The following is a 221,074-nucleotide window of genomic DNA, read 5'->3' as shown; positions in this document are numbered from 1 at the left end:
TTGTGGAGCCCTCTCCTGTTGCTGGTACAGCACCCTTCCCTGCCTTGTGCTTTATACCCTGTGGGTCCGGCTGGAGGAAGCGCCCTGGGCGTCATCCTGTCGGGCTGGCAGGAGAAAATCAGTGGCTCACGAAAGCCCTGTGCTGGGGCAAGGAGTCAGGTTCTCCACGCTCCACGCTGGGAGACAGACGCTGGGATCCGTCTGTCCTGCGGGGAGATGGACAGTAGATGGCGTTCCTACTTGAAAACCGCTCCATCCTGGTCTGAATTACAGGCTATCGTAAATCTCTTTGGAGTTCTGGGGAAAAGAGATGAGTTGGTTTCTGTGCAGTTGGAAAGCCAGATGTTCTGCCTCGGAGTCCCCGTTTGCCTGTAATAAGATAGTTTGTGATGCTGCATATCATGAAAGAACCTGTAGCTCTAAACCGCTTAACAAAGCTGGCTGGTGGTGGGGGAATATTCCCTCAAAAGGGCCTTGCTGGAGAAATAAATCCCTTTAAACTATTGTGCTGGTTAATAATGCAAGTTTATCAATGCATCCCTTGTAGATGGGCTAGGCTGATGGCATAGGAGATGAAGCAATACCCAAACGTGAGTCGGTTCAGTTTCAGTCTCTGCTTTGGGCACTGCTCTGAAGGTTGCTTTTTATCTGTTAAGTACTTTCCTCATAGCAAAATTACTGTGGACTCCAAATGTTGGCCTAGCCAAAGTGCTGTTCAGAGGCTGTGTCCTTTCAGAGCAGAGAAAGCTGCGTGGCAGTATGTGTCCTTAACTCTCTCCTTTAGAGTAGCCTGAGCAGCAAGTGCAGTGCTATAGGGCTGCAGAGGTGCTTGTGTTCATCACTGTCCTAATGATAGGCCTTCTGCAGAGGACCTCTGTACAAATGTTGCTTTTGAGGTATTTCAGATGTGAATGCAGGTACCAAATTTTCCGGACCATGCAACATCAAATCCACTTTCCCTGGGGAGAAGTAGTTTAAGGATCAGAAATTGACCTCCTGAGCCCAGCCTGCCCTTCCCAGGTACGGGGGAAGTCCTGCAGTTCCCTTTTGCCAGCTCCGGACCTGACCAGTGTGATGCCTGATCTCTGTGCTCGGGAGCTGAAAAGAATTAGCTTGTTTTGCAGGCTGCTGGGCTCGCAGTATTTACTGTGAGCATTGAGGGACAAGTCCAAGTAGCATTGCTAGGCTGTCCCGGAGATCTGCTTGTGGCCGCAGGACGCATTCAGCATTGAATGCTGTCCAGTGTGTGGTGTCATCATCGCTGCGGGAGCTCTGGCCTCCCTTTCCTCTGCCCGCAGAGGGCAGCCGCTGCCAAAGCTCCCTCCGGCTCCTCTCTTGCTTCTGGACCTGAACCAGCGCATCCCGGAGCTCGCAGAGCTCCCTCTCTGCTGTCAGGTGCTGGTTCAACTAAGGGCGAGGGGACGCAGCCCTTCCTTCGCTGCCAGTCTCGCTGGGAGACAAATGTGTCTCTGCAGCAGCCGACTATGGTAGCAAACGCCAGGTAGGACGGGGGAGAGCTGGGCTGCCAGGACGCAGCCTGGCTGTGTCGGCCCTGCGTGGCTGTGCTGACTCCACCAGACCCTTCCCTTTCTGCCGTTGTCCCTTGGGGACGGGAGATGATGCTGTGGCCCTCGGGAGACAGACCAGGCTGTACTGCGTGGCCCTAGCTGATTTGCAGCTGCCTCTCTGATCCCAGTGGAGCTCCTGCGGGATACGCGGGTGCGCACAGCCGTCCGTGCCTCGGGCGAGTGAGGCAGCTATTGGCATTAACATGCAGATACTGTGCAGAGCAGCGCTGGGCAGCCCTCTGCTTTATACTGTTACCTGCTGAAAAGGCGTCTTTCTGGGAGAGCAATTGGCAGCCGTGCTCAGCGTGGCTTGCGTGACGTGCTTTCGGGCGCGGATTTTGAGGGCGTGGATCGGATGTGCCGCGGTGACCCAGCTGCGCCCCACTGGACCCAGCTGCGCCGGGGGTCTGGCGGCCTTGCCGGGAGCAGGGAGACGTCGCTGACGGCCAGCGGCCAGAGGGGAGCCCAGCGATGAATGACGGGGCTGTGAAGCCGACGCGCATCTGCGGGCCACACTGCCGCCTTTGTGCGGGCAGGCTGGGAGGGGGGCTCGCGCGCACTGCCCTCGAGGGTGTCTGCTGGACCTGCTAGCGGCAGTTTTGGATGGGGATTTGGGGCAGGAGAGGCTGACCAATATGCACTGTAAGTACTTTCTGGGTTGCTGGTGACAGGATAGCAACAGAACAAGCTTATTATGCTCTTTGTAAGAGCTTATCGCTCTTATTACGGAGATCAAAGATCTTCATGGAAAATCAGAAATGGCCAGAGTAGTTATTCTGCTTGAACTTCTCTCCCTCCTGCCCTTGGTTCTCTTCACATCCACAACCCTTCAGGCACCACTGTCCAGGCTGTTTGAGCTGTGTGGCTCCTCTCTGGCTGGCCAAGTCCTTTAGTGGTCCCTGGTGCCGTCAGCTCAGGTCCCCGGGGCTGGCGCCTGGGTGGGCGATGCAGGATTTACCTCCCGGGAGCTGTTCTTGGCGCCTCCGACGTGTGCTGGTACAAACGCTTGCTGACGGTGCTTGTGGCCGGGGCTTCCCAGCAGGGTGGCACCGTGCCCACCTCGGGTCGATGGATGGAAGTAACTATTTTTCAGTGAGTTTTTTTTTTTTCTTTTTTTCTTAAGCTTTAATGGCTCTTGCCCTTCACACTAGGGAACACCTTCACCGACGGGGACCTCACCCACCTCCCTCGTGGCAGGAAGACGCTTGCTGTCTCCCTCTCCAAGGACGGTGCGGAGCTGCAGGACTCGGCTGCTTGCAGCAAGCTCATCGCCACGGTGGCAGCAGCAGCAGGCTGGGAAGGATGCACCAGCTCTTTCAAGGTTTGGTCCAGATCCTATAGAAACCTGAGGCTGGGTCACTCCACCTGGTCCCAGTGCTACCAGGGTGCTCCTGGGGCGGAGGGCAGGCTGGGGAGCGGGGTACAGCAGGAGAGCTGGCAGAGCCTTGGGTCTCCCTCTTGCCTCCCACACCGTCTCTTGGGTAACATCTCTTGTCTTGCCAAAAATGAGCACCTTAGGAGTCTGAAGGCTTAAAGAGGAGCTGTGTCCCAGGGGGCACCTGGACATGCCTGGACCACTTGGTGGCTTCAAGTCTTTGGATGTACACACCGTGTGGGTTAGGGAGAGTTTTTAGCCTTTGAAACAAGCAGGTGCAGGTCGTCTCTACTAGAAAACGGTGGGAGAAAGGCAAACCGGCAAGTCTGTGGTGTCAGAGACCATAAACTTCCCTCTTCCCTTCCCTCTCCAGGTTGCTCCGGAGAGATGATTACAGCCCTTTGCAAACTGCATCATCCACAAACCAGGCGCCAAACCTGACCGATGGCCCAAACCCAGGCTCGCTCCAGGGAGCTCCGCGCTGTCGCCCTCCTCTCTGCCCGTTGCTGCTGCCGAAACGTGCGCCTCGTTTCTTCGCCGGTACCTACTGGTGGCTGTCTCCGTGCTGGGGGGGGGGGGGTGAAAGCGCCCCAAGGGGCCCCCATCGGGGCGAGCCCGACCCTCTGCGCGGTCTCCTGCGGCGAAGCGCGGCCGAGCGGCTCTGCTGAGCCAGGGACCTTCCTCGGCCAAGCTGCCAGCAGTAGGCTTGTTCCTGCGGCCCTTGCGCTGGTGCCGGGGTTTATTTATCCTGGCAACGTCTCCGCGGCGCTCCGAGCCAGGAACTGAGTACCAGCAAGAGCAGCGGGTCCTGTGGCCTCCTTTTTAATTGTTGCCTGAAGAAAGCAGGGATATTTTAGGATAATGTGACAACACCGCAATCCGGTGTTGTCGTGCCCCCCTTTTCCAACCTCACTGCTGCAGGAGAGTAACTGCTCCTCCGAGATAAGGGCTCCCGCGGGGCTGGGCCCATTTGGTGACATGATGGACGCGAAGCCGAGCTGCTGCGGGCGGCTGGCGCTGCTCAGAGCGATGGTCCCGGGGTGGGTGAGGAGCCTTGGAGGGCAGGGGACGCCCTGGGCCGAGCTCTTGCAGGGCCAGCGGTGCGAGCGGGAGGCGCGGGCGGGCGCCAAGGTCCCCTTGGCCCGGCTCATGCCTCTGTTGGCTCTTCCCAGAGGGGGTCAGAGCCCACCATCAGCCCTGGACGTGTGTGGCGGAAGGGGCCCAGGGCCCAGCCCCAACTGCCCGGCGGCAGGGGGCCAGCGGGGCCTGCGCAGGAGGCTCAGCGAGGCGGTTTGGGCGCTGGCGGGGCGGCGCTTGGGGCCCTCTGTGCTGCCCGCTGTGCCCTCAGCGCCCTGGGCGCCGTTCCTGGAGATCGGCCCTCCCCGAGCCCCCGGCCGGGTCAGCGCCTTCCCGGCGAGGCGGCCGCGGGGAGCGGAGCCGACAAAGCGGGCTGCGGGCCGGCGCCTCGGCAGCTGGAGGCCCGGAGGGGTGAGTCCTTGCTCGCTGGCGCCTTGCTCGGCCCTTGGCGACGGCTCGGGGAGGAGGGGGGGGGGGCGGCGATGTGTCGGTTGGGGCCGGGGGCGTCCGGCGGGCACGGCGCGGCCCGTGCAGGCCACCAGCGGGGTCAGGGTGGGGGGATGCCGGCCTCCGGCGCGCGGCCCTCAGCCGGGGAAGCAGCAGGCTTCGAAACCGGCCTGCGCGCCGCTCACCCCGCCCGTCTGCTCCAGGCCGTGGGCCTCGGCCGCGGCGGCCGCCGCCAGCCGGCTGCCACCGAGCGCCCTGCTTCGCGCTGCCCCGCTGCCGCCTGGTGCCGGGCCTCGAAGCGCTCCGCGGAGGGGGGGAAGCCCGGGGGGCGATGGCGGCGGCGGCGAGCGCGGGCCAGCTGCGGGCAGGTGGCCTGGCGGCGCGCGGAGCGGGGCTGCCCGCTAGCAGGCGAGGAGTTAAAAACTCAGCCGGTGTGATGAATATTTAACAGGCGCGCGCAGGCTGGAGCTGAGGGTTTCTCCGGCAGGCAGGCAGGCAGGCAGGCAGGCGGCCGTGGCGGCTGGCAGCGCCCGTCCCCGCACCCCAGCCGGGCACCTCCCCGCCGGGCCGCCCGCTCCCCGCCATGGAGGCACGAGGGATCGGCATAACTTTCCTGACTTTGCCTCTCGTCATCCGAGCGGCCGCCGGAGGTGAGCGGGCGGCTGCGCCGCCTCCCTTCCCTGGCGGGTGGTTTTGGGGGGCGGCCGGGGCTCCGGTGCCGCCGGCCCCGCGGACGGGTGCTGCGGCGGCTGAGGTGAGCCGGGGGTTTGGTGCCCGCCCCAGCCCCCTTTATTCCCTTCCGTTTCGGATACGGCATGGGGGGCGAAGCGCGTCGCGGGTGCGCAGAGCGGCCGCTGGCCAGGCCCTGGTCCGGCTCGTGCCCTGCCCTCCCCGCCGGGCGTCCCCGTCCCCGTCCCGCCACGGTCCGGCTCCCAGAGCCCAAGGGGGCCCGTCCGGTCCGGGCCGCTCCTCCGCGCCGGCGGGGGCTTCGGCCCGGCCTCGCCGCTGACCTGCGCTGCCCCACGAGGAGAAAATCCCCATGCGGCCGGGACGGAGACGTTCGTTACCTGGTACCCAGGCGCGACCGAGGATGCTCTGCGCTCCGGGGACCGATGGGGTTTCCCAAGAGCTCGGCTTCCCCTTCAGCACCGGGAAAACTCTCCCGAAGCCGGGTCTCCTCCAGCAGGCAGCGCTGGCCCGAGCCCCCTGCTGTCCCGCTCCCCGGCCCGGGGCGGTTCGCTCTCCTACGGCCGCGGCGCTGCAGGTGCTGCAGGGGGGGCGAGCAAAGCCCGTGGCCCTGGGCCAAAACGCGGACGGGCTCCGGCTTCTCCAGCGTCCCGGTTTGCTGCACCGAAAGCCGGCTGTAAACGAGCAGTGGCGGTGCCGGCTCCCTGCCAGCAGCCCTGTAGGAGTGGGCACCCGCTGCGCAGTGTGGGCACGGTGCTGCCCACGGCCCCCGCGCCGCCGGCGTCCCCCGCCGGAGCCCGCCAGGCGGGGAAAAAACCCCGGAGCAGGGTTTCGGCAGCTCTGGCGTCCAGCCCGGCAGCGGGTCCAGGGTCGTTTCCGCCGGGCGCAGCAGGATGAGCCCCGGGGAAGGTATCGCACTGCGCAGCAAGGCAGCGGGCCGCTCCGGGCTTGGCAGCCTCCGCAAGGAGAGCCAGCGAGGGCCAGGCGCGTTTCCTCGGCGAGAGGCGCCTGGGGGAGGCGGAGAGGGTGCGAACGCGCGTGGACAGCAGTGCCGAGAAGAGCCGGGACGCCGGGCGAGTTTGGCTGCCGGCTCGTGGTTCCCCGCCGGGGTGCCGGTTTACTCTCATAGGAAAGGAGAGTGGGGAAGGGGCCGGGGGGCCGCGGTGCAGCCCGCCCGGCGGGGCTGGGATGTGGCTCGGGCGGTCGTTAGCCTCAGCTTAGGGTTTTTCGTGATGCTGGAGGCAGCGTGGGTGCCGCGGGGCCGTTCCCGATGCCACCAGGGGGCTGAGCCCCACGGCAGCCAGCGAGAACGGGGATCCCTTTCTCGCCCCGAGCCGCTGTGCTGCAAGCGGGCACCTAGGATGGGTGTGTAAATGAAGAGCTGTTCGTCAGCGGCCCTGGGCTCGTCTGCCAGAGCCTGGCCGCCCGCGTGCCCAGCAGCACGCTGCTCTCACCCCTGCCCTCCTCCTCCTCGCGGCACCCCGCGCTCCTGGCCCCACAGGGGTCCCCGGCCCCGTCCTGCCCCCGCGGCAGCGCTGGCAGAGACGGTGTGGGAGCAGGTGCCAACCTGGGATTTTTCAGCAAAAAGCACGGGGTTTGGGGGCAGGCGTCCGTGCTCCCTCACGCGAGCTCTCTGCTCTCCCCCGCAGGGCAGTGGTGCTACGATTCGCAGGAGCCCGCGTGCGGTGAGTGTTGCGGCGTGGGGCCCGGCCGCCTCGGCAGCGCGGCGGCAGGTCCCCGGCGGGAACGGGGCTCGCGGAAGGGCCGGCTGAACCACCCAACGCCAAGCTGCCGCCGCTTGGAGCCGGGCTGAGATCTCAGGCGCGCGGCGGACGAGCCGAAGCAGAGCCCCTGAGCCCCTCGGAGCGGCTCAGGCGCGGCTCCCCCTCCAGCGAGGGCCGGTGGCCGGATGCTACCGGCGGCAGGATTGGCCTCCCCGGTTTTGGCTGAAGCAGGTTAAAATCTGGCTTCAACGCTTGCCCCCAGTGACTGCCGCAAGGCCGATGTGCCGGGGCAGGAGGGAGGCAGCGGGGCCCTGCGGCGGCCAGCGCCGGCCGTTGCCCTGGGCTCCGGCGCCGGGAAGGACGGTGCCGTATCAGGGGCCGAAACGGCCCTTGCGGTTGCTGCTGCTGGGAAAACAAGCGTGCGCCCTGCGATACAGTGGCTGGATGCCACTTTGCCTTGAAGCGTGCAAATAGCTTGTAAAAGGTTAATTAAGGATCAATGAGCAGGTAATTAGCTGTGACAATCCAACTGTTTTATAGCTCCTTGGTGCACGTGCGCCGTGTCCAGCGGCTGTAGCACGTTACCCGTGTCTGAAGAGCATTAATAGTTAGGCACGACTTATTACTCCCTGACAAACAGCCAAGCGGTGCTGGCAATTTAACCGAGGTCAGGTCAGCCGCTGGGCGGATTTTCACCGGCGCTGGGCAGCACGGAGCAGAGCAGCCCCTCGTGCTCTTCCTCGGCGTGCCAGGAAGGAGCTGGGCGTCCTGTGCCCGCAGGCTGCCGGGGCGGCCACCCCGGGGGCAGCAGCTGGCCCCGGCGCCGTGACCGGCAGGGCCTGGGGCTCTTCCCCCAAACACCGGAGCAACTAATGCAAATGTGCCGAGCACCTGGCTGAAAACGCCTCCCCCTTTGGCTCTCTTCCTAGTAAAATCCTTCCCGATCGCTAGCGCTTCGGCTGCCGGCCGTTCGGCTTTGCAGCATCGCTGGGAGTGGGGAGGTGATGCCGGGGGTGAAGCAGCCGAGCTGCGCCGGGGGTCCCAGCCGGGCGCCGTGTCTGCGCCCGATCCTGCACCCGGCGCCCTCGAGAGCAAAGCCCCGAGCCCGGGCGCCGCTCTGATGCACGGGTGACCGCCTTGGCGCCGCGTGGGATCGGCACCAGTACGGCTTTCGTGTAGTGGGTGTGCTGGCGCGTGACACAATTTGACAAAACCAGCGTGCATAGGCCAAAACGTGATCGGTACCAAACTGCATGCTCTGCCGACGGTCCTCATGCCCCCCGTTTCCCCCGTTCCTGCAATGGCTCCTGGCCGTCCTTTCCTCGTAGACACTCAATTCCGTTTAATTTGCTGCCTCGCGGTGGAGTAACCCCTCTATCACCACCGGTGTGTTTGGGGGTTGTGCAAAGCACCCCTGGGTGACAGCGTGGAGGGTCAGCAGGGGGTGGCCAGCAGCCTGCGAGGGGGCGGCTGCAGCAGGGAAGGACCAAGGAGGCGGCCGGGGCCTCGCCGAGGCGGCGGGGCGCGAGGAGGGTTTGTTTGGTGAGCGGGGGCGGCCTGGCAGGCGGATGGTGGCGGGGTGCTGGCCGTCCCCGGGGCCGCCCCGAGCCCGCTGCCGCCCCCTCCGCAGGCCCCAGCCACTGGAAGGAGCTGAAGGCCACCTGCGGGGGCAGCCGGCAGTCACCCATCAACATCGACCGGCACCGGCTGCGGAGGGACGGCCGCCTCGGCGACATCCTCTTTGAGGGCTACGACCAGGCCCCTCCGGGCAAGTGGCGGCTGATGAACGACGGGCACACGGGTGCGTGCCGGGGTGTCCCCGCGGCCCCGCTCCTCCCGCCGCGGTGGGCGCTCCCTTCCTTCGCCCGCATGCGTGCGCAGGACGGTGGCGCAGCCCCTGTCCCCGGGACGTGCACGATCCCGGTTATTAACCCGGGGCGGGGGGGAAACAGCCCCGGGGCTTGCCGGGCTGCAGGGGAGCGGCGGAGGGGACGCCGGGGTGCAACTGGCGCCCCCACGCACCCCGCTCACCACCCGGCGCTCTTGCAGTGGTGCTGAGCCTGCACGGCGACTCGGCGGCCGAGCGCATCAACATCACGGGCGGGGGCCTGCCCGGCACCTACCGCGCTCTGCAGCTCCACTTCCACTGGGGCAGCCTGGCCGGCAACGGCTCCGAGCACACCCTCGACGGGCGCCAGTTCCCCATGGAGGTAGGTGGGATGGGGCGGGCGGGCTGCCCGCGCGCCCTGGGACCGAGAGCGGTTCTCGGGTGCCCTGCGCCTGCTGCAGCCGCAGCACGACGGCTTGCAAGCGCCTAACGAGGAGGCGTTTCTGGTGGCACCTACGCCCATCTGAGGGGGATCGGGAGAAGAGATGCTAATAAAACCCGGGGAGAGGGCTCGTACAGCCGGGATGCTGCCGGCTAGCGAGTGCCAGGGCTCGAGGCTCGGCGCTCCGGACAGAGGGCGAGTGGCGCTGCGGCCGCGGGGGCTCAGGGCTGCGGCTCTGCCTCCAGAGTATGATTTACTTCTCGTGGATAGCGGCAGACGGTCCGACGCGCAGCTGGCGTACGAGCGGGGACTGCTGACGCCCCGTTCCCCAGCCCCGCTCCTCCTTCAAAGGACGCTCCCTTGTTGTGAAGCACTTTGATTTTCCCCAAACCTCCCTCCCACCCAAACGGCTGGGAGCAGCGCGGCTGCCAACGCCGTTCAGACCCGCGGGCCCTGCGGAGGCTGCGACCGCATTTGGGGTTTTTGCAGGCGAGGTTGGCCCGGCGCTGACTGTCCTGGGGCTGCCGGGGGTGGCGTGGGCACCCCGGGCGAGCGCCCCAGAGCCGCTGTCTCGCTCCGGGGGGTCGCCGGGTGCCCGCGCTCAGCCCCTCTGTGCTTTCCCCAGCTGCACATCGTCCACGTCAACGTCAACTACCGGACCCTCGGGGAAGCCAAGGGGCACCCGAACGGGCTGGCTGTGCTGGGCTTCTTCTTCAAGGTAGGTGCCGGGTGGGCTCGGGAGACCACCCCGAGCTGCAGGGCAGCTCCTCTCTCTGCCCATCTGCGCCATGGTGCCACCCTGGCCCCTCGCAGCCCTGAAGCCCACGGTGCTCCCTGCTGCCTTTTGGGGAGCTCTGGAAAGGAAAATGAGCCAGGAGCATCAGGCAGGTGTCGAAGGGGCTGCAGGGCTGCCTGGCACCCGGGAGGCATCGTCTTGGCCTGGGGCTTTGCAAGAAGGGCACCCGCCACGGAGCTGCGCACAGGTGGGTGCTGGTGGCAAGGATCTGGCCGTGTGTGGTCAGCTCGGTGCTGTCAATCACGTGCGGGTCTGGATTTTCCTGCCCCGAGTCGAAACGTTCTTCTAATGCAAATGAGGAATGGGAAATGCCCTCGCGGATTTGCAGCAGAGCTGCCTGAACAGCATGGGTCTCCTTGGGAAATGCGGGTTTCGGGGGAACGTGCTTGTTTTGATGACACTGGGGAGAGGTTTCCTACTGCTGCTGAAAGACAGCGAGAAAGAGCTGCAGTCTAAGGGCCCGGGGCAGCATGTCTCCTGCTTCCTGGGTATTCAGAAAGATCTTGGGTTTGCCCTAGAACAGGCTCTAAATTCTTGAGTTTTGTAGCCCTGTGCAGCCAGGCAAGCTGGTTGGGGCAGGAGGTGGCAGTGAGCCTTGGAGCTGAGCGGTGCTGGGAGCCCCCTCCAGCTTCGTGCAAAGGGGGAGCCCCTTGCAGTCACCCATCCCATCTGCTGGGCCTCGGGGCGCTCGGGGACGGCGGGTGCTCGCGTGCAAGCCTTTGCCGTTCGCTGCTCCCCTCCACAGGCCTCAGAAACGGCTAACTCCAACTACAACACCATCGTGGCTGGCCTGAGGAACGTGTCCCACCAGGGTGAGTCGGCTCCTGGGAGAAACCCCAGTCCGGGGGGGTGGTGGCGGTGGTGCCAGGTGGTGCCAGGCGGATGCTGACCCCCGCTCTCTCTCCAGGGGACTTTGTGGATTTGGCCTCCACTTTCCGCCTGAGCACCCTGCTCCCGAGCGCCGAGCAGCTCTCCAAGTACTACCGCTACCAGGGCTCCCTGACCACCCCCGACTGCAGCGAAGTCGTCGTCTGGACGGTGTTCGAGGAGCCCGTGGCCATCGGCCAGGCACAGGTAACGGCGCGGCGCGCTCCGGCTCCACTTGCTCGCCCCGGGAAAGAGCCCGTCTTGCGCTGCAGCACCGCTGGGTCTGCCCTGCGGACGGTTAGTGCCTTCAGAGCTGGGAAACCCCGAGGTTGGCCAAAGCGGCGCTTGCCGGGCTCCTTGTGCATGCTTTGGGAAAGCGAACGTGTTGAGCCGGGCTCTGCCCCGGCGCGTGGCAGCCCAGCGTCACCCCGGCCCGCGAGGGGGTCCTGGGACCGCCTGCGTTCACCCCGGCCGGGCAGCGCTCAGCGAGGCCCCCAGAAACGCTCGCCTGTGCTGCGCGTAGCCCGTTTCCTTGTGCTTTTCCTTGCACCTAAGCAATAGCGCAAAGGAAAGAACCAGTGCGGTAAAGCCCTGGGCGCGCTGGCCGTTCGTTCCTTTTGGGCGGATTAGGTGGGGCAGGTGTGACCCCCCGCCGGCGGCGAGGCCTCCGGCGCGCCTCGCTCGGCCACCCGCCTGCCCGCACGCCCCCGGTGCGCCAGCACGATTTGCAAAGCAGAACGGGGGGGTAAATGAACGCAGGCAGGCAGCAAACCTGAGCAGCAGAAAGAGCCCTTCCCTCCTCCCTGTCGCTGCCGGGAGCCCAGCGGCAGCCGCCCCGGCGGGCTGCGGCGCAGGGGGCGGGATGGTCGCCGCTCCGGCAGGAGGAGGACTGGCTTTGCAAGGGCTCAAGGGCTTGCAGCCGCGGAGCTGCGGGGTTTTGCCTGCTCCTGCGAGCAGGGGGCAAAACCTCGGTGGCGGCACTGCCCAAAACCGGCTCCGAGAAGCGGAGGGCGGGGAGTCCTCTCTTGCCCCAGTTTCCCAGTAAATGTGTTTCCCTGAGGGAGTCCCACGCTGGCCAATCTTTAAGTGCTCAACACAGGCCCAAAAAATATGATTAGCTTCTTTAAACATCAGGAATTGATCCTGGTAGGGACCTGGATTATCCTGTTTATGCTCCGGTTTCTCGATCTGGGAGGCCTGAGAGATACAGCAGGAGCAGGAGCTGCTGGCGCGGGGTGATGCTGCGGTTCCCGCGCTGCCACCTGGGGCACCCCGAAACGTGGCACCAACCCTCCCCGGCCCCGGGAGCCTCCGGGTAAAAGTCACGCGCCAGCAGTTAGAGGGAAACACTGGATTGCTGTGTTTTACCTGCTGCTAGGGTGGGATTTAAGTGTGCGCGCCGCTTGACGCTGCAATTAAGGCCATGCATGTCCAAGGGGGTTGGTGAGCGTGACGTGGGCTCGGGGCAGGTCCAGTGACGTGAAACGACTCGCCAGCTCCTTCCTCTCGCTCGTCCGCAGCTGACGGCCTTCGTGAACACCGTCTACTTCCCAGCTGCCGACTCCGCGCCCCTCAAGATGACCAACAACTTCCGCCCGCCGCAGCCCCTGCGCAGCCGCCAGGTGCTGGCCTCCCGGGACGCCACCACCAGCCGCGGTGCCGCCTGCGGGGCCTGCCGCCGGCTCCTCTCGGCCCTGCTCCTGCTGCCCCTGCTCGGCCCCGCCGTCGCGCGCCCCTCGTAGGGCCCCGGCCGCCCCTCGCCGCTCCCCGGCCCCCAAGCGTTTGCATGAACCAACGTTGCCAGGCTGCGACGGCGGCTGTACGGCAACACGTCCGATTGTTGGGGTCCTGGTGGGGGGGGGGGGGGGAAGGGGTTACAAAGCAAGGTGAGACGTCACCTGGGCAAAGAGTCGCTTTGCTCTGAGCCCCGGGCAGTCCTGCCGCGGTGATGTGCGGCGTTGCAAGGCTCGAGCGCGGCCGGCCCGAAGCGCTGCGGAGGGAGCGCGCCGGTGGGGCTGCAATAAACCTGAGGTCTCCGTGCTGTTCCCCGGGCGGCGCTGGCTTTGTGGTTGTGTTTCCCTTTGGCGTCGCGGGCTGTTCGGCAGCTGGGAGGTGGAGGGGGCCGCGGCGGGCAGCCGGGGCTGCGGGATGCTGCCGGCGCTGCAGGCCAACTGCTGAGGTGCCGCCGTGCCCGTCCATTGACGGCCCTTTCCCAGGAGCTAATTTTAGGCCCGGATTGACTGAAATGCAGTGAAACGGTAGCTGCAGAAATAGCCGCGGCTGCCAGCTTCGTCCCTCCGCACCCGGCCCCTTCCGCCTCGGAGCACGGCCGGGGCAAAGCTGCGGCGAAGGCAAATGGGGTCGTTCATAATTCATGCGCTGAAGCTTCACGCTGCTTTCTCCTCTCTTCCCGAATTACGGAGGTAAGAGCGCAGGTTGTGGTCTGAGAGAGGAGCAGGGGAGGCTGAGGTTTTCCCCGTTTTCGGGGTGAAACAGCCGCAGCTGAAGCACGCCAGCCTGGGGCAGCGCCAGGGAGCCGAAGCGGCCGAGATGGAGGCATCTCCCTTCCCTCCCCGTCTCCGCCAAGAAGCAGCTGATGTTTAATGTCCCTCAGCCCTCCGAGGTAGGTAGGAAGGAAAGGAAGAGCTCCTCTTTTCCTGCCTGGGCTGGCTGCCCCGGCTGCCGCCCGCCTGGCCGAGCAGCAGCTTCGCGGGGCAGCGGGTGCCGCGGGGCGCCGGCCGCGACGCTGCTCTCCTGGGGCCGGGGCCGCGAGCGAGGCGTTCCTCCTTCCGCGCGCAGCCGTGGACCAGGAGCCCTTGGCGCTGCCCGGGGCCGGCCCCGGGCCCGTGCTCTCCTTTCCCGGGCTGCCGACGGCCCCCGGCCCCCTCCACGGTCCCGCGCTGCCTAGTGGAGACGTGTCGATGCTGACAGGGAGGAGTAATTAAGAGCTTCGCCCCCGCGCTTTCCTGGGCTGGCGGGGAGGGGGAAAGAGGGCGCCGGCTCCGCTGTCCCCCGTCGCGGCCGCGGCGGGGGCATTGCCGCAGCGCTCCGGCCGGCGCTCGCTGGAAGCGCCGACCTCGCTCGGGGCGCTCGGGTGCTTGACCTTCCCCTGGGACTTCGTTAGTGCAGGTCACGGCCTCCCCGCTCCGGGCGGGCAGACACGAGCGCGGCTCGTTACGGCGAGAGCTCGTTACAGCAAGGGCTCGTTAGGGCAAGGGCCTCGGGGAGAGCGGGGGCCGGGGGCAGGCGAGGGCGCGGGAGGAGGAGGAGGAGGAGGAGGAGGAGGCCGAGGGGCGATGGGAAGGCCCGGGACGCCCAGGGAGCAGGGAAAGCTCCCCCGCCGCACTGGCAGGGCTCGTTTCTGGGCGGCCGCGCGAACCTCGAAGGGGCAATGGGGAAAAAAATGCCCCTTTTGTCAGCAGCGGAGCTCCTGGGGCGACGGACGCGGCCTCGCACCCTGGCCTCGGCGCCCGGCTGCCGTGACAGGTGGCCGACGCCGTCCCCACTGAGCGCTGGAGACCCCGTTGACCAACCTGGCGCGTCCCATCCTGAGCCCGCTGGCGCCCTCCCCATGACCGCAGGGGGGGCCACATGGGGGGCACCCCGGCTCGTGACCCCGGCTTTGGGGGTCTCCAGCCCGGCAGGGCCGTGGGGCGGCCGCTGGCGGCCCCTCGCCTTGGACAGGGCCAGTGGTGGGGAGCGCCCCAGGGATCGTTGATCCTGCCCTGAAAACTGCCCTTCCCAGCCGGGCCCTGGGGTTTCCTTTGGTGACCTTCATCTGTCCCCTTCCTCCCAACCCTCCGTCCCTACCTGCCTCGTCGCTGGTACGGCTCGACCCCGAGTCCCCGTCCCCTCTGCTGGAGCCCAAAGCGGGCGGGAGCTCTGGGGACCGGTGACAGGGCCCCGCCAGCCCCACTTCTGTGCCAGCTCTTGCATGGGAGGCAACGGGCCGTCCCACCTCTCACCACCACCCCTGCTAGCCCCACAGCCGGGAGCTTTGCTGGCGCCTGTCGCATTAAATACGGGTGACCACGAGGTGTCTCTGCAACCTAAAAGTTGCTCTGGCCAGGCCTGGGGAGATGCTGGCCCAAGGCACCACGAGGTGGTGGCATCTCTCTCCATCTCCTCTGTCTCCGTCTCCTCTCCTGTCTCTGTCTCCACGTGCATCTCCTGTCTCCATGTCCATATCCATCTCCTCTCCTGTCTCCATCTCCTCCAGCTCCTCCCTCCAGCTCTTCTCCTGGCCTGGGCCCGGGAGTGTTTGCCCGCGCGGGAACGAAGCGCTTCCAGAAGGAAGCTCAGTCGGTGCCGCGCCAGCCCCTCGCCGGGCCTTGTGCACACCCCTGCCCCGAGGGCTGCGTGCTCCGGCCAGCTGGCCGGCAGGCTGCAGGGCCACCGAGGTCAGGCCCCGCTCAGCGCGGCCAGGAGCGCGCGGGAGCTACCGCCGGCCCTCGCACGTGCTGGGAGAAACCTGCTGGAGAATCACGGAGGGCGATGGGTGCCTTGGCGGGCTGCCGGCAGCGACGCTGGGCGGCCAAGCAGCCACGGTCCCCAGCCGCCCGGCCGGGCCGGGGCTGCGTGCGGAGCGCGCCGGGGGCAGCGGCGGTGCCGGATGCCTGCGGTGGGCCGGGAGGGGTCGGCCGGGCCGGGGACCTGCTTGCACGTGGGTCTGCGGCTCCCAGTTGGGCCGCCAGCCCCGGGGCCCAGCGGGACTGGGACGGGCTTTGGGAACAGCGGGACAACCCCCTTACCGGGGCTGCGTGCCTTGCTGCAAAGCTCAGATCTCAATTCCTCCTGCTTTAGGGGGATTTTTAGCCTTCCCAGCTCGTAGGACTCTCCGAGACTTGCAGCATCGCAGGCAGGCAGATCGCCTGGGAGCGGTGCCGTGGTTTCCCTTGCTGGGCACCGGGATGGCCCTTGCTCGGGGGGGTGGGGGTGGCCACGGAGGTGTCCTCGAGCCCCGCTCCGCTCCTGTCTCTGCAGCTCGCACCCCCGAGCGCGGACTGGTTGCGCAGCCCCCGGGGCGTCCCGCAGCCGTGGGAAAAGCCCTCGCCGCCCTCCTGAACCGCGCCGCGAGCGCGAGGAGAGCTGGCCGTGCCCCCTCTGCTGCAGGGCAGGCCAGCGAAACCGCCCCGGGCACCCCGGATAAGCTCGGCAGCTTTTTTCCCCCCGCAGCGCTGGGGGGGTGCTGGAGCACCTCGCGCCGTTATTGCCCGCCGTGAGCCCCTTTCCGGGGGTGCGCCGGCTCCGGCTGCCCGCAGCGGCTTCGCTCGCGCCGGAGCGCTGCACCGCCGCCTGGGCAAGGGGAAACAGACCTGGGAAAAAGCTCCCAAAGAGCGGTTGCCAAAATGGGGCTGAAAAGTGACCTTTCCTCCTTCTCTACCCGTCCTTGCAAAGAGGGCCGGGGAGGGGACGCGCTCTTTGCCACGTGCTGGAAAATTTTTGTTGCCGGTGCAAAATAGGCTCTGGGGAAACGTGCCCGCGGGTTATTTCGAGATCCCAGCTGGTGTTTGTCCAAGCCGGCCGGCCTCCTGTTTGCTGCTGGGATGTAATTTTAGCCAAGGCAAAAGGTTGTTTTTGACCTCCTCGCGCTGCGGTCGGCACATCTGGCCGGGGCAGAGCGCGGGGCCAGTCGCGAGGGCGGCTGAGCGCGGCGGGGCGCCAGGCGGCCGCGGGGCCGGGGTCTCCCGCCCGGGCGGGAGCAGGATTGACCGCGACGGTGGGGGGGGGGGGCTGCAGGGCGAACGGAGCCTGCAAAAAGGAGGGGAAAAGCCCGTGTTTCCCCGTGCCATCGGTGCTGCACCCCGAAACGCCTGCTGGGGCTGCCCCGCGGCGCTGCCTTCGCCCCCGGCGAGAGCGCTGCAGCCGGGCTCCCGCCAGCCCCCGCCGCCCTCAGGGAAACCCCTGCCCCACAGCCCTAGAACTCCTCTTGCGCCACGTGCGCTTGCAGAAATTAAGGAAAAAACCCCCGAGGAGAACGCAGTTGAGGCCAGCCCCCCGCCGTGCCGCGGCCCCGCGGCCTCTCCCGGGCAGGCGCGTCGGACGCCGGGCCGGCCGCGAGGTTGAACCGGCTGGCTCCCTGCGGCAGACGCTGGTACAAAACAAGGGTTTTCTCGCCGCCCTGAGCAGGCGGGACGCGCTGGGGCGAGCCGGCGGCTTTTCACGTGCTCGACTTGGGAGGAAAAATATTTTTGAGCGGCTTCAAAGGCGCTTATTTGTTGTGCGGCTCAGCTTGTTTACACCTCGCTCATAAGCCTGCGCTTTTATATTTGGCGCTGTTTACCTCTGTATAGGCTCTGCCCGTGTTTTTTATGCGCACATAAATAAAATACCGTCGCAAATAAGCTGTCCTGCAGCTCCGCTCATCCAGCAAGTTTCCGCCGTCCAGCTGCGAGATGCGGCCGTTGCTGTTTTGACACAGCTATGCAAATGCTTTTTTCTGTGCAAGTGTGCTGGGTCGCTCAGCTGATGTTTTCAAGAGAACCAGCGTGAAACATTTATTTATTTCCCTTAATTACCTTTCTTGTGCAGCAGGATCAAAAAAAAAAAAAAAAAATCCCAGCCGCGCGCTTTTTGCAGGCGCCTCCGCTCAGCCTCCCGCTGGCGCTTCCAGCCCGAGCCGCTCCGGGGCGATTTCAGGTGGGAACGGCCACAACCGGCCTTATTTATTTATTTATTTTTTCCCCTCGAGCCGGGCGTTTGGGTTCTGCCTTGTATTTCGGGACCCTCCAGCCCGCCCCATCCGTCAGGCTGCAGGTCGAGCGGCCCCCAAGGGACCGGGAGCCGGGAGCCACCTCCGGGGCCGCCTCGGTTTGGCTGCGGAAAAGGGCCGAAAGCGGGTCGGCGGGGCCCGAGCCGCGCGGGGAGGCTGCCGGGGGGCCCCGGGCCGGCGCCGGGGGCCCGCTGACTTGGGCAGCTCGGGAGGGGAAGGGGCCCTGGCTCGGGCCGGCCGCTGGAGCGGGTTTCGCTTCCCGCTCTCGGCGCGCTGGGGGCCGTGCGTGCGGGGCCCCGATTGGGCGCTGGGGCCGGCGCCGAGTAAATTTAGCCTGGGGAGGCCCCGGCGGCGGCGGCGCAGCTGCGCGGGGGCCCCAGCTGGGAAGGGCCGGGCCGGCGGCTGGGGTTCGGTTTTGACTGTTTTGATGTGATTCTTCGTCCCGGAAACGCTGCCCAGCACGTTCCTGGAAGAAGCCACGCGGGCCCGAAAACGGCCTTCGCTGCCTCTTCGTCCCGCTCCCCCCGCTGAGCAGCGGCGAGGAGGTCCTGCCGTGCCGGCCCGAGCGTCTCCGGGACCCCCCGTGCGGCGAGGACTGGGTGCCCCCTTGCCGGCGTTACGGGATGGGATTTGGAGGGTATGTTGGCCGGGTCGGACGCCAGGGCCTGCAGCAGAGCGGACGCGCTCCTGGCTGCGCGCCGAGCTCCCCACGGCACCGAGCTCCCCACGGCACCGAGCTCCCCACAGCACCAAGCTCCCCATGGCACCAAGCTCCCCATTGCACTGAGCTCCCCATGGCACCGAGCTCCCCATGGCACTGAGCTCCTCACAGCACTGAGCTCCCAATGCCACCAAACTTCCCACTGCACCGAGCTCCCCACGGCACCAAGCTCCCCATGGCACAAAGCTCGCCATTACACCAAGCTCCCCACAGCACCGAGCTCCCCATGGCACTGAGCTCCCCATTGCACTGAGCTCCCCATTGCACTGAGCTCCCCATGGCACCAAACTTCCCACTGCCACAAGCTCCCCATGGCACCGAGCTCCCCATGGCACAAAGCTCCCCATGGCATCGAGCTCCCCACTGCTCTGAGCTCCCCATGGCACCGAGCTCCCCATGGCACCAAGCTCCCCATGGCACCAAGCTCCCCATTGCACAAAGCTCCCCATGGCACCAAGCTCCTCACAGCACCAGTCTCCCCACAAGCACCGAGCTCCCCACAGCACCAAGCTCCCCATGGCACAAAGCTCCCCATGGCACCGAGCTCCCCATGGCACTGAGCTCCCCATGGCACCAAGCTCCCCACTGCTCTGAGCTCCCCACGGCACCAAGCTCCCCATTGCACCAAGCTCCTCACAGCACCAATCTCCCCACAGCACCAATCTCCCCACAGCACTGAGCGCCCCATTGCACCAAGCTCCCCATTGCACCAAGCTCCCCATGGCACCAAGCTCCCCATGGCACTGAGCTCCTCACAGCACTGAGCTCCCAATGCCACCAAACTTCCCACTGCACCGAGCTCCCCACGGCACCAAGCTCCCCATGGCACAAAGCTCGCCATTGCACCAAGCTCCTCACAGCACCAAGCACCCCATTGCACTGAGCTCCCCATTGCACTGAGCTCCCCATGGCACCGAGCTCCCCACTGCTCTGAGCTCCCCACAGCACTGAGCTCCCCATTGCACCAAGCTCCCCATGGCACCAAGCTCCCCATGGCACTGAGCTCCTCACAGCACTGAGCTCCCAATGCCACCAAACTTCCCACTGCCACAAGCTCCCCACTGCACCAAGCTCCCCATGGCACAAAGCTCGCCATTACACCAAGCTCCCCACAGCACCGAGCTCCCCATGGCACCAAGCTCCCCATTGCACAAAGCTCCCCATGGCACCAAGCTCCCCATGGCACTGAGCTCCTCACAGCACTGAGCTCCCAATGCCACCAAACTTCCCACTGCACCGAGCTCCCCACGGCACCAAGCTCCCCATGGCACAAAGCTCGCCATTACACCAAGCTCCCCACAGCACCGAGCTCCCCATGGCACTGAGCTCCCCATTGCACTGAGCTCCCCATGCCACCAAACTTCCCACTGCCACAAGCTCCCCATGGCACCAAGCTCCCCATGGCACCAAGCTCCCCATGGCACCGAGCTCCCCATTGCACCAAGCTCCCCACGGCACCAAGCTCCCCATGGCACTGAGCTCCCCACTGCACCGAGCTCCCCATGGCACCAAGCTCCCCATTGCACCAAGCTCCTCATATGACCAAGCTACCCATGGCACCAAGCTCCCCACTGCGCCGAGCTCCTCACAGCACCAAGTTCCCCACAGCCCCAGGCTCCCCATGGCACCGAGCTCCCCATGGCACAAAGCTCCCCATTGCACCAAGCTCCTCACAGCACCGAGCTCCCCACAGCACTGAGCTCTCCTTGACACCAAGCTCCCCCATTGCACTGAGCTCCCCATGGCACCGAGCTCCCCACGGCACCAAGCTCCCCACTGCACCAAGCCCCCCATGGCACCAAGTTCCCCACGGCACCAAGCTCCCCACTGCACCGAGCTCCCCATGGCACCGAGCTCCCCATGGCACCGAGCTCCCCACAGCACTGAGCTCCCCATGGCACTGAGCTTCCCATGGCCCTGAGTGCCCAGTTGCACCAAGCTCCCCATGGCTCCTTGTGGGTAGCAGCTGGCTGCACTGCTGAGGGCTCATGCTGCAGTGGAGCTGGGCCGTGCTCCTGCCATGCAGGTCTGGGAAATGCAGGTCAGGTTTGGGTATGTCCTAGTGACGACTGCATTCCTGCAGCCCCCGCTGTGAACGGTGGTGTCCTGCTGGGGTGGGGGTGGGGGTGGCATAGGGAGCAAACCTGGCCCCTGGGCACTTTGGGGTGAAAGTGCTGGTTGTGCATGGCCTTTCCAGAAGCCCTGGGGAGGAGGTGGCTGGCTGAGCATGGGGTACATGGATGGGGCAGGACGGGATCGGGCCTGGGGTCCGGCTGCACCCTGCTGAGGCGCTGGCATTGCTCCTGCTCCCCACACAAGCCCGGGGGCTGCGAGCACAGCCGAGGCCGTGCCAACCTCCCCCACCAGCCCTGCCGCCGGGCCTGCGCCGGAGCGGGTCGTCTCCCCGGCCCCGCTCCCTGCGGCCGCGCTCCCCGGCTGCCGCCCGCTCGTCGCTGCGGCTATTCTTAGCGCCCAGCTCTTGCTTTCGAGTTTCAGCCCCGCTGCCTCCAGGAAGCGCAGCTATTTGCGTGCCTCGCAGCTGCGCCCCGCGGGCACCCGGAAACCCCCCCGGCCCGCGCCGGCTGTGCCACGTCGCCCAATGTTTTTCTGGTTGCGCCAAGCAGGTTTCACCAGCCACGGCGAGGGGCCCCATGTCCCCACGTCCCCCATCTTCCCGCGCATGCTGGCTGCCGGTGCGGGCGCTCGCTCCCTCCCTGCCGCCCGCCCTGCGGCTCTGGGACGTCGGCGGCCCCCGGTCCCTGGCCTCGGCGGGGGCTCAGGCGCTGCCCTGCCAAGCGACAGCGGTCGGGGCGGCCGGGGGCCCCGTGGCCGGCGGGCGCCAGCTCCCCCCGCCGGAGCGCGGCGCCGCGAAGCCCGGGCTCCTCGACGGCCGGATGTGCCACCTTTTTCCGCAGCTCATTAGCGCATTCCCGAAGCAACGCGTTTGCTCAGTTAGCTCCCCTTCCATTGGAAATTAATGGCAAGTTGGAAAAAAAAAAAAAAAGGCCTATTTAAAAATTGCACCAAAGAACACTGCAGAGCGAGCGAGCAAGAGAGCTGCAGCTGGGCCAAGCCTCTCGAGTTTTGCTTTTGATCAGAAGATTCAATAATTAGAAAATCCCGCTGAGAAACGCGGTGTGACGGGGAGAGTGGTCGTACCGGCGGGCAGGGGGACGGTGGCCGCGCTTGGGCCGACCCCGGGTGCTGGAGGGAGAGGGCAGCGGGGCTCCCGCGGGGCTCGGCGCGGGAAGCCGAGCGGCACGAGCTCTCGTGGCCGGCGGGGAAGGAGGGCGCAGGCTTCGCGGCTCGGCCCCGCGGTGGGGAATTGCCTGTCTTTGCAAAATACAGCTACAAAGCACTGCTCACAGCCTGGTTTCCAAAGGCAGCTTTCAAGTTTTAGTTAAAAGACTCAGTAGGGGTAAAAATGAATGCAATTGCGAGGCCTGCAAATTCCCCTCTGGTTGGAGGTGGGATTTTCCTGAAGGAAATGGGGCCGCTGATGCGTAATTCAGCAATTACTCCTTGCCAGCTTGCCTCTTAAGGAGCCAGTTTAGCAAAATCTTTTAATCAATAATTAGTGAGGCTTCCTCCTGCTCAAGTAAACGACGATTCTGGGCTCCGCTCACCCAGACTGCACCAAAGCTGAGGAGCTGCAGCGACTCGCACCCGCTGCAAAGGAGCAGGCTGGGTGCGCGGGGCTCCCCAACACGGCCCCGAGCTGGCGGCACCAGGGTGCACAGAGGCCAAAATTAGGAAAGAGGCAAAGTAGAGCAGGGTGGAAATACAAAATGTACTGGGAAAAGGACAAAGAAGGACAGTTTTGGTGCCTTTCCAAGCAGGGTGAGCTGGGGTCCTCCAACCCCATGCGTGACAGCACCATGCAAACACCCCCCCCCTCCCCCCCCCCACCCGGCATCGTGGCCAGCGCCGACAGCCCCGCCAACGCCCCAGCGCCCCAGCTCGTGCCGAAGGGTGTCCCCGGCGAGGGGCAAGCCTTGCAGCCCCTGATTTTTGGCTAACACCATAGTTAAAAAGAGCGAGAGCGACGCTTTGCACCTCCCACCGGTGCAGGCTGCTGCTGCCAGCTGCCAGCCCTGATCCCCTGCCAAAAGATGAGGGAAGGAGGTGCTGGGTGGCCAAGGACGCAGGTCCCTGCTGCTCCGTGCATGTCACGTCCTTGCCAAGACTGTGCCGTGCAAACGTCCCAGCTGGCGTGGCCCCGCTGCGAGAGCCTGGCTGAGGCCAAGAGGGTCCGGGACGGCGGCAGCACGCAGCCTGCGCTGCAGCGGGGGCTCGGGGGGGGCTCAGTCCAGGCGCAGCACGCATCCCCGTGCCCGTGCCCGTCCTCGTCAGCGCTGCCGGGGCGCACTCGGTGCGATATGACGCAGTGCGCAGGCACATGGGCAGAGACCTGGCACACTCACTCCACCACCTAGTGAGCCATCGGGCCATACTGCAGGTGCTGCAAGGTCTCCAGAGAGAGAGGCAGCATCCGTGAAAAGAACCCCTGCATGACAAAAGCAGATATTATTGTGAGGGGAGACAAGGTCAGCATTGCAAATAGGGCTGAGAGCGTAAAAGAGACTCGGACAACCCTGCAGAGCCAACGCTAGTTCAGTGTCTGTGTTTATTGGGCTGACACCCAGGGTGCGGGGGCAAGTGTGGGGCACAGGGACAGGACGGAGGGGCCGGGCACAGGGGGGACGGCAGGGACCTGCGCCAAAGGAGAGTGGCTGCTGCCACCAGCAGCCACGGGGACGGACGGGGATGGGGATGGGGAAGTGGAGGGGGATGAGGAGAGGAGACAGTGGAGCTCCCGGTGGGTTAGGAGGAGCACTCGGATCTCTTGAGGACCTTCTTGATTCTCTTGCCATCGTGTGTGACCTCGCAGGTGTAGGACACGTGGCCCTTTGTCATCACAGGGGCCTGCCTCGGTTTGGTGGCAACTCCAAGGCCATGGGTGACCCCGTGGTTACCTTCACCTGGAAACGCCTGCTTCCTCCACTGTTAACAGTTTATGATTTACAGTTATAATGCACTTGGAAATAATGGATATTATAAGAATAACACATATATACACACATGTATATTAGAGTATTAATATAATACAATCTAGAACATCAAGCAAAACCAGCCCTGTTTTCTCACCAGGTCTGCTCTAAGGCACTAGCAGGTACAGCTCGGAAAACGCACAGCTAAAAGAATGGCAGCGGCAAGACTGAGAAAGGACGTTTGTTCTGGCTCAGCTAGCTACCTTGCCTGATCAAATGCACAATACCTAAACATATACACCCGAAACCGGGGGGGGGGGGACCTCCCCCCCATAAAGAGCCTCCCGCCTGAAGAAGCTGGTAAACTGCACGCTCTTCTTCTCATGCCCCCCGTCATTGGGGTCAGACTTTTTTGTGGCACTTTCTTTCCAAAAGCACAAGCGCTGAAGGACCAAGATATTTTCACCCCCATGCTCAACAGACATTTGAGAGCTTTCTCTGCATTTCTGGCCCCCATTTCTTCTGGGGGAAGAAAAGCTCTTCAAGAGCCTCCCGACCTGTTTTGTTGGTGAGCACAAGGACATGTCATTTTTCTCTCCAGTGAGATGAGCCTTGCCTCCCCCCTGCCCCGTGCCCAAAGAGCACTGACTGTCCTTCAGCGGCCCTTCCTGGAGGAGCTCGGCTTGGAGTCCGAGGGAGAAAACGTCTGCTCCTTGCTAAGGACTGAGGACTGGCTCCTCAGGTCTAAGGAGCAAGGACTTGGACCTTAGTAAGGACTAATTTCCTCACAAAGAAGAAAAGAGCCTCGCTTAGGAACCTAAGCCCAAGTCTCTGAAAGAGGGTGCCAGGGCCAGGCCTGGCGTCCATGTCCTGGGCAAATTTAAAGACCCGATAATTGAGAAAATGCCCAGAAATCCTCCGTGGCGCACACCAGAGTCCTCTGAGTCCTCCGCGACGAGACAAAGGCCGTAATGACGCGCTTAGTGCCTCTCCCCAAACTGGCGGCAGAGCCCACAGCCTGCCACCGAGTCCGAGAAAAAGTCCCCAAATCACCGAAAAGCGCAGAAAAGTCCCAATTTCCCGGTGGGGAAGGAAAGACTGCGAGGAGTTGAACGACTTACCCAGGACGGTCAACATGGTCCCCGCGCCGAAAGCATCAGTAGCAGTAAAATGAGGCTCGACAAAAACCAACTGCAGGCGCAGTGCCTTCATCCTGAGTGCACAAGAATGCGGTGAGATGGAAATGCCGGGGCAGAGGCGTCTCGATGAATGTCTTGGGTTGGACATGGTGGGATGGAAGTGCCTTAATGTAGGTGGTGGGATGGAATAGAGCAAGACAGAGGTGCCTTCATGACTGCGTCGGGATGGTCATGTCAGGAGACAGGTGCCTTAGCAGATGCTGTGGAAGGGAGAGGCCCTCATCGATGTGGCAGGATGGAGGTGTCCAGATGGATACGGCAGGGTGGAGGTGCCCCAGTAGACACAGTGGGAGGAAGGTGTCCTCTTGCAAGTGGCAGGATAAGGTGTCTCCATGGACATAGTGGGATGGACGTGACAGGACGGAGATGCCCTGAGGGATGTGGTGGGCTAGAGGTACCCAATGGACAGAGAGAGATGGATGCATCAGGATGGAGATACCCAACGGATGTAGTGGGGGTGGGTGCATGGGGATGTAAATGCCCTGATGGATGTAGCAGGATGGAGATGCCCAGTGGACACAGCAGGATGGATGCATCAGGCTAGATGTAACATGCACCCACCCTGCAGCGCCGGGGTAGAAGTTGCCCAGCAGACACACCAGGGTGGCTTTGCTCTTCTGCGCAATCTCATCGGAGGATGGTGGGAAGAGGTGCACGGTGGGGGAGACCTTGGGCTGACCTGTGGGAGAGAGCAGCACCAGGGTTAAGGAGAGAGATGGACTTTGGAGAGAGATGGACTTTGAGGGAAGTAGTGGTGGGGGGGGGCTGTGTCTTTAAAAGTTGGTCACGTAGCATGGTGCATCATCGCTGTGGCGGCAACAAGCATCAGCAAAAACCCTGTTGTCCCCATATGCCGGTGCAGGCGTCAGCGCGCTGCTCGGCACTGCAGCGGCCGTGCTGGGTCTGGCGGCAACGTCGAGGCCATGAGTGACCCCCCCCCACCCCGACACCCCCGCTGGCCACCTTCGCCTGGAAACGCCTGCTTCTCCCATGATTAACAGTTTAAGATTTACTGTTACAATGCGCTTGGAAATAATGGCTATTATATGAATAACAAATAATATGTGCATAACAGATAGATGTGTATATGACACACATATATATACACACACATATGTCTATAAGAGTATTCTACATTATGTAGCATACGTTACCTCTGAGAGACACAGTATAATTTATATTTTCTATATGCAAAGCTTTCCATATTTATATGTTATACCTACAGACATACAAGCGCGTATACACATTCATCCTGTTAGCTCTCTATCTAGCTATGTCTTCAACGAAATATATCCATTTGGTCTGATCTTTTCACTTTGGGATCTCTGGTTCACTGACACAAACCCACTTCTTTCCTCTTCTACGGCTATTTTCTCTGAACTCCAACCGTCAAGCAAAACCAGCCCTGTTTTCTCACCAGGTCTGCTCTAAGGCACTAGCAGGTACAGCTCGGAAAACGCACAGCTAAAAGAATGGCAGCGGCAAGACTGAGAAAGGACGTTTGTTCTGGCTCAGCTAGCTACCTTGCCTGATCAAATGCACAATACCTAAACATATACACCCGAAACCGGGGGGGGGGGGACGGGACCTCCCCCCCATAAAGAGCCTCCCGCCTGAAGAAGCTGGTAAACTGCACGTTCTTCTTCTCATGCCCCCCGTCATTGGGGTCAGACTTTTTTGTGGCACTTTCTTTCCAAAAGCACAAGTGCTGAAGGACCAAGATATTTTCACCCCCATGCTCAACAGACATTTGAGAGCTTTCTCTGCATTTCTGGCCACCCTTACCGGGGGCGGGGGGGGGGGGGGGGGAAGAAAAGCTCTTCAAGAGCCTCCCGACCTGTTTTGTTGGTGAGCACAAGGACATGTCATTTTTCTCTCCAGTGAGATGAGCCTTGCCTCCCCCCTGCCCCGTGCCCAAAGAGCACTGACTGTCCTTCAGCGGCCCTTCCTGGAGGAGCTCGGCTTGGAGTCCGAGGGAGAAAACGTCTGCTCCTTGCTAAGGACTGAGGACTGGCTCCTCAGGTCTAAGGAGCAAGGACTTGGACCTTAGTAAGGACTAATTTCCTCACAAAGAAGAAAAGAGCCTCGCTTAGGAACCTAAGCCCAAGTCTCTGAAAGAGGGTGCCAGGGCCAGGCCTGGCGTCCATGTCCTGGGCAAATTTAAAGACCCGATAATTGAGAAAATGCCCAGAAATCCTCCGTGGCGCACACCAGAGTCCTCTGAGTCCTCCGCGACGAGACAAAGGCCGTAATGACGCGCTTAGTGCCTCTCCCCAAACCGGCGGCAGAGCCCACAGCCTGCCACCGAGTCCGAGAAAAAGTCCCCAAATCACCGAAAAGCGCAGAAAAGTCCCAATTTCCCGGTGGGGAAGGAAAGACTGCGAGGAGTTGAACGACTTACTCAGGACGGTCAACATGGTCCCCGCGCCGAATTCAGCAGTAGTAGTAAAATGAGGCTCGAAAAAACCTCCAGCCCAATTGCAGGCGCAGTGCCTTCATCCTGTGCGCGCAAGAATGCGGTGAGATGGAAATGCCGGGACAGAGGTGTCTCGATGAATGTCTTGGGATGGACGTGGTGGGATGGACATGGTGGTATAGAGGTGCCCCAATAGACATGACGGGATGGAGATACGCTCTTCCATGGGGCAGGATGGAGTTGCTTCCATGGCCATAGTAGGCTGGACATGGCAGGACAGCAGTGCTGTGAGGCATGCAGTGGGCTGGCAGTACCCAAGGCATCAAGAGCGAGACTGATGCATTGGGATGGTGTGCCCTGATGGATGTGATAGCCTGGAGGTGCCCAATGGATGTAGTGGGATGAATACACTGAGATTTAGGTGCCCTGATAGGTGTTGCAAGACAGATACGGTGGGATGAAGATGCCTCACTTCACATAGTAGTGGGGATGCATGGGGATGGAGGTGCCCAGATAGATGGATGTGGCAGGATGGATGCATCAGGATAGGTGCTTGATGTGCCCTGACAGACTAGTGGGGCAGAAGCAGCAGGATGATGTGTGCAGACAGCTGCATGGCCTTGCTGGAGGAGCCACAGCAAAACGTAGGGCCTTTGTCCCGCCACCTCTCATGGACTGCGTTGGCCTGGCTCTGCGGAGCTGTGTCTGTGTCACCTGCCTTGTCACGGCCACCGCCCACCTGTGGCAGCTGCCTCCTGTGCGGTACGTGCCCAGCTCCCGGCCTGCCATGCAGGGGTAAAATTAACTCCAGGAAGAGGGGCTTGAGGGGGGATAATGCCTGGGAGCTGGCCCAGGCCCAGAAGTGGGCCTACCTGGGCCGGGTTTTGGTACTGGGTCAGGGGCCCACGAGCCTCCTTGCAGTGGCCGCACTGCGACATGCTGTGCTCCGGGTGGCAGGAGAAGGGGAGAGATGTGCAGTGTCACTCGCGAAGCCACTGGGCACGGGGCTCTGCTAGGCTCCCGGTGCGGTGAGCACGGTGGCAGCTCCAGCCAAGGCTCGGGGAGGCCGTCAGGCTGCAGGAGCCAGTGGCGGTGAAACGCACCTGTCCGTCATTGAGCCCTGGGGGCTGCAGAGCCTGTGGGCACCAGTAGTGGCATCAGCACTGCTGGAGGGGGCTTGGCTCCTGCGCAGCGTCTGGCGGGCAATGGCTAATGCAGGAGCCTGCTGTGAAACTCATGCCTGCAGGCACATGGGCACTGAGCTGTGTCTGTGCTCAGCTGCTCAGTCACAGTGCGGCCAGGGTGCTGGAGCATCCCACTGAGGCTGAATGAGCACTTCCCTTTTGGCACCCGGCGTTTCGGCAGCGTCAGAGCAGGAGCTCGGCACTGGGGCTGGGGCGAGCAAAAGGCCCCGTTGGCCGGTGCTGGTCCCGTGCCCTGTGGGGAGCAGCCCCGGGGACACCCGCTGAGGGGAGATCGTGCCACCACAGCAGGCGGTAGCTGGAGGCCACATTCACAGGAGGATTTTATTTCTGCTCTAACAGAAACCAGCCGCATTCGCAGCTCATAATTTGCAGTACTCGCTGTGGACGAGGCCCCAGCAGGCCCCCGGCAATGGTGTCGGGAGCCGGAACAGCAAGTGGGGGCGGTGGGGCATTGCCCGGCAGTGGGGTCCTGCCGGGTAGCTGGGATGGGCTGAGAGCCTCCGGCGCTCCGGAGACTGGGATGTGAGCGGTGCCCCCACGCTGCAGCCACCTTGGGCTGCCCAGGCATGAAGGACAGGGAGGCGGTGGCTCCAGAGCTGCCTGGGGATTCAGGGACCCCCCCTCCCTGCCCCGGGGAGGCTCTCAAGGGGCTTTGCCAGGGCCTGCTACAATTTCGTTGCCTGGTGGGGGCTGCACTGCAGGAGGAGAAGAGGGACAGGATGACCCAACAGCTCCTTGGGGCCACAAGCCAAGAGGGGCCGCGGGCAGGGACGCGCACAGCGGCACTCAGCCCCTCGGGGCCACGCTGGTGGCAGGGTCCCGACAGCGCGTTCGACCAAGGAGGCAGGACAGAGAGAGAGAGACGCAGATACAGAGCCAGCGCTAGTTCAGTGTCTGTGTTTATTGGGCTGACACCCAGGGTGCGGGGACAAGTGTGGGGCACAGGGACAGGACGGAGGGGCCGGGCACAGGGGGGACGGCAGGGACCTGCGCCAAAGGAGAGTGGCTGCTGCCACCAGCAGCCACGGGGACGGACGGGGATGGGGATGGGGAAGTGGAGGGGGATGAGGAGAGGAGACAGTGGAGCTCCCGGTGGGTTAGGAGGAGCACTCGGATCTCTTGAGGACCTTCTCGATTCTCTTGCCATCGTGCGTGACCTCGCAGGTGTAGGTCTCGTGGCTCTTCCAGTCGCTGGCAGTCAGTGTCAGGTAGCTGCTGGCCATGTACTGGTTGTTGCTCTGCCTCTGGGGCTTGGTGGTCTCCACACCGTTGGAGATGGGGCTGCCATCGGCCTTCCAGGCAACCTCCGCAGCGCCGGGGTAGAAGTTGCCCAGCAGACACACCAGGGTGGCTTTGCTCTTCTGCGCAATCTCATCGGAGGATGGTGGGAAGAGGTGCACGGTGGGGGAGACCTTGGGCTGACCTGTGGGAGAGAGCAGCACCAGGGTTAAGGAGAGAGATGGACTTTGGAGAGAGATGGACTTTGAGGGAAGTAGTGGGGGGGGGGGGGAGGCGGGGCTGTGTCTTTAAAAGTTGGTCACGTAGCATGGTGCATCATCGCTGTGGCGGCAACAAGCATCAGCAAAAACCCTGTTGTCCCCATATGCCGGTGCAGGCGTCAGCGTGCTGCTCGGCACTGCAGCGGCCGTGCTGGGTCTGGCGGCAACGTCGAGGCCATGAGTGACCCCCCCCCACCCCGACACCCCCGCCGGCCACCTTCGCCTGGAAACGCCTGCTTCTCCCATGATTAACAGTTTAAGATTTACTGTTACAATGCGCTTGGAAATAATGGCTATTATATGAATAACAAATAATATGTGCATAACAGATAGATGTGTATATGACACACATATATATACACACACATATGTCTATAAGAGTATTCTACATTATGTAGCATACGTTACCTCTGAGAGACACAGTATAATTTATATTTTCTATATGCAAAGCTTTCCATATTTATATGTTATACCTACAGACATACAAGCGCGTATACACATTCATCCTGTTAGCTCTCTATCTAGCTATGTCTTCAACGAAATATATCCATTTGGTCTGATCTTTTCACTTTGGGATCTCTGGTTCACTGACACAAACCCACTTCTTTCCTCTTCTACGGCTATTTTCTCTGAACTCCAACCGTCAAGCAAAACCAGCCCTGTTTTCTCACCAGGTCTGCTCTAAGGCACTAGCAGGTACAGCTCGGAAAACGCACAGCTAAAAGAATGGCAGCGGCAAGACTGAGAAAGGACGTTTGTTCTGGCTCAGCTAGCTACCTTGCCTGATCAAATGCACAATACCTAAACATATACACCCGAAACCGGGGGGGGGGGGGGACCTCCCCCCCATAAAGAGCCTCCCGCCTGAAGAAGCTGGTAAACTGCACGTTCTTCTTCTCATGCCCCCCGTCATTGGGGTCAGACTTTTTTGTGGCACTTTCTTTCCAAAAGCACAAGCGCTGAAGGAACAATATATTTTCACCCCCATGCTCAACAGACATTTGAGAGCTTTCTCTGCATTTCTGGCCACCCTTACCGGGGGCGGGGGGGGGGAAGAAAAGCTCTTCAAGAGCCTCCCGACCTGTTTTATTTGCGAGCACAAGGACATGTCATTTTTCTCTCCAGTGAGATGAGCCTTGCCTCCCCCCTGCCCCGTGCCCAAAGAGCACTGACTGTCCTTCAGCGGCCCTTCCTGGAGGAGCTCGGCTTGGAGTCCGAGGGAGAAAACGTCTGCTCCTTGCTAAGGACTGAGGACTGGCTCCTCAGGTCTAAGGAGCAAGGACTTGGACCTTGGTAAGGACTAATTTCCTCACAAAGAAGAAAAGAGCCTCACTTAGGAACCTAAGCCCAAGTCTCTGAAAGAGGGTGCCAGGGCCAGGCCTGGCGTCCATGTCCTGGGCAAATTTAAAGACCCGATAATTGAGAAAATGCCCAGAAATCCTCCGTGGCGCACACCAGAGTCCTCTGAGTCCTCCACGACGAGACAAAGGCCGTAATGACGCGCTTAGTGCCTCTCCCCAAACCGGCGGCAGAGCCCACAGCCTGCCACCGAGTCCGAGAAAAAGTCCCCAAATCACCGAAAAGCGCAGAAAAGTCCCAATTTCCCGGTGGGGAAGGAAAGACTGTGAGGAGTTGAACGACTTACCCAGGACGGTCAACATGGTCCCCGCGCCGAAAGCACCACACAGTGATTCGAGGCTATACAAAAACCTCCAGTCCAATTGCAGGAGCAGTGCTGAAATCCTATGTTTCTTAGGACACAGTGGGACGGAGGTGCCTTGATGGACGTGGTGGGATGGACATGTCACGATGGAGGAACCCCAGTGGGCGTAGTGGGAGGGAAGTGCTCCAACAGATACAGCAGGATAGATGCAGCAGGACAGAGGTGCTCCAAGGGATGCGGTGAGATGGAGATGCCCAATGCATGCATTGCGATGGATGCAACATGCAGAGTGCCCAGGAACACCAGTGGTGGCATCAGCACTGCTGGAGGGGGCTTGGCTCCTGCGCAGCGTCTGGCGGGCAATGGCTAATGCAGGAGCCTGCTGTGAAACTCATGCCTGCAGACACATGGGCACTGAGCTGTGTCTGTGCTCAGCTGCTCAGTCACAGTGCGGCCAGGGTGCTGGAGCATCCCACTGAGGCTGAATGAGCACTTCCCTTTTGGCACCCGGCGTTTCGGCAGCGTCAGAGCAGGAGCTCGGCACTGGGGCTGGGGCGAGCGAAAGGCCCCGTTGGCCGGTGCTGGTCCCGTGCCCTGTGGGGAGCAGCCCCGGGGACACCCGCTGAGGGGGGATCGTGCCACCGCAGCAGGCGGTAGCTGGAGGCCACATTCACAGGAGGATTTTATTTCTGCTCTAACAGAAACCAGCCGCATTCGCAGCTAATAGGGTGTCCTGCATGCTGGAGATGAGGTCCTGCTGCCAGCTCCTTGCCTCGGGGCAACATGTGCCCTGGCCCGAGCCCTACCCGCACTGATGCTGCTGTCCTGACCTGCAGGCGAGAGCGGCACCAGGGTTAAGGAGAGAGATGGACTTTGAGGGACGTGGGTGTGTGTGTGGGGGGTGTCTTTAAAAGGTGGTCATGGCTGTACCAGTGATGTTTTGGAGTTGTTCAGTGCTGGTTTTGTCAAAAAAGCTTATGGTTTAAGCTTCTTACTGTCTGTGTTTTTTTTTTAAACATTCACCAAGTATCATTTTTAAACATTCACCTTGTAATCAAAAAAGGCTTTCTTACAATTAAGAGGTCCTAACACTAAATAGGAAGTACCACTTATATGGGCTGTAGGATTCCCAGCAGCTGGTATTGCATATCTCAGCCATGTGCCACGCTCATGTCTCGCTTTGGCCTCAATGCACAGCTCCTGCCCTGCCTCCGAGCCCAGCCGAGGAGGGGCCTCACCACACTGCTCACAGCTGGCCTCATGTTCAGTCTCTGTGCTCCCACTAATTTCCCAAAATCCCAAGGCCAAGAAATACAGCTGGCTTCGAAAGGCCACACGCCCCTATCAGCACACTAAAGAGACCAGTGGTTTTTGTGAGCGTGGCCGCGTCACGTCTCAGCATTTCTGCCTTTGCTTCCACGCGGGTGGCAGCGATCCCAGCCAACAGGTTCTGTGTTCACCAAGGACAGCACAGCTCAGAGCTGGGTTGGTGGCAGTGGGTCACCTCTGCTCTCAGCCCAAAGCTACCGCGGCTACCGCGCTGCCTGGGCGTGCTCCAGGCACGCGACCCTGCGGCACCATGCTCCTCTCCTCTAGTTTCAGGCACTGGCCAGCATACCTCACATCAGTCCAGTCATGAGATATTTTTGACTACATCACCTAACACCCTCAAGCAGATTTGATTTGCACACCATGGAGCATTCAAGTCAGGGAATTAATGGATTATAAATTATCCAACCTGCTTATAGTATGTTAGCGTATTGTTTCAGTGACAAATAACTCCACAACTTGAGTCAATATGTGGGGGAAGTGATACTGGCTCTGCTTTTTCTCTCTCCCCTGGTGTGGATGAAGCAATCACTTACTTAAACACAGCACTTATTTTGCGATTTCACATACTTCAGCTGAAACCTCTCCATTTCCTGTCTATACCAGAGAACCGCCCTCTGGCTGTTCTTCCTCTATGAGCAAATCTATTTTTTGACTTTCTGCCTGCCTTTACTTACATTTCATGCAGAGCAAACAAACTGAACTCACATGCATCTAACTCCGACAAGATCTGTATATTTTTCTGCAATTTTTAAGATGCTGTCCTGGCACTCAGATATTGCCTAAAACCATCTTCACTTGCTCCCCATAAGAGAAACACCTTTCCCTTTCTAACCTGTTTTGCTGAATTCTTTCCCTTACTTTGAATTCCTACTTCTCAATAATATCCTCTAACCCTTCAAAAGTAGTTCTCAGTTATGATGCTATTTTGGAGACTAAAAAATTGATCATCATTTTGAACACTACTGAAATACAAAGAGGCAATTTTTCCTTCACTAGCAAGACCAACCAGTCTGCACAAACTTGAAACCTTCCATTTCAACCACCTATACTTCCTCATCATATAATAGTATGTAGGTGGGAGCTTTTCCTTAGGAGAAAAAAAGGTTAAGAAGTTCCTAGTTTATAAACTCTAATATAACCTGGCTGTCTGTCAAATAAATATGTCTTTTTACTAAGTAATTCCTGCAAACAAGTTGAACAAGACCCAAATAATACAACCAAGAATTTGATTAGGAGGAAATCTGCAGATTTGAAAAGGCGAAAAAGGGTTTGTGAGCAGTAAAGACCAGTTGGCATGTAAAATCTTGTTTTCCCCCAATGAGAGAAATGCACCTGGATACAAGTCAGCGTGGTTAGACCAAGGTCATTTGACTATCACCATATGGAGAAGTTGGAGAGAGAAAAATAGGAAAAATTTGGACACCCACCAACCACTGGGGAACTACTGTAGGTGAACCTCAGCGTGACTTACCAAAGACGGTCAGCTGGGTTCCACTGCCAAAGATATATATACAGTGACATATATATACAGTGCAAAAATAGCCCAGGCAGCTGCTTACGCCCAGCCTGCAGCCCTGGCGCGCAACAAGCATGGTGGGGCAGCACTCGCAGCGGTGGTTGGGCTCCTGGCTGCTCAAGCGATTTGAGTGGCACTGTTTGCTGGAGGATAACAGAGCAGGGACAGTATTTATGGATTCTCCCCCTCCCCCCAGTTCTCCCAAGGGATATCCAGATGTGCCTCCATTGGCCAAGGTCACATGTCAATCCCCAAAAAACAGGCTTGCTTGTTTTCAAGTTTCAGTGAAGGTATCCCCCCCCACCATTCAGGTCAATTTGCCTTTGAAGGCCTTATGATCTTTCCATCTTTCTTCCCTCCTGGATCTCTTCCCATTCCTGTAGGGAGTGGTGGCAGCTCACTGGGCCCAGCTTCACCTGGTTCAAGCAGGTCTTCCCTCTTCCCAACTGCCTGTGCAGGCATGGAGTAACTAGACCACCACAGGACTGTGGCACCTGCTGCACTTCTTCACGGGATGGGAAGTGCAGAGAGCCCAGAGGATACTCCAAGCACGGAGCCAAGCAGCCAGTGTGGCCTAGGTCTTCCAAGTGGGAGGTTACTGGGGAAGCTGGTGAGCACAGCTTCAGCTGTGGATGGGAAGGGGTGTGAGGGGCTAAAAGCTCAGGGTTAGCTGGCAAAGCCAAGCAGGATGTCCAAGTGTGTGCCAACCAGGAATATAGCTGTGACTCCCATGGTGAGCCCAGCAGGGAGCCTGCAATGAGCTTGCCAGGAGACCCCACTGCGTCCCGGGGGGCACTCTTGCTTCCTGGTCCTGTTCTGGCCTGGGAGCTCTTCTGTCTTTGGGAGCTGAGCTGGGCAGAGAGGTGACAGAGGACCTGGCTCCAGAACAGCCTCCTCCTGCTTCAAGAAGGGGGCAGATGGAGCATTTAACCCATCTCATTCAGTTCTGTCAAGGTCATGGCCTACTTCCCAAGGTTTTCCCCTGGCACACCAGGATGAGGGATTGTGCTGCTTGACTAGCTGATGCAGCTCTTGAGCAGCAGAGGAGGAGCAGCAGTGACTGTAGGGCATTGCTGAAGTATTTTCCTTGTACAGGCCCGACAGACAGGGGCACCACAGAGACCTGTGGGTTTGCCATGAATGCCTTGCCAACTTGTCCAATATGGACCCAGGAGCTCACCATCCCCCACAGCCATGCAGAGCACCCCTCTGCCCACCCCCACCCTGGATCCCCCAGGCCATTGCTCCTCTAGGTCAATCCATCCCAGCCTAATGCCAGGCCCTTCCTCTTTGAGCTCCCCAGGGCATTACAACGGCATAGCTTGCTTACCGGCACTGCCTGACCGTCAGCTCTGGTCTTACCACCTGCTGAGGAAGCAGCACATCCCTCTTAGTCCCTGCCTTTCTGGCCCATTCAAGCAGCAGGGACTGCTCAGGTGAAGGCTCCCAGCAACTGGGAGCATCTGTCAAGGGCCTGGGTGGGCAAGGTGGGGGTTGGACAGCAGGCATCAGAGGCTCTTAACAGGGGAAAAGCTGACACTAGCAGAATAGACTATCCTAGGGATGCAGATGCCTAAATACAGCTGCAATAGCCAAGGCAGAGGTGAACCAGAATGGGTCTCAGCTGAGATGTTAATGAGATGGATTAACTCCAAATTCCCAAGGGAAGGCTTGGCTGCTGGTTTGTAAAGTGCTTTTCAAGTGTGACGCTAGTCTTACAGGACACAAAGTGCCTGGCTTGGAGAAAAAGAGCTCTTACTGAATTTAAATAGCACCTACTTAAAATGAACTTGAAAATATTTAGACACTGGTTTGTGCAACTGGTTATAGAAAATCATAGAGTCAGTTGGGCCTTGCAAAATAACTAGAGATCGGCTGCAAGGGACAGAGGCCTGTCCTCCATGGGTTATGTGTGCATCAGGAAATGCAGGTTACTCACACCAAAAGCGTTTGCAGGAAATGGAGAACATCAGTGAATCTTTTAATGACAAATGATGCTTAGATGATTTTCTGGTTCAAGGAATTTTCTGTTTCAGATGTTTGCTTTGCCTCTGGGAAGGCTTAGGCATTGCTGCAAAGGGTGAAAGTAGGAGAAAACTCATGAAGATTGTTTATATAAAAAACTTAGCTGAACCTGATGCTCTCTTTTCTGGATGACCTGCTTCTGAGCATTTCTGAGACTGATGGGGTTTGGGTTACACTTTAGAGGAGGGCAAAAAAGGATGACAATGTTTGGCTCAGAGGTCTAGCTCTTCTCATTGGAGCAAGGCATGGAAGAAAACGTGCACACTATTCTACTTACCAGGCAAGATGTGTTGGCAGACGAGCCTTTGGCACAGATTTGGCCCTTAGCCTCTGTGGGCCTGAGGCTGCCCTTTGCTGGGAATACGGATGGGTGAGGGTGGGCTGGCCCTAGGCGCACAGGGACAGCCCTGTGACAGGGAGGCTATGCACAGTTACTGGTGTCCTGATGCCCAGGTCTGAGGCTGGGTCCAAGGTCAGGGCTGAACAGCTCAGGCTACATGAAGCTCTCTCCACTGCTGCTGCTTAGCTCACCTGGATGTGCCTAGTAACAAATTAAAAGGGAAATGGTAGGATGGGCCTCTGCATCCTTGCAGTATAAACTGTCCTGCAGCCACCACTGCACAGCTTGTGCAACCATCTGCCCCCAGAAACCATGTCTGTTCAATCAGCTAAAACCAGCACTGCCTGCAGAGGACAACAGGGCTGCCCTCACTGCGCGTACCCCAGGGACGCAGCTCGGGCTGCCTTCTCACCAACAAACCTTTGCCATGAGCAGTGCAGGGCAGTGCAGGGAGGGCTTTGGTGGGGACCTGTGTGACCATCAAATGGGAAGAGCAGACACTGTTCAATGGTCCCTGCAGTGGCAGGAGGTTTGTGTCACACCTCCCCATTGCTCAGCATAACTGAGCGAGCATCACTGATGCTGCTATCATAGTGAGCACAGCAATAAACAGCCTTGTCCTCAGCTTGGACCCCAGGGATGCATAACGGGGCTATGGAGCCAGACAACGAAACAGAGAATCGCACAAGGATGCTCGAGGATCTATGATTGTTGTTGTAAATATATCACAGTGATAGGGGCGCTACCAGGTTTCTGCTGGTACCAGCCATGGCAACTGTCACCATAGTAGCTGATGTTACCTCTAGAGCAGGTGATCTGGGCGGTTTGTCCTCAGGACAGGGACACCGAGGCCGGCTGAGTCACCGCTGCCTAGACCAGGGAACCTGCAGAGGGAGAGGAGAGAAGTGAGAAAAACAGGGCCCCGGGGGTGCGAGGGGGTCAGTAACTGCAGGTTGCTTAGGGCTCAGCAAGGCCTGGCAAACCTGCACAAGCTGACCATGCACACCAACATGAGCTATGATGCTGCAGATCCAGCCAAAAGGGGAAGTTCAACCTGGAGGAGCAGAAATATGCAGCAGCCATAAAACTCCCAGCCAGGCAGAGCCTGCCGAAGGTCACCGCACCTCAGCAGCACCTCTGTGGGAAGGCGCGAGGCTGGCGGGGAGCATTTGCCCAGCACCCCGGTCGCCCCTGGCCGAGCTGGGCTGGCAGGAGGGCAGGGAGGGCACCCGGCAGCACCCTGGGTGCCAGCCTGCCTGGCCAGGGACACCTCTTCCTCGAAGCGCAGGCAGGAGGCAGGGCCCAGCACGGCCCCCACCAGCCTGGGGTCCGTCCCCTCCCCTGAGCTGCCGAATGACAGGGGACGGCCACAGCTCTGGGGCCCTAGAGCAGGACACAGCCACAGGCAGCGTGGGGCAGTGCAGGGAGGGCTGTGGTGGGGACCTGTGCAACCATCACGCGGGGACAGCAGACAGCACTGCTCAATGGTGCCTGCGACGGCAGGAAGTTTGTGTCACACTTCCCCATTGCTCGGTGTCACCGTGGGATCAGCCCAAGTGTTGCTACCACAGTAATACGCTGCCTCGTCCTCGGCTTGCACCCCAGTGATGGTCAACGTGGCCGTGGAGCCAGAGGTGGAAGCGGAGAATCGCGCAGGGATGTTCGAGGGTCTCTTGGTGTTGTCATATATCACAGTGACCGGGGCACTGCCAGGTTTCTGCTGGAACCAGCCATAGTAGCTGCCACCCCCAGAGCAGGTGATCCGGGCGGTTTGTCCCGGGGACACGGACAGCGAGGCCGGCTGAGTCAGCGCTGCCTGGACCAGGGAACCTGCAGAGGGAGAGGAGAGAGGGCAGAAAGCGGTGGGTCAGCGAGTGCCGGAGCAGCAAAGCCCCCCCAGGCAGCGGGACGCAAGGCGGCCCCTCTGCCCGCAGGCCCCGGCCGGGGACACCCAGTCCGGCCAGGGCACCTGAGCCGTGGGCGAGCACCGCGAGGAGGAGAGGGGCCCAGGCCATGGCGCGATCCCACCAGCTCCGCGTCCCCACGCCGACGGGGCTGTGCCGCGGACCCCCGACCCCTCTTAAACCCCCGCCCGCCCGCGGCACGGCCCCTCCATGCAAATCTGCCCCGCGCTCACCGCCAAAGCCTGCCCGCGCCTCCCTCCCCACGGCCCTCCCCGCTCCCAGCCCGCCTCGGCCACGTGCTACGCAGCGGCGCTTGTCCGAGCCCCGGCAGCGCAGACACGGCCCCGCCGACATGCCTGAAGCCGGGCACCCACGGACACCCCATCCCCACACCGCGGTGAGCCGAGCAGGGCCAAAGGGCCTGCGCAAGCCGGGCTCCTTGGAGCAGCAGGGCACCAGGCGGCCCTCGCCCCTCCAACACCCCCGCCGTGGGGCCGGGGTCCTGCTGACCGCCAGGAACAAACCCCACCCTCAGCATCGGCCCCTCTTACACGGGTCCCCGGCCCCACACAGGCCTTGGCCCTTCCTGCCCGTCCCCGCTGCAATTCGTGCCCTGCACTGCTGCTCGGCTCCACCTGCCCCGGCCCCTTTCCACAAAGGCAGGTGCCAAGTCCTGCCCCGGGGCCGGAGCAAGCCCTCGCCCCGCACGGGCTGGCGGCCGACCGGCTGCAAAGCAGCTGGGCAGAAGAGGCCCTGGGCCTCCTGCCGGACCCCAGCTCGCCCAGCAGCCACCAAGGCGCCCTCGCGGCAAAGGAGGCCCAAACCGCCCTGTGCTGCGGCAGGAGCAGCGCTGCCAGCAGGTTGAGGGAGCTGAGCCTTCCCCTGAGCGCAGCCCCGCCGAGGCCACTGCTGCAGCGCTGCGTCCGCCTCCGGGCTCCAACCTCAGTGACTCCGGGTCTTGCCCAGCCTCACCACCTGCACTGCCCTCTTGCTGTGCTGCTTTCCTGCTGCTTTCTGCATGAACATCAGCCCTCATGCTGCAGGGCCAGTCCCGGGGGGACACTCAGCCTGGGGGGACACTCAGCCTGGGGGGAGCAGAAACGCGGCAAAGCTTTCCCAGGACACACAGCAGCTTCCAGCTCCACACACTGCCCCAGCCGCTGCCCCTGTCCCTCGGATGGGCCTCAGAGAGGCCATCGGGAGCTTTACACGCCCCAGGCACTGCTGCCCAGAATTGCTCACCTTGAACATCCCCTAAACACAAGGGCCTCGGCCCCTCCAGCCCAGCCGGCACTAAACTCCCTCCCCGCTGCACAGCTCCACCTGGGGCCTTTCGGCTGTGCTGCCAGGCGGGGATTTCCACGCCTGTGCTCACACAGGGATGTGCCAGCCAACCACACTTACCTCAAACCTTTGAATGCAGACTAGGAAGCGCCAACAAGACAAGACTATGGGGAAACGCCTTGCATCCCTTCTGGGAAATCGGAGGCCTCTCTGAAGTGCCTGTACACAAATGCATACAGCATGGGGAATAAACCGGGGTTAAGGGTCTGTGTGCAGTTGCAGTGCTATGCGCTCATTGCGGTTATGGAGACATAGTGGGATAGCTCGCGTGACTGGAATGTTGCAGTGGGTGGGTAGAGGCTCTTTAGGAAGGACAGGCCAGGAAGGCAAGGAGGAGGAGTCAGTCGCCCTTTATGTGAGAGAGCAGAGTGAACCTATGGAGCTCTGCCGAGGGGTGGCCAATGGGCCGACTGAGAGCTCATGGCTAAGGGTCAAGGGGCAGGCGAATGGGGGTGACACTTGCTACAGGCCACCTGATCAAGAAGAAGGAAATGAAGCCTTCTACACACAGCTGGAAGTAGCCTCGTGTTCGCAGGCCCTGGACCTCATGGGGGGCTTGAACCACCCCGATACCTGCTGGAGGGACAGCACATCCAGGCACAGGCAGTCCAGGAGGTTCCTGGAGCACATTGACGACAGCTTCCTGATACAGGTGACAGAGAAGCCAATGAGGAGAGGTGCTGTGCTGAACCTCATACGTACAAACAAGGAAGGGCTGGCAAGAGACGTGAAGGTTGGGGGCCACCTTGGCTGTAGTGACCAGGAGATGATGGAGTTCAAGATGCTGAGAGGAGGGAGCAGGGCAAAGAGCAGGATCACAACCTTGCACTTCAGGAGAGCAGACTTTGGCCTCTTCAGGGACCTGTTTGGAAGAATCCCAGGGCACAGGGTCCTAGAAGGAAGAGGGGTCCAAGAAAGCTGGTAGATATTCAAGGATCACCTCCTCCAAGCTCAAGAATGGTCCCTCCCAGTGAGCAAGAACTCAAGTAAAGGGGGCAGGAGACCTGCCTGGATGAGCAAGGAGCTCCCAGCAAAACTCCAACAGAAGAAGGAAGACTACAGAAGGTGGAAGCAGGGACAGATAACCTGGGAGGGATAACAGAGGGATGTTGTCCAAGTATGCAGGGATGGGGCTAGGAAGGCCAAGGCCCTTCTGCAGTTTAATCTGGCAAGGGACGTCACGGACAACAAGAAGGGCTGCTATAAACACATCAGTAACAAAAGGAAGCAGAGGGGAAACGTGGGCCCACTGCTGAATGGGGCAGGGGCCCTGGTGACTAAGGATACAGGAAAGCCAGCGTTACTGAATGCCGCCTTTGCTTCGGTCTTTACTGCTGAGGCCAGCCCTCAGGAATCCCAGGCCCCGGCCACCAAGAAGAAAGTCTGAAGAAAGGAGGACCTGCCCTTGGAGGGAGGGATCAGCTTAAGGATCACTTAAGCAAACCGGACATGCACAAGGCCATGGGCCCTGAAGGGATGCATTCCCGAGTGCTGAGGGAGGTGGTTGATGTCGTTGCAAGGCCCCTCTGAATCATCTTTGAAAAGTCATGGCAATGAGGAGAAGGGCCTGAGGCCTGGAAGAAAGCAAATGGCACTCCAGTCTTCTGCAGCACCTCTGTGGGAAGCGCGAGGCTGGCGGGGAGCAGATGCCCAGCACCCCGGTCGCCCCTGGCCGAGCTGGGCTGGCAGGTGGGCAGGGAGGGCACCCGGCAGCACCCTGGGTGCCAGCCTGCCTGGCCAGGGACACCTCTTCCTCGAAGCGCAGGCAGGAGGCAGGGCCCAGCACGGCCCCCACCAGCCTGGGGTCCGTCCCCTCCCCTGAGCTGCCGAATGACAGGGGACGGCCACAGCTCTGGGGTCCTAGAGCAGGACACAGCCACAGGCAGCGTGGGGCAGTGCAGGGAGGGCTGTGGAGGGGACCTGTGCAACCATCACGAGGGGTCAACAGACAGCACTGTTCAAGGGTGCTTACGATGGCAGGAGGTTTTTCTCTCACTTCCTCATTGCTTGGTGTCACCGTGGCACCACTACAACTACCAGCATAGCCACCACAGTAATACACTGCCTCGTCCTCAGCTTGCACCCCAGTGATGGTCAACATGGCCGTGGAGCCAGACTTGGAACCGGAGAATCGCGCAGGGATGTTCGAGGGTCTCTTGTCATCCTGGTATACCACAGTGACCGGGGCACTGCCAGGTTTCTGCTGGAACCAGCCATAGTAGCTGCTGCTGCTCCCAGAGCAGGTGATCCGGGCGGTTTGTCCCGGGGACACGGACAGCGAGGCCGGCTGAGTCAGCGCTGCCTGGACCAGGGAACCTGCAGAGGGAGAGAGAGGGCAGAAAGCGGTGGGTCAGCGAGTGCCGGAGCAGCAAAGCCCCCCCAGGCAGCAGGACGCAAGGCAGCCCCTCTGCCCGCAGGTCCCGGCCGGGGACACCCAGTCCGGCCAGGGCACCTGAGCCGTGGGCGAGCACCGCGAGGAGGAGAGGGACCCAGGCCATGGCGCGATCCCACCAGCTCCGCGTCCCCACGCCGACGGGGCTGAGCCACGGACCCCCAACTCCTCTTAAACTCCCGCCTGCCTGCCGCACGGCCCCTCCATGCAAGTCTGCCCTGTCCTCACCCCTGGCTCGACACCACAGGTACTGCAGATCACATCTTTTGGGACAGAGCCACGCTTCTGCTCAGTCTAGTCTGGGCAACTTAGTTGCTGGTGGTCACCACCCTGTCACCATGCTGCAGGACAGAGCAATGGTGCCAACAGGGAACACCAAGGCCAAGTGCTCCGAGTGCAGCAGAACCTGTGAAAGAGCCCATCGACAAGCCATTCCCACCCACCAATTATCGCTCAAAAATGGCACCCAAGGCATCCAGCCTTCCCCACCATCACTCCACGGTTTGCTAAACTGTGCTCAGCACTGCTTCCCTGCTACCTACAGCCTCATCTTTGCCTCCGACCCCAGGGATCCTTAAGATGCCTGTGGAGCCACAGCCTCTACTGGAGAATCACGCAGCGATGCCTGAGCGTCCATTGTTGTAGTAAAACACAGTGACAGGAGCAATTGTAATTCCTGGTTTCCGCTGGTACCAGCCATAGCTCTTGTCAATCCTGGGGCAGGGGATGAGAGTGTCTCACTTCCCCATCCCTCTTCACCACCACAAGAGCATCACTGCTGCTGGCCCAGCCCCCACAGTAACACTCAGCCTCGTCCTCAGCTCGCGCCCCACTGGTGGCTCACGTGCCCGTGGAGCCAGACCTGGAACCAGTGAATCGCACAGGGATATTCAAGGGTCTTTCACTCTTTTCATATATCACAGTGACAAGGGCACTGCCAGGTTTCTGCTGGAACCAGGCAGAGTAGCAGCCACCCCTAGAGCAGTTGACCTAGTCAGTTTGTCCCAGGGACACCGATGCCGGCTCAGTCAGCCTTGCCTGGACGGACCAGCAAACCTGGAGAGAAGGGAGGGTAGAAAAGAAAACAAGGGGTCAGCAAGTGCCGGAGCAGCTAAGCCTTCCCCCAGGCAGCAGGACACGCCACAGGCGCCCTGCGCCCACAGCACCCCATGCGACACACGGACCAACGGCCCCACACACAGAGCTCGCCGGGCCCTGCAAGCAGAGCGGGAGCAGCAGGCATGGGCAACGCCGCAGCAGGAGGAGAAGGGACCCGGGCCACAGGCACATTTGGGGAGCAGAGCCCAGCCTGGCGGGTGCCAGCACAGGGCCAGCTCTGGGGGGAGCAAGAGCAGGGGCCCACCAGCAGCAACAGGGAGCAGCGCTGGGGACAAGGCCACACGGTGCTGTTAGTGGGGACAGGGACGAGACGGGCCTGGCCACAGAGTCACCTCCTTGAGCCAAGGCACAGGAAAGGCAGGACGTTCAGAGATGTGGCCGTGCAGAGGGGACAGGAAGCAGCACGCGCCCTGCACCCATGTCTTGCTTCACCCCCTCTTTGACTCTGGGGTTTGTCTCTCACTTCCCCAATGCTCAGTGTCACCAGGACCCTGGGTGGCACTGCTCTCCCAGTCAGCACAGTAATATCCAGGCCTTGTGCTCAGCTTGGACCCCAGGGATGCTTACGGTGTTCCTGGAGGCAGAAGTGGCTCCATGAATTGCACAGAATTGCACAGGGATGCTCAACGGTCTCTTGCCATTGTAGCGAATCACAGTGACAGGAGCATGGCAAAGTTTGGCTGGTACCGTGCACAGCTGTAGCTACCGCCACAGCAGGAGATCTGGGCAGTTCGACTGGGGACACGCACAGCGAGGTCCGCTGAGTCAAACCAGCAGGCAACAAGCAGCTGAGGCTGTCCACCTCTCCCTGCCCACCCGCAGAGCGCCAGCGGGCTCAGCAAGGCCTGACAAACCTGTCTGCACCAGCCGCGTGCACCAGGGTCGGCTCTGCTGCTGCAGGACTGGCCCAAAGGGAAGCTCAGCCTGGGGGAGCAGAAACATGGCAAAGCTTTCCCCAGGACACCCAGCAGCTTCCAGCTCCACACACTGCCCCACCTGCTCCCGCTGCCCCTCGCCTGGGCTTGGCCAGCAAGGGTGAGCCCAGACGGCGCCTTCGCAGCAGCAGGGCCCTGGTGCCTGGGGCAGCCTGACAGCCTCCAGACACAGGGTGGACAGGACAAGTCCAACAGCAGACACTACGGCTGGGGACTCGACCCTGAATGGCTGAGAGGAAAGGGGACACAAAACCTGCCTCTTTGACTCTCCAGGGTTTGTGTCTCACTTCCCCATTGCTCTCTGTCACCGTGGGAGTAGCACAACTACCAGTATAGCCACCACAGTAATACACTGCCTCGTCCTCGGCTTGCACCCCAGTGATGGTCAATGTGTTTGTGGAGCCAGAGGTGGAAGCGGAGAATCGCGCCGGGATGTTCGAGGGTCTCTGGTTGTTGTTATATATCACAGTGACCGGGGCACTGCCAGGTTTCTGCTGGTACCAGCCATAGTAGCTGCCACTACCCCCAGAGCAGGTGATCCGGGCGGTTTGTCCCGGGGACACGGACAGCGAGGCCGGCTGTTGAGTCACTGCTGCCTGGACCAGGGAACCTGCAGAGGGAGAGGAGAGAGGGCAGAAAGCGGCGGGTCAGCGAGTGTCGGAGCAGCAAAGCCCCCCCGGCAGCGGGACACAAGGCGGCCCCTCTGCCCGCAGGCCCCGGCTGGGGACACCCAGTCCGGCCAGGGCACCTGAGCCGTGGGCGAGCACCGCGAGGAGGAGAGGGGCCCAGGCCATGGCGTGATCCCACCAGCTCCGCGTCCCCACGCCGACGGGGCTGTGCCGCGGACCCCCGACCCCTCTTAAACCCCCGCCCGCCCGCGGCACGGCCCCTCCATGCAAATCTGCCCCGCGCTCACCGCCAAAGCCTGCCCGCGCCTCCCTCCCCACGGCCCTCCCCGCTCCCAGCCCGCCTCGGCCACGTGCTACGCAGCGGCGCTTGTCCGAGCCCCGGCAGCGCAGACACGGCCCCGCCGACATGCCTGAAGCCGGGCACCCACGGACACCCCATCCCCACACCGCGGTGAGCCGAGCAGGGCCAAAGGGCCTGCGCGAGCCGGGCTCCTTGGAGCAGCAGGGCACCAGGCGGCCCTCGCCCCTCCAACACCCCCGCCGTGGGGCCGGGGTCCTGCTGACCGCCAGGAACAAACCCCACCCTCAGCATCGGCCCCTCTTACACGGGTCCCCGGCCCCACACAGGCCTTGGCCCTTCCTGCCCGTCCCCGCTGCAATTCGTGCCCTGCACTGCTGCTCGGCTCCACCTGCCCCGGCCCCTTTCCACAAAGGCAGGTGCCAAGTCCTGCCCCGGGGCCGGAGCAAGCCCTCGCCCCGCACGGGCTGGCGGCCGACCGGCTGCAAAGCAGCTGGGCAGAAGAGGCCCTGGGCCTCCTGCCGGACCCCAGCTCGCCCAGCAGCCACCAAGGCGCCCTCGCGGCAAAGGAGGCCCAAACCGCCCTGTGCTGCGGCAGGAGCAGCGCTGCCAGCAGGTTGAGGGAGCTGAGCCTTCCCCTGAGCGCAGCCCCGCCGAGGCCACTGCTGCAGCACTGCGTCCGCCTCTGGGCTCCCCAGCACAACACAGACCTGCACGTGGTGGGGCCACTCCAGCAAAGGGCCACGAGGGCGGAGAAGGGGCTGCAGCATCTCTCCTTCGGGCAGAGCCCCCGAGAGCTGGGACTGCTCAGCCCGGAGAAGGGAAGGCTCAGGGAGAAGCTCCTCAATGCTCATAAATACCTGACGGCGGGCAGAAAGAGGACAGTGCCCTTCCCACGCTCTTCCCACCCAGGGGCAGCCCGAGACAGCAGCAGAGGATGCGAGTGCAAACTCAAGTACAGGAAACTCCATTTACACCAAAGAAGAAAGAGGATTCTGCTCTGAAGCTGGTCAATGCCTGGCACAGGCTGCCCAGAGAGGCTGCGAAGGCTCCAGCCTTGGAGACAGGCCAAACCCAACGCCACAGGACCCGCACAACACAAGGCTGCGGGAACTGGCTTTCCGCCAGGCACCTCAAGACAGCAGTCACGTGGAGCAAGACCTCTGGGGAAACGCACCTCAACGCTTCTTTTGTCAGAAACACCACGCAGCCAAGCCAAAGCCCTAAAGCAGCTCTCGTGCTCTCGGGTCCCGTCGTGCTGAAGCTTCCGCGCAAGCTGCCTTACTCCTCCCTGTTCCAGCCTGTGACCATCCATCCACCGGGCTGTGCCGAGGACGTGCCCGAGGCCCGCCGTGGTGAGGACCAACGTAAGGTCATACACGGAGCCACAGCCAGCTCACACAAACCAGCGTGCAAGGCGGTGCTCACTGCCCGAGACGTGCTTACTGCCACCCTGAACCCCAGCCCCACTTCTCATCCCAAGAAACCTCAGGGAAAGGCTCCAGGCACATGGAGACAGCCGTTTAGTCTGCGTTACTCTTACACAAGAGCTTCAGTCCCAAGCTACCACCACCTGTGACACCGCGAGGCCAGCAACACAGCAGCTCCTGCTTAGGCGCGCGATATTTCTCACGAGCTCTGCTGCTCAGCGGCAGCTCCTCGTGCTTCAAGGTGTGCTGCTAAAGCACGACCAGACCTGTTCACAAGCTCACCAGCAACCGCTGGGGCGTCGTGCCCCATCTGCGGTCCCAGGTGCTGCTGCAGCACCCCCTCGTGGCCTCCACCCGCTCACACCGGAGTGGAAAGAGAAACGGTGAGAAGGGGGGAGAAGCTGCGAAGCTCCCAGCAGATGCAAATGTGCCTCAAGGCTGCGGGAACTCATGACGCTCAGCCCTCTAAAGGCTCAGAAGGGAGCGCCCAACAGGCCAGCGCTGGGCGGTCGTGCCCAGCGCTGAACTGCAACTCCCCGGCTCCCGCTGCTGACGGAGACTGCACCGAGGCACCTGGGGCTGGACACCCAAAACCCTGACAGGGGCCAGAGGCAGAAAGCCTCGGGGAACGTCGGCACGAGGGAAGGACGCGGCACTTCTGCTCCGCAGGGCCCCGGAGGGCTTCCTCGCAGCAAGGCCTGGCACCGGCAGCAGGGAGCGGCCAAGACGGGCAGTTTTGGTCTCACTTGCCCGGGTGCCCACATCAGTGGGCTGTGCACCACCAGCCCACAGAGCACAGTGAGAGTCAGCCACGTCCTCCACGGGTGCCCAGGGGACGGTCGGCATGGCCACGCTCCCCGAGAGGGACTCCAAGAACTGTCCTGGGACAGGAAAGGCAGCGCGTTCACAGACGAGGCTGTGCAGAGGGGACAGGAACCAGTACGCACCCTACACCCATGGCCCTGCTCGACCACGAGGCAGAAGGGCAGAAAACCTTCTTCAACTCATGGATTTGCGTCTCACTTCCCCAATGCTCAGTGTCCCCACGAGGGCACCACTGCTGCTGCCAGCACCACCACAGTAATACACTGCCTCGTCCTCGGCTTGCACCCCAGTGATGGTCAATGTGCTTGTGGAGCCAGACTTGGAACCGGAGAATCGCGCAGGGATGTTCGAGGGTCTCTTGTCATTCTGGTATATCACAGTGACCGGGGCGCTGCCAGGTTTCTGCTGGAACCAGCCATAGCCACCGCTATCCCCAGAGCAGGAGCTCTGGGCAGTTTGTCCCGGGGACACGGACAGCGAGGCCGGCTGTTGAGTCACTGCTGCCTGGACCAGGGAACCTGCAGAGGGAGAGGAGAGAGGGCAGAAAGCGGTGGGTCAGCGAGTGCCGGAGCAGCAAAGCCCCCCAGGCAGCGGGACAGGATGGGGCTGACATGCCCACAGGCCCTGGAGGACTGGGCACCCAGTCCAGCCAGCCTCCACCCCAGGCACCCTCTAATGGGGTGGCTGTAGCCAGAACCTGGGCCTCCAGCCTGCCACTGTCCCTGGGGCCAGCCGGGTCCCCTTGGCTGAGGCTGAGCAGTGCCGAGGCATGGCCATGGATACGCAGCCCTTGGCGTAGCCTGGAGACCCTCTCCATGGCCCACGTTGAGCAGGGGCCAGGCCTACCGCTGGGGCCTGGGCCATAGGGAGGCCCTCTCCCTGTGTTTCACTGCCCTCCAAATGGCGGGGAGCAGATGCCCAGAGCCGTGGTTGCTCCTGGCCAAGCTGGGCTGGCAGGTGGGCAGGGAGGGCACCCAGCAGCACCCTGGGTGCCAGCCTGCCTGGCCAGGGACACCTCTTCCTCGAAGCGCAGGCAGGAGGCAGGGCCCAGCACGGCCCCCACCAGCCTGGGGTCCGTCCCCTCCCCTGAGCTGCCGAATGACAGGGGACGGCCACAGCTCTGGGACCCTAGAGCAGGACACAGCCACAGGCAGCATGGGGCAGTGCAGGGAGGGCTGTGGTGGGGACCTGTGCAACCATCAGGTGGGGACAGTAGACATTGCTCAATGGTGCTTACGATGGCAGGAGGTTTTTGTCACACTTCCCCATTGCACCACCATAACTACCAGCAGAGCTACCACAGTAATACACTGCCTCGTCCTCGGCTTGCACCCCAGTGATGGTCAACGTGGCCGTGGAGCCAGACTTGGAACCGGAGAATCGCGCAGGGATGTTCGAGGGTCTCTTGGTGTTGTCATATATCACAGTGACTGGGGCACTGCCAGGTTTCTGCTGGTACCAGCCATAACCATAATAGTCGCTGCTGCTGCTCCCAGAGCAGGTGATCCGGGCGGTTTGTCCCGGGGACACGGACAGCGAGGCCGGCTGTTGAGTCACTGCTGCCTGGACCAGGGAACCTGCAGAGGGAGAGGAGAGAGGGCAGAAAGCGGTGGGTCAGCGAGTGCCGGAGCAGCAAAGCCCCCTAGGCAGCGGGACAGGATGGGGCTGACATGCCCACAGGCCCTGGAGGACTGGGCACCCAGTCCAGCCAGCCTCCACCCCAGGCACCCTCTAATGGGGTGGCTGTAGCCAGAACCTGGGCCTCCAGCCTGTCACTGCCCCTGGGGCCAGTGGTCCCACTGGTTCCAGCAGAAACCTGGTTCAGCCTGTCACTGCCCCTGGTCCCCTTGGCTGAGGCTGAGCAGTGCCGAGGCATGGCCATGGATACGCAGCCCTTGGCGTAGCCTGGAGACCCTCTCCATGGCCCACGTTGAGCAGGGGCCAGGCCTACCGCTAGGGCCTGGGCCATAGGAAGGCCCTCTCCCTGTGTTTCACTGCCCTCCAAATGGCGGGGAGCAGATGCCCAGAGCCGTGGTTGCTCCTGGCCGAGCTGGGCTGGCAGGTGGGCAGGGAGGGCACCCGGCAGCACCCTGGGTGCCAGCCTGCCTGGCCAGGGACACCTCTTCCTCGAAGCACAGGCAGGAGGCAGGGCCCAGCACGGCCCCCACCAGCCTGGGGTCCGTCCCCTCCCCTGAGCTGCCGAATGACAGGGGACAGCCACAGCTCTGGGGCCCTAGAGCAGGACACAGCCACAGGCAGCGTGGGGCAGTGCAGGGAGGGCTGTGGTGGGGACCTGTGCAACCATCAGGTGGGGACAGTAGACATTGCTCAATGGTGCTTACGATGGCAGGAGGTTTTTGTCACACTTCCCCATTGCTTGGTGTCACCATGGCACCACCATAACTACCAGCAGAGCTACCACAGTAATACACTGCCTCGTCCTCGGCTTGCACCCCAGTGATGGTCAACGTGGCCGTGGAGCCAGACTTGGAACCGGAGAATCGCGCAGGGATGTTCGAGGGTCTCTTGGTGTTGTCATATATCACAGTGACCGGGGCACTGCCAGGTTTCTGCTGGAACCAGCCATAACCATAATAGTCACTGCTGCTGCTCCCAGAGCAGGTGATCCGGGCGGTTTGTCCCGGGGACACGGACAGCGAGGCCGGCTGAGTCACTGCTGCCTGGACCAGGGAACCTGCAGAGGGAGAGGAGAGAGGGCAGAAAGCGGTGGGTCAGCGAGTGCCGGAGCAGCAAAGCCCCCCCAGGCAGCGGGACGCAAGGCGGCCCCTCTGCCCGCAGGCCCCGGCCGGGGACACCCAGTCCGGCCAGGGCACCTGAGCCGTGGGCGAGCACCGCGAGGAGGAGAGGGGCCCAGGCCATGGCGCGATCCCACCAGCTCCGCGTCCCCACGCCGACGGAGCTGAGCCACGGACCCTTTTAAACCCCCAGCTGCCCGGGGCATGGCTCCTCCATGCAAGTCTGCCCTGTGCTCATCACCAAAGCCTCCTGGGGCCACACTCACCACCGAGCGGCCAGGGCACCAGCAGCTGCAGACAACCCTGGGGATGCGGCCTGTGGCAGCAACAAGGCCTTCGTGCCCCTGTGCTCCAGACACAGTGGACAAATCCCCCCACTCCTTGCCTGGCCTTTCCTCAGTCCTGCCACGGGCTGCAGCGAGCAGAGGAGCCTGTGCCCATCCTGGGGACGGATGCACAAGGCCCCGGGCAGGGCATTTCCATGGGCCCCGTCACATTCTCCTCCGGACTCATTGCAGTGCCAACGGGGTCAGGGGTCTGCCTTCGCTGGGAGGGAGCCTGTGAGCTATTGTGGGCCAGGACGCGCTGGATCCAAGGCTGGTCGAGGGCTGGAGACCCACTGGGCTGCCTGTGGGGACAGTGCAGCCAAGGGGGCTGCGAAAAGGCAGGAGCTGGGCCCCCACTTCCCTCCCTCCTATCTCTACGTCTTAAAACGATCAGGGACTCGCGAGCTCCAGGACCTGAATGCGGGGATGGTGATGGGCACAGGGTGCGGGGCTGGGATCAAGTTGGTAGAAGAGCACAGACTCCCCCATGCCCCCCACAATCAGAAGGGGCTTGAGGCAGCTCTCCTGTCCCCAGCCCCATGCACAGCCCTCCCTCCCCACACCAAGGCGCTGGGAGAGCAGAGGGGCAAGGCCAGCTGGGCCTCGGCTCCCTGAGGGGCAGCTCCCCTTGCACAAGACCCCAAGACCACAGCCCCACCAGCCTAGCATCTCCGTCCACACCTGGCCCTCGGGCACCCCATGGACCCCACGTTCCCCTGCCCTCTCCTCCTGCCCCGCTCATGGGGACCTAGCAAATGCCGCTGCTGGAAACACTTAGTGCCCCACAGCAGCCATCACCCTCGGCCCCAGCAGCAGCCCTGGGACAGGCACGGGGAGCAGGGCAGCCCCTTCCCGGCAGCGGGACATGGCTGGGCATGGGCCAGGCCCAGCGACCTCCCAGCCGGCCAACATGCTGCAGAGCTCCTGCACGGGGACCAGAGCCCTTGGATGCAGAGAAACCCCCAAACCACCCTCACAGGGGCACAGAAGCCTGGCCCTGCCCAGGGCACTCAGCACCCAACCCTGCACCACAGGAGGAGATTTTACACTCACTGCCCAAAGCTGCCCTCCCAAGGCGCCCCAAGCCCAGGAGCTGCAAGTCCCGGCGTTCCACCACCCTGGGGCTGGTGGCAAACGGGGACTGGGACACAGGTGAGAATGCAAGAGGGAGGACTCTCCCTGAGAGCAGAGACTAGGATATGAAAGGGTCCTCACCCACCCTAGCATTTCTCTGTTACTCCCGCATGGCTCAGGGGCTCTAGGAGCCCTGTAAGGATTACCACCCCAGGCACCACAGTAACACTCAGCCTCGTCCTCAGCTCGCGCCCCACTGATGGCTCATGTGCCCATGGAGCCAGACCTGGAACCAGTGAATCGCACAGGGATATTCAAGGGTCTTTTGCTCTTTTCATATATCACAGTGACAAGGGCACTGCCAGGTTTCTGCTGGAACCAGGCAGAGTAGCAGCCACCCCTAGAGCAGTTGACCTAGTCAGTTTGTCCCAGGGACACCGATGCCGGCTCAGTCAGCCTTGCCTGGACGGACCAGCAAACCTGGAGAGAAGGGAGGGTAGAAAAGAAAACAAGGGGTCAGCAAGTGCCGGAGCAGCTAAGCCTTCCCCCAGGCAGCAGGACACGCCACAGGCGCCCTGCGCCCACAACACCCCATGCGACACACGGACCAACGGCCCCACACACAGAGCTCGCCGGGCCCTGCAAGCAGAGCGGGAGCAGCAGGCATGGGCAACGCCGCAGCAGGAGGAGAAGGGACCCGGGCCACAGGCACATTTGGGGAGCAGAGCCCAGCCTGGCGGGTGCCAGCACAGGGCCAGCTCTGGGGGGAGCAAGAGCAGGGGCCCACCAGCAGCAACAGGGAGCAGCGCTGGGGACAAGGCCACACGGTGCTGTTAGTGGGGACAGGGACGAGACGGGCCTGGCCACAGAGTCACCTCCTTGAGCCAAGGCACAGGAAAGGCAGGACGTTCAGAGATGTGGCCGTGCAGAGGGGACAGGAAGCAGCACGCGCCCTGCACCCATGTCTTGCTTCACCCCCTCTTTGACTCTGGGGTTTGTCTCTCACTTCCCCAATGCTCAGTGTCACCAGGACCCTGGGTGGCACTGCTCTCCCAGTCAGCACAGTAATATCCAGGCCTTGTGCTCAGCTTGGACCCCAGGGATGCTTACGGTGTTCCTGGAGGCAGAAGTGGCTCCATGAATTGCACAGAATTGCACAGGGATGCTCAACGGTCTCTTGCCATTGTAGCGAATCACAGTGACAGGAGCATGGCAAAGTTTGGCTGGTACCGTGCACAGCTGTAGCTACCGCCACAGCAGGAGATCTGGGCAGTTCGACTGGGGACACGCACAGCGAGGTCCGCTGAGTCAAACCAGCAGGCAACAAGCAGCTGAGGCTGTCCACCTCTCCCTGCCCACCCGCAGAGCGCCAGCGGGCTCAGCAAGGCCTGACAAACCTGTCTGCACCAGCCGCGTGCACCAGGGTCGGCTCTGCTGCTGCAGGACTGGCCCAAAGGGAAGCTCAGCCTGGGGGAGCAGAAACATGGCAAAGCTTTCCCCAGGACACCCAGCAGCTTCCAGCTCCACACACTGCCCCACCTGCTCCCGCTGCCCCTCGCCTGGGCTTGGCCAGCAAGGGTGAGCCCAGACGGCGCCTTCGCAGCAGCAGGGCCCTGGTGCCTGGGGCAGCCTGACAGCCTCCAGACACAGGGTGGACAGGACAAGTCCAACAGCAGACACTACGGCTGGGGACTCGACCCTGAATGGCTGAGAGGAAAGGGGACACAAAACCTGCCTCTTTGACTCTCCAGGGTTTGTGTCTCACTTCCCCATTGCTCGCTGTCACCGTGGGATAAGTACCACTACCAGCATAGCCACCACAGTAATACACTGCCTCGTCCTCGGCTTGCACCCCAGTGATGGTCAACGTGTTCGTGGAGCCAGAGGCGGAAGCGGAGAATCGCGCAGGGATGTTCGAGGGTCTGTTGGTATTACCATATATGAGAGTGACCGGGGCACTGCCAGGTTTCTGCTGGTACCAGCCATAGTAGCTACTCCCAGAGCAGGTGATCCGGGCGGTTTGTCCCGGGGACACAGACAGCGAGGCTGGCTGAGTCAGCGCTGCCTGGACCAGGGAACCTGCAGAGGGAGAGGAGAGAGGGCAGAAAGCGGTGGGTCAGCGAGTGCCGGAGCAGCAAAGCCCCCCCAGGCAGCGGGACGCAAGGCGGCCCCTCTGCCCGCAGGCCCCGGCCGGGGACACCCAGTCCGGCCAGGGCACCTGAGCCGTGGGCGAGCACCGCGAGGAGGAGAGGGGCCCAGGCCATGGCGCGATCCCACCAGCTCCGCGTCCCCACGCCGACGGGGCTGTGCCGCGGACCCCCGACCCCTCTTAAACCCCCGCCCGCCCGCGGCACGGCCCCTCCATGCAAATCTGCCCCGCGCTCACCGCCAAAGCCTGCCCGCGCCTCCCTCCCCACGGCCCTCCCCGCTCCCAGCCCGCCTCGGCCACGTGCTACGCAGCGGCGCTTGTCCGAGCCCCGGCAGCGCAGACACGGCCCCGCCGACATGCCTGAAGCCGGGCACCCACGGACACCCCATCCCCACACCGCGGTGAGCCGAGCAGGGCCAAAGGGCCTGCGCGAGCCGGGCTCCTTGGAGCAGCAGGGCACCAGGCGGCCCTCGCCCCTCCAACACCCCCGCCGTGGGGCCGGGGTCCTGCTGACCGCCAGGAACAAACCCCACCCTCAGCATCGGCCCCTCTTACACGGGTCCCCGGCCCCACACAGGCCTTGGCCCTTCCTGCCCGTCCCCGCTGCAATTCGTGCCCTGCACTGCTGCTCGGCTCCACCTGCCCCGGCCCCTTTCCACAAAGGCAGGTGCCAAGTCCTGCCCCGGGGCCGGAGCAAGCCCTCGCCCCGCACGGGCTGGCGGCCGACCGGCTGCAAAGCAGCTGGGCAGAAGAGGCCCTGGGCCTCCTGCCGGACCCCAGCTCGCCCAGCAGCCACCAAGGCGCCCTCGCGGCAAAGGAGGCCCAAACCGCCCTGTGCTGCGGCAGGAGCAGCGCTGCCAGCAGGTTGAGGGAGCTGAGCCTTCCCCTGAGCGCAGCCCCGCCGAGGCCACTGCTGCAGCGCTGCGTCCGCCTCCGGGCTCCAACCTCAGTGACTCCGGGTCTTGCCCAGCCTCACCACCTGCACTGCCCTCTTGCTGTGCTGCTTTCCTGCTGCTTTCTGCATGAACATCAGCCCTCATGCTGCAGGGCCAGTCCCGGGGGGACACTCAGCCTGGGGGGACACTCAGCCTGGGGGGAGCAGAAACGCGGCAAAGCTTTCCCAGGACACACAGCAGCTTCCAGCTCCACACACTGCCCCAGCCGCTGCCCCTGTCCCTCGGATGGGCCTCAGAGAGGCCATCGGGAGCTTTACACGCCCCAGGCACTGCTGCCCAGAATTGCTCACCTTGAACATCCCCTAAACACAAGGGCCTCGGCCCCTCCAGCCCAGCCGGCACTAAACTCCCTCCCCGCTGCACAGCTCCACCTGGGGCCTTTGGGCTGTGCTGCCAGGCGGGGATTTCCACGCCTGTGCTCACACAGGGATGTGCCAGACGGACACCTCCCAGCCAGGCAGAGCCTGCCGGAGGTCACCGCACCTCAGCAGCAGAGGCTGGGGGGGAGCAGATGCCCAGCACCCCGGTCGCCCCTGGCCGAGCTGGGCTGGCAGGAGGGCAGGGAGGGCACCCGGCAGCCCCCTGGGTGCCAGCCTGCCTGGCCAGGGACACCTCTTCCTCGAAGCACAGGCAGGAGGCAGGGCCCAGCACGGTCCCCACCAGCCAGCTGGGGTCCGTCCCCTCCCCTGAGCTGCCGAATGACAGGGGACGGCCACAGCTCTGGGGCCCTAGAGCAGGACACAGCCACAGGCAGCGTGGGGCAGTGCAGGGAGGGCTGTGGAGGGACCTGTGCAACCATCAGGTGGGGACAGCAGACAGCACTGTTCAATGGTGCCTGCGACGGCAGGAAGTTTGTGCCACACTTCCCCATTGCTCTCTGTCACCGTGGCACCACCATAACTACCAGCATAGCCACCACAGTAATACACTGCCTCGTCCTCGGCTTGCACCCCAGTGATGGTCAATGTGCTTGTGGAGCCAGAGGTGGAACCGGAGAATCGCGCAGGGATGTTCGAGGGTCTCTGGTTGTTGTAATGTATCACAGTGACCGGGGCACTGCCAGGTTTCTGCTGGATCCAGCCATAGTTACTGCTAGCCCCAGAGCAGGTGATCCGGGCCGTTTGTCCCCAGGGACACGGACAGCGAGGACAGCTGCTTAGTCAGTGCAGGAACCTGCAGAGGGAGAGGAGAGAGGGCAGAAAACAGCGGGTCAGCGAGTGCCGGAGCAGCAAAGCCCCCCTCTGACCACAGGAATGGCCACGGACACTCAGTCTGGCCAGGGACCCCTGTGGACCCCTGACTCCTTCTTAAACTCCTGCCCAACCAGGTAAGGGCCCCTCCAGGCAAATCTGCCCCACACTCATGTCCAAGACCTGCCGTGGCATCGCTCACTGCAGAGGGGCCAGGGCAGCACCACCTGCAGACAGCCCTGGGGACGCGACACAGGGCAGCAACGAGGCCTTCCTTTCCCCAGGCTCCAGACACAGGGGGCAAATCCCCCTACTCCCTCCCTCACCCTTCTCCACTCCTGCAGCAGGCCGGGGCAAGAGGAGCCTGTGCCCATTGCGGCAGCCTTAGGCTCTCGCTCTGCAGCCCAGCGCCCTCGGATGGGGTCGGACCGACCACAGACACTCCCTAGGAAACATCACCGGGCCTGTGAGATGGTCCTGCTGGGAGGGTGTCAGGGCATGGGGCTGCAAGCCCGCAGGACACAATCCTTCGGGACTGCCAGCTGCCGGGGCCTTCCCACCAGCACAGCCTTGCTCTCCAAAGTCTTTTTCTGAGGCACTGAAGGCCCAAAGCTATAGCTTGCTCTGCAGTTGAGGCCACATGGCCGCCTTTTGGTGCTGGGACTAACTTTTCAGCCCAGTTGAACCCCAGGAAGAGGAGACAAGCAAAGCCCCTGACAGGCCCAGCCTGACCACAAGGCACAGCCCTGGGGCCCTAACGGAGGGGCGAGCTGGGACACCAGGCACAGTGTGGGGAGGGCTGTGGTGGAGACCTGTGAGGCCATCAGGTGGGGACAACAGATACTGTCCAATGGTCCCTGCGATGGCGGAAGGCTGCAGTCACGATTCCCCATTGCACGGTGGCACCGTAGCACCAATACCACTGCTGCCAGCACCACCACAGTAATACACTGCCTCGTCCTCGGCTTGCACCCCAGTGATGGTCAATGTGCTTGTGGAGCCAGACTTGGAACCGGAGAATCGCGCAGGGATGTTCGAGGGTCTCTTGTCATTCTGGTATATCACAGTGACCGGGGCGCTGCCAGGTTTCTGCTGGAACCAGCCATAGCCACCGCTACCCCCAGAGCAGGAGCTCTGGGCAGTTTGTCCCGGGGACACGGACAGCGAGGCCGGCTGTTGAGTCAGCGCTGCCTGGACGAGGGAACCTGCAGAGGGAGAGGAGAGAGGGCAGAAAGCGGTGGGTCAGCGAGTGCCGGAGCAGCAAAGCCCCCCAGGCAGCGGGACAGGATGGGGCTGACATGCCCACAGGCCCTGGAGGACTGGGCACCCAGTCCAGCCAGCCTCCACCCCAGGCACCCTCTAATGGGGTGGCTGTAGCCAGAACCTGGGCCTCCAGCCTGCCACTGCCCCTGGGGCCAGCCGGGTCCCCTTGGCTGAGGCTGAGCAGTGCCGAGGCATGGCCATGGATACGCAGCCCTTGGCGTAGCCTGGAGACCCTCTCCATGGCCCACGTTGAGCAGGGGCCAGGCCTACCGCTGGGGCCTGGGCCATAGGGAGGCCCTCTCCCTGTGTTTCACTGCCCTCCAAATGGCGGGGAGCAGATGCCCAGAGCCGTGGTTGCTCCTGGCCGAGCTGGGCTGGCAGGAGGGCACCCAGCAGCACTCTGGGTGCCAGCCTGCCTGGCCAGGGACACCTCTTCCTCGAAGCACAGGCAGGAGGCAGGGCCCAGCACGGCCCCCACCAGCCTGGGGTCCGTCCCCTCCCCTGAGCTGCCGAATGACAGGGGACGGCCACAGCTCTGGGGCCCTAGAGCAGGACACAGCCACAGGCAGCGTGGGGCAGTGCAGGGAGGGCTGTGGTGGGGACCTGTGCAACCATCAGGTGGGGACAGCAGACAGCACTGCTCAATGGTGCCTGCGATGGCAGGAGGTTTTTCTCTCACTTCCCCATTGCTCTCTGTCACCGTGGGAGTAGCACAACTACTAGCATAGCCACCACAGTAATACACTGCCTCGTCCTCGGCTTGCACCCCAGCGATGGTCAACGTGTTTGTGGAGCCAGAGGTGGAAGCGGAGAATCGCGCAGGGATGTTCGAGGGTCTCTTGTCATCCTGGTATATCACAGTGACCGGGGCACTGCCAGGTTTCTGCTGGTGCCAGCTATAGCTGCTGCTACCCCCAGAGCAGGTGATCCGGGCGGTTTGTCCCAGGGACACGGACAGCGAGGCCGGCTGTTGAGTCACTGCTGCCTGGACCAGGGAACCTGCAGAGGGAGAGGAGAGAGGGCAGAAAGCGGCGGGTCAGCGAGTGTCGGAGCAGCAAAGCCCCCCCAGGCAGCGGGACGCAAGGCGGCCCCTCTGCCCGCAGGCCCCGGCCGGGGACACCCAGTCCGGCCAGGGCACCTGAGCCGTGGGCGAGCACCGCGAGGAGGAGAGGGGCCCAGGCCATGGCATGATCCCACCAGCTCCGCGTCCCCTCGTCGACAGGACTTTGCTGGAGAAATCCTGATGGGATAGGACCTGCGCTACTCAGCCCTGTTGTGGCCAGGCGGGTGGGAGAATATGCTCTCCAGAGGTACATCCAACCTCAGCCACTCCGGGACTTGCCCAGCCCCAGCACCTGCACTGCCTTCTTGTTCTGCTCCTTTTCTCTCGTCTCCTTCCCCTTCCTTCTTTGCACACAGGACCCAGCTTTTCAAGACCTTGGCTCAGCCCCAGGCTGCACCTCCCCAGCAGAACAGCAGATGCCTGGCACCGACCTCTGGGGCCACCAGCAACGACACTCCTTGAGCCGATCACAAGAACAACACCCCAGGGCTTTCCCCCACAGCACAGGGATTCCCAACACCCTCAAATGCCCTCGCACACAGGCCAGGAGCCACTGGGCCTGGGGGAAAAGTTCCTGCCCTGTGCCGCTTCTCTTTCCCCAGCCCAGCCCTCCCCAGGGCGCCTGCGGCCCAGAGAGGCCAATGGGCAGAGGCAGGGCTGCAGGGGGGCAGCACGCACAGGACACGCGCCCCACGGTGGGCTCTGCTGCACCAGCATATTGGAAGCTCCACAGCCAGGTCCCAGCAGCAGCAGGGAACTGGGGGACCCTGGCACCGCAGCGCATTCGTGTCTCCCTTCTCCGTTGCTCTCTGTCACCGTGAGTCTGATCAGCACTGTCAACCCAGCCACCACAGTAATACACTGCCTCGTCCTCGGCTTGCACCCCAGCGATGGTCAACGTGCCCGTGGAGCCAGAGGTGGAAGCGGAGAATCGCACAGGGATGTTCGAGGGTCTCTTGGTGCTTTCATATATCACAGTGACCGGGGCACTGCCAGGTTTCTGCTGGTGCCAGCCATACCAGCTGTTGCCAAAGTAGCTGCTGCTAGCCCCAGAGCAGGTGATCCGGGCGGTTTGTCCCGGGGACACGGACAGCGAGGCCGGCTGAGTCAGCACTGCCTGGACCAGGGAACCTGCAGAGGGAGAGGAGAGAGGGCAGAAAGCGGCGGGTCAGCGAGTGCCGGAGCAGCAAAGCTCCCCCCAAGGCAGCAGGACGCAAGGCGGCCCTGTGCCCACAGGTCCCAGCTGACCCGGGATCCCTGGCTGCCCTCAACAGCACTGGGGAACAGTCCAGGAGCCACCAGGCCCTGGGTAGACGGCTCCCCTTGCTGGTACGATATGTGACTTAAAGCTCATCTCCACAAAGGCATACGAGTAAAGGACAATGTCAAGCTGGGAACCGCAATGAGCAAATTGGAGGCAAGAGAGCACCCCAGCCCAGCTCCTCCTAGGGCCGCCACAGCACGAGGTCAGCCCACGGGCCCGGGGTGCAGCTCCTCAGGTCGTTCAGTGGGGAAGCTCTCCCCAGACAACCTTGCGGAGTGAGTGGTTTGCTGCCTAGGGGGAGGTATATGGACTCATCCGGGGGAGCCAGGGAAAAGCATTTGGGGATTGGACAAGACTTATTATGGGATGCTTGGGGGAAGGCCCAAAGGCGGGGAAAGGGAAGGATCAAGGCAGCCTGGGGACTGCCAAGAGAAAAAGAAATCAGAGGGAAGAGAGATTAAAAGGGGCCAGGCACACGTGAACAGGCTGCCGGTCAGCGCACCGCTCTGGCCGTGTCCTGCACCTGGTCATTGCAGCCCGGCCTTGAGCTCCATTTCTGACTATTTCCCTGGGTGAGAGGCTCTCCAGGCTGTGCACAGGTGCGTGTGGTGTCCAAGGTCCAAGTGCCAGCCTCTGGAGAGGGGCCACAGGCACAAGAGAGGTGTTCTTGGGTGCCAGCAACTGGAGAGGCCAGAGAGGGTGCATATTGCGTGGGGGTGCACGTCACTGTGCATTTGCTAGTAAACATCTGGCCAGATTAGCCAACATTTAGGAGAAGAGGCTTGGGGGCCAAGTATTGGAGCAGCCTTAAACCTGGGCTGGACACTGGTGAGACCAGGGAGTCTGAGAATTGGGTGCTGGAGGGACAAGGGAGTCCAAGCCAGCTGCCGGAGAGACCAAGGCATCTGGGGTCAGCTACTGGTAAGGGAGACTGTCTAGGCTGGTGTGCGTCTACAGGTGCTCACGCATATCTGCGTGAGAGGCATCTGGCAGACCCGAGGAGCCAGGAGCAGCTACGGAATAAACCGAGTGCCTAAGGCCACACTCAACAGGGCGCTTGCTTATACGCAATAAAAGGCTGCCATCCTGATCAGCCACAGAGGGGAACAGGATGAGGACCTGGTGTGGCTTCTGTTTGCACAAGAGCCATGTAGGCTTGATCAGTGTGGCCAGATGTGTTTAAATATTTATAGGCAGCATATAAAAGCGTGCATGTGTGCCTTCCAGGAGTACACAGCCTCACAGCCAGCTGCAGCTGGGAACACGCAGCAGCAGCAACCTTACTGCTCCTGGGCTACCAGACTTGTTAACCCCTAGCACAAAGCTCGCGACCCACAGAGGTCTTTGTCCCACTGAACGTACGCTGCTACAATAGGGCGTCCCAGCAGCAACGGCAAAACAAGAGGCCGTGACATCAATGCAGGTTTGTACCTCACTTCCCCATGGCGCGTTCCGCCTTGTCACCACAACCCTGCTCAGCACTGCTGTCCCAGCACCCCCACAGTAATACACTGCCTCGTCCTCGGCTTGCACCCCAGTGATGGTCAACGTGCCCGTGGAGCCAGAGGTGGAAGCGGAGAATCGCGCAGGGATGTTCGAGGGTCTCTTGTCATTCTGGTATATCACAGCGACCGGGGCACTGCCAGGTTTCTGCTGGAACCAGGCAGAGTAGCAGCCACCCCTAGAGCAGTTGACCTAGTCAGTTTGTCCCAGGGACACCGATGCCGGCTCAGTCAGCCTTGCCTGGACGGACCAGCAAACCTGGAGAGGGAGAGGAGAGAGGGCAGAAGATGTGAGGTCAGCAAGTGCCGGAGCAGCTAAGCCTTCCCCCAGGCAGCAGGACACGCCACAGGCGCCCTGCGCCCACAACACCCCATGCGACACACAGACCAACGGCCCCACACACAGAGCTCGCCGGGCCCTGCAAGCAGAGCGGGAGCAGCAGGCATGGGCAACGCCGCAGCAGGAGGAGAAGGGACCCGGGCCACAGGCACATTTGGGGAGCAGAGCCCAGCCTGGCAGGTGCCGGCACAGGGCCAGCTCTGGGGGGAGCAAAGCAGGGGGCCACTGGGCATAAGCCCACGTGGTGCTGTTAGTGCGGACAGGGACAAGACAGACCTGGCCACAGATTCACCTCCTTGAGCCAAGGGACAGGACGTTCACAGACGTGACTGTGCAGAGGAGACAGGTACCAGCATGTGCCCTGAAGCTACAGCCCTCCTTGAACACGAGGGAAAAGGGCAGAAAACCTTCCCCTTTGACTCATGGGGGTTTCTCTCACTTCCCCATCCCTCTTCATCACCTTGAGGGCACCACTGCTGCTGCCAGCACCACCACCACAGTAATACACTGCCTCGTCCTCGGCTTGCACCCCAGTGATGGTCAGCGTGTTCGTGGAGCCAGAGGCGGAAGCGGAGAATCGCGCAGGGATGTTCGAGGGTCTCTTGGTGTTGTCATATATCACAGTGACCAGGGCACTGCCAGGTTTCTGCTGGTACCAGCCATATTGGTAGTTACCCCCAGAGCAGGTGATCTGGGCGGTTTGTCCTCAAGACACAGACACTGACAGTGGCCGAGTCAAACAATTTAGCAAGCAAAGGCCTGAGGCAGGAGCTCTCCCTACACACCTGCAGAGCACCTGGGCACTCAGCAAGGCTTAGTAAGCATGCATGTGCTGGCCATGCACACCAACACCAGCTCCAAAGCTGTAGGGCCAGCCTAGAGGGGAACCTCAGCCTGGGAGAGCACAAATATGCAAAGCTTTCTCAGGATGCTCGGCAGCTTCCAGCTCCACACACAGCCCCAGCCCCTGCCCCTGCACCTTGGATGGGCTTCAGCCAGCAGAGATGAGCCTCACCACCGCTTTTCCAGCGCCAGGAGTCAGGCACCTGGGGCAGCCTGACAGCCCCCAGATATGGGGTGGACAGGACAGGTCTAACAGACTCCAGAACTGAGGACACGGCCCTGCACAGCTGAGAGGAAGGGGGACACAAAACCTGCCTCCTTGACACTCCTGTGTGTGTGTGTGTGTCTCACTTCCCCATTGCTCTGAGGCACCAGGAGAGCACAACTGCTGCTATCACCACTACCACAGTAGTGACGAGCTTCACACTAGTCTTGGACCCCAGAGATGGTCAACATGTTTGTGGAGCCAGAGGTGGAAGCAGAGAAATGCACAGGGCTTTCTGGTGTTCCAGTATATCACAGTGACCAGGGCACTGCCAGGTTTCTGCTGGAACCAGCCATAATAACCATAGCTACCCCCAGAGCAGGTGATCCGGGCAGTTTGTCCCGGGGACACGGACAGCGAGGCCGGCTGTTGAGTCACTGCTGCCTGGACCAGGGAACCTGCAGAGGGAGAGGAGAGAGGCCAGAAAGCGGCAGGTCTGCCATGATGCAGCAGCTCAGCACTGGGCTCATGGGATGGAGCAGCTCTGGAAACCAGCACCTGCACAACACAAGGCTGCGGGAACTGGCTTTCCGCCAGGCACCTCAAGACAGCAGTCACGTGGAGCAAGACCTCTGGGGAAACGCACCTCAACGCTTCTTTTGTCAGAAACACCACGCAGCCAAGCCAAAGCCCTAAAGCAGCTCTCGTGCTCTCGGGTCCCGTCGTGCTGAAGCTTCTGCGCAAGCTGCCTTACTCCTCCCTGTTCCAGCCTGTGACCATCCATCCACCGGGCTGTGCCGAGGACGTGCCCGAGGCCCGCCGTGGTGAGGACCAACGTAAGGTCATACACGGAGCCACAGCCAGCTCACACAAACCAGCGTGCAAGGCGGTGCTCACTGCCCGAGACGTGCTCGGGCATCTCCCAAGGCCACGGCCCAGCACCGCTCCAGCAGCACAGCCACTCCCTGCCCGCACTCACTTGCTTATTGGCAGCACGCCGAGACACACGCTTGGCCCTCTGCGACCTCTCGCTCCGACCTGCTGCAGGAAGGCAAACGCCCAGCCTGCTCAGCTCTCCGGCACCGCACACCACACAGAGCTTCCCACACCGCCGTGCCCAGACCTGCCTCTGCCTGCCAGGGCCCTTTCCAGGCAGGCGTCGCTCGGGTCTGCCAGAGCGGCTCCAGTCCTGGGGCACCGCGCACAGACAAACTCAGCAAGGCCGAGACGTGCTGCGGGAAGCTGCCAGGAGCTTCTTTGCACACCGCCACCCTGAACCCCAGCCCCACTTCTCATCCCAAGAAACTTCAGGGAAAGGCTCCAGGCACATGGAGACAGCCATTTATTCTGCATTACTCTTACACAAGAGCTTCAGTCCCAAGCTACCACCACCTGTGACACCGCGAGGCCAGCAACACAGCAGCTCCTGCTTAGGCGCGCGATATTTCTCACGAGCTCTGCTGCTCAGCGGCAGCTCCTCGTGCTTCAAGGTGTGCTGCTAAAGCACGACCAGACCTGTTCACAAGCTCACCAGCAACCGCTGGGGCGTCGTGCCCCATCTGCGGTCCCAGGTGCTGCTGCAGCACCCCCTCGTGGCCTCCACCCGCTCACACCGGCGTGGAAAGAGAAACGGTGAGGAGGGGTAAAAAAAAAAAACCATAAGTGGATACAAGTATGCTTCAGGACTTCGTGAACTCCATTCTTTCTACTTTCACTTCCTCCTCAATCAGTTGATACACATAAGTTATCACCGTGGATGCCTGGATATCCATCAGTACAAAGGAAGGGATGATGTTTCTGGAAAGAAAAGATAGTTTGTGGAACCTCTCAGCAAGAGGCGTAAACTACAAAAGAATGCGGTTAAACGTATTAGCCTGAAAACACAGAGTCCTGCAGCAAAAGGGACAACGTTGGACTTCAGAGGCACTGACAACAGCACGTCAAAGAGATTTGAAGCTAGTCTAGGAGAGCCCTCAAGGGCCACATTAGGGCCAGATGCTTCAGCTGCTAATGCCTTACAAGGTCTGGCTTCCTAGAAGGCATTAGTGTTTGACTGTGGGGTAGACACCAGGAGTCAGACGCCATTCAAGAAGCTGCTGCAACTCCGCCCTCTAAAGGCTCAGAAATTAGCACGTGACAAACCAGCACTGGGCTGTTGTACCCAACTAGATAAAGCCTTTAGGCTAAATAAAGCCTTCTCAGTGCAGGCAGCCACATTTCATGATCTGTGAAGAGACAGCTGGCCTCCTACTTGTCACAGGTGCTCATGAGAGCTCGACAACAGTGCTGGCTGAACACTAGGGGGTGAACTCGCACTTTTAAGGTAATACCAACAGGTTCTTGGGGCACTGGGCAGTTGCAAGTTCCCTAGACCCGTTTCACTCACATCTCCAAAGCATTGTAGGCTCCTGTTGCTGATCCAGGGTTGATGTAAAATTTATTTTCATGTTCAAAGGCTTCAAATTTGTGCGTATGTCCCGAGATGAGAATGTCCACATCCAGCTGCCTCTGCAGCAAAGCCAGGCTGGCCACATCGCCCCAGGGAATGACTTGATGGCCATGAATCAAACCAATTCTGAACTGCCCAACAGTTACAACCTTCTCTTCGGGATAATTCAGACTCTGAGAATCAGAGATGCACAGGTTATATATATATGCTAAAGATCCCCTTACATGTATTTAATGTATTCCACATTAAATGCATTCCACACACATGAACCCATTGTTCCCTGTTGTAGGGCACAGCATCTCTTTCGAGGTGTACAAGCCACTGAGTGCGTGCACCATACCCAACAGCGCTGCAAAAAACTGGGATTTCGCACCAGACTGGAATCTCCTAGAGCCTAGCAGCTTTGAGACCACCCTACAGTAAGTAAGCACTCACACAAGCCCCAGCTCCCACCACCACAAAGGAAGCCGGGAAACCCCGACAGCCTCACTGCAATCCTGAGCAGACTTGGGCTTGAGTTCACATGAATGAAGTGACATGTAACTTCACCCCTCCCTCACTCCCCTCTATCACAAGCGCAAGCAGCAGCACCTGGAGCATTATCTGGATTGCTCGGCCTCACACTAGCCCCCATGCCCGTGAATTGCTAGCACGGAAGGACGCTCCCGGTTCCATCAAGGCAACCACGGCACGCAGCATGGTGGATACAGCAATTCACAGCAGTGAGCACTTTACCTCGGAGTCCCCCCTAACAACATGAATATCTGCAGCCAGAGTCCGGAGATAGTCATAGCTCTCCTTAGTGCAGAGGTTTCCCGTACACAGAATATGCTGGATCTTTCCTGGAACCAGCAGCTTCTTGAACTTCACTGGCAGGCCACTGCATCGGTGCGGGATGTGCAAGTCCCCTAACACTAACACCAACTTCACACCGGGCAGGACGAAAAAGGGAACGTTAAGCCCCGTTACTTCAATAGAACGGGGCAGCGACCCTCCGGGGGCCGCCGACCGGGGCGAACGGCTACAGGCCGCCCCAGTAAGGGAGCCGGAGCCGGGGCCGGGGCCGGGGCCGCCCAGCCCAGCCCAGCCCAGCCCAGTCCGCCGCCGGCCCCCCGGGCGGCCACTCACCATCCTGCCTCGCCACCGGCTGCCGTAACCAGGCAACGCCGCCGCGCTCTTTTTTTCTACTCTGGCCCAAGCCAATCGCAGCGCCGGAAGCGCCCCACGTGACGGCCGTGCCGCCGAAGGCGAAGGGCCCTAACGGCCGCCGCGGCCGGCGGCGCTGGGCATGCGCAGTGCGGCGCGGGGCGGCGGCCGCGGCTCCTCCGCGCTCGGCGCCGTGGTTTGGCGCCTTCCCCCCCCCCCCCCCCCCGACGGGTTTTCGTGAAATCCCTGAGTTTTTTTTTTCTTCCTACGAAAACACATCATGTTTCTGTGTGAAAACGTCCATTTAACTGCCCAGAGATGCCCGTGTGATCAAGCGCGTCCTTTTGCACGCAGAAGCTGTGGGGAGACGTTGGGGCGGGGGAAGACGCTGGGGTGCGGGGAGAGGGAAGGCGCCGGCGCCTGCGAAGAGACGGGGCGAGCGGAGCTGCGCGGCCCTCCGGCCTGGGGCCCGCGAGCGACGGGGATGAAAACACGTGAAACCCGTCTGAACCGTGGCGCCGCAGGGTAACGGGGCCACTGAACTGCAACCCCCCGGCTCCCGCTGCACTGCCCTCTTGCTCTGCTGCTTCTCTCTTTTGCCTCCTTTCCCTTCCTTCTTTGCACATGGGGGCCAGCTTTACAAGGCCTTGGCTCATCCTTAGGCTACACCTCCTCAGCAACGCAACAGAGCACGTGCAGCACGTGGCAGCACGGGAGGGCCTGTAGTAGGGATCTGTGGGACCATCAGGAGGAGTCAGCAGACACCGCTCAATGGTCCCTGTGATGGCAGAAGGTTTTTGTCTCACTTCCCCATTGCTCGGTGTCACTGTGTCATCACTGCTGCTACCACAGTAATACACTGCCTCGTCCTCGGCTTGCACCCCAGTGATGGTCAACGTGTTCGTGGAGCCAGAGGTGGAAGCGGAGAATCGCGCAGGGATGTTCGAGGGTCTCTTGGTGTTTTCATATATCACAGTGACCGGGGCACTGCCAGGTTTCTGCTGGAACCAGCCATAGTAGCTGCCACCCCCAGAGCAGGTGATCCGGGCAGTTTGTCCCGGGGACACGGACAGCGAGGCCGGCTGTTGAGTCACTGCTGCCTGGACCAGGGAACCTGCAGAGGGAGAGGAGAGAGGCCAGAAAGCGGTGGGTCAGCGAGTGCCGGAGCAGCAAAGCCCCCCCAGGCAGCAGAACGCAAGGCGGCCCCTCTGCCCGCAGGCCCCGGCCGGGGACACCCAGTCCGGCCAGGGCACCTGAGCCGTGGGCGAGCACCGCGAGGAGGAGAGGGGCCCAGGCCATGGCGCGATCCCACCAGCTCCGCGTCCCCACGCCGACGGGGCTGTGCCGCGGACCCCCGACCCCTCTTAAACCCCCGCCCGCCCGCGGCACGGCCCCTCCATGCAAATCTGCCCCGCGCTCACCGCCAAAGCCTGCCCGCGCCTCCCTCCCCACGGCCCTCCCCGCTCCCAGCCCGCCTCGGCCACGTGCTACGCAGCGGCGCTTGTCCGAGCCCCGGCAGCGCAGACACGGCCCCGCCGACATGCCTGAAGCCGGGCACCCACGGACACCCCATCCCCACACCGCGGTGAGCCGAGCAGGGCCAAAGGGCCTGCGCAAGCCGGGCTCCTTGGAGCAGCAGGGCACCAGGCGGCCCTCGCCCCTCCAACACCCCCGCCGTGGGGCCGGGGTCCTGCTGACCGCCAGGAACAAACCCCACCCTCAGCATCGGCCCCTCTTACACGGGTCCCCGGCCCCACACAGGCCTTGGCCCTTCCTGCCCGTCCCCGCTGCAATTCGTGCCCTGCACTGCTGCTCGGCTCCACCTGCCCCGGCCCCTTTCCACAAAGGCAGGTGCCAAGTCCTGCCCCGGGGCCGGAGCAAGCCCTCGCCCCGCACGGGCTGGCGGCCGACCGGCTGCAAAGCAGCTGGGCAGAAGAGGCCCTGGGCCTCCTGCCGGACCCCAGCTCGCCCAGCAGCCACCAAGGCGCCCTCGCGGCAAAGGAGGCCCAAACCGCCCTGTGCTGCGGCAGGAGCAGCGCTGCCAGCAGGTTGAGGGAGCTGAGCCTTCCCCTGAGCGCAGCCCCGCCGAGGCCACTGCTGCAGCGCTGCGTCCGCCTCCGGGCTCCCCAGCACAACACAGACCTGTACGTGGTGGGGCCACTCCAGCAAAGGGCCACGAGGGCGGAGAAGGGGCTGCAGCATCTCTCCTTCGGGCAGAGCCCCCGAGAGCTGGGACTGCTCAGCCCGGAGAAGGGAAGGCTCAGGGAGAAGCTCCTCAATGCTCATAAATACCTGACGGCGGGCAGAAAGAGGACAGTGCCCTTCCCACGCTCTTCCCACCCAGGGGCAGCCCGAGACAGCAGCAGAGGATGCGAGTGCAAACTCAAGTACAGGAAACTCCATTTACACCAAAGAAGAAAGAGGATTCTGCTCTGAAGCTGGTCAATGCCTGGCACAGGCTGCCCAGAGAGGCTGCGAAGGCTCCAGCCTTGGAGACAGGCCAAACCCAACGCCACAGGACCCGCACAACACAAGGCTGCGGGAACTGGCTTTCCGCCAGGCGCCTCAAGACAGCAGTCACGTGGAGCAAGACCTCTGGGGAAACGCACCTCAACGCTTCTTTTGTCAGAAACACCACGCAGCCAAGCCAAAGCCCTAAAGCAGCTCTCGTGCTCTCGGGTCCTGTCGTGCTGAAGCTTCCGCGCAAGCTGCCTTACTCCTCCCTGTTCCAGCCTGTGACCATCCATCCACCGGGCTGTGCCGAGGACGTGCCCGAGGCCCGCCGTGGTGAGGACCAACGTAAGGTCATACACGGAGCCACAGCCAGCTCACACAAACCAGCGTGCAAGGCGGTGCTCACTGCCCGAGACGTGCTTACTGCCACCCTGAACCCCAGCCCCACTTCTCATCCCAAGAAACCTCAGGGAAAGGCTCCAGGCACATGGAGACAGCCGTTTAGTCTGCGTTACTCTTACACAAGAGCTTCAGTCCCAAGCTACCACCACCTGTGACACCGCGAGGCCAGCAACACAGCAGCTCCTGCTTAGGCGCGCGATATTTCTCACGAGCTCTGCTGCTCAGCGGCAGCTCCTCGTGCTTCAAGGTGTGCTGCTAAAGCACGACCAGACCTGTTCACAAGCTCACCAGCAACCGCTGGGGCGTCGTGCCCCATCTGCGGTCCCAGGTGCTGCTGCAGCACCCCCTCGTGGCCTCCACCCGCTCACACCGGAGTGGAAAGAGAAACGGTGAGAAGGGGGGAGAAGCTGCGAAGCTCCCAGCAGATGCAAATGTGCCTCAAGGCTGCGGGAACTCATGACGCTCAGCCCTCTAAAGGCTCAGAAGGGAGCGCCCAACAGGCCAGCGCTGGGCGGTCGTGCCCAGCGCTGAACTGCAACCCCCCGGCTCCCGCTGCTGACGGAGACTGCACCGAGGCACCTGGGGCTGGACACCCAAAACCCTGACAGGGGCCAGAGGCAGAAAGCCTCGGGGAACGTCGGCACGAGGGAAGGACGCGGCACTTCTGCTCCGCAGGGCCCCGGAGGGCTTCCTCGCAGCAAGGCCTGGCACCGGCAGCAGGGAGCGGCCAAGACGGGCAGTTTTGGTCTCACTTGCCCGGGTGCCCACATCAGTGGGCTGTGCACCACCAGCCCACAGAGCACAGTGAGAGTCAGCCACGTCCTCCACGGGTGCCCAGGGGACGGTCGGCATGGCCACGCTCCCCGAGAGGGACTCCAAGAACTGTCCTGGGACAGGAAAGGCAGCGCGTTCACAGACGAGGCTGTGCAGAGGGGACAGGAACCAGTACGCACCCTACACCCATGGCCCTGCTCGACCACGAGGCAGAAGGGCAGAAAACCTTCTTCAACTCATGGATTTGCGTCTCACTTCCCCAATGCTCAGTGTCCCCACGAGGGCACCACTGCTGCTGCCAGCACCACCACAGTAATACACTGCCTCGTCCTTGGCTTGCACCCCAGTGATGGTCAATGTGCTTGTGGAGCCAGACTTGGAACCGGAGAATCGCGCAGGGATGTTCGAGGGTCTCTTGTCATTCTGGTATATCACAGTGACCGGGGCGCTGCCAGGTTTCTGCTGGAACCAGCCATAGCCGCCGCTATCCCCAGAGCAGGAGCTCTGGGCAGTTTGTCCCGGGGACACGGACAGTGAGGAGGGCTGTTGAGTCAGCGCTGCCTGGACCAGGGAACCTGCAGAGGGAGAGGAGAGAGGGCAGAAAGCGGTGCCGGAGCAGCAAAGCCCCCCAGGCAGCGGGACAGGATGGGGCTGACATGCCCACAGGCCCTGGAGGACTGGGCACCCAGTCCAGCCAGCCTCCACCCCAGGCACCCTCTAATGGGGTGGCTGTAGCCAGAACCTGGGCCTCCAGCCTGCCACTGCCCCTGGGGCCAGCCGGGTCCCCTTGGCTGAGGCTGAGCAGTGCCGAGGCATGGCCATGGATACGCAGCCCTTGGCGTAGCCTGGACACCCTCTCCATGGCCCACGTTGAGCAGGGGCCAGGCCTACCGCTGGGGCCTGGGCCATAGGGAGGCCCTCTCCCTGTGTTTCACTGCCCTCCAAATGGCGGGGAGCAGATGCCCAGAGCCGTGGTTGCTCCTGGCCGAGCTGGGCTGGCAGGTGGGCAGGGAGGGCACCCAGCAGCACCCTGGGTGCCAGCCTGCCTGGCCAGGGACACCTCTTCCTCGAAGCACAGGCAGGAGGCAGGGCCCAGCACGGCCCCCACCAGCCTGGGGTCCGTCCCCTCCCCTGAGCTGCCGAATGACAGGGGACGGCCACAGCTCTGGGACCCTAGAGCAGGACACAGCCACAGGCAGCGTGGGGCAGTGCAGGGAGGGCTGTGGTGGGGACCTGTGCAACCATCAGGTGGGGACAGTAGACATTGCTCAATGGTGCTTACGATGGCAGGAGGTTTTTGTCACACTTCCCCATTGCTTGGTGTCACCATGGCACCACCATAACTACCAGCAGAGCTACCACAGTAATACACTGCCTCGTCCTCGGCTTGCACCCCAGTGATGGTCAATGTGGCCGTGGAGCCAGACTTGGAACCGGAGAATCGCGCAGGGATGTTCGAGGGTCTCTTGGTGTTGTCATATATCACAGTGACCGGGGCACTGCCAGGTTTCTGCTGGAACCAGCCATAACCATAATAGTCGCTGCTGCTGCTCCCAGAGCAGGTGATCCGGGCGGTTTGTCCCGGGGACACGGACAGCGAGGCCGGCTGAGTCAGCGCTGCCTGGACCAGGGAACCTGCAGAGGGAGAGGAGAGAGGGCAGAAAGCGGTGGGTCAGCGAGTGCCGGAGCAGCAAAGCCCCCCCAGGCAGCGGGACGCAAGGCGGCCCCTCTGCCCGCAGGCCCCGGCCGGGGACACCCAGTCCGGCCAGGGCACCTGAGCCGTGGGCGAGCACCGCGAGGAGGAGAGGGGCCCAGGCCATGGCGCGATCCCACCAGCTCCGCGTCCCCACGCCGACGGAGCTGAGCCACGGACCCTTTTAAACCCCCAGCTGCCCGGGGCATGGCTCCTCCATGCAAGTCTGCCCTGTGCTCATCACCAAAGCCTCCTGGGGCCACACTCACCACCGAGCGGCCAGGGCACCAGCAGCTGCAGACAACCCTGGGGATGCGGCCTGTGGCAGCAACAAGGCCTTCGTGCCCCTGTGCTCCAGACACAGTGGACAAATCCCCCCACTCCTTGCCTGGCCTTTCCTCAGTCCTGCCACGGGCTGCAGCGAGCAGAGGAGCCTGTGCCCATCCTGGGGACGGATGCACAAGGCCCCGGGCAGGGCATTTCCATGGGCCCCGTCACATTCTCCTCCGGACTCATTGCAGTGCCAACGGGGTCAGGGGTCTGCCTTCGCTGGGAGGGAGCCTGTGAGCTATTGTGGGCCAGGACGCGCTGGATCCAAGGCTGGTCGAGGGCTGGAGACCCACTGGGCTGCCTGTGGGGACAGTGCAGCCAAGGGGGCTGCGAAAAGGCAGGAGCTGGGCCCCCACTTCCCTCCCTCCTATCTCTACGTCTTAAAACGATCAGGGACTCGCGAGCTCCAGGACCTGAATGCGGGGATGGTGATGGGCACAGGGTGCGGGGCTGGGATCAAGTTGGTAGAAGAGCACAGACTCCCCCATGCCCCCCACAATCAGAAGGGGCTTGAGGCAGCTCTCCTGTCCCCAGCCCCATGCACAGCCCTCCCTCCCCACACCAAGGCGCTGGGAGAGCAGAGGGGCAAGGCCAGCTGGGCCTCGGCTCCCTGAGGGGCAGCTCCCCTTGCACAAGACCCCAAGACCACAGCCCCACCAGCCTAGCATCTCCGTCCACACCTGGCCCTCGGGCACCCCATGGACCCCACGTTCCCCTGCCCTCTCCTCCTGCCCCGCTCATGGGGACCTAGCAAATGCCGCTGCTGGAAACACTTAGTGCCCCACAGCAGCCATCACCCTCGGCCCCAGCAGCAGCCCTGGGACAGGCACGGGGAGCAGGGCAGCCCCTTCCCGGCAGCGGGACATGGCTGGGCATGGGCCAGGCCCAGCGACCTCCCAGCCGGCCAACATGCTGCAGAGCTCCTGCACGGGGACCAGAGCCCTTGGATGCAGAGAAACCCCCAAACCACCCTCACAGGGGCACAGAGGCCTGGCCCTGCCCAGGGCACTCAGCACCCAACCCTGCACCACAGGAGGAGATTTTACACTCACTGCCCAAAGCTGCCCTCCCAAGGCGCCCCAAGCCCAGGAGCTGCAAGTCCCGGCGTTCCACCACCCTGGGGCTGGTGGCAAACGGGGACTGGGACACAGGTGAGAATGCAAGAGGGAGGACTCTCCCTGAGAGCAGAGACTAGGATATGAAAGGGTCCTCACCCACCCTAGCATTTCTCTGTTACTCCCCCATTGCTCAGGGGCTCTAGGAGCCCTGTAAGGATTACCACCCCAGGCACCACAGTAACACTCAGCCTCGTCCTCAGCTCGCGCCCCACTGATGGCTCACGTGCCCATGGAGCCAGACCTGGAACCAGTGAATCGCACAGGGATATTCAAGGGTCTTTTGCTCTTTTCATATATCACAGTGACAAGGGCACTGCCAGGTTTCTGCTGGAACCAGCCATAAGCCCAGCTGCTGCTAACCCCAGAGCAGGTGATCCAGGCAGTTTGTTCCAGGGACACAGAGAGAGCGAGCAGCTCAGTCAGCCTTGCCTGGACGGACCAGCAAACCTGGAGAGAAGGGAGGGTAGAAAAGAAAACAAGGGGTCAGCAAGTGCCGGAGCAGCTAAGCCCTCCCCCAGGCAGCAGGACACGCCACAGGCACCCTGCGCCCACAACACCCCATGCGACACACGGACCAACGGCCCCACACACAGAGCTCGCTGGGCCCTGCATGGGCAACGCCGCAGCAGGAGGAGAAGTGACCCGGGCCACAGGCACATTTGGGGAGCAGAGCCCAGCCTGGCGGGTGCCAGCACAGGGCCAGCTCTGGGGGGAGCAAGAGCAGGGGCCCACCAGCAGCAACAGGGAGCAGTGCTGGGGACAAGGCCACACGGTGCTGTTAGTGGGGACAGGGACGAGACAGGCCTGGCCACAAAGTCACCTCCTTGAGCCAAGGCACAGGAAAGGCAGGACGTTCAGAGATGTGGCCGTGCAGAGGGGACAGGAAGCAGCACGCACCCTGCACCCATGTCTTGCTTCACCCCCTCTTTGACTCTGGGGTTTGTCTCTCACTTCCCCAATGCTCAGTGTCACCAGGACCCTGGGTGGCACTGCTCTCCCAGTCAGCACAGTAATATCCAGGCCTTGTGCTCAGCTTGGACCCCAGGGATGCTTACGGTGTTCCTGGAGGCAGAAGTGGCTCCATGAATTGCACAGAATTGCACAGGGATGCTCAACGGTCTCTTGCCATTGTAGCAAATCACAGTGACAGGAGCATGGCAAAGTTTGGCTGGTACCGTGCACAGCTGTAGCTACCGCCACAGCAGGAGATCTGGGCAGTTCGACTGGGGACACGCACAGCGAGGTCCGCTGAGTCAAACCAGCAGGCAACAAGCAGCTGAGGCTGTCCACCTCTCCCTGCCCACCCGCAGAGCGCCAGCGGGCTCAGCAAGGCCTGACAAACCTGTCTGCACCAGCCGCGTGCACCAGGGTCGGCTCTGCTACTGCAGGACTGGCCCAAAGGGAAGCTCAGCCTGGGGGAGCAGAAACATGGCAAAGCTTTCCCCAGGACACCCAGCAGCTTCCAGCTCCACACACTGCCCCACCTGCTCCCGCTGCCCCTCGCATGGGCTTGGCCAGCAAGGGTGAGCCCAGACGGCGCCTTCGCAGCAGCAGGGCCCTGGTGCCTGGGGCAGCCTGACAGCCTCCAGACACAGGGTGGACAGGACAAGTCCAACAGCAGACACTACGGCTGGGGACTTGACCCTGAATGGCTGAGAGGAAAGGGGACACAAAACCTGCCTCTTTGACTCTCCAGGGTTTGTGTCTCACGTCCCCATTGCTCTCTGTCACCGTGGGAGTAGCACAACTACCAGTATAGCCACCACAGTAATACACTGCCTCGTCCTCGGCTTGCACCCCAGTGATGGTCAACGTGGCCGTGGAGCCAGACTTGGAACCGGAGAATCGCGCAGGGATGTTCGAGGGTCTCTTGGTATTACCATATATCACAGTGACCGGGGCACTGCCAGGTTTCTGCTGGTACCAGCCATAGTAGCTACTCCCAGAGCAGGTGATCTGGGCGGTTTGTCCCGGGGACACGGACAGCGAGGCCGGCTGAGTCAGCGCTGCCTGGACCAGGGAACCTGCAGAGGGAGAGGAGAGAGGCCAGAAAGCGGTGGGTCAGCGAGTGCCGGAGCAGCAAAGCCCCCCCAGGCAGCGGGACGCAAGGCGGCCCCTCTGCCCGCAGGCCCCGGCCGGGGACACCCAGTCCGGCCAGGGCACCTGAGCCGTGGGCGAGCACCGCGAGGAGGAGAGGGGCCCAGGCCATGGCGTGATCCCACCAGCTCCGCGTCCCCACGCCGACGGGGCTGTGCCGCGGACCCCCGACCCCTCTTAAACCCCCGCCCGCCCGCGGCACGGCCCCTCCATGCAAATCTGCCCCGCGCTCACCGCCAAAGCCTGCCCGCGCCTCCCTCCCCACGGCCCTCCCCGCTCCCAGCCCGCCTCGGCCACGTGCTACGCAGCGGCGCTTGTCCGAGCCCCGGCAGCGCAGACACGGCCCCGCCGACATGCCTGAAGCCGGGCACCCACGGACACCCCATCCCCACACCGCGGTGAGCCGAGCAGGGCCAAAGGGCCTGCGCGAGCCGGGCTCCTTGGAGCAGCAGGGCACCAGGCGGCCCTCGCCCCTCCAACACCCCCGCCGTGGGGCCGGGGTCCTGCTGACCGCCAGGAACAAACCCCACCCTCAGCATCGGCCCCTCTTACACGGGTCCCCGGCCCCACACAGGCCTTGGCCCTTCCTGCCCGTCCCCGCTGCAATTCGTGCCCTGCACTGCTGCTCGGCTCCACCTGCCCCGGCCCCTTTCCACAAAGGCAGGTGCCAAGTCCTGCCCCGGGGCCGGAGCAAGCCCTCGCCCCGCACGGGCTGGCGGCCGACCGGCTGCAAAGCAGCTGGGCAGAAGAGGCCCTGGGCCTCCTGCCGGACCCCAGCTCGCCCAGCAGCCACCAAGGCGCCCTCGCGGCAAAGGAGGCCCAAACCGCCCTGTGCTGCGGCAGGAGCAGCGCTGCCAGCAGGTTGAGGGAGCTGAGCCTTCCCCTGAGCGCAGCCCCGCCGAGGCCACTGCTGCAGCGCTGCGTCCGCCTCCGGGCTCCAACCTCAGTGACTCCGGGTCTTGCCCAGCCTCACCACCTGCACTGCCCTCTTGCTGTGCTGCTTTCCTGCTGCTTTCTGCATGAACATCAGCCCTCATGCTGCAGGGCCAGTCCCGGGGGGACACTCAGCCTGGGGGGAGCAGAAACGCGGCAAAGCTTTCCCAGGACACACAGCAGCTTCCAGCTCCACACACTGCCCCAGCCGCTGCCCCTGTCCCTCGGATGGGCCTCAGAGAGGCCATCGGGAGCTTTACACGCCCCGGGCACTGCTGCCCAGAATTGCTCACCTTGAACATCCCCTAAACACAAGGGCCTCGGCCCCTCCAGCCCAGCCGGCACTAAACTCCCTCCCCGCTGCACAGCTCCACCTGGGGCCTTTCAGCTGTGCTGCCAGGCGGGGATTTCCACGCCTGTGCTCACACAGGGATGTGCCAGCCAACCACACTTACCTCAAACCTTTGAATGCAGACTAGGAAGCGCCAACAAGACAAGACTATGGGGAAAACGCCTTGCATCCCTTCTGGGAAATCGGAGGCCTCTCTGAAGTGCCTGTACACAAATGCATACAGCATGGGGAATAAACCGGGGTTAAGGGTCTGTGTGCAGTTGCAGTGCTATGCGCTCATTGCGGTTATGGAGACATAGTGGGATAGCTCGCGTGACTGGAATGTTGCAGTGGGTGGGTAGAGGCTCTTTAGGAAGGACAGGCCAGGAAGGCAAGGAGGAGGAGTCAGTCGCCCTTTATGTGAGAGAGCAGAGTGAACCTATGGAGCTCTGCCGAGGGGTGGCCAATGGGCCGACTGAGAGCTCATGGCTAAGGGTCAAGGGGCAGGCGAATGGGGGTGACACTGTTGCTACAGGCCACCTGATCAAGAAGAAGGAAATGAAGCCTTCTACACACAGCTGGAAGTAGCCTCGTGTTCGCAGGCCCTGGACCTCATGGGGGGCTTGAACCACCCCGATGCCTGCTGGAGGGACAGCACATCCAGGCACAGGCAGTCCAGGAGGTTCCTGGAGCACATTGACGACAGCTTCCTGATACAGGTGACAGAGAAGCCAATGAGGAGAGGTGCTGTGCTGAACCTCATACGTACAAACAAGGAAGGGCTGGCAAGAGACGTGAAGGTTGGGGGCCACCTTGGCTGTAGTGACCAGGAGATGATGGAGTTCAAGATGCTGAGAGGAGGGAGCAGGGCAAAGAGCAGGATCACAACCTTGCACTTCAGGAGAGCAGACTTTGGCCTCTTCAGGGACCTGTTTGGAAGAATCCCAGGGCACAGGGTCCTAGAAGGAAGAGGGGTCCAAGAAAGCTGGTAGATATTCAAGGATCACCTCCTCCAAGCTCAAGAATGGTCCCTCCCAGTGAGCAAGAACTCAAGTAAAGGGGGCAGGAGACCTGCCTGGATGAGCAAGGAGCTCCCAGCAAAACTCCAACAGAAGAAGGAAGACTACAGAAGGTGGAAGCAGGGACAGATAACCTGGGAGGGATAACAGAGGGATGTTGTCCAAGTATGCAGGGATGGGGCTAGGAAGGCCAAGGCCCTTCTGCAGTTTAATCTGGCAAGGGACGTCACGGACAACAAGAAGGGCTGCTATAAACACATCAGTAACAAAAGGAAGCAGAGGGGAAACGTGGGCCCACTGCTGAATGGGGCAGGGGGCCTGGTGACTAAGGATACAGGAAAGCCAGCGTTACTGAATGCCGCCTTTGCTTCGGTCTTTACTGCTGAGGCCAGCCCTCAGGAATCCCAGGCCCCGGCCACCAAGAAGAAAGTCTGAAGAAAGGAGGACCTGCCCTTGGAGGGAGGGATCAGCTTAAGGATCACTTAAGCAAACCGGACATGCACAAGGCCATGGGCCCTGAAGGGATGCATTCCCGAGTGCTAAGGGAGGTGGTTGATGTCGTTGCAAGGCCCCTCTGAATCATCTTTGAAAAGTCATGGCAATGAGGAGAGGGGCCTGAGGCCTGGAAGAAAGCAAATGGCACTCCAGTCTTCTGCAGCACCTCTGTGGGAAGGCGCGAGGCTGGCGGGGAGCAGATGCCCAGCACCCCGGTCGCCCCTGGCCGAGCTGGGCTGGCAGGAGGGCAGGGAGGGCACCCGGCAGCCCCCTGGGTGCCAGCCTGCCTGGCCAGGGACACCTCTTCCTCGAAGCACAGGCAGGAGGCAGGGCCCAGCACGGTCCCCACCAGCCTGGGGTCCGTCCCCTCCCCTGAGCTGCCGAATGACAGGGGACGGCCACAGCTCTGGGGCCCTAGAGCAGGACACAGCCACAGGCAGCGTGGGGCAGTGCAGGGAGGGCTGTGGAGGGACCTGCGCAACCATCACGAGGGGTCAACAGACAGCACTGTTCAATGGTGCCTGCGATGGCAGGAGGTTTTTCTCTCACTTCCCCATTGCTCTCTGTCACCGTGGGAGTAGCACAGCTACCAGTATGGCCACCACAGTAATACACTGCCTCGTCCTCGGCTTGCACCCCAGTGATGGTCAATGTGCTTGTGGAGCCAGAGGTGGAAGCGGAGAATCGCGCAGGGATGTTCGAGGGTCTGTTGGTATTACCATATATGAGAGTGACCGGGGCACTGCCAGGTTTCTGCTGGTGCCAGCTATAGTAGCTGCCACTACTCCCAGAGCAGGTGGTCCGGGCAGTTTGTCCCGGGGACACGGACAGCGAGGCCGGCTGAGTCACTGCTGCCTGGACCAGGGAACCTGCAGAGGGAGAGGAGAGAGGGCAGAAAGCGGCGGGTCAGCGAGTGCAGGTCACCTGGGGGGCTCAGCGAGGGCTGGCAAACCTGCATGCACCGGCCACACACACCAACATCAGCCCTCATGCTGCAGGGCCAGTCCCGGGGGGACACTCAGTCTGCAGGAGCAGAAACGCGGCAAAGTACAACGTGCCCAGTACAAGAGAGACATGGCACTCCTGGAGAGAGTCCAGCGGAGGGCTACCAAGATGATTAGAGGGCTGGAGCACCTCTCCTATGAAGAAAGACTGCAAGAGCTGGGCCTGTTCAGCCTGGAGAAGAGAAGATTGAGAGGGGATCTCATCAATGTGTACAAGTATCTGAAGGGGGAGTGTCAAGAGGATGAGGCCAGCCTCTTCTCCGTGGTGCCCAGCAACAGGACAAGAGGCAATGGGCAGAAACTGAACCACAGGAAGTTCCACCTGAACCTGAGAAAAAACTTCTTCACTGTAAGGGTGACAAAGCATTGGAACAGGTTGCCCAGAGAGGTGGTGGAGTCTCCTTCCCTGGAGATATTCAAAAGCCATCTGGATGTGATCCTGGGCAATATGCTCTAGAGGACCCTTGTTGAGCAGGGAGGTTGGACTAGATGATCTCCAGAGGTCCCTTCCAACCTAAACGATTCTGTGATTCTGTGATTCTGTGAAAGCTTTCCCAGGACACACAGCAGCTTCCAGCTCCACACACTGCCCCAGCCGCTGCCCCTGTCCCTCGGATGGGCCTCAGAGAGGCCATCGGGAGCTTTACACGCCCCAGGCACTGCTGCCCAGAATTGCTCACCTTGAACATCCCCTAAACACAAGGGCCTCGGCCCCTCCAGCCCAGCCGGCACTAAACTCCCTTCCCGCTGCACAGCTCTGGCTGGGGCCTTTGGGCTGTGCTGCCAGGCGGGGATTTCCACGCCTGTGCTCACACAGGGATGTGCCAGACGGACACCTCCCAGCCAGGCAGAGCCTGCCGGAGGTCACCGCACCTCAGCAGCACCTCTGTGGGAAGGCGCGAGGCTGGGGGGGAGCAGATGCCCAGCACCCCGGTCGCCCCTGGCCGAGCTGGGCTGGCAGGAGGGCAGGGAGGGCACCCGGCAGCCCCCTGGGTGCCAGCCTGCCTGGCCAGGGACACCTCTTCCTCGAAGCACAGGCAGGAGGCAGGGCCCAGCACGGTCCCCACCAGCCTGGGGTCCGTCCCCTCCCCTGAGCTGCCAAATGACAGGGGATGGCCACAGCTCTGGGGCCCTAGAGCAGGACACAGCCACAGGCAGCGTGGGGCAGTGCAGGGAGGGCTGTGGAGGGACCTGTGCAACCATCAGGTGGGGACAGCAGACAGCACTGCTCAATGGTGCCTGCGACGGCAGGAAGTTTGTGCCACACTTCCCCATTGCTCGGTGTCACCGTGGCACCACCATAACTACCAGCATAGCCACCACAGTAATACACTGCCTCGTCCTCGGCTTGCACCCCAGTGATGGTCAATGTGCTTGTGGAGCCAGAGGTGGAACCGGAGAATCGCGCAGGGATGTTCGAGGGTCTCTTGTCATTTGTATATATCACAGTAACCGGGGCACTGCCAGGTTTCTGCTGGATCCAGCCATAGTTACTGCTAGCCCCAGAGCAGGTGATCCGGGCCGTTTGTCCCCAGGGACACGGACAGCGAGGACAGCTGCTTAGTCAGTGCAGGAACCTGCAGAGGGAGAGGAGAGAGGGCAGAAAACAGCGGGTCAGCGAGTGCCGGAGCAGCAAAGCCCCCCTCTGACCACAGGAATGGCCACGGACACTCAGTCTGGCCAGGGACCCCTGTGGACCCCTGACTCCTTCTTAAACTCCTGCCCAACCAGGTAAGGGCCCCTCCAGGCAAATCTGCCCCACACTCATGTCCAAGACCTGCCGTGGCATCGCTCACTGCAGAGGGGCCAGGGCAGCACCACCTGCAGACAGCCCTGGGGACGCGACACAGGGCAGCAACGAGGCCTTCCTTTCCCCAGGCTCCAGACACAGGGGGCAAATCCCCCTACTCCCTCCCTCACCCTTCTCCACTCCTGCAGCAGGCCGGGGCAAGAGGAGCCTGTGCCCATTGCGGCAGCCTTAGGCTCTCGCTCTGCAGCCCAGCGCCCTCGGATGGGGTCGGACCGACCACAGACACTCCCTAGGAAACATCACCGGGCCTGTGAGATGGTCCTGCTGGGAGGGTGTCAGGGCACGGGGCTGCAAGCCCGCAGGACACAATCCTTCGGGACTGCCAGCTGCCGGGGCCTTCCCACCAGCACAGCCTTGCTCTCCAAAGTCTTTTTCTGAGGCACTGAAGGCCCAAAGCTATAGCTTGCTCTGCAGTTGAGGCCACATGGCCGCCTTTTGGTGCTGGGACTAACTTTTCAGCCCAGTTGAACCCCAGGAAGAGGAGACAAGCGAAGCCCCTGACAGGCCCAGCCTGACCACAAGGCACAGCCCTGGGGCCCTAACGGAGGGGCGAGCTGGGACACCAGGCACAGTGTGGGGAGGGCTGTGGTGGAGACCTGTGCGACCATCAGGTGGGGACAGCAGATACTGTCCAATGGTCCCTGCGATGGCGGAAGGCTGCTGTCACGATTCCCCATTGCACGGTGTCACCGTAGCACCAACACTACTGCTGCCAGCACCACCACAGTAATACACTGCCTCGTCCTCGGCTTGCACCCCAGTGATGGTCAATGTGCTTGTGGAGCCAGACTTGGAACCGGAGAATCGCGCAGGGATGTTCGAGGGTCTCTTGTCATTCTGGTATATCACAGTGACCGGGGCGCTGCCAGGTTTCTGCTGGAACCAGCCATAGTAGCCGCTACCCCCAGAGCAGGAGCCCTGGGCAGTTTGTCCCGGGGACACGGACAGTGAGGAGGGCTGTTGAGTCAGCGCTGCCTGGACGAGGGAACCTGCAGAGGGAGAGGAGAGAGGCCAGAAAGCGGTGGGTCAGCAAGTGTCGGAGCAGCAAAGCCCCCCCAGGCAGCAGGACGCAAGGCGGCCCCTCTGCCCGCAGGCCCCGGCCGGGGACACCCAGTCCGGCCAGGGCACCTGAGCTGTGGGCGAGCACCGCGAGGAGGAGAGGGGCCCAGGCCATGGCATGATCCCACCAGCTCCGCGTCCCCTCGTCGACAGGACTTTGCTGGAGAAATCCTGATGGGATAGGACCTGCGCTACTCAGCCCTGTTGTGGCCAGGCGGGTGGGAGAATATGCTCTCCAGAGGTACATCCAACCTCAGCCACTCCGGGACTTGCCCAGCCCCAGCACCTGCACTGCCTTCTTGTTCTGCTCCTTTTCTCTCGTCTCCTTCCCCTTCCTTCTTTGCACACAGGACCCAGCTTTTCAAGACCTTGGCTCAGCCCCAGGCTGCACCTCCCCAGCAGAACAGCAGATGCCTGGCACCGACCTCTGGGGCCACCAGCAACAACACTCCTTGAGCCGATCACAAGAACAACACCCCAGGGCTTTCCCCCACAGCACAGGGATCCCCAACACCCTCAAATGCCCTCGCACACAGGCCAGGAGCCACTGGGCCTAGGGGAAAAGTTCCTGCCCTGTGCCGCTTCTCTTTCCCCAGCCCAGCCCTCCCCAGGGCGCCTGCGGCCCAGAGAGGCCAATGGGCAGAGGCAGGGCTGCAGGGGGGCAGCACGCACAGGACACGCGCCCCACGGTGGGCTCTGCTGCACCAGCATATTGGAAGCTCCACAGCCAGGTCCCAGCAGCAGCAGGGAACTGGGGGACCCTGGCACCGCAGCGCATTCGTGTCTCCCTTCTCCGTTGCTCTCTGTCACCGTGAGTCTGATCAGCACTGTCAACCCAGCCACCACAGTAATACACTGCCTCGTCCTCAGCTTGCACCCCAGTGATAGTCAACGTGTTCGTGGAGCCAGAGGTGGAAGCGGAGAATCGCGCAGGGATGTTCGAGGGTCTCTTGGTGCTTTCATATATCACAGTGACCGGGGCACTGCCAGGTTTCTGCTGGTGCCAGCCATACCAGCTGTTGCCAAAGTAGCTGCTGCTAGCCCCAGAGCAGGTGATCCGGGCGGTTTGTCCCGGGGACACGGACAGCGAGGCCGGCTGAGTCAGCACTGCCTGGACCAGGGAACCTGCAGAGGGAGAGGAGAGAGGGCAGAAAGCGGCGGGTCAGCGAGTGCCGGAGCAGCAAAGCCCCCCCAAGGCAGCAGGACGCAAGGCGGCCCTGTGCCCACAGGTCCCAGCTGACCCGGGATCCCTGGCTGCCCTCAACAGCACTGGGGAACAGTCCAGGAGCCACCAGGCCCTGGGTAGACGGCTCCCCTTGCTGGTACGATATGTGACTTAAAGCTCATCTCCACAAAGGCATACGAGTAAAGGACAATGTCAAGCTGGGAACTGCAATGAGCAAATTGGAGGCAAGAGAGCACCCCAGCCCAGCTCCTCCTAGGGCCGCCACAGCACGAGGTCAGCCCACGGGCCCGGGGTGCAGCTCCTCAGGTCGTTCAGTGGGGAAGCTCTCCCCAGACAACCTTGCGGAGTGAGTGGTTTGCTGCCTAGGGGGAGGTATATGGACTCATCCGGGGGAGCCAGGGAAAAGCATTTGGGGATTGGACAAGACTTATTATGGGATGCTTGGGGGAAGGCCCAAAGGCGGGGAAAGGGAAGGATCAAGGCAGCCTGGGGACTGCCAAGAGAAAAAGAAATCAGAGGGAAGAGAGATTAAAAGGGGCCAGGCACACGTGAACAGGCTGCCGGTCAGCGCACCGCTCTGGCCGTGTCCTGCACCTGGTCATTGCAGCCCGGCCTTGAGCTCCATTTCTGACTATTTCCCTGGGTGAGAGGCTCTCCAGGCTGTGCACAGGTGCGTGTGGTGTCCAAGGTCCAAGTGCCAGCCTCTGGAGAGGGGCCACAGGCACAAGAGAGGTGTTCTTGGGTGCCAGCAACTGGAGAGGCCAGAGAGGGTGCATATTGCGTGGGGGTGCACGTCACTGTGCATTTGCTAGTAAACATCTGGCCAGATTAGCCAACATTTAGGAGAAGAGGCTTGGGGGCCAAGTATTGGAGCAGCCTTAAACCTGGGCTGGACACTGGTGAGACCAGGGAGTCTGAGAATTGGGTGCTGGAGGGACAAGGGAGTCCAAGCCAGCTGCCGGAGAGACCAAGGCATCTGGGGTCAGCTACTGGTAAGGGAGACTGTCTAGGCTGGTGTGCGTCTACAGGTGCTCACGCATATCTGCGTGAGAGGCATCTGGCAGACCCGAGGAGCCAGGAGCAGCTACGGAATAAACCGAGTGCCTAAGGCCACACTCAACAGGGCGCTTGCTTATACGCAATAAAAGGCTGCCATCCTGATCAGCCACAGAGGGGAACAGGATGAGGACCTGGTGTGGCTTCTGTTTGCACAAGAGCCATGTAGGCTTGATCAGTGTGGCCAGATGTGTTTAAATATTTATAGGCAGCATATAAAAGCATGCATGTGTGCCTTCCAGGAGTACACAGCCTCACAGCCAGCTGCAGCTGGGAACACGCAGCAGCAGCAACCTTACTGCTCCTGGGCTACCAGACTTGTTAACCCCTAGCACAAAGCTCGCGACCCACAGAGGTCTTTGTCCCACTGAACGTACGCTGCTACAATAGGGCGTCCCAGCAGCAACGGCAAAACAAGAGGCCGTGACATCAATGCAGGTTTGTACCTCACTTCCCCATGGCGCGTTCCGCCTTGTCACCACAACCCTGCTCAGCACTGCTGTCCCAGCACCACCACAGTAATACACAGCCTCGTCCTCGGCTTGCACCCACCAGCAAACCTGGAGAGGGAGAGGAGAGAGGGCAGAAGATGTGAGGTCAGCAAGTGCCGGAGCAGCTAAGCCCTCCCCCAGGCAGCAGGACACGCCACAGGCACCCTGCACCCACAGCACCCCATGCGACACACGGACCAACGGCCCCACACACAGCAAAAGGACAGAGCTCGCCAGGCCCTGCAAGCAGAGCGGGAGCAGCAGGCATGGGCAACGCCGCAGCAGGAGGAGAAGGGACCCGGGCCACAGGCACATTTGGGGAGCAGAGCCCAGCCTGGCGGGTGCCAGCACAGGGCCAGCTCTGGGGGGAGCAAAGCAGGGGGCCACTGGGCATAAGCCCACGTGGTGCTGTTAGTGCGGACAGGGACAAGACAGGCCTGGCCACAGATTCACCTCCTTGAGCCAAGGGACAGGACCTTCACAGACGTGACTGTGCAGATGAGACAGGTACCAGCATGTGCCCTGAAGCTACAGCCCTCCTTGAACACGAGGGAAAAGGGCAGAAAACCTTCCCCTTTGACTCATGGGGGTTTCTCTCACTTCCCCATCCCTCTTCATCACCTTGAGAGCACCACTGCTGCTGCCAGCACCACCACCACAGTAATACACTGCCTCGTCCTCAGCTTGCACCCCAGTGATGGTCAGCGTGTTCGTGGAGCCAGAGGCGGAAGCGGAGAATCGTGCAGAGATGTTCGAGGGTCTCTTGGTGTTGTCATATATCACAGTGACCAGGGCATTGCCAGGTTTCTGCTGGTACCAGCCATATTCATAGCTACCCCCAGAGCAGGTGATCTGGGCTGTTTGTCCTCAAGACACAGACACTGACAGTGGCCGAGTCAAACAATTTAGCAAGCAAAGGCCTGAGGCAGGAGCTCTCCCTACACACCTGCAGAGCACCTGGGCACTCAGCAAGGCTTAGTAAGCATGCATGTGCTGGCCATGCACACCAACACCAGCTCCAAAGCCGTAGGGCCAGCCTAGAGGGGAACCTCAGCCTGGGAGAGCACAAATATGCAAAGCTTTCTCAGGATGCTCGGCAGCTTCCAGCTCCACACACAGCCCCAGCCCCTGCCCCTGCACCTTGGATGGGCTTCAGCCAGCAGAGATGAGCCTCACCACCGCTTTTCCAGCGCCAGGAGTCGGGCACCTGGGGCAGCCTGACAGCCCCCAGATATGGGGTGGACAGGACAGGTCTAACAGACTCCAGAACTGAGGACACGGCCCTGCACAGCTGAGAGGAAGGGGGACACAAAACCTGCCTCCTTGACACTCCTGTGTGTGTGTGTGTGTCTCACTTCCCCATTGCTCTGAGGCACCAGGAGAGCACAACTGCTGCTATCACCACTACCACAGTAGTGACGAGCTTCACACTAGTCTTGGACCCCAGAGATGGTCAACATGTTTGTGGAGCCAGAGGTGGAAGCAGAGAAATGCACAGGGCTTTCTGGTGTTCCAGTATATCACAGTGACCAGGGCACTGCCAGGTTTCTGCTGGAACCAGCCATAATAGCCATAGCTACCCCCAGAGCAGGTGATCCGGGCAGTTTGTCCCGGGGACACGGACAGCGAGGCCGGCTGTTGAGTCACTGCTGCCTGGACCAGGGAACCTGCAGAGGGAGAGGAGAGAGGGCAGAAAGCGGCAGGTCAGCAAGCATCAGAACAGCAAAGGCCTCCCCCCCACCCACCCCCCCAGGCAGGCAGCTGAATGCAATGCAGCCCCTCTGCCCGCAGGCCCTGGCCAGGGACACCCAGTCCGGCCAGGGCACCTGAGCCGTGGGCGAGCACTGCAAGGAGGAGAGGGACCCAGGCCATGGCGCGATCCCACCAGCTCCGCGTCCCCACGCAGACGGGGCTGTGCTGCAGACCCCTGACCCCTCTTAAACCCCCGCCTGCCTGCGGCACAGCCCCTCCATGCAAGTCTGCCCCGCGCTCACCACTGGCTCGACACCACAGGTACTGCAGATCACATTTTTTCGGACAGAGCCACACTTCTGCTCAATCTAGTCTGGGCAGTCACTGGGGGTGACCACCTTGTGGCCAGGCTGCAGGACAGAGCAATGGTCCCAACAGGGGTCACCAAGGGAACCTGGAGTGGTAGAGGGCAGAAAATGGTGAGTGCCAGAGCAGCAAAGCCTCTCCAGGCAGCAGCAGAGGACAGGGCCCCATGTCTGCAGGCCCCAGCTGGGGACACAGAGTGTGGTCAGGGCACCTGAGCCTTCAGTGGGGACAGGGACAAGATGGGACCAGCCACAGAGTCACCTCCCAGAGCACCAGGACTGGAAAGGCAAGACGTTCCGATATAGCCGTGCGGAGGAGGCAGGAACCAGCACACACCCCACACCCACGGCCCTGCTTGATCACAAGGCAGAAGGGCCGAAAACTTTCCTCTTCAACTTACACGTTTGCAGCTTACTTCCCCAGTACTCAGTGTCCCCACAACAGCATCCCTGCTGCTGTCATAGCCACCACAGTAATGGAAAGCTTCGTCCTCACCTTGGACCCCAGTGATGGTTAATGCACACATGGAGTTGGAGGTGGATCTGGAGAATCACACAGGGATGCTGGGGGGGGGGGTCTTTGCAGATACCACAGTGACAGGGGCACTGCCAGATTTCTGTGGGTCCAGCCATACCAGCTGCTTCCCCAGGAATACAGTTTGTCTGAGGGAAAGGAGACGGGCCCAGGCCACGGCACAATCCCACCAGGTCTACATGCCCATGCTAGCAGGGCTGCGCCACAGACACCAGCTTGCTCTTAAACCCCCTCCCGTGGCTGGCACTTTTCCTTCCATGCAAAAACCACCCCACGACCACTGGCAGCTCCCAGCCCAGTGCTCCCCCCTGCCCACTTCAGGCACAGGCACTTCTTTGTAGCCAAGCAAACAGCACAACAGTCACACAGGGCAGCCTCCTGCCTCGCTCACTGTTTCTGCCATGATGCAGCAGCTCAGCACTGGGCTCATGGGATGGAGCAGCTCTGGAAACCAGCACCTGCACAACACAAGGCTGCGGGAACTGGCTTTCCGCCAGGCGCCTCAAGACAGCAGTCACGTGGAGCAAGACCTCTGGGGAAACGCACCTCAACGCTTCTTTTGTCAGAAACACCACGCAGCCAAGCCAAAGCCCTAAAGCAGCTCTCGTGCTCTCGGGTCCTGTCGTGCTGAAGCTTCCGCGCAAGCTGCCTTACTCCTCCCTGTTCCAGCCTGTGACCATCCATCCACCGGGCTGTGCCGAGGACGTGCCCGAGGCCCGCCGTGGTGAGGACCAACGTAAGGTCATACACGGAGCCACAGCCAGCTCACACAAACCAGCGTGCAAGGCGGTGCTCACTGCCCGAGACGTGCTTACTGCCACCCTGAACCCCAGCCCCACTTCTCATCCCAAGAAACCTCAGGGAAAGGCTCCAGGCACATGGAGACAGCCGTTTAGTCTGCGTTACTCTTACACAAGAGCTTCAGTCCCAAGCTACCACCACCTGTGACACCGCGAGGCCAGCAACACAGCAGCTCCTGCTTAGGCGCGCGATATTTCTCACGAGCTCTGCTGCTCAGCGGCAGCTCCTCGTGCTTCAAGGTGTGCTGCTAAAGCACGACCAGACCTGTTCACAAGCTCACCAGCAACCGCTGGGGCGTCGTGCCCCATCTGCGGTCCCAGGTGCTGCTGCAGCACCCCCTCGTGGCCTCCACCCGCTCACACCGGAGTGGAAAGAGAAACGGTGAGAAGGGGGGAGAAGCTGCGAAGCTCCCAGCAGATGCAAATGTGCCTCAAGGCTGCGGGAACTCATGACGCTCAGCCCTCTAAAGGCTCAGAAGGGAGCGCCCAACAGGCCAGCGCTGGGCGGTCGTGCCCAGCGCTGAACTGCAACTCCCCGGCTCCCGCTGCTGACGGAGACTGCACCGAGGCACCTGGGGCTGGACACCCAAAACCCTGACAGGGGCCAGAGGCAGAAAGCCTCGGGGAACGTCGGCACGAGGGAAGGACGCGGCACTTCTGCTCCGCAGGGCCCCGGAGGGCTTCCTCGCAGCAAGGCCTGGCACCGGCAGCAGGGAGCGGCCAAGACGGGCAGTTTTGGTCTCACTTGCCCGGGTGCCCACATCAGTGGGCTGTGCACCACCAGCCCACAGAGCACAGTGAGAGTCAGCCACGTCCTCCACGGGTGCCCAGGGGACGGTCGGCATGGCCACGCTCCCCGAGAGGGACTCCAAGAACTGTCCTGGGACAGGAAAGGCAGCGCGTTCACAGACGAGGCTGTGCAGAGGGGACAGGAACCAGTACGCACCCTACACCCATGGCCCTGCTCGACCACGAGGCAGAAGGGCAGAAAACCTTCTTCAACTCATGGATTTGCGTCTCACTTCCCCAATGCTCAGTGTCCCCACGAGGGCACCACTGCTGCTGCCAGCACCACCACAGTAATACACTGCCTCGTCCTTGGCTTGCACCCCAGTGATGGTCAATGTGCTTGTGGAGCCAGACTTGGAACCGGAGAATCGCGCAGGGATGTTCGAGGGTCTCTTGTCATTCTGGTATATCACAGTGACCGGGGCGCTGCCAGGTTTCTGCTGGAACCAGCCATAAGCCCAGCTGCTGCTAACCCCAGAGCAGGTGATCCAGGCAGTTTGTTCCAGGGACACAGAGAGAGCGAGCAGCTCAGTCAGCCTTGCCTGGACGGACCAGCAAACCTGGAGAGAAGGGAGGGTAGAAAAGAAAACAAGGGGTCAGCAAGTGCCGGAGCAGCTAAGCCCTCCCCCAGGCAGCAGGACACGCCACAGGCACCCTGCGCCCACAACACCCCATGCGACACACGGACCAACGGCCCCACACACAGAGCTCGCTGGGCCCTGCATGGGCAACGCCGCAGCAGGAGGAGAAGTGACCCGGGCCACAGGCACATTTGGGGAGCAGAGCCCAGCCTGGCGGGTGCCAGCACAGGGCCAGCTCTGGGGGGAGCAAGAGCAGGGGCCCACCAGCAGCAACAGGGAGCAGTGCTGGGGACAAGGCCACACGGTGCTGTTAGTGGGGACAGGGACGAGACGGGCCTTGAGCCAAGGCACAGGAAAGGCAGGACGTTGACAGATATGGCCATGCAGAGGGGACAGGAACCAGCATGCATCCCACACCCATGGCCTTGCTCAACCATGAGGCAGAAAGTCTTCCTCTGGTTCTGCGGTTTACACCTCACTCCCCCAACGCTCAGCGTCCTCACAACAGCATCACTGTTGTCACCACAGTAATACACAGCCTCGTCCTCGGCTTGCACCCCAGTGATGGTCAATGTGCTTGTGGAGCCAGAGGTGGAAGCGGAGAATCGCGCAGGGATGTTCGAGGGTCTCTGGTTGTTGTAATGTATCACAGTGACCGGGGCACTGCCAGGTTTCTGCTGGTACCAGCCATAGCTGCCACTAGCACCAGAGCAGGTGATCCGGGCAGTTTGTCCCGGGGACACGGACAGCGAGGCCGGCTGTTGAGTCACTGCTGCCTGGACCAGGGAACCTGCAGAGGGAGAGGAGAGAGGGCAGAAAGCGGCGGGTCAGCGAGTGCAGGTCACCTGGGGGGTTCAGCGAGGGCTGGCAAACCTGCATGCACCGGCCACACACACCAACATCAGCCCTCATGCTGCAGGGCCAGTCCCGGGGGGACACTCAGCCTGGGGGGAGCAGAAACGCGGCAAAGCTTTCCCAGGACACACAGCAGCTTCCAGCTCCACACACTGCCCCAGCCGCTGCCCCTGTCCCTCGGATGGGCCTCAGAGAGGCCATCGGGAGCTTTACACGCCCGGGCACTGCTGCCCAGAATTGCTCACCTTGAACATCCCCTAAACACAAGGGCCTCGGCCCCTCCAGCCCAGCCGGCACTAAACTCCCTCCCCGCTGCACAGCTCCACCTGGGGCCTTTCAGCTGTGCTGCCAGGCGGGGATTTCCACGCCTGTGCTCACACAGGGATGTGCCAGACGGACACCTCCCAGCCAGGCAGAGCCTGCCGGAGGTCACCGCACCTCAGCAGCACCTCTGTGGGAAGGCGTGAGGCTGGCGGGGAGCAGATGCCCAGCACCCCGGTCGCCCCTGGCCGAGCTGGGCTGGCAGGAGGGCCGGGAGGGCACCCAGCAGCACCCTGGGTGCCAGCCTGCCTGGCCAGGGAAACCTCATCCTGGAAGCACAGGCAGGAGGCAGGGCCCAGCACGGCCCCCACCAGCATGGGGTCCGTCCCCTCCCCTGAGCTGCCAAATGACAGGGGACGGCCACAGCTCTGGGGCCCTAGAGCAGGACACAGCCACAGGCAGCGTGGGGCAGTGCAGGGAGGGCTGTGGAGGGACCTGTGCAACCATCAGGTGGGGACAACAGACAGCACTGTTCAATGATGCCTGTGACGGCAGGAAGTTTGTGTCACCCTTCCCCATTGCTCGGTGTCACCGTGGCACCACCATAACTACCAGCATAGCCACCACAGTAATACACTGCCTCGTCCTCGGCTTGCACCCCAGTGATGGTCAACGTGTTCGTGGAGCCAGACTTGGAACCGGAGAATCGCGCAGGGATGTTCGAGGGTCTGTTGGTATTACCATATATGAGAGTGACCTGGGCACTGCCAGGTTTCTGCTGGAACCAGCCATAGTTGCTGCTGCTGCTCCCAGAGCAGGTCATCCGGGCGGTTTGTCCCGGGGACACGGACAGCGAGGCCGGCTGAGTCAGCGCTGCCTGGACCAGGGAACCTGCAGAGGGAGAGGAGAGAGGGCAGAAAGCGGTGGGTCAGCGAGTGCCGGAGCAGCAAAGCCCCCCCAGGCAGCGGGACGCAAGGCGGCCCCTCTGCCCGCAGGCCCCGGCCGGGGACACCCAGTCCGGCCAGGGCACCTGAGCCGTGGGCGAGCACCGCGAGGAGGAGAGGGGCCCAGGCCATGGCGCGATCCCACCAGCTCCGCGTCCCCACGCTGACAGGCCTGAGCCACGGACCCCCAACTCCTCTTAAACTCCCGCCTGCCTGCCGCACGGCCCCTCCATGCAAGTCTGCCCTGTCCTCACCCCTGGCTCGACACCACAGGTACTGCAGATCACATCTTTTGGGACAGAGCCACGCTTCTGCTCAGTCCAGTCTGGGCAACTTAGTTGCTGGTGGTCACCACCCTGTCACCATGCTGCAGGACAGAGCAATGGTGCCAACAGGGAACACCAAGGCCAAGTGCTCCGAGTGCAGCAGAACCTGTGAAAGAGCCCATCGACAAGCCATTCCCACCCACCAATTATCGCTCAAAAATGGCACCCTAAGGCATCCAGCCTTCCCCACCATCACTCCACGGTATGCTAAACTGTGCTCAGCACTGCTTCCCTGCTACCTACAGCCTCATCTTTGCCTCCGACCCCAGGGATCCTTAAGATGCCTGTGGAGCCACAGCCTCTACTGGAGAATCACGCAGCGATGCCTGAGCGTCCATTGTTGTAGTAAAACACAGCGACAGGAGCAATTGCAATTCCTGGTTTCCGCTGGTACCAGCCATAGCTCTTGTCAATCCTGGGGCAGGGGATGAGAGTGTCTCACTTCCCCATCCCTCTTCGCCACCACAAGAGCATCACTGCTGCTGGCCCAGCCCCCACAGTAACACTCAGCCTCGTCCTCAGCTCGCGCCCCACTGATGGCTCACGTGCCCGTGGAGCCAGACCTGGAACCAGTGAATCGCACAGGGATATTCAAGGGTCTTTTGCTCTTTTCATATATCACAGTGACAAGGGCACTGCCAGGTTTCTGCTGGAACCAGGCAGAGTAGCAGCCACCCCTAGAGCAGTTGACCTAGTCAGTTTGTCCCAGGGACACCAATGCCGGCTCAGTCAGCCTTGCCTGGACGGACCAGCAAACCTGGAGAGAAGGGAGGGTAGAAAAGAAAACAAGGGGTCAGCAAGTGCCGGAGCAGCTAAGCCTTCCCCCAGGCAGCAGGACACGCCACAGGCGCCCTGCGCCCACAGCACCCCATGCGACACACGGACCAACGGCCCCACACACAGAGCTCGCCGGGCCCTGCAAGCAGAGCGGGAGCAGCAGGCATGGGCAACGCCGCAGCAGGAGGAGAAGGGACCCGGGCCACAGGCACATTTGGGGAGCAGAGCCCAGCCTGGCGGGTGCCAGCACAGGGCCAGCTCTGGGGGGAGCAAGAGCAGGGGCCCACCAGCAGCAACAGGGAGCAGCGCTGGGGACAAGGCCACACGGTGCTGTTAGTGGGGACAGGGACGAGACGGGCCTGGCCACAGAGTCACCTCCTTGAGCCAAGGCACAGGAAAGGCAGGACGTTCAGAGACGCGGCCGTGCAGAGGGGACAGGAAGCAGCACGCACCCTGCACCCATGTCTTGCTTCACCCCCTCTTTGACTCTGGGGTTTGTCTCACTTCCCCAATGCTCAGTGTCACCAAGACCCTGGGTGGCACTGCTCTCCCAGTCAGCACAGTAATATCCAGGCCTTGTGCTCAGCTTGGACCCCAGGGATGCTTACGGTGTTCCTGGAGGCAGAAGTGGCTCCATGAATTGCACAGAATTGCACAGGGATGCTCAACGGTCTCTTGCCATTGTAGCAAATCACAGTGACAGGAGCATGGCAAAGTTTGGCTGGTACCGTGCACAGCTGTAGCTACCGCCACAGCAGGAGATCTGGGCAGTTCGACTGGGGACACGCACAGCGAGGTCCGCTGAGTCAAACCAGCAGGCAACAAGCAGCTGAGGCTGTCCACCTCTCCCTGCCCACCCACAGAGCGCCGGCGGGCTCAGCAAGGCCTGACAAACCTGTCTGCACCAGCCGCGTGCACCAGGGTCGGCTCTGCTGCTGCAGGACTGGCCCAAAGGGAAGCTCAGCCTGGGGGAGCAGAAACATGGCAAAGCTTTCCCCAGGACACCCAGCAGCTTCCAGCTCCACACACTGCCCCACCTGCTCCCGCTGCCCCTCGCATGGGCTTGACCAGCAAGGGTGAGCCCAGACGGCGCCTTCGCAGCAGCAGGGCCCTGGTGCCTGGGGCAGCCTGACAGCCTCCAGACACAGGGTGGACAGGACAAGTCCAACAGCAGACACTACGGCTGGGGACTTGACCCTGAATGGCTGAGAGGAAAGGGGACACAAAACCTGCCTCTTTGACTCTCCAGGGTTTGTGTCTCACTTCCCCATTGCTCGCTGTCACCGTGGGAGTAGCACAACTACCAGTATAGCCACCACAGTAATACACTGCCTCGTCCTCGGCTTGCACCCCAGTGATGGTCAATGTGTTTGTGGAGCCAGAGGTGGAAGCGGAGAATCGCGCCGGGATGTTCGAGGGTCTCTGGTTGTTGTTATATATCACAGTGACCGGGGCACTGCCAGGTTTCTGCTGGTGCCAGCTATAGTAGCTGCCACCCCCAGAGCAGGTGATCCGGGCAGTTTGTCCCGGGGACACGGACAGCGAGGCCGGCTGTTGAGTCACTGCTGCCTGGACCAGGGAACCTGCAGAGGGAGAGGAGAGAGGCCAGAAAGCGGTGGGTCAGCGAGTGTCGGAGCAGCAAAGCCCCCCCAGGCAGCGGGACGCAAGGCGGCCCCTCTGCCCGCAGGCCCCGGCCGGGGACACCCAGTCCGGCCAGGGCACCTGAGCCGTGGGCGAGCACCGCGAGGAGGAGAGGGGCCCAGGCCATGGCGCGATCCCACCAGCTCCGCGTCCCCACGCCGACGGGGCTGTGCCGCGGACCCCCGACCCCTCTTAAACCCCCGCCCGCCCGCGGCACGGCCCCTCCATGCAAATCTGCCCCGCGCTCACCGCCAAAGCCTGCCCGCGCCTCCCTCCCCACGGCCCTCCCCGCTCCCAGCCCGCCTCGGCCACGTGCTACGCAGCGGCGCTTGTCCGAGCCCCGGCAGCGCAGACACGGCCCCGCCGACATGCCTGAAGCCGGGCACCCACGGACACCCCATCCCCACACCGCGGTGAGCCGAGCAGGGCCAAAGGGCCTGCGCGAGCCGGGCTCCTTGGAGCAGCAGGGCACCAGGCGGCCCTCGCCCCTCCAACACCCCCGCCGTGGGGCCGGGGTCCTGCTGACCGCCAGGAACAAACCCCACCCTCAGCATCGGCCCCTCTTACACGGGTCCCCGGCCCCACACAGGCCTTGGCCCTTCCTGCCCGTCCCCGCTGCAATTCGTGCCCTGCACTGCTGCTCGGCTCCACCTGCCCCGGCCCCTTTCCACAAAGGCAGGTGCCAAGTCCTGCCCCGGGGCCGGAGCAAGCCCTCGCCCCGCACGGGCTGGCGGCCGACCGGCTGCAAAGCAGCTGGGCAGAAGAGGCCCTGGGCCTCCTGCCGGACCCCAGCTCGCCCAGCAGCCACCAAGGCGCCCTCGCGGCAAAGGAGGCCCAAACCGCCCTGTGCTGCGGCAGGAGCAGCGCTGCCAGCAGGTTGAGGGAGCTGAGCCTTCCCCTGAGCGCAGCCCCGCCGAGGCCACTGCTGCAGCGCTGCGTCCGCCTCCGGGCTCCAACCTCAGTGACTCCGGGTCTTGCCCAGCCTCACCACCTGCACTGCCCTCTTGCTGTGCTGCTTTCCTGCTGCTTTCTGCATGAACATCAGCCCTCATGCTGCAGGGCCAGTCCCGGGGGGACACTCAGCCTGGGGGGAGCAGAAACGCGGCAAAGCTTTCCCAGGACACACAGCAGCTTCCAGCTCCACACACTGCCCCAGCCGCTGCCCCTGTCCCTCGGATGGGCCTCAGAGAGGCCATGGGGAGCTTTACACGCCCCAGGCACTGCTGCCCAGAATTGCTCACCTTGAACATCCCCTAAACACAAGGGCCTCGGCCCCTCCAGCCCAGCCGGCACTAAACTCCCTCCCCGCTGCACAGCTCCACCTGGGGCCTTTCAGCTGTGCTGCCAGGCGGGGATTTCCACGCCTGTGCTCACACAGGGATGTGCCAGCCAACCACACTTACCTCAAACCTTTGAATGCAGACTAGGAAGCGCCAACAAGACAAGACTATGGGGAAAACGCCTTGCATCCCTTCTGGGAAATCGGAGGCCTCTCTGAAGTGCCTGTACACAAATGCATACAGCATGGGGAATAAACCGGGGTTAAGGGTCTGTGTGCAGTTGCAGTGCTATGCGCTCATTGCGGTTATGGAGACATAGTGGGATAGCTCGCGTGACTGGAATGTTGCAGTGGGTGGGTAGAGGCTCTTTAGGAAGGACAGGCCAGGAAGGCAAGGAGGAGGAGTCAGTCGCCCTTTATGTGAGAGAGCAGAGTGAACCTATGGAGCTCTGCCGAGGGGTGGCCAATGGGCCGACTGAGAGCTCATGGCTAAGGGTCAAGGGGCAGGCGAATGGGGGTGACACTGTTGCTACAGGCCACCTGATCAAGAAGAAGGAAATGAAGCCTTCTACACACAGCTGGAAGTAGCCTCGTGTTCGCAGGCCCTGGACCTCATGGGGGGCTTGAACCACCCCGATACCTGCTGGAGGGACAGCACATCCAGGCACAGGCAGTCCAGGAGGTTCCTGGAGCACATTGACGACAGCTTCCTGATACAGGTGACAGAGAAGCCAATGAGGAGAGGTGCTGTGCTGAACCTCATACGTACAAACAAGGAAGGGCTGGCAAGAGACGTGAAGGTTGGGGGCCACCTTGGCTGTAGTGACCAGGAGATGATGGAGTTCAAGATGCTGAGAGGAGGGAGCAGGGCAAAGAGCAGGATCACAACCTTGCACTTCAGGAGAGCAGACTTTGGCCTCTTCAGGGACCTGTTTGGAAGAATCCCAGGGCACAGGGTCCTAGAAGGAAGAGGGGTCCAAGAAAGCTGGTAGATATTCAAGGATCACCTCCTCCAAGCTCAAGAATGGTCCCTCCCAGTGAGCAAGAACTCAAGTAAAGGGGGCAGGAGACCTGCCTGGATGAGCAAGGAGCTCCCAGCAAAACTCCAACAGAAGAAGGAAGACTACAGAAGGTGGAAGCAGGGACAGATAACCTGGGAGGGATAACAGAGGGATGTTGTCCAAGTATGCAGGGATGGGGCTAGGAAGGCCAAGGCCCTTCTGCAGTTTAATCTGGCAAGGGACGTCACGGACAACAAGAAGGGCTGCTATAAACACATCAGTAACAAAAGGAAGCAGAGGGGAAACGTGGGCCCACTGCTGAATGGGGCAGGGGCCCTGGTGACTAAGGATACAGGAAAGCCAGAGTTACTGAATGCCGCCTTTGCTTCAGTCTTTACTGCTGAGGCCAGCCCTCAGGAATCCCAGGCCCCGGCCACCAAGAAGAAAGTCTGAAGAAAGGAGGACCTGCCCTTGGAGGGAGGGATCAGCTTAAGGATCACTTAAGCAAACCGGACATGCACAAGGCCATGGGCCCTGAAGGGATGCATTCCCGAGTGCTAAGGGAGGTGGTTGATGTCGTTGCAAGGCCCCTCTGAATCATCTTTGAAAAGTCATGGCAATGAGGAGAGGGGCCTGAGGCCTGGAAGAAAGCAAATGGCACTCCAGTCTTCTGCAGCACCTCTGTGGGAAGGCGCGAGGCTGGCGGGGAGCAGATGCCCAGCACCCCGGTCGCCCCTGGCCGAGCTGGGCTGGCAGGAGGGCCGGGAGGGCACCCGGCAGCACCCTGGGTGCCAGCCTGCCTGGCCAGGGACACCTCTTCCTCGAAGCACAGGCAGGAGGCAGGGCCCAGCATGGTCCCCACCAGCCTGGGGTCCGTCCCCTCCCCTGAGCTGCCGAATGACAGGGGACGGCCACAGCTCTGGGGCCCTAGAGCAGGACACAGCCACAGGCAGCGTGGGGCAGTGCAGGGAGGGCTGTGGAGGGACCTGCGCAACCATCACGAGGGGTCAACAGACAGCACTGTTCAATGGTGCCTGCGATGGCAGGAGGTTTTTCTCTCACTTCCCCATTGCTCTCTGTCACCGTGGGAGTAGCACAACTACCAGTATGGCCACCACAGTAATACACTGCCTCGTCCTCGGCTTGCACCCCAGTGATGGTCAATGTGCTTGTGGAGCCAGAGGTGGAAGCGGAGAATCGCGCAGGGATGTTCGAGGGTCTGTTGGTATTACCATATATGAGAGTGACCGGGGCACTGCCAGGTTTCTGCTGGTGCCAGCTATAGTAGCTGCCACTACTCCCAGAGCAGGTGGTCCGGGCAGTTTGTCCCAGGGACACGGACAGCGAGGCCGGCTGAGTCACTGCTGCCTGGACCAGGGAACCTGCAGAGGGAGAGGAGAGAGGGCAGAAAGCGGCGGGTCAGCGAGTGCAGGTCACCTCGGGGGCTCAGCGAGGGCTGGCAAACCTGCATGCACCGGCCACACACACCAACATCAGCCCTCATGCTGCAGGGCCAGTCCCGGGGGGACACTCAGCCTGCGGGAGCAGAAACGCGGCAAAGTACAACGTGCCCAGTGCAAGAGAGACATGGCACTCCTGGAGAGAGTCCAGTGGAGGGCTACCAAGATGATTAGAGGGCTGGAGCACCTCTCCTATGAAGAAAGACTGCAAGAGCTGGGCCTGTTCAGCCTGGAGAAGAGAAGATTGAGAGGGGATCTCATCAATGTGTACAAGTATCTGAAGGGGGAGTGTCAAGAGGATGAGGCCAGCCTCTTCTCCGTGGTGCCCAGCAACAGGACAAGAGGCAATGGGCAGAAACTGAACCACAGGAAGTTCCACCTGAACCTGAGAAAAAACTTCTTCACTGTGAGGGTGACAGAGCATTGGAACAAGTTGCCCAGAGAGGTGGTGGAGTCTCCTTCCCTGGAGATATTCAAAAGCCATCTGGATGTGATCCTGGGCAATATGCTCTAGAGGACCCTTGTTGAGCAGGGAGGTTGGACTAGATGATCTCCAGAGGTCCCTTCCAACCTAAACGATTCTGTGATTCTGTGATTCTGTGAAAGCTTTCCCAGGACACACAGCAGCTTCCAGCTCCACACACTGCCCCAGCCGCTGCCCCTGTCCCTCGGATGGGCCTCAGAGAGGCCATCGGGAGCTTTACACGCCCCAGGCACTGCTGCCCAGAATTGCTCACCTTGAACATCCCCTAAACACAAGGGCCTCTGCCCCTCCAGCCCAGCCGGCACTAAACTCCCTTCCCGCTGCACAGCTCTGGCTGGGGCCTTTGGGCTGTGCTGCCAGGCGGGGATTTCCACGCCTGTGCTCACACAGGGATGTGCCAGACGGACACCTCCCAGCCAGGCAGAGCCTGCCGGAGGTCACCGCACCTCAGCAGCACCTCTGTGGGAAGGCGCGAGGCTGGCGGGGAGCAGATGCCCAGCACCCCGGTCGCCCCTGGCCGAGCTGGGCTGGCAGGAGGGCAGGGAGGGCACCCGGCAGCCCCCTGGGTGCCAGCCTGCCTGGCCAGGGACACCTCTTCCTCGAAGCACAGGCAGGAGGCAGGGCCCAGCACGGTCCCCACCAGCCTGGGGTCCGTCCCCTCCCCTGAGCTGCCGAATGACAGGGGACGGCCACAGCTCTGGGGCCCTAGAGCAGGACACAGCCACAGGCAGTGTGGGGCAGTGCAGGGAGGGCTGTGGAGGGACCTGTGCAACCATCACGAGGGGTCAACAGACAGCACTGTTCAATGGTGCCTGCGACGGCAGGAAGTTTGTGCCACACTTCCCCATTGCTCGGTGTCACCGTGGCACCACCATAACTACCAGCATAGCCACCACAGTAATACACTGCCTCGTCCTCGGCTTGCACCCCAGTGATGGTCAACGTGTTCGTGGAGCCAGACTTGGAACCGGAGAATCGCGCAGGGATGTTCGAGGGTCTCTTGTCATTTGTATATATCACAGTAACCGGGGCACTGCCAGGTTTCTGCTGGATCCAGCCATAGTTACTGCTAGCCCCAGAGCAGGTGATCCGGGCCATTTGTCCCCAGGGACACGGACAGCGAGGACAGCTGCTTAGTCAGTGCAGGAACCTGCAGAGGGAGAGGAGGGCAGAAAACAGCGGGTCAGCGAGTGCCGGAGCAGCAAAGCCCCCCTCTGACCACAGGAATGGCCACGGACACTCAGTCTGGCCAGGGACCCCTGTGGACCCCTGACTCCTTCTTAAACTCCTGCCCAACCAGGTAAGGGCCCCTCCAGGCAAATCTGCCCCACACTCATGTCCAAGACCTGCCGTGGCATCGCTCACTGCAGAGGGGCCAGGGCAGCACCACCTGCAGACAGCCCTGGGGACGCGACACAGGGCAGCAACGAGGCCTTCCTTTCCCCAGGCTCCAGACACAGGGGGCAAATCCCCCTACTCCCTCCCTCACCCTTCTCCACTCCTGCAGCAGGCCGGGGCAAGAGGAGCCTGTGCCCATTGCGGCAGCCTTAGGCTCTCGCTCTGCAGCCCAGCGCCCTCGGATGGGGTCGGACCGACCACAGACACTCCCTAGGAAACATCACCGGGCCTGTGAGATGGTCCTGCTGGGAGGGTGTCAGGGCATGGGGCTGCAAGCCCGCAGGACGCAATCCTTCGGGACTGCCAGCTGCCGGGGCCTTCCCACCAGCACAGCCTTGCTCTCCAAAGTCTTTTTCTGAGGCACTGAAGGCCCAAAGCTATAGCTTGCTCTGCAGTTGAGGCCACATGGCCGCCTTTTGGTGCTGGGACTAACTTTTCAGCCCAGTTGAACCCCAGGAAGAGGAGACAAGCGAAGCCCCTGACAGGCCCAGCCTGACCACAAGGCACAGCCCTGGGGCCCTAACGGAGGGGCGAGCTGGGACACCAGGCACAGTGCGGGGAGGGCTGTGGTGGAGACCTGTGTGACCATCAGGTGGGGACAGCAGATACTGTCCAATGGTCCCTGCGATGGCGGAAGGCTGCAGTCACGATTCCCCATTGCACGGTGGCACCGTAGCACCAATACCACTGCTGCCAGCACCACCACAGTAATACACTGCCTCGTCCTCGGCTTGCACCCCAGTGATGGTCAATGTGCTTGTGGAGCCAGACTTGGAACCGGAGAATCACGCAGGGATGTTCGAGGGTCTCTTGTCATTCTGGTATATCACAGTGACCGGGGCACTGCCAGGTTTCTGCTGGAACCAGCCATAGTAGCCGCTACCCCCAGAGCAGGAGCCCTGGGCAGTTTGTCCCGGGGACACGGACAGTGAGGAGGGCTGTTGAGTCACTGCTGCCTGGACCAGGGAACCTGCAGAGGGAGAGGAGAGAGGGCAGAAAGCGGTGGGTCAGCAAGTGTCGGAGCAGCAAAGCCCCCCCAGGCAGCAGGACGCAAGGCGGCCCCTCTGCCCGCAGGCCCCGGCCGGGGACACCCAGTCCGGCCAGGGCACCTGAGCTGTGGGCGAGCACCGCGAGGAGGAGAGGGGCCCAGGCCATGGCATGATCCCACCAGCTCCGCGTCCCCTCGTCGACAGGACTTTGCTGGAGAAATCCTGATGGGATAGGACCTGCGCTACTCAGCCCTGTTGTGGCCAGGCGGGTGGGAGAATATGCTCTCCAGAGGTACATCCAACCTCAGCCACTCCGGGACTTGCCCAGCCCCAGCACCTGCACTGCCTTCTTGTTCTGCTCCTTTTCTCTCGTCTCCTTCCCCTTCCTTCTTTGCACACAGGACCCAGCTTTTCAAGACCTTGGCTCAGCCCCAGGCTGCACCTCCCCAGCAGAACAGCAGATGCCTGGCACCGACCTCTGGGGCCACCAGCAACAACACTCCTTGAGCCGATCACAAGAACAACACCCCAGGGCTTTCCCCCACAGCACAGGGATCCCCAACACCCTCGGATGCCCTCGCACACAGGCCAGGAGCCACTGGGCCTGGGGGAAAAGTTCCTGCCCTGTGCCGCTTCTCTTTCCCCAGCCCAGCCCTCCCCAGGGTGCCTGCGGCCCAGAGAGGCCAATGGGCAGAGGCAGGGCTGCAGGGGGGCAGCACGCACAGGACACGCGCCCCACGGTGGGCTCTGCTGCACCAGCATATTGGAAGCTCCACAGCCAGGTCCCAGCAGCAGCAGGGAACTGGGGGACCCTGGCACCGCAGCGCATTCGTGTCTCCCTTCTCCGTTGCTCTCTGTCACCGTGAGTCTGATCAGCACTGTCAACCCAGCCACCACAGTAATACACTGCCTCGTCCTCAGCTTGCACCCCAGTGATGGTCAACGTGCCCGTGGAGCCAGAGGTGGAAGCGGAGAATCGCGCAGGGATGTTCGAGGGTCTCTTGGTGCTTTCATATATCACAGTGACCGGGGCACTGCCAGGTTTCTGCTGGTGCCAGCCATACCAGCTGTTGCCAAAGTAGCTGCTGCTAGCCCCAGAGCAGGTGATCCGGGCGGTTTGTCCCAGGGACACGGACAGCGAGGCCGGCTGAGTCAGCACTGCCTGGACCAGAGAACCTGCAGAGGGAGAGGAGAGAGGGCAGAAAGCGGCGGGTCAGCGAGTGCCGGAGCAGCAAAGCCCCCCCCAAGGCAGCAGGACGCAAGGCGGCCCTGTGCCCACAGGTCCCAGCTGACCCGGGATCCCTGGCTGCCCTCAACAGCACTGGGGAACAGTCCAGGAGCCACCAGGCCCTGGGTAGATGGCTCCCCTTGCTGGTACGATATGTGACTTAAAGCTCATCTCCACAAAGGCATACGAGTAAAGGACAATGTCAAGCTGGGAACCGCAATGAGCAAATTGGAGGCAAGAGAGCACCCCAGCCCAGCTCCTCCTAGGGCCGCCACAGCACAAGGTCAGCCCACGGGCCCGGGGTGCAGCTCCTCAGGTCGTTCAGTGGGGAAGCTCTCCCCAGACAACCTTGCGGAGTGAGTGGTTTGCTGCCTAGGGGGAGGTATATGGACTCATCCGGGGGAGCCAGGGAAAAGCATTTGGGGATTGGACAAGACTTATTATGGGATGCTTGGGGGAAGGCCCAAAGGCGGGGAAAGGGAAGGATCAAGGCAGCCTGGGGACTGCCAAGAGAAAAAGAAATCAGAGGGAAGAGAGATTAAAAGGGGCCAGGCACACGTGAACAGGCTGCCGGTCAGCGCACCGCTCTGGCCGTGTCCTGCACCTGGTCATTGCAGCCCGGCCTTAAGCTCCATTTCTGACTATTTCCCTGGGTGAGAGGCTCTCCAGGCTGTGCACAGGTGCGTGTGGTGTCCAAGGTCCAAGTGCCAGCCTCTGGAGAGGGGCCACAGGCACAAGAGAGATGTTCTTGGGTGCCAGCAACTGGAGAGGCCAGAGAGGGTGCATATTGCGTGGGGGTGCACGTCACTGTGCATTTGCTAGTAAACATCTGGCCAGATTAGCCAACATTTAGGAGAAGAGGCTTGGGGGCCAAGTATTGGAGCAGCCTTAAACCTGGGCTGGACACTGGTGAGACCAGGGAGTCTGAGAATTGGGTGCTGGAGGGACAAGGGAGTCCAAGCCAGCTGCCGGAGAGACCAAGGCATCTGGGGTCAGCTACTGGTAAGGGAGACTGTCTAGGCTGGTGTGCGTCTACAGGTGCTCACGCATATCTGCGTGAGAGGCATCTGGCAGACCCGAGGAGCCAGGAGCAGCTACGGAATAAACCGAGTGCCTAAGGCCACACTCAACAGGGCGCTTGCTTATACGCAATAAAAGGCTGCCATCCTGATCAGCCACAGAGGGGAACAGGATGAGGACCTGGTGTGGCTTCTGTTTGCACAAGAGCCATGTAGGCTTGATCAGTGTGGCCAGATGTGTTTAAATATTTATAGGCAGCATATAAAAGCATGCATGTGTGCCTTCCAGGAGTACACAGCCTCACAGCCAGCTGCAGCTGGGAACACGCAGCAGCAGCAACCTTACTGCTCCTGGGCTACCAGACTTGTTAACCCCTAGCACAAAGCTCGCGACCCACAGAAGTCTTTGTCCCACTGAACGTACGCTGCTACAATAGGGCGTCCCAGCAGCAACAGCAAAACAAGAGGCCGTGACATCAATGCAGGTTTGTACCTCACTTCCCCATGGCGCGTTCCGCCTTGTCACCACAACCCTGCTCAGCACTGCTGTCCCAGCACCCCCACAGTAATACACAGCCTCGTCCTCGGCTTGCACCCCAGTGATGGTCAACGTGCCCGCGGAGCCAGAGGTGGAAGCGGAGAATCGCGCAGGGATGTTCGAGGGTCTCTTGTCATTCTGGTATATCACAGCGACCGGGGCACTGCCAGGTTTCTGCTGGAACCAGGCAGAGTAGCAGCCACCCCTAGAGCAGTTGACCTAGTCAGTTTGTCCCAGGGACACCGATGCCGGCTCAGTCAGCCTTGCCTGGACGGACCAGCAAACCTGGAGAGGGAGAGGAGAGAGGGCAGAAGATGTGAGGTCAGCAAGTGCCGGAGCAGCTAAGCCCTCCCCCAGGCAGCAGGACACGCCACAGGCGCCCTGCGCCCACAGCACCCCATGCGACACACAGACCAACGGCCCCACACACAGCAAAAGGACAGAGCTCGCCAGGCCCTGCAAGCAGAGCGGGAGCAGCAGGCATGGGCAACGCCGCAGCAGGAGGAGAAGGGACCCGGGCCACAGGCACATTTGGGGAGCAGAGCCCAGCCTGGCGGGTGCCAGCACAGGGCCAGCTCTGGGGGGAGCAAAGCAGGGGGCCACTGGGCATAAGCCCACGTGGTGCTGTTAGTGCGGACAGGGACAAGACAGGCCTGGCCACAGATTCACCTCCTTGAGCCAAGGGACAGGACCTTCACAGACGTGACTGTGCAGAGGAGACAGGTACCAGCATGTGCCCTGAAGCTACAGCCCTCCTTGAACACGAGGGAAAAGGGCAGAAAACCTTCCCCTTTGACTCATGGGGGTTTCTCTCACTTCCCCATCCCTCTTCATCACCTTGAGAGCACCACTGCTGCTGCCAGCACCACCACCACAGTAATACACTGCCTCGTCCTCGGCTTGCACCCCAGTGATGGTCAGCGTGTTCGTGGAGCCAGAGGCGGAAGCGGAGAATCGCGCAGAGATGTTCGAGGGTCTCTTGGTGTTGTCATATATCACAGTGACCAGGGCACTGCCAGGTTTCTGCTGGTACCAGCCATATTCATAGCTACCCCCAGAGCAGGTGATCTGGGCTGTTTGTCCTCAAGACACAGACACTGACAGTGGCCGAGTCAAACAATTTAGCAAGCAAAGGCCTGAGGCAGGAGCTCTCCCTACACACCTGCAGAGCACCTGGGCACTCAGCAAGGCTTAGTAAGCATGCATGTGCTGGCCATGCACACCAACACCAGCTCCAAAGCTGTAGGGCCAGCCTAGAGGGGAACCTCAGCCTGGGAGAGCACAAATATGCAAAGCTTTCTCAGGATGCTCGGCAGCTTCCAGCTCCACACACAGCCCCAGCCCCTGCCCCTGCACCTTGGATGGGCTTCAGCCAGCAGAGATGAGCCTCACCACCGCTTTTCCAGCGCCAGGAGTCGGGCACCTGGGGCAGCCTGACAGCCCCCAGATATGGGGTGGACAGGACAGGTCTAACAGACTCCAGAACTGAGGACACAGCCCTGCACAGCTGAGAGGAAGGGGGACACAAAACCTGCCTCCTTGACACTCCTGTGTGTGTGTCTCACTTCCCCATTGCTCTGAGGCACCAGGAGAGCACAACTGCTGCTATCACCACTACCACAGTAGTGACGAGCTTCACACTAGTCTTGGACCCCAGAGATGGTCAACATGTTTGTGGAGCCAGAGGTGGAAGCAGAGAAATGCACAGGGCTTTCTGGTGTTCCAGTATATCACAGTGACCAGGGCACTGCCAGGTTTCTGCTGGAACCAGCCATAATAACCATAGCTACCCCCAGAGCAGGTGATCCGGGCAGTTTGTCCCGGGGACACGGACAGCGAGGCCGGCTGTTGAGTCACTGCTGCCTGGACCAGGGAACCTGCAGAGGGAGAGGAGAGAGGCCAGAAAGCGGCAGGTCAGCAAGCATCAGAACAGCAAAGGCCTCCCCCCCACCCACCCCCCCAGGCAGGCAGCTGAATGCAATGCAGCCCCTCTGCCTGCAGGCCCTGGCCAGGGACACCCAGTCTGGCCAGGGCACCTGAGCCGTGGGCGAGCACTGCAAGGAGGAGAGGGACCCAGGCCATGGCGCGATCCCACCAGCTCCGCGTCCCCACGCAGACGGGGCTGTGCTGCAGACCCCTGACCCCTCTTAAACCCCCGCCTGCCTGCGGCACGGCCCCTCCATGCAAGTCTGCCCCGCGCTCACCACTGGCTCGACACCACAGGTACTGCAGATCACATTTTTTCGGACAGAGCCACACTTCTGCTCAATCTAGTCTGGGCAGTCACTGGGGGTGACCACCTTGTGGCCAGGCTGCAGGACAGAGCAATGGTCCCAACAGGGGTCACCAAGGGAACCTGGAGTGGTAGAGGGCAGAAAATGGTGAGTGCCAGAGCAGCAAAGCCTCTCCAGGCAGCAGCAGAGGACAGGGCCCCATGTCTGCAGGCCCCAGCTGGGGACACAGAGTGTGGTCAGGGCACCTGAGCCTTCAGTGGGGACAGGGACAAGATGGGACCAGCCACAGAGTCACCTCCCAGAGCACCAGGACTGGAAAGGCAAGACGTTCCGATATAGCCGTGCGGAGGAGGCAGGAACCAGCACACACCCCACACCCACGGCCCTGCTTGATCACAAGGCAGAAGGGCCGAAAACTTTCCTCTTCAACTTACACGTTTGCAGCTTACTTCCCCAGTACTCAGTGTCCCCACAACAGCATCCCTGCTGCTGTCATAGCCACCACAGTAATGGAAAGCTTCGTCCTCACCTTGGACCCCAGTGATGGTTAATGCACACATGGAGTTGGAGGTGGATCTGGAGAATCACACAGGGATGCTGGGGGGGGGGGGTCTTTGCAGATACCACAGTGACAGGGGCACTGCCAGATTTCTGTGGGTCCAGCCATACCAGCTGCTTCCCCAGGAATACAGTTTGTCTGAGGGAAAGGAGACGGGCCCAGGCCACGGCACAATCCCACCAGGTCTACATGCCCATGCTAGCAGGGCTGCGCCACAGACACCAGCTTGCTCTTAAACCCCCTCCTGTGGCTGGCACTTTTCCTTCCATGCAAAAACCACCCCACAACCACTGGCAGCTCCCAGCCCAGTGCTCCCCCCTGCCCACTTCAGGCACAGGCACTTCTTTGTAGCCAAGCAAACAGGAGGCTGCCCTGTGTGACTGTTGTGCTGCCTCGCTCACTGTTTCTGCCATGATGCAGCAGCTCAGCACTGGGCTCATGGGATGGAGCAGCTCTGGAAACCAGCACCTGCACAACACAAGGCTGCGGGAACTGGCTTTCCGCCAGGCGCCTCAAGACAGCAGTCACGTGGAGCAAGACCTCTGGGGAAACGCACCTCAACGCTTCTTTTGTCAGAAACACCACGCAGCCAAGCCAAAGCCCTAAAGCAGCTCTCGTGCTCTCGGGTCCCGTCGTGCTGAAGCTTCCGCGCAAGCTGCCTTACTCCTCCCTGTTCCAGCCTGTGACCATCCATCCACCGGGCTGTGCCGAGGACGTGCCCGAGGCCCGCCGTGGTGAGGACCAACGTAAGGTCATACACGGAGCCACTGCCAGCTCACACAAACCAGCGTGCAAGGCGGTGCTCACTGCCCGAGACGTGCTCGGGCATCTCCCAAGGCCACGGCCCAGCACCGCTCCAGCAGCACAGCCACTCCCTGCCCGCACTCACTTGCTTATTGGCAGCACGCCGAGACACACGCTTGGCCCTCTGCGACCTCTCGCTCCGACCTGCTGCAGGAAGGCAAACGCCCAGCCTGCTCAGCTCTCCGGCACCGCACACCACACAGAGCTTCCCACACCGCCGTGCCCAGACCTGCCTCTGCCTGCCAGGGCCCTTTCCAGGCAGGCGTCGCTCGGGTCTGCCAGAGCGGCTCCAGTCCTGGGGCACCGCGCACAGACAAACTCAGCAAGGCCGAGACGTGCTGCGGGAAGCTGCCAGGAGCTTCTTTGCACACCGCCACCCTGAACCCCAGCCCCACTTCTCATCCCAAGAAACTTCAGGGAAAGGCTCCAGGCACATGGAGACAGCCATTTATTCTGCATTACTCTTACACAAGAGCTTCAGTCCCAAGCTACCACCACCTGTGACACCGCGAGGCCAGCAACACAGCAGCTCCTGCTTAGGCGCGCGATATTTCTCACGAGCTCTGCTGCTCAGCGGCAGCTCCTCGTGCTTCAAGGTGTGCTGCTAAAGCACGACCAGACCTGTTCACAAGCTCACCAGCAACCGCTGGGGCGTCGTGCCCCATCTGCGGTCCCAGGTGCTGCTGCAGCACCCCCTCGTGGCCTCCACCCGCTCACACCGGCGTGGAAAGAGAAACGGTGAGGAGGGGTAAAAAAAAAAAACCATAAGTGGATACAAGTATGCTTCAGGACTTCGTGAACTCCATTCTTTCTACTTTCACTTCCTCCTCAATCAGTTGATACACATAAGTTATCACCGTGGATGCCTGGATATCCATCAGTACAAAGGAAGGGATGATGTTTCTGGAAAGAAAAGATAGTTTGTGGAACCTCTCAGCAAGAGGCGTAAACTACAAAAGAATGCGGTTAAACGTATTAGCCTGAAAACACAGAGTCCTGCAGCAAAAGGGACAACGTTGGACTTCAGAGGCACTGACAACAGCACGTCAAAGAGATTTGAAGCTAGTCTAGGAGAGCCCTCAAGGGCCACATTAGGGCCAGATGCTTCAGCTGCTAATGCCTTACAAGGTCTGGCTTCCTAGAAGGCATTAGTGTTTGACTGTGGGGTAGACACCAGGAGTCAGACGCCATTCAAGAAGCTGCTGCAACTCCGCCCTCTAAAGGCTCAGAAATTAGCACGTGACAAACCAGCACTGGGCTGTTGTACCCAACTAGATAAAGCCTTTAGGCTAAATAAAGCCTTCTCAGTGCAGGCAGCCACATTTCATGATCTGTGAAGAGACAGCTGGCCTCCTACTTGTCACAGGTGCTCATGAGAGCTCGACAACAGTGCTGGCTGAACACTAGGGGGTGAACTCGCACTTTTAAGGTAATACCAACAGGTTCTTGGGGCACTGGGCAGTTGCAAGTTCCCTAGACCCGTTTCACTCACATCTCCAAAGCATTGTAGGCTCCTGTTGCTGATCCAGGGTTGATGTAAAATTTATTTTCATGTTCAAAGGCTTCAAATTTGTGCGTATGTCCCGAGATGAGAATGTCCACATCCAGCTGCCTCTGCAGCAAAGCCAGGCTGGCCACATCGCCCCAGGGAATGACTTGATGGCCATGAATCAAACCAATTCTGAACTGCCCAACAGTTACAACCTTCTCTTCGGGATAATTCAGACTCTGAGAATCAGAGATGCACAGGTTATATATATATGCTAAAGATCCCCTTACATGTATTTAATGTATTCCACATTAAATGCATTCCACACACATGAACCCATTGTTCCCTGTTGTAGGGCACAGCATCTCTTTCGAGGTGTACAAGCCACTGAGTGCGTGCACCATACCCAACAGCGCTGCAAAAAACTGGGATTTCGCACCAGACTGGAATCTCCTAGAGCCTAGCAGCTTTGAGACCACCCTACAGTAAGTAAGCACTCACACAAGCCCCAGCTCCCACCACCACAAAGGAAGCCGGGAAACCCCGACAGCCTCACTGCAATCCTGAGCAGACTTGGGCTTGAGTTCACATGAATGAAGTGACATGTAACTTCACCCCTCCCTCACTCCCCTCTATCACAAGCGCAAGCAGCAGCACCTGGAGCATTATCTGGATTGCTCGGCCTCACACTAGCCCCCATGCCCGTGAATTGCTAGCACGGAAGGACGCTCCCGGTTCCATCAAGGCAACCACGGCACGCAGCATGGTGGATACAGCAATTCACAGCAGTGAGCACTTTACCTCGGAGTCCCCCCTAACAACATGAATATCTGCAGCCAGAGTCCGGAGATAGTCATAGCTCTCCTTAGTGCAGAGGTTTCCCGTACACAGAATATGCTGGATCTTTCCTGGAACCAGCAGCTTCTTGAACTTCACTGGCAGGCCACTGCATCGGTGCGGGATGTGCAAGTCCCCTAACACTAACACCAACTTCACACCGGGCAGGACGAAAAAGGGAACGTTAAGCCCCGTTACTTCAATAGAACGGGGCAGCGACCCTCCGGGGGCCGCCGACCGGGGCGAACGGCTACAGGCCGCCCCAGTAAGGGAGCCGGAGCCGGGGCCGGGGCCGGGGCCGGGGCCGCCCAGCCCAGCCCAGCCCGCCGGCCCCCCGGGCGGCCACTCACCATCCTGCCTCGCCACCGGCTGCCGTAACCAGGCAACGCCGCCGCGCTCTTTTTTTCTACTCTGGCCCAAGCCAATCGCAGCGCCGGAAGCGCCCCACGTGACGGCCGTGCCGCCGAAGGCGAAGGGCCCTAACGGCCGCCGCGGCCGGCGGCGCTGGGCATGCGCAGTGCGGCGCGGGGCGGCGGCCGCGGCTCCTCCGCGCTCGGCGCCGTGGTTTGGCGCCTTCCCCCCCCCCCCCCCCCCCGACGGGTTTTCGTGAAATCCCTGAGTTTTTTTTTTCTTCCTACGAAAACACATCATGTTTCTGTGTGAAAACGTCCATTTAACTGCCCAGAGATGCCCGTGTGATCAAGCGCGTCCTTTTGCACGCAGAAGCTGTGGGGAGACGTTGGGGCGGGGGAAGACGCTGGGGTGCGGGGAGAGGGAAGGCGCCGGCGCCTGCGAAGAGACGGGGCGAGCGGAGCTGCGCGGCCCTCCGGCCTGGGGCCCGCGAGCGACGGGGATGAAAACACGTGAAACCCGTCTGAACCGCGGCGCCGCAGGGTAACGGGGCCACTGAACTGCAACTCCCCGGCTCCCGCTGCTGACGGAGACTGCACCGAGGCACCTGGGGCTGGACACCCAAAACCCTGACAGGGGCCAGAGGCAGAAAGCCTCGGGGAACGTCGGCACGAGGGAAGGACGCGGCACTTCTGCTCTGCAGGGCCCCGGAGGGCTTCCTCGCAGCAAGGCCTGGCACCGGCAGCAGGGAGCGGCCAAGACGGGCAGTTTTGGTCTCACTTGCCCGGGTGCCCACATCAGTGGGCTGTGCACCACCAGCCCACAGAGCACAGTGAGAGTCAGCCACGTCCTCCACGGGTGCCCAGGGGACGGTCGGCATGGCCACGCTCCCCGAGAACCATGGAGGGCTCCCTGAGCGTCTGCTACTGGTATTGTAGATGGTCCTTTGAGGGCAGAGGCAGCTTTCTGTTGGAACCAGTGGGCTAGTTGCTGGACGCGATGGCCCCCGTGCTCAGGCTGCGGGACAGAGTGACAATCCCGCTGGGGATCACCAGTGCTGGGGCTCCTCACTGCCAAACACCTGGTAAAAGGTCACTGGAAGCACAAAAGGGGTCATCAACCCAGCAGGACCAGGAGGGACCCAGCAAAGCTTGCCATGCATCCAGTGTTTGAGATTCTCCCACCTGAGCTGTGGGCGAGCACTGCGAGGAGGAGAGGGGCCCAGGCCATGGTGCGATCCCACCAGCTCTGCGTTCCCACGCCGATGGGGCTGTGCCGCGGACCCCTGACCCCTCTTAAACCCCCGCCCGCCTGCAGCACGGCCCCTCCATGCAAATCTGCCCTGGTTTCTTTACCCTAAAGTCCATCCCTTAGAAGAGCCCTGCCCTGCATGCAACAGGGCGATGAACTACAGCACAGAAACACAGCCAGGGGGAAACACAGGAGTGCCTAGGGTGGCACAAAGTACAAAGACACAGATCCCACCCCATTCCTCACCTCCAGTCCAGCGCTCCTCAGCTCCCAGCTGCCGTCCTAGGCCCTTGCTGTGGGTGAGGGTCTACTGGGTTCATCAGCCCCCCTTGCCCCGTGGAAGGCTGCCGAAAGCCACACAGGGATGTCCCAGTGGAGCTCCCAGCGCCCCAGCCTTGCCAGCACAGGTGGCCATACCAGCCCCAGCGCTCTCCTGTGTGGGGCCCTGGACTGAGCAGACAGGCAGGGGCTTCGCAGCCTCCCATAGGAGGTTTTCATCAGGGCACTTCCGTTGCACAGCGTTACGTTGGCCTCCATCACAGGCCCTTCCCCACACAGCCCTTCCAGCACAGCCTCACAGCGACTCCCTGGTGCTGTACCTGGGGCAGCTAGCCCTGCCGTGTCCTCAATGGCCATTCCCTGGCCATGGACCCCTCCTTGCCAGGACTAGCTCAGACCCCATGGGAACGTGAGGCCGGGCAGGGGGATTTTGTCTCACTTCTCCGTACGGGAACACCACTGTGGTGCAGACTGCCAGTCCACAGGGCACTGCGGATTGGTATCCACGGAGGGGCTCTCCAGCCCTCCAGGGAACACCAGCTCTGGCAAGGCTCAGGATGGGCAATGGAGCTGCAAAAACCACAGCTCCAGCAAGGCCTGGGAAATCCCACCAGACTCAAAAACATAGCGCCTTTGCTTCATCACTCTTAACTTGTGTACCTCTGGGCACCCCGACAGCCCCACAAATATAGAGAGCAATGCTTGAGAGGTTCCTCTCGATTCCATGCACATGACACCAGCCACATGGCTAAGGATTAACCTTTATTATCAGCAGGGCCAAACTGTGGAGAAGCCCTAGCCAGGACCAAGGCCCCATTTTGCCGAGTGCTGTAGGAGCCTGCTGCAGAGCTCTCCACCACCTGCCGCGGGGGGGACATCTCTGCTCCCATGCATTCCTGGGCTGAGGACTGGCAGGTCTCTCTCACACCGTATCAGGGCTGCCTAATGCTCCACGGGGGATCTTGGGTTGAACAGGAGGTTGCTACGCCTCACAGCCTATGAGCACAACGGGCACGGTGCTGCTGGGCTCGCTCAAGCATGCAGGAGGCTCTTCTTCCATTCCTTCTAGGGCTGCTGTTCTGCCTGTGAAGGGCTCAGCATGGGGGGTCGCAAGGGAAAGGCAGAAAGCTCTGGTTCCCCATTTCTACAGCCAGCTGATGGAGCGCAACAGCGCGCAGTAATAGTTGCCGTTGTCTTCATCCTGGACAGCCTCAATAATGAGGATACAGGCATTGCTGGCAAGGTCTTTGGTAGCGGAGAAGCGGTCAGGAATCTCAGGGGGCTTGTGCTTGTCCCACTCCGATTTGTAATAGAGCAGATACCTCAGGAAATGCCCTGGACGCTGCTGGTACCAGGAGATGCCGAACTTGCTGATATTGTACTGAGGGTTCAGGGTGCAGGACAGCCGAGCGGTCTGCCCTGGCAGCACTAACACGGCAGGTGGCTGGGTCAGCACAGGCTGAGCCCTGGAAGCTGCACAAACCAAGGACACAGTTACTGACAGGCTGAGCCACCGCCCCCCACCTCCCCCTGCTCCAAAACATCCTGCTACCCGCTGGAGTCACCCACCTGCCCAAGAACCCATCCTCCATCTTGCTCACCACACAGCCCTGGAGCAAACCACCCCGCTCAGGCCAGTGTTCCCACGTCCAGCTCAGTCCTGCCCGCGGCCCACAGCGCCTCCCCCGAACGGCAGCTAGCTTGGCCACGCTGGCCTTACCCGTCAGCACCGTCCCCACCAGGAGCAGGACTGTGAAGCCCAGGGCCATGGCAGGGGCCAGGGAGGGAAGCAGAGGAAGAGACGCTGGTTTGGAGACAGGCTGCAGTCCTGTGCAGACCCAAGCTGCTGTGCCGCCGCGCGCGGCAAGGGTTATGTAAATGACACTGGGGACTGCAGCTCCCCGTGTCACTGTTTGCTGCAGTTGGGCTTCAGGGAGGGGGCTTGAGTCAATGGGGGCACGAGCCGAACATCGCGGCCCGGCACCTGTCTTCACCACGGGCTGGGTCGTTTCTTCCAGGCGCCTCACTGTATGCACAACTTGCCCCACTGCCCTCTGCCCAGGGCCTCCAGAGTACAGCATCCCCTCTCTGATGGGGTAAGAAGAGAGGTTTTCCTTGAACTCAGTGGTTTTGCTGCAGTCCCTCTGCTACTGGGTGTGTAGTAAAAGGGACTAGAAGGCCAGCAGCCTTAGCTGCCCCACACCGAAAAGCCAAGGCTTGCCCCATGGTAGGAGCAGGCTGGCAGCCAGCTGGCTCAGGGTCATGTGAAGGTACGGGGGAAGCAGCTGAAGGCAGCAAGATCCCCTCAGCAACATTGATCCGAACACCCGGCCCTGGCCATGCAGCCAGCTGGGCACCTCTGTGTTTCAGCGCCTGCCTTTGCAAAGCAGGAAAAGCAGCCAAGGCATCAGGAGAGGCCTCGCTACCACCACGCTGAAAAACACTACCTTGGGAGGGCTGCAGAGCAACCCTCCTTCCTCAGCAACGTGCATCCCAGCAAGGATGCTCTGGAGCCGGCCAGTGAGCATGAAAGCCAGGACATGCCAGAGCCCCCCCAGGCAGCTGTCTCATCGGAGAAGCAATATAAGGCAAGTTTCTGCTCCCTTCTCTATGCGGCTCCACTGCTGTGGCGAGACCAGCCCCATGGCCCAGGCTCAGGCCGGGAGCTGCCAATGGCACTAGGAATGCTGCCTCTTTGCTGTAGCTGCCTCATAAATAGCAGCCCTAGGTGAACACACAGCAGGCCCTGCCAGATCTGCCTGCCAGGAGCCAGTTCCCAAGAGACGAAGTGCAGGGAGATGCGGCTGCAGCGCAGCTGGTGCCTTGTGCGGAAAGTTAGTTGCAGCAGATGGTTAAAGCAAAAGACTGTCAGATTCACAGACCGTAAAGACCCTCCCTGCATGTAAAATGCCATCACTGTCCCCCAGAACAGCCCAGGGACGCCACATTACACGGCCGTCCAATGTTGTGCACTGACCTCCCTCCAAGCCGTGCATTCTCTTGGTACATTCCTGCCTCTCCCAGCCATGAGCACATGCCGGTCCCTTGCAGCAGGGCTGTCAGCAGGCAGTTTGCAGGGTCCATACCCAGTCGATACCTCCTGCCTCCACAGGCAGGCTCACCCCTCCTGATGCTGCCCCTTCCCCATCCAGAAATGGCCCTTTTCCTTCTCCTCCACAGTGCCTAGCACTGGTCCCAGGGTGCAGTCGCTATCCTGTGGCCTCCAAGCCACCAAAGATGTTTGCACATGGTCCCTGACACAACTGTCCCATGCACGTTCTGAGTTTCAGGGGAAACAAAGCCATGCACTCTATCCTTCACCCAAGACAGGGCCGTGCCTTGTTAGATCAGCCTGGCACCGTGTCCCCAACACAGGCAGCTCCTGAAGAGGAAGCACCAGTGTTGCCAGAGCATGAAATGCAGCAAGTGGGCGCTTGCTCTGCTACGATACGCTGCAGTGCTCTGAACAAGGGCTCGTGCACCCAATGGCTCATCTATTTTTTCCACATTCTTTAACAGTTGGTCTAACAAAAGCACTTCTCCCCACGCAACCTTGCCCAATTTACTGTGACGTGATGGCCCTTGGGAACAGAGAGACCAAAAACAGTGAGAGGGGCTAATCAGAGCAGCTATAATGCAAATGCTGCTGAGGAAGACCCATACGTGCAGTACCAGCAGGTTAAGAGGTGCTAGTTAGACCTGATGCAACTGTACAGCACCTTGCACAGCTGGGTTTCAGGAGCTGCTGGAGTACATGAGGCTGGCAAGAGTTGTCATACATCTGCCAGGGAGATATGGAGCGTATGTGTGTTACACACAATCCGTGCACACACAGTAAATCCCAGCTTCCCCTTCCCACCTTTGGGAAGCAGCCCTTAGGGCACCTTTGAAAGCACAAGACAAGACATGGCATCCCCCCCCGCCCCCATCAACAGCCTGCAGCCTTGCTTTGGGGGCTGCTTGCAATCATCAGGGGAAACTTTGGCTCCTGACAGCAAGGGAAGGGCTCAGCGGGGCTGTGGGTAGGATGGCAGGGGTGCCCAGTGCGTAGGGTCCACCTGGCTGCCCAGGCACCAGGGAGGTGGCAGGTTGCCTGCAGAGGCTGACCAGACACACTAGGCACCTCTCGCCTCTTGGGAAGGCCCGTGTTGGATGCCAGCCGCAGGAGCAGCCCTGCTAGCCTGGGCCTGCCCTTGCAGGGCGACAGCCCTTCTGACATCAGCACCTGGCCCAGCTCTTTACAAAAGTCACCCCAGAAGCCAACAATGCAGCAGGAGACAGGTCGGAACCATGAGAAGGTTGTGGCGCTGCAGCCTTGCTCTGGGTCAGGAAAGGATTTGCTGTCTTTCCTCTGCTGGAGCTTGCGATGTGCTGCATGGGCCGTGGGAGGAGGGACAACGCTGCAGAGGACAGCCAGCCCCAGCAGGCATCTGAGCACCTGCACGATGCTCTGCTGGGACTGCGTGAGGCTGGCTCCAAAGCCGTTCAAGGCAGGGGCTTTCTGGATGCAGCCCACAAGGAACAGAAATACATAACAACTGGGATATGGGCTCTCCCAAAACACCCTGCTGTCTGAGAGCAGTAAGGTCATCAGCTGGGGCACAGAGGCAGCCTGTCTGCCTGCAGAGCTCTGCTGGGTCCAGCACGAGACTAGTGATCACCAGAGAGAGCAGCTCTGGGCAGGAAAGGAAACTGAGGGCCCTTCCCACAAACCTCCACATACCAACTCAAAAAAAAAAATCTCCTTACGCAAAACCAGCACAACCATCTCAGTGTGACTGCACAGAGGTTTGATCAGAGAAACCGAGGTCACGACAGCGCAAGCTGATTTTGGAAGACCTTCAATTCTCCCATGTGCCCACACGTCAGCTGTGCCTGCAGGAGCCGAATGCTGCAGCACCAGCAGCCATTCAGGAGACCCCAGCGCTAGCAAGGCCAGTGAAAATTAGTGGTTTGCTCTCTGCTCTGCAGTTTTGTGCTTTCTTAAGGGTGAAGCAATAGGGACAGAGATATGGCACACCTCTGCCCACACATGTTCCTAGTTCTGGGACAGGAAAGCCCCCCAATGCAGGCCTTGCTCCACCTGGCAAGGCTGCAGGACTTTTCCTCCATGGGAGGAGGATGTGGCTGTGCCTGGTGGATTCCACCAGCTGTGGACAGCAACGCAAAGGTTGGTCTGAGCAGGACAACATGGCAGAACAACTGAGAGCCAGCTCCACGCAGAGCTGGAGCAGCCAACGCAGCAGAGACTGCATTTGCGCTCGCAAGGTCTGTCCTCGAGTGGTTTTAATTGATACACTTGCTAAACACAACAAACAACTGTCGAAGGAGAGGAACATTTGCTAGGGACCTTGATGCGATGAAAGGGAATCCATCCACAGCACCATGAGCACAGGATGTACAGCACAGCTCCCCGTCCCTCTTGGGATGTCACCTTTGTCCCTGGCCCCCAGCACTGGGGCTCCTTCCAGAGAAAGCGAGGAGCTGTGAACAAAGAGCGACCTCGGTTATGCCATGCAGAACGAGAGCCACAAGGGCCCACTGCTGCTGCTCATCGCACACACAGGGCCGGAGGGTAGCCACAGCCTCCTGCTGCTTGGGGTACCAGTGCCTGCCCCACTGCAGCACGGGGGCCGCAGCTCTTCCCTCGCCCACACCAGCAAGGCGCAGAGACCAGCCACGGCCGGGACGTGTTAGCCCATCTCCGCTCATTCACGTGCAGGGAGGGGGCAAGCAACAGCCCAGCCCTGCTTCACCTGCTCCTCGGCTCTGGCCGCAGCACGGGACCCACACTTACACTGTACTCGCTGCTAAGGCTAGCGTAGGTGGCTTCCCTGTCCACAGGCTCCCTCGCACCCTCCTCAGCAGGCCCAGCGAGGGGACCAGGTCTTTCCAGCGAGGTGTATGGGCTCCTCACACAAGTGCAATGCCTGTTGAAGATGGAGCAGAGGGGATGCAGAGCTCTGCCAGGGCAACCTGTGGCAGCAAAGCAGCGTCTCCATTCACAGACCAGGGGCTCATTTCTACAAGGAGAATTTTTCCTGGCAGCTTTTTCCTGCTGCAATGACTTGCTCCACACCTCCTTGCCGTCCCAAAGGTGTTTCCTTTGGCTGAACCCCACGTCACACTGACTGCTGAATGGCATTTTGTCAGGGCATGGAGGAGCCCACGACCTGCTGCACTCCTCACCACTTCAGGTGATGGCATGGGAGAGTGGCGGCCTGACCGCAGCCCCACTCGCACAAGTCATGGCCATGAGCTGCCCCACAGCTGTCCCTGGGGCCCGCACCTGACTGAGAGCATAGGATGCGGTGAGGTGTCAGCAGAGAGACAGCATAACACAAGGCACCATGCCCCAGCCATGTTGCTGAAGGGCAGATGTCCTCACAGACACGCAGAAGACAACTAGAGACACTGCCATGATGAGGGGACACCTGGGCAATTGCCCAATATTACTTACACAGAAAGTACAGGCAGGAGGCAGCCAGAGCAAACCCAGCACTCCCCAAAGCCACGAGCAGCACGTCAGGGAGCCTGGAAAGGAGAGCAAAGGCCCAATCTTTAAGAATTTCTTCTGAAATATGAATCACATATTTTTGGCAACAAATCAACTGGGACATGGCAAGTCATACACTTCAAAGCAGTGTCACGCTTTATCATCAAATTATATATTCCCCAGCTGAGTCAGAGCCCAAATTACTGCATAATTTCAGTTAACCACATTCTGGATTAATTGGCCAGGCTTCGCATGGCCAGACACCAAGTGCAGTCAGGATTTCCTTAGAACAGCTCTGCTGGGCTCTGTTATGGGTCATACTGGATGAAAGACATTTTTGCACATGAAAGTAAACGCATAAAGAATCCATATCATCATCAGGCATAGATGAAAACCTGTTTCTTAAAGGGCTACATCACCAGCAATCAACAGCTCTTACAGATAACCATCTGCAGCAAGTCACATAACCTGCAGCTTGTCACAGATGACATCCTGTAGTTTTATAGTTGCTTTAAATTTATCTGTGTCTTGCCTTATCGGTGTCCGGCCCTGCAAAGCCTCACCATCACAGCACAGCAGCAGCTTGCTCTGTGCAGCCAGCCCTGAGCCTGCGCTGGTACAAGCACGCTGCAGGCACAGCTCCAGCGGCCAGCTACCTGCATGCCCCAAGCACTGCAAGGTGGTGGTGTGGCAAGCGTGAATCACCCTGCCCGTTTTAAAGCTATGTCCTAGATGAGAAGTGTCATGCATTCACTGTGCCCTAAGGAGGTCAAGCCCATGGATTAAGACAGAGAGGCTAAAACGTAAAGACCAAACAAGACAGAAGGATTTCACATACAAGCCCAGGCTCCCTGAAAACATGCTCACCCTTGACAGTGAGGTTGGTTCCCCTCCCTCTCTGCTTGCCAGAAAACTCCCCCAGGCTCTCACACTGGTACCAGCCGCTGTCACTCGTATGCAGCCTGGAAATGGTGAGACGGCTCTGGTGATTTTCCAGATCTAACGAGCTCCGAAAGCGACTCTCAGTGCTGTTCCTGTCCGGGCAACTGGATTTGTGGTGCCACGCGATGAGTCAGGGTGGGCTCTCCTCTCGCTCATGCAGCCAGAAGAGCTCTGTGAAGTTGCCAGTCACATTGGCGGAGAAATCGCACTCCAAGGTGACTTCGCTGCCTGGAGGTGCAGAGCAGTGGAGGCCCTCGGAAGCTGAGCTGAGTTGCTGACCTGCAAAAAAGGGTGTTTGGTGGAGGTGGCCATGATGGGGCTGCTTTGACGCTGGCAGGCCGCCAGCCACAGGCAAAGTGCGGAGCCACAAGGCTTTTTGCAGCATCACGAGCTAGTGGGAATGTCCTGGGGTTCCACACATGGAAAGTGGCTCAGCTCAACTGCTGCCCCAACCGGCCGCTTTGTGTTTCACATCATTCCCCCACTTCTACTTCTGAACCACCATGGTCCCCTTCAGCATAAGAGCAACAGATCCCTGCAAAACGCCAGGGCAACGTGCTGAAGAGTAGCCCCTGGCCTCGGGGCTGCGAAGAGCCGGGTGAGCGACTCGTGTTTGCTGCAGGGGCTGCAGTGAAGGCTTTGACCTACGCTTTGCCCCCTCGTGTAGCCTATCTGCTGCCTATAAGGCAAAACAAGGGACCCAGGACACTTTTGTCAGAAGGAAAGAAGGGGCCCAGGACACTTTTGTCATTGGGAAATCTCAGCCCCCTGCCTCAGGGATTACACTTGTGTGCAACTGATACACTGGACTACTTCTCCATGCAGTTACCAACTGTCACGACACTGGGATTAGCAACAGCTCTGGAGATGGGTACACAGTTCTGTGGTTGAAAAATTCACAGCGAGACTTTCCAAGCAGACTTCAGCTTTGGAGAAAGCTAAAGCATAAAGAGCAGAAGATTACTAAGCTGTAAACAACACATAGCCACCAGTGACCATTATATTTTTCTTCTCTTTCTGACTGCCTCATTCAAACAGCTAATGGCAGTAAAGGTTATACAGATCATATATATTTATCCATTTATAGAAAATTTTTAAAAAAGGAGGACGACAGAGGGAAAGTGAAAAAATTACAAGTTCAAAAGCAAATACAGTTGCAAAGAAAATTTATGAAATAACATCATACAACACAATTACATAATAAATTAAAATGGATGCAACTCAGTGCCGAAGACAACTTTGCATGCTGCACTGCAAGTGAGTAAGAATTGCAGAGCTGCAGTGTCAAACGTGTAAAGCAAGGCTCTATAAGGCAATTACAGTGCCTGCCTCAACCAGCTGAGTGCTAAAATGCAAATTCTCCTCCCTTTCCCAACACAGGGGCAGGTCGGCAGGTCCTTATCCACCGAAGTCACTCTAACAAGGCTAATGCTTCCCAAAGGCTTTGAATCTGACTTAGGCTCTCTGAGAAGTAGTCAAAACATTAAAAGTAAACGTATCCTATGCAAAATGCTGACAGAGTCTATGAGCTATTAAACAAGAGCAGAAGCTGATGCAGGGGAGAGTCAAGCTAGACATTAGGAAGACCTTCCTTACGGGAAGACCAGGTATGCAGGGAAATAGTTCTCAAGGGAGACAGTGGCATGTCCTTCCTTGGAGGCAATTAAAAGAGATGTGATGTGATGTGCCAGGACTGCTGGAGGCAGAGCTGGTTGGCTTTGAGGGAAGTGGCACAGCCAAAGGTCTCCCAGCTCCCTCCAGCCCGTTGGCATTCCCAAGCAATCAGAGTGAGGCCAGCTACGTACAGGAGAACAGCGCCTGGGTACGCCGAGAAGGATTTTCAAGTCAGTCACAGCCAGGCTTAAATCCTGGACGTTTTCATTCTGTGACAGGAGAGGACTAAGGTGTCAGGGTACACTGCTGGAGAGAGAGAGAAACAGGAGAACAGAGAGAGCGCCAGACTCACTTCTAATGTGCAGGTGAGTCACCTCTGTTGTCGGACTGCTGTGCCCTACCTTCACATAGCAGAGATAACGGCCAGTGTCGCTTATAAGCACTTTTGAGATGTTGAGAAAGCTGACGCACCTTCCAAAATCCAGCTCACCTCCAAAGTGACCTTCCTTGCGTAACATAACAGAGGTTTTATTAGGAGGTGTCGTCCTAAACTGCAGGATCCTTCTCAAGTCTTTCTCATAGCTCCAGATGATCTCATAGAAGGTATTGTCAGTGCTGCAGCGTTCATGGAAAGGACACACGATCGAGATGGGCTCCCCCTTGGTTACAAGAATTACTTTGCTCTCACGACATCTGAGAGCCTCTAAATCCAAAACAAAAAGTGAGAGTTAAAGGCAGACGCTTTCTCAGACCTAAACTCTGCTCCTGGACAAGGAAGGGCCACACTTGCATAAGTCCACATCACTGTGCTGGCTCCAAACGTTGAATTTTTAGTAAACGCCATCCCGGTGAGAGGCTGACCAAGTGATCTAACTAAATTCGTTTCTCTGGCAGGTCACAGGGCAAACAGAAGCCCTCACCAAATTCCAAGCAAGTACCTCAGCCCTAAATCTCTCTCTAGCCCCAGAGAGCCTAAGGAAGTCTTGAGGCTTGTTCATGTGCCTGCCTCTCTCTAACACGCTATGAGATTCCCTAATTATCGTAGGCTTTGCATCCCCAGCCAGAATCACAGCATATAACACTGCCAAGAGCAGCTTTTTACTTCATACCACGTGTGCTATCTAGACAACAAGCAGCCCTGCATGATTTCATTATATAAAAGCAGCAATGGCAACATGGCAGAGTAGGTTTCAAATCAGCAACTGCTAAATGATCTTGGGAGCTTTTTATCTTACTTTTATTCTTGGCTATCAGCACACTTGATCTTGATAAACAAATTAATGCACCCAACTCCTTATGCTGCTTAGACAATATTTAGTACTGCTTAGCTGGTATTTCCTTTACCGGTTCAACATCCAAATACTTCTGCAAAAAATGTCAGAAATTGTTTTTTGTTTCCCTCTTCATTGCAGCAACCTCCAAAGAGGCAGGGCACAACTCAAGTGAGCAAACAGCGTGGGCTCAGCCCTGGAGAGCACCACTTTCAACATGTCTCCACAGATCCATCGTAAGAAAACCGAGACGTCAAAGAGAAACCCAGACCTGACGAACAGAGAACAGCCCTCAGCCTTGGCTCCATCAGCTCGCAGAGCCACAGGGCTGGTTTGGCCATTGCGAGAGGGAGACCCGCGGCCGGTGGCCCTGCCGAGACAAGGACAGCGCTGAGCATTGCTTGCATTCAGACCTCTGGGCAACGTCCCCCCTTCCTGCAGCTGTGCCGGCTGCCTGAGGTGGGGTGGATGCCCACCTGAAAGGACACGGCTCAAGGGCTTACCTTGGGGAAAAGCCAGTGGCAGCAGGAGCACAAGCACAGCGCAGGACAGGACAAAAGCCATGCTCAGCCCCAGTGTGTTGTCCCGCTCTCTCCAGCCCGACTCATCGCTGCTGGCATCTGCGGCCAATGCAAGAGGAGGCAGGCTGCGCGCAAGCCTCTGCGCAGTGCCAGGTTTCTCACCTCCTGCAAAAGCACCACCTGCAAACCACATAAGCAGAAACAACTTGCAAAAGGGCTCTAATAATAACCCAGCTGCCCCGGCAAGGCCTCAGCGCAGGTGCCCAGGCAAGGCCCCACGCTGCAGCCCTGCGATGCCAGCATGGGTCCGTCCTCTAGGAAGCAGAGCAGGATGCCGTGGGAGATGGCATGTGGCAAACATCCCCCCACCGGGGTGTCCTCCTCCAGCAGGGCCGAGGGACCTGGGCTCACCCTGCGGCCACTGAGGATGCTGACACAGGGAGGCAGCGATGGTGGTGGAAGGTCACAATAGCCTATCCTCAGCACCCTCAACAGCCCCAATGCAGCGCACGGGACTGGCACCGAAGGCCGTACCTCTGTCCCACGATGCACACAGCGGGGACCCAGTGAGATGCAAGCCCCGAGGTGGCCGTGGTCTCCTCAGGTGCATGGTGCCGAGGGGCTGAGGTGGAGGCCACGCATACATGCGAAGCTCGCCGCTTCCCCCAGTCGCCCCTCGGAGACCCAGAGACTGAGTGCCATGCACCTACCTCCTAAACCCGCCTTTAGGAACGTTAACTCCACAGCGTCAGGCTTATCAAGATTTGCTTTTCTACCAGCCCAATCGGGAGCTGCCCCAGGCCACATCCTCTGCACGTGCACAAAGCCAGCGCTGCTCATGGCAGGCACGGCCAGGCAGGTAGGCACTGACCCTGACCTTTGTTAGCCCAGCAGCAGTATTTGGACGCCAAAGAAAAACTTTCAGGCCCACGAGCCATTCTCTGGTCTGAGAGCAAACAGAAATACGTTGGCAAGAATTGCTTTGGGTTTAGTTAGTTGTGATTTGATGGGGCGATCTGTGAGAGAGGGTAGCTGGAACCTGTGGCGGAGAGGGGGGTCTCAGTGGCAGGCATCTGTGAGCAGAAAGACAAGTCATTTCTTTCTTCTGCCACATGCTGTGGTTTAGGGGAGAGAGGGAAGAGTTTAATGTGCCTTAAACCCACTATCTCTGTTGGCACCACAACTTGGCATCTCCAGGAATTAGGGGTTTCTGCTCCAGGCTCAGCTTTGGCAGAAGCTTTCCCAGGGATTGGGAATGAGCAGCCAAAGCCGGTCATGGTGATCATGAGCCCACCAGCCCCAAGGCTGCAGCAGAGACACGGAGAGCCATTGGGCAGAGCCCAGGTCTCTGCTTGCGTCTGAAGGAAAAGGAATTTGGCCTGGTTTCTGCAGGTAGACAAATCTACCTCCCTCTTCATGCCTCTCTTAGCTTCTTTCTTCTAGATGCTCATTCCTAGAACTGAATTTGCTGCAGATCAGGGGCAAAACAAAGCACAAATGCTTCCTCCTTCACCTGACAACCACCTCCCCGGGGACAGCTTCAAGCTGCATCCTTCTTCAGTGCATTAGTGTTGCCAAGGAAACGGTCCCACAACAGCCACAAGAAACTAGGCCTTCTGGTGGTGGCAAAAGCTTCAGAGAGAATACAGGTTTTGTATCAGCAGGTTGTCATCCTTGGGCACCATGTCACAGATTGGCACCTAAGAGAGCCGCTCCAAGGTTCCTCTGTACCCAGTGGCCACTGGAAGGGCTGATGCTGAGGAGGCCCCGCACCTCTGCAGCATGGCCGCTGCCTCCTGAGACACACCTGCCACCATACCTCACCCTGAGACTCCTCCACTAGCCTGTCTGTAGCTCTCTTCCCATGGGGCAGGAGCTGGAGGCAAGCTGCCCCATGGATGAAGCCGACAGACAGATAGCAGAGGGAAAACATCAAGGCTGGGGCTAAGTTGCCAATTTCCTCCTTTTCACGAGAAGCCTTTTTACCACAGGAATGTGCTCTCCACAGCCCGTTCAGCTCACCAGAAGAACTCTCATGCCCTCCACTGAGTTCTGCATCAGCTCCTGGAGACCAGAAATATCAAATCCTGGCTTATAACCCACCTTGGAGCCTGCAAACATGGCCCAGGGGGATCCAAATACCTGCCTCTCTGTGTTTGCCTCTTGGCATACGTGCAGGGTCCGGAGACCCGTGGAAAGATCCTGTATGACGTGGAAAGAGGACGTCCCACATAAGCCGAACACAAACATTTGTTGCACCTCGCAACACAGTGAGACCTTTCCCTGCAGGGTGTGAACCTGTTACCCTCAGAGACATTCAATCAGGAAACTGAGGTTGCAAAAGCACAAGCTGGTTTTAGGACACCCTCAGCAATGGGAGCAGCGAGGGCTGCAGCCCAGCTGACTCTGGCGCTGGAGCGGCTGGTGAGAACCAGTGCTTCGCTCTGAAGCTTCACACTTGCTGAAGGGAAAAGTAATAGGAGTGGGGACATTGGCACAGCTCTGCCTGCACACGCTCCAGGCTACAAGAGCCTCACACAGGCCCTGCTGCACCCTACACAGCTGCGGAGCCCTTTTTCCATGCAAGGAAGGATGGTTGCGTGAAATGTGATGACAGGGAAGTTGTCCACAGGGCCACAAGCGCTGGATACGCAGCACTGCTCTCCATTGATCTCCCTGCAGGCTTTGTTACCTGCTCCTGTTTGTTAGGTGCTCTGCATCTGTTGACCAGCCTCCAGCAGTGATTTGATCTGTGTCTCAGCCTCTCAGCTGGAAAAGAGGACAATGCTACAGGACATCAACATTTGGGCACTAAGTGGAAGACGCAGGCGCCGCACAAGCGATGCAAACCACTCTGGTAGCACGTGGGTGCAAGCAACTGGCTACATGAAATGCAAGAGCAGATACGAACACAGCTCAGTGCTCACCCTCTTCTGCCATCGTTATTCCCTCCCGCCGTGAGGTACTAGATGTGCTTAGTTAACAAAAGAAACTCACCCAAATAAAGCAGGTTTTATCCCAGACCATAGCTCTTCCCATCAAACCAGGGCAAAGTTGTCCTGAAGGGAGGTTTTGCTGGTGACATCTTGCCCATCTCAGAAGACCACAGCTGCCCTCACTGCCAGTCCAGTCACGCTGGGTTCAGCAGGGAGCAGGATGAGCATGACCAGGCACCCCCAGCACAGGGGCAGGAAACACAAGTCTTGGAAAAGACTGAAATCCAGAGAGTTTGGGACAACACAGGCTGAGTAGCCTTCCCTAAGGGCCCCGTTTCGTTTGTGCAGTCCCTGCTCTCCCCTCTCTCTCCCCGGCTGCAGAAGGCTTGGGAATCTGCTGGAGCCGTTCCCCGTTGCTGGGAAATCTGGCTATTGAAACCCAGAGAGTGTTGGCTGGAAACGCAGCCCCTCCCCTAAGCGCTGCCAGGACTAACCACATCGGGCATTTTGTCATCCCTGCAGCTTGCAGGACTGCTCCCCTCGCAAGCAGCCAACACAGCCCCAGCCCGGGCCCGAACCGGAGGAGAGCAGCTCTGGAAAGAGGCGTGCTGAGAAGCACTATGTTCGCTACGGTGAGATACGGAGGTAGGTGGGAAAAGCGCTGGCTTTGACTCAGCTCTCAGGGCGGGCCGGTCTCCTGGACTGTCTCTTCACCAGATGGTGGCCCTACAGGGGCAGGAGGGACAAGGCACTTCAGTGCACAGCAATGCCTAGTGGTTCCAGACCAGAAGGTGGAGCAGGAGAGCCCTGCTGGGCTGTAGCAGCTTCCCTGGCCTCACCCATTTAAGAGATACTTAACCCTTACACAGTGAGTCAGAAAACCTGTCCCAGCAGGACTGTTACTAGCCAGGAGAGAAACCAGAGGCAAGCACAGGTGGGTTATGGGGCTGTGCTACAGCCAGGACACCTGCACAGCAGAGCTTCCCATGAGCAGTCCTTGCTGCACATCTCCAGCCTCTAGCTCTGGCCAGTGACTTGGCAAGAAACACTGGAGGGACTTTGCTTGTCTAGACACAGTCAGGAGAGCGGTACACAGGGCAGAAGGAGCAGCACCCAGAGCTCCTCGGCTCCCCACTGTGTCTACAATGTGGAAAGGGCTCCCCTTACCCAGAACCCGGTACTCTGCTTCAGAGAGCAAATAGCCTGCAGGGAGAAAGAGCAGACCCAGGTCAGCTGGAAGACGCTGTCCCAGCCTTGCCCACAGTTGGCCGAGAGCCTCTGCCTGATCCCAGGGACTCCCTGCAGGAGTGCCAGACACATGGTCCTAAGCCTTTGCTCCTTCTGCTATTTGAGCTGGATCTGACGTTCAGCAGCCCAGGGGATTTGTCAGTTGTGCCAAACTTGGTGAGATTTCATGGCCCAAACATCCTGCAGTGACTCAGCCAAGATCTTCACTCCTTCCACGTGTGACCTGGACAAGTTTGTAGCAGGGGAATGACAGGAGCTGCGGATCATGGATGTTCTCGTTTCTCCCATTTGATGAAACTAAGTTAAAGGACAGTGGCACTTCATGAAGCAGAGCAATTCACATCCAACCCAAATGCTTAGCCCAGCTCCTGACTTGGAGCATTCCCAGCACCAAGCACGAGAGGATGTGACCTGCTCAAAACCAGCTGACAGGCAGGCAGGGATCCTGCCCTCACTGGCCAGGACAGCAGTGGCAGTTCCCAGCCCCCTGTTGTGCCGGAGCTAGGCTGCAATGGTGGTGGGCCCCCAGGATCTGGGGTGACTCCAGTCTTCTCTCATTCTCAGGTCTCTTTTCCTGTCTACAGCCAACTGCCAGGAGATGGTGAACCTGCAGTGCCGCATCCTCATCCTCATTGCCCACCTGAAGAGGAAGTGTCAGTGCAGGCCAGAAGGTACCACATGCTCATGAGCAGCCTTCACCTGAGGGATGGACACTCTTAGAGAAACACACAGCAGAGGGTGACAAAGGGCTCATGGGGAATCACAGACCACTCTGAAGTGCAGGGGAAGGGGAAGCAAACCTCCTCACCTCTAGACCTCAACATAACCTCTTCACAGCATAACTCCTCATGGAAATGTCCTCTGAACCACACAGGTTGACACTGGCCATGCAGAGGCACATAGAAACATCACCCCTCCTCTCTCCTTTTAGACAATATTGATCTTCTGGATGAATCAGGGGTCCTGATGAACCTGAGCAAAGTAGAAAATCCTGCATCTGAATTTGCCAGTAGATACCTGCAGGAAAGGCAGCGCTACATCCTCATCAGAGTCATCCGTAAGTTCCTCAGCCAGAAGGCACAGCTCAGCCTCTGCACCAGGAAGGGTCTGCTTTGAGTGTGAAGCTTCACACAGCATTTCAAGCAACTGTCCCACACACCAGTGAAACCCTGTGTGGCAGAGCACAGACACCCTGCCACCACCTAGAAACAGAGATGCAACTTGGAGAGGGGCTCTATTCAGCGATCATTTAGACCTGGCACAGTAGCTCAGGGAGGGCAGGAACCAGCTCACATGAAAAACTAGAACTGCACATAATGGTGTTGCACCCTGCAGTCTGAGGTGGCACCTTTGGGAAAGGGGGAGCCTTTAGTGAGCAGAACCACCTGCCCCAATTACAAGTCTTGACTTCAGGAGAGAGATTAATCCAGTTCTCCCATTCTGCTGGCAGGAGAAGAAAGCACTGAAGCCACCTGCTATGAATCCTTACTGGAGAACCTGGGGAAACACTACCCTGACCTCCCAGGTAAGAGCCAAGCACCAACCTCACCTCCACAGAGGGGCTGAAGGTGCAGGCTTGAGTCCCCTCCCTGCCACAGCCCAAGGGAGGGTCATTCGCTGTCTTCCCCAGTGCCCCCTCACAACAGTTTCAGGCTGCTTAGAGGAACTTTTACAGGACTTCCCCTGGCAGGAATGGTCACTGCTGGGGCTAACAGGTGAATTCAGGAAGAGAAGGGACAGTAAGAAGCCAGAGATGCTTTCCAGAAGACCACCTAAGTAGCACAGTAGTTGGCTGCCAGCCTTCCCACACCCCAGGCTGTAGTAGAGTACAGCACTAGCCTCACAGCACAGAGGGGTCAGAAGTAAAGAGGAGACATTTTCCTGGCACAGAGGGAAGAACAGGAGAGATCAGGAAACTCAGAACTCCACCTCCTAGGCTGAAGCCATAGAGGTTGGCACAGCCTCCCTCAGCATGCCAAGTGGCAATTAACTCATTGAAGAGTTAATCCTCATTGAACTGGAGGAAATCTAACATGTTTTCTGGGATTGCTCTACAGATCAGCTGCAGAAACTGTCAGCAAACCCCCAGCTGAGAGACCAGTGGAGAAGGGGCCCTCCACAGAAGAGGGCTCAGTCCCTCACCCGCACCCCAGCCAGGCGCAGGCCCACCCCACAGAGCAAGAAGAGCCTGGAGCTAAAGGGCACCCCGAGATGAGGTACAGGCCTGATGGGAGCAAGGCCTGTTGCTGCTCACAAGTGCAGAGTGACCATACCAGGTTCATCACTGCTGCACAGCACTAACCTGAGCAGTCCTCCAGCAGACCAAGAACCCTCTGCTATATAGCTGTTTGTTCTTCCTGGCATCTCCCCATCCCTCTCACATGTTCATGCTTCCCCATCCAAAGCAGCACCTTGACAAAAGCATATAAAAGCTGCACCACAGCCAGGCACACGCAGCAGCTACAGTCTGCTGTGTGTTCCAAGGGGTCATTTTTTTCAATGGCATAACTTGTACTCCTGTGTGACAAGCAGCGGCACCTCTTTTCAAACCCTGGCAGCAAGAAGAAAATATGGATCAAGTGACATCAAATCAGCAGACATGCCTGCCTCAAACACCATCACCATGACCATGCCCTTCTAGAGACTCCCTGTCCCTTGCATCCATCAGGTAAAGCTGTTGAAGCCACATCCAGCACCCCCACAAATCCAAAAGGAGCATTGCTTAAACTTAACCAAGATGGGCCCAGAAGACAAAGCACAGCTGCTACAAGTACTCTTGATAGTTTTAACAGCTTTTTCCCTCCCAGACCAGCCCATACAAACATCAAAGATGTTAAGTTGAAACTATTGCCTTACAGTAGCTACTCCCTATTCACAGCAGGGCAGCCCAGCACACAACACACGTAAGCACAGGCTTGGAGTCTCTGGCACCTGCTTTCTTTTTTCTTGACTGTCTGTCAAGAGAGCACAAGGCACCACAGACAAAGCTAGACACCATTCAGGACATTATCTACCATACAGAATTTGAATACTGACATTTAGAAGGAACAGGAATTTCAATAGCGGCCTCCAGTATCTGCTGCCAACTTTAAGCATCTAAATCTGGACTTACTCACAAACCATGGCAAGGGGCAGGGAACTAGTCCAATACTCAACAGCTAAAGGTCATCAATTTGAAATGCTTAAACTGCCATGGAAACCCAGTTGTTAAGGATCTGAAATTCACTGCTGTGCTACCAAAACTCAAGCTAGAGTCTCAATAATTCTGTTTCAACTAATATCTTACACACTAATGTGAAGACCTAGGTCTGCTAGAGGAGTCTGCAGGCAGTACTGGATAAGATTGTTCTGCTCTGATGACTGTAGCGAGTAAGCAACTAAGAACTTAGCCTCATCCTAGTCACCTTGAGAATATTGCATAACCTCTTAAGGCTTTAACTAAGATCAATCAACAGTATCATCATGCAACCAGACAGGTCATTTTCTTAGCTCCTGGCTCAGAATACAGCTCTTTAGGAAAAGGATACTGATAAAAAAAGAATAAGTCACTGAAAATACAGCAGGATACATCTCAGGACCTCTGTTCAGCCCTCATCATCTGCCCAGAGCACAGCCAGTCAAGCCTCAGATTGGTCATGGATTTGCTTTTCTCAAGTCACATAGGCATGGCCCTTGTTAGGCTGCACCTCCTGTTTGTTTTTACAAGGGGAATGCAGCTGTCCTGTCCCATAAGTGGAGCTGATGCACATTTAGTATTTCAGTAGCTTAATTGTAGCTTGAGAATAAATAAAGGAAATGCACAAATTACAGGTTCACATAGTCTCCTTTATTTCTCTGCAACAGATACAGGGCTATCTGAATTCCAGTCTCATCGGCTCAACTATTCTTTCCTTACTAGTCTAGAAGTGAGTTACCACTAGAAGACTCTTATCTGGTCCTTCTGTTCCTTCCACATCATCACCTGTCCATCTGTCCTTCCTTCCACTCCCTGCAGCCAGCAGGGCCCTATACCAGGCTCTGTTATCCCTACAGGAAAGGGGAGTCTTCACAGGAGAGAAGAAACACCTACAGGGGAAAAAGCACAAATTCAGCATTAGGTGCTATTTCCAGCAGCTTGAGTTCAATAAAAGCTCTCTTGCCCAGCTTTTTAGATCAAGTCATGATATACAGAAGTCTGCTTTTAACAGCTGGAGCAGGAACTAGGAAACTGAGTTGAGAAAGCAGCAGGCTTCCCAAAGCAGCAAGAGAAGAATCTGAGAGGGTATCTGCAGCATCCTCATCTTCACTGAGACGAGACCAGAACCATTTCTCCTGCCCTTTCCAGTTCCCTTTGGCATTCTGGAGTACAGGAAAAGTACTTGAGGCTGCAATGGCTTCCCATTTAATACCTTGAAGGGCAGCAGGCCCCCAAGAGGCTGGTTTTGCAACCTTTGACCCTTCTCAGATACTTCCCTGGCAGCAGCTCACTCACCGCCCAGCCCCTGCTGCAGGGACGGGTGCAGACTCTCACCGTTGCTATATTTGCACTGCTTCAGGGCCTCGTTGAAGCCCTCACACAAGGTCAGGTCACTTTGGTTGGTGGCGCATTCCAGGAACTGCTTCATCTCATAGTGGCAGGGTCCATAGGGCGACTGGTGGTACGCAGGCTGCCGGGGCTCCTGTGGACAAGGACAGGCTGGCCCAGGTTAGGGCACTGGCCCCAGAGGAAGAGCCAGCCCTGCCAGGATCGCCTCTTCTTCACCCACCGGCTTTAAGAAACGCACCAGAACCTCCCAGCAGGAGACCCCGCTCAGGGCAACCTGAACTCCGCAGGACGAGAGAGCCGCCGCGCCGACTACACGCCTCGCGGCCTTGGTCACCTCTGCGGGAGCCAGTGCGATGACCCTGACCCGCCGCCGCCCCGCGGCACCCGGCCGCCGCTCGGTACCGCCGGTCACCCGCGGCGGGGCCGGCAGGGAGCAAACGAGCCGCCGGGAGCCCGCGCGGCCCCGGCCGCCGCTGCTCTTACCTGGGCGGCGCTGGGCGCTCGGGCCGCCTCGGGGGAGCCGCTGCCGCCGCCGCCGCTGAAGGCGCCCGTGAGGGCGCTGCCCACGACGTGGCCCACGGCGGAGCCCACGGCCACCCCCGCCGCCGTGCTCGCCATCTGCGCCATCAGCCCGGGCTGCGCCGGCTGCGTCGCCACCGCCGCCGGGGCGGCGGCGGCCGCCGGGGCCGCGCTGCGGAGAGAGGCAGGTGAGGAGGCTGCGGCACCGGCACCCGCGCTCCCGCCCCGCCGCCCCAGCCCCCCCCCGGTACCTGGCCGGGGGCGCCGCCGGCCGCGCCACGCTCCTGCCGCCGCGCGCCATGTCCTCGCCGCTCTCCTTGACCCCCGCCGCGCTCCGCCTTAAGAGGGGCGCGCCGCGCCGCGTGACGCCGCGCGCATGCTCAGTAGAGCGGGTGAAGCCGGCCCGGCCCTCTCGGGGAGCTTTGCCCTTGGCGAAGGGGCGGGGCGTTCCGGGAGGCGCATGCGCGCGGGAGCGGGGGGGGCGCGGCCTGGTGACGTTTCCCCCCGCCCTTCCCCGGCGGGGCAAGATGGCGGCGGGTGCGGGGTGAGGGGGTCTGGCTACCCGCTCCCCCGGCCCGGCCCGGCCCGGCCCGGCTCCTCCCCAGTGCCGGCCCGCGCCCGGGTCCGGCCGTGCAGCGAGGTGGCTCCCGCGGGCCGCACCAGAGGGCGCTCGCGGGCCTCGGCCGAGCCCCGGAAAGGGAGGGGGAGGGGGGCTCCCGCCCGGCGCCGCGGCCGGGGCTCGCGGCGGGTCGCTGCCGTGGGCGCCGGGGAGCGGGCGGCCGCGGGCCCTGGCGGAGCCGCGCCGGGCGAGGGGACGGGCGCTCGGCGCGTCGGCCGCCCACCTTCAGCGGCCTCCTGGTACCCTCCCCGCTGTCCCAGCAGAAATGAGCCTCAAAGTCGTTGACCGTTTTGCACGGCACGGGTAACTGCGGGGACAGGTAGTCGAGCGGAGGCTTCTCCTTTTGCTTTGCTCAGAGCGGCTGCCGCAAGCGCATCCTGTCCCATAAGTGGACAGGACACACACAGTGGGCTGTGATTCCCCGGGGCGCAGAAGCAGTTCAGCCCGCGCCCTCCGTGCAGGGAGCCCAGCTGTCCCTCTTCTGCACCGCCACCGGCATCGCTGCTCGCATGGAAGAGGCTCGTGAGCGCGGGAGAAGGAACCGCGCAGCAGCTGCCTTGCTTGGGACACCAGAAGGCAAATACAAAGGGTCTAAACGTTCTTTGATAAGTCTCATAGTTTGCTGTCCCAGTTTTATGCTTGTTTACACCAGGTTTTCATCCTCAGTAGTCAGAGCCGGCGATATAGCCGCTTTCTGAACTAATTGCAAAGCCAGGACAGAAACTTCAGGGATGGGAATTACTGAAATACCTAAGCAGACAGATCCACTGAACGGTTCTTACTCCCTGTTTACTATATTTTGGCCAACCTGCCTGAAGTTCCATCCTATGCTTTTCTGTAACAAACTAAATGATTTCCAAAAATATGAGCGTGTTTCTCCCGTCCTGTTCTGGAAGGAAAAAGTAGTTTTCCTGCCACGACCTCATCACAGCCTGTTGTCACCTCTGCTATAGAACCTGCCCCCAGGCAGAGATCCTGAATGTTTCCGGAGGTCATTAACAAGTGAAATATGCTGATGACCTGCTGTCTTATTTCAGCTGTGTGGCATTTTCACCTCTCTGAAATGGAAAAATGTTTGTCCAGAAAAGGAGAAGTTTCCTGTGGAAGCAGATTCCTTTTCCTGGCAGGAGGGCATGGAGAAGAGGTGTTGAATCCAAGGGAAACCTGTGGGAAACCTCTCCACCTTTACCACGAAATTCCAGAGAGCTTGCTCACCAAGGCAGAGCGATGGTGATGCTGCAAGTGCAGCTGCAGGTTCATGGCAGCATGTGCAAACAGACCCAATGCAGACAGTCTGATTGCGCTCAGACATAAGAGCTTCAACCCGTAACAGGGAGGCGAGAGACACCACATCCGCTGGAGGCTGGTTTCCTACCCCTTCTCCCTATTATTGTCTGGAAATCACCACCGCTTTCCATCAGCACACATACTATCACCAGAGAATCTTGTACTGGGCCTTTGTTGTTTCTTGCCCGCAAGTTGTCACTGTCTGGAGAGGGGTGGCTGAAGGAGCAGTCAGCTATTGAGAACAACACCCAGAGGATTAGTCAGGCTAGGGTAATACAGAGGGATTTTTCAGGAAAGCCCCACATCGGTTTCAGGTAATTCACTGGACTCTTGTGTTCAGAGCCGTGATTTCAAGACGAGACATGGTGACTGGCAAAATCTGTGGGAGCTTTCTGTGGTCCTTTATCAGTGTGGAAACTCCTTGCTTGTCTGGAACAACATCACAGTGAGGTGTGATCGAGACACAGCCTGGCTCTCCACGCCTGCCGAGCCAACACAGCCGCATTTTCAGCATCTGTTTTTCCGCTGTCAATATTTTCTGTAAGGGAACTGGGAGTTGTAAAGACATCAGCATCCAGGCAGGGGCCTGGCCTATCTCCCACTCAAGTGAAACAGAGGAACCCACGACTGAAATACTGCCAAAAAGATACCTACTGGAGTAGGCAACAAATTCCTCTCAAGCAGGCGGTGGGGAAGTGAACGCTGATGCTGAACTGGCAGCAACGACGTCTCTCTGACATGGATCAGGCTTCAGCCAAGGGGGCAGCTGCAGCTCAGGCGTTTTCAGGCAGGGAGGCGCAAGCCTGTCATGCCTGGCCCAGTATTTCCAGGCCTGACGCCTTCTCTAGTGATTAAGGTGCCCTGTTATGAAAGGCCATTGGAGGGGCGATTCAAACCCACCATGGTAACAGGAGGGGGGGTTGCAGGAGGTGAGGAAGAATTTCTCCTTTTGCGATGGCTTTCACTTCCATAGGAAACACTGGCCATAGTTCTACCTGCTCCAAAATTGTTTTTCACTTTGCATTTTGGTTTGTCCCACTACATTGCAGCCAGACAACAAAACGCACTTTGAAGGGCAAAAACATACCTTGTTACACCCCAAATTCAGCACCTGGAGATGAAGCATCGTTTCACCTCTGGAGTCACCGGCCCAAACTTGGCTTAGCTTGTTTTGGGGGAGCTCCCACCACTGGGTGAGGACCGCATTCTGCTGAGTGCTGGAGAGCCAGAGCCTCAGGGAGTCTGTTTGGCAAAGGACAAGAGTGGGGCACAGGTAGACGAGGGAGCGTGAGGGAGCCATGAGGCGCTGATAGTAGGCAAACAGCAGAGCTGTCACAGTGAAAGTTTCTGCAGATGTCATGGCAAAGAAGAGCTTAAAGCAGGGCAATGAGGTGGCTTTGCAAATGCTCAGAGGCTGTTTCTCCCAGGTGTGAAGAGCAGAGCAGGGGAGAGCGTGAAGGGGCTTGTTGGAAATGGGCAATGGAGTCAGCCTCTGTTGCATGAGAGATGATGGGTGGAAGAGAGGTGGATAATGAAGGGCTTGGAAAGGGAAGATGAGCAGCCTACAATCGGGGCAGAGAAAAGAGGGAGCCAGGGAGGAGTGTGGGGAGGAATGATGTGGTCTAAGCCATTGGCCAGCATGACAATTTTTACAACAGCCTTCTGGGTGCAAACCAGCAGATCAAGAAAACCTTTGCAAGGCGTGGACAATGTTAGGAGGAAGAAACATATGGAGAGATCCAAACCGAGTCCTAAAATCACTAGCACAAGCTGGAAGACGCCAGTTTTACCTTCAAACCACTCTCCTGACAATCATCCCTTCTCTGGCATCTCAGCTGGACTCCTGGGCCTGTGTGCCTGCTTGGTGTCTCCCAGGAACAGGCCTGCTTGTTCACTCCATCTTTGGAGGGTCCTTCTGCCCTGTGAGTGAAAAAAATCTCCAGAAATTGACAAGGATCTGGAAGTTCCTCAGGGGGAAAAAAAAATCTCAGTTATGTGATGGCCCCGGGGCTGTGTTCATACGTTCAGTAACTTATGAAAACCAGCTCTTTGGGCTGCTTCATTGACTGGCAGGAATTAGAGAGCTAAGTCACTGCAGGGATGGTAATCAGCCGCTGCATTAGTGTTTTGGTAGAATCAAGTTTTCAGCATGAGGGGAAGAGGAAAGCATTTGTAAAGCAAGCTACCCCGCCAGCTGCAGGAGCTGGGCGGACAGGGCTCGCAGGGGCAGAGGTGCAGCTCCTACACTTCTGAGAACAGGGATTTTATCTCAAACAGGCACCGCTTTGGTCTCCTCTTCTGAGGAGACAATATCCCCAAATCCTTCATCTCTTGGCTCCTCCACCTGCCCTGGGAGCTGTGCTGAGCAGGCCAGTGCTCAGTGCTCCTGGCTGGGAGGAGGAGCTGGGAATGCCCCGGGGAGGAGATGAAGGAATTGCAGGGGGCACAGGGAATGCAAGACATCCAGCCATAAGAAATCAAAGTTCATTAGTTCCACTGCACACAGAACGGCTCGCTAAAAGACATTTCAAGCTGAGAACATCTCTTTAAGCTGTGTCTCTGGGACCCTTTGATTTGGTTAATTAGAGGTGAAGTTTTTCTAGGCTGTGGGAGGAAGGGTATGTGCTGAAGAGCACAGCTACCTTTGGTTTGCTAATGAGATGATATGTTGTGGCTGTCTGAGAAAGCTCTGTGTACACAACTCCACATGTGCACCTGCGCACACGCCACCCACTTCAGGCTCTTGGTGCCCAAATTCCGTTCCCGGCTGGGGAATCATCAGCTCCGGAGGTGGAAATACTTTATTAGGTCACCCTGTGCAGACCCCTGCCAAGGAGCGATTTTCCCCTTTAGAGTATTTGAATAGCAGGACCCAGTTTACATCTAAATATCACCACAATGGTTTTCACTACTTCCCTGGCCAGACTTCCTAATTCTTCCTATTTTTCAGCCTATATTTGATCTTTGATTCAATCGAGTAGCTGCGTCTCTCTCTTCTCCCGCTCCAGAAGACCCCTCCTTCTATAATTCGAGCATTAGGGCTTGCCTACACTGGAAAGTTAGTTCTCGATTAAGGTGGGGAGTAAATCTGAGACACCGTAACGAGTTATTGAACAGTTCTGGATAGGATTTACTTAGAAGTAGCCATTTCCAAATAACTTAGTGCGCAGGCAGGCCTATGTGTTCCCTTCTATTAGCAGCAGGATCAGGTAAAACATGATTTGTACAAAGCGGATCTATTTTTTCCAACTACTCTCTCTCAGTTAGTCTAAAAGCAGACAGTAATCTCCCCCTTCAGTTTGCCTCACTTATATCCTCACACTGTCACAGGTAAAATGTTACCAGAAAGAGATCTAGGAATTCCCCAAATATTTGGATTTCAAGGAGTTATTTCATAGATAAGGAATGCAATATTCTCCCTTCATGGGTCTCTTACATGTCTCTTCTCCACCCAGACAACAGAGAAGGGGTCTTTCACAGCAGGCTGCAGTTCCGCCGGGCGGTTGCAGAGGAGAACGATGCCACGCGGAAGTGGCGTGTTTCCACAAAACCTTATCCAGGCGGCAACGCGGCAGCACATCCCTTCCCCGTCCTTGTGACATGCCACGGGGAACAGGTAGCCATTTGTGGATGTTTACAGAGCTTACTGCCTCCCCAGCTACAGGTTTGCGCCTGGAGTACCCTAATTATGACATGCATGGGCAGATCGGGGCAGTGCTATGGGTGTACCTGAATTTAAGTTATTTAGGTTAACAGTAAATTGCATGAGATGGTTGCTCGGGGATCTGGGCAAGCTATTCAAAGCAAAAGAAAACGTCTGATGAATTAGCCAATATTTTTGTTTGTGGTCGATCCCCCCCCCCAAAAGAAACAAAACCTCCCATTCTTACCAGTGTGTTTGTTACTCAGAATTACTCCATGAATCATTTGTGACTGAATATATTGCAGCCAGTGGGTTTCTCGTGTCCTGCTTTTATTTTAATCTTTGAGCTCTGGCTAGCTCTAATTTTGTTTGTGCTGGGGGGTTGATTTCAGTCTCCCAAGTCCACATGGAGCTTTCAAGTTTGATGTAAATACGCAAGGACTACTTTTCTTTTTAATCCTTTAAAGGTTTGTGCAAGCAAAAGTTTGCAAACTGACACCGAAAAAAAAATCCAGTAAGCTGCTACCACTAAAAGGAATTCACAGATTTCTGATGAACAAATGGACACATTTTCTGGAGTATTCCCTCAGCTCCGGTTTCTCCAAGGCATAACAAAGTGGTAATGTCAGAAATGGATGGCATTAGATGGCATAGGCACTGCCACATGACACATAGCTATATCTCACATTAAGTGCTATGGGCTTTGAGCACACTCTCCGCACGCAGACATTTTGCTACCCCTTTTAGCCAAAATACAATGCTGTAAAATGAAATAATTGTATTGCAAGGTTGTTTCTACTGCAAGAGTCAGAGATGAGAAAAAGGAGAAAGGAAAAAAAAAGCAGCGTCTAACTGGAAGACCTGCAGATGGTTAGACGTGACTGCAAGGAAACTGAAAGCAGCACTACAGAGCGCAGTTTCAGCTTTCAAGTCTTGTGCTCCCAAGATCTACGTGCCATTTCTTGGATGTGGTTTGCCCTGAGGGCAATCTCAACAGCTGTGAAGTTTCAGAAGATGAACAATGTAGTTTTCCATAAATTTCATGAAGCAAACGAAAGGATTTTAACTCATTCATGCTAGCCCGCTTTTTGTCTGAAGACTCTGCCTGACTTGAATTCATTCACAGAATCACAGAATTACAGAATGACAGAGGTTGGAAGGGACCTCTGGAGATCATCTGGTCCAACCCCCCTGCTCAAGCAGGGCCATTCATGTCATGAGTGTTTCCCATTCGAACCCCAAGGCCTGATTTTTGGAGCACACCTAAGCTATCAACTAGCTCTGCTCTGGGTTTTCTGGGAAGAGGGTTCTTTCAGTCATGCCCATGGATCCGGAGAGGTGTAAGTACACTCTGCTGCATGATTCCTCCATATTCCTGCTCCACCTAAACTTGCCTTGGTAGCCAGCTTCTGGAAGAAGGTACTGAATGTGGGAGCTGGATTCATTTCTCCTGGGACCTGGTTTCGCCTTTTGCCTCCCAGCTGCTATATAGCCACCTGCTAGCCCAGGCTGTGTAGATAGCTCTTGAGTTAAGAAAAGGAGGAGCTTCTTAATGTTTAACTGTTTATTCATGAACACCAAACCTTGGAGGAGGGATTTGCCCTCATCATCTACTGGGGAAAGGGGGCAGGATGGGTAGGATGAGCAGTTCCCCAAATCTCTTCTTCCCTAGTGACAGCTGCATCTCAGAAGACCAACCATCCTTTTTATTCACACATCCAGCTGGGGAGCTTGCATACTTTGTGGCATGTTCTGATGCCAGCTGAGGGCTAATGTCATTAGCTGTAACTTAAAGAAGGGCTTGCATGTCCTGGAAGTTCTTCACGTAGTCCTATTCAAGCAATTATTTCTTCAAAAACATCTCCATTATAAGCTCATGAGGACTACAGTGCAAATACTGTGAGCTCTCTGAATTCATCTACTAAATACAAGACAAGATAGCAAACCAGAGCACGGAGTTTTTGTTTTGTTTTCTTCAGGGCAGCAGATTCCTCCTGTAAGCAGTGATGATTAAAAAGCCAGTGCAGGTTTGCCAGGTGTGTACCTAAGTGATCCGAGCAACAAGGTGCTGCAGCTCGCTGCCTCTTCTCCCCCAGATGGGATCTGCCAGGCTGTTTCATGGAGTCTAAAGCAGCGAGCTCCCATCCCCTTGCAGGAGATCACAGTGCTGAGTAGGCCCCAGAGGGATCTCATACCTTTAGAGGGCTCCCTGTTTTACCTGCGCTGTTGCAGTTGATGGGCTTGGGGCTCAGCATTTCCTCCTCATCCAAATGTCTACCCAGAGGCCATTTCCCTCCGTTCCTCCACAGCTGGTCCCTCGCTGGTCTCATTTCCATCCTCTCTGTTGCAGATACACAGCAAACAGCTCCAGAGAGCTGCTCTCAGCAGTTTTCCCAAGCTGACAGCTCAGAGAAGTCTGTAGTAAAATGACACGTGAGCAAATAAGGAAGCAAGGACAGAGTCCTGTGTTTGGCAGAGGCACCTGTGACCTTTCATGAGGCTTTTAGCACCAACTCACATGAACAGCTACTGCTTTGAACTAGACTATTACAGCCAGGGACAGGCTACCTCCCTCCATTTCCCCCTTCCCAAGCAAGATGTAGCCTGTATGGCAGCCTGAAAGATGTTGCGAAATAGTCCAGCCTCTATACAAACAGTTCACAACCACCTGTGATTCGAGTCCTTTGCCTCATAGCTCTCCAAAAGGTCTCATGAGTTTTAATGACTATATTGCTGTCTTCTGCCCTACTGACGCTGTCCAACCCATCAGCTTCCAATAGACTGTTCTCAGATGGCAATTAAATACTTGAGTCTGTCTTTTCTCTCTTCTGTAGAAGAAGCTCGTGGTGTCTCCTCTTCCCATGGAGGGTGAATAACCCCTACAGATGCACAGGAAAGTCCTGCTGAGTGCACCCCAGCTTGTCATGATTTCTGCTGAAATGCTCTTCTTTTAGCTGCAGCCTCCACCATAGAGAGTGCTGAACTCGACACACGGGCCATCCATGTGCTCCTCCATAGGAACACTGTACGCTCGTCCGGGCTTTGCAAAACTAGTGTTGAGCAAACACCGCAGCCCTCTGCAGAGGCCAGACGCTGTGGACATAGTGCTGGATTCATGCTAGATTGTTCTTTGGAGTCTTCAGTTTTCTCTCCGGGTGCTTCCCCAGATCTGAGGCTTTCACATGTAGAGTTTGTGATAGCGCAGTCCCAGAGTTCAGCAATTGCTGGCCAAGAGAAAGTGAAAAAGCACCTTGGGAATTGAGCTCTGCTAGAGTCTGGCAGCCAATTTATTGCTGTGACATTTGTCACTATATTTTGTCACATATTTTGGCTATGCAACATGGTCACAGACACTTCCTTCCTTGCAGTGTCTAAGGACCTCTAGCATGAGGTCCAAATTGCAGGGCATTGTATGTCTGCTACATAAACTAACAATTCTGACAATCACTTTGCACCCCTGTGGAAGGCAAGATGGCACTTGCACCAACCAAAGCCCACACCTCCATGCCCTCTCTCCCCAGTTATCTCCCCGTGATTGAGTTTGGATTTTGCCTGGTCTCCTGTCACTCTTCCCTCGGGGCTCACAGCCTTACTGCTCTCACATAGGTTCCTTCAATCAGAGCCCACAGCACTGCCTCAACGCAGGATGAATGCCTATTTCTGCTCATCTGGCATCAGCCAGCCCAACTGCTCTCTGGGCCTACGGATGTGGGGAGCGCACTGGAGAGCAGCTGGCCCCTGGCCAGCCCCTGGCCAGTGATGGCCCTGGCATGCTGAGCTGGCCTGCACATCCCAGGGACTGACACCTTCCGCTTATCAAAGGCCAAAGCACACCCTGGGATGACGCCTGTGCAACGCAGAGGGAGAGGAGGGTCTCAGCGGCAGTGAGGCTGTGCAGCGAGGTGCGGGGGGAGTCATACCTGTTTCAGGGAGGAGAGTTCAGTGATGTTTGCAGAGGAGGGGGAAGAGGAGGGGGATGAGGAGGGGGATGAGGAGTTTGGCTGTTCCGAGCCAAAACATGCGTGAGGAAAGCCTCAGCCCACACCCTGAATTCCACAGCTCAGCTCTGGGGACAGGGGGAGGGAGAGAGGACAGGACGGGACATTTCCAACAGACCCATGACTTGTTCATAAAAGCCTCATCTCACCAGCCCTGCTTGCCTCCCTCCCCCAGTGCCTTCACATCTCGCAATGGATTTTATTAACACAGTCCCCCTTAGGCTAGAGGGAATAATATCCCAGGAGACATTCCAATCTCAGCTCCACTTTGGAGGGGATCAGAGAGAGGCAAGGGTGGGGGGCGTTTCACTAGGACACTTCGTTTGCAGAAATCTGGCAGGTTGAGAGCACTGCAAGACAGCACTAGCAACCTCCTTATCAGACACGGAGCCGCAGGCTGGAGTCAAGTCTCTGCTCTACTCTCACGCTCTTGCTCTTTATCTCCCAAAGCCCAGTTATTTCTGCTCTGTCCAAACTGCTGTCTGAAAGCTCTTACTTGAGCGTTGTGGTTGCTCAGAAAGGCTCTGCCACTGGCTGTAAGGCAGGGCACAAGTCTGGAGGAGAGCTCTGCCCTTTTGCGGAGGCGAGGAACATGGTTGTTTGCAATATGCTATCAATCCACGCTGCCATGGGGGCTCAGCCCAGGGTCAGCGCCCTTCTCCGGGCACTGCCTCCACCATCCGCTCCGCATCGCATTCGTTCTCTGCACAAGTCAGGGCTGACACCTCCTGCCAGAAATGGGAGCCGGCTCCCAGGCGTCTGGCTCCTGAGGTGAGTTGTGTTGTGCCCTGAGCCTACGCCAGGAAAACACCAGCAGATGAAACTCCATCTCAGGCCAAAAGACATGAAGATGGATGTGTTTTCCTTGTCTGGCTTATCTCGCAGGCAGTGCTTCTCACCGGAGCTCTGCCCTGTTTGTGTGCGCTCCGCTCCTGGCACGGGGGTAGGAGCTGATTAGACAGCAACGCTGCGGCCTACCTCTCCCCAAGCCTGGAGCCTGCCCGTGCCCTGCAGAGACCCACGGCACAACAGGGAGCTGCTTGCTGGGGGGGCAAATCCCAGCGCTGGATGCAGCTGCAACGGGGCTGCGGGGGGAGAAGGGGGAGGAAGAGCTGCATAACCCTGCAGCCGTTCCAGCATCAGGTGAGTGGCAGCACGTGCCGCACAGGGCGGTTAATGGGGACAAGACAACCTGCTCCTGCACAGACCGCTCCTGGGCTGAATCCCTGCTGTGAAGAAGCAGCTTTGGCAGCTGCACAGAAGCTGCATGCCCAGGGCTGCGTAAGGCCCCGTGAGGCATGGAGCCCTGGCCCACCACTGCTTCCCGGGCAGCTGTGCATCTCGTAACAGCACTGCTACGCCTCGCTTGTACCAAGGCTGGAGGAGATGGCAATGTCAGAGGAGCAGCTCATCCCTACCTGCCCGCCAGTTAGTCATATGCCTGCTTTGCACTCAGCCCAGGGGCAGCAAAATCAAATTTGCCCCTTGATTAAGCAGGGGCAGCATACAGGGAAGATCCAGCCTCTTCCATCTCTGCATCACCAGGTTCATCTCAGAATTGGAGTCAAGGCAGGTTTTTTTCAAGACAAAATCAAATAAATGCAAAACAAGTAAATGTGGATCAAGCAAAACTTCCCATAAATTCATAGCAAGACTGTTATAGCAACCTAGTTAAAAAGTCTGGAAAAAATCAAAACATTTCATTTTGGCATTTTCAAGGTGCAAAGTTTGGATTCTGGACAGCCTGCACAATTTAAGCCATTTTCATTTTAAAAATTTTAAAAAGCTAAAAAAAATTTTGAAACAAAGTATTTTGCTGACCAACATAGAATTTTTCATGTATTGCTTTACATATTACTTTACTTTTCAGATTGCCAGGATATATAGGAAAAAATCCTTGTAGACCAATTCCCAACAAGGTTCTGGTGTGAGGGGACCATGATATTACTTGCTCACACCAGGCCTCTGAGATACCACGGTGGCTGCTTTCCTCCTTGTGCTGTCCCAGCCTGGGCCAAACACCTGGCCCCGTGACCACACGTGTGTCGGGGGGAGACACATACTTCCCACTACTGAGCTGAGACACAGGAAAGTGCCTTTTGCAGAACCACGGTGGGCTAAACCTTAACAGGTCTGTCCAGAGCTGTAAACTCAGTTGAAAGAGGGGACAGAAAACCTCTACTGGAAACACTCCTGTTTCTCACCATGTTGGTAGAAGGCAAAATCTTTAATTATGTCATTAATGGGAAAAATGGCTCTGGGAACCCAGGAGTCCGGACCACAGCACCCTGGTACGACAGATGATATTAACCCAGAAAGATGGAAATGCACATCAGTCTTCCTGCCACTCCAATATTTTGGGAGTGGCTAATCAGCCAGCACAGTGTGAGGTGCCAAAGGCCCGAAGTCCAAATTTCCACTAACTTTCCAAGTTCTCTCCTTGCCCCCTCCCCATGCCCATGCTTTGGGCTGCCAGCTGAGGAGGAGAACCAGGTAATTCAAGGTCTATTCAAGTGGGAAGTACCCCAGAGCCCTGGTTGTGTACCAGAGCAGTTCATTTTGCATGACCCCCAGCATTATTTGCCCTTCCTGTTTCCTGTACAAACACCCACTTTGGCTGCCCAGGGTAAAACAAGATGCTAGGGCCAAAGAAAAGGGAGAGGATGAGAAGAGAGACTTACCTGGTGGGGATGCATTCCTATTTGCCACCCACTGAGTGGTGATGCTGGAGAGATCAATTCATGAGGCTGTCACCTACAGAGAGAACATCAAAGATATCAGAAAGGAGAAATCGAAAGGGTTTTTCTGTCCTGGGGCTTTGGCTCCTGGGCCCTCCTCCAGCTGCTCAGAGAAATGCCCAGGAGGTGTAAGGCTCCATGCTAACTTTGCAGGGAAAAAAAAAAGTGAGCCCTGAGCCACAGTGAATAAAGCTGTGAAAATCACACCTGGGAGTGGCAGGAAACAAAGGTTTTTCCGGCAGACAGGCTTAATCTATTTAAATTCAGTTTGTTATCTCTCACCTCATCCCCTTTGCTCTCATCAGCGACCTCATCTCCCACCTTCTCTCAGGCCAACATGCCACAATGGTGTCTTACAGCAGTTTCATGCTGAAATGGCTCCATTAACTGAAATAGAGTTATTCTACCTCCTAGCTGCTCATGGCAGAGAAGAATCAGACCTGGTGTTTCCTTCCTTTCTCCTGCACAGTCTCCTTCCACCTCACACCTATTGGGAGGAGGGCTGCTGGGAGGAGTCAGCCCTGGTCGGTGGTTCCTACCAAGACTCATAGTACGATGCTGAAAAGGGGACACGCTTGAGTTGATACTGAAGGAATGAAATGCTCTGAGAAAACGTCCAAAGGCTAGAACCCAGCAAATCATGCCCCAAACTTAGCTAAAGGGGGATTATCCAGAAGCGCTGGGGAAGGTGAGCGAGGGAGGTGGGTCATGACTGGAAGGGCAGGGAATCCCCCAGCCTTCCATGCATAGTTTCCCTGAGACCACAGCGCTCACAGTGCATGTGACACAAGAAGTTTGAAGGGAAGTCTCTCTATGTGCTTTTTTCCCCAGTCCCCTTGGTTTCTTCCTCAAGGGAGTAGGGAAGCCCCAGCAATCTTCTCAAAACCCAGGAGTTAAAGAAAAAGTGCTAAAGCACGTTGAAACATGAATCGTTTTGGTGTGGGATAGGAGGTAAAAATTCACACCTTTTATTTTAGTCCTTCCTCCCACCATCTTTTCTCTTCTGCTTTGGATGAAGACAAGTGAGAACAGAACATCTGCAGGACACAAGAGCAGGTATGCCCCCCTCCAGCCTGCTCCCAGTGCCGCCAGCTGCCTCTTCCAATCCTTGCAAGGGTCCCCACCACCCTCCTCCTTGCTGGGAGGTTCTTGCTGGTGAATAGGACCTGGTCTCAGCCCCAAGGACCATCCATAACTGATGACAGTAAGGAATGAAACTTGGGGTCCAGCTGAATATGCTGCCCTGCACATGGGTCCACATTAATCATTGGGATATTACACTTCAATCTTCTCTGTTTCAAAAAACATTCTCAAACTCTCCTAAACAACAGACCTACTCCTAATGTTTTGTACTGTATTGAAACCTTACTGACTCATGTTGTAGAAAACAGCCATTAAAGGAGCCCAGGGGACCCAAAGTGATGACTTGCAGTGCCTTTGCACTCCCATCTTCTAGAGAGAGTGTGGAGAGGATGCAGCCCAGTATGGCAAAGATGTGTCCTCCTCAGTTGATTAGCATGTACGTTCCTGTGCCCAAACCACTAGATCACTCCACTTCACCTGCCTAGGCATTCGTGAGTGCTCTCCTTACTGTAAAGCCTCAAGGGAAAGCAAGAAGAGCTAATACTTGTGGCCAAAAGGACTTGGAAAACCCATGACCACTCTGCAACTTGCTAGGACCGGAAGGCAGTGAGGTGGCTGCTGAGCAAGGAGACCCATGTGTGGGGATGCTGTATCAGCGACATCAGCGACCAGCGATCACGAAGGCAAAGGCTCCCACTGATCTCCTGCAGCTGTCCTGAGATCCCTGAACCCCACTTCGGACAGCAGGGGCTCCTGGAAAGCAAGCAGAGAACTCCTGCACAGAGAGACACCAGGTTGTGAGCACCCCAGGGCTGGGGTGGAAGCCCCTGAGCTCATCTGCAAGTAGCCTCTTGAAATTCAGCAAGCTATAAATGGAGGTAGGGATGAGGGATGCACAGACAGACAATGGCTGAGAGAGCTCCCAGTAGAGCCCAGTAGAGGATCATTAGCAAAAAGGACTTCTGCTGGCTGTGCTTGAGGCCCTCTGTAGAAGGTGAGCACTCAAGCCCCAAGCCCACCAAAGGACCATCTCTGCTGTTAAACACGTACTCGCTCTGCTGGGAAATATTTGTAATCCCAAATAAGCTGTCCATTTTCTTTTGTGTTACGTGTTTTGGTAGGAGTCAGTAGTTCTCACGCACGGTCCCATCTCTGAGTACTGTGTTTCCCAGAACACCCCCCTCAAAATTCTCCCTCTTAAGAAGAGCCAAACTGCCTGTCACTGCCTCTCAGGCTGCTCCCACGCCTCTCCCCTCTTCCTCAGGGTGCCAGCAGATGCCATTGGCATGGGCTGGAAGGCACTAAGCTTTCAGAGACACCAGCTATTCAAAGGAAAGACACTATAGAAAAGAGAGAGAAAAAGGCAGGAAAACTTGCCTTGCTGGGACCCAGCTGTCTGGCTCAGAGCAAGGCAAGAAAGGAGGAACTGCTCTGCCTTCACAGGCACAGCCAGAATAGCAAAAGAACTGTAAATTCACAGTGTAAAAGGAGCCCTGTGAAGACTGGCTCCTTGCTTCTTCCCATTTGGCTTCTCTTACAAGAAGAGCCTCAGGGATACTCCGAACACACTGCTCTGCTGCGGCCACGATCCCTGCCAGTCCTAGTGCTCATGGCAGGCCAGGACTTGGAAGGGCAGATAGATGGTGGAGTGGTGCCTGGGACGAGGGCACTTAGCTCTGCAGCTATAGCAGTGCCCCGCATTCAATCTGCTTCCAGTGCTGATGCCTGGGCCAGGTCAGGATACCATTTCTGATTCCCCCAGCCTCCAATGCTGTGCGACTGCTGGCCACTTTTTCATTTTTCTGCCTCGGCTTCCCTTGTTTAATGCACATTCCCACTAGCTAAGCACTGGAGCACCATCCAAGCATGACCACGACCAGACTCATTCTTTTTGCATCTGTTCAACATACTCAGAATTTACGTCCGAAATATGGTTCCCATAAAACAAAACACAAACAATCGATCACAGACAAGTAAATTAGTAATACAATCCAGGATGTCAGGAAGCTTTACCCACTCCTTGCATACCAACCCAGGCAGCTGGAGATCAAAGTTTTCGTGTTTGCATACATTTCTTGAAACAATTTGCAGTTAAACTCAGGCCACTGAGGGGATGCTGACACAGTCCAGGGCTTCTCCCACAGAAATAGACACCAAGAAAACAGAGCTGTCCATTGCCTACATCCACCTCCAGAAGCAGGAGTGCACCTTTCCTTCCCCTACATCAGCACCCTGCAGAGAGAGCTAGGGGCACACAGGTCGGAAGGCTTCAGAAGAGCCCTTCACAGGCAAAGTGGCCATGCAAACCCCTTTTCTCTCATTAAACCCAGAGATCAGATATTCCCCACAGAGTCTCAGAGGTCTAGGCAGGCAGCAAGGATCTAAGAGGACTGGGTTTTGTCCCTGGTAATCCTAGGCAGGAGAGCTGGACAACACCTTTATCGTCCTCCCGTCCATTCCCCATGCCCCCATGGTCAGTTCTTTTTTGAACTCTCACAGAAACAGTGAAGTATGAACTTGAGTGATGGCGCTGGGTGTGATCGAGATGTCTGAACCATTACCTCTAACCTGCTTCGAGGCAGCTCCAAGAGCTTTCATGGTCCCACAAAAAAGGGGATAGAGAGTGGTGAATGTTTGGGGATTTCAGTACCACCTTTGAAACTCTCTCCCAAACTTGCCCCAAAAAGCAGTACTAATTGCCTCTATTAAAGCCATCCCAATACAGAGAGAAACCAGCTACAGGACTGGAAACATTTACGCTGTGTGTGGACAACTCCAGCAAGGTGCTCCCTTCCTTGCAGATATAAAAGCCTGCAGGCAAGGCAGCATATCAGCCCGGGGAGCAGTGCCTAACCGTCCCCCCCCACCCTCAAGTACCTCCTCCAGGGCTGCAGCATGCTCACAGTGCCCAGCCAGCTGCACACGCACAGGGAGCAGCAGTGAACAGCAGAGAAGACAAACAGGGGCAGAACATACCACGAGCAGACTCATTGTGGAGAACAGGAAAGCTAACACCAATGGGGAAAACTTCCTTGGATGGGTTTCAGAGGAGACGGGGCTGGACAGTAGCAAGAAAAGGGACCCGTGGGGGATCAGCTGTGTAGACCACAAGTGACAAACTTGCAATAGAAAAAAAAAAAAGGCCCACATAATCCCAAAGGGCAAACGGGCATCACTGTGTGACAGAGACAAGGTAAATGATACTGGAAACCCTCTCTGGGGGTTTTGCCCTGCAACAGCAAGCAGCAGGCGATGCAGGGGCAGCGGGGGAGGCCCACCCGTGCCGGGCCAGCCCCGGAGGCCTCGTGCTGATGCTGGAGCAGCCATCGAGGCCTCCTGCTGACACTAGGTCAACCACCAAGGCCTCCTGCTCACACCGGCTCGGCCACCGAGGCCTCGTGCTGAGGCCAGGTCAGCCACCGAGGCCTCGCGCCAGCGCCTGGCTGGGGGCACAGGACCCCCCCCCCGACGACGAAGGCCGCGGGGGGCGTCTCGGGGCCCGGCCCGCCCGTGGGCGCCGGGGCCAGCGGTCCCCGCCCGCGGCTCGCCGGGGCTGCCCCGGGCCGGCCCTGCCCGGCCGCGGCGCGGCTCCCCAGCGCCGCCCGCCGACGCCGGGCCCCGGCGGGGCGGGGAGCCCGCGGGGCCGGGGCGGCGGGGCGGGACCCCCCGCCCGCCCGCCGCGGCTCCGCCCGTGATGCCGCCGGGCCGTGTCCCCTCAGCCCATAAAACTGTAACTCGACGAGGGGAGAACAAAAGGCAGGAGCGGGAGCGGGAGGGAGGCGCGGGGGGAGGGCAGGCGGCCGCGGCGGGATAAAAGGCGCTGCGGGACCCCCCCCCGCCCCATGTCCGAGCCCGCCGCCGCCCGGCCCCCGACCGCCGCGCTCCGCGCCGCCCCGGCATGGCCCGGCCGCCGCTGCCCGCCGCCGCCCTGCTCGCCGCCGCCCTGCTGCACTGCGCGCCCGCCGCGCCCGCCCGCCGCCACAAGCCGGTGAGTCGCGGCGCGCCGCCGGCCGGGCGCCCCCGCGCCCTCCCCGCCGCTGCCCCCCAGCCGCGGCCGGGGCAGCCGGCGCCGGGCGCTGCCTCGCCCCCCCCGCCCCGTCTCCCCTCCCGCCGCCCCGCGCCTCTCGCGCCGCGCGCGGCGCTCCCGCTGCTGCTCCGAGGGGGGCATCTCCCTCCGCCGAGGGACAGTACACCTCCCGCCCCCCTCCCCGAGCTCCCGGCACCGCCGGCACGGGCAGCGACGCGCTGCTGGGCAGCCTCGGCCCAAGGGAGCGCGGGCCGCGGCCCCGGCCCCTTCGTGCCACGGGCAGCCTCGCCCGGCCACGGCGGCACGCGCGGCTTCGCGGTGCGGCGGCAGAGCGGGCGCCACCGGCGTCTTGGTGTGTCGGGGTAGGTTTTATAAACGTGTTCCCTTTTGTGGCGTGAGACAGGGAACGGGAAAAACAAACTAGCAGGGCAAGGACCGGGACAATGAGGGTTTACAAGAGGACAAGGGATCCCCCCTTCCTTTAAAGGTAGCAGAGCACTCGCTGCCTGCTAATAACACATCCCACATGCTGTGTGCTGGCAATTCCACATGAAAGCGAGAAGTGTTACAGGGAGACGAGACTAAATGGATGAATAAAAGGGGCAGGCAGGAGGGGAGCAGCAGGGCTTTCTTCCTGGACACGCCTGCCAGATCCTAGCACCTGGGATGGGGCTGCGAGCAGCAGGCTCTGCTGCTGCTGGCGAAGAACAGCGGTGTGCAAGAGATTTAGGGGACTGGAAACACAGAGAGCTCCTTGTGCTGGGAATGTGTGCATGTGTAATTGGGTTATTATATAGATGCGCTTTGCTGGTGTGCTATAAAATAATGACAGAGCAAATGCCCAGTAGCAGCCCAAGGGGATTAGTTCAGGTTCTGTCGATGGTTTTATTATCGGCTCTGTCATCTGAGTACTTTCTAACTTGGCTGCTAAACATGCTGTGGGCTGGAACTTGGCATAGAGCAGCCTCGGCCCCCAAAGCGCTTGTACTTTTCAAAACAAAATGTCACTGCACTTAGCTCTGCCCTGCCTCTGGAAGGTGAGGCCAGGCGGTCACGCAAGGTGCTCTGCTCCCCAGTTATGACACCACTCTGTGGATTTCACCCAGATCTAAATTTAGCAAGTGGTGGGCTGGGTGGCACGTAAAGAGGACAGAGCTCCAGCTGCGCAGCGCTGGAGACTGTTGGGCTGGCGGGGTGCCTCACGCTCTGCCGAACGCAAGCTTAGAAATCGCTGTTCCTGGAGAGACTTACACAGCCTCTGGTCCTTGTCATGCTGCCAGCATGGACCTGTGTGTGATCCTGAGGGAAAGGGAGAGCCAGCCCTAGGTTTTCACACCCTGTATGAACTTTGGTTTGGTCCAACTGAGACTTGCACTCTTCACGTCCTTTTGCCTCTGTCTGCAGCTGCTGACTGAACGCAGAGGTTGCTGAGGCTTATCTGCCTTGGCCAGTGCCCCGAACAGAGGGGAATATACCAAAACGCTGGAAGAGTGCAGTTAATGCAGGGACCAAGGTCTGCTCAGACTCCTGGTCCATCTAATCCAAGACCACACTCCTGAAGAAGGCTCCTCACTTGGCAGTCTGCTGCCCAGAGATGTTTTTTTCTTCACCCCAGGCTAATGCCCTGAACTGTGAGTGCTAATACTTTTCTCCTAGTTGGAGCAACTCTAGGTGATGTCCTCACTGATACGTTTTATTCAGGGCCATCTTGTGCTGGTGCATTTCACCAGCCATGTGGAGCTCATGGTTAAAAATCAAAACATTTCACTCAGTCTCCAGAGATGGTGGCTGCATTGTGTTTGGGTTTGAAATGGACAGATGCTTTCCCATCCTTTCAAACAGAAGTTCTCTCCATCCTAATAGATGCCCTTTTGGGTACATGTTTCTGATCTGGTGCCAAGGCTTCTGAAGGTCATTCTAGTGCCTCTGAGGTGAACAAGGAAGCCAGCATCACGGAAGTTGCTCTCACATACAAGCATGTAAGCTGACAGTAATGAGCCCCATTCCTCCCCCCGGCCAGGATAACCATGTCAGTGCAGAATGGCCAAAGTGGGATTTCTGGGTTGACAGTGGCCCTTGGATTGCTGCTGCCCACATAACTGGGTGTCTGCTCCCCTCATACACAAGCTTCTGGGCTCACCCCTCCTTTACCTTCTTTTATGAGAGAGCTCTGCCATGCCATCACATGTTCACTTCTCCTGGCTATTTTTAGTCTCTCTGCACAAAGAGGTGTTCCCATATGTCTAATTCTGGGTATTTTCCTTTCTGTGCACCTTTTGCTGTCAGGTGATAAAAGAGAAAGGAGCCAAGGGGCTGAGCTGGGAAGAGAGACCCACATGCTTATAGGCTAGAGGATGGTGACTTCCTCAGGCTCTGTGCTAGTAGATGAGGTGGGCAAGGACTGCACTATACAGCGCAGAGCACAGAGGGATGCTGGACCATGCCTGGGGCTATTAGGTGCTCCAATAACAAATCACAGCAGTTAGCTTGAGGAGTGGGGGGAGGGAATCAAGGGCTAAGATTCATTTTAAAGCCAGGGTACACAGGGGAAGTTATAGGAGGAGCTGGAGTTCTTTGGAGCAAAGCTCTTAGATCTCCTAAACACCTAAAGAAAGAAAGAAAGAGAAAACAGAGCAGAATACAGACTGTCTCTGGTGTCCACTGTAAAACCTGAGAACAAAAGATCTGCAGTCCTCAGGACAGTGCACGCACACACACTGAATTCCTGCATTACTTTCGGCTCCCCTGGGAAATCAAAGTCAGTTCATTTTGCTGGGAACTATCTATCTGTCGAGAAGTAGCATGCACCTTCCCAGCTGCCAGCATAATCCATCAGGAACCCCATCTTGCAGCTCTCTCCCTGAAGCCAGCTGGTTCCCACCTTGAAGGCGCTACGCTGCCCTTCCCTCCTGGCTAAGAGATGAGCTGGGGGAGGCTGTTGGGGACTTACTTGCCTGCCTCCCTCAGGGCTCAGGCAGCTCTTGCAGGAAGGGTTTCATTTGCACTGTTTGGTTTGGCTATTTAAATACTGCAATGAGTGTTAAGGTAATTTTAGGCATGTTTATCCTCTGTTCCGGGAGAAACTCAAGACACATGTAAGCAGTTACTCTCCAGCAGGTTTGTTGTGTTTGTGCTTTCACATGCAATGCACCCATGCACACCCTGCAATGTGGCAGACTCTGTGCGCAGCCAACAAAGCAGACTGGAAAGGGAGAAAAGAGGAGAGAGAAGTGCTTGCGGGAAGAGCCCCCACTCCAGCTCACCCTGCACTTTGCTCACTCCCCCCACGTATATCCTGCCCTAGCAGCAGAGGCAGGGTGCACTATCTAGGTCTGTTTAAAAAGGACCTTGTAGAAATTGTCCTGTAGAAATTTTTCACATCAGAGATGCTGCCAGCTCTTCCATACCAATCCCCAAGTACAGCAGACAAGTAAATGAAGGGCTCTTGGCTATTCTTACACTGGGAGTAGGCTCAGCCCATGGCACAAATGCAGGCTGAGTCAGCACATGGCTCTCGGGCAAAATTCTCTACTCCAGGGGTTCACTGAGGGGCACAGACACATTTTAGAGGTTTACTGAGATCCTAATGCAGATAAGACCCCCAGGGCAGACAGAAATAACATAGGCTGACCAAACCTCCTCCTCTAGGTGGGATTTGGGCAGAAGAGAGGGATCATCATCTCACAGTAGGGTTTCTGCCTGGACAAGAACAGCTGAGAAGGGTTATTCGTGCTCTAACAGTCCAAGAAGGGGATGGAAAGTGTCACAAGTAGAAATGTTCCTCTTAGATGTAGGTTCTGCCTGATTCTAGAGGTGTGTGGAAACGCAAAGAATAAGCACGAGTTGTCAGAGCATTTGCAAGCTCTGGACGAGTTTCAGATTGGGTTCAGTTCAAGTTTCAAGATGTTTGAAGTAGAAGCGTTCCTAGTGCGCTGTGAGTCCCGCAGCCACCCTGAAGTGAGGAACAGATGGGACAAGAGGCATCCAGAGGAGAATGCCTGGAGGATCCATGGGAGAGCTGCACTCTGTCCGGGATAGAGAGAAGATCAGGTTCAGACTGAGTGGTAGTTTTCGGTCTGTTGCTGTGCGTAGAGGATGCTGGGCTTGTCAGCCTGGGTTTTCTGCTCATCCTGATCCCGCCAGGGCAGCGTGTGCATGCAGATTCACTGTTAGTTAGCTCAGTGAAAGGACATATTCTTGCTCTCCATGGTGTCCTGCACTGAAAAGGCCACACAGACGTGTAACCAATGAGTTTTTCAGGACAAAGCTGCTAAAACTACTCCATATTGATAGCACAGTTGAGCCACTCCAGTACAGTGCCTTGTTTTTTCTTCCTAACTTTCCAGCAACCTGAGGGTCTTCACTGACTCTCTCCAGGGCATCTGCTACAGAACTGGCTCTGAAAATTAGGCAAGCCCCACAGACCAGGACCCTGGACCGCAGCAGACCTCTCCGGGAAACTGGGCAGACAGAAGTGCTTGTCCTGTAGGTTTAGAGATTGCAGCCTGAACATCCAAGGAGGATATACTCCCTGAGGGTAGAATGTCCCCCCACAGCTTTGGAGAGGGCTGCACTTGTGCCAGGTAGCTTTACCCAGCAGATGTCCTGGCTGTTATCCTTGAGCTGGGTGCTGATAGCTCATTGCTTGCCTTAACTTGGATGCAAATACACCATGAACAAAAACCTCAAACTCCTCCCTCCTCTGGCTTGAGTGTGCTGCATCCCAGAGTGGTTCCTTGCTTTCAAGGGGATTTCTAGGTCATCAGATTAAGGTTTCTTGAAACCTTTTGCTTTCCTGGGGGCATATCCGTGGGTTTGTTTGCTTTGTAAGTACTCCTGTTTCTGGCAAACTGTTGCTTGGGTGACACCAGGAGCTTGGTTGTGGTGCCATTGATGGACTAGACTCACAAACTGTCACATTATTAAACTGTCTGATAATAAAAATAGTCCTGCAGTGTTTATTCATTTGCTTTCCCTTGTTACATCAGAGCTTAGGCCTTTTCATTCTGTCTTTGGCCATAAACATTTGCAGTCCACAATGTTTCATGTTCCACGTTGCTTAGGAAAAATAAACATTTTCCTTTTTTCGTTGCCAACAACAACTACCACGAAATAATCCGGAAACAAACCGTCAAGCTCCAGGAGGTAGTGCTTGATGGTGCACAGAGTATGGGAAGTGAGTGGAAAGGACCATCCAACTGTGCATGTAACACCAGGCCCTGCAGTACCTTTCGTTTGGCCTCAGACTGGCCTTGGCCTTCGCATCTCCTCTGGCTCTGACTACAGTGGGACCAGACCGTAGCCCAGCAGGAAGGAGCCAGTCCTGTTGCAGTAGCATTTTGTGCAAGCAAGGAGTGCATAGTCAGAGGGATTAGGAGACTCTGCCCTGTTCAGGGGAGGGGTGAGGAGTAGGATCAATACATTTGGTGACTTTGTCTATGCATTGTTTCCTCTGAGTTTCCTGTTTCCACTAATACTGCCTATTGATTAGGAGCATGCTCAGCTCAGGGGTCCAACCAGACCACAAGTGTATCCGTCTGTGCCCTGAAACGTCAGCTGCAGCATTAGCACTTTCCAAGGGCATGTAGTGCTGCACTTCTGGGATGTAACCTGTCTCCACTCTCCCAGATTGGAATGGAGCTGGTTCCAGTTTTATTGCTAACTAGAGGCTGTAGCCACACTTTGAAATCCAAAGTGTGCATCAGGAAAACAGCGCTGATCTCAGTCAAGAACATTGCAAATTGCTAAGAGAGAAAAGGGGTGCAGAGCCCCCAAGGGGCAGTGGCCAGGGGTGGGGATGATGAAACTGTCTTACCTGCAAATTGCAAGGGAAAGCATCTGCGCTCTCTTTCCCCATGCATCAAGTTAAGGGAGAGTGCTCTGAGGTGGAGGCAAATAGGTGGGAAGAAAATAATGCTTCAGTAGTCTGTGGGTCCTTCTGACTAGCCAAACAGGGAGCAAATACCAGGGCCTCACCAAACACACTGGGTAACAGAAGGAGAAAGCAGGGAGAAATAGAAAAGCAGCAGCAGAAGGGACGAGGATGTGGAAGGAAAACCCATTAGCTTATCCCCTAGCAAAAGAGGAAATAGCTTCCAATGAAAGGGGAAGTATCCAAGACTGATGGGATTCATGTTGCGGTAGTAACTTGACCGGTTGCTCCCATCTGCCAAGGAGCAGGGATTCCTTTCATTGCCATGCTGCAAGAGCATGCCGAAGCCCGGTCATGGAGGCAATTAGGTGCACGACAGAGGAGACAAGTTTAAGTGCAGGGCAAGCAGCAGAGGATGGACTCTGGGAGTGGACATCCCTCTGGGATGGACAGAGGGGAGCACTGGGACTGCCAGTGCCAAACAGCAGCCTTGCTTTTGAGGCTTTTTATACACCATGTTGCTGACGCTCCATTGTAGCTGTGCTGCTCTGGCTGCTTCTCCTCCTGGGAGGCTCTGGAGGGTGAGTGCTGCCCAACACAATGAGGTTAAAGATGCTCCTGGCTCCTCAGGATGGCTGGGACACTTCCCAGGGAGCTTGGCCAGTGTTCATCTGGCCCCAGCAGACCCAGAAGTGAAGTCTGTTGTGTCACAGCACTTGAGGGCTGATAAAGCTGCAGGGAACCAAGTGGGCAGTCTGCATCTCTGCTGTGGTTTCTGCTCTCCCACAGGATCTTTCCTTTCCCTCCTGTTCCCCATCAGCCTTTTGGTCACAAGACTGCTGGGAAGTGGTGCTCTCTTTGCGAGGAGCTGTGGCCAGTCTGCAGCACAGCCCTGCTTGTGTACAGTTCTCTCCCTCCACTGTCCTGACTGCCCTCTATCCATGGTTTCAGGCCTGGCAGACAGGCACTCTCTCTGCACTTGTGTTGCACAGACATGGAACTGCTCAGTCTGTATTGCAAAGCCCAGGCCTCTTCCCGTGGCTAAAAACTGCCTGTTCCCAGGCAAGCAGCCATCTCTGACTGTAGGCTACACGATGAAGGGCAGTGAAAGTGGCTGCACACAGCCTTAGGCAGAGCCTCAGAGCCAGGCCCATGCATCTTGGGAAGGGTTCTCATGGGCTGGGGCACAGTGATCCTTTGGGAGAGAGGCTGGCAGATTTCTAGGGTCCCTCATTTCCCCCAGGCTGGCCACAAGGGATTGCTGCAGGGTGAAACAGGCTCTCTTGCCTTGTCTGTCTGGTTCCCCTTCTCCCCTGTCTGGTTCCCCGTATAGGTCCTTTCCCTATACGCTAACCCAGCTCCGCACTCACCCGGTCTGAACACCTTCCCTGGATTAGAGGGACCTCCCTTTGATTTTAGTCTTTAGTAATCTTTTCCCCTCCAGTGTCGGGATGGGAGGCATGGGGATGCCCTGATGGTTGCTCAGCAGCCAGCGCCTTCCTCCGCCTCCCTTCACAGGTTTGCACTTGCTTGTCTCAGCAGCAGTACAGTCCTAGAGCTGCTCCTGGAGGGAGGGCAGGTGGGGGGGGGCACTGGGGAGCTGCCACCCCCTACGCAAGCAGTCAGGGCTTTAGACCACAGCCCAGCTCCAGAAAACAAAGCCAGATCTCTCCCACTTTCCCACATACACCCCACAGAGGGGTGGCCTCAACACTGGGTGGGTAGGATGCAACCTTAAATGAGAGGACATGTTATCTAAGCCTTGGGAAGTGACTGCAGCAAGGTGTGTCCTGCCAAGGAGGCTGAAATCCCCAGCCTGACATGTCTCCAGAGCATTGTTTGGCAACTGGTTTCTGCCTGTCGCATTTCCCTTTGCCGGCTGCGCCTGCAGTGGCATTTTCCAGCCCTTTCCTGCCATCGTGCTAATGCCAGTACATTGACGACAGGGAGAGACTTGCTGCCCTACCAACTGTTTGTCCAGGGGCACAGCGAGCACATGGGGCAGGCGGGCAGATCTAACCTCCTGCCTCCACCCAGAGCCATTCACAGGGCCAGTCTGTGTCCCCCTTCACAGGGCAGGGTAAGGGCAGAGCGCAGGCAGGTGGGAGCAGGGAGGGTCCTGCCCAACACAAAATGGGGTTTGGACAGCTAAAAGTTGGGATTCGTGCCAGCGGCCTCCAGTTCACTAAAAAAGAGAGGCAAAACTTACCTTCCTTCTGCCCCTGGACATGGGCTCCCGCCAGGTAAGAAGGAAACAGGCAATTCCTTCCCTCTCTGCCCCGGCTCAAAGGAAGATGATGGTCCCAAACTTGAGCCAGTGACCCCAGCAGTGAAGCCAGTAATGCCTTTCTGGGAGACCTGTTGTGCCCTCCAGCTGCCCAGGGGGATGTTCCTGGCATAGATGAGACAAAGCCAGGAGTGAGCCCATCTGGGTCAGCTCCAGCCCACTTGCCTACCTGAGCAATTCCTTGAGGGCTTCACAATGCTCCCAGCTCCACGGTGAAAGCTCTCCCCAGGGTCCATCTCCACTCCTACTCCTCATTTGCCTTGGTGTAGCTAGCCAGCATCTCCTGCATCTAGGAATCCAGACACATTCATTACCCAGTGTCCCCAGGGTGGCAGCTCCTGCTTCAGGTGGTGGCAAGTGCTCTTGGGATTCATGCCAGTGAGTGCGTAGGGAGGGACAGATAGCCCCTTCAGACTAGACTTCAGTGAAAAGCATCAGCAAGCCCAGCTGCCATTAAGCGCTCAGCAGAGGGTCTCATCAGAGCTGAGAGCAAGATGCTGGCCAGGACATGAACCTTGTCAGCTCCTCCTGCCATTTGTTGCTCGCAGCTGTTAGCTGCCAGCCCAGGCAAGGTGCCAGGCAGCTCTCAGAGAGCTCCTCTTAGAAACACAGGTATCTCCAACTTGGCAGGGCTCCAGCATTCATCAGGAACAGTGTGGTAGACTCCCCTTGCACAGGCCACCCCACACACCCTCCTTTCATTATAGCTTTAGATGGACTCCCAGTGCCACAGCTGGTGGGTTGGGTAAGCTTTGTTATATGGCATATAAAACGGCTTTCTCTCTTTGGAGGGTAGATGGTGCAATTTCTGTGGTGCATGAAAGTGCATTGGGACATCCAGATTGGGTTGATGCAGGGCCTGGTTTCTGAGGCAAAGGCTAGCAGGAGGTGATAGGTGCCAAGTCACAGGGTGTCTGACTGGCTGGGAAGGACAAGCCAGTAGGCTGGAGTGGTGACAGAAATAAGAAGAGCCAGACACCTAAAATGCACCGTGCGTGACCTGCCTGGTTCTTGTGTCCATCCATGCGTTGCTCAGAGGCACAGGGCCATTACAGAGATGGGAGCCCGATAGTGGAATTAATGCCAAGGGCTTCACACTTCATTCCTGCCCGCATGAATGGCCTTATTGTAGGGGAACAGAGTGATAGCAGCACGCAGATTACACGGCATCGTGGCAGTGCTGGCATCGTGCCAGCCTGACCTTCGTGTCCCTGGCAAGGCAGGAAGGAAAGCTGTTCTGGAAGATGGGAGCCCTTTGCAGGAATAGGAAGGAGTCCTGGGTCCTCTCTCTGGAGCTCTGTTGGAAGGAAACCTATTTGTCTGGGTAGAGATGTGTCACTCTGCATCTTGACTCCTCCTTATGCTCAAACACCCTTAAACTTGGCTGCACAGAATTAGGTGACGAATTCTGCACTTGGACTCCTCGCTTGTGCAGTCTGGTTACTCAGGGGCCCACACACCCTCTCACCCCACATGCCTCATGGCAGACTAGGGATTTAGTTTGGGTCATGCCTCATGGCAGCCCTGTGCCCATAACCCTGCTGTCAAGTGGGAAGACAGTACAAGCCAGTACATTGAGGCTATTTAGCACTAACCAATGCTGCCAAGAGGAACCCTGCCTTTTTAATCAAGTGTGGGACAGCCTAGGTGGTCCTATCACCAAGTACAGTCACAGACTGAGTGAGGTGAGGGGATAGGGTCCTGTGCACCAACTCCCTCTTGAGAGTCAGTGAGCTAAGACAGTGATAGGGGCTCCAGGAGAAAGTCACCGCTGCTCTGTGCCCTGTGGCTAGGCTCTAAGCCAACCCCTAGATCCATGTGTCCCCCTCTCCAGGTTACGTTCTGTCCGAGCCATACTGAGGGACTGTTCACCATGCCAGGACAACAAGATGGCATGGGAGGGAGAAGGGGGACGGGGCGCAACTGTGTGCTGGGGGCTAACAGCTTCCTCCCATTAACATCTCCCCCACCCACGGCCAGGGTGGAATAGAGGTTAAAAGGATGCGGGGCAAAGGGGGAGAGTTTACTCCCTAGTGACTTGTTTCTTTTTTGGAGGGTCTGGTTCTCATCCACAATTTGCAAAAGCATTTCCTGCCGGCCAGCTGCCAAGGAAGAGCGGACCAAAAATAAACCAGTGCTCAGGGAATGCCACGGCCTTACATACCGCCTGCCAGGTGTACACCAGCCGGGAGCAACAGAGCCCAGGGAAGGGCCACCACCAGAGAGAGGGAACAGAGGATCTTTGCGGGGAGCAGATATGCCCCACAGCAGGGTGGGACGGCCCCAGAGAGACATGGAACTCACCGCTGCAGGACTGCTGTGGGGAGACATTTGCCACTCTGCATCAGGAGTAGTTCTCGTCCCAGACATGGAAGTAATGGCTTTTCTTTTCTCTTTTAGGATGTGACTCGAAAACACCACATCTGGAAGGAGCAGAGTCCCTGGCTTTCTTCCTTGGTGAATGCTGTGGGGACTGGTGTGCCCACCAAGGACTTCCCCGTGGGTGCAGAGGAGCAGGCGACACACTGGAACCCGCCCCGGTGCGGCGTGCCAGACCTCCCCACGCTGCCAGATGGCCAAAACGGGCGGAACCGGCAGAAGCGGTTTGTCCTCTCAGGCGGGCGCTGGGACAAGACCGATCTCACCTACAAGTAAGAGAGGCCCGAAAGCGGAGTCAGGCTGGTTTGGTTATTCCTCTCCAAAGCTCTCAGTCCAAGGTTACCTGGAACACAGCACGCTGTGCTTCCCTGTGACATGCCCATAAAAGCTGGAGGGCAGCCCTCAAACGGGGCAGCGCCAGCCTGGGGCAGGGGAGCCACACACTGATAAATCAGCAGGGTCGCACCCAGCATCTCTGCATCCCCTCACACGTGTGCTCCCATAAAGACAGCTGCTCACCCACCTCCTGTCCAAACACAGTCTACACAGCTCTCGCGTCAACCCCAGCCAGCCCCACATCACCACCACCCATCAGCACCCCGCACACATATGTTCACTTCCCTACATCAAACCTCTGACACATGCAAGGCCTCACCTCCGCCCTCGCCCACTCCTGCTGCGCCTTGGTCCCCCACAGCCACCATTCTGTGAGCTCACCTCACAGTTTATTTTAAAAAGCCCTTTTTATTCTGCTGTTATTGACATTCCCATAAACACAGTCTCAGTGTGAAGTTTTGCCCAAATCGCTCCACACATTTTCAGTTGCAAACCTGCTGTACGAGCCTAAGGAAGGGTTGTCCTGTGTTTCCCACAGGGGCAAGAGTGGAAAAGTGAGCACACTCGTACAGTCTTTGACAGCATTTCAATCATATTGTATTTAATTAAATGCAGGAGACTCTTTCCTCATAGCCTTGGGAGGCTATAGGTAACAGAAAGGCTTCTTCCTTTTTCCTTTGGTCAACAGTGTCAAAGAAAGAAATATAGCTGAGATGAACACATACCAACATTGTTAACTGAAGAGAATGAAAACTCCCTCTGCAGCAGACCTTACAGTCTGGTTATGTTATAGGAGAGCACAAGAGGCATCAGCTGTTCTCAGCAAGTCAAGGTCTCCGGGGCAAAAACTGCTTTTACAGCAGAATTTCAGAAGGAAATCACATCACACCGTTCCCATGCATCTCTTTGAGGGTGGACTCACAGGGGACAGACCTGGGAAATGCTGCAGCACTTTGCTTCAGAGAAACACAGTTCTTCTGCAAAACTCTCCAGAAATGGCCATCGCAAGGTTTCTAGTGAAAAATGCATAAACTTGCAGTGACAAGAGGGTGACAGCCTTGTCACGATGGGAGTGCTGTGATCTCTCACAATCACTATATAGCTGGGTCATAACAAAGACAGCAGCTCCATTCATAAGATACCACTAGAGGAAATTGTAAGTTGCTATCAGAGCCACCAAAAGGACAGGGTGACTGGCACATTTTGCTGCAGACTCCCTCCTCCACTGTTTTTGGAGGCAGTAGAGAAGATTCAGTTCCTGGCGTCGCAGTACCTGCTAATATGAGGGGCCATCTTTCTGTCTAGGACACTGGCACCTTTGTGGGTCCCCCAGCAGTGACAATGACTGCAGTGCTGGTGGGCACAGTTACCTTCACATCAGGCCAGGCCACTAGTGGCTATTTAGAGGATTGATCTGGAGAACTCACCTCTGGGCCCACCTCTGGGCAAGAGAGGTTCAATGATGGGATTTATCTGCTGCACGTGTTGCTTGGAAGACGGTGCCAGAGCAGTGCCTCTATGGATTGGAGATGGTTCAGTGCTAACAGAGAATGGCTACCCTAACACCACTGATCCTACATCTAGTGTCTTCATGACAGCAACGCCCATGTTCATCCCGTGTCTGTTGCCTTTCAGAATTATCAGGTTCCCATGGCAACTTGTGAAAGCTAAAGTGAGACGGACCATTGAGGAAGCTTTGAAAGTGTGGAGCGATGTGACCCCGCTGACCTTCACAGAGGTGCAGGAGGGCCGAGCTGACATTGTCATCGATTTCACAAGGTGAGCATGGTGGGCAGAAACACCCTCCTCCCCAGCAGAGCAGCAGCCCTGCAAACAAGATCCCTAGGCTTTTATGAGAGCAGAAGGAACTGTCAGCATACAACTGAGGCACTTAAATGGAGGCTTGTGTTTCCACTTTCAGAACCTGGGATTTTTTGTCAGTTGAGGGCTGCTTGGTGAAAGTGCAGCAGCTCCATGAAGGCTGCCCGCAGTACCATTACTAATTGTTCATTAATTTTCCTGGTATGTTTACATTTCTCTGCCCTAAGATTTTTTCCTAAGTGGTGTCCTGACTTACCATCTTCAGGTTCTCCATCCTGTCCCTTGACTGAATGACCTAAACGTCTGCCTCAAGACAAATATAGTTTCTTAGTTAAAGGAATCTTGGCTCCCAGTCTAAAATTCACTTTTGGCAAAACATGCACAGGGGCAAAACTTCCCTCTGCTGCTGTTTGCATAAAGCTAATAAAGCCAGTGGAGACTGTCCAAGCAGTGCTGTGATTTGCATTCTGTGTATTTACTTGTGCCTCTCTCAGCTCTGAAGTCGTCACATCTCTCACGGGTTTCCTTCATCAGTCAGCAGCAGGCTCGGCTTGACTGAGGACCTGAGGATTTGGCTGTGTTCTCCACTGGCTGCCCCTCCACATCCCCCTGCCATTCAGCTATGCTGACTTAATCTTGGCTCAAGCAGTCACCTCCTTAATTATTTAGGCTCCACGGTCAACCTTGCTCTGAAAGCTGAACGGGGGAGGAGAGAAACCTCCATGAGAAAAACATAAAAGCTCCCCAGGGCTTTGTATGACTGAGTTCTGCCTCCAGTTCAGTCCCCCAGTGCAGAACTAGATGAATAGCAATCTGAAGAACTCAAAGCAATCGATTCTGACTGTTGGGATGAGCTGACAACAGGAGTGAGAACTGCTGTCCCCTCATGGTGGCTTCGTACCTGGGGCCATATGATGCTGTTCATCGAGGGTACAATGCTGTTTGTCTGAGGCGTGATGTGTCTTCCCTCCAGGTACTGGCATGGGGATAACCTGCCTTTTGATGGGCCCGGAGGGATCCTGGCACATGCGTTCTTCCCCAAGACCCATCGGGAGGGAGACGTCCATTTTGACTATGATGAGACCTGGACTATTGGGAACAACCTGGGTACGGTACTGTTTCAGAGGGAGCTGAGAACACTCCAGGATGGATATCTTTGCACTTAGAAATGATTTAACTGTGGTGTGAGCAGGGCCCCTGTAAAATTCAGAGGCAACAAGTCATTTTTATGTGGTACGTGTCCCTCCCATCGCTTGCAAGTCTACTTGTTTTCAGTCTTTCCTCATCACCTTTCAGCTGCAGCAAAGCCTGTGTCCAGCACAAGGACCTCGATTTCCCAGTGGGCCTATGTGGGGGCAGCAAAAGCAGAGAAGGAGAAACTGCTCCTCTGCTCAGCCACATATCCTGCCATACAGGAACTGTACCCAGCACTGGTAGGAGCCATTAGAAATAAAAGAGGGAAAGGATGAAGGAAAACTGAGGATCAGGCACCAGGTGATACAATCATCTTCCAGAGGACAGTGTAGCAGTCAGGCCTCAGTCCCAGTCCCTGTACACACTGTACACTGTCTGCCTGCAAAGTCTTTTCTCCTTGAGCAAGTCCATAAAGGGAAACCACCCAGGCTTCAGTTCTGTCCCTGTGGCCTGGGAATGCTCTGACTGTAAACAATGCCACATCGAATCAAAACTTACTTTTTTTTTTTTTCCTCTCCCCTGCTAATAATAGATCCAGGGTGGTGGTAGCTTTCTGCTTGGGCACTCAGGGCCTCGCCTCACAGTATCTCACGAGATACTGCAGTCCTGCCTGGAAACACATGGATCAGTGCCCAAAGCATCCACTTCTGCAAGACCCACTCAAATTCACCCAGGTCAATCCCTCCTCCTCCTTCCCAGTTAATCTGCAGGGAGCAAGAAACAACCACAAAGCCTGAGATAAACCCCTGCCCCTCTAGGGTTTCCCAAACATTTTGTCCATAATAGCATTCAAGGCTCAGATAGCCCCTCCCAACTCCATTTCAGTGCCAATTCTATGCCAAGTCAGAACCTCTGCAGGGGGAACAGGATTGTCACGTCTCTGACCCCCCTCACGCTAACTCAAAACAAGAATCACGAAGCACCTCATCTTTCTGACAATCTGGCAGAAGCATTTCTGCCACTTAGGGAGAGGGAAGCTCTGCCAGCTTTTACCTCCCGTTGGGACTGCCTTTCCTAGGTTCTCCCACAAGGACAGCGTTGGAGGCAAACTGGGAACTACCAAATCACATGCCAGTTCCCATCAGAATACAGCTCTGTTCTGCGGCCTTTTCCCCCGCCTCCACGTCTTCCACAAATAAATGTAGTGAAAGCTCTTTGCAGCTAATTGCTATTTAATATGCTTAAAAGAGCTTTATAATATAAACACGGGTTAATCCTTCTCTCAGCACTCAGTGAGACAGGGAAATCCTTAGCCCCATTTTATAGAGGGAAGAGCAGAACCACAGGGAGGTGTAAGGTGTGCACTGGGGACACCCCAGAGCCAGGCAAGAAACAGGACTCCAAGCCGGGGACCTTCTCCAAGGGACACAGCAGTGCTCCTGGGCACAGCTCTTTCAGGCGTGCTGTTGTTCATCTCCCCCAGAGAACCTGACACAGCAGATCTGCCAACACTGGAAAGCATCAAGTGAGGAGCCTGCCAAGCTAAATAGAAGTGTCTTGAAAGTTTGTAATAAATCACTAATGTAGAAATCCCACATTCTCAGATGACCTAGATGTGGCTGATTTAATTGTGTCAGTGCTGTGGAAATTCATCGCTTCAATGTAACGTTAACCAGCAGAGGAAGACTAGGGCTCACCTTCCCGTCGACCCTTCTCAGGCGTTCCTCCTAACAGCATCCCCCCCAGTCCCTGTGCTGAGAAGAGACCTGTTCCCCCGGAGCCAGCAGGGATATCCTGCTTGGAGCAGCAAGATTAGCTGACTTGCATCCGTGCCTTTCTCATCACTTGGGCTGCAGCTGGGAGGATTTCTGGTTGAAGCCAAGTGAATGAATACACTGGGACTTGTCAACAAACAGCCTTTGGCCTCTGCTCACAAGCTTTGCTGTTTATTATGCCTCTTTTTCAGCTTTCCCTAAAATTTAATAGCTTCAAAAAGGATCCATTGGAAGCTAAGTAACAGCTGCTAAATAACATACTTTTGCATACTGAAATCGCCTTCTTTCCTCTCTCCTTTTATAGATGCTTTCAGGTCACGTATTCTTAAAATACGATCTCCATACATCTGCTTGAGTCTGGTGAAGAAGGGCCAGGCCTTGACATTGGAGGAATTTTTATGGATTTATTTTTAAATGCCACCTTCTTGCTGCAGTCCTCACACAAGCAATAAATGAGCTCCCTCTGCTGTCTGTGCGGCAAGCCATTAGCTAGTATTAAACTCGGAGTGTTCCCTCACTGATGCCAGCAGCTCCCGTAACAGATGTGATCTGAAGGGGAGCTGTTATGTTACAGCTGTAACCAACAACTGTCGCAAGGCTGACTGGACAAAAAGCAACCTTACTACCCTGCCACCTACTTCTGTGGGCCAAATTTCTTTGCCAAACTTTCCTTTCAAAAAGCATGTGGAAAATACTCCTTGTGATAGCTCACGACATTCAGAAGCCCCTCGAGACAGGAACTGCAAATTACTGACGTGCCCAGGTTAACACCTGAGTGTACGAATTCACTCACAGCGCTCCCAAATCAGTGAAACCCATAATTATACCATTTGATTCCTTAAAGACACATAAACAGGATGTAGAGCTACACAGCAAAAAGTCTGGGAACAACCCGTGAGCAACATAGTCAAGGTGCGTTTCTCTTGCCTCACATTAGAGTCCTACAACATACCTCAGTGCACTGTCAGTGGCCGATAACTAGGAGAAATGAGCATAAGAGACAGGCATCCTCTCTGCGGGCACAGTTTGCCCCTCTCATACAGGCAGGTAAAAGCATCTCCCATCTCCTCTCGTTTTAGGCACTGACCTCCTCCAAGTGGCTGCTCATGAGTTTGGCCACGTCCTGGGTCTTCAGCACACAGCTGCCTCCAAGTCACTGATGTCTCCTTTCTACATTTTCCGCTACCCACTCAGTCTGAGTGAGGATGATAAACAAGGTATCCAGTACCTCTATGGAAAACCCAAACTTGATCCCAGCCCAACCCCAACCCATCCAGCAGAGCCACCCCAGCCAGACCTTGAAACAAATGAGATCATCAACATGGAGGTGAGTGAACAGCTTGCCTTTGTCCTCTTCTAACACCACAACTAAAGTCCGTGAGACTAGGAGCAGGCTTACGTGTGTTTTTATGGCTGTGCATTTTCCATCCATGCTGCTGAGCTCAGGCAGAGCTGAGCCGAGGTATCCCATACATTCTGCCTGTCTGCCAGACCATGTCCAGGCCAGGTCCCATTGCCAGCTAGAGTTGCAACGTGCTGGGAGGGGATCTTCGGGCAGCACTTGTCCAGCCAAAACCTGGCTGAAACCAGGACAGCTGCTTTAGGGACCCGTGGAGTTTTGCAGTCACAGAGCCGTTTGCCTAGACCACACCTGTAGTGAGTGGTGTAAATCACAGAGGATGGGGATCCTACTGTTTAAGCCTCCTTCTGCCTAGTCATGCCTGAGGTGTCTTCCTCCAAGCAGTGTCACTAAGGAACAGGCTGCATTTAAACAGAGTTTAGGAAAAGCCGCTGCTGCCAGGAGCAGAGGGTGTCAGCAGCTTCTGCCGGTGAGACACTGGTAGGATGTACAGGCTTTCTGTGGACTCAGTGCTAGGGTGGCCAGAGAGGTGGCGGGGGGAGCGGTCTGGACACAGGGATGTCCTGCCAGTTGAACCCCACTGGGCAAGGGGGGACTCCCATGAGCCCAGATGCCTGACCAGGCTGTGCTTTGGCAGTCTGTGCAGCCCGACGCCTGCAACACAGATTTCGATGCCGCGTCTACCATCCGGGGGGAGCTGTTCTTCTTCAAGTCCCGCTTTGTGTGGCGGTTGCGAGCTGGGAAACTGCAGGCCGGCTACCCAGCTCTAGCCTCCCGTCACTGGCAGGGGATCCCAAGCTCTGTTGATGCCGCCTTCGAGGACCCTCTGGGCAACATCTGGTTTTTCCGAGGTAAGACCTGGATGGGGATCAGAGGGCTTGAAAAGGCATCTTCCTTATTGAGGGATATTCAGGACCCCACAAGTTCCCAGGAGAAGCCACCTTCTGGACACCAATGATCCTTCCTATTTGTTTCCTTCTCTGTTTAAACATTTTAGCAGATATTGAGCGGGGGAGATAGAAGGAGGGGTCACTTATTTTAGACACAGCCAGGATATTCTCCTCCTTTGGAAAAAGAACAGTTGTTTTCTTTGAGCCTCTACCCTGGCAATGCTGCTGGCAGCAGAGGATGAAGGAAATGCTTGCTTTCCCTTGTGGATGGAAACAGGAGGAAGAAAAAGGCAGGTTCATTGCCATCCTCAGTCACCAAGAATTAGTGATAGGCTCAGGTATTGCAGAAAAGAGTGCTGGAAATCCACCTTCTTCCCAGAGTTGGTAGACTGTTAGTGCTTTTCCATCAGCGTGGGTCTCGACCTCTCTTCTGCATGGTGCATCCACCACATTACTCCTGATTCTTGCCCATCCTAGTGACACGGGTCAGACCTGAGCCTAGTCAGCTCCTCTTATAGCCCAGATTCCCCCCATATGGCAGGGTCCTGTTCCAGTTCAGGGCTGGTACAGAGCAGAGGCAGACCCTGACCTGTATGACTGCTACAGTAGACTGGATTGCCATGGGGGCAGCCCACCTGGTCTCTGGCCATCCTGCAACAGCACCTCCATCCATCCAACATACAGTGCAAAATGCACTCTGATGCAGTATGGACTGGATTTTCATGATCCTGTTGGTTCAGGTGTGGGAATAGAAAGTCTTTCCTGCAACAGAGTCCTCTGCAAGGAGCAGACGAGCATCAGCCATTGTACCTCCAGCAGCCCCAGGTTGAAGGGAGACAGGAACCAACATCACTACTAGACACTCTACAAGCTCCAGGAATCTTCTCAGCTGCCCTGGGAAGTACTGTGCAAGAAAGAGGCCCCAAACATAGTTTTACAGGTTGCCACAGCTCCTGAGCTTGGTGCCCAGAGGCCTTGCTCAGGAGAGGGACACCATCTTTCCTACTCCTCAGGGGCCTGGATGGAAAGTGCATGTCATCCCAAGGCTGAATTAGCCTACAGAGAGCCTGCGTGCAGAGCTAGGCCATCTCCAGCCACTGCAGGGGTTAAAAACCAATCGCTCATGAAACAGCCAAACTTCCTCCTAGCCATTTCTGAAGCCCAAGACCAGCAACAATCCCTGTTTCAGCTTCACTGTTTTCTTTAATGCTCTTTCCCAGTGCAAATTTAACAGAGAGGATGCAGGATTACATAGCTACCTGGCTGCCCTGTGTGTGCATGCCCCATCTGTGCACTGTGAGATCAAGTACTGGAAAACGCACCAAGCAGCTCTGCAGGCAGCGTTATTGCATAAGCAGATTACCTAGCACCTGACCTGCAGACAAGGGTTTACAGTGCTAAAATTGGCAGGCTCCTACCACGAGTTAAAATGAGATAAAGAAAAAGTATTACATGCTGCAGGGTAATTATAGAGATTCCCATTTTAACCTGAACTGGAAATATTATCAGTTTGGCAACCTCTTGCTGGTTTATGTAGCTCGCTCCTTCAGAGCCACATGCCCCCCTTATGCCTGTGCATGCTCACATATGTTCTCCTCTAAGAGCAGGGCTTGGAGGGTAAGTACAGGTCCCTCCCACTCTACCCTGTGCACAGATTTGGCATACAAGCAATATGCCCCCTGTCCAGTCAGAGGATGACCCATTTTTCTTCTTTCCTCCCACCCAACAGCACCAGGCTTCACAGCATAGGTGTCAAAGGAATCAACGTTCACCCTGTCAATCTCTACAGCTTTGTAAATTGTTTTATCCAACAATGGGTTTTGATCCTCCTTCGGCATAACCAGAGCAAACTCAAAGCTCAGGGCTTTGATCCACTGCCCAAACGCCTACTTGAAAACTACAACCAGACCCAGCTGACTGGAGCAGCTTGAGAGAAATACGCCCTTCCACATGCGTGCAGGGCTCTCCACAGTGATAAGCCTATGAGAAAACAGGCTGGGCAGCTGGATAGCTCAAATACAAAGCCAAATCGTTTATTACAACTTCCATAAATAGAAAAAAAAGACAGCTGTGAAAGCAGTCTTCCTCATCCTACCCTCTGGGCTGGAGAGAGGTGGGAATTCAGCTCCTTGCGCTCCTAGGCTTCAGGTGCCTGTCAGTGACAGTGTTTGTGACAGTGATGGGATTTCTCCTCTCTCCTTTGCCTGGGAGCTCTGCCAAGGCACCGCTCCCAGTTGCACAGCTCACTGCTGAGTTATCAGATACTAAAGAGTTTCTGAGCTTTGTCTCCCTTTTCTGCCTTCTCGCCAGACTCTCGGTACTGGATTTATGAAGGTGAAAGACGGGTTTCTGGCCCTACCCCTATTGCGGAGCTGGGCCTCCCTGCTTCCCCTGTCCAGGCAGCTTTGGTGTGGGGGGCTGAGAAGAACAAGATCTACATCTTCAGCGGAGGCAACTACTGGCGCTTCAACCCTCATACCCGTCAAGTGGACAACATCTACCCTCGGACCATGGCTGACTGGCGTGGCGTCCCTCAGGAGACTGATGCTGCTTTCCAAGATGAGTTTGGTCAGTGCCAGAAGGGACAAGGCCTGCTCTGGGGTGGTCTTTCAGGCTGACCTCGCTTCCCAGCTGGAAGAACTGGGCAGATTTAGATGCTTAATAATAATGGACATTTTCCAGCCATTGCACATGATATACAGTGTATGGAGAGCAAGGCAGCTCCCTCCAGTGGGGAGGGAACTGAGGCTTCTCTCACTGAAGTAGCAAGCCTTGTAATTATTAATTGCAAAAATTAGTTAACAGCTATGCATCTGATAGAGAGAATTCAAACTTCTCACAAAGAAATATTCATGGAGTCTTGCCCAGCTGCTACCACTTCCCACAGAGGAAGAGATGAGATGTCACCAGAACCGCTGCCCACATTTCAGCCTAGGTAGCTGTCCTGAATGAGCAGGCTGCTTCCAGTATTAGCTAGTCCTCCCAGAGGTGTCCCATGCAGTGCCACAGATACACTGGGTGCTTGGGATGACGGCTGTGCAACTCCCTCTCTCCCAAAGGATGTGGTGGAATAACTCACTGGTGCTTCCAGTAATGACCTAAAATCCCAGAGAAATTTCCCTACGGTAACAGATACTCTTTAGCAGGTCTTCACAAACTCCCTTCCATCGGTCCTGTTCAGATCCTAAACTCCCTCTGCCCTTCCAGGGCTAGGCTACTACACTGGCACAGCATATTTAAAATCACCCAATATGTAAAATAAAATCCATCCTGTTTGCTCTTCCATCAAAACTAAAGCCATGTGAAAGAACAGTGCAAGTCACAAATCTGGAAAAGGCTGAAGATGCAGCTAGATTCATTTCACTTGAATCCAGGCTCTCTTTTAGTACTCCACATCCCATGTGCTGTGGTGCATCAGCAAAACAAAATGCTAGGAAAGAGCTGAGCTGTGTGGGCCTTGTCTTTCCTAACCCTTTATCTCCCATCTACAGGTTTTGCCTATTTCCTGAGAGGCCAAGATTACTGGAAATTTGACCCAGTCCAGGTGAAAGTGCTGGAGGGTTACCCACGCCAGATCAGCCAGGACTTCTTCAGCTGCACACCTTCCTCCAACTCCTTCCGATGAAGAGGGGGATGCTCACGTCCTCCACATTTCCCTCTCATCTCCTTTATCTCCAGCAGCCACACAGACACAGGGTTCTCGCTGCCACTCCTGGCTTCCTTTAAGGCTCAGCATCTGATACAACTGATGCCTGTCACAAGTGACAAAGGTTGCTCCTCTCCAGTTCCAGCAGCCTCCAAAATAAAGTGTCTGGCACATTCTCTACAAACAGAGCAGCCACTAAACTGCTAAAGTGGCCAAGCTCTTCCAACAATGGCATCCCAAAAGCCTTTGAGCAAGCCTGAAATGGGATCAGGCTTTCCTAATTAACCTGGACCCTATCATGTTAAACTGATCTGGTGGTATTTCCTATGTTTACATTGCTCACAGTAGCATCCCATTTGCTGTTCCAGACATTGGCCTCAGAGGAAGGATTCCACTGAGATGCCTTCCTCACCCTTAGCCAGGGAGTTTTACGGACACTGACTGCCTATGGAGAAATTCAGACGTGTAGCCATGTTGCCAGGGTCACTTCACCACAGCTGCAATGGTGAATACCAATACCCTGTCACAGCTCTACTCTTGGTTTTATGTTGTATCACTAGTATGCGTTAGAATTTTATACTGTTTTGTAAATAGACAATGTGCCTCCTTCCTTCCAAGACGCTAGGTTTCAGTGCTGGTCACTGCCCTATTGCTCCGTATGTTCTTTTTAAGTTAGGTTCCTGGTATTAGGTTGCTCATTACCGCACTGATGGGTCTCGTCCCACTCACTATTTCCAGCAGACAGGTCCATCCGGACACCATTCCGACAATGCACAAGCCTCAGTTCAGCTCTTTGCACATGCTACACAGCAGTATGGGGAGGAAAGAAAAAAAAAAAAAAAAGGGAAAGGGTCTCTTCCTTTCAAACTCGCGACCCACTCACGCGCCTCACCGCCCCCTCCTCCCTGGGGGACGAAAGGAAGACAGCCGTTCAGCTCCGCGCCGCCCGGGGGCCGAGGACGGCGCGGGGAAGCCCCCGGCCCGGCCGCTCCGCGCTTGCACGACGCGCACGACCCCCGCGATATATACTGTGTATATATTTGTGTACTGTGCTGTACCAATAAACCGGCCTCCTGCCCAAGCGCCGCCTGCCTCGCCCTGCCTCGCCACCGGCTCCCGCGGCGGAGCGTTACCTCAACGCGCGACCGTTAACGGCTGCCGCCGCCGCCCCACCCCCTCCTCAGGGACCGCCCTCCCCTCGCGGTGAGGCGGCAACGGCCGCGCGCGGCCTCTTTCGCCGCGCGCGGCGCCTTTAAGGCCCGGCCGGCGGGGGCGGGGCGCCCCGGCGCATGCGCGAGGCGGCGCTCGGACTAGGCCGCGGCGCTGCTCGTCGTTGCCGCCGCCGCTGCCGCCGGCTCTCGCGCTCGCCCCGCTCAGGACCGCGGCGCTGCCGCCGCCGCCCCGCGCCGCCGCCACGATGATGATGATGGCGCTGAGCAAGACCTTCGGGCAGAAGCCCGTCAAGTTCCAGCTGGAGGAGGACGGCGAGTTCTACATGATCGGCTCCGAGGTGCGGCGGGACGCGCGGCCCCGCGCACAATGGCCCGGGCGGGGCAGGGCGGGACTCGGCCCTGGGGGGGGCGGGGGGATGTCAGGGGAGGTATAGGGGTGGGTTGGGGGGATGGTCGGGGGGTGGGGGGCGCCGGGCTCGGTGGAGGCCCGGGGGGCCCAGGGGGAAGTTATGGAGGTGGCCGGACTCGGGGGGGGGGTTGTGGGGAGCTGGGGGGGGCTGAGCTCGGAGGGGCCGCTCTGGGGAGCTATAGGGGTCCGGAGCTCGGGGGGGGGGTTGGGTTTGGAGAGGGAGGTGGGCTGTAGGAATCTATAGGGGGTCCCCGGCTGGGGGGAGTGGGGAGCCGTGGGGGAGTCCTGAGCTCAGGGGGAGTCATGGGGGGGCTGGGCTGTGGAGAGTCTGTAGAGAGCTATGGGGGGCTGGGCTGGGGGGAGCTATGGGGGATGGGCTGGGGGGGGTCTAGGCTCAGGGCTGGGGGGAGCTATGGGGGATGGGCTGGGGGGGTCTAGGCTCAGGGCTGGGGGGAGCTATGGGGGATGGGCTGAGGGGCTGCGGGGAGCTATGGAGGGTGGGCTCAGGGGTCTGGGCTCAGGGCTGGGGGGAGCTATGGAGGGTGGGCTCAGGGGTCTGGGCTCAGGGCTGGGGGGAGCTATGGAGGGTGGGCTCAGGGGTCTGGGCTCAGGGCTGGGGGGAGCTATGGAGGGTGGGCTCAGGGGTCTGGGCTGGGGGGCTGCGAGGAGCTATGGAGGGTGGGCTCAGGGGGTCTGGGCTCAGGGCTGGGGGGAGCTATGGAGGGTGGGCTCAGGGGTCTGGGCTGGGGGGCTGTGAGGAGCTATGGAGGGTGGGCTCAGGGGTCTGGGCTCAGGGCTGGGGGGAGCTATGGGGTCTGGGCTGGGGGGCACTATGGAGGGTGGGCTCAGGGGGCTGGGCTGGGGGGAGGGAGCATGGCAGGGCTGGGCTCAGAGTAGGGCAGGGGCTATGGGGTGCCTGCTCGCACCTGGGGGGAAGTGACATGAGGGCTCCCGGAGGGGGAAGTCTGTGCCATGGGAGCTCGTGGTGAGGCTCGCGCAGGAGAGGCCTAGGAGTCTCCCCTTGCACCCCGGGAGGGGATCCTGCCCAGCGTGGTGCTGCCAGCCCTGCAGGTCCTCTCCGCTGCGCGCGCTGGCGGCTGTTGCGCGGGCAGCAGTTTGGGCTCTCAGCGGTCGAGCTGGGGCATCTCACCTTTGCTGGGGTCAGCGCTCCCAGCAAGGGCGGCTCTCACAAGTCACACGTGTCTGTGTACATCACGGAGTATAGAGGCTGGTTCCTCTGTGGGTCACAGCCTTGGGCCCCAGTATTATGTCCTGCTCCCCTCTGCTTGAGAGTTGCTGAGCTTTATGGCCTGATGCTCTAACTTGTGACATTTTTGTAGCGTGCTTGTTCGAACATTTGGGATTATTTCAGATGCTCTGAGGTGATTTAAGTCAACATCTAGGCCTTTATGCTTAGTAATAACAACAGCATCAGCCAGTGCAGCCTCTTCAGCCTTGTGTAGAATTTCAGCACCCCAGTGTATTTGCAGAAATGGTATTCTCTCGTGGTGAGAGGCTGCTTCTTGAAGGCTGGACTTAGTGAAGCAAGAAGCAGAGAAATGATTACAGTTGGAAAAGAACAGGAAAAGATGTAGGACAAGAAATCTTGGATAACTTAAATTGTCAACTGTACATGTTGAGCAGGGACTCAAGATCACTCACTCTCTTGAGAGCGTGTGAAATGTTTCCTAGAAGAACTGTAACTGCAGTCAGCAAATCTGCGAGTTTGCAATACCAGATGTGTGCAAGGGGAAAAGAGAGTTGCCTTTTTATGTACAAGCTAATTTCTGTCTGTTGATGAGTCCTGTAGAGAAACAGATAAGATTAACAATTATCTGAAATTAGATCTTAGGACCAAAACGAGTCTTGAAAAACAAACCTTGTTGTGTGGCAGTCCGCAAGTATATTGCCAGTCTAAAATTTTAGTTTTGTAGTCTAGAAATAGTACTTTAGCAGATCTTGGTGTAGCTTTCAGTGTGGGTGTGAATCTTGCACCGAGGGAAAATGGAACTGCTTTACAGATGCCAAGTAAATTTGAGAGAGGATTGTTGTTAGTGTTCATGTTCTATATGTTCAAAGAATTTTAAATAAAACACAAGGCAAGTCTCTGGGCTTTGCTATATCCAAGTGATATCTGGATGGCACAGAGGTTCAAAGTAAAAATAATATTGTTGGACAGCTAGGTATCTGGTTTGATGTAATTTCTAATGAGCATTGTTCATTGGAACAGCAACTGGAGTAGAGGAAACATTAGACTGTTCAAAAATACATGAAAATGAATGGGTTTTCCTATTAAATGGATTATTGTCGATGGATGAGAGTTTTTTCTTATCAGACTAGTGAAATAAATGCTGATAAAAGCTTTTTCTGTATTGCTGCAAAAATTGGGCTATATGCTATATGATGAGCCTTTTGGCAAAAAACCAAAACAAATACATCTTCTCTAGAGGTCCCAGTTGTCATTACCAAGTCCTGAATTTGCTTCGGGTTCTGCTAAATATCTTTCTAGACGGAACGTATTTCCAGGCCGTGTCTCCCCATTCCTCCTTGTAGGTGGGGAACTATCTGCGTATGTTCCGAGGTTCCCTGTACAAGAGATATCCCTCACTGTGGAGGCGACTAGCCACAGTGGAAGAGAGGAAGAAGATAGTGGCATCTTCACACGGTAAGAAGATGAGTAAACATTCCCAGTACTGAAGTCTGGAGGATTGCCCTGAAAACTGTGGCTGGAGATTCAGAAGCTTGTACACCTTTCAGGCTATGCAAATCTCTTCAGATTGCTTCAGTGATGAACCCGACAGCGATGGCACTAGTAGCTCCTGGCTCTACCTAGCAGAGAACCTGAAATGATCACAAATGTTCCAAAATCAAATGTACCTCATGGCTTTCCTGGGGTGAACTACATTCATCACAAAGCAAAAGCCATTCCAGAAGAGGGTTTTATGGTGTGCTGTGACAAAGGGGAGGGCTTTTTTTTTTCCCTTTCGCCACATAGGCAGGAACATTGCCAGCATGTCCTGTTGAAAATGTGATTCTTTACTCAACCTCACCTTTTGCAGGGAATGAGTATTTATGACTGCCAGAACTTGGTGGTGTGTTGCTACAGGTGTAACTGTCACAGTGAGAATGCTGCTGTCTCAGCGTGATTCTTGGTGGGAGACTAATAACAGGAAGTTAAATTTCTTAGCAGAATAAGCTGTTGTACACTCTTCAGGCTAGAGCATAATAAAAATCATTCATTAGAGACTTACTGTCTCCTTCCTCCGAGTGTTCTGCTGACTTGTGTTTTTTTTCCTTTTCCCAACAGAAAATCAACGATCTCACAGTCCCAGAAGATGTAAGTCTTATCTGTGTGCTATTCTTAGCTGTGCTAGAGAAAGAATCTCCACTGTGACCTTTGGTGCTATTAAAATACATACTAATGTCTAATTCTCTTCCTCTGATGTCTCTTTGTGGTTACCCTAATTGTGCATCCTGATCATATACTTAACTTTTCCTTCCCAGAATGTTATGGGCTCTCAAAGTATGCATGGTCTTGGCAGTTCAGCAAGATCTTTCCCAAGGTTTTTGCCCCTTCCCCGAGTCTTCTCCACTTGTGTTCCTTTGCTGAATAAGACTTTAGCTTTCAGTAGTATCTGAGGTGTCTGTTCAGCCACTCAGTTTTTTGTTGATCATTGCCTCTCTGTTTTGAACCTTTGAGTCCACTGAGGATTTATTAATAATTTCCTGGGCCTTTTCGTCCTGAAAGGCCGTGGAAGAGATTTAACATCATTTCAGCAAATTCTAGGTGTGCAGAGCTAAATCATGTGATTGCACAGGGCGACCCGGGGTAGGAAAATATGTTTTTTTCTCTTCTTTCCCTTAAGTAAAAAGCATATTAGATTTAATGCTTATCTAATACTTTATTAGGATTCAAGGACTTCTTCTGAAGTTTTGGGTTTTGCTAGCATTGTTTTCCATCTTAAGTAAATTTCATAAAAGAAATGTCCAGACTCTATAAGCATGTTACACTTCGAAAGAACTAGGCTCACCTGTGGTTGGTCAAAGTCATGTTTTAGTTCTGTGGACTACTGTCTCCCCTTTCTAAAAGCACAGTACAGTTTCCAGAGTTTTCTGGTAAATCCAATCCACAGGGTAAGGTTAGTATGCACTGTTGTGAGGTACAGTGATGAGAATACCTGAGGGAAGCTCATGTAATTCTAACCCTCCCTGTGTCTGGACCCTTAGTCCAAATGAAAGATATTTAAGGTAGAGAGATATGGATGCTTTTCACAAATCTTTGCGCTGTCACTATGCAGCCATTCAAAGGTATCATACTTTTTTGGTCTACTGCATTGTATTTCTTCTCTAAGCTTTATAGTAGGGATTGCTGTTTATTAACTAAGATACCCTCACCCCCAAAAGGAAGTCACATTTGTTTCCTCTGTTCATATGAATGTCAAAACTAGATTATGTTTGTTTAGTGTCATGCACCGTGGTTAGGCTTTCAGTTGCCCCAGAGCAAGTAATCTATCTGAGTAGCAGAGCATCCTGGTTTGTGAGGGAGAGTGGGGGCTTCTGGCAATTCAGAAATGGCAGAGGAAAGTTCTGTGATGACCATTTATTCCATGTGTGCAAAACGCCTTGTCAAAACCTTCCTCTAAAATTAAGCATCTATGAGAGGATGAATGAAGTCCAAAAATGTGTCCTTTTGGGGGACACATTCACTCCAACTCTTAACCTATTTTAGTCCCACCTGCATGGCAGGGAGAGGCTATTTCTATGAATCCTACTAATGCTATATTGCTATATAATGCTATTTTCCATGTTTCACTATTGTCATCTTTCCTGGTAATAGATCATGGCTATACAACATTAGCCACTAGTGTGACGCTGTTAAAAGCCTCTGAAGTGGAAGAGATCTTGGATGGAAATGATGAGAAGTATAAGGCAGTGTCTATCAGCACAGAACCTCCCACCTACCTCAGGTAATGAGCATCACTGAGGGCTGAGATTGAAATGAGTTGCTTGGAAGATGTCAGCTCGTACAAGAAGCACTGCCCTGTCCCATTAGAAATCACATAAATCCATCGTGCAGAGGGGTGCTTGCCAGTCTGTACTAACAAAACATTTGCAGTGTTCGGCAAATGAAGATCTCCAGAGCGGAAGGATGAAGTTACTGCCCACGTAAAACAGGAAGGAAAGCATCAATATTTGATGATACTGCTCCTTCTGCAATTATTTCGTTCAAGTCTAATGGATGTTTTGCAGAGCACTTTCTGCACTATCTTTTGGAGCGGTCGCGTTTCTCAGCAGTCGCCTTATAAAGTATAGACAGAAAATCCAAATACAAGCCTGATATTTATAAAGGTGGATTTATGTGTGATGAGTAGTTGTGAGCTGGAGGATGGGCTTTCTAGAGGCTAGTGTGGAACATAAGTTCCGAGTGGAACAATATTAGTTTAGGTTCTAGAATAAAATGGCAGAATCTCCTAATGGGACTTACAAAGGAAAGCTATACCGTTCCCTAAATAATAGCAGTGATGTTCAGGGTGTACAGCTTAACCTATGGTCTCCTCCTTCAGGGAACAGAAGGCAAAGAGGAACAACCAGTGGGTGCCGACCCTGCCCAACAGCTCTCATCACCTGGACGCGGTGCCATGCTCAACAACTATTAACAGGAATCGCATGGGCAGGGATAAGAAGAGGACCTTTCCTCTCTGGTAAGACAGCTGTCTGCTTCTGACAACTGGAAATGGTTACAGACATGATGCACTGCCAGGATAATGCTGATGTGTTAATATAATATTCTGATTTATCTCTGACAAAATACCTATATGTTCCTAATATAGCGGTTCTTAGTTAAACTGTATGTCTTGAGGCTCTTCCATAGGGCAGCCAGCCATAGTTCAGGCATCTCTCAGAGAGGAGGCTTTCCTTTTGTCAAGAAAATGGTTCATTCTTTTCCTGATAGGTTCCTTTGGATTTTCTGCTGATTTGCTGAACAGCTGTCATTTGAGAGAGGTGCAAATCTTCTACACGAAGGACTGAGACTACCTCTCACTGACATATTCCAGTAACTTTGTCTAATTTCCTCATTGGAAAATGCTCCTGGGCTCATAACTAACTACTTTTTTCTACAGAACAGTTAAGGAGGCCAAGATAAAAGCTAACCCTGGAAAGGCTTCCCTGTTTTGTTTACAGGAATGCATTGTGATGCATGCGATTAAAAAGTGATACAGCAACTTGGTGTTGGTTGCCATAGTCCTGTAAGCTCGTGTTGAGGAGCCTACGTAAAGGCTGATAGGGGAGCTGGAGTATGGGGACTGCTTCCAGCAAACCGTGCCTTCCTTTTCCAGGTGCCAGATGTATCATTTTCGAGTTTCATACACTGTGTTATTGCTCTTTGTGTTAGCTTTGATGACCATGACCCAGCAGTGATCCACGAGAATGCATCCCAGCCGGAGGTTCTGGTTCCAATCAGGCTTGATATGGAAATTGATGGGCAGAAACTCAGAGATGCGTTTACGTGGAACATGAATGGTAGGTAGCAAGGAGAGTTTCCTGAGGGTGGAGAGAGTTGCATCCATCGCAGAATATGAAAAGAGAGCAAGCATGGGTGTGCATGTTCTTGCCCCAGATACATAGAGATTTAAAGCTCTCCCAGTTAGGTGGACTGTCAGGTTTCTTAGTGGATGCTGTGCCACTTCTATGGGTTGTACTCATTCCTGGAGATGTGTAACTGGAAGTGTTTAACTGGCCTATTCTCCTGACCCAGTTCATCAGTTCAGCAGCCTAATGAAATTTATTCTGTTAGCTGAGATACCTTAAACACTTAATGTGTACGGCTCCTTTATGTATGTGGATTGTTAGGCTATGGCTATGTTGTCTCCATGAAGCAAATAGAAGGCTGTTAGTTCAAGTCTGTGTGTCAGAGTGCACATGTTCTTGCAAACCTGAAACTAAAAATGCTTTTAACAGCAACAGATGATGCATTTGGGATTCCCCTCTTTACAGGGTTAATTTTGTGTACTCTGTAAGGGAAGACATTGATTGCTGAGAAATTTATTGATGTCTGTTCATTCTTGTTCTGTATCAGAAAAGCTAATGACCCCAGAAATGTTCTCTGAGATTCTTTGTGATGACCTCGATTTGAATCCTCTGACTTTTGTCCCTGCTATTGCCTCTGCCATCCGACAACAGATAGAGTCGTACCCGACTGACAGTATCCTGGAAGACCAGTCAGATCAACGAGTTATTATTAAGGTAATACAGGAAGGAGCTGAATCACTTGTCTGGTTATGTTACAGGGGAAGAAAAGTACAAAGGCTTCTTTCAGAGCTAAGGAGCTCTTAATTCCAGTCCTGTGTCCGGATTACTTTTGCCCTTTGTGTTGAGGACAGCACCAAGGTGGCAGATTACTAAATATTCATGAGATGATGAAAGAGTTCAGTTAAAGCATTGTGGTGCCCTTTTGGAAGATCTGAACCTTGATAAATAAAGCTGAGTCGTCTTCATCCTACTGGAATTAAAGAATTTGGCCAGGAGCTCTGCAGATGCAATGAACTAGAATTTATCTCTGTTTCTCTTGTCCCGCCTCCACCTCCATGTTAAATTACCTTTGACCAGCTATTGCCAGAGATGGAAACAATTGACTTGTGTTTCTTCCCTCCTCAGCTAAACATCCACGTAGGGAACATCTCCCTTGTAGACCAGTTTGAATGGGACATGTCAGAGAAGGAGAATTCACCAGAGAAGTTTGCCTTGAAGCTGTGCTCAGAGCTTGGCCTGGGTGGAGAGTTTGTCACCACTATCGCCTACAGCATCCGGGGACAGCTGAGTTGGCATCAGAAGACGTACGCCTTCAGGTACAGAACTGTCGTTTTCCTAGTGTGGGTTTAAGATGCATGTTCTTGCTTCATAGCCTTTAGCATCAATGAATCTTTGAACAGCTGACCTGGCGTAGAAAGTGTTTCAATCAAAATTGGTTCTGATGATGGTGTGCACTTGCTCTGTCCTCTTAAAGAATTTTTGTATTTTTTACATACAAAAGTAACAGTGCTTGGCTTCTCAGGTTTATGTGCTCACTGGAACCTAAAACCACCTTCTTTGTAAGAAAGCTTATCAAATAAGAAATAAGTAGGGGCAGTTAAAGACCTTTTCTTATTTGGACATCCTTTTGTATGTTTCCTGGCAATAAAAAAGGCAATTCCCATAGAGCCAGTATCATTTAAAGATCATTGGTTGTGCAAGGTTGGCAGCTTAGTTTCCTTTTTTCTTACTGTTCTAGGTGGCTATCTGCCTTGAAGTGGCTACTATGTCACACATACCAGGGTGGTTAGGTTAGGTTTTGTGGGCGAGGCGTACGAGACGCGGTAGGGAAACAGAGCACGTTGCTTTATGAAATGGGGGGATTCTTATGGATAACAGGAGTTTTAGTGCCATAGATAGGGCTGGAACTAACCAAATTATCCTGAATGCCAGTGACGCCTGTGCAGCTTAGGTCACGTCTTACTTGGACACAGCTCTCTGGGTATCACTGGGTGCCTGACTGATGAACAAATGAAGCAGTTTGATCTAGTGCCTTATGTGTGAATTAGTCAGCTTGTGCTCAAGGATCTTTTTGTATTGGGTGCAATACATTCCAGGGCTGAGTATTGATAATGAAATAGCTTTTGCCACAGAATGAAAGGCCATCCTAATCAACGGTGAATTTGCCTTGTGCCTCCCTCTTCTAATCTATGCTAATGATCAGCCCCAGACACATTTCTGTCTCCTCAGCTTTGCTTGACTCAGACCATGTGCCCTCGCTTAAGCTTTTGCTAAGACTGATTCGAACTGTAGCTCACTACCTTGGCTGAATTAAAGCTGGCTTGATCTTAGGCCCTTCTCATAGCTGAAATGCAGCGATGTCAGGTTTGATCAGGCAGCTTTGTAACTTGTCTCTTAGAGGTAATCATTTCCAGTTGTGCTGAGCAGTGCTCTGTGGTGAGTTACTGTACTGATGTTATCTTCAGTAAGTTGCTGAGCGTACAGGCTTTAAGTATCCACTGATGTGCTAGTCTCTGTGCTGGCAGGTTGTCTGACCTCAGGAAGTTTGGGAGTTCAGCAAATGAAGTATTTGCAGAGGTGGGGGGAAGGTACTGTTGACGCCAGTTTTGCAGACATCCTGGGGTCAATCCAAGAAAATGGGATGACCTGCCCTGGCAGCAAGGGGAAATGTGTCCAGCCCTGTCTTACCCCAGGGAGAGGGTAATGAACGGTTGGTGTGGAGGTGCGTGAGGAGGAGCTGGAGACTGAGAGGCAGCCAGCTGCTGCGGCAAGATCTGCTCCTCGCTCCTCCTGCCTCTGAGGCTTTCTTATCTAGTCAGCCTTCTACTGCCTGCTTGGAAAATGGGCACTCATGTAATCTGGACTACATGGGCACTCTAGGCCAGCTGCTCTTCCACTAGTCTTTCTCTGCTTCCTCTGGAGGTTATTTTCATTCAGAAAATTTTTAGCAACTCCTTGATTCTAAAATGATACCCGAAGTGGCTCATATTAGAGAATGGAAAGAGACTCTGTCACTTGGAGATTGAATTCTTCTAGTGAAGGTATTAGATTGTGCATCCATCCCACTGACGTTCCATGGAGGTGGGGGAGGTGACTTCTGCCTCTCCATCCATGACAGCTGACTGATACTTGAAGATCCAGTGTGGGACCAAATCAAACTGTAATAATGGAACAATTGGGAACGGGCATTCCTGAGAAATGATGGGAACTGGAGGGTAATAGATAGAAATCTGATACCTTTACCACTGCCTCTTCTCCCCTGCTGCTGGGCTGTATAATAACCCACTGCACTGTCTGCATTATGGCCTGCAGTAGCAGACAGTGAAAGTTTCCCTGTGGCTAGACACAATCCTTGGAACCAATGAAGTATACTTTGGTCTGCAGTGGAAATGGTTATAGTTTAGGCTAGCTATACTGGCAAGTGAATTCTCTTCCAGGAAGTTTAGTAGGCCTTCTTGCTGACTGTGGTTTTAGCCATGTTGCCTGAGAACGCCCAGGAGTTTGAGCTTTCTTCTCCATATCCTCTTTCTTGAAGTAGGGAAGTGGCCTTGCTCACACTATTCTGGACAGGGAGCCCTCTTTTCTACCTACAGTTTGTTTATTTACCTTCCCAGTTAATTCACTTCAACAACTTCTTATCATATGACATTCTAATGCCTCCCAACATGCAAAGTATTTGTTCCCAGTTCTTGTCACTTGATGTTTCAGAGGCAGGTTTTGAACATGGACTGAATCCTCTCCCTCCTTGTCCTTCTCCTCTTGTTGCGCATATCTGAGTTAGGAAAGCAGTCAGTATGCATTAACTATTTGGAGGGGGGTTCTCCCTTCAGCTCTCTGCTTCCCATGAGTCTTCCTAGCTCATAGCAAGTAAGGTTTTACTCAAAACTGCCTAGGCTGTCAGGTATTTGAAATTAATGCCAGCCTGCTGTTAATATCTGTAAAGATGTATATCTGGCCCTGATTACTAAAGAGTTCTTCCACTTAGGGATAGTTAAAGTAGGTAGATTTCAGGCTTTCTTTAGATCGCTGCAATATTGCAAGGGGGAAGAGTCCGAGAAGAGGAAGGGAACCCCAACAGAACAAAGTACATGGACATGAGCTGTTTGGAGGGGGGGGGAGGGGGAGACAAGCTAATTAAAATCTTGTTTTGTGTTTTAGTACAAACATGTCCTCCTCTTCCCATTTCTCTTCCAGCAAAGGAGTACTTTGAAACCTTCCTGTGATTAATGATATTTGGGTTCTGTGGTTGGTTAGTTCCTGAATTCCCAAACCACAGGAGTGGTGGTTGCTCCAGAGGCATTCCATTGATGTAGGGAAACAGCCTGCTTTAGCTGTATCAAAAGAACCTTAATATCTCCAGGGACTGGGAGTTTGAGAAGTCATGTGGCTCTTAATAATCTGAGGGAGAGGTGAAACCGTCTTTAAGTAAGTTGATGAAATCCAGGGCAGTTCTTTCAGCTGGTCCACGCTGTTCATGACAAAGGGAGCCTGAAAGCCCAACAGAAGTGGCAGGACTGGAAGCAGGCAGGTAATGTGATTTTCAGGGGGATGGTGTGCTACGATGTTTCCTGTCCTGGTACTGAGTGTTTCTAATGGGGGCACATGCAGTGCTCCATGGCCAGAATTCTGCCCCGAGACCTGGATGGTAGCACAGGCTCTTGCCCGCTGAGCCCATGTGTCTGAGAAGTTACCCTTTCCAGAGAAAGATGCTTCGCTGCCCTGTTGGTTGCATTAGCATGCTCGTGACCTACTGCCAGAGGCTTGGACCCCAGGAGAGGGAGTGCCTTGCTCCACTGTGAATCTTGCAGTCATTCGGCCAACAGCACTGTCCTTTTGTGCTTAAAAAAAAAAAAAAGGGCAGGGGGAGTGCACAAGGCTGAGCATGGTAAATGAGGTAGAAACCATACCAAAAAAAACCAAACAAACAAACAGTTGAGAATCTAGCAGGTTTTCTGGAATCTGTAGCAATTTGGGATTAAAATGAAAAGCCTGTTTTTAAGTGTTGCTTAGTGGACATTGGAGATACTGGAAGTAGATTTGACTAACGCTTCCTCTCAGGATCAGATACAGAAGGCTTTGGATGAATTTTTCATTGTAGTGTTATTTTGAAGACTTGTTATTCTAGATTAATAGCTTTGATGCAGACATAGTCTGTTCCCATGGTGATCAGCAGTTTAATTTCTTCCTGTGAACGAGGTGGCTCTGTGTAAGTGCTGAAATCCTCTGCATGGAGGAATGTTGCAGCAGCAGGAGCCGGATGTGTGTGCGCGCACACCTGCAGGAGCACTCCTCTCTCAAACACTTTGCACAGTTCAGGCTGAGCCACTTTCTAGAATTCGAAGCAAACATTTACATTCTGAGGCTCATCTGTATTTATGCTGGGCTTCCAGCTCCACTATCAATATTTGGGAAGCTACTCATGGTCAGTTCCTGTTGACTTTTGCTGAAAAGTGGCTAGTGAAGCAGTAAACACTTTTGTTCATGTGATAATACAGCTGTTCAGGGCAGACAGATCTCCAAGGAGCAGATCTTGTGATCTGGGACAGGGCCTGCCATGCCACTGCTTGTGCAGGGACTAGCACAAGTGTGGGTTTTCCCATGGCCGCAGCCTTTAGCTGAAACAGCACGTCCCAAAAGACTACCCTTTCTATGAGAACTGGGAGAACAAAACTTGTTCTGCTATTGGACTCCCATCTTTAGGAAGCTAGACTTCTGCCAGGAGCTGCTAGGGAAGAACTGTTAGAGGTGTACTAGGCCAATTATGGCTGGGAAGTCTGAGTTGTAGAATGGCAAAGCTAGATTAAGAGCCCTGTTAACATTCAAAAACTACTTTGGGAGAAGCTCCCAGCGTTAATAAGCTGGTATGAACTTTGCCTGTGCCTATTCAGTTTGAACACCGTCAGTCAGTTATGTAATGGGCCGTTGTGAGCAGGGAACTGCTTCAGCTGCAGTTGCTTTGACAAATCTCTTCTGCAGTGCTGAAAGGAGATGGTAGTAGCTGGTCTCACAGAAACTCCAGGCTCCACAAGATTGTAATGGTTGGCCCATGGCATACTTCAGGAGCCAGCCTGTACTGAGCGAGGCTAAGGAGGAATGCTTAGCAGGACTGAAACATTTTAAATGGCGCTCCGTTGTCCTTGTGTCTTACATCTGGGCCAGTAACCCAGAGGAATGCACAGTCAGACCACTGATGAATGTTGCATTGTTGCCTTCTGCCCTGCCACTGCAGCGAGAACCCTTTGCCAACTGTGGAAATTGCCATTCGCAACACAGGGGATGCTGACCAGTGGTGCCCTCTTCTGGAAACCCTCACAGATGCTGAGATGGAGAAGAAGATCAGAGACCAGGACAGAAATACAAGGTGCCGCCTGTCATTCAGACAGTTATTTTTCTGGCTTGCCGCTAAGACAGAAGTTAAAAGCTTTGATGTTTGTCTTTTTCTGCTGAGAGCCAACTGGCAGGATTTCAAACTCGTACACCACAACAGAAACGCATATCCCTTTTGCTTCAGGATATTAAACTGTTATCACCTTGCTCCACAAACACTTAAATCTTCACTTTAACCATCTCCTGCTTGAAGCAAAGTTTTGCTATGTTTTGTTTTTCTCTCAAGCTCCCTGCTTGTGCAGGAGGATCTGTTTCTATAGGAAGACATTCATCAAAAATACCAGCGCTTCATGCACTGTCATGCTAACTAGAATCCTGCCACAAGGCTTCCTTTTATGTTGGGTAAAGTTTGGTTTGATGTAGGAACAGGCAAGCTCCCAGGCTCCAGCCTGATAGATGTCTACCTGTTTGCCAGCATGGGAGCACTGTTGTGATTCCAAGAGGAGCTCTGCCTGCTCTAGAGTGCCACTGCATAGTATCCCACAAGCAGTCAAGAGCACTTGTACCTACTTGGTGAAATTGCTCCTGCCAGGTAGAAATGAACTGCTAGAATCTCTTCACAAGACGCACTGTTGGAACAGTAAATACGCTGGCTCAGCTCTTTCCTAGGAATTTTGTTACTGCAGATTAACAGATTCAGAATAATTTTGCTTCTCAGCTACTGCAGTTTGAATCACTCACCATAGGAATTGGTTCAATCCAAGTTAATGATCAGAATTCCCCTAAAAATAGTTGCTGAAAAGTAGCATATCATAGCATTATCAACAGGGGCACTCTCAGGTGACCAAGGGAGTCTGTCTAGGCAATAAGCCTAGACACAGAACTGCAGTAACCTCCCCAAGAGTGTCAGTTTCAGTAAAGCTTTGCATGACAGTAACATAGCACTAACTACACCTCTTTCTTTCTCCTAGGCGCATGAGACGTTTGGCCAATACTGCTCCAGCCTGGTAATCCTCCTGTTGTGACACTGGTGCTCTTCCTACAGACTTTATCCCGACTCCTCTCCCCAAATGGATCTAGGATTGGCAGGGGGTCTCTCTGTCCCCAAAAGGGAACACACATTCCACTTGCCAAGCAGTTCCCAGTACTGCTGACTTCTGCCCCCATCCCCTCCATCTAAAGGCCACGTACTGAGAATGCTGCATTAGCATGTGATCTGTCTGAGACCTGTGGCACCTGTTGGAGCCCTTACATACCTGTGTGTGGACAGTGTAAAGATTCTTTTGTATAGGTGCAATATGCACTGTTAGGACAACTTTTTAAATAAAAGGAATGTATGCTACTTCGGTTGAGTTCAGTAAGTTAAACAAGTATCAAATCTTACCATGTTTCTTGCTGTTCTGGCAACTGAGCAGTCCCAAAGCCTAATGCTAATGCTTTTGGGTGTAGTGTTGAACACCCACATGCATTCAGTTGTCCTAAAGCATGGTGGAAAATGAGTCCTGTCCTTTAGTGGATAAAACAGCCTGCAAGCCTTTTGCTGCAGAGGAAAAGTGAGAATAGGGGGATCTAAAACTAGAAAGAAACAAACCATTCTCTGCAAAGGACTGGTCTAGACTGTTACCACAGTTGGTGCAGTCTAATTAACTTGGTAAGGTGTTCAGGTGGCTTACTTGATGAGGGTAAACAGCTCATGACTGGTTAAACTTAGCATTCATTTCTATCAAGTGTCAGCCTTCTACAGTGTCATGCTTTCAAGCCTTTTGTCTGCAAAAACTACAGTTGGAAAAGAACAGTCTCTAAACTGGTACAAAAGTTACAGCCTGCAATAACTTACTGAGACTCCTCTTCAGCAAGTAGCTTTGCTGGGGTCCTTGTCAGACCACAGGGTGGTAGAGGGCAGTCAGTTACAGCGCACAAAACTAAACTTACTCAAGCACAGTGTGTGGTCTTAAATACCCTGAGTACTGAGGTGTCAGGCTTTTGTGACCCTCAAAACAACCTGCTTTCCCTGGAGAGTTTAAAAAACAGAAAAATCATTGAAGTGAGATTAAAAAGTTTCAGCTTGCATTAAAAAAAAAAAACTAATTAGAATCTACCTTTCTGCTGAAGTATGCTGGCTCTTTGATGGAGTTCCTACCTTTTACTGCCAGGAAATGAAGACTGTTGCAAGCAGGGCAGATTTTGCTGGCAGCATGACAGTTGTGTTCAGGCCTCTATGAAAAAGCCAATGGGTTTTGCGATCCTTGCTCATCCACCCATACTGCTAGCACAGTCAAAAAAAAAACATTCTGGCCTTACTTTATCATGTTTAGGCTTGAGTAATAGCAGAGACAGTTCTGATTCCTGGGTGGGAGGGAACTTCTTCCAGATGTTATTCTGCAGAAATCTAAAACTTGCAATTTAGCAATTACTGCAGTTTTATCCTAGGCTCCTGTGCCAGAGTGGTGCTCTCAACATTATTTTGTGTTACAAAGACTGAAAGGTTATTTCAACACATAAGAATGGGATTCCTGCTGCATCTTGGTCTCTGTTGCAGAACACATATTTTGTCTTGTGGCTATAAAGACTCCAGCTCTTCCCAGGAACACTTCAGCCTGTTTTTGTTATGATCAGATGCTTCTCCTACAATCAGTCTCTTCAGTGAATGTTATGAAAACATGCATGAAACTGCTACAACCTTAAACCTAGCAACCATGGTGCTTTTCTTGTACTCCTGGGAGGTGTGCAGTTACCTAACCTTTAAAGTTCACAACAGGCATGATAAAGACACATGAGGACAGCAGCTTCTGTAGTGGACTTACAGGTACCTCCCTCTACTCTTGAGCCCCATAGAAACTGTAGGAGTTGCCCCTCCAAGCAGCCAGGAGGGAGGCAGGGAAGTCAAAGGGTCCAAGCCTCAGAAAGATCAGACTTTCTCTGGCTTTTTGCAACTGTCAGGGCTTTTACCTACTAGGAAACAGCTAGGGGGTAACTGTGCTGCCCTACATCCCAACTTCTGAACTTAGCCTAGTGCTCTCCCCCAAGGCATTCAGGGAAGAATCGACACAGCTTCCGCATTTCAGTCACACACATCTTGGAAACAATTGAGAACAAATTCTTTGCAGACCTTAAGGACAAACTCCTTTCAGGGCTTGAAACACCAGCTCTGCATTATTAGGTCAAGAGCAAAGCACAGCTTGTTGGGTCTGAGGCTGCTTAGCCACCACTAGCACTGTAGCTCCCAGAAGAAGATTACTACTTGTATTGTTCTTTCATCCTCTCCCTCGAGAGGAACCTAAGTGCAGTAAAATCACTTGTTCTGATGAAGTCCTATTTTTAATAAACACAGTGCTTTCATCAGAAGCCCACAAAGAGGATTAGATAGGGATGGTTGTGGTTCAATCTTCCTCTGCCACAAGGCTCCTCTACCGCTCTTTGCTCACATTACTTACAGTGGTTCTGTTAGTGGTGTTTTGCAAGCATGGAACTAGGCAAACATTATATGAGCTATCCCAAAGTATGATGCTTGAGGCAGTGTTATTCTGATAGCTTTAAGGCCTGGTGTAAGCAGACACATGCACCAATCCAGCAAGATCAATCAACTCCATTTAGTACAGCTGCTCATGGTGGGGACAAGCTTGGTCAGCTTTCCCCTGAAATTCAGAGTTTTAGTTTAAGAACTAGGAAATTCAACAAGAGTGGAACTACACTGCTTGCTTAGCCTTTATTACTAGCTCCAAGTTCTACTTCTGGTCACAGACTGGAACAAGCTTTCAGCTCTGCTCTGGCCAGAAAGATGACCTTTCCCAGGTATCCCCTTCTCCAACAATCACACCTCACACTTCCTGCTGACAGAAGCAGGGAAGACATCATCTGGCAAGCCTGCCTTTTCCCTTGCCTGCTTCAAAGCCTGGCACTTTTGAGGACAGTCCTGATCAGTACTGATGACTTAGCCTACAGAGAAAGCGATAACTGCCTCTGCCTTTGGCATAAAAGGACACACAACTGAAAAATAGAGATTTTAATATAAAGACTCTTTGGAAACAAAAAAGGGGAAAGGTGGGGGGGGGGGCCCTCAGAGAAAAGGGAGGGGCTGAACTGCATTCTGCTACAGTAGTTTTTTGTTTGGGAGATCTGACTGTGTACCATGCCAGGGAGTATTATTTGATTGAAAGCCCACAGTGATGTCTCACAACACTGCAAAGGGAGCACTGGTCTTTGTACAAAGAGCAGAAGTGACATGGTACACTGCAAGTCAGTAATAGCAAGAGAAGGAGTAACTGGTTTAAGGCCCCATTGGATACTTACTCCCTGTTGGGTGACTGAGGAGCATCACGTAACTTCCACCCCCTGTCCCTAGAATACTTCTATAAACATTCATCAGTTTTCACGTGCAAAGCTCTGTGGAACCACTTGGAACAAAAGGAAGATGGGTTACCCATACAAACAGCGAAACAGTACACATTAGAATGGCAACTGGTGTTATTCCAGTAGGATCTCTGGGGCACCACATAAGTCCAGCAGGAAGAGAAGAATCTGGTCGCATGGAGAAGTTCTTCACATTATTGTGGACGCTGCTGCTGGTTCTGGTCTTGGTCTCCAGGTTGGTTTTCTAGCTGATCCTCAGGGAGAGGGTTGTAATTGGGATCCTCTTCAGGTGTGTCAAATACCATCTTCCTAGCAAGGGACATGCCCATTCCACCAAGCAGGCAGGTTAAGGTGAGCCGAGGACAATGAAAACCTCCCCAGCCCTCCCAGGAGCATCTTAGGCCTTCACAGGAAGGGTAGCGCTTGGCTGTACACAAAGCTGCTGGTCTATTGTGCAAGCACAAACTGTTCTTTTGCTCAACTTGACCTTTAACCTTGACTGTACCTGCTTCTTTAATGTCTAGGATAGCTTTGATCCTCAGCATGAGGCAGAACATGTTCCACTTTAAGCTATAGAAGTGCATTAGAAAAAAAAAAAAACATATACACAAAAAAACCATCTATCTTCATCTAGTGTTTTCTTAATAACTCTCCAGTTCAGGTAGCAAAGCTTAAGGTACCAGCAACTACTTTATGGGACCTACGTACATATGTATGTAGTATACCAAATGCCAGCATTTTCTACGCTAGAGGCATGAGCTGCTACCAGCATGCAGCTAGGTCCTATGGCTTAACAGAGGAGGGAGCAGCGACACAAGTAGCAGCCCACGCGAGGTCCAGCATAGTTTACTGGTCCAGCCACCATAGTTTGTTGTGAGAGTGATCTGGGTTAGGAGGCAACACAGCAGACCCCAGAGAACATCATCTTTACTTACAGGAAGCCTGGAGTTAACAGTAACTTCTTTCCTCCTGGCTGGTTGGGGAAGACATCTTCCAGGAAATAATAGATGTGACCCACTGCAATCCCTGGGAAAGAGACATCACCAAGGTCAGACTTAGCTGAGCCTCCTTTGCCTGCTGAAGCAGAGTAGCTTGGAGCTTAAAGCACGAGGAAGCTCCAAGAAGCAGGCAAAAAATGCAGCAAGATGCAGGTCACAAGCAGAAGCTTGACCAGAAGGCTGGCCACACAGCAGAGACTCAGCCACTATCTTAAATAAAAGGAAAACCCAGCCACTGTGACAGTGCCCCAGTAGAGTCTATCAAAGCTGAGAGAGCTGAGGCTGCATACCATCTGTTCCCAGTAAGTCGATGGCTTTGACTTACCCAGTAAGTCGATGATGATGGAATTGCCCAGAAGCAGGGAAAATCCCATCAGGACCCAGGGCAAGAAGGGGGCCTGGAAGTTAAGGAGCCCAAAGAAGTTCATGCGGATGTAAGGGTTCCTGCGACTCCACACATACACCAGCATGATGGTGAAAGCTTGGCCCAGGAAAAACAGGCTGGCAAAGAGGCCAAATAGCTAGGAGCTACCGAGTCAAGGAAAGGAACTACTCCATGCACCACCTCACAAGCTCCAGGCGGTGCAGGATGCATCATGACTATGAAACCCAGAATGACAGGCAGCTGACGACCTCAGTGCAAAATGTTGCCCATGCGACTGAGCCTTTCCTGCGCTGGCTGAGATACACTCGATCCTCCCACGTAGGCCCCATTTCCCTCCCTGCTATCCCAGAACAAGGCACCCCTGAGCATCACATACAGATTGCTCACTTATAAGCTGCCTTCTGCAGCCACCAGAAACCTCTTATCTTCACCTCTGCAAAGTGACCGCACAAAAGGGGTCCTGTTAGCTGCTCTTGTATCATTGAGCAGGGCTTGCCCTAGAGAGATGCTAGTCATCCACATACAATGTCTCCCAAGTTAGTGGCACCCTGTCATATAGGGAGAGCTGCAGTACTGCTTGCTGCAGGCACTCTGTCCAGCTGCACCTCCCATCATCCTCGCACAAGAAACTTCTCCAGTAGCCTTGGGGCACCCAGCCCTCCTGCACAGGTACTTTGTCCCATTTGGCTGAGCCACCAGCAGGCTCCTGCAGAAGCCATCCAGTAGTCAGAGCCACCCTCCCAACCACATACACTGCTGATCAGCACTAGTGTCCAACCCCCAGTTAGCCTAGGGTACAGATAATTATTCTCTCCTCCACCATGAGAGGGTGCCTGACCCAAACACTGGGGAAGAGTGGCTGCGATCAGTCCCCCTCAAGTGGCCGAGTGGTGAAGCCAGAGATCTCAAATCATTCCATGGAGGTGGCTAACTTGAGCTACCGTTTTCTCAATGGGGTCAGTCCAACTAGTGCTGCAGCAAGTCAAGGGCAAAATACAGATCTGTCCCCACAGTCATTCCTTACCATCTCCACAGATCAACTGACCTTCCTGCAACCCTCTCATACTGTCCACTGAGCCAATACCTGCTCAGCAGACAGGAACTTCTGCATCATCAAGAGCTGCAGTCCTTCAGGGACAAGCAAGCAAATTGTTACAGCACCTGTGAGCAGGTTTAGATATGTGCCACATTTGAGCACACTTGACCCACAGAGCACCACCATCCTGCAGAGGAACTCCAGCAAGGAGATGCTCTTGCCATTTAGAGCCCTCCCCTGGGACACAAGGAGGCAGCTAGAGGCAGATAGCTCCCCTACTCTTGTTGCAGTCAGACTCCAAATCCACCTAAGGTCAAGCATGTGGCTGTTGCAGACACCTGGACATTGACTAGCTAAACACTCAGGATGGCCAACACTCATGAGAAATCACACATTCTCAGGCTGAGCACCCTGGGGTGAGCAGTGCTCCAAGGTCTCTAAAAAGAGGCAGCTTGCTCTGACAGCCCTCTGCATATGACAGCAAGACATTCAGAAAGTTTTATGCTTCAAAAGGAGATTTTTTTTTTTCCCCTCCCTATCCAGACCAGTTTGTGCTACAGTAAAAGAACTTGCTAGAGAGAGGAAGTATGACAGTACCACCAGCCACTGATAGTTTGCAAGTGCAGACTCCAGGGCTCATGTTGCCCAGCATACTGAAGGCAGAGGATGTGGGAGCACTCCTCCCCTTGACACTTAAGTCTCTGCATTTTTCACTTCAATTGCAGTTCAATTTTCAAAACCAGCCTCATGCCATTCTCAGCAGTGTTTCAACAGGCTCCACCTACCAAGCTCAGGCACAGGCACGGCATTTGCACTGCCTCAGCTGGATGATTTCTCATAGAGCTTAAAGAGAGGATCCTTTCAGGCTGAGCTTCTGCAATATGCTGCCACCTCCTCTTCTAGGAGGAGGCAGCCCTTCTCCTTGCCAGCTACATCAGTGATTCCACAGTCACTCACAGAAACACAGGCAGCTTTTCCTGTATTTTTCTCCTGCTCTCCCAGACATCCTGGCTAGGGAACAGGCCATGCCTTTGGGGACAAGTGTGGGCAAGACAAGCAGCACAAGCTCTGCCATACAGCTAGATATCACCTATCCACAACTGAGTTCCACGTAGCTCAGCACAGCCCTCCCAGGCACACAGGGCATGAGCCTGGCAGGTCCAGGGGAACAGCAAGGCTCTCCGTAGCCCGTGCCACCAAGGTTTGGCAGCCTGCTGCTCTGTTCAGTGGACAGGTGCTTGCTGGAGACAATACAGCCCAAGTACAAAAAGACAAGAGACAAACCCCATGCTACTCACAGCATCTCAGAGAAGAGACCAAAGGGCCTCAACCAACTCAAAAGGATACTGTCATGAGAAATCCTCCAAAGAGAAACATGAAGACAAAGTCAGCTGTCCTCCCACGGAAGGAGCCTTCTTCTAGCATGCGGCAGTACCTGTACCTGAGAGCAGGAGAGAAGGAAGGGGTTGCAGTATAGGAAACTAACAGCTGGCCATCCTGCATCCCCAGCACAGCTTAATGGGAAATAAGCCAGCTGCAAGCAGTTTCATCACAGAAAGCTGCCAGCCAGGTGTCCAAGCCCCAGAGCAAGAACAGTGCAGATTTCACCTCATACCACAGACCCCAGAGAAAGAGTCATCTGTTGTGCTCTGGCCAGCCCACTGTAGCTGGCCAGAGTTCAGCCCCAGGAACCGTCGCATGCTGGAGAGCAATGCCTCAGTAGCACTGCCACCTTCTTCACCTTTTTGGCAGGGGCTGCCCTGCAGCCAGCAGAGGCAGAAGCATAGGGGGTGACTACAGGCACAGCCAGAATTACCTGGAGACTGGCTTCAGTTCAGACCAAAAGACCCAAGGAAAGAAGCCACAGCCCCAGACTGCTATCAAGAAAAGCCAACTAGGGGAAGGAAGATGGGCAGGAGGGAGTCACATCTGAGTTAAAAAAAAAAAAAAAAAAAGGAGCAGAGAGCTTTACTGAGACCAAAGGATACAGAAATATCATGTTGAAAAAGAAACTGAATCCCAGGGGCCCAAAAAAGAGGAAGTTGGTGATCAGCCTCCATATCTGAAAGAGAAGAGAGAGGAGAGAGAGAAGGAGGTGGACAGCCAGGTGTCTTCCCATTACGTGTACAGCAGCCCATCATTATTCACTAGGGACACGCAGTCATGCACCCCTTCACTCACAGTTACCCCAAGATACCAGATAGCTGCATCACCTTCACATGGTACTTCCCTGATGTGGGACTCCCCACACCACTATCTTGCCCTTCTAGGTGGGGGACAAGTTTCCCCCTGCCTTTCTGAAAGGGGCAGAGAGCCACAATTCAGTACATAACCATTCACCACTCTCTGCAGCAAAGCCTTCCCCATCCAGCCGGCCAAGCACCTCACCCAGTAGTGCAAAGGGGGAAGAGACAGGTTGTGAGTGAAACAAGAAGAAAGGTGGTGACCTATGGCAGGGAAAGCCTGGAAGACACCATCCCCATCCAGGCTTCTGTAAGAGGGGGACACCATATCAACACTCTAACTCCCACCAAAGAGAGGAGGTTGGAGTAGGCAGAAAGAGGCAGCCCCTGGAGGTCAGGCAGCACCACAGGCTCACCCCACTCCTCACAGAAGAGAGGCAGAAGGGTGACAGCCCTGACCCAGGCAAGGCCTCACCTGGAACTTCCTGAAGATGAGGTCAGGGTTGAAGTACAGCTGGAAGGGGGTGATGAACTCCAGCTGCTGCAAGAGAAAGACAGGGCAACTGTCACCCACTGCAGGATGCCTGCTGGCCCCAGGGCTCCCTGCCACCCCCTCCACACATGCACACACCCGCCCCCTCAGGGACCCCCTCACCACCACTCCTGCCCCCCTCAGGGGGGCCCAGGGACCCCACACACCTGCCCCCCTCAGGGACCCCCCTCCATACACACACCTGCCCCCCTCAGGGACCCCCTCACCACCACACCTACCCCCCTCAGGGACCCCCTCACCACATACACCTACTCCCCTCAGGGACCCCCTCACCACATACACCTACCCCCCTCAGGGACCCCCAGGGCCCCCACACACCTGCTCCCCTCAGGGACTCCCCCATACACACACCTGCCCCCCTCAGGGACCCCCAGGGCCCCCACACACCTGCCCCCCTCAGGGACTCCCTCACCACCACACCTACCCCCCTCAGGGACCCCCCCATACACACACCTGCCCCCCTCAGGGACCCCCTCACCACACACACCTGCCCCCCTCAGGGACCCCCAGGGCCCCCACACACCTACCCCCCTCAGGGACTCCCTCACCACCACACCTACCCCCCTCAGGGACCCCCCCATACACACACCTGCCCCCCTCAGGGACCCCCTCATCACACACACCTGCCCCTCTCAGGGACCCCCAGGGCCCCCACACACCTGCCCCCCTCAGGGACCCCCAGGGCCCCCACACACCTCAGGGACCCCCCCATACACACACCTGCCCCCCAGGGACCCCCCTCCATACACACACCTGCCCCCCTCAGGGACCCCCTCACCACCACACCTACCCCCCTCAGGGACTCCCTCACCACCACACCTACCCCCCTCAGGGACCCCCCCATACACACACCTGCCCCCCTCAGGGACCCCCTCATCACACACACCTGCCCCTCTCAGGGACCCCCAGGGCCCCCACACACCTGCCCCCCTCAGGGACTCCCTCACCCCACACACCTGCCCCCCTCAGGGACCCCCTCACCCCACACACCTGCCCCCCTCAGGGACCCCCTCACCACATACACCTACCCCCCTCAGGGACCCCCCCACCACATACACCTACCCCCCTCAGGGACCCCCCCACCACATACACCTACCCCCCTCAGGGACCCCCCCACCACATACACCTACCCCCCTCAGGGACCCCCTCACCACATACACCTACCCCCCTCAGGGACCCCCTCACCACATACACCTACCCCCCTCAGGGACCCCCTCACCACCACACCTACCCCCCTCAGGGACCCCCTCACCACATACACCTACCCCCCTCAGGGACCCCCCCATACACACACACCTACCCCCCTCAGGGACCCCCCCATACACACACCTGCCCCCCTCAGGGACCCCCTCACCACACACACCTGCCCCTCTCAGGGACCCCCAGGGCCCCCACACACCTACCCCCCTCAGGGACCCCCTCACCACCACACCTACCCCCCTCAGGGACCCCCCCATACACACACCTGCCCCCCTCAGGGACCCCCTCACCACACACACCTGCCCCTCTCAGGGACCCCCAGGGCCCCCACACACCTACCCCCCTCAGGAACCCCCTCACCACATACACCTACCCCCCTCAGGGACCCCCCCATACACACACCTGCCCCCCTCAGGGACCCCCTCACCACACACACCTGCCCCTCTCAGGGACCCCCAGGGCCCCCACACACCTACCCCCCTCAGGGACTCCCTCACCACCACACCTACCCCCCTCAGGGACCCCCCCATACACACACCTGCCCCCCTCAGGGACCCCCTCACCACCACATCTGCCCCCCTCAGGGGGGACCCTCCGCCCTCACCACGGCGGCGGTGGTGAGCACGCAGGCCGTGGTGTAGGCCCGCGTCACGGCCGGCATGCCCAGGTACTCCTGCGCGAAGCCCTGGTAGGCCATGGCGCGCCGCGACAGCGCCCAGCCGCCCCGCCGGCCCTTTAACACCACCCCCTCCCCCCCGCGCGCCGCCGCCGCCGCCACGCCCCCGCGGGCCGCGTCCGACCAATGCCGGCGCGACAGGCCGCGCGCGATGGCCAATCGGAGCGTGCCTCATGCCCTCAGCCTCCACCCTCCGCCAACCCGGAACGGACCCGCTGCGGAAGGTGACGGGACCGGGAGGGGGGAGGGCCCCTGGGGGGCGGGGCGAGCCCGTAGCCAATGGCAGCCGGCGGCGCCCCCTGCGAGCCGAGAGCGCCGGCCGGAGGCAGCGGGGCGCGTGCCGGGCGCTGGGCCACGGAAAGGGCGGGAGGAGCGCGCGCGCATGCGTGTTAGCGTCCGAGCGGCTGCGCGCCCGCCGTTGGTGCGAGGCGGCCGGCCCGTCGGAAGTGGCTTGGTGCCGTGATCAAACCGACCTTGTCTTCAGCAAAACCCGAAGGGGCCTTGGTTTGGGGTTTGGGGTTCTCGGTTCTTCACACTAAAACCTCTGCTTCCTCTCGTCTAGAACGAGGAGGAGCCTCCCCAGGCTGTGCGGCATCGGACCAGGCGCTGCGAGTTCACGGAAACGAGCCCAGAGACGCCACAGGTCAGGCCGCGGCGCCGGCCCTGGGCAACCACAGCAGGATTCACGCTGAGCTCCAAGGAGAGAGCGAGGCGGCTCAGCTCCCCACATAACCCTGTCAAATATATTACAAAACACTCTTTGAAAGGACCATCTGATAAAGGTCTAAATAAACCTTCTGACATCCTTTACCCTTGTGCTGATTGTGCTTTCCAGAGCTGTCTGCCGTGCTCAGGAGTCAGGTCTAATGTTACAACCACCCCGGTTTCAGACAGAGGGATGGTCTGGTGTTGGGTTTCTGCAGGAGAAGGTTAAACTGTCATCAGATTCTTAATGAGCCCTGAGATTTCTCTTTAAGCCTTCAGTTAATGGGAAATGATATCATCGGTGGGGGAGGGAGTCTTTCTGCTTTCTACCACCTCCAACCCTGACTGCCGTTTGATGAAGAACAAAACCCAGATGGAAAATGAGGGGAAGGCGAGGTTAAAGCAACGCAGCAGGGGAAAGAGAGGAAACAACTGCAGACAGGTGGGCACAGAGGAGACCAGAGCGCCCCGGGCGCTGCGGGGCCGAGAGCAGGCTGACCCGACAGCTCTGAGGAGAAGGAGAGACGCCGCGCCAGGTCAGGGCTGCGTTAGGGATCCTGGGAACGGAGCCGAGGGGGAAGCTTGGGCCTTGAACTGCAGCAGTGTTAAAAAACTTGGGTTTGTTGCTACAAGCTTTTAGTGGGAGGTGGGACAGACGTGAGAGCTCTGGCAGGTGAGACTAGCCAAGCTTATGGGGAAAGAAGTTTTTTTGACTTAGCTGCTAGCCAAAGGGGAACTGCAACCGACTCAAAGAAGAGAGATCACATAAATGAGAGAGATCCTGCTCCTTTGGATAGCAGACCAGAAATTTCCTATCTGCTCTCACTGCCTGCAGGCAATGGCAGAGTCTGAAGCTGAATATGAGCACTGTGACTCCTGTCCCCTACCTTGCTTGAACCAAGGAGATGAACGTTTAGAGACCCTCTGGGGGCAGGAAGTCATCATCTTGGATCTCAGTCTCACTGGTTCCACAGAGGTGAGAATCCAAAGTGATCAATCCCACTCCCTGCCTGTGGAGGACTATGTCCAAATCAGACTACATGAAATGTAAAGACATATCATCAGTTTATTATTTTTCTTCTTCTCCCTTGCTTGCCAGCCAAAATTAGAGAGCTGTACTTGTCCAGGGTTCTGCTTAAGGCCTTCATTTCTAGGATACATGGAGGGGGAAAGTGATGCAATGCATCGAGTAAATCACCATCCAGCACTGGAAGAGGCCAGAGAAATCTCAGTGACACCTCCAGTTCTCCAGTTCCCAGGCAGCTTTCTACCTATGATCTCACTCCCCTCGGAGCTCAGCCAAGCTGGCTTCATGCAACACAGTGTGCCTCGAGGCAGCTTTAGTCTTTATTACAAGCCTTGTCATATTTTATGGGCTTTGGAAATTATGTTCTTCCACCACTTCACATAAACCTAGTTGCATAGCTGCGTTCTCATTGTGCATTTTTGTAGTGATACAGATAGGGCTTCATTTATAAAATCATGAAATCCAATTAAAAGCCTCAAAATAGCAAACTCAAACCCTTTGTCTCAGCTGCAAGAAGATATCAGGGACTGCCAGAACAGAAACCACAGCTCAGGAGTTTCTTTGCTGATTTCCTCCTGCCCTGTCCGGTCATCCCCTCCCTGCCCAGGGACCCACAGCAGATGTGAGCACAGGTCCCAGCAGCAATGATTTACCCTTGTTGTCTGCCATCTGTTGGTTCCCCCTCCTTTTGGAAGCAGCTCAGTTCATGTCATTGTACAGCATCAGTTTCAAAACCCAAGACATCAGCAGCTCTCAATTTCCATTAAAAATGTCTGATATTCAGACTCAACTCTGGCCATTCAAGTCCACTGTTGGATGGGCTTTGAAAAAGGTCTCAGTCTGGGGACTCATGGAACTGCCGAAGGGACTAAGTGTCCCATCTGTAATCTCTCCTTCAGACTGTCCCAGGAAGAACTGAGACACGATGGTACCAGGGCAACTCTCCTTTCTATGCAATATTTACCAGTTCCGCATCCACATGCTTAGCTATAGTAATCTGTTGCACTCACAACTTTTGCAATCCACAAACCAATTCAGAAGAAAATGCCCCCGAAAATGAAGAGCTAGTGGCTAGGGTATTGTGCACTTGCCACTGTGGATTCATTTAGCTTTGATTTAAAAAAAAAAATCTATTTCCTGAAAAGGAATGGATACACAGTGGATACACAGTGTTAGACCATTACTGGGCCCTCCTGTTCTCTCTGTTTTTGTTTCTTCTGTTTCTGGGGTGATTTTAAGGAACATGTAAGTATCTGTCTGGGGTTGCAAGTAAGCTTAACCCTACAACAGAAACCCAATAGCTTCCTGTCTCAGTTTCTGCAAACCAAAATAGCAGAGTTAGAAAACAAAGAAAAAAGCCATTAGCTCTCCCCATGAGTTAAACAACACACAAACCTCAAGGAGGCACATGAGCAAAGATAAATGGGCTGTTGCAGAGTTCATCTCTTTTGTTTGTAGTAAATTATTGTGTGTAATTCATGTTTCCTGTCCATAAATGCCAGAGGAACTTGAAGGCTTGGAACCCATTCTAATTTAGTAAAGACATAAACAACCCCTCTCGAGCCCATCTGGAACTTGTTTTTATCATAACTGTTTTGGGCTCGGTAACGAGTTCAAGATCTATCTGCCCTCGCTAATTGTTTCAAGAATAAACAGACGCTTTGTTTAAAGGCAGCGGCTCCCATTTTGCCCATCACAGCACTTCCCTGGGGTTGCGGGGTAAAAGGATCTGTGAGCCAGGTCAACACTGGCCTTCAGGAGCGCTCAGCGCCCTCAGCCAGAGATGCTCACACCCCTCAGTGCTGATGGGGCAAGAAACCAGCCCCTGGACACACACTTGAAGAGTGTCCGCCTGGTGACGTGCGCTCTCTGCTTTTAAGACCATTGGCATTTTGTCTGTAAGTTCGTCTGATGACCTTTTGTAGCATGTCCTACTGTGACAAGTCATTCCTGGCTTGAGGTATGCACCTCCCTCTATCTAGGGTATGTGGCGCTCAAGGGGAGAGAGTTCATTCCTTACCCACCTAAACCCAAGCCTCTTGCATAGGCTAATGCTCCATCCCACCCACGAGAGCAGAGCCCCAATTCTTTTCTTAATTTGAAAACAAAGATTCCCTCCCCCATTGCCCACCCTGAGCCCCACCCCTGTAGGATGTGAGACCATGTGAGCTCTGCACAAGATCTGACCAGTCCTAGTGCTCCCCAGGACCAGCCAACCCTGAGATCACTGCTGGCTCTGATGTACAAGAGGTCCCTGTGTGACTAGGGATGTGCTGGCACCAGAAACACATTTGGAAAGCAGCACGTTGCTCCCCCATAGGTACACCACAACAGCCAGAGGACCCTTACTGTAAAGATTATTTCAGCGCTCTCAGACTCAGTCCTTGGTGCGATGGACTGCATGCACCAAGAGCTCCAGATCCACCACAATGTAGTGGCTAAGTGTTTCTGCTTCAGCTTTGGAAACACGACTCCATGAGCCCTCTGTGCACAGATAAGCTCTGTAATCGTAACTGCCTCAAGCACTTAAAATATTTACTTTTCAGTGTTTAATGGCCACATATGAATTCTTTCTCCTTCATTAAAGGTTTTCCTATCCCAAATCAGCTAGCTGTACAGTTTGGTAGGTGAAGGCAGGAGAAAGTCAATCATACAGATCTGGATGGGGTTTTTTATATTTGTTTGTTTTTTAGAAAAAAACCTAAGAATTACACTTAGAGCTCAGCTCTCAAAGGACTTATGGTTTGTGCAGGCTTTGCTGTAAATTGAAGCTTATGTAGTTTTATATTTCCTATGTCTTGTAGTCCAAACATATAGTTCATACAACTTTATTTCTGGCATATCATGAGAAAGAAGATTTCACCTAAATCTCCTTGACCAGAGTCCAATGACACATTGAAATAAAGCACCTCTTCCAAAGCAGCTTGTGATCATGAGCTGAAGACATCAAGCATGAGAAACTCTGTCTCTTTGCATGGTTACTTTTTCCAGTGCTTAATCAGTCTTGTTAAATTCTTCTGCCATGTGACCTGTCCTCTACACCATAGGTCACCTCCCACAGCTGTCAGTGGGGAATATCCTTCAAGGGCCTTTATTTTGTAACATTCATTTCATAGCCATTGTGGCCAAATCAACAACTGACAAGCAGTGCTTGTTTCTTATAGAAAGACGTCTATGTTCAGCTGCACAATAGCACACATACAACTGAGCATGTTGTCAGCTGCTGAAGACCCATGCAAGGAGTAAGAACTGGTATCGGTATTTTATTTTTTACCAGGAGCAGGACTATTTGTCCTAACCCAGGTGTCTCCCCATAGGCCAGGGGACAGCTGTTATTAAAAAAAAGTATATTTAAAATGAGTTTTAAATAAGAAATCAGGATGGGTTAGACACTCTGACACCCCTGCACATATCTTTCTCTCCTCTGAGGGGAACATTCAGGAATATTTATTGCCATTTGGCGGGGTGTAAACACTCTTTGCTTACACTCAGGAACAGAGATTTTGTTCAGCCAAGCAGTTGTTCTCTCTGGCCTTCAGTTTAAAGTAAGCCCCTGCACCAGTGTATGAAACAAGAGATAAAGGAAAGGGAACAGCTCAGCCGCTGCATGACCTACAGCTCAGGGTGGTCTAAGAAAAGATTTCAATTGTTTTTAGTATTTTAGGCTTTCTAGGTTTTCCCAGAGAACCTCCATTGCTTATCAGGAGGATGAAAATGTAGGGTGCTGATCCAACAGACAGAAGATAGAGCCGTTCCACTGATGTCCAAAAATCCTAGCTGGCGAGTGAAAGCAGCTAAGTTCCCTTGGCAGCAGAAACCCTCACGTCCTCAGAGGACTCAGCTCCCAAGCAACATTTCATGCATCTCTTCTCCATGGTCTGGAAAGCATCCCAATGACTTTGTGTGGTAACAGAAGCTCTGTCAGCATTGGGTCCCTGCCCTGAGAAACCTCTGCAATGGAACCCACTTCCTGAAGTTCTTATACGGTGTCTCGAACTTACATAAACGGGTTTTTTTAATGAACATTACTGAGCTGCTGGAAGTCAGAATAATGGTGTCACAGCAGGGCACTCATTTCCTACCAAGAAAATCCCTTTTAACGGCTAAATTCCATAAACATTGCTTTCACCACAAAAACAGCAGATTTGCTGGTGGTTTCATGAGAAAGCTGCTTGTTTGTAGATGATGTTATTTGTCTCCTCCTGCAGTTTGAGTGAATCCTGCAAGAGGAAGGACAAATAGGCAAAGGTATTTTGTGTTTCACTATGATGGCCCTTACAGGAAAGAGAGAATGCCTCACAGAAATCACCAGCTTGGGAGATAGCCAGGAACCAGTCAGAGAACAGCTCTGAATCTCTCCTGTGATTTACAGCCCAACGTTTGTAAGGAGAGTTCATCCTGTAGACCCAAGCCTCAGAGATGGAAATGGAGCCCCTTTTGTCCTCCTGCAGTGTAACTGCAGTTGGTCTAGGGGATCCTGGGGTGAAAACACTCTTAAAATATAGGAACTTTTCAGCACATGGCAGATAAAAGAGCATATGTTGATAGTCTTTCCTAATGGCAGGATTACTACTTATTCCTGCAGTCAGCTAATTACAGGTACAGAGTGCCACCACATTCTCCAAATAACTACTCTCCCATGCTAATGGCACCTTATTTCACCTTGATGATGACAGGTTTGAGTTCAGTGAAAAAGTATTTGAGGGAAGAGGGTTGTAGGTCCCTGTGGTGGTAGTGCTGGATCTCTGCCCATTTAATGTGAAGGCTTTCAAACCCTGGAGTCAGAGTAACTGCCATGAGGTGCTTACACCCTGGTGATAGGCTCTGTGACTGGAGACTTCCCCTCACTTATACAAACTGGGACTCTGAAATTGTGAGGACCTCTCCTAAGGACTGAACACCAGGAATGCTGATTTTTGCAGCAAGAAGCCAGTTAGAAACACAACCAATGTGAATACCTGTCCACAGCAAAGCATGGCTCACATAGATGCTACATAGGAGAAGAGATCTATCCACCCACTCTTCATCAACGCTGTTACTAGAAAAGACAAAGAACAACACCGAGGAATCCCTAATTCTAGTCAGTCTAGTCTCTGCACACGTAGAGTCTCTGGCCACAACTGATTTACACCCTTTCTGGAAAAAGTGAGGACTGTGAACAGCCTGTGACATAATCCATGGTATCTCACTGCCCACCTGTGAGACTTCACCTATCTTCTGCAGCTGTCATAAGCTCACTTTGCTATTTGCCTTCTCTCACCAGAGACTGCTATAAGCAACTGCTTCACTTCAGTTGCACAGCTTTCAAGATCTCTGTTTTAACCCCCACATTAAAGGATGATGGAAAGAAAGATGACGAGAACCTTCTGCCTCTCCAGCCAGGTCTGAGACAGCTGGAGATGCCTCTGGCAGTTCCTGGAGAGGAATGGGTTTTGGAGAGGCAGGAGGTTGCTCTGCACAGTTCAGGGAAGGTAAAGGTGAAATTAGCAGCAGCCTGAGGAAAGCCCCTTGGGAGGCTCAGCAGAAGCTGCAACACATCTACAGACAGCATCTGCCCCCGTGCCCTGGTGTCCAGTACCTCTAGGATTCCCTTTGAACTGTGACCAATATTGCCTTCATCTTCTGTTAAATAGAAGAATGTGCACATATTTGCCTTGGAAAAACAAGGCAAAGCAATGGTCCAAGCAAGCAGTCCTTGACCAGGTCATTGTAGAAAGATATATTTCTGTGTTTGACCACCAACAGAAATGAGAAAGATGCATCAGATTCATGATGTACAGGCACATGGAACGGACTGAGACCACACTGCCTGGGTGAGCTGCATTCCTTTGCCTCTTACCCAGCTGCAGACGTGCTTCAACATGTTGGCCTCCACCTAAGGCGCTAGAAATGGAATAATCCCCATCTACCCCAAAGGCTTCTGTGACACATCACAGTGACTAAACAACCAGGGACACTCCACCTGCTAGCCACAGGCTGAAACTCCTGTACGCCATCACCCATGGGGAGGAAGACTTGCACTTGGTGGTCCTTGCTGCCAGCAAGCAGCAGTCCCTGCTTATGTGATGCTAGAAGAATGGAGAAAGCTCTTGCCTAATACAGAATATTCGTTTTGCTTCCTGGAAAAGATCTACCCAAAACTAGTTCCATTCAGAATAGACAGTAGGAAGATACTTTTTTAATGTCTTACAGTTCTGGATATATGCCGCCTAAAATATGTTTCAGTGGTTGTTTTAGCTTTTACAACTATGTACACTATTTTCCCAATGAACGAGTGGATGGTGGTTGGATTTGCTTCTCTAAGTTATCTTCTGGGAACTTGCTGGAAGTAGTCCTCCCCACCATACACCACAGGCAGCAAACTGCTGGCACGTTTGAGTCAGAGCCTAATACAGAAACTTTGTACTTCTCCTGCCACTTAGTGGCTGAAGCTGATGCAGCACTCTGTAAACGCCTTCCGCCTTACACAGACGCGCATTTCCAGGTAAGAGTCCTGTGATGCTGAACAGGTTTGTATTTCTGCTCAGGTGTAGTAAACTTGACTAGGGCTAGAGGGACGTTAAAAAAAACAAAACAGTTACACTTATTTTGAACACTTTGAAATCAGTCAAGCCGCTCATAAATTGCACTCTGCAGGATGAAAGGACGTTAAAACACTATCGTTACACCGAAAGGCCAGATATTATGTGAAACAGCAGCTCTGCTATTACTGCCAGTAATGATACTCCTCTATCCCCACTGGGCCCCATCTCTGGGATTCAGGAGTATGCACCATTTCCCACTGCCAGAGATGTCTTTTACAGAAAGAAGCAACCTCCCACTGCTGCCTTGCCATCTTCTGCAGCTCACGTGCAAAAGGCAGCCATTTCTGGAGCGATAAGCAGCTGCCACGTTGGCCAAACACGCTGCACAAGGCCTACCAGCTACTCTGTCCTGATTCAATGATGCTGGTTTAAAAGAAAAGAGTGTAAAACTCACACCCTAGTGAACGATAAGCCAAAAGACATAGATGAAAGGTCGCTGAAGAAGCCACTATTGCAGTGGAATGAAACCTTTTTTACTCATTAGAATTTAACTGGAGCCTCTCAGGCAGGTTTCTACTGCATAAAGCCATTTAATTTTTAATCAGGATTTTGAAACAGAGCTGAGTTTCAAGGAAATTGGCTGTCAATTGCCACAATGTGACATAAATCCATTACATGAAGGCTCTTCTACCATGCCTATATGAACAAATACGATGGAGCTCAGTTGATTCCTTGATCAGTATCTCCCAGAGTACAAAGATATTTATAGTCCTCGGTAGCATCGGCCCCAGCTGCCCTCAGAAAGGAGCTCCTTCTGAGGCTGTAGAGAGAACAACACTTAAAACCAGACACAGTGTAGGATAATGCTGGGCATGAGGTTGTTTTAATCAGATATTCACTCTTCTCCCAGCAGCCCACCATCCCATACGCACCTCTGCGCTAGGTTTACTTGCAACTCTACATATTAAACATTGATGCAATTTAGAAACAAAAAAAGTCACACTGCATAGGTAAAAACAAAGCCCTCTGCTTCCTGTGACATTAAGGCTGGAGATGATCATTCAAGGACAAAACAGAGGCCTGTAAACATTGCTGGTTGCTCTGTGCCAGCCTATGGAGAGGGAACAGGATTGCAGTCTTTTGTGTATGAACATACAGTACCTTGTCAGCAACAGTTGAATTGCCTGTATGTTACCAAGACATAGACAAGAAAACAGTGAAGAGGCTTGCCATAACGGGCTTTTGGGGGCTCATTCCTGTCACTGACAGGACAGAGGGAAATAATCTGTTTTGTCTTTTAGATCCTAGGTTGAGTCCATGACAAATAGAATCAGAAAAAGCTTTGGTTTCCTTCTGCTTCAATCACATTCAATTAGACAAACACTACAGGGGAACTGTGCCAGGTGCTTCCAGAGGGAATTTATTGCTGTAAACTACACTGACCTTCAGGAGGATTTAGGCAGCTCTGGATATCGCAGAATCATTTCCCTAAACTGTCATGTACTTGCAACAAAATTAAATGAACTGCCTCTTGCTAATGATCATGCAGCCCTGTTTGGAGAATGTAAATCAGCTGGCAGGACACCTGCCAAGTCAAGTGTCTTATCGTAATGTAATGGATGACTAAATACACATTCCAGTGCTGGAGATTTAAATAATCCTTTAGGGCACAGCTGAAAGTACCAGAGACTTTGGCAAACAGAAGCAAACCTACCGAAGAAGATGAACAAGCTACAGAGATTGGTAAAAAAAATCTATTTTACTATTATTGTTGATGGATCAAATTCTTATTTTAATTTTAGCAGGTTGCGTGAGTACTAGCAGGTACTTACAGAATTAAGTTCAAATTCTCAGAGTCCCTGGGATAAAGCTGACAGACTAATGGCTCTCCTGGCAGCTCAGTGCCACCACAGTGGCTGGGACAACAGTGCAGAAGCTGAGCACTAAGGAAGTTTTGGGAAGGTAACACTGTAAATACAGCACGGCTCTAAGCACAGAACTGTTCGATGGCTCTTGAAGGGAGAAGCAAAGCACCTTCCCTGAGCCCAGAACCACGAAGGAGCTCTGTGATACGGGAGCTGATAGGTGACATACTCCATAATGAAAGCAGGGAAATTAGCCGGAGTGATGTTACATTTGTAGCCACTGCAATGAGAAAGGAGGCCAAATGCCAAATGTAGGGAGAGGAAATCTCTCTACACCTCTCAGCTGCACACCTGGTGCAAGTGGGAAGAGCAGAGGTCTCAGGTGCACAAGCCTTAGCTCAGTTCTCAGTAATGAGACAGTGAAGTGATGCAGCCAAGGGAAGTGTGAGTGAAATGCAACTGCTTCTAATGGGGACAGGAAAGGGCTCGCCCGCTTGCAGGGTTGGAGCAGCCCAGCTTCATCTCTGTCCTGAGAGAATATCCTGTCTCAGGCTGTCACAGAAGTTATTTACAAGAAAAGGCTTTGAGGAAAGAAAATACCTGAGATTATTTGAATCTCTGATTTTAAAACTATTGGGAGACTAGCCTCGATAGATGGCTCTGTAAGAAAAAAACGCATAGAGCACAGAGGACTCCCTGGCTTTGGGTTGTCTGTCTTCTTCCCAGAGTCAATAGTGTCACATACATGTAGTGAGACAAAATTCAGCCTGAGGTGCTCCGCGCTGGTGATCAGTAGCTCTTTGAGCCCCATTGCCCTGCAGAGCTGCCCCCATGGGAGGGTTTTGCAAGCAGGAGACTGTTAAGGGCTATCCTGGGCCTGGACCACCCTGTGCAGGAGGTGTCAGGCTGAGAGCCTGGCCACAGGCAGCCTCAGGGTCCCCAGCAAACTCAGGATGGGCTTGAGACATGGGCCAGCACTCCCAGCCCAGGGACAGCAGGAGGGCAGAGCTTGCCAGTCACAGCATCTCACATGCAGAAGGGGAAAGTAAAGGCACAGGCACAAAACAGGCGTGAGCTGATGAGGACTGCAGGTGACATGGAGACCAGCCAGCAGCATGGTGTGGTTGCATCAAGGAAGAGGCGTTCACCAACAGTGGGATGCAAACGGAGGACATGATGGTGGTGCTGACCCTCAGCTGCACTCCTCTGGTGAAGCAGCAGGTCAGTTTGGAGGTGATCAGACGCTGCAAAGTGTCCAGGCAATCGTGGCAAGAATGACCTGAGATTTACAAACCTGACAGAGGAGGAAAGGTCAACGAAACTGTGTTTCTGCAGTTTCCACACAGAGTCCCTGACTCTCCACAGTTAGCCCCAGTGTTGTTCTGCTGTGAGACACACATTCGTGCTATACACAATCAGGGCATCGTAGTGCAAGGGGAAAAAAGATGCATGCTTTGTGTTTGCAGACCTCACACAGCTCTCATACAGTGTCAGCCAGGATGGCTCATCCTACGTCCCTCAAAAACCTGGCAAGAGACCTCACTTTTGTAGCAACACCTGCTCCCAGATGCTGCGTGAAGCAATCCCATTCCCTTGTGTATGCTTCTAAAGGCAGAATACCAATGTTTAAATGGCAATATAAGCAGTCGGCATGACAGATGAAGAAATAACGTCAGGGAGACACAGAACACAACATAGGACCCACTGGCTGCCACATATTTCACCCATATCATAATATTAAAAATATAGACAATATTCTGGCTGAGTAAGAAAATATAGACTGATAAGCACAAGAACTTGTAGGAACAATTGTGTACCGAGAAAGTTCAACAGGGAGACATTGTTTGCTCTGTACAAAATGTGAAGCAGCATAAGAAAGGGTCTTTGTTTTAAACTAAAAGGAAAGGAAAAATAAGTATAATTTCAAGGAAAAGATAGAAGAAATAGCATGCTGATGAATCAGAAGCACACAGGATATATATAGCCATGAGAAAATCCCCAATGCTACAGGAAATCTGTCCAATAGAGCTTAGACAGAAATGGGACATAAGACATAAACTTTTGGCAATGTTCCTTGAATAACTCGTCACGTGAATCCAGATTTTTGAAATGAACTGAATTAATGGAAGCAATAACACAAGTCTGTACCAGTATTTATTGTTGTTGCACACTTTTAAAGCACACAGATATTAAATGAAAGACACTTGCAGACCTCTGTCCAAAAGCTGTCCCAAATGCTATGTGAATGGCAATGAATTATAAATATTATTTTGCAGTAGTGAGCCATGTAGTTTAAAAATTTGTATTTTTTTCCATCTTTGGCACCTCCTATTTTATGAAGATGTTTCTAGCCTCTTCTGATCTTCACTTTACACTATTCAAAGTGTGAATGGGCCAAATTCCTGCTGAGCTACTTTATTCTGTGCAAGAAAGCCATCCATTTTCTGTCCATCTTCTTCAGCTTCAGAATAAGATCCTGATCTTGACAATATGCGCTGCTGGGATTGGAGGCACCTTCCAGTATGGTTACAATATCTCCATCATCAATGCTCCAACTTCAGTAAGTACTGCTAGTCCAAGAGCTTCCCTCTGAGACAGAAGCCAAGCTTCCTGCCAGCAGGCCCTTAATGCCTTCAGTTGGGCCCTGAAAAATGGCCTGTCACCAAGAATGTGCAGTTTGCTAAAACTAAGGATGGAAACAAATGGATATGTGGTTCCCTCTGGATAATTCACAGCTGATGACCTGATCAGCCACCCTTAAGGAGCACTGAGTGTCACAAGATGTCATTCAAAAGCCTTATTTCAATTACTCTAGGAAATCTAATCCTGAAATTTTCCAACCTGCATCCTCTGAAATGGAGTTTTGCCCCTAAATTCAAAGTTGGAGCCATGAAATACATTTTTAAAATATTCAAGATAGTTAATTACTATATAAACCAATTTCAGCTGTTCAACAGCTGCAGTTTTACACCTTTAGCACCCTGATAAAAACACATTTGAGAAGTGGAGGCCATTTTCAACCAAAGGTTTGGAGGCACGGACCCAGAATAAATGTATCTATTAAGAAAAAAGCCTTTACAATTATCAGGGTCCTTAATCTCTGTGTTGCTGTTAAGCAGCACTGCTCTTCCCTTGCAGTACATTCAGAGGTTTATGAATGAAACCTGGCTGGAGCGCACAGGTGTTCCCCTTGAGAGCAACACGATACTGCTTCTGTGGTCTTTCACTGTCTCCACATACCCTCTGGGAGGACTCACTGGGGCTATTGTGGCTGGTCCCATGGCAATCATGTTGGGAAGGTAAGATGGCATTGAATTCTGCTTTAAGCTTTGCCTCTTCCATTAATCCAAGCGGAATTAAGAGCCAAAGAGCAAAATACCCACTGTAGTTGAAAAATATGAAAAGACTTTTTCCATCACATTTGAGATATTTCATATCTCAAAACCCAACGTGGAACAGCTCTTGCCCTCTCGTTATCTTCTGATAATATTCTGACCCAGCTGAAGTGTTAAAACAAGGACTTCAGCTCAACTCTATCACAGTAGGCACCTACAGAGTCACCATCATTTTTGTGCCCAGTTTTCTGTCATCCATTCAAACAGGAAATCATGACAGAACTGACCAAAGCTCTTTTTCAGAATGAACTGGGGGAATTTGTGGGAATGATACCCTGAAAAAGCAGAGTGTGTTTGCAAAGAGAGCAGCTGTTGCAGCACAGCTCCTTTTGTTTCACAGGCTGTGTCTCCCTTTTAGATATTTCAAGAGGTATTGGTTAAATCTTCAGAGCTGCTTTTCTTCCCTGTGCTTGAGTCTCTGCACAATATCTGTCTCTCCCCACGTATGTTTCATATATAGCTCTAACCCCAATTCTCTTCAGAAAAAAACACTGTTACTAAGCTAAACCAATAGGAAGTTACGTTTTACCTGCCTCTTTCTTGACCCCAAGAATTTTCCTCTACGTGCCATCACTTTGGTATGCTCCCTTTATATGATGAAGAAGGCACCTGTATAGTTTGGGGCAAGAGGAGCTGTCTCCTATGGCTCACTTGTTTCATGGTTGTGAAGGATACTTGGGAAGGATACGGCTTTTGTATCCAATGAAGAGTTTAGAGATTTCAGGATGTTTCCTTGTACTACTCTGGAATAAAATCATTTCCCTTCATGGATGACAGAAAGAAAGAGTGGCTTCTGGAGAGTATGCAGGGCATTCAGATGGGACCAGAGAGAATTAGTGGCTGTTCTGGGGCAATAAAGTTTTTTTTTTTTTTTAGGGGGGAGGGTTGGTTTTGGACAGAACTTCCACCTGGGATACATGAAAACTTTTTGACAGAAGCTTCATAATGTTCATCCTAGTACATGAAACGTACCTGTTTCAACAAATTGGCGTTTTTGGACAAAAACACATACAACTTACTGAAAGAATACCCCTCCCCATTCAAAAGGAAAACTGCATGAGTGCAAGAGCAATGAATCTGGGTGAGGACCCTGCGGTGCCTTCAGTGCATAGAAAGCTGACCCTGCAGGGACACCCTGTGGTCAGGCTGGTAGTCAGATATGGTCCTAACTGCGTGAGCCACGCAGATTATCTGTCAGTGCTGATGCCTGTTATTGTAACAAGACACCGAATCTGTTGATCTGCCATCCACACACAGTCCTCTCAAGTAGGGTTTGGGGTAACCAGCACTTTCTGCTGTAGAGCTGAGCAGCCCACCTTGAGCTTTTAGGCATGGAAAGCTGGATCTGCCATGTGAAATATTTTATTCGATATCTAAACCTTGATCTTATCTGAGCTCACAGCTGTGTCTCTTCTCTCTGAAGGAAGATGTCCCTGCTGTTGAACAATGTATTTGTGATCATAGCCGCAATCCTGTCAGGATTCAGTCGAATGGCAAAATCCTTTGAAATGATTATGCTCAGCAGATTCTTTACTGGCCTGAATGCAGGTATGGAAACGTGAGAAACAAAACAGGACAAATGTGAGAGAAATATCAGCAAGAAATAGAAGAGATTTAAGTAGGAATCATCCAAGCCATTAAAACATTTTGTCCTTTAGTCAGACCACAGGTACATGAAGGAGGAAGTTGCATATACAGATTTCACCTTTTGCTTCTAAGGATTTTTTTTACGCGTACACAAGCAATTGTGTTTGTGTAATACACGTATGAATTCCGGTTTGTAGGGTGCATGCTAGGAGGGGAGCCCTAGGAGAAACTGAGCTGACAGCTGATCCCTAACTGCTTATAAGAATGTTATCAGCCACTCACCAGCGTGAGTACCAACATTAAACTTTTCATAGAAGTTCATCCTAGGGTATAATGATTGACATAAATGACTTAAAATATGATCTTCCCCCCAAAATGGGGGGCTAGAGTGAAGCACCATTTACAGCCTTGCGTTGAAGTGCTGAAAAGACTATCGTACTCAGGCTCAGCTAGGTTATAGTTTTGTTATCCATTACTACTCATGAGTATGGAAACGTGCGTTTAGCAGCTTATGCAATGACTAGGAGGAAAATGAAACGTTTGGGTAAATCATAAGACTGACACATCAGTCATCGTGTGGTCTGCAACAGACAAAAGAGCCCAGCTGGTGACCTTGAGAGGTGATTGGCTGCACTTGTCCCCATCTTCTCTGTCTCCAAGCTGAGGTCAGTGTTTTTCTGCCTTGCCCAGGTGTAAGCATGAACATTCAGCCCATGTATCTGGCAGAAAGTGCCCCAAAGAAGCTCAGAGGAGCTGTGGCCTTGACCTCTGCATCGTTTACAGCCCTGGGGTTGGTGCTGGGACAGGTTATTGGACTCAGGTAATGTACAGCTACAAGCCCAGTTTATACTCATTAAATCTCTTTCTTCTCCTTTTTATTCTTTTTTTTTGCTTTACCACCCCTCTCTTTTCCAGTGCCCACATGCAGCAGAGGATGCTGGGCTCTTGCCATGTTGTAAAATGTACTGTGCAAGTTATGGGTTTTTTTTTTCTCCAGGGAGCTACTAGGAGAGGAAAATAGCTGGCCGCTCCTTTTAGCTAGCAATGTGGTGCCTGCCCTGATCCAGCTCATGGCTCTGCCTTGGTTCCCTGAAAGTCCCAGATACCTCTTGATTGACCGAGGAGACAAGGAATCCTGCATCTCTGGTGAGTCCAGGGTGACTCTCAGCCTCTCCCTGAAAGCAGGAGATCCACTGGTTGCGTAGATAAACAGCAAAAAGGTGGATTGCATAGTCTTAATATACAGTCCAGTTTGTTCAGCCCACAGCAATTTGAAACATAGGCTTCTTTTCAGCACAGATACTCTGATAACTCTACCGGCCTCCTTAGATGAAAATAAAAGCTTTAAGTCGATACCATGCCTATGTCACTGGTCCCATGATATGGCTGAATATTTGGATGATGTTTTTCTAAACCAGAGGACCATATCTGATCCGCACAAAATATGTAATGCAGGCTATGTCTGTAATTGTTTCTACTACTGCACCCTTAAACACTGCCCAGGTGGTGGCTGGGTATGTATTTGTATGAACAACTACAGTAATTCCGAATGCTGATGAATGTACACTTTTTTTCACCTTGCTTTTGTGCAGGCTTGGGCTCATATGTTTTGAGAATGGTGCCACAGCTTTCATATGTGAGAAGGGTCACAGCAAATCCCAAACATGATCGCTTCCTCCTTCCAAACTAAACAACGTGTTATGATCTTAAGTATTTTGATGTATTAAGAAAAGTGAAAGGTATCTTCTTACAAAAGACTTTTTCCTACAAAGGTAGAGTCAAAAGGTGGAACTTGTGTTCACAATGGGGCATACGTCTTGTAACTATGAAGTGAAATAAATGCTGGCTGAAAAGCTCATGACCAAATCTGAAGCCAATTCATATTAAGGGATTTGCTTAGATTTGTAGCATACAAATTCCCATATACAGAGAGGCTGGAATTAGTTGCTAGGAAACGTGACCTATGTACCGAGAACATTTAATTCCCTTAATTTCCCAGGAAAGTCACTTGAGAAGCAAGTCAGAAGCATGGCTGCTGAAATGGCTCTGGTTGGAAATATTCCCTTGTCAAACAAGTGAGGGATTTGCAGTCCCTTTTCCCCCAAATTCTTCAAGTGGCTGCAGCACAACTTGCCATCTCTGTTTATGAACCCAGAGGCTGCTCCACAGCTTTCTGTAGCCATCACTTGCTGCTCAATCCCTCACCCTGCAGAGGGAGGCAAACGGAAGATAAAGCGCTTTGAGTTCAGGGGAAAAGAGGTTCCTTTTGTCCTTGCAGCGCTGCAGAAGCTCAGAGGCCACTGTGACCTGAGTGCAGAGCTGGAAGAGATGCTAGCCGAACAGGCTGCCACTGAAGGTCAGAGAGCAAAGAAGCCCTGGGAGCTGTTCCAGAATCCAGCTGTGCGGTGGCAGCTGATGAGTATCATTGTGCTGAGCAGTGCCATGCAGCTCTGTGGGAACGATTCGGTAAGCAGCGTGGCAGCCACAGCAACCAGCAGCACTGCTGTATCATGAGACAGGGGTGCAAACTCCTGGGTTTAAATTCCTTCTGCAGCAGAAAGCAAGCTTGCCTACACTGCCTGCAGACATCTTGCTGAAGAAGACATGAACAGAGTAATGAAGGAGTCACTTTTCCCAGTGGGAAAAGTTAAATTGGAATATGTAAAATGATAGTATAACGAGAGCTGAGTACAAATACCAGATCTGTGCTACACTGCCTCTTTAGTACACAGGATAAATCCCTTTCACATCCAGCTCTGGATGAGGTGAGGAAAGTTAGATGGAAAAGCCAATAAATCATGGAAAAGAAGATAAAATCTATGTACGTTAACAGTCTTCTGAGAGATCAGGAAACAACAGCCTTTCATTCCTGATGGGAGCCTCCTATTCCTACGGGTGCTTCCTCTTGCATCTAGTATACAGGGCATCATGGAAAAGGCCTTTTTTTTTTCTAGGGAGCAGTCTGTATGTAGTACACTTCTAACTGTCCTGCAATATAAAAGTCATGTGGGTGTTTGCTTTGCAGACCACCTGCTTTGAGAGGCTTTTTCATCAACATCTGAGAGCAATTTTCAGATGTTTGGTTCCCAAAGTGCATCAGTGCATTACGGCAACATTCAGAGGGACGCTGTAAAAACTGCCCTTATGACAGGACATTGGTCATTCTCTGCATGGTGCTTCGGGAAAAGCAATGGGTTGTGTTTTCAGGTATCTTCCCTTACAGTTCTCTCCTCTCTTTTCTCCCCAGATGTATTTTTATGCAGCTTCTGTGTTCCAAGAGGCTGGAATTCCACAGGAAAAAATCCCCTATGTTGTAATCGGCACAGGGAGTTGCGAACTGATCACCTCTGTTACATGTGTGAGACTCTTAATGCACTCCACTGACCTGCAGCTCTGTTGACAGTCAGGAGGCTGTTAATAACAAATTTCAGATTTACATTGCTCTTCATCCCAAAGAAGCCCTTTATACCCAGCAGTCAGGCAGTTTCTCAGCATTCCTGTCCAGACAGGTTAATGTGGAAGTCTTTTGCAAGGCACCGTATCTCCATAACTGTCTGAAAACTGCTGTTTGAAAGGGTTCAAATGCTTTAGCTTTTTGTCTGTGTATATGCCATTTTCCTGCATCCTCCACCTTAAAGGCTGAAACTCTACAATTAGAATTCAAAAATGAACATTTCCAAAAATAACCAGAGTGATTATTTATCATAACAACTGTGGGCACAACTCAGAGGCTAGTGAAGAGAACAGTAGCAGATGGACTCGGTTAAAAAGTGCTTCCGACTGCTCCACTCAGGCTTGCCAGGTGAGGTCTGTCCAGTTGCCTTCACCATGGCAGAGGCTGACTTTCATCTCACAAGCTGTTCCTGGCAGTCTGTGGCCCTGCAATCTTTCCTAAGCACATCTGAGGGATGCTAAAGCCTCCAGATCCTGTCACTTTATGATAACAAGTTATGGCAATGACCAAGTTGCTCAGCGGTCCAATGGGTACACATGATCCAGCCATATTGTATTTTTAGTTTTAGTTGATTTCCTTTTCTCTAAAATAGACATCAGGAAAGAGAAGCAAACTTAACACAGATCTGGAGAAACAAACCTTTCAGCTCCTTAGCTTGCCACTTCGCAGCACCAAATTTCCTTAGATTTTTAGTCCTGATTAAAAAAAAACATACACATACAAAATAGCTGCTACGTGAATCTCCCTGCCACCCAAGGACACAGCTCAAGAAGCAGAGGAACTGTCTCCTTCTGCTTCATGCCACTATAGGCAGTGTCAGTTTAGCCTTAGCTAGGACACCCTCGTCTCCCCTGAACACCCAGCTTGCCTCGCTCCTTGCCTGACATTCCTGCTGAATGGTCTATCTCTTTTTGCTAAGAAGTGCATCCCTGAAGTAGCTGTAGAGCAAACTAGGCACTGAGATCTGAAATGGGACAGAAGGAGTAGGTGGGAAGCATAATCAGATATGAAATATTTTGTCTTGCTTTGCTGTGTTACTTTGTGCAGAACATGATCATAGACCGTGCTGGTAGGAGGCCGCTGCTCATGGGGGGGTACAGCTTCATGGCAGGATGGGCCATCGTCTTCATGGTTGCTCTAAGCCAGCAGGTAACAAACTTCATTTAATTACTGACGGGAAAAGAAGTCTGGGCTTTGCCTCTTTTATGACTGGGGTGTTGAGTGATGGCAAATAAATGCAAGTGCCCTAACTGATCTTCCCTTGTTCTCTGTGGCTGTAGACTCAGGTTAGCTGGATGCCTTATCTCAGCATGGTCTGCATTTTTGCCTATATCCTGAGCTTTGGAATTGGACCAGGTCAGTTCCCTACACGTTTTCACTGAGTTTTGGGGGTATTGCTGGGGTTTGGAGATGCCTGCAGGCCGCTTATGGAAACTGGTAAGCTCTGCTCAGCCATAGCAACCCAAAGGAATGAGGAAATTTCTGCCAATGATTTTCAGCGTTTCCCAGAGACTTTAATGCCCCTGGTAAGTCAAGAGTTGTACAGGGACAGTCTGTGCTGTTCTGTCATTTCTCCTTACAGAGAATCCCATCTTGGGATGGCATTTTGCAGGTGATGTTTGAAAGGAATCCTGAAACTAAATCATCAGTCCTGGATGTGATGCTTATCTTAAAGGGACAGCAAGTTTTTGATTTCATACTCAGTTTGCTAGGGCTGTATGCCAGTACTTCTACTGCTTCATTTTAGTCCTTAAGGTTGATGGCTCTGTCATTAGATTATTTTTTTGCATGTACCTAGGAAGTACAATTTCCATGTCTATTTGTTAGCCTATTAACATGCATTTTCTTGGCAGAATCCATCAGTGTCTGTGTTTGTGTGTGAGTACACAGGTTGTGTGTGTGCGTGCACGTTTGCTTGGCATGTGAGTAGACGTGAGGCCCTGTTCATTTACATCAGTCTGAAGTAAGAGCAGGTAAGAGAAGACTCAAGCTGCAAGTGTCAGATACTACATGGGTTGGAAGTAATTCCTAGACTCGGTCTCTACAATGTTTTAGTGTTGAACTAATTGTAAGCCATTCTCCCAGTCTGATCCTGATGAGAATAACGTGGATTACAAAACCTTTCCCAGAAGTTCATTCTAATAGGAGAGAGTTTGTATAATTAGCCACCTCTTAATATTAACTTGAAACTTCCCCACTGCAGCTGATCTCTATTACCACTTGTTTTGGCCTTGTTGACTAGTGTGACTAACTTACTGAAAACTGGTCCCTGTTCTCAGATGCCTCATGTTGGTTTTGCTTGTTAGTACCTGTTCTCTTGTTTTTCACATGGTATCAACAATATTATAAATTTCCTTGCCATTTCTTTTTCCAGCTGGTGTAACAGGAGTTCTGCCCACGGAAGTTTTTGATCAAATGTCCCGGCCAGCTGCTTACATGATTTGTGGCTCTCTGCTCTGGTTCAATCTGTTCCTGGTTGGAACAGCCTTTCCATTCATTGTGGTAGGTTCTCAAAGCAATGCAGTCACCTGCAGTTCTTTAGCATTTTCTATGAGAGAGACTGTGACACTGCCTAAGAAAAGAGACAGGGCCTAGAAACACCATAAGCTGCAGACACACAGCAAGAGAGCACTGCCATGAAAATGACCTTTATGAGGAAAGTGGGCAGGAACTCCTCTAAACCAAACTTCCCATGTGTTCCCTACAGTGATTTCTGATGTGAGGCTAGAATCAGATTAATCTGCGGCTCTTATGGTCAATATTCCTGCTCTGTCCTCAGCTGAGAATGGCCGGGACTAGAGTTGTGACATAATTCCCCTTGGCCAGACTCGGCACTATTCCCTAAGGTGTTTCCTATATTGAAAGGAAGCAGAACTCCGCAATGTGCTTCTGTCTTACCTCCTACAGTGAGTCCCCCTTCTGTACAATTACGTAGAGAGAAACACAGAAAAAGACATTTTGAGATACTTTTCTTGCTCTGTCAAAAGATAAGTTATGTTGGGGAACTGCTGCATCCAGGCATGTGAGGCCCTCATCAGTGAACACAGAAATACTCCCTGGGTGAATTTAGTCCATGCAGGAAAGGGGTTTAGTGGCCTGTCTGTCATATTATAGAATGTCTACAACACTGTCTTGTTTTACTTCCTCCCTCAGAAAAGTCTAGCACATTTCTGCTATGTCCCATTCTTTGTGGTCTGCATCTTCACTGCTCTCTATGTTGGGTTCTTCCTTCCTGAGACAAAGGGAAAGTCCTTCCTGGAAATCTCGGAGGAGTTCAAGAAACGGAACTTCAAAACCCAAACCCATGCATTTTTTTATAAAGGCCCCGAGGAAATCAAATCCACCATGTTGTAGCAGGATGCAGAAAGGAAGAAATGAGGATGGTATCTGGAGGAACTTTAGCAGTGGTTATGCTCTCTCATAGGGGCATAAAGAGAGGAGTACGGTCACTGAGAATATATTACTTCTTATATATATTACTATATAGACAGTAATATGTAGTAATATATGTAACATATTCTGTGTGTGTGTGTGTGTGTGTGTGTGTGTGTGTGTAATATATATTACTATATGGTAATATATAGAATATATTACTCTGGTTTCACATTACATGTTTATTTTATTTGTTAAACTCCTCCTAAGCCACCCCGTGTTCTTCCTTCCTGTCTGAAATGCTAACACTGACTTGTCTGTCCTTTGCCAGCTTCTGGGGACAATTTCAGTGACTTGCTTCCTGACAAACTGTTTGGAAATTTATTTTAAAAAACAGGGCCTTGTGTCAGTGCTCCTGTTGTTTCTGTTAACAAGTGATTTCAAATAAACTTCTACTTGTTGAGCAATATTGAGCAGTTAATTATTTTCAGCTATAAAGACATGTGACAGAAGGATTAGGAAGAAAAGCTTCTAGTACTTGCTAAGTGGCTTATTATACAACTGACTTTTGGGCATTGTTTTGGGGACTATTTACTCTGGGCTGGTTTTCTTCATGGCTTTTTTGTTGTCATGCAGTCCTATGTTGTAAAGCACTTGTAATCCTCTAGTCCTGCTTGTCTTGCTCTTACGGACACTGAAGATGCATCTCAAAGGGACCAACACCCATTGTACACCTGTAAGGCTGAGTACGTGGAGGAGGGCTATCAAAAGCCAGTCTTGGCTTCTGATCCTCCATCTCCTGCACCCTGTGCAAGCTGAGGCTGGAATGGGCAGCTTCATCCTACATCACTGATAGAAGGACCTTCAGGGGTTATCTGGAGCTGGAGCTGCTTTCCATCCATGAAATTTCCAGCTGCCCCCTGCTCCCTTCTCCCCTCACCTCCCCACATCCTGGGACACATGAGAGCCAGCAGCGGCAGACCAGTGTTCATCAGTGTTAATTTACAAATTGTCCCAGTTTGGGGCCATTTTCCAGTGACAATCTTTGGCTCTAGATAAGCTGCACAAAGTGGACTTGGTGGACCAGAGGACTGCTCTCGGAGGCTATGAGGCTAGCACTGAAATATCCCAAAGTCAGCCTATTTGGCCCATATAACTGAAGCACTGCTTGAGTCTCCCACTGTGACAGGTTTCTTAAAGCAATCTTTACTTTGTAGGCTGCAGTAATACTGCCTTCTCGTCTTCTTTCTGTTATCTCTAGTGTATTCATCAAGCTGCTGCACATTGATCCATGCCTCAAAAAGCTAAGGAAAACGTTTATACTATACCTCAGGGACATACAAATATATCTGCCAGTCGGGCAGCAGATGAGTGTGAACCTTGCACTGAGAGGCATACCAACAACCCTCTTTCCCCTAGGCTGTTTCAGTTAATTACTTAGCGCTTTTGCTGCCAATGTTTACCCTTTCATTGCTCAGAGCTGTTTGAGGAGAGTGGGGGCTCACAGGGACAGCACACTGCTCCAATTTCAAAAGAACATTTTTCTGAATGCTGCACGGTTGTCAGTGTGGCTCCTCATCCCTGCAGTTATCCCTGTTGTCCAGCTTTGAATCATTAACTTACGAGTGCCAAGGTACTAAATGCATTGGAATTCCAGGTCTGCAGTCTAGGACACGCACAGGTTCCTTCATTATCTGCCAGCACTGTCTCCTATCTGTAACAGTGGAGTAGGGAACAAAGAGGCAAAAGCATTTGCTGTGGATATCTCTTCTTAAAGTGCTTTAAAAGGCCTTTCACAGTAGTCCCTGTGCAGATTTAGATCTCCACAGTAGAACGCTCCTCTCCGCAACACATTCCCAGTTGTCTCCACAGAGCATATTGCAAAAGATGCAGACGCAACACTGATCCTTTTTAGCCACTCTGGTACAGAACAGGGCAAAGCTCCTCATTTAATATTGCCTTTCACAGACATTGGGCTGATCTGTGATGTTTCCTCCAGTTTCTTCTCACAACCATAACCAAGCCTTCTCTTTTCTTTTGGTTTTGTTGGTACAAAAGTCACAGCACTGCTGAAGGGCGTAGCAAAGAAGAACATGGTACGTTGGTAAAATAAGTAGCTAAAGTTTCTTTCTGTGTATTTTTTTAACTAGATTTTTTTTTAACTACAAATTTTGAAGAGAATGAATGTAAACGTAACACTTTCAGACTGTATTACTGTCATGCTGGGCATGAGTTGGAGAGTCAGTTCTATTTCTCAGAAGAGGAGAAATAGCCTACTCCACTGCACAAGAACTATCTTTCACTACCTAAAGTATACAACATAGCAAAAAGAAATCTGAACTTCTGTAAATTTGTGGTTGATGCTATTTTAGAAGCTGTTCACATGTATACATGGGCCACTGCAGGTATCTTTGCTCTTAGATGGCTTTGAGATTTTGAGACAACACAATCAAGAGCAAGGCTCCGTGGAGCTGGGAACTGTAGAAATACTTTTCAGTTTACAGTCTGGAGAGAGGGGTGAGGAGCAGATGGAGAGAGTAAAACACATGGGCAAAGCAAAAAGTGCCGGCATGATCATGATGGTACCAAAGTATTCTGTAGTTCCTTTAGTGAGGATCAGAGAAAGGATGGGAGACAGAACTGAATCGATGAAGACAAGGCAGTAGAGAAGATTCAGGATAGCAAGCAGGGTTGAAGAGACTGCCTGGGTGGAGGGAGAGGGCTGGCACAAACTGCCAGGCAGCACGGAGAAAAGTCAACTGAAACGGGGAGAAGTCCTCTGACACCCATAGGTCCTCATCTTAGCCACCTCTGTGGCTGCTCCTGAGAGTCAGGGTTTTTCGTACTTTTCCCCAGGGTCCCCAAGGTCTCCCCAGGATGGAGACCTGCTGCACCTGGCAATATGAAACATGCCTGTTCAGAAATCATACACACGTTCAATTTACTTTCTGAGTATCAGACCCTGTCCTGCAAGTGCACATGTATCAGAAAACACTAATTCCAACTTCCAACATTTCTTCTGACTATGACCTGAAATTGGGTGTCTTTGGACTGATTAAGCAGAGACAAACAGTGGTTACATTTTAATTGGTCTAGCTGGTCACATTTTAATTGAAGCATTTAACAAGTTGGTTAATTGTTACAGAATTAAAACACCTTCATAAACTGAAAAAAATATATGCCACTTCTTTAGGTCACTTATCTTACCATGTGAAGTGTTAAGCACAAATACATCTTAAAAAGAAAGGTGATTCTCAGAGACTTATAGTTCATATTACGGTTTACAAATCAAAGTGCTTTACTAATCTAATCATCACCATGCATTTTTAGGTTGATTGCTAACCATCAGACCAGAAAATAGTCACTGTGCTGTCCTCAAACAATGCTGCTTTGCACAAGCTACCTCTCACTTCCAGCACAGCTCACACAGTAGCTCAGTCCCAGCCTCTCTGGTTGGGACTACTCCAGACACTGAAGACACACAGAATCTAGCCTGGTAAACTACCAC

At 55.9% G+C, this 221,074-nt stretch overlaps 13 protein-coding genes, 3 long non-coding RNA genes, 1 pseudogene and 4 gene segments (V, D, J or C); 5 read left to right on the top strand and 16 right to left on the bottom strand.

Moving 5' to 3' along the window:
- Nucleotides 1–4,893: 4,893 nt before the first annotated feature.
- Nucleotides 4,894–12,863, top strand: LOC138061365 (carbonic anhydrase 15-like). 2 transcript variants are annotated; one of them, XM_068910973.1, is made up of 8 exons: nt 4,894–5,117; nt 6,804–6,839; nt 8,509–8,679; nt 8,928–9,088; nt 9,774–9,866; nt 10,690–10,756; nt 10,852–11,018; nt 12,332–12,863. In XM_068910973.1, exons 1-8 carry the CDS (start codon nt 5,051–5,053, stop codon nt 12,551–12,553), a joined length of 984 nt encoding a protein of 327 aa, XP_068767074.1. In that variant the 5' UTR covers nt 4,894–5,050; the 3' UTR covers nt 12,554–12,863. The 2 variants fall into 2 exon arrangements, with proteins under 2 accessions (XP_068767074.1, XP_068767075.1); XM_068910974.1 differs by lacking the exon at nt 4,894–5,117 and adding an exon at nt 5,997–6,063.
- A 9,989-nt stretch (nt 12,864–22,852) lies between these two features.
- Nucleotides 22,853–27,788, bottom strand: LOC138061421 (uncharacterized). The gene is made up of 4 exons (XM_068911503.1): nt 27,723–27,788; nt 26,836–26,890; nt 24,587–25,113; nt 22,853–23,248 (listed from the first exon to the last, which is right to left on the bottom strand). The coding sequence occupies exons 1-4, from the start codon at nt 27,786–27,788 to the stop codon at nt 23,069–23,071; spliced, it is 828 nt and encodes a 275-aa protein (XP_068767604.1). The 3' UTR covers nt 22,853–23,068.
- Nucleotides 27,789–28,936: 1,148 nt separating this feature from the next.
- Nucleotides 28,937–50,201, bottom strand: LOC104138878 (immunoglobulin lambda-1 light chain-like). Of its 8 annotated transcripts, none has more exons than XM_068911753.1 (4): nt 50,141–50,201; nt 48,584–48,883; nt 31,200–31,238; nt 28,937–29,478 (listed from the first exon to the last, which is right to left on the bottom strand). In XM_068911753.1, the coding sequence occupies exons 1-4, from the start codon at nt 50,184–50,186 to the stop codon at nt 29,153–29,155; spliced, it is 711 nt and encodes a 236-aa protein (XP_068767854.1). In that variant the 5' UTR covers nt 50,187–50,201; the 3' UTR covers nt 28,937–29,152. The 8 variants fall into 8 exon arrangements, with proteins under 8 accessions (XP_068767854.1, XP_068767855.1, XP_068767857.1 ...); XM_068911754.1 differs by having other exon boundaries at nt 48,590–48,883; XM_068911756.1 differs by lacking the exon at nt 48,584–48,883 and adding an exon at nt 41,713–41,994.
- LOC138061446 (uncharacterized) lies at nt 31,245–37,968 on the bottom strand. Its single transcript, XR_011135200.1, has 3 exons — nt 37,414–37,968; nt 37,231–37,314; nt 31,245–36,631 (listed from the first exon to the last, which is right to left on the bottom strand). It is a non-coding gene; the product is annotated as an uncharacterized lncRNA (long non-coding RNA).
- On the bottom strand, nt 43,738–44,958 carry LOC138061443 (Ig lambda chain V-1 region-like). The segment is given in 4 exon segments: nt 43,738–43,763; nt 44,044–44,113; nt 44,382–44,734; nt 44,873–44,958. Coding segments are annotated over 4 exon segments (480 nt in total).
- LOC138061441 (Ig lambda chain V-1 region-like) lies at nt 49,885–53,792 on the bottom strand. The segment is given in 5 exon segments: nt 49,885–50,001; nt 51,749–52,579; nt 52,860–52,929; nt 53,198–53,541; nt 53,681–53,792. Coding segments are annotated over 4 exon segments (471 nt in total).
- A 5,291-nt stretch (nt 53,793–59,083) lies between these two features.
- On the bottom strand, nt 59,084–61,601 carry LOC138061447 (uncharacterized). Its single transcript, XR_011135201.1, has 3 exons — nt 61,466–61,601; nt 60,779–61,108; nt 59,084–59,214 (listed from the first exon to the last, which is right to left on the bottom strand). It is a non-coding gene; the product is annotated as an uncharacterized lncRNA (long non-coding RNA).
- A 1,043-nt stretch (nt 61,602–62,644) lies between these two features.
- On the bottom strand, nt 62,645–65,882 carry LOC104137763 (vacuolar protein sorting-associated protein 29). Its single transcript, XM_068911761.1, has 4 exons — nt 65,815–65,882; nt 65,422–65,610; nt 64,624–64,859; nt 62,645–64,034 (listed from the first exon to the last, which is right to left on the bottom strand). Exons 1-4 carry the CDS (start codon nt 65,815–65,817, stop codon nt 63,917–63,919), a joined length of 546 nt encoding a protein of 181 aa, XP_068767862.1. The 5' UTR covers nt 65,818–65,882; the 3' UTR covers nt 62,645–63,916.
- A 213-nt stretch (nt 65,883–66,095) lies between these two features.
- Nucleotides 66,096–67,196, bottom strand: LOC138061442 (uncharacterized). Its single transcript, XM_068911759.1, has 2 exons — nt 67,086–67,196; nt 66,096–66,946 (listed from the first exon to the last, which is right to left on the bottom strand). The coding sequence occupies exons 1-2, from the start codon at nt 67,129–67,131 to the stop codon at nt 66,111–66,113; spliced, it is 882 nt and encodes a 293-aa protein (XP_068767860.1). The 5' UTR covers nt 67,132–67,196; the 3' UTR covers nt 66,096–66,110.
- Nucleotides 67,197–70,747: 3,551 nt separating this feature from the next.
- LOC138061445 (Ig lambda chain V-1 region-like) lies at nt 70,748–71,318 on the bottom strand. The segment is given in 2 exon segments: nt 70,748–71,097; nt 71,237–71,318. Coding segments are annotated over 2 exon segments (381 nt in total).
- Nucleotides 71,319–90,512: 19,194 nt separating this feature from the next.
- Nucleotides 90,513–91,372, bottom strand: LOC138061444 (Ig lambda chain V-1 region-like). The segment is given in 2 exon segments: nt 90,513–90,853; nt 90,993–91,372. Coding segments are annotated over 2 exon segments (372 nt in total).
- A 7,677-nt stretch (nt 91,373–99,049) lies between these two features.
- On the bottom strand, nt 99,050–102,539 carry LOC138061420 (uncharacterized; annotated as a pseudogene).
- A 2,263-nt stretch (nt 102,540–104,802) lies between these two features.
- Nucleotides 104,803–109,367, bottom strand: LOC138060918 (vacuolar protein sorting-associated protein 29-like). 2 transcript variants are annotated; one of them, XR_011135199.1, is made up of 6 exons: nt 109,320–109,367; nt 108,934–109,122; nt 108,136–108,371; nt 106,396–107,546; nt 105,251–105,402; nt 104,803–104,923 (listed from the first exon to the last, which is right to left on the bottom strand). XR_011135199.1 is itself a non-coding variant. In XM_068911760.1 (4 exons), exons 1-4 carry the CDS (start codon nt 109,320–109,322, stop codon nt 107,429–107,431), a joined length of 546 nt encoding a protein of 181 aa, XP_068767861.1. In that variant the 5' UTR covers nt 109,323–109,367; the 3' UTR covers nt 105,993–107,428. The 2 variants fall into 2 exon arrangements, 1 of the variants encoding a protein (XP_068767861.1); XM_068911760.1 differs by lacking the exons at nt 104,803–104,923; nt 105,251–105,402 and having other exon boundaries at nt 105,993–107,546.
- A 2,232-nt stretch (nt 109,368–111,599) lies between these two features.
- LOC104152157 (pre-B lymphocyte protein 3-like) lies at nt 111,600–128,024 on the bottom strand. 10 transcript variants are annotated; one of them, XR_011135066.1, is made up of 7 exons: nt 121,677–127,951; nt 120,255–120,605; nt 118,214–118,567; nt 117,311–117,384; nt 116,648–116,780; nt 112,571–116,334; nt 112,186–112,323 (listed from the first exon to the last, which is right to left on the bottom strand). XR_011135066.1 is itself a non-coding variant. In XM_068911104.1 (5 exons), the coding sequence occupies exons 4-5, from the start codon at nt 112,929–112,931 to the stop codon at nt 111,995–111,997; spliced, it is 690 nt and encodes a 229-aa protein (XP_068767205.1). In that variant the 5' UTR covers nt 112,932–116,334; nt 116,648–116,780; nt 117,311–117,384; nt 118,214–121,947; the 3' UTR covers nt 111,600–111,994. The 10 variants fall into 10 exon arrangements, 1 of the variants encoding a protein (XP_068767205.1); XR_011135065.1 differs by having other exon boundaries at nt 111,600–116,334; XR_011135067.1 differs by having other exon boundaries at nt 111,600–116,334; nt 120,393–120,605.
- On the top strand, nt 126,453–129,552 carry C17H22orf15 (chromosome 17 C22orf15 homolog). The gene is made up of 4 exons (XM_009687374.2): nt 126,453–126,549; nt 126,810–126,935; nt 127,329–127,403; nt 127,936–129,552. Exons 1-4 carry the CDS (start codon nt 126,477–126,479, stop codon nt 128,091–128,093), a joined length of 432 nt encoding a protein of 143 aa, XP_009685669.1. The 5' UTR covers nt 126,453–126,476; the 3' UTR covers nt 128,094–129,552.
- Nucleotides 129,553–129,682: 130 nt separating this feature from the next.
- CHCHD10 (coiled-coil-helix-coiled-coil-helix domain containing 10) lies at nt 129,683–131,223 on the bottom strand. Its single transcript, XM_068911501.1, has 4 exons — nt 131,174–131,223; nt 130,887–131,094; nt 130,389–130,536; nt 129,683–129,943 (listed from the first exon to the last, which is right to left on the bottom strand). The coding sequence occupies exons 1-4, from the start codon at nt 131,221–131,223 to the stop codon at nt 129,924–129,926; spliced, it is 426 nt and encodes a 141-aa protein (XP_068767602.1). The 3' UTR covers nt 129,683–129,923.
- Nucleotides 131,224–131,770: 547 nt separating this feature from the next.
- LOC138061380 (uncharacterized) lies at nt 131,771–171,043 on the bottom strand. 9 transcript variants are annotated; one of them, XR_011135081.1, is made up of 7 exons: nt 170,876–170,980; nt 158,781–159,121; nt 156,399–156,765; nt 143,151–143,223; nt 136,719–139,695; nt 133,916–134,748; nt 131,771–133,377 (listed from the first exon to the last, which is right to left on the bottom strand). It is a non-coding gene; the product is annotated as an uncharacterized lncRNA (long non-coding RNA). The 9 variants fall into 9 exon arrangements; XR_011135080.1 differs by having other exon boundaries at nt 131,771–134,070; nt 134,619–134,748; XR_011135084.1 differs by having other exon boundaries at nt 131,771–134,748; nt 170,951–171,043.
- On the top strand, nt 148,176–170,896 carry MMP11 (matrix metallopeptidase 11). Its single transcript, XM_068911139.1, has 8 exons — nt 148,176–148,278; nt 158,877–159,127; nt 160,827–160,970; nt 161,986–162,119; nt 165,001–165,248; nt 165,919–166,132; nt 168,482–168,739; nt 169,663–170,896. Exons 1-8 carry the CDS (start codon nt 148,189–148,191, stop codon nt 169,794–169,796), a joined length of 1,473 nt encoding a protein of 490 aa, XP_068767240.1. The 5' UTR covers nt 148,176–148,188; the 3' UTR covers nt 169,797–170,896.
- Nucleotides 171,044–171,078: 35 nt separating the features above from the next.
- Nucleotides 171,079–185,599, top strand: SMARCB1 (SWI/SNF related BAF chromatin remodeling complex subunit B1). The gene is made up of 10 exons (XM_068911731.1): nt 171,079–171,327; nt 173,952–174,063; nt 174,706–174,735; nt 176,236–176,365; nt 176,963–177,100; nt 177,793–177,920; nt 178,477–178,643; nt 179,055–179,245; nt 184,159–184,290; nt 185,228–185,599. Exons 1-10 carry the CDS (start codon nt 171,235–171,237, stop codon nt 185,265–185,267), a joined length of 1,161 nt encoding a protein of 386 aa, XP_068767832.1. The 5' UTR covers nt 171,079–171,234; the 3' UTR covers nt 185,268–185,599.
- Nucleotides 185,600–188,244: 2,645 nt separating this feature from the next.
- LOC104152232 (derlin-2) lies at nt 188,245–195,731 on the bottom strand. Of its 2 annotated transcripts, none has more exons than XM_068911732.1 (7): nt 195,566–195,731; nt 193,684–193,749; nt 193,014–193,087; nt 192,373–192,466; nt 189,930–190,125; nt 189,542–189,632; nt 188,245–188,915 (listed from the first exon to the last, which is right to left on the bottom strand). In XM_068911732.1, exons 1-7 carry the CDS (start codon nt 195,656–195,658, stop codon nt 188,801–188,803), a joined length of 729 nt encoding a protein of 242 aa, XP_068767833.1. In that variant the 5' UTR covers nt 195,659–195,731; the 3' UTR covers nt 188,245–188,800. The 2 variants fall into 2 exon arrangements, with proteins under 2 accessions (XP_068767833.1, XP_068767834.1); XM_068911733.1 differs by having other exon boundaries at nt 189,930–190,002.
- Nucleotides 195,732–205,595: 9,864 nt separating this feature from the next.
- Nucleotides 205,596–217,621, top strand: LOC104152162 (solute carrier family 2, facilitated glucose transporter member 11). Its single transcript, XM_009687377.2, has 12 exons — nt 205,596–205,636; nt 208,220–208,318; nt 208,897–209,057; nt 210,577–210,701; nt 211,431–211,560; nt 211,738–211,886; nt 213,019–213,206; nt 213,988–214,098; nt 215,242–215,343; nt 215,475–215,550; nt 216,569–216,696; nt 217,348–217,621. The coding sequence occupies exons 1-12, from the start codon at nt 205,616–205,618 to the stop codon at nt 217,546–217,548; spliced, it is 1,491 nt and encodes a 496-aa protein (XP_009685672.1). The 5' UTR covers nt 205,596–205,615; the 3' UTR covers nt 217,549–217,621.
- Nucleotides 217,622–221,074: the final 3,453 nt, after the last annotated feature.

The sequence above is a fragment of the Struthio camelus genome, chromosome 17 (genome assembly GCF_040807025.1).
Source record: "Struthio camelus isolate bStrCam1 chromosome 17, bStrCam1.hap1, whole genome shotgun sequence".
Lineage (NCBI taxonomy): Eukaryota > Metazoa > Chordata > Aves > Struthioniformes > Struthionidae > Struthio > Struthio camelus.
The sequence above is the reverse complement of the archived record's forward strand: the minus strand, read 5'-3'. Positions and strand labels throughout refer to the sequence as shown.

Excerpts from the sequence above, each read along its gene's own strand:
- LOC138061365 (XM_068910973.1), top strand. The coding sequence starts at position 5,051 with ATGGAGGCACGAGGGATCGGCATAACTTTCCTGACTTTGCCTCTCGTC. Across the intron at positions 5,118-6,803 it reads CATCCGAGCGGCCGCCGGAG|GGCAGTGGTGCTACGATTCG; the intron begins GTGAGCGGGCGG and ends TCTCCCCCGCAG. Across the intron at positions 9,089-9,773 it reads GGCGCCAGTTCCCCATGGAG|CTGCACATCGTCCACGTCAA; the intron begins GTAGGTGGGATG and ends TGCTTTCCCCAG.
- LOC138061421 (XM_068911503.1), bottom strand. The coding sequence starts at position 27,788 with ATGTCGCAGTGCGGCCACTGCAAGGAGGCTCGTGGGCCCCTGACCCAG. Across the intron at positions 26,891-27,722 it reads AGTACCAAAACCCGGCCCAG|CCTCATTTTACTACTACTGC; the intron begins GTAGGCCCACTT and ends GGTTTTTTCGAG. Across the intron at positions 25,114-26,835 it reads GACCATGTTGACCGTCCTGA|GTCAGCCCAAGGTCTCCCCC; the intron begins GTAAGTCGTTCA and ends TCTCTCCCACAG.
- LOC104138878 (XM_068911753.1), bottom strand. The coding sequence starts at position 50,186 with ATGGCCTGGGCCCCTCTCCTCCTCGCGGTGCTCGCCCACGGCTCAG. Across the intron at positions 48,884-50,140 it reads GGTGCTCGCCCACGGCTCAG|GTTCCCTGGTCCAGGCAGCA; the intron begins GTGCCCTGGCCG and ends CTCCCTCTGCAG. Across the intron at positions 29,479-31,199 it reads GACCATGTTGACCGTCCTGG|GTCAGCCCAAGGTCTCCCCC; the intron begins GTAAGTCGTTCA and ends TCTCTCCCACAG.
- LOC104137763 (XM_068911761.1), bottom strand. Across the intron at positions 64,860-65,421 it reads TTGTTAGGGGGGACTCCGAG|AGTCTGAATTATCCCGAAGA; the intron begins GTAAAGTGCTCA and ends TCTGATTCTCAG. Across the intron at positions 64,035-64,623 it reads GCCTACAATGCTTTGGAGAT|AAACATCATCCCTTCCTTTG; the intron begins GTGAGTGAAACG and ends TTTTCTTTCCAG.
- LOC138061442 (XM_068911759.1), bottom strand. The coding sequence starts at position 67,131 with ATGGCCTGGGCCCCTCTCCTCCTCGCGGTGCTCGCCCACGGCTCAG. Across the intron at positions 66,947-67,085 it reads GGTGCTCGCCCACGGCTCAG|GTTCCCTGGTCCAGGCAGCA; the intron begins GTGCCCTGGCCG and ends CTCCCTCTGCAG.
- LOC138060918 (XM_068911760.1), bottom strand. Across the intron at positions 108,372-108,933 it reads TTGTTAGGGGGGACTCCGAG|AGTCTGAATTATCCCGAAGA; the intron begins GTAAAGTGCTCA and ends TCTGATTCTCAG. Across the intron at positions 107,547-108,135 it reads GCCTACAATGCTTTGGAGAT|AAACATCATCCCTTCCTTTG; the intron begins GTGAGTGAAACG and ends TTTTCTTTCCAG.
- LOC104152157 (XM_068911104.1), bottom strand. The coding sequence starts at position 112,931 with ATGCTGTACTCTGGAGGCCCTGGGCAGAGGGCAGTGGGGCAAGTTGTG. Across the intron at positions 112,324-112,570 it reads GGTGGGGACGGTGCTGACGG|CTTCCAGGGCTCAGCCTGTG; the intron begins GTAAGGCCAGCG and ends TGGTTTGTGCAG.
- C17H22orf15 (XM_009687374.2), top strand. The coding sequence starts at position 126,477 with ATGGTGAACCTGCAGTGCCGCATCCTCATCCTCATTGCCCACCTGAAG. Across the intron at positions 126,936-127,328 it reads CATCCTCATCAGAGTCATCC|GAGAAGAAAGCACTGAAGCC; the intron begins GTAAGTTCCTCA and ends TTCTGCTGGCAG. Across the intron at positions 127,404-127,935 it reads ACACTACCCTGACCTCCCAG|ATCAGCTGCAGAAACTGTCA; the intron begins GTAAGAGCCAAG and ends ATTGCTCTACAG.
- CHCHD10 (XM_068911501.1), bottom strand. The coding sequence starts at position 131,223 with ATGGCGCGCGGCGGCAGGAGCGTGGCGCGGCCGGCGGCGCCCCCGGCC. Across the intron at positions 131,095-131,173 it reads CCGGCGGCGCCCCCGGCCAG|CGCGGCCCCGGCGGCCGCCG; the intron begins GTACCGGGGGGG and ends CTCTCTCCGCAG. Across the intron at positions 129,944-130,388 it reads GCAGTGCAAATATAGCAACG|GTGTTTCTTCTCTCCTGTGA; the intron begins GTGAGAGTCTGC and ends TTTCCCCTGTAG.
- MMP11 (XM_068911139.1), top strand. The coding sequence starts at position 148,189 with ATGGCCCGGCCGCCGCTGCCCGCCGCCGCCCTGCTCGCCGCCGCCCTG. Across the intron at positions 160,971-161,985 it reads ATTGTCATCGATTTCACAAG|GTACTGGCATGGGGATAACC; the intron begins GTGAGCATGGTG and ends TCTTCCCTCCAG. Across the intron at positions 166,133-168,481 it reads CAACATCTGGTTTTTCCGAG|ACTCTCGGTACTGGATTTAT; the intron begins GTAAGACCTGGA and ends CCTTCTCGCCAG.
- SMARCB1 (XM_068911731.1), top strand. The coding sequence starts at position 171,235 with ATGATGATGATGGCGCTGAGCAAGACCTTCGGGCAGAAGCCCGTCAAG. Across the intron at positions 171,328-173,951 it reads TCTACATGATCGGCTCCGAG|GTGGGGAACTATCTGCGTAT; the intron begins GTGCGGCGGGAC and ends TCCTCCTTGTAG. Across the intron at positions 174,736-176,235 it reads ATCTCACAGTCCCAGAAGAT|ATCATGGCTATACAACATTA; the intron begins GTAAGTCTTATC and ends TCCTGGTAATAG.
- LOC104152232 (XM_068911732.1), bottom strand. The coding sequence starts at position 195,658 with ATGGCCTACCAGGGCTTCGCGCAGGAGTACCTGGGCATGCCGGCCGTG. Across the intron at positions 193,750-195,565 it reads TGCTCACCACCGCCGCCGTG|CAGCTGGAGTTCATCACCCC; the intron begins GTGAGGGCGGAG and ends TTTCTCTTGCAG. Across the intron at positions 190,126-192,372 it reads TTGGAGGATTTCTCATGACA|CTATTTGGCCTCTTTGCCAG; the intron begins GTATCCTTTTGA and ends GGTAGCTCCTAG.
- LOC104152162 (XM_009687377.2), top strand. The coding sequence starts at position 205,616 with ATGAACAAGCTACAGAGATTG. Across the intron at positions 205,637-208,219 it reads TGAACAAGCTACAGAGATTG|CTTCAGAATAAGATCCTGAT; the intron begins GTAAAAAAAATC and ends CATCTTCTTCAG. Across the intron at positions 215,344-215,474 it reads TGGTTGCTCTAAGCCAGCAG|ACTCAGGTTAGCTGGATGCC; the intron begins GTAACAAACTTC and ends CTGTGGCTGTAG.